Here is a 288358-nt window from a genome sequence, read left to right as displayed (position 1 = left end):
ACTGACAGATTTAATTGATTTAATTGTACTGGATCATCATGGATCTCAGCCTCACACCAGAGATCTGGTATCCATGAAACCAAGGAGGTTCAAATTCAATTCTTGACTGAAAGGAAAAATCTCTCATTAAGGAGAAATGAACAGATAAGTTTTATTTTGTTGACTATGCAAAGCCTATCACTTAAACACTACGTTAAGCTACTGAAATTTGTCCTACTTTTCCTGAGGAGGCCTTTCACAGAGTGGATCACCATCATAGCAAAATGGCTGTGTCTTTACAACAGTAAGGGCTTGGCATATAGAAGGATGGGAAGCTTTCAGATCCTAACAAGTGTTTGTTGAAGTGGCTAGCCTTTTTCAAAGTCTGAAAGATCAAAGAATATGATTATGGAACTACATTTTGCTCCTCCTTAGTCCAGCCTTTACAGGAAGTATTGTCATATTTCACATCTGTTAAAAAAGAGTACAAAATAGATGTTCTAACAAGTTTTAATTTGAATTTTCAAGCTTTCTTCAAGGAGTGCCTGTGCCTTCAGTTCCTGCACACACCTTCACAATTCTTAATGATATCTATTCTGAAGATATAATTAGGAAATGTTGCTCCATTAATTAAGCATCAAAGTCTAAACCATAGGAGCCCTGATGATCCCAGTGCAGAGTCCTTATGCATTTTGCAGGAGGTTTTGTTAAATAGCCTTTAGGTTGTCATTTAGATGTTGGTCATTCAAGCTTAGACAGTGGCAGTTCTTAAATTTTAGCAGAGTTCTTTCATACATGATTGCCAGCAGAGATGGAGACAAATATGTCATACTGGACACCCGTATTTAAAGGGTAATCCTGGTTTCTACATTAGAAGGATGTTGCTATGGAAATGCCAGTGAAATTGAGCTGTAGATTTTGCAGGTAAGGAAGTATAGTATCTATGTTTACTTAATATTTTCTTTGGTCAAATGATGGTTTCAGATGGCACCCAAATCTGACAGACACACTGAAAAACAGTTCATCTAGAATAAAAATAATGATTTATACCCACTAGTTTAGGTTTATTAAGTGGAGGATCTATTTGAACCATCCATCTTTAGATAACTTTGATCACTGTGTTGGGTCCCAAAGACCAGAGCTCTTTGTCTCCAAACCACTCAGTGGTGGTCTAAAAGCATCATTGTTATTTACTAAATAAAGCAATCACAGGAAAACACACAACATTTCAAAACCACCAAATGTTCTTGTTTTAATACCTCTCCTTCAAGTCCACTCTTTCCCTGAGGCTTGTGTTTATGTTCGCTGAATTCCTTTCCCTCACCAAGCTTTTATTACTGAGTTTTATTTCATCTTAAGGGGATGAAAACCTTCCTCCCACCTCCATTAGTAAAATATTTGCTTCCTTTTTGTATGACTTTTCAACTCTCTCTCCTCTAAGATTTCCTGACTGTCTGAAAATTATCACAGGCCCCTACAGCTGATAAACTTGCTTTCCATTAAAGGAGCCAACTTATTAGTGCTATTTCATTACTGTAGTCATGTATTTAAATCTTTTCTTAATCTTATTGCTACAAGCTTTCAAAGTTGCAGTCTAATATCACTGAAGAAGAAGAAAAAAATAAATAAGAGGAGAAAAGAGAAAGAGAAATTCAGATCTGAAATTAAGACTGTAGTCTAAAATAGACAGAGGAACTAGTCTCTGATGCCAGAGTTAATAATCAGTGGATAGTCAATACAGAGAGAAACTGCTCTTGCCATTCTCAGCAGCAGGAAAAACTCCTCCACAGTCTGTAACTCAAAGAAGTAGATATGGGAGATCCTGGCTAGAAAGGTTATCATCAGATAATGATTCCCTGCTACCCATGATTGGTAGGTCTGGCATTCCCTCCAAACTGCAAACAAGATGAACTTTCCACTACAAAAAGTCTGTGAATGTTTATTTTTTAAAGAAAAAATCCTGCAAGTGCAGTCAGAAGCCTCCAAACCCTGGGCCATGTCATGGTGTTGACTTCCAAGATCTGCATGTCTCCATATCCCATCATGTTCTGATACAGCTCAGTGGAAATGTCACTTTGGACACTTTGGACTGTGCCTTGAATTCCTTTAATACAGGAGTTACCACACACGACAGTGACAAAGGCTGTGCTGTTTGAAGGGACAAGTCTAGGAGAGAGTACCAGGATGAAATGCTTTTGCTGTCCTTGTTTCAAATCTCCTCCCACAGAATGGGAACACAGGGGTCCTTATGTAGTGGTCCCTTTATGATCCTCTCAAGACCTGAACCTATGTGATACAAAACTGTTGAACCCAAGAGGGTACACACCTCTTCTCTCCCCTTTCTCCACTCAGATAAACTGTTTGACAGGGTCCAGTTTGCAGCAGGACTTCAGGTAGAAGTCAAGGCAGATCCTACTGCAGGAGATCAGAAGATGACTTCCAGAGCTTCTCAGGACAGTCATTCCCATAGATCCCTGCTGGGCACCTGGCAGGGGCTGGTTCTCACCCAAGGTTTGCATGTTGTTCCACAGCCTCCGTCTCCTGTCTGGAGTACCCCATGCAGTTCTGCCTCTGCTTCCAGTGTGAGATAGGCTGTAGGGGTCCTTCTGCTTTTCTTGTGGACTGTGAAGGTCTGAAGGACCAGGGAGTTTATGGAATGGAGGGCTCACAGTTATTTCTGTTTCCACTACATTTCTGATGGTCTGACTCAGAGAACTCCTTTATGTCTTTATTCTTTATTTCACAATTTATGGTCTTTAACAAAGAAAGCTATAACAAGGAGACAATACATGTCAAATGTAAGTCTGGAAAACTGTTGTGAAGACATCACAGTGTAGCTATAAATCACTCCTAGCATACAGTGTAACAAAGACAAAACCCCATGAAGCACTGTATGTCTCTGACTTTCCATAGACTTCTCCACTTTGAAGGATTAATCCTGGGATGGGTACGTAACCATGTATCACTCATGCACCATTACTTATGATCTGAGTTGGAGGTGGCAAGTGAAGACAATAGCCAGGCCCTGTTATGCTTACAGACAGACAATGGAACACTCCGTCTCAGCTCTGAATAATGTTCACTTTAAGTTTCACATAGTAATTGCTCATCATAACTTTGCAGCTCTTTAGCACAAGCATTTTCTTTCAAACTTTATTGTATTGTTCTTTTTTCATGGAACTGTAATATACAATGTCATGGAGAAAATGGAAACAGAGACATGGTGTAGTTATATAGGGCCACCCAACATAGAAAGGGTTTTTTTCTGAATGTTACATCTATAATTAAGCCATCAACCCACCTAAGAGAAATAAAGCTGAGTCTTTTAATTAGCTTCTTGAATAGGAATAAATGCTTCATTATTCTTAACCATATCAAGCTGAGAACATTATTAAAGTCTGAAGGAATAATGAACAACATGACAGGAAAGACATTAAAGCACATGCAGGAATACATTTGTCTACTAAGTGATCTGCATAAATATGCCTATCATTGCTATCTAGGAAGACAAAGATACCAGAGGAAAGAATGAAAACAAAAGGACAGTATAGGCAAAGCTGTGAAGAAAATCATATGAAGTCAGATGTAGGGAATATATTTTTTGGTATTCTGTGCTGTTGAGCACTCAAGAGTTCAGCTGCTCTGCCAAAACTTGTCTAAGCTGGCTGAGTCGATTGGCCTGTGTTTGCACTCAGTACCTTTTTTTTTAAACTTCATTATGTCTGCTTTGGCTCTTAGGTTTTGCCTCTCTGAGGTATTTAGAGGGAGAACATGCCTCTCCAGAAGCTGTAGAACAAAACAGCTCAGAGGGCACTTTTGGACAATTTTCTGTGCTCTGAGTCTGTAGGGAGGATGAGTAATCTTTACAGGCTTTCAGAAAACCCCTGGTTAAAGGGAGGTGTTATTCTCTCTCTTTAGAAATAATGCCAAGAGCACAGAAAAATTTTCTCAGCAGGGAAAACTGAAGGTACATATCTGATCATTCATACCTGGATATGTTATCACACAATCCCAAACAAAGAGTGTTCTGAAACTCAGACCCAGCAAAGCCTGTATTCTTGTCTTTGAATTAAAGCTCATCCATAAGCTATTTCTACTCACCAAAGCTCATTAATTTCAACTGTATTCAAACACATGCTTAGAGACCTGCACAGCCATGGACTGAAAGACCTGCTAGAAGGACTTCACTGGATCATAGAACTGCCATGAGATCCAGATTCCAAGGTCTCGACTGTGTTGCTGGAAGAGGTAGAGAGTGGGAATTTCACACAACTTTCCTTGTTCTGACATTACTCTGAAACTGCTGGATCCAACAGATAGATCTGCTGTCCAAGAGGAGAGGAGGAAAGGATGGTGGATTGCCTAGTACCCACCCTTCTCCCCTCCCCTCCTCTCCATCCTGTTCTCCGTCAAACTCCCGCACAGCATTGCTCTGTGCCATGGGGGTGGACCTGAATTTGTCTCCTGGACATCCAGCTCCACTTCAATGCCATAAAATCATATCTGTACAAGCACCTAGGCACCTTTGCACTGGCACAAGCAGGAACAGAGGCAGAGGGTGTTACTTTGTCTCTCAGAGTGGTGTCACAGGCCTCTTGAAAACTCCTCCTTTTAATGGAGGTGCTGTAATATTTTGAAACCGAAAGGACCGAGAACTAAAACTTTTAAAGGTATAGAAGGAGGAGAGCTGTACTATTTTCTGCTCATAGAGCCAATGAATTCTGATAAAAACATCTCCCAGGAGAAACTTGATCAAAAATTGACTCCACAACGTGGTGTTTGTCAACCTTTGCTCTGGATTTGACACTACTCCTAATCAAACCAATAATATACCCTACCTTCTAACTACAGGAAATTATATGTGTACTTTCAAATTGAAAAAGGGAGCATTTTGGTATTTATCTTTGGCATTTTTGTCTATGAGACAGAGACAATTGGTGACAATAATTTTAGAGTAATTATGTCTGCTGCAGTCATGATAGCTTGGTTTCTAGCTCTCTGTTTCTCTTATGTGTTTATTTTTGCTTTGAGTAGCTCTGCAATTGTATATATTTAAAAGGCAGTGATGTTAATAAATGCCTCATAAATTCAAGCAATTTCTCAAAACATGATCTTCATTCCTAATTAATGTAATGGGATAGAATGGCTAATGTATCAAATTTCATGCTTTTGATCCCAAAGGGGATCAGGAGATAAGAAGCTCTTGAAACAAAGATGTGATTCATTATGTGAAGCAGAAATTGGAAACAATCAGATTCATGGAAATGAATTGTGAAGATGATATATGCTGAAAAACAAATAAGATGGGATGAAAAGCTTGAAATGTGCCTGTAATTAGCAGAAAGAAGGGGCTGAAGCATGGAAAAATATACTGGCTGGTTTATTTATTAGCCTTCAGCAGCTCTATCCTAAGATGTGATCAGAAACTGGAAAAGGAAAAAAAAAGTAGTCATCTAGTAATTCCATTTGAAATGAGCTGGGAAACACTGGTGTTACTGTTATTTTAATTTTTTAATTTCTTTTCTGCTTGAACTTGATATGTGTTGTCTTTCTCTTTTTCCCATCCTAAGAAGAAACAAGCAGCCACATCCTTATGTTCTACAAAAGGAATCTGCTATAAGGAAATTAATCTCTCCTGCATTCTTGGAATTTTGCATTCCCTTTACCAATGACTTTGCTTCATTTTCTCTTCTCTCATACACTGGACCAACTTTAGTATCTCTAGTTGAACTACTGCACTTCCTAGAAAGTCTGCATTTTCCAAGTCTTTTAATAGCTGCTCTTCTACTCTTTGTTTCCCCATTCTTTATCAGTTGTCCTTGTTTACTGCCTTTAACAGAGGTGTAAAAAATCCCAAAGTTGGAATTACACCTTTCTTGTTGGACATGGACAATAGTGAAGCATTTCTTGAACAACAAATCATGGAGGCATGAACAAGTGTCTCAGTACTTTCCCCTCACTGTCATTCAGAATGAGAGTGAAGTAGTGCCTTAGAAAGGGTTTTCCTCACACTTCCTAACAATAATTCCTAACTAAGCTTTTCAAGGTAATTAATAATTGTAAGGATAGAAATGAAATACCTTAAAGACAAGAAGAGAGAGCGTGATTTCTAAAATGACATAGTATTTGCCTTCATGAGTCGGGGGCAATTGAAGCATCTAAAACTGGACACTGAAGATGAATGGCCTTGACTCTTTGGATCCCTGAATTGGTAAGAGCCTTAACTGTTCAGATCATTTTCTTTCTTCAGGTTTTTTACCCAGCTCTGATTGGCAAATAAGGTCAATGGGATTCCTGCACAACACAACTTTTTGCTGATGCCATCTTTTTTGCTGAAAGAATGACAATTCTGTCTTATTTCTGGACAGAGCACTGACAAAGCATTTGTGGTTGGATTCCAGTGTCCTGTATTTCCTTGCTCCCTCTTGTCCCCAGTAAGGGGAGACTTAATACTGAACTCCTTGGCACAAAATGAATAAAAACCATCTTAAAAATGCAAATTGGTTTTGTTATATTACTTCTTCAGGAAATTTGTCCCAAAAACTCCATTCTGATACTTGGAAAGTTTTTCCTCACCAAGATTTTGTGTGAATATTTTTTACAGTACCAGCACTGCCCTTTAGCTTAATAGCTCATCTTCTTTCTTGGTGGTTATCTTCTGATGCATTTATACTCAGCAATCAGATCTCCTCCCAACCTTAATTTCTGAAACAGTCAAGTTCATCAGTCTCCTGTCTTTAGGTAGTTGTCCCATTTCCCTGATGACCCAGGAATGCTCTCTGCATCACTTCCAGTTTGAGTTCATCTTTTTGACCTGAATGTTGTACAGTATTGTAGATGAGGTTTCATCAGTGCCTTGGACTATAGAATTATTAATTCCCTCTAGTTCCACTCTCATAGAAGTATCTCACCTGAAATCGTATAATCTTTTTCTACGGCAGCTTCAGTAAATGATCACTCAGATCACAATCCACAGTTAGTTTCTGTTAACAGTTTTTCTTTAAGGTCTTTGCTATATATCAAAGGCGACTCTGAAATTCCCACTGGTTCCATGACTAAGCAGTGAAGAATTAATGCTGGATATTGCACTAAGAAATATTTTCATAACAGTGTTATTAGTAATATTTGTTCACCAATCTACAACTGAGAAGGAGAAGGTTCCCCTAGTGACATGGGAATTTTTCCATCCAGTAACATTGCAGACAACTCTGCAGCTCCATAGCATTGCAGATCTTCAAAAATAGTCCTGCAGAATGATTTTGAATCAACTGTCTATGGCAATGTTCCTTCTTTATCTACAGAAAAATGTTAAATGCCCAATATTTTGGTTAGGAGGAGTCTTGCAGTACCACATGGAAATGTTTAACTCTCTAGCCCATTCTGTGTCAGATGGTTGGAACTGTCTCCCACCTGTGGAGAGCGTAAGGAATGCGTAAATCTGGGGGTCACTTGATGGTCTTGTGAGCATAAGCAATAAACATGCTGGCATGGTGGGACCCTTGGTGAGTGCAGGGGCAGCAGCCTCTTCGGTTACACGGTCACAAACAAGATGCACACACTTTGACAAGGAACGATGGAGCTGATCAGAAACACAGCAGATGGTTTTCTGTCTGTAAAGCTCACTCAGCTGCAAGATCCTCCCTACTCAAAGCTGCTGAAAAAGAGGGAAAGATGGAGTGCACCAAATTCGTATCAAAGGTTATGGGTGATGTGCTTTGATGTACATCTATAATAACTAATATTCACATCATCTTGTTTAAATTTGTGCTTTTCTGGGATAACTCATAGCCTTCAATAGCTGCAGTCCAGCTATAATTTCTTTTCCACCTTCTCTATATCACCACAGACTTATTTTTATACACCACAACTAGTAAATCTGTATCTTCTGCTGCTTGGACTTTGCATACAGACTTCTCCTTTCCTTCACTCTCTTCACCATTGCCAGTTTAGGCACTGACGTTTCACTAACTCTGACACTTTGTAATGATTGTTTATATCAATATTAGTATTTCCTTTCTTCTTTCAGTCCATCCCCCCATTAGATTCTTCAGTCCATCCACCAACTGGACTTTTTTAAGTCCATCCACCTTTGTTCAGTACTATATACTTGTTCACTTGAGTTTCCTCTTCCTTATGCCTTACAACGTATGAAGATTACATGAATTTAGGAAAAAATTTTTCACAGAAAGAGTGGTTAGACAATGGAATAGGCTGCCCAGGGACGTGGTGGAGTCACCATCCCTGGATGTGTTTAAGGGTCGTTTAGATGAAATGCTGGGGGATATGGTGTAGGGGAGAACTTTGTAGAGTAGGGCTGATGGTTGGACTCGATGATCCCAAGGGTCTTTTCCAACCTGAATGATTCTGTGACTCTGTGATTCTAACTTCATTTCTTTCACTGATTTCTTGCTTTGAAACTTTGATTTAAGGTGATTTCATTCTCAAAGCTCAATCCTGCCAGCCTTCATCCTAAATTATTTTCTCTATTCCTCCTGCAGAGTCCATCATCTGAGAAGATCCTTCTTTCTCTGAATACCTCCTAATGCTCTGACATATTGAAATCTTCACTATTTTAATATAATTTTGTTCTCCTTTTCTGTGAACGGGAGGAAATGTGTTGAAGAATTCAAGAAGAAGAGAATTTGCACTTCCTAGATGGTCTTCCCCAGACAGATGTCTTTGTTTCATTCTCGTGAGTATTCAGCAGTAACGTGTCCTAATGTTTCTAGTTCATGGGAATGATTTTCTGCCTCAGGTCCTCATCTTACATTCTGGGTTTCACAAATTCTGAATGCCAGACTCACCTGTGAAGATGAAACTATATTGTACTCCTCCTCTGTTGTATTTTTCAGTGATACAGCAGTGTGGGGAGAAAAAAAAAAAAAAAATAAAGTCATGAGTAAAAAAGTTCTCTAACACAGCCAAAGAAATTTTTTTTGTAAGAGTCAATGGACTATAATATAAGAATTAACACTGCAAAGAAACATAAGTTGAAAGATCAGACAGCAAGACAGAAACATTATGTTCAAACACTTTTTGAATTAGAATTGCACATTATCTGTCTGAATGTGACTGTGCAGTATAGCAATATGTGTTATCTGTTAGAGAGCTGAGATTACTTGAGTCAGTGCTGCATCGACCAGCAGTTCTTTGTTTCTGTCATTGATTTTTTTAAAAACCCAATACATTATGAAAAATGAGGGGGAAATAGTTCTCATATTTGGATTGGAAAAGGAAATGTAATAGTCAGTGTGCATTTGAAATACATAAGCTGTTTTATAGCTTGAACTCCTATACAGTGCCCAGAGATTTAGATTTCTGAAGGCAGTTAGGGGGAAAAAATTTTACACATTTTCTGGATAGATTTTTTTCCAGGCTATTAAAATCTGACACATGCATCTTTTCAAGCCCTTAACCTAATGAGTTAAAAATCAGCAAAATGGCCTTATCCTCAAAGTATTGTTCTTACAGAATTTTAGGAACAAGTACTAGAGCAAATCTTGTGTGAAATGTTCATATTTGTTAATTAATTTTTAGGGAAATTCCTAGGAGACCCCACTGCGTGAGGTGCCACTATCATCGTTCCCAGCCGCACACTCTGCCACCTATCATTTCAACGTGCTTTGTATTCCCCACACTGAATAGTGGCACCTGCTACTGTGTCGAAACAGTATTTTGCAAGAATAGATATGATGCTGTTTTCCATGCTTTGAGCTAGATAGAAGCTGTGTGAATATAATTACCTAATCCCTGTGCCAGACTCATACATCTCATCCTTCTCACAAAAAAGCAAACGGTGGTACTGGCCACCAGTGCAGCTGGTGATAGTAAAAATCAGAAAAGAAAACCACCTTGTTGACTTCTGATTTAGTGAGCTTGGACATTTTCCTGTGACGGGAGATGTTGCATTAAAAGCTTTACAGATTTAAAGTGAAAGAATTCTCAAATTTATTTACTCAGATTTGAGGGATCCTGGTCTCACTTCAACAGGTATTGGTTTTACCCACGTATAAAATAAGGGCAAACAAGGACAACAGCCAGTTTTTATGTTTTATCTCTACAAGTACGACATTGCATACTTGTTATTCAGCTTCAAGCAGGAAATTTGTCCTCATAATTGTGGCATCAGTGAAACAGTTGCATATTTTCACCGAAAAGAATAAATGCTATTTTCAGTGGCAACAAGGTAAATCTTCTGGGAAATTTCACAGACTTGTCAGGTTTTATGGATGGATAATAGATAGAATCTTGTACTTTTCTCTAGATGAAGAAATGTCTAAAAAAATTATTTAAAGAAAAATGTTCTCTTAGATAACTTAAAGCAGATGAAAAATTAAAACCCTGGTGTTATCTTCTCCTCAAGAAAAAAAATATATTTGAGGGTGTCTACATTTTGCTGCCATAGATGTATGATTTACTATACAACAAGCCCTGCATGCCATCTTTGTATTCAGCTCCACTGATCAAAAAAATAAATTAGATTCCAGAAACTTTGTACCCATGATAATGGTTTAGTGTAAGGAGCCATTAATGCTGTAAATTATACTCACAGCTGTTAGCAGCATGTAAGTATCTTGTTTTCTCTGGTTAGTTCAGATGAACATCAATTAGCTCAGTGATATTTACACTAATATTTTATTTATTGGGTGCAATTGTCCATCTGTTTCAGTAATGATGGAAGTTACAATGATTCTGCTGAAAGTAAAGGAATTAGATTTACTTACTGTTAACCTTTCCCAGGAAGTAAGAGAAACCATGTTCGTAGTTTTGCTACATACAGGCAATAATAGAAAACAAAATGTGTCATCTCTAAGAGGTATGAGAAATAATTCCAAGCAAGGGGGAAAAAGCCACAATTGGTGTTTTACGCCATATTCCATATGAATGAACACAATGTTCCATATGAAAATAGTAGTAAAAATAACAGCAATAAATTCATGATAAAATGACCAACATTATAGCCCAGTTAAGCACACTGAGTAGTGTTGAGCTGAACTCAGTTTTGTGGCATCTATTTTTATCTTAGGCAAAAAAAGAAAGAGAGAAAAAAGACCTTGATTTTTGATCACCTAGACAGGATACATCTTGCCATCCTACTGGTCTTAAAGGTTACCTGGGCAAATCTGAACCTTTAGGTTTCTTGTCTTGCTCTTTCACTTGTTGATAATCCACCAACCTCCCATGACCTCAAGGGTCAATTTGACACCTCATTTAGTCTCATAATTGTCTGCAAATGTACGCCCATGTTTTTTTCACCTCCTTTTCAGGTATGTTCTTTGTCCTGAATCTTCAACACTAACATAGCCCTTCAAAAGCGTCAGCGTCTTCTGAAGTTTCTCTTCCATTCTGATGCATACAGTATTTCTTCAAGTCAATGATACCTGATGTTTATGTTCTGCTGTTGTATTTTGAACTCAGTTGGTAGCCAGTTGCCATGTGGCCAGTTGTTTACTGTCCTCCCATCCCCTCCCCTGTGAAATAGAGGAGGGACATATTGATAGGTTGAATAAAAAAAAAATTAGTAATAGTAACAAAAGCAACAGTAACAATAGTAAGTCCAAAATGGGTAAAATGCAGCAGTGGCTTACCGAGTGGCAACAGGTATGCAGCCCACCACCAGCAGCGATCTGACCACACCAGAAAACTCCGCCATGCCGATCCAGAAACCAAAATGGGGCATGAGAGAGCACCCATCCGCCTATATACTGAGCAAGACATCACATGATATGGAACACTCCAATGATCGATCCGGACCCAGCCCTCCAGCTGTGAGCCCTCTCAGCCCAGGGAAAGTTAACTCTATCCTGGCCGAAACAAGGACACTGCTCATTTCAGTTGTATATAAGCTACCCTTGAGACACAGATGGTGCCTTCCCTCTCTACTTCACAAAGTCTTGGTGAAATCATCAGACATATCTCCAAACCATGAATTTCTCAACTCCAAGTGAACAGTTACAGATTTATGGATTAGCCCCATGATGCTTTATATTTGAAGCTTTCATATATAGGATGTCTATACCTACAAAGGAATTACAAATTTTAAAGGAAGACTGGTATGGGTCCCATCAGCATTTTGCAAAACACAGATTTTCCCTTTTACAGTTGCTTTTAAGGGTTCTAGCCTTAGGGGTTGTGGAAAATATGAACTTTCCTACAGTTTGAGAGGGTTTTGTACATAGTGGTCTGGTAAAGATCTCTCTAATAAAGACGAGCTTAAAATGTGATCACTCTGAATGTTTTACAGCTGATTAACTGAAATTAATGAGGTGTTCATGTTTGGCTCTTTCTTCAGGGGATATAAATTAACTGAATGGTAGTTAATTATGAGTAAATAATTTTTAAATGCATATTATTTATAAAATGATACAATACAGAGGATCCTGTGAAACTGGAAATTTTTTATGTGACTACTTCATGGAACAAAGTCCAAGCAAACCTGACCTACACTTTTCTATGGATGTGTCATTTACCGTTAAGTTAGCATAATGTATTTTCTTTTCATGCAACTTCATTGATCAAGAGAACAAATTGGGTCCAAGACTTACAGCTTTTGTTCTCCCTTAGGATAATGGCTCACTATAAACAATCATTAACGTAGTAAATCTGTCAGAAATGTTGAGATCATGAAAGCATCTTATGTGCTTCTTTTTGATGTAACTGAGAATCAATTAGTTAGGTGATATTTGCATAAATACTTCTATTTTGTGGGTGGAACTGTCCATCTGTTTCACTAAGAACTTAATTACAATGTTTTTTCTGGGAAAGAAGAAATTAATCTTTCTGAATGTTAACCTTTTCTACAAGACAAAGCAGTCATGTTCAATAGATAACAGCAACTAAATATTTTGTCTTGGAAAATAATCTGTTCATTACTGAAAACAAGAGCTATTTCCAAAATATAACAAAAGGTCAGCATTAGATTTTTACACCATAATTGTCATTACGTTGACTATCACAACTTGGTATTGCTGCCTTCTTTCTTAAGAATAATGCCAAGAGTTGTGGCTTTGTTTTGTTATTTAAAGCACATTTGGTGCTAACAGTTATCTTGCTGAGAGTCTCAGGTGAGAGCAAGAGCAACAGTTTGTCAGTCACCTGCAAGAGCGGCTCCACCACCTCATCAGAGTTGAGGCACGTTGATATGGTGATGTATAGCTCCTGTTCTGCCCTTGTCTGTTTTGGATTCTACTGAAAACTCACAGAATTAGCTGTTTGCACATGTTTTCTCATGGCATTCCAAGCTGCTTTTTTTCTCTTGAGCTTTCTGTTTTCCCTGTGACTTTCGGCATCACATAGGATTCCTCCCATTCATATGAAAGTTACTCGTGAACAGCTGAGGGAACTTTATTATTTTTAAAACTGATCCCTGGCTGGATCCAATTGCTGTAAAAAACTAGCTCTGGAGGTATGAGTGTCCACCTTCCAGTAACTGACCTGTAATAATGAGAAGGGACCAGTTGCCAAGAATACTTATAAGATATCTCCTTTTATCCAGGAGATAAAGGCCTTTGTTCTTGGAGCTGACAAGTGAGAGTTATGGTTTCATTTCCTTGTGTGTCATCCATTCTGTAATTGTGAAGCTTTTGACTTTAACATGTGGATTTATTCTATCTTCAACCAAGCTTTGATCCATAATTTACCCCGAGAGCTTGAGTTACCTCTTGCGACCAGAACTATTAAATCAAGAGTAACTTCGTTAACGTTGGTGGACAGTCAGTACAGTTGTTCCAGTGAAAAAATGGTGTATGTGAAGAAGAAAGCAAGATATCTAGTATGGACCTGGTTCTGAAAAACTCTTCCTTGAATTTTCCAATTATATTTTTGCATAACTGATATTGTACAGATTGCTTGAAAATTCAGTGCTTTCACAGCTGCTCTTTTCCATGTTTTCCACACATCAAAATGTTACCATAGACAAAATAAGTAAATAAATAAATGCATCTAAATTGAGCAGTCTTTCCCCTTTTCCTCTACCTCAATACAATAAGCTATTTTACACCATGATATTGCTGATGGTCCTGTCTCTGGTTCAAATCCTCACCAGCAGAGTATGTTCAGCTTGGAAAGCTGGTTTAACTACATTGCACATACCAGAATAAAGGAAATTTCTCTGTAACACTGCATTGGGAAAAGGAACATCAATGCAAAAGACCACAGGTGCAGAATACTTGTAGACAACATAACAAAAAGTCTTTAAATTCCTCTCATGTTAATTGGTACCAATAACAAATGTATTCAGGAAATATTAAACAATAAAATCTCACCACATTTTCTTCTTGCACATTCCCATTCCTACATGCAAGTACAAACACAGGAGATTAATGGAGGAGGAGATTACTACACTAATGAAGGGATAAGATGAAATATTAGAGAACAACAAAAGCACATACAGGACATAATTTATTTTTCAGTGTAATATATTGACAGTGCTGCAAATAAAGGACTTGTTCTCATTTCTATTACAATCTGCTTACTAATATAATTCAGTTGTAAAAAGAGGAAAAAATGTTTTCAAATGTTGTCAGAAGGCCCAACTTGGGACACCAGCTAAGAAAATCCAAGTTTCACTTGTTTAAACCTGGCATTATGAGCCTACTGGGCTCTTCTTGCACCACACCACAGTAACTCAAAGCAGAATTCCTTCCTCTGATTTGAAATAGAATTAATTCCTTAGTATGGTAGCATAGATCTATATCCCATTTTTTTCTGAAACATATATATACCCAATTCTAAATTAGCCTCTAAGGATGAAATCAAGGAAAGACCGGACCATTTCCAGTTGCTTCTGGACTCCTTGACTCCAAGCAAGCACACTGTGCCTTCTGTAACACCTTCTCTTTTCACTTAGAGAAATGTTTCTGTTCCCAGAAGCCACAGTTCTTCAAAATTTTTCTGCTCTGAAGATTTTATATTTACAGAATTAGGTTTTACTCTTTCTTCCTTGTGTTTCAATGCTTGTATCCTGTCCTAATGGATCTATTTCCACATGTGCTAGCCCCATGTACATTTAACAATCAACAAAAGTGCTTCAGAAACAAATGAAAATGGGTTTCATATGTCTTTGTTTCATAGACCTTATTTTCCTGGAAATGTTAGCACTCAACAAACGTCTCTATATTCTTGCAATACCTTCATTTCTGCAGTCATTGGCCTTTAGAGTACCTTGCCATCTTCCCCTGGGAAGAGCACAGCCTGCCTTGCCCAGCAAGAGGCAGTTAGCATTCAGATAGGTCAGGCACTTTTATACTTCTGAATACAGAAAGGTTTCTGAGTTGAGCATAGATTTAATAGCATTTTTTTTTTCCCAGCCTTAAGCAAAAGACATTGAAATTACTCATAATATCAGTATGCCATTAGGAACTGAATTGATTAATTGGCTAGTGATGGCACTAAGAAAATGTGAAGTGCTATACACTTGGTGTTATTGTGATAATTAAGACTGATTCTTTTAAAATTCTTTTCTCAAGGCTTAGACCCATTGTTAAATTAGCTCATTTTAAGGAGTTACCAAGCATTAGTGGAGCTGCAGTAGCTGCCCTTATGTGTACTCTTATACCATAGCAACGGTCTGATAATTACATTTCATGTAGCCTGTAGCAAAATTAGGTTTGCTACACTGGTAGTCGGGTTGTTACTGCAAGACAACATCAAGTGACACTGAAAGAAACAGCCCTTCACTCTCCCCATTTGCTATTCAGTCTCCACACTCCCTTTTCTTTGCTGGCTGAAACATCTATACAACTGTGTGGTAAAGCAAATTAGGGAATAGATCTAGTTGGAAAAAGAATTAATATTACTATTATTATTGTTGTTGGTGGTGTTTTTATCCTGAAGACTGGTTAGTTTTCAGCTCTGTCTTTTCTCTAAGCTCATGTGAGATTTGGATACAATCAACCCAGAAAAGAGGAAAGGTAACATTTCTTCTTTTATTACTGGTGACAACTTAAAACATATGTTGCACTACCCCATGGCTCACCTTAACCTGGATTTGCTGTAGGTGAGGAGAACATAAAGCCACGATAAACACTTTCTTGAAGCTTGCTAGACTTAGTAACTTCATAGTGATGTTGAGCCCTCATCACTCATGATATTTTGGAGGGAGCTAATATTTCATGCCATCAGTTTCTTTAATTATCAACTGAGAGCTTATAAACTCAAAAATATACAGATTTTTATTTGAAAATTCCAACATACATGCATTTTCTAATTGTCTTATGGCATTTGGGAACTGAAGGCAAGAAAAGATTTTCATGAAAACAATGCAACTTTTCATTGGAGATAAAGTTGCTTATTTTGGCTTATCTTTCATCTATTAAAAATCAATTTTAGCTAACAAAAAATAACCCAGTTCATTTTATATATTTCAAAATAAAGGTTCTCTGAGTGAAGTTTTTGCATCTTCCATCTGAATTGTTTTAAAATCAAGATGCAGCTTCTCTTACAGCAAAGCCTATAGTTATAGGTTTTGGGGCTTCAAAAAAATTCTTACAAAAAGCGAGAATTGTTTGCTTGAGAAAATATCAGTGAATTTTTAAAAGTTAAAACTCACTCTCTTAATTGATTTTAGAGAGATACGGCCTGCAAACTTTGAGCACTCGCAAGTGTCAGACTAATTGGCAGAGACCAAAGTAGCAGTATATATTATATGCTTTTAAAATATTTACCTACAGAATGCTTGGATGTTTCTCCCAGTCTCCAGATTGCTAATTATGCTAATTAGATACAAAAGTCCAAGTCTTACCATCATCCTAGTGGACTGAATTTAATGTATCCAGTTAAGCCACAAAGCAACTGGAATCCATATGGTTTTGCTGTAACTGCCACGTTTTTTCCTGTGAATGCAGAAAAAGAGTAGCTACAAAGTTTTAGAAAGATGTTTTAAAACCAAAGAGCAATAGCATACAAGAAAATGTAGGTTGTAGGCTATAGATTGTTTACAGTAGGCTTTGGATGGAAGAAGGAGGCTCAAAACCACCTTCCTATAGGAAAAGTAGTGACAGCAATCTAAAGTATCAGGAGATCTGTCCTATCACAAGGTTTCAAAAAGCTTCTGGGTAATTTATCGAATGTATTGGTGTCACCAGGACGTGACCAGCTGGATACATGCCACTGGCAGAAAATTACACTATTAGATAACATCTACTGGCAGACACTTAAGTTGCATGAGGAGTTTAGGTTCCTCAGCAATTGGCAACGGTTTCTGAGTATTCTGGGTTTGGACATAGGCCCCAAAGCAGCAGGAATAAATCCCCTTATGAATACACCCTCTCTGTGCATTCATTTTCTGCTACATGAGGGCCATTTTGAAATGAATCTCTGGTCACAGGTGAGTTGTTCTTGATTGTGCCTGCAAGATTGCTAAACATTTTAAAGATTTCTTATCAATTTGCTCCACACAGTGTTTCTTTTATCTTGAGTTCACTAGTTTCTCTTTTTTCCTGTGATCTATTGACAACTGAAATGGCTTTACACTTTGTAAAGTGCTGTGAACTAGTATGTGTGAGCAGCATGCTACAATTCTGCAGTGCTGAAATGCGTAACGTCTTCATTGTCTGGATCTTGTGGGGGAGAAAAACCTCACGCTTACTCATTCAAGGCTAAATATACCAAACTTTTAAATGCCGTGTCTTCCCATACAGTGGCACTATTGTGCAGAAGTTAATAGATCCGTGCCAACTTGTAGTATCCAGGGATCTTGGTATGGAGAGTTCATTAATATATACAGTTTTAGGCTCTTTCTGTGTCACAACCTTAATTCTGTTATTTCTCATTTGACTATCAGTGTTCATGCTTTAAACTTTCTTGAGTGAAGAGGATCTAGTCCCTTTCTCTAATTTTTTGGAAGTGTAACCCCAAAAAAAGCCTTTGGAGCAACTTCATTGGTGATGACGATCAGCTCCTTTAGCTCTGGGCTTTTCTTCTTTCTGCTGTTGTGAAAGTCATTCCAACAAAGATCCAGAGGCAACTTCTGCTTGTGTCTGAGCAGCATGTGCATTAAGACCCAAACTTTCCAAAAGGGCTGGATTCCCTTTTCAGAGGCGGGAACTCCCAAAGCACCTGCAGAAAAGGCTGATGCACTCTTAAGCAGTATATGCACTACAGTGCAGTAAAATCCAAACAGTAATATGATGGCCCCATGGACCTGGTATCCAAACCATCCGCTCAGGGCTAATATGACCACAGGACACACAGTAGAATCCTGCCTTTGCCAAACTGCAACTGGACGTCAGGTGGGATACCTGAAGGCATCTCAAATGGCACTGAATACCTGTGTACAGACAACAGAAACAAGCCTTAGGTGTGTAAGTCAGTGGATGCAGAACAGTTCAGCTCCCCCTGCAGTAGATATCCGCTGTTTGGCCAGCTGAATATCTTGCTAGGCACCACTGCTTGTGTGGCTGAGGACTGTTCATTTGACCACATACAGACATCTGAGATGCCCTACCCACCTTGGCCTCCAGATGCCCCTGAGATGGGTGCAGGTCTCCCATTGGTCCTGTGTCATGTCTGCTAGCCCTTGGTGATGTCTCGGACATACTAAGGCACCTCAGATATGACTAAACATCTATGTTTAGTGATTATGTGACAATAGTGAGAACTTAAATAGAATAATCCTTTTTATGACTTTTAGCAAGTGAACCCATGTCAATTTTCTCAGGTGTTTAAAGCCATTGTTTTCTTTGCAGGATTCACAGCTTAATTACTAAACTCTCCAAGGAAGAGCCCTGTAGCCAGCTCTGGGATATCCATTGAGTTAGGCAGGTAGATTTTGTCAGTAAACTTTAATAGCCCCTGTCTGAACTGAATCCAAGACATTCCCCTCATTGCTTACTGTTGGAACTGTAAGAGGATAATACAGCTGGATCATATAAAATTAACACACTGAACCCAAAGCCTTTTAGTGCCCTTTTGCCTGCCACATATACAAAGAACTTCAGAGTTCCTAGGAGAGAGGGATACAGTCCTGCCAGATTCCAGCACTATACATACACCTGCCAGCTACATCTTTTCAAAGACAAATGTTTTTCCATAGCTTTCCTCCTTTGTCTGCTTCCTGGAGCCAGACTTGACAACACTAGGTTCTACATCTTTCTCTTGCTTTTAGCCATAACCCAGTGGAAGAAACCCAAAGCAGTTTCCTTGGGTTAGATTTGCTGCTTTTTTTTTTTTTTTTTTTTTTTTTTTGTCAGGAAGAATACTTAATTATTTTCCTTGTGCTATGTTTGGTACATAGGTGGTATAAAGAAGCTGCATAGATGAAAATAAATGCAAAACCTGAGAAGGATAAAATGCTTTTTATTCCTACAATTTACTGTAAAATATCACACTTCCCTTTAATTATTGCTCAGGCAAGGTAAAATATTTGCAGGTTTTTAGTTCCTTTGATATAGTTTTTAAATTACTCTTTATAACCTCTAAATGACTGTGGATCTTTACTAAATTCCCAGACTTGTAATTGCCTATTTCTAGCAACACAGCACTCAGAAATGGAATGGTGTGACCTGGGCAGGCTGGTCTATGCAGAGTAGCTCTGAGGTTATATCTATACTACAGGAAAAAGACAAGCCTTAAGAATCAGCTCAAACACAAGGAGTCCCATGTACTTTACAGTTTCCATCTGCTTTGCTGGCTATTTGCCTGTTCATTGCTCAATGTGAAACATCCAGGATCTGATTAGGAAATGCTGAGTTCAAAGATCAAGTGCTGGACCAAGTTTTCCTTCCCCAGGGTATTCAAGAGCTCAGCCTAAGTTTACATTTGAGTATGGGATTTTGATGTGATAGGTGAGTGTGGACTTGAGCAGTGTCTTGGATCTTGGATCTCTATTGGCATAATCTGAGCATCTTGTTTGGAGCAGTTTGTCATCTCTGTGTCTGAGATTATGCTCATGAGAGCCCTTAAAATACAGCATCAGCTGACAGACCTAGTCCCGTGTAGATGTGTGCACATATATATACCATATAAACATATGTCCTATATACAGCAACATTTTACCTAAAGGAAATCTTACAGTCCTAACCCTGCAGGCCTAGTCCACCTGTGGTTCATGACAGAGTGGGTTGACTGATTTCAGCAAACCTTACTAGAAAATGAGGAGTGAATCAGACCCTCATTCTCTCACTGTATCTGGCAAATCTGTTGTTTGGGCAGTTAGTGAATGGTTCGAAGCGAGAACAGAAACACATGATACTGTTAATATAAATTTAAAATCTATTTTATGGCATTGGTAGATTTTCATGCCTGTTTTAATGTGATTACCTTTACACATTCTGACACCTAAGTCAGGGAAAGTACATAATTATGAGGCTTTTATATGCATTACCCTTATCTAAAGATAACCAGCCGTGCATTATCAAAATTACCATTCTAAGACCTTCTTTGGAAGACTGAATATATTAAGCCAACAGACACAGCGAAGGGGGAAAATCAGCTATTTTGTTGTATTTTTTTATTATGCCCAGGTTTTGTGCCATTTGAAAGAGCTCATTCAGCTAAGAAAATGACACAAAATTGACATGATAAAGCAAAGTCTAGCATAATCAGAAATATTTTCATTTCCAGCAGTTTCCTTCATCTTGATTTATTTCTAAAAAAAAATTCCAACCACATGGAGGGACCTCAAGCATCAGGCTATGAGAAGCCACTCAGATGCTCCTCACTGCACAAGCAAGTAACTGCCTATGTGTGCTGACTTGCAACTTCAGTAAGAAGCAGTGCATGCCCAGGGAAAGATGGAGGGAACCAACCACTCAGCTGCTCTCTTCAGAAAATCCCACGTCAGCACAGCAGCTCCTGTTATGTTCAAAACTTCTTCAGTTGTCCTCATTTCTCCACTCCATATGCACTTGACCAAAGGAGAGCCTTCATGATCCAGCCCTGTGTGTATACCACTGGAGAGAGACATCTGCTTTTATATAGTTATACTATATGTATATAGCTTGTTTTCCAAAATCCCTCACTGACAGCACCACTCATGAATGACAGAGATGAAGCAAAGCCATGTCACCCAGCCAGAGCAAATGTGCCACCTATGCCTCAGCTCCAAAAGTGATTACTTTAACTTGCTGTGTGACAGTTCGTAGAGACATAACTCCCATTTGTTGAATTATGCCTAAGCCTTCCCTGTATCAACATCGTGGGTCCATGAACTAAGGTGGCTGGAAAAACACAGGTTTGGCTGACTGCTCTGACACATGAACCCGAAGAGTAGAGGTGGTGAGGATAGGAACCCCTTCAACAGCAGTGAAACTCAGATTAGTTGAAAGTAACCATGGACCACTGCTAGAAACCAATTTCAAGTGCTTTCATCTCCTAAGAAAAGGCAGTCTGGGGAGAGAGAAATTGAGGATGGGAGATGAAGGTTAGTGAGTCATTCTCAAAAAGGTTTGTCATCAATTCACAGCTATGTTTTGCCTTGACAGTAAGTACACAGTGCACAGCCTTGCTTGTATTTCTGCTGTGCTTTTAAGATCAGGCATTTGATTAAAGTCATTACGGGGTACTACACTCTTTGTGTGGAAAAGCCTGACGACCTCCCGCAGGAACGGGCCTTGCTCAACTCCTCCCAGTGTCCCAGCATGACAATTACTCCACTGTTGTGCACTCTATAGAAGACAAATATTTAATGACTTTTGATAGACACTTCAGACTCTATCTCTTTGATGCATGTTTGTGATTCAGACTAGCTTCCTTCCTTTTATATTTTATTACCAAAGGGGAAAAAAGTGCTTCTTGGCAGGTTTGCAGGTTCTAATAAGACCCTCAATTCCCTTGAACCAGAAGTTGTGGCAGTAGCAACAAGAGTGATTACTCTTTCGGATTTTTTCTCTTTTCCAGTTCTTCTGGCCCATCTGGGGCAAGGCTTTATGGGCAATTCAGGACAGATGGAAGTCTTAATAAGCCAGAGTATGAAAGATAAATCAAATGCAAAAAACATTTTTTAATTGCATGCTTTTTTTTTGGCATTCCTACTTCCCCCATCAGTCTCTTGACATACAAAGCTTTCTTATGACACGCCCCCCCCCCCCCCCCCCCCCCCCCCCCAGGTCCCTCAGAGCAAAATAAACATGCTATCACTAAGTGTCTTTACCCATGGGTCTGCTGCCACCACATATTGTCTCATACCATCTTCTAAATTGGAAAAGACTTAAATTCAGCCTCTTTTTGTGCAGCTGCCTGGCAGGAGCCAGTGGGCAGCAGAGATGTCATGCAGGGGGTAGGAGAGTGCATCAGTCTCAGTGGGGGGGGATTTCTGGTCTTCTAGGGACAAAGCTGCAAAGCATCTTCTTGTGGAGGGGATGCAGTCAGGCAGCAATTCCTCTCTGCTCTGCAAGTGGCCAGGGATTAGAGCTGATGTGCACTGGTTCAGTGGGTTTCAGCTGTGCCGCATGTTCTTTACAATTTGCCTCGATAAATATGTAGTTTCCTTTGGCAATGTGATGCGGTGACCGGGTTTTGTCAGGGCAAAAGCATTTGAAATTTACACAGCCACCTTTCTGCATTATATATTCTGTTAATCAAGTATTAAATTCATGTGCGTGGTGACATAGCCAGATGTGGAAATATGATTGATATTACTTATCTGAGGAAATGCATTGGAACTGGAGGTGCAGCTGTGCTAGTAATCCCTCTAACAGCTCTAAACTCCAGATCATTTTTCAGATAAGACTAGAGACTTTTTTTATTATTTTCCCTTGAGGAACCTGTTTTATTTTAATTATTCAGTCCATTCTTTTCAATTTGTCATCTCCTTTCTGGCAGTTTCAATGATCTTGAAGAACATTGCCACATGTACCATGGTGGGTTGACATCTGAGAGCCTTGACTCTACTCTTGACCCTTTGTCTGTCTCAGGCAAACAGTTTAGGCTTTGCTCCTGCAGGTTACATGGATGACATGACCTACATAATTTCATGTGGCACTACCATATGTGTAAAATCCCTCCATGACTGAGAATTGTTTGCACACTTTGTTGATGATGATGATATTTTGATCCATTCAGGTCACTTCCTTTAAGAATTAGAGCTGAGGTGCAAAATCTAGATTTGTACAGACAAAATGTCTGCTCTCAGACATACCTCGATGATTGACATGTCGTCTTTGACATGAAAGGGTTTGTCTTCACAGTCTAGACCCAGTCCTGCTCAGATTTTGAAGCCTTTTCACTGACTTCTCCAGATCTTCTACCAGCAATTTACCTGAATGGGCTGGAGAGGCTGGGATTAAATATTTATTAAAATCACTGTTCCCTGTCTCCAAACAAATGAGTGAGAACAATTGCTATGCTGGCCATATTTAATCAAGGAGTTCAGATGAGGTACACTGGCCCTAGAGGTGCCTTCCTGGGAGAGACAGGACATTCTGTAAGCAGTAGCTCTTTTTTTACAGTTTTTCCTACCCTGTTAAGGTTCACAGAAGATGCCAGCCCAGCAGCTCTAAAGTAATCTCTAAAGACCCGCAGAGCAAAGGCAGCAGTAATTTAATTGTCCACACCATGCCTGTGTGCAAGCCACAGGTATCCTCAGCACAGCAGCAAATCACACCTTCAGCACGCCCTGGGGAGAGACTGACCTCAGGCTCAGGCAAAGGGACTTTCTGTACCATATTTCAGTGCAGCTGTAGCCAGAGCAAGGGGATTTTCCACTAGAGCCTGTGCTTTGCTTTATGTCCCTGGCCCTGCTCCATCCCTGCTTCAGCTTGCTAGAAGACAGCCTTTGCTTCAGTCCTGAGTTTCCCTACTGTCATTGAGCTGAGACAGCATGCCTCGATGTCTACCTTCCTTTTAGGCAGAAAACCTATAAAATCATTAGTTTCTATGATGGCTGTGTCTCATCTGTGCTACTGTATTCTCCTCCCAGCATTCCAATTTTCTCTTCTTCATCCTTTCAGTTTTTGGCAGCTACAACAGTCTTTTCCCACTGTTCTGGCAGCACCTTTGGTACTTTCCTGGGCTCTCTGTCCCACTTTTATGAAGTCCCTTCTCCACTATCTCTCCTTAAACATTCTGCTCAGGTCTTCCCTCTCCCTTGTCCTCCCTCTCATTTCTCTGCCTTTTTTCTCTGTCTGTCGCTTTCCTGGCACTTTTCTTGCCGCTCCTGTTCCCTGGAATAGCATCATGATTTCAAATATCTTTATTCTCATCTTTCAAGCCTCCTCTGACCTCCTCAGCTCTTCCTTCACCTCCTCATTTTCAACCTTACACTAACCATTCTTCTCCCTGACCTTCTCTCAGCTAAATATTGGAGTTCTTCTTTGGGAAACATCTTTCCTCTAAAAATATGCAGCAATAAAGCAGCTTTATTGTATTTAAAAAAAACCCCAACAATGCTTTGGAGGATTATGTGTTACACCTCCACTCCCAGCCACCTGTTTACCCCTTCTCTTTGGTATTGAATATTGGAAGCATTTCAATTTATCTGGCAACTTGGATTGACATGGTTTTTAAAGGGTGGAAATATGTGATGGTAGGTTTTTCATGGAAAAAAAACCTCAAAAAGTCATCTGAACTGTATGTTTGTCATGACAATTTCCCTTCGCATAAAATACACACACACAAACAAAGATGTATAAGTATATAAATGTACAGATATAATTTAAAAATAAAATTTAAAAAAAAACCCAAAACAACAAAAAAACCCAAACAAACCAAAAAAAACCCAACAAAACAACTCGAATACCTTATTTTATTTAAGCTTTTACAAATAAGATTTATTCTGACAGCAGCATGGCCCAAGTTATTTTTATGTTGCTTATCAGCCCTTTCCTTAAGTCCTCTTTGCTCATCATCTGAGATTTTATATTTGTCTCAGTTAGACTGTGACACTAAAGGAGCGTGAATTGTCTTTCTCAGTCTCCATAAATTGAAAGATCACATCTGGATGCTCAAGAATATATGACAATAAACATATATTTATCATGTTACACATATATATATAGACACAAATGACAAATAATGAAGGAAGAGTTTCTGTTTGTAAATGACTCGGCCTGCCCATCCAGAACAGCAGCAAGAGTCCAAATATTTCACATTACACTGCCTATGAAGCCCCCAGTGCAATCCTGCACTTGAGCAATGTGCTTAATCTTGTGAGTGTTACAGTGGCAGTCAGGGTTCATAAAACATGGTAGAAGTTAAACACGTGCTTAATTGCTTTCCTGAAATATGACCTCCAATTTAAAAACAAGAGACTAGATGTGGAAAGCACAGCAACCCCTATTCATGTTCCTCAACCTTGTCATTTTAAAAAGTGTGCCTAAGGAGGAAAAAAACAATTCATAAGAGATTTGTATTTTTTCACAGCTACTTGCCGAGCAAAGTGTAGGGAATTCCCAGACGTGTGACTGGGCTTACAGGAAGTGATTATCCAAAGCAATAGTGAGTTACCTCAAATGCATGAGGAAGAGGCAACATGTATATTCGTGTACCTGTGGTGGATATGATGGAAAAAGTATATGTAAGAAGTCACATCTCTTTCCGAGGTGGCAGCTGAAGCTTTCCTTTAGCTTCTGGTGATTTATTCAATAACAAGGTGTTGGGCTCAGCCAAAAAAGTGATATGAAAATAAAGTATCTCAAGAAAGGTCAGATGGTCACTAAACAGCACAGATAATACAATGTCAAAGTTACTTGGCAGGAGGTGAATCTACTGATCTATGGTTTCATTTGCCTGATTCCCAAGAGGTGTGACTTCTCCTTCCCTCCTCATCCTAACAATGTGCAGTCAGGTTAATTTGTCAAAGTTCTGCCTTATTTGATTCTCCAGGAATAAGCTCTACATTTAGAAAAACAGTTTCTTCTTCTTCTTCTGCAAAGCCTTGAGCCTCTGAGTCAAAATAAATTTCAGCTTTTGGTGTTTTCTTAAACATTTTCTTAAGAGAAGGACCAAAGGGGACCTGAGAAAACACTTCATGAACTGCTTAGAAATGCAGTCAATTTATAAAGCCCTAAAAAAGCATGTTTATTTGTGCACAGTTCAATGTACTCATGGTACAGACAGTGTAAAGTGGTAAAGGCAAGTTTTCCAAAGCACAAGGACTGTGTAGCTCCATCTGGGTTCTTTCAGAGAGGGCACAGCCCAGCACAGAGCCAGAAGCTGTAGTTCCAACTGGGGTCTGCAATTATTGCTAATGGTGACACCTGGCAAAAGAAGTCTGTAACTCTCTGATGTAGGAAGAGACACCACAACCTTGAGAAAAAGGGACTGAAATGTGCTTCTGCTGCTCTTTCTGTTGGGTGGGGTGGTTTGACCCATTGCTTATGCTAAGCTATTGAGCTGTGTCATTCACTTTATCCCTATTGCTCAGTGCCCCTAATAGACCTAGAAGTGTACTTAGTCAAGCAATATAACCAAGATGTCCTCCTTGGACCTTCCCTGTCTATTACAAATTAAATTAATGGAGGCACAAAGGAGGCAGGCAAAGGGGAGAAGGACAAACATCAAATAGAAGGAAAGCAAGGACAGGAGAAAATACAGGAATATAAAAAACTGTAAGATCTCAGCAGCTAAAAGTCTGCCTGAAAATGAGATAAGAATAGGAGTGTGTATCATGTATTTAAAGGATAGACAAAACCATTAAAAGATATTTTTCCAAACTCCTGACATACTGAACACAGGAAACAGAATTATTACATTGAAGATAAATCCAAACATGCACAATAAAACATCTGAACAATGTTAATTACATCCTGTAAAATGATGTCTTTAGGAGTATGATTTATTCATTCTACAATAAGCTGGCTTTTACCCTTTAAGACATTTTTTTCCTTGTGCTTCTTTCTCATTACATGCTCCTACAAAAAAGGAGGCAAAACTTTTTCATGGTGTTATGAAAAACTAAGATGATCCTTATTTTTTCATGAGGAGGCAAAGGAGAAGGCAAGAGGAAGAGACAGGTGACTCTTGTTTCATTTGAATTTAAAATAAACTTTATTTGAGCTGTGGGTTTTCTTTTCTAGTTGCTTTATGAAACTATGCAAACGAAATGATGGGTCATAGACTCCAGGCTGTTGGGCATGATAGTTCGGGCTAATGGGAATAACATTACAGCAAGGTAGATTGAGGACATGTCCTGTTACCAGCCCAGCAGCATGAATAGACCAAAGTGAAAGACCATTCACTTACATTTGCTGGTATGAGTAGGTATAAAGAGAAATGCTTTTGATCTTGAACTGGCAAACATTTGAGCTGAGTGCAAAGAGAATTTTTAACTGAAGTACATGAAATATATGCTCTGCGCTGTGATAGCTGTGTATGTTTAAATAAAAGGATAAAAAGGAATGTTTTGATTGTAAAATAAACAACAGGACAGTTAAGATCAAGGCACAGGTTGTGAAGGGGTGATTGGTGTCTAAAGTCTGTTAGGGTATGCCTATGCTATATGTTTTTTCACTTACTGAAGCAAAACACTGCTCTGAAACAGCAGCTGCCAAACTGCCCGCATCTCTTATTCAGCATGAAACACCGTGTGATGAGAACTCCCCGCCTCTGCCATGCCTTGCTGTCCACAAGCTCCTATGCCTATATGCAGTCTTGGCCTCTAACAGGTACCGGGCTCCAGCTGTCTCCCTCCTGTAGATAACATCACAAGGCAGAGAGTAATCTAGACCCTGCTGGGCTGTTGATTAGTAAGTAGACTCACATAATTTCATCAAAAGTATTAATCAAAGAAGGTCTCACAGACACTGTGCCCAATAGATGAACTCTACACATAGGACATATTTACAAGGCCAAGATATAGGTATGAAATGAACAGTCCTGCAAAAGAAAGAAATGAGAAAAAAAAAAAAGTAAAGGAGACATATTTAGTGAGCATAATACTAGTATTTACACAATAATGGCATAATATGTCAATGTCAAATGAGAAGGTTTTGAACATCCAGCAAGATGCAAGCAATACTTAATACATTATTGTGCTGAGTACCTTATAAAAGGAGAAGTAGAAATCATGTCGACTTTTTATTGACTTACTGGTTATAATGTTGCAGTAGTGCCTTGTCACAGGCATCCATGCACATTAACACCTTATTTTCAGGCCATCCTTCTGAGTCGATAAAGCTATCTGAATATTTGCCACCAAACAGAAGCCTTGTCATGCTTTATGAGACAAGGGTTGGACAGCAGATGTGCTAGCACTGACATCTCCAGAATTATAAAACTGACAGCACCCAAACAGTAAACAACAGCTAACAAGGACAGCATGGGTGACCCCAGGCAACATTAAACACCTATACAGTGAGGGCATTGCCATAGAGGTACCATCCTCTTTCCCTTTTTTCTGGCTTTTAGATATGTAAGGAATCAACAGACCTGAATTTCTTCATCAGTTTTGGCAAACCAGAGGCAGACAGGACCTTCTTCTAGAATTGCTGCATTGTCATGCCTGTCAGTATTACTGACTGATGACATGGTTAATTTCCACTGTTATTTTTTTTAGGGTCTTCCCTCCAGCTGACAGACTCCCAGCAGGCTGTGAGAAGAATGTTTGTTTGGTCCATCTTGGGTTCAGCCCTGGTACAGATGCATCAGGAACCACTTTGGATTCCTTCTTCAGAATCAGCAAACAACCCTTCAGAGTCAAGGTGTTTTAATAAAACTTTTCACAATCTCAGCAAGCTCTCTATTCTTTGCTTTCAGGAAAACTTGGATTCTTATAAAATTTGCAGTGGTCTCTATTCCTCTTTTTTATAAGAACAATGAAATTTGCTGTTGTGCCCTACAGCAGTCCTTAACTTTTGCAGTAAGTATTCTTGCAAAACTTCACGTATATAACAGCTGAAGAAGACCCGGGTGAAAATTTCTTAATGAAACTTTTTTATTTATTTGAAAATGTTTACATAAATTTTAAATAAAACACTGTTTAAAAGCTAGCAGCTGCATAAAACTTCCCTTGATGGAAATTTCCTGATCTAAGTGAGAAAATTTTGTCAAACAGATGACTGTCTGTCCCAGAGGCCAGGTCCATTTACACAGCACACAAGCAATCCCATCTCAGACCCTCAGCCACCAGACTATTGGCTGCTCTGGGACCCATCTTATGGTTTTCATAAAGCTTCTAAAATTTCATTCAAATGCATTATGGTTAAATTTCCAAGCTAGCAAAGTCTTGTATTGGACCAGGGGTTTCCAGACCAGTTTCATTCAGTCCATCCATAATAAACTCAATATGCAGTGAAGGTGAAGATGCCTGGTTACAGATTCTTACAGCTAGAAGCAAGTACCAGGTTGCTGAATAGTCCCTGGCCTGAGGTTAAACTAACTGAACAGGTCATGAGCGATCTGGGCATGACAAAAAATTCTGGAAGCCACCAATATTAGCAAGTGAAGCAGAAAAAAGGTATGGATAGTGCTCTGAGGGGGAAGCAATGGCCAAACTCCATAGGTAACTGAAGGAAAGTATTGGGGGTCTTTTAGGAAGCAAATCTTGCAAGACTAACAGCACCAAGGTACCCATACCAGTAATACTATGAAAGTGCAAGATTACCTAAATAACAGTATCAGAAGTACCAGATTTGGATATGGATGTATCAAACCTGGGACCATTGAGGAAAAAGTTATTAGTGGCAAGCTGGTTATTTGGGAGGGGGCTGGGGTACAAAGGGTCCCTGTCAGGCAGCCCTGCACCTGATCATTGTAGTTTTTAGTATGTCTGAACAATCTGTTTCTGTGGTCACAAAGGGACTTGGCATCTCTCCTGGCATTGGTGGGGGAAGCCTGGGAGCTCTCCTCCTGACACCCATGGGGACTTCCTGCAACACAAATAGCTGCATTTTCCATTTGCATTTGCAAGAGCAAATACACACAAGACCCATAAAATTACCTGGGTTGTGAATGTTTTCCATTTTCCTACACGTGGTGGATAGAAATTACATCTTTGAGGGTGCAGTGCTCTGTCAGATATGAGAGGCTTAGATGTGGTTCAAGTAGAACATGGTTGTCATGGTTGGATCCCAGAGGGCAAGTGAGTACCACACAGCTGCTCACTCCCCCCTTCTTCCCCCTCAAAACTGGGAAAGAGGAAATTAAAAGAGACAGTGAATTAAGATAAGGACAGGAAGGAATGACTTCATCCATTATTGGCACAGGCAAAAGACAGGCTCATTAGGGGGAGAAAAAAAAGAACATAAATTTAATACAGACACTAACAACAACAACAATTAACGGACAGTGTAGGGCCGTGAGAAGCATTACCACATCCTGAAAACATCTTCCCCCCACTCTTCCCTTCTTCCCAGACTCAGCTTTGTTTCTGATATGTCTACCTCCTTTCCCTCAGGGGTGCAGGGGTCAGGGAATGGGGGGGGTGCGGTCAGTCCTGACACTCCTTCTACCTTGGGGGTGGGTTAGAACTTCTGGCATTCCTTGCCTGCTCCAGCGCAGTCCCCTCTCACAGGAGACAGTCCTCCACAAACCAACTCCAACATGAGTCACTCCCACAGGCGTGTGGGTCACCCTGCGTATTGCAATCCTCACAGCACCAAACTACAACAGCGGGGCTTTCTTCCCACAGGGTCCTGGCCTTCTTCAGGTGCAGTCACCTGTCCTGGCGTGGGGCCCCCCACAGGCCGCAAATCGGCATCTGCTCCGCCATAGACCCCCATGGGTGGTGGGGGGTGGCCCTGTCCTCTCACCATGGGATACAGGGGAGTCTCTGCTCCGGTGCACCTCCTCCCTCTTTCCCGCCTTCTCCTCCTTTCTTCCACTGACCTCGGTGTTCACACAGATGTTCTCCTCACAGCTTCTCACAACTCCCACAATTCCTCCCAGGTTCCCCTTCTTAAATATGTTATTGCAGAGGTGAAGCTAATTGACCCAGCCCTGGTGCAAAAGTGGGTCTGACTTAGAGACGAGAGAGCTTCAAGAAGCTTCTCACAGGGAGTCACCGCTGTAGCCCCCTCCCCTGCTACCAAAAACCCCACCACTCACTCAAACCAGGAAAATGGTATACAAGAAATTGCAGTCTCCATGATGAAATTATTCTGAAATAGCAGTAGGACACCATCATGCAGATCCTTTGATCTCTTACAGTGAAGGAGATGTGCTTCCACTGTCCCAGGCAGTGCATGACAGCCTTCCCACATGCTTTTCTCTGAGCATGCTTTTCATAATGCATGGCCATGACATCTGTAACTGTATGGATGTCTCATTAAAATACTTGTCTATAACGTACAATACATTGAGAAAACACTGCTTTGTCCTTTTCCCTGAAAGTGTACAAAACCTGTGATTCCACTTAAGAAAACATATTTGAGATGATTGGTACCATTCCCAGCACCCAGACAGTTTCACTCCATTTTTCTCTGATTGCTTTTGCAAGTTTTCAAGCCCTCTGTGGACACCTACAGTATTTGAGGACGGTGTTTTTCTTCTTAGCTGACTGATAAATATTTCTCAGGGTCTCCTGACAGCCAAATTCCCCTGTATTTGTGAAATCTGATTAATAGGGCACTGAATTTCAGCTAAAATCAAATCAGCAACACCCAGTGTGAGATCTGCTTTCTCTTTACATCTGCATAAGTTAAGCTTGATCTGTTGGTCTATTTTACTTCAAGATTTTTTAATTTGTTCCTTTTTTTTTTTAATGTATTTTTGCTTGTGCTAGTGACTAAAATGATAAATTGACTCCCCTGTCTCCCCACTCCCAATGTTTTCTTATCTTCTTGCCCTTTTGGAAATATAACTGCATGCACTTTCTTTATCTCTGTGTGGGGCCAAATCTCTTGTCACGTAATTTACATTCTTCAGGAGACAGCATTGGTAATACTGTAATAGTTTATCACCAGACTGATAGTTAACAGCTCTGGCTTTCTTGTCATAATAAGCCTTTTTTTGCCTCCATTGTGTCTTTCCTTTGGTTTCCTCTTGTCTATTTGCTTGCCTTATTAAATGCAGAGCACTCAATTTCTGTAATGTGTTATATTTTCTTCTGAAGAAATCTTTGCCTCCTACTGCTTTTTCTTCACTATGTGCTCAATCCTCTTCGATTGTTCTCCCAATTACTATCTCAAATATAAAAAGACCTGAAATGTCTTGGGGTACTTCCAAAACAGAAAATATTTTAGGAGAGAAAAGCAGCCAGTGCACTTACTTCATCTTTAATAAATATACACATCTCTCTTTACAAGTGTATTTGTCAGGCTAAATGCAATAGCAAGTCTTTCCTTTTTGTTGTCATTGATGGCAGAGACATTAGCCCAACCTTTAAGTGTTCTGTGAATGTTGACCCTATCCTGAAAAGTTCACATTTAATAAATCAGATAGAGAAAGGGAAGAAGAGGAAACAGGAAGAGAAAAAAACTTCTGAAGTCCCTAGTTTAGTGGTAGATCAGGGAATATAAATTATTCACCAAGCTATGCAGTAGGAGTGGCTTCTGACAAGCTCAGGGTTGCTTACTTAACAATCCTGGTTGGGACTCTGCGTATTCAGTGTGGGTCTGCATGACCAAAGCCTTTCTGTGTTTCACAAAGGCTGTCAGAATCACAGAGTAACAGGTTGAAAAGGGCCTGGAGATCACGTGGTGCAAACCCCTGCTCAGAGTAGCTCCAGTTAGAGCGGGCTGCTTAGAGTCTTATCAGTTGTTTTACATAACTCAAAGGATGCAAACCGGGCCCCATTTCAGTATTTGATTACCCTCATGGTTACAATTATTTTCATTCTATCTGAATTCAGTTTCCCAAGTCAAAATTTGTTTCCAAATTGCAACTTGTGTGCATTCAGAAACTTCTTGTCCTCTCCCTGTGCGCCTCCCAGCTAGAGGAGCCTAGCTCTACCTTCTCCATGTCCTTCCAGCAGGCAGTTGAAATCAACAATAAGGATGCTGTCTTCCTCTTCTTAACTTTGAATAGGCCCAGTCCTGTCAGCATCTCCTCAAATGTCATGTTCTCTAACCATCTGACCATCTTGGTGACCATCCCTTTGATTCACCACTGTTCCTCAATGTGTTTCTTGTACCAGGTATCCCAAAACCAGACAAGATCAACATCCTGCACTGATCTTCCCCATCCAGATGAAAGTGTCCTCAGGCCGTGACCATGTCTAAGACCTATTCATTTAATACACTTTACACTCATCACATGTAAAATATACTACACTGAGAGTAACTGAGAAATCTTTACCCCTGAGGATGTTGTTGGACTCCCGATGAGAAACCAAATGGAGTTAGACTGAGACTACTCAGCATGGGAAGAAGCGAGACCTTTTACTGGGTCTATCTTCTCTCCAATTGTTTACCTTGTGAATAATCACTTGGGGCTGATTGACCAAGCACACTTTATATTACCATGTTTCTTAAATGGAAAACCATGTCTGAATCATGCATTTAATATTCTTTTCCCAAATTGGTTTTCATTGTAATTTACTACTCAAACCACATAAATCAACTGAACATAACAGAAGACATCCATAACTAGGAATTTTACTTGTCTGAGTTCTTCTCTTAATCATCTCTGTATGACTTCACTGACTGCAGCCAATAACCCTCTCATTTTATGTCATGCTTCTTTACATGTCCTAAAGCAAATAATTTACAATTTTTGCTTCATGTTAAAATAATGATGTTGCTTGGGGTTGGGTCAGGATGACTGGGATTTTTATTTTCTTTTGTTTTCACAGAAAATATACCTCATTTCATGCTGTGATTGCTAATGAAGTTGAGTACAACAAGCCAGTCCAGGCAAGCCACTTTAGGTAGCTTCTCAAAATCCTCAGTGAAATTTAGCCTTCTATAAGTACAGGACAGTGGAGTACATGTATGACAACAATGTGAAATATAAGCATCACAGGGATGGAAAATATGAGTAATGATGAGAAAGCACAGAATGATTAGAACATACACTTTAAAGAAGGAGAAATACTTTTGTTAATATAAGCTTTACAGGATTTTAAATGTTCTTAAAGAAAGCACTCCTGCCTAAGCTGTGTCTTGAACACTAATGCATTTGGTAGAAATACCATCTATTTCTAGTGCTCCAAATGTGAAGTTATTAAGCTTCAGTGTGGTGATTTCATGGCTATGCATGACAACTCTCTGGTGTCCAACGTTTCCTCCTCATTGTCTGGGTACAGCACATCTGTTGACCAGGGCCCTGGCTGGAGGCGATCTCTGTGCATGCAGGAGACATGGAGGCAGAGATCAGGCTGAGTGCTAAAAGAGCTGGATGTGGATGTCTCACAAGGTTGTACAGTATTCAGAAAAGCTGAGCCTGCTTTGATCTGGAGATGCCCAAGGGGCTCACAGTGTGGTGTGACCAGGGTGCTCCAACCCCTGGGAGTTATCTAACAGAGCAGCGCAGACATGGCCAAATAGTCCAGGTAACTCAGACTTGATCTTCAAGGCTATGAACAATCACACCCAGCAACAGGAAACTCAGAGTAAGAACAGTCAAACAGTTGCTCAGGGAAAAGTCTCTTGGAGGTCATTTTAGCTCTAGTGTCCAGGAACATTCCAGGGGGGAGGAAAAAAGAGATCAAAACACTTAAATAAGGCAAGTATAGTTTTACCAAAAGCATGCAGTATAAGTTCCAGTCAAACATTTGTTATGTTCCCTAGAGAACCAACATATTGTGAGACTACTATACAGGCAAACTGTATTTTTACTTCATAATGAAATGGAGTAACAGAGGGTGGTTTTTCAAATGACAGGGAACATGACAGCTAATTGGTGCAGAAACAGTCAGCGAAAGTTATGTTTCCATATGATTTGGGATCACTTTGAAGCTGCTAAATTAATATGTATTGCTCTTCCTACAGCGCCTGAGTCGTATGCATCACATACTTGATCTTTACCGTGAGAATTTTAGTGAATCTAATAACTTCAGCCTTATAAATAAAAATAATCCAATGTCTGATGGTTCTAAATAAGATATATCAGTATATGCATAAAATTCTATATTAAAAAGGCAGATAGGAGAAAATAAGATATGCCCAGAAAAGACTGATAGACTGAATTTGGGCCTAATATGGAAGACTACAAGAATAATTTATCCTTGCAGAAAGATATTACCTCTGTAGCACTACAAAAGACTGCCAGGTTCAGCTGCAAACTGTTACATGAAGCTCCAATTGGGAATAGAGTTTAAATGAAATTCTGAAGGCAAATGGATCACCTCAACATTTTTGCTGAGAGCCTTCTTTCCTGTTGATTTCAGCTGTGTTTGGAACAGGCATTTAGAGAAGAATGAAGGAAATTTGAGTTCCTTGGGTCAACATGTTGAGTTTGAGTGCGCTACATGGGGTCTCACTATGCTAGAGATGTATTGTTCTCCACATCCATTATCCTGATAATTGTAGCAAGGTTGCACTCCTATAAAAAGGAGATCTTGGTGTGTTCTGAAAAAAAGGCATGAGTTACAGCTCAACTCATTAGCAGCTGCAGTGGACTTGAACCCTTGTGGTAGCACGTGGAACAAGGTACAGTATTCACAAGAAGCCTACTGGCAGTGTGCCACTGATATTCAATATAGAGAGAGTGTGCTGGGGTTTTTTTTCCCCTCACATTGCTATTTCCAAAGCCTTTTAGATGCAGCAGCTTCCTTTTTTCTGAGTATTTTCTTGATTTGGGGGATGTCACATACAGATTCTGTCACTGTCCCTCATCTCTGGTCCCTCTGGTAAAGCAAGGTCATTGCCTGTAATATCAGCTGGAAGTCCCACTCACTAAGGCAACCATGGGTGGCCCCCTTCCTGGAAGAATTAATCAGCCTTGGATAATGCTGTCTTTATATGAACAGATCCATTGGATACTCACTAATATCTAATATTCCGTGTCAACTTTTTCATAACTTTAGGTCCACAACCTCGATCTTCAGAGAAGGCTCAATCTACCCTGAGAGGAAACCACCATGTGAGGGGGTACTCTTCCACAAGGAAAGTGGGCACCCATGTACCAAAGCCCTACCCCATGTGTCAGTCTGCCAGTCAGAGTCCAGGCCCCCTATTAGGTAGGACCTAACAGCCCCTGCTCATGTGGACCAGGAGCTCAGCAAAGCATGTTCCAGGGAGGCTGTCATCTGAGAGCATCCTCCATGCCAGGTATGACTTGAGCAGCACTACAACCTCAGACACAGCACTGGGACAGTTTCTAGTGTCTTCTCTGCTGGTCTGTGCATCTGAGTGGGTCAAAGAGAGTATCTGTAATGCATAGGCACCCAGAGATCTGAGCTCTGCTCACTGCTGGGATCTACCCTGCTTCTGGGTAACCACTGACAGCTCCCTTGCTTCCCTTTGTGCGTTCTGTTTGGTTCGTGAACTTCTCAGAGCAATGCCTGATAGACAAAGTCTAGTTTTCCAGGGCCTCGATAAGTCCCTGTAAGAAATCAAGAAGAGCTTTAGCATTATGTATACAAAGCTTATACATCTCCTCCTCCTTCAAAAGCTTTAAATCATTCAGACTAATCTAATTATTTCACCAAGTAGTAGGCTTGTCTCTCTTTATGCAAAACTCCCAAACATTGTAAAGACTCCAAGTTATCTGGCCACCTTCCAGTTAATTAACTTAACACTGAAGGAAGTACTGAAAAACAAAATTAAAAGCCATCCAATTTCTAGCCATCCCAATTCCTCACAAAAAGTAATGGCATTACATCTATCTTCACTCAGAATATGAAAGCTACTTTCATATGACCCTAACTCTCCTCTTTTATTCCACGCTCTTAATCACCACTTGATTAAAAAAAAAAAAAAGCACAAGCCCACACACAAATGATTTCAGTTAGACAGAGAAATAATACAGGCATTTAATTTGTAGAAATTCAAAGAAAATCATCTGGCCCAGCAGATTCTATTGAAGTTCTCAGACAATGTAGAGTCCCTGAGCAGCCAAATGAAAGGTATGATCAGAAAAACAAGATGAGCATGTTCCCAGAGTGGTCACTCACATGCTTGAATCCTTGTTGGTTCTGGGGGCACAGGGAATTCAGGCAGCCATGCAGGGACATGGCAGCTGCTATCTCACATGGCTGAGAGGCAACTGGGTACTGATCGGGGGGTGGACTGGATGACATCTATTTCTATTGGCGCCTTGATCACGCTTCTGTTCAAGTGTTGCTTGCAGTGGGTTTGGTCATAAGTGAAAAATTAAGAATGCATGAAAATCTTCACAAGATGGCCATCTCAGTTAGCTTTGTTTCTGTACACCTGGTAAGACTGCTAAACTTCGTTTCTCAAACTATGCCTCTATTTTCAATATGTTAATGTCCTTTTTCATAGCATTTTTTTTTTTTCCAGGATCAGGTTTAATAAATATGAGTTTAGTGCAGATAACATAAGAATATGTTATCTGAGCTGCAAGCACTATTTCTCCCACTATACCATGGAGATGGGAGAAAATTGTCAAAGAGCAAAAAGAATTATACCTGCTAGAACTGGTGTAAGTCAGACTTCCCTTCTCCTATCCTGGGATCCTCACAGCTAAATTTGATAAAAAGCCAGGGGAATAAAAACTAGACTTAGACCAAGGAGAGTCTGTAACGGTTACTGAGTCCATCCCCCTCCAGCCACCGGGCTCTGGGTCTTGCTCTGTCCAAGGAATGCCATTTGACAAGCTCAGATTTTAAAGACAGTCTCTCTCTTGTCTTTTAGTAATATCTGCTCCTTCCTGTCCTAGTCCACATCCCTGGAGCAAAGCAGGATCTGAGACTCAGTCAGAAAACCCTGTGCTTTGGACCCAGCTCTGCCATCAGTTTATTGGAGTTTGCTTTCTGTATATCAAACCATTCTCCTCAACCTGTGAAGTGTGCACAGACCTTCCTTCTTTCCCCAAAGCTGGGAGAGTGAAAATGGGAATATTTGTGCAACCCCAGGGAGGTATGAAATGTTGCATGGGACAGAACCACTCTTGTAAGGCGCTGATTTAGTGCTGGCTACGTTTCAGTGCAGCGCTGTGTTACGCACACAGCAGTGTGAAGGAAAGTAAAGTGTTAATGCCAGTCAACAGAAAAACTCCATTTTTCCATCACACTTTCTCATCTTAGGAGAGCTCACAAATAATGAAACTCACATAGGAAAAATCAATATTACATTAAATGACATATGTAAAGAGCTCTCCAAAGTCAACACTAAGTCAGGCTAATGAGCTACAGGACAGTCTTGCTGCACTGTTTGATGCAATTTTGAAATGTTATTCTGTATGCACAGGTCTGGAATATGATGTGTTTTCAGTATTTCTTTTATGCTTTTAACTTTAATTCTTCTCATTTATTCCCTTTTGCACCCAAGACTTGTTTTCTGCAGGAAAAATAAGAACATCTCTGGCTGTCCTTTTGCATCTTCTCAAGGAGATAGGTGTAAGGATGTGATCTTGCACCACTGGAATCAGGGGAGTGCTGCTGTTGAATGAATGCACAGACCTTCAAGCGCATGCTGCAGAAAGATATGCTTGCATTTACTTCTCAGTGATCTTTGCATTCAGCACCCTGAGGCACTCAGCACCTTCCATTGCTTGCAAGTACAGATAGAGTTGAAGGAAAATGGCTTTTCACAGGTTATTCCTCAACACGGCATGCAACTGCAGACACATACACAGGGCAGGACATGGCATCTTTCATTTTCATGCAGTGCATGTCAGAAAGCAGCTGGTCCTCAGAGTGTTTCAGGATCTGAATTCCCACCCATTTAAAAGGAGATCTTTTCTAAGTCCATTTTGAAGACTGGTGCCTTGGACAGGACTTAGATCACTGCCACTTTCTGTACTTCCAAATGTAGGTTCATCTGCCTTCTGCTGCTTGCTGCTGAATTTTGGGGACACTTGAAGACCATTAGGTGCTTATGATTGTTACACTAATAAACCCTAAAGATGTGCTTTGAATATGTTAGAAGATGCCTGTTAAAGCACTAAACATCCACCTCACATCTAAACCCTTCAGCCTTCCCAAAATGTTTCTAACATCTCTGCCACCTCTGGGGCTCAGATTGGAAAGTGCTCTCACAGCAAGTTTATTATTTCAGGTCCCATGTGCAAACAGGACAGACCCACTGCTTCTTTCATCTGACTGTTCATTACTTAGAGACTTCATCAAAAATGAGAGATCCACATTCAAATCTATTTCCTTCTCCTTAAACCATGTTCAAACGCTGGGTAACAGAAAAATGAGCATGGCTAGGAAATACATACAAGATCAGAGGACAGGGTAGGGATTTATGTGTAATCCTGGAAGGGAGATCAGCCTGTGATTTTCTAGGGAAAAATGTAGCAGTCGGATTTAGTGGGCACCTAATACAGAGGGTTTCAAGGCGAGGATCTGCATGCATTTCTGGAAATAACAAGGGAAGTCCCAGGAAGTGAGCTTGGACTAGACCCAGATCAATGTCTGGGTTTCCCCCAGTAAACTGGCAATTTTGTCTATTTAGCCTTGGTGAAAATGGCCTGGAATATGCAAGCTACCCTGAAAGTCAAGTCTTTAGGTAGCATCCAATAGAAAATGTATTGGTGGATCTGAAAAAGGTAGAACAGCGTTAACTCATTTGCTCTACCTTGATTCCTATACCATGACATTTGCCCACTGCTGAAACAGGTCCCAGGACTCTGTATATCAACTTTGCCTAAGGCAAAACCTGCCTCCACAGCAGATGAGCTATTACTGTACACAGTGGTACCAAGCCTAAAGTGATTAGGGATTGTCTGTCCCACTAAAAAAATAAAATCAATGTTTAATGACCAGTTCAATGTTCCACCAGAGAAAACCAGGTTCACTCTGTATACAGCAGCTCATACGATGACCCCAGGGTGAAATCAGTGCCTCCTTAGTCTTATTATTGTACCTCCTTGTGCCAAGAATCTTTCAGCTTATCTCTTGTCTGTCTTTTCTCATGAAATTTCTTAATGTTTGAGCATAAAGACATGATGACCCTAGGGAACTGTGTCGGATACACGTGTCTCAAACGAGAGATTTTTGTGTCCTAGAGGAAAACATTTCTATTTATTCTTCTTCTGTTCATGAGAGGATCTCTCTCCAGCCACTGCCCATATTACATTTCCTTTTATTCAGCATCACAGCTCAAAACCAGCTGGGGAACAACAGCGTCATTTCTTTATCAGTGCTGCAGAAACATCCTCAGAGACAGGTGGTTTTGTAACAGTATCCATTTCTGCTAAAAGGGCCCACAACCCTACCCAGGGTGGCACCTTGCACAGTAGATAAACTGAACATTAATAGTAAATCATGCTCACACAGTGACAGACTGCTAGGATTACACCCATTCCTCACGGTATGCTTTAACTTCCCAGAGCTTTTAAAGGATGATTTGCAGCTCTGATAATAGTGGGTTGACTGGCTAGAGCACTTTTACAACACGACTAGCTGTTTTTCTGCTAGTATAATCATTTTCAGTTGCAGTTTTACCAGATTGCATCGATTCCTAGGAAATGCCAATTAACAACCTTTTGTACAGAAAAAGCCACCAATTGAAAAGTGCATTTACAAGTGTCTGCTATAAAAAATGAGCATGCTTTTCATATTAATTTCCAACATGTAAGATAAGATGTATTGTCCTTACAGGGTGGAATGTTGTTTAGTGTTAACTCATAATCCATGCTGCTTGAATAGAAACAATAATGGAGACCTAAACAACTTCATTTTCTGAGCCAGCTTCTTTTACTCCTTAGGGTGTCTGCTTTACCTATGTGGAGACAACCAGGGTAAATTAACAGAAAGTTTGGATCTGATAGTTTTGAACACAGTGTGCGTAGCTGTGAGGCAGTAAAATGTCAACAGGTGCCATGTCTTTTTTCCCTGTTTGTTCTTGTGATTCAGACTGATCAGCTCTACAATATGTGATCCATTTATAGAAACAGGAAATGTTGTGTGAGAAACACAAAGATGAAGTTCCCTGTTGATTTAGAACCCAGTAAACCATCATAATTTACATCAGATGAGGATATAACCCCAAATCTCCCAGAATTTTCTGATATGTCAGTTTAATCTCCCAATTTTTTGAGCAGAAGGGAGAAATAAAAGAGTGGAGGATGAAGGAGAAAAGCAGGAGAAAAAACAATCTGTTATTTCCAATAAATTGACAGAGGACCTACAGGTTTCAGTTGCTCTACAGATTTAGGTGTCATGTGTTGGACATTAATGTGTCACAGATACAGAAATTTTACATCAATTGATCCAATGAAATACTACAAGCAAACACAAGAGAGAGCATGCATGAGATCAGAAGACATCTGATTGAGGTCAGAAGACTCCATAGACATCCAGGGACTGCATACAAAATCCATATGCTGGATGTAGAGGAGCTGAAATGAAATATAAGCCAATATAAAAAAGTAATGTGGAATGATTTTACCACTGTGCTGTTCTTTCTGACCTAGATGGTTCTTGCTCACAACAGCTCTCACAAAAGAAAAAGAAAAAAAAAAAAAAAGAAAAAAAAAAAGATGCTTGCTTGGTGTTTCTTCCCAGCTGGACTCATAAAATGTCTCTGACTTTCCCCAGTGTATGTAAAGCTGGTTTTCATGTCTGCAATATGTTGCATGAAACAAAGGGCCAAATGTGGGGAAACAATATACTTCTCAGCAGAGGAAACATCCTTTTCAATGCAAAATCATCATTTCACAACAACTAGGAAAAAAGTATCTTTCTCCCCAGAAACATCAAAAAGAGATAATTCAGAGAGAGGTACTGACCTACCTGCTACTTTGGCAGTTGGAAATCACGAGACCTCGGTTAACCTCTCAACAGTGAGTTTGAGACTTCACAGCTGCAGTGATGATGGTGCAGGGAGAAAGGCACTCAGAGCGAGCTGTGGATGAAGGATCTTGAAAAGAAGCTGTGGTCTGTTTATAGGTATGTCTGTTGCTGTAGTAAGATTTCAGTGTAAGACTCAAAATGTGTAATGGCTGCTGTAAGGTGCTGGGTATTGTCTAGGATTTTGAGAGTTGTGGGACTCATGGATATTTTAATTACTAACTGCTAAAATGTATTTATGCGTTTTATTCTTATTTTCTGTGAAATTGTCATTCTACCCAGTAAAAAAGTAAATTGTTATCATGTATGTTACTCCTTGAAATTAAAGGTTCTATTATCTATATAGTTAATTAATTTTAATATAGAAATTAAATAAGCCTCTTCTATCAAAAGCTTCCTACATCCACAGACTCAGAGATGGCAGAGATAGACAGCATTTTCACCACAACATTGCTTGTCCAGAGAATTTTTTCTTAACATAGCCTCCAAATTAACATGCAATTGTATATATTTTCCCTAGTATCAGTACTAAAACATCCAATGGATATCTGTTTAATGAGTTCCCGCTTTTCTCCTGAACTAGGGAAGTCCTAACTGTGCTAAAGTAAGATACAAGCGTGCCCATTTTCCTCATTCTTCTTCCACAGTTCACTTAAGGACTAATGGATAACAATAGCTATGAAAAAATGTGGCTATCAAACCTATCTTCCCTGGAGATGTGGCCATTTTCACATGCTTTATTATCACTATATATTTTTTTGAATGTAAAAGGCTCCCTGTACTAGAGCCCAGCAATTCAGGTAAAGCGTTATCTCTGTAGTAATAGTTTCAGTAGAGGTTTGTGGGAGTTGTTACATTCAAATGTACTTAAAAAGTCATAAAATTAAACAATACATTGACATACTTACTTTAATAGTGTCGTGTGGGGAAAATAAATTTGGAATGGATACTTTTCCTTGCCTTCAACTCCTCATATGTTTTGCATTTCTAAAGAAAGAGGATTTCCTGGATGAGGTCAGAGATTTTCTTTGCCCAGAGACCTATCTCCTGGCACCACTATGCTAAAAAAAAGATTTCTTTTAACTAGATTTTCCATGCCTCCACAAAGCAGTGTATACATGAATAGTACTTAGAGATTGCTCTATTCATTCTTTAATCTCTTACAGTGGAGTCCTATAACACATCTCAGTCAAGTCTCCGTATTGATTTCTTGGGTATATCAGGTACCAAAGAAAGAACAATCAAAACCAAACTGTCTGATAAACTATTTGGTTCTCAGCACTCTTTTAATCAGATGCATGAGATAAAGGAAAAGTAAATAACAGCACAACAGGAGGGAAAGGAAGGTGAACTCCAAAACTGTTGTGAGATTAGATCCAACATGGTAGTGTCCTTCAACTGTTCAAGAAAACAGTTCAGTATCTAAGAGGTCATTTATTAGTGACGCACAGAAGCTTAATCACTGTTATTTGGCACAGACGCTGTCCTGTGGGAGCTCTCTAGGGTGTCTCCTACCAACCAACAATTCAATTCACTCTCCAGCATGAGAGTTTGTGTGGATGCACTTTACCCCATGGAAGTTCAGAAACACTGGCCTGAAGTTGTGCCGGTTGTGGGCATGTTCTCTCTATTTGCTAGGAGCCTTCAGTGGCAGACAGCAGAAGATGTTTAAGCTTTTGGTTTCAATGTCCGAGGGCCTTACTGTACATCAAAAGCTACTGATCTGTTTCATACCGTAGCTGTAGCCAATGCTGAAAAGCTGTTTCTGGAGCAGAAGATTGATTAACATGCCTCTATGTAAAAACATCAGCTATTCCTCACTGTTCCTCTTCTCAGCCCCGCATTTCAAACATTAACAAGAGGAGAAAAGTGACAAATACATGGCTAAATTAAGATGTTGCATCTTCAACTAAGGATATGCAGACTAAACAATAAATTGTAGAAAAAAATCCATAGTATAAACACAGAAGACAGAGTTTCTTGGCTTTTCTAGGAATCTTTATCAAGAAATAAACTTGATCTAAATATTCAAAGCTACTTTGCCAGTAGGGGTCTTTTTGCCATTATGTTTGCCTTCAGCAAAATCAATTTGTGCACTGTACACATTTTAATTTAAAATTGTTATTGTCCTCTAATTGCTTTGAGATTCATTTTGCATCTAGGCAATAAGAGTGTTACCAATGTTTTTCTTATGCCTTGAAATGCAATGAATGCTTTCTGTAATATTTTCTTCCATCCTTAGGATGGTCTTAATGCAGTAAAGAAAAAGCAAACAAAGAAATGAAAATTTCTAACTGAAGTTGCAGAATCAACATGCTGAATCAGATCCTTCTGTGTTAATTCAGTCCTGAAAAGGTCAGGTTTATGGATAATATTGTGGCCTGTCAGTGAGATAAATATAGAGCAATTCCTGGCTGTGCTATAGACATCTTATGAAATCTCAGGCATGTCTTTTGATATTGTGTGACTATCTGTCCAGTGACAGAAGATACCATTTCATTTTTACCACTCCCATTGCAAATTCCTCATAGGAAGGCATGATGCTAACTGTGCACAGAGCACGTGGATAGATGCTACGTTGCTCTCACTGGGGATGCAGTTGCTACAGAAAATAGGAAGCATAAAATAATATTAAAAAAAAAAAAAAAGCTACAGAAAATAAAAGCTATAAAATAAAAATTGGAAGTTCATTTTTTTTCTGGAACCACAGATGGCCAGTGGATGTGCCCAAGGGGATACTTGCTCTATGCAAGTTATTCATCCAATTCCATGGGATTTTATCTCTTTTTAGGGAGCATTGCTGTAACTGTTGTAGTTCAATTCCACAAGTGAAGAAAGACTCGCAGGGAGATTATATTAGACAGCATGATACAGTTGGAAAAAATATTAGTGTTTCTGAGCATTTTAGGCTTCTCAGATGAGTCATACAAGCAGTGATCTCTAAAACTAGTTACAGGCTATGAACATCGTAGATTTTTCTGTTGTTCAAATAGACATTGAAAAGGAAAGTGTTTTAACAGACTAGCTGATCCCAGGTATAAGTGTTGCTCTCCCCAACCTTTTGGAAAGAGTCTCCGGATGAAGCTCTCCCTTTTTGGACTACAAATATCATTTTACTAATAAAGATAGATTTCTATTCTGGCGTCCTGGCTCATAGATTTATTTCATCCTGCTCTGTGTGGTTTACTAAGCAATTTACCCTCCTCTAGTAGTTTGTCACTGACATTCAAAATATCAATTGCCTAAAAAATACATGCTAAAAACCTAAGCATCATCAGATTTTGGTCTGAACTCTGATGTCCCCTGTACCAACAGCATTTTAGGACCCAGGGTCCCCTCACTCAAGAAAGGCAACACTTGCATCATACAGTGGAGCATTAAGAGACACCTAAGCCAAACAAATTTTGAAAGCAGGAAACACAGATCCACGTCAGGGCAACTGCACATAAGCAGGAAACTAGCTCAAGAAAGGACCGCATAATCTTCTAATTATAAATTTATATAAAATTCCTATTATACTTTTTACTTGGTTCTCATGAATTATTGACTAAATGTGAAAACCTTCACCAATTAGGCTAAGAGGAAGTGCTGTTTACGACATTTCTCATCTCGGGAAGAATGGGTCTTAGAGAAGCTTAAGTGAGGACTGCTTTATCCTGCAAAGCTCACTCATAAGAAAACACCTCCTTAGAATGCTAAACAGGCATTTTCAGTCATCACCTGGTATTTAAGTGGTTCAAGGCAACTTTCTTAGCAAAAATAATCATTGCAGAAAAGTGATGATAATTTCAAGGTAATGTTACAGTTTGTTAGATAATTGACAACTAGATTAAATTTGCAAACATCTACTAAAATAAGTTATTTCTGTTGTTCGTGTTTAACTGGATGTGTAGTGTTGTAGAATATTGCTACCTGTTGTGGCCTGGAGTTTTTTCTTCTTTTGACAGAATGATTAAAGCTAAATAACAAGTGGTTCTTTGGAGTCTAACAAGAGAATTATGTGACATTTAAATGCCAAACTCAAAAACTATGGCCAAAGATGCATGCCCAAACTCATGTAAATTTATAGACAGCTAGACATCTGCTAATTTCATTCTATATAGTAGAAATCCTTTCCCTGTATCCTTTGAGCAGGCAATTCAGTGATGTTCTTGGAGAATTCTTAATGTAAATCAATAAGACAAAGCTCTTCACAAAATACTTCAGTATATTTCCACCAACAAACTGCAGAGAGGTTACTTAATGTCAACACCCACAAGGAACAGATGAAACCTGAGTACCCATGAGGGCATTTTGGAAATTACTTCCTTTTCTTTTAATGCAACTAAAATTCACCAGAAGGTTTTGGCCATCAAAGAGAAGTTTAGAATTGGTCTATACTCAATGATTTTATCAGCTCTGAAGGAATCTTATCCAGATAAAACTGCTGTGTTAAGAATTGTTGTAAATATCTCAAATTATTTTTATATTACTATTACTATTATTGTTATTATTATTAATACTAATGTTAATTTACTATTAATAATATTAATTAGTATTAATGATAATATTAGTAATTGCTAATTAGAATTTACTAATTAGTATGATAATTACTGATAATATTGGTAATACTAACATTAATATTAATATTATAATATTAATATTATTTTCTGTGCAGAACGTGGGTTTATCTGAGTGTTCTTTGAGAGCTATAATCAAATGATCGTCATGAATTATTCTGGGTTCATGAAGCAAAAAAGAAAACTCCTACAGGGTGGGGGACATTTTTTCCTAACATTGTGTTTTATATTTATAGGAAAAGAAGTCATTACTGTAGAAGAGGTGGTATTTGATGACACCATCGGTCAGAAGAAAATCTCAGGGGAAACAACTGCTTCTGTTATGGCATGTCTGGGGACATTTGACTAGCAGAAAATTGTTCAGTAAAGCAATTAATGCTGAACTTGGTTATTGATGGGTTCTGAACATTTATTTCTTAGATATATGTATACATCACTGTCCAGAATTTCAGGCAAAGGGTTATATGCTAACTGGTTTATAATTGGATTGAAGTGGATGTTGCTTTGGTGTATCTGAACTCAACCATTAAACTTGGAGGTTTTTTACTTTACTTTACTTTGCTTTCATTTCCTTAAACAGGTCAGGATTACCCAATGAGCACCTCAAAGATGATTCACTTATTGCATCCAGACCAGATTGAACTCAATACTTTGAAGTATGTGTGGATTGTGGTAGTGAGACTGTAGGTCTGTTGGGTACTCCACATGCCCTGAGCACAAGCATCCACTGCCAGCATTGCTCTTCCCTCAAGCAGCTGCACATGACATGAGCTTAGGCTGAGACAACTCCTGTGGGCATCAGTACTGTCTATCATGAACCAAATATTGAGTTCACCTAAAGAGGAATCACTTGTGTACTATGATTTCTATAGTAGTTCTGCTGGGAAATCAGATTGGAGAACAGCTTGCAGGCTTGGTTTTGCTATTTTATACACATTTTTTTCTGTCAGATTTTCATAATGGAACCCTGAATCCTATGGGGTTTTTTTAAGTTGTCAGAGGTTAGGTATATAAAATACCAGGGCTTGAGTTTGTTAAGTAACAGAAAAATTAAACAGAATGTGTTTCCATGGAAAGAAGATGTTAAAGAAGAGAGAGAAAACTCCATAAAACCCAGTATGATTTACTTTGAGCCTTTTCCATTTCACAGGCCATCAGATACATCTTGGACTCAAAGAGAAAATGATATCTTTTCAAGGGACCAAGAAAAGATTCCAGAATTCCTGAGTTGGCTTCTTACAGCCTGCTTAACCCACAAGAAAGCTGTAGATGCATGAGGAATAGCTGGTTCAACCTTAGTTCATCTAATATGAAGAAAAGAGTGACAGCAAAAGACAAAAACTTCAACAAGGGACAATTTGGCCATTGCTTTCATATGGTCCTTTCTCATAAATGCAGGAATCCCACTTTTGTTTAAATTAGATTCTCATCCCTTTATTAGAAGATGCATCAATGTCAGTAGGACCCTGTCAATAATTAAGGCCACGAGGATAAGGACCTGACCTTTAACATTCTGTTTGTTTTGGAATCAATGTTCATGGATGGTTAATATTCCCCTCCATTTTCCTCTTTTGCTTGCTTCAGTGCCAAATATCACATGATCCACACCTAATACATGATCCAGTTTCAGGAATAAGCATCTGTGACAAAATACAGTGTGGTCTGATGATGGAAACCTGTTTTTGCCTTTTTACACACATGAAAATCTGATGTTAATAGACATGACAGCAATCATCATATCAGCTTGATTGCTAGCCTAATTTACGTGAGTGAGTGTGTTTGAATTAATACCCAAATTTCATAGAGAAGAAGAAAATAGCTGAAGCACTGAAGTATTGTGGTCCTGCCCCTCTCCTGCTTCTGCATTTTAATATCCAACTGAAGGTTCTGGGTCACTGGAAAATACAGAAAAAGGGGATGATGCCATGGAAACATGGAAACTGTTCCTCATATATACCATCCAGATGTGCCAGAGCTCCATGGAAGCAGATGGTCTTTTATTTTTAAACATAAATAGTTGAACACCTGCTTTGAAAGCCAAATGTGGACATTCCAAAGAGGAACAAGCAATGATTACTCATCTCTCATACTCTTCATACCTTTGCATTTTACTCAGAATATGTGGTATTCTGTAGTCCTGTTGGTGATTGAAAACACCCAAGCTGTTATTTCTATGTACCATCTATAACCTGTTTGGGGCTTATGCGACAATCAATAGGTGTCTCTGGACCATCTTTGTGCAGAGCATCAGACCAGATTAGTGCTTACTTTTAAAATCTGAGAAGTGAAGCAGGCGCCAGCAGAAAGGTCAGCAGCTGAGTGGCTTACAGCATACACATCTGGTTGTAAGGGAAATTCTGGCCTAAGACCACATAGGATTAAGTCCTACACTTAAACACATGTTCAATCACAACTTTAATGTTTGTTCCCCCAGTACAAGAAGAACATAGACAAACTGGAGCAAGGCCAGTGGAGGGCCACTCGGATGGAGCACTTGCCCACTGAGCAGAAGCTGAGGAACCAGAGCTTGTTCAGCCTGGAGAGGGGATGGCTTCAGGGGAATCTAACATCAGCCCCCAGTATCTATGGGGAGATCATCAAGAAGATGGAACCAGACTCTGCAGTGATGCATGGTGTGAAGATGAGAGACAAGGGGCATAAGGTGAAAGGAGAGAGATGGCTGGATAGAAGTAATAACTTTTCACTGTGAGGACAGCTGAGTAGTACAGCAGGTTGTTGAGAGAATTTTCAAGACTGGGCCAGATAAAGCTCCAAGTAACCTGGTCTGAGTCATAACTGACACCACTTTGAAGAGGAGGTTAGACAAGAGAGCTCCTGAAGACCCTTCCAACCTGGATTATCCTACAACCCTATGATCCTTTATGCATTGCTACACAGAGGTACCCGCTCCCCATGCTGTAACTGTCATCAAGAACAGCAGACCTTTTTTTTTTTTTGTCATTGTGAGATGGTCTTGCAGTGTTTCCACTGCAAAAGGTAACTGCCCCCGCATCCCCTGGTGGGATGGCATCATACCTGTCTCCTATCACTGCCTTTCTCTAAGCATCTCTCCTGACTTAGAGGCTCCTAAACTAGTCAGCGGCACAAGGGAGCTTTCCATCTCCCCTTGCTGAGGGGAAGTTAAAGAGAAACTACTTATACTGTTTCAAATCACAAAATAGTAATTTGCTATTGTTTTCCTACTTAGTTTTGTAGTTCTTTAAAAGGATTCATTCATTATGCACAGAATGGGCAATATTTAATATTTATGTCTGATAGAAGAAATTGAGATGAAAAGCAAAAGAATAATTGGCTTCCATACAGAGTTTAATTCTCTCAATATGCCCATTACAGCTCTGTGGTCATTGTCCTGAAGTGCAGTCATGCAGTTTAACATTGTCAGGAGGACAGTAAATGAAAATAGCATCTATTTTGCTCAGTAAAGCAAAAATGGGTTGCCATCCATTCTGAGGCTGAGCATAGCTAGTGGTTACTGGCCTGAGATAAGGTTTCCCAAACTCTAACTTCCTTCATCATTGCAGGTTAATTAGAACCTGAAGACTGGTGCCTCATCACACTCAAAGAGATTGCAAAAGCTGGAGGAGTATGTTTAATAAACTGCACTGGAAGTTTATACATGTTTATTTCTATCAGCTTCTGTTTCTGTTAAAGAATAACACAATTTAGCTCTATCTAACCTAGTTGAGGTAAGGATTTATCTGATGCTTGTATCATACACAATTAGCAAGGCTGAAAATTACTATTCCATCGATTGCAGGTGGTGTTTTTTTTTTCTTCTCCTTAGTGGAAGATGCAACCAGGTTTTATGTTGCCCCTGACCAAGCTCAACATAAGTCATGTTGTGCATGTAGCAACAGCTCAACATAAGTCATGTTGCGCATGTAGCAACACACTTTGCTGCTAGCCTTTCTAGTTCATAGAGGAACATTTGAATGTGGAGATAAGGGAAGTCAGTGCAGGTGCTGCCTTCTATTACAAAACTTTTGAATGCAGAAAACCGGGTTTGTATAAGTGGGCAGTTAATAAATCCCAGTCCTTGACACTTATTGATTGAAGCTACAAAATAAGTAGATCCATTACTGGTGGCTTATTAAAACAATACGCTGAAAAGAAATCCCTGTCTCAGTGCTGAAGATTTGTGATTTGTCAGCTCTGAGATCTGACAAAGAACTAGAAACAGGTTAGGTTAACATTTCCCATTGGAATATAATTTTTTAATAGGAAAATGTGTTTCCAGTGAACAAAACTATATAAAATTATAAAAAATTCCTGTGTACTAGGGGAATAGCTCAACTCTTAAAAAATATTCTATCAAAACATTTCTTATTTTTTTAATTGCTGGTTTTATTGGTGGGAATAAAACCATATTCCAGCTGCTATTCAGGACTCAGGAAAACAGTTCACAGTTCTGAACTGTGCTACCTATTCAGAGGATGATGTTAGAAAATTAATTTTCCTTTCAAATTTCCTATCCAAAAAAACCAGGACTGTTGATATTCATTGCTTATAGACTGTTGAATGATAGAAAACACTGTACATCTATGAACAGTGGTTGCTGTAAAACTGATGAATATGAAGACTGAACAGTTAAACTCTTACCAGACTTGTGTGGTTGTGAAGTATGGTATTGGTTTTTGTTTGTAGATCAGCTATAAGGAAAATCCCCCCCAAAAAAGGATTCCAGGTGAACCAGGTTGTCTAAACCTGCAGTCTGAAGGCTTCTGAGTACGAGGGTCTCCCAACATCTCAGTTTTCAGGTTTACGACCCTATAAGAGCAGCTAAAGAAATCTCACAGTTCACATTCCTGACATTTTATTGGTTCTTTTTCCAAAATGAGAGACAGAAAGCCCAGCTTCCCTTTGGAATTCCCCTCCCAAAGAAAAGGACAAGGATTTACTTTATGAGTAGATGAGGAGACAATCATGCCCATGATAAGTGATGTCCATGCTGGGTGGTGGCTCACTGACTTATTCTTCTAGAATAGGAAGGATACTTTGCATTAAAGAACATGAGACCTTTTTCATCTTGAAATTCAAGAAGAGATTAAACTTCAGGGACTACATCAGGAACCTCTCCAACTCCAGCAACAACAGAAAAGTCCATTTGCCTCTAATTTTAGGATTTCCCTAGGGCTGGTTAAGTGCAGCTCACTTGCAGACAGAAATAGAGAAAGGAGGGACAACACTTCTTCATTTCTTACATTCCTAAAGACACTATTCTGCTGTCACCAGCTTTTCTGAGATATTTTTTTTAGCACCTTATCTCCCTGCCTCTTACCTTGACCTACATTCCCTGACCATTTTTGTGCATACCATGAGAGTGTTGCTGAAGGCTGCTGTCCATAGGGCATTTCTTATGCTGATGTGAATTGAAAATAATGAAAAATAATTTTCATTTCTAAGTATAAGAGTGAAACAAATGATGTATGTTTATGTCATGCTGATGCATTTCATTTTTCCTCCATCCTTGAAAAAGAATAGAAATAGTTGATTAACTATAAACACAGGAACATCTCAGAATGTCTCTGATTCATTTTGGGATAGCATGTCTAAAGCACAAATGTTACATGACAAGATCTTGCAGAAAAAATAAACTGTTTGGTTATCTTCACTCCCCAAAGAGCCCCTGAATTATGATGCTGAACTACTCATCTTGAAAAGGCCATTTCTATCACCGTTTGGGTCTGTGCCTCATGTATCGTCCAAGTTAAGTATTCCATGAACAAGAAGCTCTTGCAAGAGTGGTGGAGGGAAGTCTTGGGGCTCAGTCTCTCATTTCATTGTGAAGGCAATTTATTAAGTTTCTTTTTCATCATTATATTCCTTCTTTGGAATGGTTCTTTATCTTAGTATCTACAACTACATCACATTCCCCTTCCCTTTGCATGTACATTGTTTCATTTATAAAATGTCAGTACGGGGCGGGGGGGGGGGGGGGGGTGTGAATTTTTTTTTAACCACGATTTTTCTTTGCATATTGTTTAAAGCAACATCTTTGTTTAAAAATAGCTTTCACTAAAAAGGAAAGAGAGAGGAAGAGAGATAAAAAAGTTCTTAAGGTGTTTCTACAACCCCAAATTAAAATGAAAGATTTTATTTAAAGTCAAATAAGATTTCATCATGTTTGAAATAAATAGAATCTTTAATAAAATATAAATAAACTATCTTTAATTTGACCAGAAATATAAATAAACTATCTTTAATTTAACCAGAAACAATTTTTTTATAGTATTTTTCTATGTTCCCATTTGACTAGAGGAAATAATACTCTTCCTGTGAAGAATTACAGAGCCTGAGAGAAGGGAATCACCTGGCATATGTCTCCTTTCCACTCACACAGATGGGACCTGCTGCTCACAAGTCCCTTTTGCCTTTCAGTCACATGCCGCTATGAAAATATGGACTATGTTTAAAACATTAGTGCAGCTGATGGACACTTTAATGAAGGCTTTTTTAAAGCTTTGCCAAACTGCTTTTGAAGCAGTTGACTGAAATGTCAGAACTTCCTCTCATTAAAACTCCCACTTCAGCTACATCCCTTGTGTTTCAGAAAATCTTTTTTCATCAGTTCCACTCAGATACCAAGAATAACTTACTGAAAAAGGTTATTTTCCCTCATGAAGACCTGACTTGTGATATATTCCACTGTGATGGATAGTATTTCAGATTTATGCTTATTTTTTGTTTCTGGGCAGTAATATTAAATTACAAACCATTAGTTACTGTGTGTGTTGGGTTTTTTCATTTTCCCAGCTGAAAATTAATTAACTTAGTGAAATATTTATTTATTTTTTAAATCTTAAACTGCTTTGGTTTCTACTCATGGTCTTGAAGACAGGGCCTGGTTGAATGTTTTCTCAGTTTATTAGTCCAGATTTTTTCTGCTAGAGCTGGCTGCTGGGTGTTGAAGCCCATTGTGCCCATGCTAGATCTAATTCTGCTCTACTAGGAGTTGCAGGATGCTGTCAGCAACCTCTGGGAACAGCTTTTGCATTCTTAAAGCTACGCTGGTTGTCATCAAAAAGCTCCATCAAAATCTTCCATCGCCAGCTGGGTTTAGAGATGATGCCTCCTAAATTTATGCCCCTCTCTTACTCAGAAATCGTCTATTCCAGCAAAGCTTTGCTAATATGGACTTGACACAGAAATAAAGTTTATAATCTGAGTGTGAATCGTCTGCATCTGACAAAGCTGTTGCACTATGGTTTTGGAGTTGCTGTTTCCTTTGCTTCTCCGTCAAATTTGGGATAAAAATGTTCCATCACTGCTTTTTCCATTCTCTTGCATCAGTTGATTTGTAATTTCATTTTCAAACATAAACTCATCACTCACTCCATCTCGGTGACTCATATCCCAAAGTTATTGAATCGTATATTTTAATTAAGACTCCAATCAATGACACATAAGCCAAAATGAAACCCATTTCCATCTCCCATGATTGCTAGCACTATGAACAGATCAGCTTTCTGGCGTTAGGCAAACAGGACTCTGCGTATACACATGGAGAAAACACACTGAGTAAGAAAGCCTCTCTGGTACCTACTCACTCTACCAAGCAGAATTGCACTCTTAAATCAGAGAAAAAAATTATTGAAAAGACTTTAGAAAAAAAATAAATTCAGTGTATTTCTTCAGTTGAGTGTTTTGATAGAATTCTACTCTTCCTGTCTTTGAAGACACAGTTTGTTAACCTTTTCTCAATATAAAGCTTACTTTGTTAATGCTGTAGAGAAAAAAATATTATGTGGAGGCAAAGAGAAGAGAACAATCTCCTGTTTCTTTAGGAGATGCTTTCCCAAACCTTTCTAGAGTAAATTTGCTTAGTTTGTCCATTTATCAGCCTGTCAACACATCCTTTTTTTTCTAATTGTGCCATCTGTAGTTTTGGGTTTTTACAGTTGTCAGTATTCCAAAGACTGAGTTTTGCAATTAATTTGGGGAAGGCGAGTACTCTGTAATATGTAAACTTTGGACTAGCACAGCTGAAGGGGAGGGAATACTTGGAATAAATGATATTCAGGAATTTATTCCAAAAGAAAAACATCTTACAGGTTCTCTTGTTTTTCTGAACACCATGTTTATGGGCAGTGTTTGGCTTTAATTATGTCAAGATAAAATCAGCATGGTGAGGCACTCGAAGCTGTGAGCCATGACTGCAAATGATTGTTTCCATTGTAGATTCAAATGTCAGTCCTGTTATAGATTTCGTACTATATGCAAACAGTGAATCTAGTGCTGTATGCATCCCAGTGTCACTCTCACATAGGCTGTGGTGTGGCCATTTAATTCCTTTCTGGTTTAGTCCAACTTTGGAAAATACTAGTGGATCCCATTGGGAGGTATGAAGACGCTGTTTGGCTTTTAAAAGCTTAAAATACCAACAAGACAAGATGGAGCTTTCGATGCTGAGGACCACTGTACCACTACTATAAAGCTCAATGCACCCTGCTTATTTGCTTTTGGTTCTCAAAATTAACTATCCAAGGTAAATGATTTCTCAAAATTGGGGTCCACTCCTACCACCAAACCCAATAACAGAATTAGGGAGGTTTTGGGAACTTGCTCTGAGGTCAGAGGAGGGACTCCTTCAGTGGCAGAGACCATTTAGGAATATCCCAGATTCCTAACTGTGATAGCAACTGCTCATTTGTTCTCACTTTCTGAATCTTATGTTTTGCAAATACTGCACCTAATTTTGCACAAAGGAGGACACTCTTTAGTGTATGCTTGCCACATGTTCTTCTGTACATGGACAGTTGGAAGTTACACTTTTTTAACATGTTTTCTAGTACCCTTTTTTTTTACTCAAACTTCTGGTGACAAATAAAAGATTGTATGTGGAATATTTCATTTCCCCTTTTCAGTCCAAAACCTAGACATTGGTAAACATCCAGGAAGGAGATATGTTACACCCATTCCCCAGCCACTTCACCTCACACCCCCTTTATCTGTTTCAAGGAAGAAATCAGAAGAAACTTCACTCCTCTTATTTGCGTGTGCACAAATGCAACATGCTACTAATGATTGTCCCACCTAGAAGACAGGGGCCTTCTCTTGCATCAGGAATTCCATTCACTTGAGTTGTAGTATCTAGAGCTTTGACTTTAAAAGCTTAAACTCTCCTGAGAGTTCTCCTAGCTAGGGCACTCTGATATTGAATTATATTTTTTCTAGTTTTTCCATATATGAAATTATTTTTGTAAGCTACTCTGAGAAGTGAAGATCTCAAAATCTAAGACACATTGGAATTAACTCTTCATCTTTAATGCAAAGATCAAGTAATCCAGTATTTTGCCTGTAACTCAGTTCTTTCACAGTGTTTTGATGTGCTTAGAAATTTGGGACTGGTTTCTGGATGAAGGAAACTATTGGCAGGGTGCTGTTATTGAACCACCATGGCCTGAGATGGAAAAGACTTCTTTGGTCATTTGTTCCTTCTCGTTGCCAGGATAGGATTAGTCTTCATTTGCACATTTGGCTAATGTTCTGTCCTGTTTGGTTTTCTTCCTGCCAGACCATGAGTTTTGAGAATTTTTCCTGGGAGATGATTATTCAGACTAATAAAGCTGTAAAATTAAATTAAAACTGAAGCTGTTCAATTGTGAAACATTATGCTTCCCATGGATGTTCATGTGCCTACTGGATTAAGCTGTGGATGCTTAGGGGTTTTTTTTGTTTGGTTTTTTTTGTTTTGGTTTTTTTTTTTTTTTTTGAAGTGCACTTACATTTAAAAGATAGCAAGTAACCAGATGTCCCTCAGTGTGGGTGCTGCAGATTCTGCCTCATCTATCTGGGCATTGCTTTGTAAATTGTAATGAGAGCAGCACCAGGATCCCACCAGCTTGTGCTGATCTCACAGAATTATTGACGCTTGGAAGAACAAACTAATGGTTTGGAGCCAGCTCACCAGGTCACCATTTCAAGCTCAGCCAGAGAGGCTGTAGGTATTATCACCTGACAGCTTTTTGGCAAGCAGACCCTCTACAAAATGATCTGATGGACTCAGGCCACTCCGAAGAGGGGCTCATATTTTAGAAAAATGTCCTCACATAGCCCGAGCCAGCACAAAAGCATACACAAACCTGACCCAGTACAGAATACATCTGGCCAGCTATGCATGCCCAAAAAATGCTGTTTCCTTACCCAACAACTAAAGCCTAAAACATGCTGATAGCTCCTTTCTTGTTATAGACCAGCAAGCTCAGGACAAGATGATAAAAAATATGAAGACAGGGCATCATCCAAGGAAGAGGAGGAGCTTGGGAGCTTGGACTCATTGCTGAAGAAGCCAGAAAGAACTGATGCTACTGGTCAGCCCAGTTGCTTCAGAATTCCAGTTTCTCCTAGAAACTGGAATAGAGCAGCCAAGGACAAATCCTGCAGATGGAGACAAACCAAACAAAAATGGTTTTCATGGAATTTTTCTACAGTCTGTATTCATACTGTCAGGGATTCAGGGACAGATTATGCAGAGGTAAGGACTTCCAGTTTTCCTCTTGCATTTATTTTCCTGTTACAGCCTTGGGAAAAGCATTGCAGCCTCTCTCCAACCCCACAGTGGATGCAGAGAACTGATAAAAGCTGTGTCATGGTATGGTAGGAAGGGACGGCTTGTGGTTCCCCCAGTCAAAGTCCTGTTCCACTGACCCATGGGATCCCAAGGGGCTCTTGTGTGCACATACCAGCACTTCAGCTCCATGGAGGTACTATCCCAATGTTGGCATTAGATATGTAAATCTGTAACAGAAATCTTGTAGCACCACCCACTGCATCCTCTCAGGACAGAGATTAATCTGTGAGCATGTTTTGTGTTTCCAAAACTTTAAAGATGAGACTCTCATTCAATTCTTTAGCTTTGGGTATCCACATGTCACTTTGAGGTAAGATCCCAAGAGAAAGTAGTCTGCTGCTGAGTCTACAATCTTTTTGGTAAATTAAACAGGAGATATATTTCAGTCATGGTTCCTAATAATACCTAATAAATTCCTCTTAACTTTGTCCTTCAATTAAACTGTAAAAACGTCTTCCAGAAGGGTCTGCCATGCTCTTGTCTTAACAGATCCTGTGGCAGATGGGAGGTTGAGCCACTCCAGTTAAGCTGAGAGTGAACTTTCTAACACCTACCTCTATGATGAGTAACATCAGATGCCATTTCTCTATAGCCTTGACAGGGAAGTTCTTAAAAGGTGAGTTATTTGAAGCAGTCTTGTCTAACCTAAAATAAACCAACTATTTAAGTAACAGAAGGACCTAAGGATTAAAGAAACCACATGTTCTGTTATTGTGCTGAGCACAAGCAGCGTTCCACAAAAAGTTCCCAAGCTCACTGAACCAAGGGCACACAGAACTTAAGTAGAGCACTCAGAACATTGAAGAAGCAGACTCTAAATGTGCTCTTTATTAAGATGATAGACTCCAAAGAATGTACAGAAGGGAGTATATTTTTAAAAATGCAGAATACTGAAAAGGTGTGAATTGCTTCATCAACAAATCACATAAATATTAATATTCATATATTCACTTATAAAGCAATTGCTGGTGAATCAAGTTGGTTATCTTCAGAGGAGGATGCAAGGATGTTTTGCTTAATCAAGTTTTTTATAACTGGTTTATTAATTAGGTACCACCAAAGCAAAGAAGCTCAAATAGTTGCATTGAGATCTGAATGAGTCATTTCTGAAAATATCAAGTATTGCGATTTATTTTTTTTTTTACCTGATGATGTTTTATGTTTGGCTAAATTAGCTCCCTAACACTAGTGAAAAGAAGGGAATACCTGCAGGGCATAGGGAATAGACTGCAGATCCTTATATGAAACTTTTGAGGTTTGCTCATTACTACCTGATATGCCAAATCATGCCAACATTAATATTAGTGCACTAGCTGCATATTCAGTGCAAAAAGATCAAGTGAATATTGAACCAAATAGATTAAGTGCAAAGGAGAATAGCACATGAAAACTGAGAGGCACTGCATTTGGTACAAGTATTGCAGACTCCTACAGGAATGTATCTCCATGTCTGTTTCAAATATGTATATAAATAAAGCAAATCCTTGTGCTGATATTTATACTTCACAGCATCTTGACACCAGGAACAATTCTGCTTTAAGCAATATTCCAGGCCTTTTTCTTTCTTTTCTAAATCACTGAAATGGAAGCTTTTGAGCCATGTAAATTTTACAACAAGGTTTTCAAAACTGCAGACTTAAAGATTAACGAATTTTGCACAGGTATATAAACAAATTATCAGATGTAAAAGTACATGCTGACAACATTTGGAAGCAATTTGCCCCAGTAAAGCTTTTGGGACCTCATTTTTGGCTATGTACAAGAGGGAATTAAATGCCCAGAGCCAGATTCTGAACATGTGAACATCATATATGACTCAAACCAAGTGGAATTAAGGTGTCTGAACTAGAAAAGCCTTCTTAGAGTTGCTGCTCTCAACCATCCTGGAGGTCCCTAAGATAAAATCCCAGCTCTTTCTCAGTTTGAACCGCTGCCTAAAATGGCCTCAAGCTGACAGATGGCCTACCAGCATGGTTCTGCCCTCCACTGTAGTTCTGGCATGTACAGAGAGGTGCCCCCATACCCAGGGGCTTGCATAGTCCCATAAGTATGCTTGGACCATGTCTACCAAACACTGGAAGAAGGTCCTCACAGAAGATGACTCCAAGAGACAGTGTTATTCTTCCCATTATGTGCTAAATAGTAGCTCACCAAGGATCAAGAAGACCATGGTCTGGGGGAATCTGCATTCTTTATCTTCCAAGAAATGTGCTTTCATTCAATGGTCCTGGCCCCTGCTCCAAAGACTGCTTGCCTTTGGGTATGGTACTAGGAGCTGAAACTGGAACTGAAAGCTCCCTACTCCCACTAGATTAGAAGAGCAGTTTAATCATCAGGAGAGGGGCTAGGACACATAAAATGTGCAAGTGGCATGGTCACACTTGTAATCTGCCTGATCTGAACCCTTTGTCATGTAAATGCTTAATCCACGTAGTCCTTAGAGCTCTTGATGTTACCCCAAGAAAAATGATAGAAGTTTATCACCAAAGTACAACATGAGCTGCATATTTTTTTTCTTTTCCATGTGTCTAGTCTCTTTGGTTTAACTTTCCCCTGATACTAGTTTGGTCCCTGAAACCTGAAAGGGGGATAGGGGAGCACTGCAAGGTGTGAATTCACTGAAGAAGCTCCATTGAGGATTGCTAAGAGGGCAAAGAGTTTAAGCCTTCCCTTAAAGGGACCCTTTAAATTTATTGACTAAATTTAAAAGCTTACTGCACAGCACATGGACCTCTGTGATTCCTGTTCCAGGACATCTAACAATACCCAAGCCTCGTATGAAGCCTGAGCACCAAGAAATGCACTAAGGAGGAAGGTGCCTTATAGATAGGTGCATAAAAATTCAGCACTGTGATAATCAAGTTCCCCTTTCTGAACTCAGCCACCTTTTCCATAATCTTAGCCAGAGCCAAGAACTAGCACTGCTTCCTTCAGTAAAATAAAGTAACAGTTGTGACTGGAACAGATCCCTAAGAAATGATGCTGTTCTCTTTTCAGACAACCACAAAATCTGAATCTAAATTCAGGATGTGATGATGGGTAGAAAATCATATTTCATTTCTAAAAGTAAGAAAGAAGTAGAATAATTGCTCTTGATCACAGATTGTGTCTCAAAGGTCCTGAGAGGTGGGATGCATGTGCATTTTCCTCTCGAGAGGGTGGGAAGGTCTTTGTTTCACCTGAGTGATTTAGTGATATGAAGGAAGAAGATATGAGCAAAGCCAACTCTTGATGCTCAAATCAAGGGAAATTTGAGAGCGTGGGCTCTGTGGCAAGGGGTAGGTTGTATTTGCTGTGGGGAAGAAGCACAGTCTCCAGGTCTTTATCTCTAACCTGTACAGTTTTGAGTTTCTCTTCCTCTCTTGCGTCACTGAAAGATCTCTGTTTTGTAGCAGTCATGTAAAGAGCCTAACTGTCTTTTGGCCCTTGCCCATGCTTAAACTATTGAAGAGGAGAAGAAAGAGGAGGTCTAGATCTGAGAGGTTTGAGAACAACCAAGTTGAATGCATCAGTTTTAATCAAAAGGTTTAATCAAAAAATCACGAGGCATAATTCTATTAGCTTCACTGGGCATGGGATCAGACCCCATCTGAAATAATGAACTAGGATCCCAGAATAAATTGTCCTACTATTCTTTCCAGAACTTTTGTAGGATTTTAGAGTGCTAAGGGAAGGTGACCCAGAAAGCCTAGTAAAGAAAAGAGTATCATTGCACAAAGAAAGATAAAACAGAAGCACATCCATCAGTAGAGTATGGTTTAATTAGATGAAACCCAAGATGTATTTGCAATCATTTAAAAGATACTCTGCACACTGGGGGATGAGGAGGTGATTTACAAACCCATTGTTTCCAAATGCAAATGCAAGGAAAAAAAAAAGGCCTGTAAGCAAAGCTTTTAGCTGCATTTGAAAGTTTAAACAAGGCAAGTAATCTAAATTTGGATTAGAAATCATGATACTGATATAATCCTTATATTTGAAAATGCAATACTCTTAGAAGAAGCTGAAATTTAAACATCTATTATTTGCTAATAAGAAGTAAGAGTTCTTGAATATTAAAGAACTGAGAGAAGTTTGAGAATGAAACAGATCTTAGTTGTATGAGAGGGGAAATATCTGTAAAAATAAATCATTATTATTATAGCTTACATTTCTTGTGATATGATACCGGAATTGGGAAATAATTTCCCTAAAGGAAGTGGCATATAATTAGTAGGATATGGTAGGAAGTTTAATTACATAGGGCTACAGTGACTTTCTCCAATGAAAGTGAAATTACTGGTGTGTTTTGTGAAATGAATATAGGAACTTTTCTTAATTTCCTGAGCTTATTAACAAAAAAGGTTAGGGAATGATTAAAAAAAATTAGACTCTCCTCAGGAATTTACATTCAAGTTTTAGACTCTGTCTGTTCCTGAGTTAGAAGAAAAAGATATTCACAAAAAGCAAGGGAGAGTATTAAAAAGAATTAAAGTTTGTTTTTGAAACTGAGTATATTAATGAAAGGTCATGACATCAGTATGAATAATTCAGTCCTAAGAGATCTGACATTTCATCTGGCATGAAAAGCCCCATTGCTTAGCCAAGCCTCTCCCAAGTGTGCTCAACATACAGGACACAGCTGAAAGTGGCCATAAAAATAATTCTACTGAAGAGATGCCCTTTTGGTAGAGCTATCTACCATCACCACTGTGACAGTGGGGTTTCATCACTTGTCTTGCAGAGATCAAATAGACAGAACTTGTTAATAAAAAGAATGTTCTTCCAGACTCAGACATCTGAGTGCAATTAATATCTGAGTTTCTATTTCAATAGTGCACTTCAATTACAGAGAAATTTTATATAGTGTGATATGAAGAGTTTCTACCTGCATTCTGTAGGGCTAGAAGGTCAGGGCTGTATGATTTTTAAAACATTATGACAGAAACTGATGTGAAGGTTGCAGCCAAAAGCAGATAAAATGGAGTTATGAAGCCACCCTTGGGCCAAACACCTTAACTTTCCAGTTACAATGGAGAGTGATTTTTCATCCCTGGGTTTTCAGAGAAGAAAGGTCTCAGTCAGAGGCAGAAAAGGACTGAATGAAAGTAATTGAGAAAGAGAGTGAACTGGAGCTCTGTGGGAAGACAGTTCAGCTCAAGGAAATTTCTACAGACAGAGATCTGTCTATGACAGGGTTACATCATTGGTGGTTTTACGACAGGGTTACAGTGCTGGAGGATAAGGAAAGAACTACTGACATAATCTACCTGAACTTGTGCAAAGCATTTGACACTGTCCCGCATGACATCCTTGTCTCTAAATTGGACAGTCATGGATTTGATGGATGGCCCACTCAGTGGATAAGGAATTGGCTGGATGGTCGCACTCAAAGAGTTGTGGTCAACGGCTCAATGTCCAAGTGGAGAGCAGTGATGAGTGGCGTTCCTCAGGGGTCAGTGTTGGGACTGGACCTGTTTAAGATCTTTGTCAGCAACATGGACACTGGGATCGAGTGCACCCTCAGCAAGTTTGCCGACAACACCAAGCTGTGTGGTGCGGTTAACACACTGGAGGGAAGGGATGTACCATCCAGAGGAACCTGGACAGGCTGGAGAGGTGGACCTGTGTGAACCTCATGAAGCTCAACAAGGCCCAGTAGACACAGGTCAGGGCAATCCCATGCACAAATACAGGCTGGGTAATGAGTGGATTGAGAGCAGCCCTGCAGAGAAGGACTTGGGGGTGTTGGTTGATGACAAGCTCAACATGATCCAGCAGTGTGTGTTTGCAGCCCAGACAGCCAACCATATCCTGGGCTGCATCAAGAGCAGTGTGGCCAGCAGGTTGAGGGAGCTGATTCTCCCCCTCTACTCCACTTTTGTGAGACCCCATCTGCAGTGCTGTGTTCAGATCTGGGGCACCCAGTATAAGAAGGACATGGACCTGTCCTTGATCAGGGGGCTGGAGCACCTCCCTTATGAGGACAGGCTGAGAGAGTTGGGGGTGTTCAGCCTGGAGAAGAGAAGGCTTTGGGGACAACTTATAGCAACCTTCCAGTACCTAAAGAGGGCCTATAGGAAAGATGGGGAGGGATTTTTCACAAGGGCATGTAGTGATAGCACAAGGTGTAATGACTTTGAACTGAAAGAGAGCAGATTTAGATTAGATACAAGGAAGAAATTCTTTACTGTGGGGGTGGTGAGACAGTGGAACAGGTTGCCCAGAGAAGCTGTGGCCTCCCCCTCCCTGGCAGTGTTCAAGGCCAGGTTGGACGGGGCTTTGAGCAACCTGGTCTAGTGGAAGGTGTCCCTGCCCATGGCAGGGGGCTTGGAACTAGATGATCTTTAAGGTCCCTTCCAACCCAAACCATTCTATGACTCTATGAATGACTGCTGAGAGATTGAAGCTGTCTCCAAAGACCTGTGTTCCTGGAACTTTGCAGCTCTCTATGCATATAACTGAGGTCCTGTGTTACTGCTTTAAGTATTCTGTACACTTATTAATCAAAAGTACTCACAACAAATAAATCTGATATTTTATTTCAAAACTATCTGATTTCTAATTTCTGTGCTGTATTTCCATTAATCATCATATGATTCTATGATCTTTAGGCTCCCTGCCTCCATCACAGTGCAAGGGTACAATACAGTGCCTTTTTTGTTCCTACTGAGATACAACAGCTGACTGTCAGCTGACAACTTTCCTTTTTGGCAGCATATGTTTTGCTTCAGTTGATTTTTCTGACTAGTAGCCTGCAAACTCAGTGGATGCTTACGTTCACAGTGGTATTATAAGCTTCCTACTTCCAATCCATTAAGCATGGTCTGTGACCATGTGCACACCACATCTTATTATACAAATATGTGTAATCCATCAAACAATTCAAAAAAGTAGAACACTTCAAAGTCTGTGTAACTGACAAACTCCATTTGCTTTGTGGAATACGCACAGAAGGCAAGTTAACTGAACAGTTGAAAGCATACCATAAATTAGGTAAGAGTCAAGGCAAACGTGGATGTACAAAACCAAACAACCCCTCCCTTCCCCCAAAACAGAGATGGAGATTATACTTGAAATCAGTAGAGCATCCAACAGTATGTTGTGGCTTATGGCATTGGTTCTAAAGTATTGGAATGAACGTTCTTTGGGACGAAGAGGATAGAGCCATTTTTCATTATCATTAATCTCCCAAAAGCATGTATAAGAGAAAAATAGCAGCCAGTAGCTAATTAGACATCTGCTTTAAAAAAAAACAAAATTCATGTTGTGTTTTTTTCTGCAGAATTAATACATGTGAAATGTGCCAGACAGCAAGGGCTGGAGATGGAAGCTCTCTATTTGCAGAGCAAATGCAGCCCCATGTGTGTCTGTGCCAGACTAGGACAGTTGTTTAGCCTTCTCCCTAAGTATGGTTCTTGACAGAAAAAGAAAGGATTCATTTTAGGGTCCTCCCCTAAAGATAATGTGGGGTCTTAAACCCTTTTCAAAAGAGCAGCCACAACTTGAGGTAGCTCTTATATGTACCCCTGCCTTTATTTGCAAATGTTGAAGTAAACTGGCATTGACACACACTAGGGTCTGCTATTTCCCAAGCCTGTTAATTCCCATCCACATTATTTTCTAAAAGGCTGTTCTTTTCAAAGAAACTAGCTCTCCTCCCTCCCAGTTGAATGATCTAATTCACAGGTTTGTGGTCCCAAAGGTTTAAGACCACAGCATCTGAAATCTCAAAATGTCTGACAGATTAACGTTCATGTCAGCAAGTTTTTAACTGCAGATGCTGTGAAGTCAATATCATTTCATGGAGCAGGTTGTGGAGGTCTCACTTATCACAGCCACCACTGCTGGGAAGCTCTGTAGCTCCAGAAGAGCTGATCCTAGATGGACACTTTCCAGGCTTCTGCATTCACAGGCAACCACTAGATACCCACCACATTTCTTGAGAATGGGACACCCCACCTTATCTCTGCCTACACATCAAAAGCCTTAATCTCTCTATCCAACCAATCACACATGTAAATGTTACTATAAAAGACAAAAAGCCCTACTTCTATTCCTCTTTCATACAAAGGACAAAATGGACTGTAAAGTTGACTTTTTCTATTACATAGCAAGAGCATGGCTCTTGCCTGGCCCAGGGAGTTTACTCTCTAAGGGTCATACCTGAGATCTAAGGGTGACAGCTCTAATGTCAAGCTGAGGGATACATGTCTAAGTAATGTCTTTTGTTTAGGCTGTACTAAAGGAACATAAACATTATCATCTCACTATATAAAAGTGTCTATATTTGTATATATAATTTATAAATATATATTTAAACAAATTGGGAAATGTATCTGAAAATCAGGGTTTTTTTAATTTGCTCAAATATGGACAATGTAAAAGAATTATTGGGTTAACTAGCATGCCCCAAAAGTCATTAGTATAACCTCCAATAAACTGTGGGGCATTCATATATCTGTATGCCAAAGTTATCTGATGACTTAATTTCAAGAAGCTGCAAAAAGAAAAAGGATAGAGAAATTACTTATGAGACCCAAACTTGAAATATAAGCTTCATACCCAGGAGGTAACACTAATCAAATCCTGATAATTATCAGTTTGATTTTGCAAACTCTTAATTGTCCCCAAGTCCATGTCAGTTCTTCAGGATCTGCTGAGTATCTTGCAGAACTGAAATCCTCTTGAAAAGCGTGATTAACCAGGGACGGATTTTGCCATCCTTGTTGCTGATTTCAGTGGCACTGTTTGTGAAGTAAGGTGGTGGTGTGAATGAGTTACTTATGCTGCTTGCTTTAGATAAAGGAACATCTGAAAGAGACTTGGGCATAATTTTGCATTAAGGTTGTTTGCACGTACCATGGAAACTGCTCTAAAGATCATCCCTAGTAGGTAATCTCATCTTTATGGAAACTGCTTGAAGGTATCTTTCTACAATTCACACTGTAATTTTCTTTGATCTTTATTTTCTTTTCTCCTAGAGTGGATTGCCAAAGACAGATATACCTGTTAAAATATGCTAAGAAAAATGTAACTTGAATGAGGACGCTTATCTCTCTGAATACAACACTGGTAGGACAATGCATTGAAAACCACTGATTGCCCTATTTTCTCAATTCTTCAAAATGACTAAAAGCCTTGTCAATGACAAACAACTGAGCTGGACCTTAAAACTTGTTAGATGAAAATAAGAAACCCCCTTACTAACCTTGCTCCATTATATTATTATTCAAGCAATGGGAGGCACAGTTTTGCCACAAGTAGCATAAATATGATTGGATAATTTGCTGTCCTGGGGCTATACACAAGATGAAGTTTGCTTTTAAAACCTTGGCACCAATTATCTTTAGCTATTAATCTTGAAATTAAAAAAAGTAAATCCAGCATTGCATCACAAATTTAGTGTCTGCAAAAATGTTTTGCACCAATGATTCATAGATTGTCACAGATGGGAACTGGGCAGGACTATTTGATCAGTTAGTTTGACCTTATCCTACTATCAGGCACCTTTCACTCTTTTACTTCTATACTGAGCTTAGTAAGTTTTCTAACCAGTAACCTCCTGGAAAGTTCCCATTCTTGATTTGAAGACATCGCAGCTGGAAAATCTTTGCAATCTGCTCCAGTGGCTAACTGGCCTTGCTGATCAAAGCTTGTTTTCACTATGGATTTCCTTGACATCAGTTCCCAGCTATTAGGCTACCTGAGGGGAACCGAAATTAAATTATCCTCTGTAGATCATGGAGGCAGAAATGTTACAGAAATATCATGCCCCCCCCCCCCCCATCACATTTAAAATAAAGACATGAACCTCATATTTCAGTTGTGTAGGAAAATTCCTTACCCAGAAAGCAGTATCCAGAGAAGGTGATGTAATATTCCCATTTTACCTGTTGTTATAGGTACATCCACCTAAAGAAGGCACAAAAATTATTTCAATTAGTATAGCATAATTTAGACCAAGTCTGCTAGTTTCTAAGCCATAAGTGCTAGGCTGATACCATGTCAAGCATTCTCTGTGGTCCTTATCTAAATAATCAGCTCAGAGCCACATAAGGACTGAAAGTGCAAAGATGCCAAAGACAGCGTCATTGCTGTCCCTTCCTGGGGAGCATGCAGAAAAGTGCTCAAGGGCCACCTAGGAGCAATAACAATCTGTTCAGGGACAGGGGTAGGTCCTTCTTCTGGGAGTGGGGCTCCATCGTTAGAAACAGTGGTGCTCCTCTGTTCTGCTTGTGAAAATTTAAAGATGTTTTTAGAGTAGCTGTGCTTTGGTTGGTGCTATGGCAAATAGCAGCCTTTCAAGAGAAATATCACTTCAAAACCCTCCCCAATGTATTACCGTGGTCACTTCAATGGAGATGATGAAGAAGCAACCCAAGGTGGAGGCCCAGAGTGCCAGAAAACATCTCTCTGAACCAACGCAAAATGAGAGCAAACCTCACTCAACTCCCTTGGATCGATTAGGCCTCACTTTAAGTCCACTGATTTCAATTAGTACCCTGGAACTAATTTCTCCTCTGATCTCCAACGCACCTGAGCTGCCTTTCTGGTTTATTGGCCCCCTCTCCTTTGACCGTAATTTTTTCTGGCTGCAGGCCAGAGGGAACATTAAGCACCTGAATTTCCAAATTTAATTATAGTGTTTAAATAATGATACAGAGCATCGATTCCATTTACTCACAATGGCACAAACCAGCTTTAAGTATTTAACACCTAGGGCACTTCCTGTCTCACCACTCTCTGTTTAATCACCTTCTGTCAATTAGAAAAATCCCTAAGAGGCTGGTCTGCTTTATACCATTAGAGAAGCTGAATACCCCAGGCATTACAGCAGCTTTTATTTAGTGTTTTATGTCCTGGAGAGAATGATTTGCTTGAAATGAAGTAGCTGGTGTATTTGAATCTTTATATTACACATCTACAACTCACACTGAAACTGCTTGGGTACTGGCACAGTCCGACCTGAGTTTATAACCAGTGCATTTATAAACTTTTTACTGGTCTGGCTGCAGAAAAGGACTCTGAGGGGGGGATACATGGGTCTTTGCAGAGAAATGTATGTCTAGAGGGCTCAGAGCATGTCTGATGGAGGGCAGACGTGTGTTTCACTGTACCGGGGGAGAGCCCCCTCAGGAGTGCCAGTTCCTGAGTGCATTACACCCTCGCAGCCCCAGCACACTGCCTGCAGATGTCTGCTGCAGGCAGCTGGTGAGGTGCTCTTGCCCCCCAGGTCCTGAGAGGCCATGGGGGTGCTGCATCTTGGACATCTGCTCTGGGAGCTGAGCTAACCTGGGACAAGCCAAGAGCTGCCCACTCTCCACTTTGCAAGCATTTCCATCTAACTCCAGCAAAAAGCCATCCCAGAGCTATAGACATCAGCAATGCTACAGCATGCCTATGCCACAGAGCTTGGCGCAATCTGGTCTAATAAAGCTAAGCAGGATGTTTGCTACTGTGCTCACACTTTCCCCTAAGGCTCTGGCCAGCTGAAATTCACTTGTCATGTTTCTTTACAACATCAGCAAATCCACCCCTTCCTCTCTACCCTGGGACCAAATCACACTGCATGCAGCAGCAGGTCCTCTATTCATTCTTCTTCCTCATCTCTGCTTGATGCTTGTATATGTATATAGTCATTCCTAAAGGTCATCCACGTTAGTGGGTCTTTCTCTGCCATACCTTTCCCCTTGCTGTGATTGGCATCTTGCTTTCTGTGTCTTGCCAGTGCTTATGCACCCAGGGAAGCAGAAGGACCCTGACTCAGGTCTGGCCATGTGACTAGAACACAGGAAAGTTTGGTTTGACCCTTCTGCTCCTTAAGTCCATGGCAAAGGTCTCTTTGATATGCACACAGCAGGGTTGTACTTGTATTTTCTCCATGTGCCAGTGCTGCCAATGAGAGGTTGGAAGGCAAGGGAAGCATGGGGGCTAGGAGGGGAAGATAGATACAAATGTATTTAAATTTATGGCTTTCCCTTCTTGGGACTGAAATCATAGGGTTTCTAGCCCAATTTTCCCATATTGACTTTTCCAAACAATCCCCTTCTTGTTCTCTGTGCCACATTTGTTCAGCTGCTCTCCTAGGGGAGGCTAATTTTGCAGCTTCCTTGAACTGATTAAGAGCAGCTTTACATTAATAACAGTGTCCTCTTGACAGCTCTTAATGCTGATTTGCTATGCTGCTGCAGCAGCAGTCCCAACAGCTTTTCCAGCAGTCGTAGATGGCGGAGCTGCAAATCCCCACTGCCGACTACAGCCGCGAAACATCCCACCCCTGGTGTCCTGTCTGGTCCCATCAGCCCAGCAGAAAACAGGTCTCTTCCCTCATCCTTTGTGGTTGCTAATAATATCACAGCCAGGATGATGCTGCCCTGACAGCCCAGGGCAGGGCTCATTGGACCCACCTGGGAGACAGTTTTCCTCCCTGCTTACTATTCCGTCCACCACCTGTGAGCATTTGCTGCCACAGAGCTTCACAATCGATTTGACTTGCTCATCTGCCCCCAGGGAGAGATTTGGTCACTGCAGACATCTCTTCTTTCTGCCCTTACCTCCTCCAAGATCCATTAGTGTCTTCTGTCACCCAGGGAACCAGCCACCAAGCTGCAGACTGCTTAAGATCTCATTTGGCTTACCTTGCAACCACCCTCATGCTTTTATTTAATCCTTTTGAGTATCTGCAAGTTTGGTCTTAGCCTTAACGATTCCCAACAGTTTCTTCTACCTAGTGAGTGCCCTGTGCTCCCTTTTACTTGCTGGTAGGAGCAGAGGGGGCTGCGGAGCTGCTTGGATGTGGTCGTGTCCCCTTTTTTGGAAGTTTCGCTCCCCACGTGAGGACAAGGAAATTCCTATCAGATCCAACTGCTCTTTTTTATGTTGAAATTGCCTTGGCAGACCCTCTCTGAAATATGTCCAGTTATATCAGTCTGGTTATTCAGCTGACCCTCTCCTTTTTCCTGAGTTTCTGTTATCTAAGACACCATTTACCAGAATTACAGTTTTATCTCTAAGACGAGACAGGTATTCCTAGATCTGCCTTTTTTTTGAGCCATCATATCTTCATCACAGCTCTGGAATAAGCCATGCAATCTAAGTGCTGAAATCATGTCTAAATTCCATATACCACATTATATCTTAGGTGCCAAAAATACCTTTGTGTTGATGTGGTATTCTCCTTTTCTGAACCTGAACTCCCATCTTCCTTTTTACTAGTTGTTGCTGGTTTTCGCACCACAAAGATGTGGAGGCAGTAAAGTGGTTTATGAGGTGATTTTTTTCTATGTAGCTACTTGCATTTGTAAAGAGATTTTTAATTCTCGATAATAAATATTAGTAGAAAGGTGATGGGGAAAACCATAATCTCAGATTGCTTCATAACCTTATGCACCTCCTTCCTAAGAATAACAACTCTTTTTTTTAAAAAAAATACATATTTTTTAAACTATATCTTCGTATTGATGCTGATATTCTTCTTACACAATTACTTTCAGAACAAAGGAGGTATAAAATGTTCTCATTTCACTTGAGGGCATTTTATATTCACTTACCACTCAGATGTGAATGGCCTCACCAGGAGCACTGTCTGGGGAATCACGGGCAAATTCCCACTCCTCCTCCTTCTTCCCAGGGCAGCTCTCCAACCTGAATTGATGGAGAGCTGTCACAGGTAGCCTGAGGTGTGAACAAGCCCTTCATCTCAATGGAGCCTTGAATCTTAAGATTAATGTAGGTGGAGGAAAAAATCTTTTCCCAAAAGGCTGAGGCATGCTCACATCATTTGTAAATGCAATTACTGTAATGGTATGCTCCACTCGATATAATGTAATTTGCATGAGCAAGTGGTCTATATTTAGTTTAAAGAGAGGCTGTTTATTGAGTGTAATATGAGGCTCAAACTTTACAGACAGAGACTACAGACCATGGCTAAAAGTTATAATTGTCCTTTTTCTTTGAGTGCATTTGACATCTCTGCCTTCTATGAAGCATATTCTGCTTGGGCAAATGAAGAAAATCACAGGGCTCCAATTCCATGGGGCAACCTGCAGTGTGTGAGTTAAAGCTGCATACTGCAATATTTTACAAGGCTTTTGCTGCAAAACTTCTCCAGAATATAAAATAGTAGAAAACATCAGACTCATCTATTAGCTTTGAAAAATAGAAGGCACAGGCACAGCAAATGAAAACTGGAATATGTGCATATGTGCAAGTCCTCCAGAGGAAAAGGCATGGAGGACTGCTGGGAATCAAATAAGGTTCGGGAAAGATCTGATAAAAATTTGTGCTCTTGGGAGGAGGGGAGGGAGACATATATTGAAGAAACTTGCATTTTTTTCAGGGAAAATTATGTTTTTCTCCTTCATCTCCCTTCTTTCCTCCCAATCCCACATGCATACATTTCCCCTGGCCTGTGAGATTATATGTTGAATAGGAATTGGTATAAGAGGTCAGTTCCGCAGCTCTTTTCTCTTGCTGTGTCCTCCTTACATTGAAGGGGTATTTTTCATTGGAGCAGAAGCTTCCACACGTGGTCTCTTTATGGGCTTTGTCTGCTGGAGAAATTTGCTTCTTTGGCTGGTTACAGAGAGGGCTTGCAACGGACACAAAAGTGGGATTTTATCCTCTGTCATTCTTAAGATTTCCTTTTTTTTTTACATTACAAAAAGGACAAACTGATTTGTTTCTAAATGCATGAAGCTTTTTATTATTGTTGTTATTTCAAATTCATTTTGTGGAGGTTCACAAATTTCATAGGAGGTTATTTTTATGTCCAGATAGAGCCCCTGGGTTTTATAGTGTAAGTGATGACACAGCTAGCTAGAGTAGCAGGCACAGCAACATGGAAAGCCAGAATAAAAACAAAAGGCTATGGAGGCTGCATTCATAAAACAAAATGAGGCAATAAACCAAAAGGAAGCATTCTCTGAAGTTGGTTATTTCATTTCTGATGGCATCAGCTCCCACAAAACAGCCAAAAAATATAGACAGATGTAATCTTTTGCTACATAAGGTTTGTCAGATAGTAAATATAAGTACTGCCACCCTCTCTGGAATTGTTGACTTTATTTGAGGGACCTGGAAAAAAAAGGTCCTTCCTGAGAAATATTTAAAACAGAAGCAATTTGCTATGGTAGAGAAACTAGTAATAATCACTTTGTGTCTCAGTTTTTCAGGGCACTCTAGTGAATTTTGCTTTAATTCAGTAACAAAAAAATCTGTCATGTGGGAGGAAAAGAAACCTAAGTCCAGAGATGAAAGCTGTTCTACTGCATTGTTTTGACATAGACCGTTGCAGTCTGTCCAAACACAAAGTTCAAAACTACATGGCCGGTTTTAACTGATCATTCGTAAGTGACATAGATCACAGTCTTTGGATCTAGATCTAATGTTTCTCAAATTCTGAATTGTTCAGAACAGTGGTTAAGCAATATCCCATTTTTGCTGTCTTACCACACATACAGAAAAAACAAACAAAAAAACCTTTTTGAACTGTTTACTTCAATGTCTGTCTGACCAACAAGATTGGGGGCCATCGCTTGCAATGATGCCACAGTATTGTGGTACGTTTTGTTTTTTTCATTTATAATGCTTAGGCCACAGAAGAAGAAACTAACTAGAGATATTATTGCACATATAATGAAAAAAGTATCTTTTACGTGAATTCATGTCCTATATTAACCCAGATTTTTTAAAATAGCAAATAGTCTTCACAGAGCAGCTTGGAAATAAATGAACAGTGAGGCACTTAGATAAAAAGATGTAGTGGGTGGCAGCATTAGAAGCCACTAACTGGGACTGTGCAGTCACTAGCCTTTGCCTGCTAACCAGGAGAATTGTAAAGCTCATGAAGAAAGAAGAGGACCTCACAAGCTGTTAGGGCTGAAAACTTTTCTGGTTTAATTACGTAAAACCATGACAGTGAATTGTTAATGGAATTCCAGTTTTATTCTCTTCTGCAGAATGCCTTATTCTGTCCATACCATGATATCAGTGAGCACCTCCTCACCTCCTGGCACTGCACTGATGTGCCTAGTCTTTGTCACATATGGCTCATTTTTCCCTTGGTTTCCAGGGAAGGCTGGCATGACAGTCTCAGTGCTGTTTGCATGGTTTTAATGTCTGTTGTTCTTATAAAGAGTTATGAAGACAAAATAACTCAGAAAAAATGAAGAAATAGGTGTTGGAAATGTCCCCTTGAGTCTTGGAATTAGCTAGGGTTAACTCTTATGCCTGAGAGGCGGAACTGATTTTAGAATGGGAATGATTTAAAACTGTAAGGGAACCACTCAGAAATGCTTGTGCCAGGCTGCTGTGTTCCTTGATGATGAGGACGAAAACTTTGGAGTCAGGGAGGCTAGAACGGGTCTGAGGGTGCCAAGGTAGCCCACCTCACCACAGGGGGCCACTGTGATGTCCTGTGCTAATAAAGTTTTCACAGGTTGGCAAGAAAACAGTGGTCATCTAACTGGAAAGTAATGTAAGTGTGGTTAATCGGTTTCAGATCATCGTATGTTAAGAAGGGATGGGGTCTTCTAAGCCAGCCAAGATACTGTGGAAACTAAGATGATTGATGGTCCTGAGTGTAACATACTGTGCAAGGTGCTCCTCCAGACATAGGTAGCTGCCTTCTGCTGTTGTTTTCTAACTGTTATATAGGGATTCCCCACATAAACACAGATTGTCACACTGCATTATTTCGATGTATGTCTGAAAAGAGCATCCAAGGCATGGAAGCATCTGAATTCTCTTGACTACATGGAGAGAAAAGATTTGACTGTAAAGGGTTTGGAATGGACAACCTGCCAAATGTTAGCTTAATCTGTGTAAACCCCTAGTTCATATTGACAAAGCCATCATTTGTTCCAGGGGAAAACTTGGGGTTTTTTGCATTAAAAGGAAAAAAATAAAAATAAAAATAAAAATCTTTTGTAGGTCACCGAAGTTCATAATTGCTGAACTGAGAGTTCAGATGTCATCTATGATTGAAACACCTCTGTTCATTCTGATTATGAGAAATATCTTCTTCTCATTAAAGTTACTATTGCCTGGTGTCAGGAAAAGTTATTACGATTGTGGTAGGTTGACCCTCACTGGATGCCAGGTGCCCACCAAAGCTGCTCTATCACTCCCCTCCTCACCTGGACAAAGGAGAGAAAATATAACAAAAAGGTTCATGGGTCAAGATAAGGACAGAGGGAGATCACTCACCAGTTACTGTCACTGGCAAAACAGATTCTACTTAGGGAAAAAAATAATTTAAATTATTACCAATCAAATAAGAGTAGGAAATGAGAAATAAAAACAATCTTAAAAACACCTTCCCCCCACCCCTCCCTTCTTCCCAGGCTTAACTTCACACCTGAATTCTCTATGTTTTTCCCTTACAGTGGCACAGGGGGATGGGGTATGGGGGTTGTGGTCAGTTCATCACCTGTTGTTTCTGCCACTCCTTCTTCCTCAAGGGGAGGACTTCTCACACGTTTCCCCTACTCCAGCATGGAATCCCTCCCACAGGAGACAGTCCTCCATGAACTTCTCAAACGTGAGTGCTTCCCACAGGCTGCAGTTCTTCACAATCTGCTCCAGTGTGGGTCCTTCCCATAGGCTGCAGTCCTTCAGGCACAGACTGCTCCAGCGTGGGTCCCCCACAGGGTCACAAGTCCTGCCAGCAAACTTGCTCCAGTGTGGGCTCCTTGATCCACAGGGCCACAGGTCCTGCCAGGAGCCTGCTCCAATGAGGGTTTCCCACGGGGTCACAGCATCCTTAGGGCATCCACCTGCTCCGGCGTGGGGTCCTCCATGGGCTGCAGGTGGAGATCTGCTCCACCATGGACCTCCATGGGTGCAGGGCACAGCTGCCTCACTATGGGCTGCACCACGGGCTGCAGGAGAATCTCTGCTCTGGTGCCTGGAGCACCTCCTCCCCCTCCTTCCTCACTGACTGGTGTCTGCAAGGTGTTTCTCTCACATATTCTTACTCCTCTCTCTGGCTGAAGTTTCTATTGCACGGTGGGTTTTTTTTCCCCTTCTTAAATATGTTATCCCAGAGGTGCTACCACCATTGCTGATTGACTCAGCCTTGGCCAGCGGCAGGTCCATCTTGGAGCTGGCTGGCATTGGCTCTAGTGAACATACAGGAAGCTTCTAGCAGCTTCTCACAGAAGCCACCCCTGTAGCTCCCCTACTACCAAAACTTTGCCATACAAACCCAATACAATGATAAAAAGTGCACTAACATCTAGGTTGTCTTCATGAACCTATTCTACCACCAAAAGCCATCCAGACCTTCATTTCAGCAGATCAAACGTGGGAAGAGAGTAGGGTTATTTTTCTCCATGGATAACAGTAAAGGGCTAATTAGCAGGGTAAAATTTAATCCAGTAAACAGATATGATATACAGGCAAGTTAGCAAGCACGTACAGCATTGTAAGAGGAGAAGGTGTCTATACTATTCCAATCATGTCTTTATTTTGCAGCCTTTCTGACACAATTAAAATTTGTTGGACAATTTATAGGTAGTATTAGGTCTGGGTGAACACAAGTCTATTAATTAGGTTTTCACATCAGATAAGCTGTCCTCTGTGGCTTGTACTACGTTAACATCACAGCATTGTTCCCCAGCGTGGGCTGCAGGATGTAGACATTCAAACACTACCCTTATCCGAAACAATTACTTCACACACCAGAGAGTAATGAAGGAATTGTGAAGTATTTCCCCCTTTAGCTGTAACCAACAATATCAAGAAAGATCAAAGGAAGCTTTTTCCCCAGATGTCACACTCCATTTTCACTTCATTTCCCCTTGCTTCGTTTGATTGATGCTCCAAGCTAAGGAAAAGAGCCTTGTTTTTTCTGAGCTGATTTTCTTTCTCAAGTGTAAACAAGCAGAGCTGTGTAGACTGGGTAGCACAGGAAGCCAACAAGCTAAAAATCAAATGAAGGATATCAGAACTCAGTACAACCCAGAGTCCTGTGGGAACAAGAAAAGCATCAACCTCTCCAAGGTTGGCCACCCACACTAGTAGCCTGATAAATACTCAATGAGATGGGCTATGTGTAACAACCCTGTAGCATGTTGCAAGCATAAACATCATATTGTGTGGTCCCATCTGGTCAGGACTCAGAGCACAGCAGGGCTCAAGTCCAGTCCTTAAACCTGAGGAACCTGTTCTGCGAGCAGGGTGAGAGGAGGGTGCCTTGGAGAAGAGCCCAAAAGAGAAGTGCACTAAGGAGTCACCAAGTACTGACATTTCTCTTTGGCCTGGGTACCTGAGGTATCCAAGTCCATGTATCCTAAGGTGCCATTAAACCCATTTGCACAGGACATCACATGAAACTATAATGACATCTGAGTTTTCAAGGCGACACATCCTTTCGCCCTTGATTCTCAGCTCCAGCTACACATCTTTTATCCTTCTGATAAAAGATCCTTCCCCATCCCACCAGGGAGGCACTGAACAAGTGGCTGTGTGGGGTTTAGTTGCCATCTGGGGTTAAACTACCACAGTTCTTTTTGACACCCAGTGTGGGGCTCAAAGGGTTCAAGATAAGAGAATCACAGAATCACAGAATCTTCTAGGTTGGAAAAGACCTTGAAGATCATCCAGTCCAACCATTAACCTAACACTGACAGTTCCCAACTACACCATATCCCTAAGCGCTATGTCAACGTGACTCTTAAATGCCTCCAGGGATGGGGACTCCACCACCTCCCTGGGCAGCCCATTCCAACGCCTAACAACCCGTTCTGTAAAGAAATACTTCCTAATATCCAGTCTAAACCTTCCCTGGCGCAACTTGAGGCCATTCCCTCTTGTCCTATTGCTTGTTAGTTGGTTCAGGAGACTCATCCCCAGCTCTCTGCAACCTCCTTTCAGGTAGTTGTAGAGGGCGATGAGGTCTCCCCTCAGCCTCCTCTTCTTCAGACGAAAGACCCCCAGTTCCCTCAGCCGCTCCTCGTACGACATGTGCTCCAGACCCTTCACCAGCTTCGTTGCCATTCTTTGGACACACTCGAGTAATTCGATGTCCTGTTTGTAGTGAGGGGCCCAAAACTGAACACAGTATTCGAGGTGTGGCCTCACAGTGTTGAGTAAAAGGGGTAAGATCCCTTCCCTGTCCCTGCTGGCCACGCTATTTCTGATACAGGCCAGGATGCTATTGGCCTTCTTGGCCACCTGGGCACACTGCTGGCTCCTGTTCAGCCGGCTGTCAATCAACACCCCCAGGTCCCTCTCTGACTGGCAGCTCTCCAGCCACTCCTCCCCAAGCCTGTAGCGCTGCTGGGGGTTGTTGTGGCCCAAGTGCAGCACCCGGCATTTGGCCTTATTGAAACTCCTACAGTTGGCCTCAGCCCATCGCTCCAGCCTGTCCAGGTCTCTCTGCAGAGCCTCCCCACCCTCGAGCAGATCAACACTCCCACCCAACTTGGTATCATCTGCAAACTTATTGAGGGTACACTCAATCCCCTCGTCTAGATCATCAATAAAGATGTTAAACAGGAGTGGCCCCAAAACCGAGCCCTGGGGGACACCACTCGTGACCGGCCCCCAACCAGATTTAACTCCACTCACCACAACTCTTTGGGCCCGGCCATCCAGCCAGTTTTTTACCCAGCAAAGCATGTGCACATCCAAGCCACAAGCAGCCAGTTTTGCCAGGAGAATGCTGTGGGAAACGGTGTCAAAGGCCTTGCTAAAGTCAAGGTAAACAACATCCACAGCCCTTCCCTCATCCAATAAGCAGGTTGCCCTGTCATAGAAGGAGATCAGGTTTGTCAAGCAGGACCTGCCTTTCATAAACCCATGCTGACTGGGCTTGATGCCCTGCTTGTCCTGCATGTGTTGTGTGATGGTACTCAGGATGAGCTGCTCCATCAGCTTCCCGGGTACCGAAGTCAAGCTGACAGGCCTGTAATTTCCCGGATCATCCTTCCGACCCTTCTTATATATGGGTGTTACGTTGGCCGATTTCCAATCTGTCGGGACCTCCCCAGTCAGCCAGGACTGCTGGTAAATGATGGAAAGAGGCTTGGTGAGCACCCCAGCCAGCTCCTTCAGCACCCTGGGGTGTATCCCATCTGGTCCCATAGACTTATGTATGTCTATGTGATACAGTAAACAACAGGTCTGAATGGAATGTGTTAGATCGATTTTATAGCTGTTATTGCTATTTAGCTATTAATCATCAGGTTCCTGTGCTTGTCATGGAGCTTACTTGCCTTACTGCAAATTAGAGCCTAGTGCTCATTAGTGGCTCTTTTTTGCTTTTGCTGCTTGCTGTACTGCTGTAGTGCTTATCATCTTACTCTGTTGTGCCTGAGAACATTTTGATGGCAGCAGTGGTGATGAGCATCACTGCTGCTTTTGTGCTGCTGCACTGGACAGGCTGGAACTCTGGTGTGAGCTTGAGTCAAAGGGACTGTGACCTGTGGAAGAGTCCATGCAGGAGCAGGACACCCCAAAGCATCTGTGGCCATGCATAAGTCCACGCCAGAGCAGTATCCAGTATCTTGAAGTATCTGGGGCCGTGGATAAGCCCATGCTGCAGCAGGTACAGCTTGAAACATCCATGGTTGTGCATGGGGTCATCCTGGAGCACCTCAAAGTGTGTGATCATGGATAAGCACACGACAGAGCAGGTACACCCCTGGAGGGACTGCATCTGTGGGTAAGGCCATGCTGGAGCAGGTTTACTTCTGAAGGGACTGTAGCTGAGGATAAGGCCACACTGGAGCAGGTACATCTCTGAAGGCATTGTGGCTCATGGAGAAAGCCAGACTGGAAAAGGTGCACCTCAAAGTGGCTGTGGCTATAGATAAGTCTATGCTGCATCAAGTACACCCCTGAAGAGGTTGTGTCTCACAGATAAGGCTCCACTTGGAGCAGGTACACCTTTAAGGGACTGCAGTCTGTGGGTAAGTCTAAGCCAAAGAAGGGCCAAGGTGGGGAGTTCATTGCAATGTTAAACCCTATGGTCTGGTCCAAAGGGACCAGCGGTGGAGATTGTAATGGAAATACCTTTAAATTGTTGTAACCCATTATTTGAGTTGCATGTTATAGGAATTACTATAGCAAGAACCACCTGAACCATGGAGGACTAGCTTTACAAGAAGCAGTGTGAGTGCAGCAGTGACCTGAGCTGAGCTGGCTTTGCTGCCCAGTAACTCCAGACAAGACACCACCTCTCCTGTCCTGAGTGACCACCATGGCAGATGGACACCAAAGTCATGGACTAAATTAACTCAGTGGACCTTTTCTTGACATTCTGTGGACAATTTACAGACATTTTACAGGGGTGGTCCATAGACTAAGGGAATTATATCTATGTATTACATCAAAGGATGGGAAGGGTGGGGTCGTTAATGAGGATGTATTGGATAGTGTGGGACCTGAGCATGATGTAAATGGTATGGAATAAGGGGTGAAGAATGTGCTGGTTTTGAATGGGGTAGAGTTAATTTTCTTCATAGTAGCTATTATGGGGCTATGTGCTGAAAACAGTGTTAATAATTCAGGGATGTTTTCGTTATTGTTGAGCAGTGCTTACACAGAGTCAAGACCTTTTCTTCTCACACCACCTCACCAGCGAGGAGGCTGGGGGTGAGCAAGAAGCTGGGAGGGGACACAGGTGGGACAGCTGACCCCAACTGACCAAAAGGATGTTCCTTACCATATGACGTCATGCTCAGCATGTAATGTTGAGGGAAGAAGGAAGCAGGGATGTTCAGAGTGATGATGCCAAGAGGAAGTAATGAGTGAATACCTTATTTTGTTTTGCTTGCGTACACAGCTTTTGCTTTCCCTATTAAACTGTCTTTATCTCAACCCACGAGTTTTCTCACTTTTACCCTTCTGATTCTCTCCCCCATCCCACTGCTGGGGGAGTGAGCAAGCGGCTGTATGGGGCTTAGTTGCTGTCTGAGGTTAAAGATGATGCTGTTTTTGTCAAATATCCTATTGCACGCTTTTAAAAATGGCTGGAGATAGCAGTGGGCCTGCTGTTAACCAAGTGATTAGCACACGCCTCCAGGGACTGTAAATTCAGGTTCACACCTCCCCCCAGCTGAGAAGATTCTGTCCTATGCTCCTCACAGTTCTTTCCTTACTCCACCACAGCCCTCTTGCAGCTCCTGCTTGGGTCCATCCAGCTCAGGACACCAAGGCTCGTAGCTGCTCAGAGGAAGAGCAGGCAGAGCTGAGTCTATGTCTCTTGTGGAGCCCATTGCATGAGGCTCTTGTTGAGATAACAATGCAGGACAGTAACACCTCTCAAAAAAGTGATTCTCCCTTATTGACAACACCTAGTTTAAGTGCAAGAGCAACCACTAAATAATGTAGAATATAACATGAATATGAGTTAACTAGGGAAAAAATCCAACATAGAGGAATCCAATTTACCTTATGTCCTACCTAGTGACTGAAGGGCAAGAAAAGGGTAAATGTGCATTAGATCATAACACCGATGATAGTTTTCCCTAATAAAATGCATTACTGTCATCAGAACCACTTGATGTATTTACAACCAAGTCTCCATCGTCCCTTTGCATCTGCTGTGATTTAATTATGATGGTAGCACCAGTCTGTTAATATTGTTTTGAGCTGGCTTAATTTGCCTTTCGTAATTTAGGCAAATTAGAAGAGGTGAGAAGGGCTGAACAAGTAACCTTATTAGCAGAGAGACCTTCTTCGGGATGCAGACTGAATGAAGGTTAAAGAAAAAAATTACAACAAAAAAGAAAGCTAAATAGTTCAGGAGGAAACTCCCCCTTTTAGATGGTTCCTCTTAAAAAGTTAATTTACTTGACCCTGTGTTAGAATCAATATTTTTATTAAGGATTTTTTTTCTTTTTTTGGTCTTCAGGTCAGTATTTTGTTGACAGTACAATATATGAACCTTGCTCAATGGCCATTATTTGTATTTATGGTATTGTAGATCATCCTTCCACAAAGGAAAAGAACCATGTTTCTGAAAATTACTATGTCCAAATTATAGCTTTTCCCCCTATTAAAAAAAAAAAAAAAAAAAAAGAGACAGTATTTGTGGAAGCTTTTTCTTGTGTCTCTCTCACTGTTGTAAATGCAAAGTGATCTCATTAAAATGTATGAAATTACCCTGGCATAAAATTAATATGGGAGGAGATCTGGGCTCATGATTTTTGTATAGATTCTGAAGTATCAAAACTGCCTCTGCTACATCAAGAGCTGCATTCAAATAATTCAGGAAAGGATGGGGTCTAATGCACTCTGATTATTCCTTTATCAATTTTCACTGGCAGGACTAGTCTATACTATTGAATAAGTTATTATGCTTTGATTGATTTTTCTTTCTTCAGGCATGAATTTTATATTTGAGGCAGTTCCTGTAAAAGAAAGAAAAGTGACACCACAAAACACGAACCCCAACTTTTCAAAAGAAAAAGTTCTTTGGTTAATTCCCATGGAAGAAAAATTTGTAGTAATTTGTTCTTCTACATTTGACACTTAAATAAAGACCAGGGGATTTTTCAATAGAGAGTTGGATATTCATTCTGATTGTCTTTGTTTTCTCTGTCTTCCTCACAGCAGGGATTGATAATGGCTGCTCTCAAAGAGAACTGATTCAAAACACAGTGAAGGCTGTGACAATCTCTCCATTGACCTCCATGAGTTTTGGATCAGGCCAAGGTGCAGTTTTCTTGGGTTCTAAGACTCCTGGTTTCTATTTTCTTAGATTTCAGCATGAGGTAGCCAAATGTGCTTAAAAATTAATAGATTCTCCTCTGTCAATGGATATATGTTTAATTTGGGGTAGAGAATTGAATATGAGCATTTCAACTGAAAACCAAGACCAAAAATGTTTAAAACTGCACATTTCAGGTTGTGTTTGGTAGTCCTCCTATGCTATCCCAGAATTCCTCAGTCTGTTCTGAACTTTGTCTCTGTCTTATCTCTGCTTTTAGTAGATGTGGGCAATATTTAACTCTGCCACCTCTATAGAAAATGGCTTGTTTGCCTAGCAAAATGAAAGCTTGGAAGAGGTAAGGCAGCTCATCCACAAGGAGACAATTTATTACGGAGGGAAAGGAGTTGGAGAGCAATGTTGTCATGAGAATAAATGAAGCAAAAGTCAAGACTGCCCTGAACTTAGCAATGATGGCAGCTGTTATCTTTGTTGCTATCACTATGGAGGAATTCAAAGTACAGAGGTTGTTACACTGTGAGGGACCCTTGGTGCAAGCACATGGTAGAGGGAAGAAAAACAGAATAAAAAGTAAACTATCTGTGAACATCTAGAAGAGAACAAAGTGGCAGGTAACTACTTCGATCTGCCATGTTACTTCAGTGCAATCTAATACTGTCTGTGAATGACCAAGAGGTCTGGATTGGGGAAGAAGCAGCAAGCACCATATATTCAGCCTTTACAAGGCTCTTTTTTTTTTTTTTTTTTTGGTTTGTTTGGGGTTTTTTTTGTTGCTGCCTTGCACAATATCCTCAAAAGTTAGTTAGGGAAGCATGGTCCTGAATGAGCCCTTCTAGTGTGGCCCTCAGAAGACCTACCCAACCAGCATTAAACAGTAGCTCAATGTTTAACTGGGAGAAAGTATCTTGTTCCTACCACCCCATGCCTTTCACTGGAATATCCTCATTTTCCTCTCACATCCCTGTGTTACTGAGAGTTTCTGGTTAGTAAAAGAAAGCATTTGTCAATTCAAAGCCAAGAAATAATAGACTCCCACCATCCTTCCCCTCTCCATACATAACATATGCAGCCCTAGGAGATTAGATTTGTCCTTATTCTGTTTCAGAGAGGTATTTCCCCATAACATTTCAGAGTCTGTTTATTTGGGGCAGGTTGCATATACTTGTAATGGACACATGTAATTTACTTGATACCAGAGAGATAAACACAGATATGCTGTATTTATTCAGAAATAAGCCTTTTTTTTTTTTTTTTTAATGATTCAGTGGCTGTCCTGAATAACTAATCTTGTATATATCGTTTGGTTTAAGATGGATGAGCTATTGCACCAATATTAAAGATAACTAAGAATTACCCTCCACAGTATAAATCACCCAGTTGCTGTGAGGGATGTCACCTTGTATGACAAAAATGGGAGTGTAGGAAATTAGAAGGGAGATTAATGTCATGTTCTGATGCTCTTGCACAGAAGTTATATATAGTTTGCATCTCTACTGTTTGATCTTTCCATACCTAGAGTAAACTGGCTTATGAAACATCCAGATACACATAATGAAAGATTAAATACAGTAAACATTTAAATTAATCTATCTACTAAGTGTATCCAGGATCAATACCAGGATGTAGATTTTTAGCATCTTGATCAAAATTCCTCACTAATGAGAGGTTTATTTTTTCATTTAATTGAGCTCTTCTGAAAGGCAAGTGTCTGCCACCTCATCTGATCACAGCAAATGACCTTCTGCTTTTAAGATAACTTGAGTTTATTGGATTTAAACTCAAAAATCATCTCCTAACAAAGATCACTGATAAGCACTGAAGTTGCCTGGAAGGGAAGTCCCCAGAGAGGCAGCCAGTGACTCCACTCAATGTATGGCTACATGATATGCTGTGTGAAGATGTGAACAAGCTCTGCCTGTGCTTTGAGTTGCCAAAACCCCTTGATCTTGTTAGGGTGGCATGAAGAAGGAGGTCAGGCCTGGCATTTTGATGGAGTTGCACAGGTTTTGCATGGCACCTGGGCTGGATCCTGGGGGCTCAGAGCACAGGCAGTTCATTGCTCTGAGGTACCCACCATCATGTAAGCACGGTCACTTTCTGAGTGCATTATAAAACTACTGAGAATGCGTCTGTGGGTCTTTATCTGAAGTACTAAAGCCAAGGAGGGCCAAGAAATCTGGCTGGTATTTGGGACTAAAATGCCGTGTCAAAAGATATCATCCTCCAACATTTGCCTTTGTAATTACAGATTGTTCCTTAAATACGTATGAGCTGCATTCCAGTATGAGGTATCATACTATCTGTCAGATGCTGCCCTTGTGAGAGAAGAATCTGTAACATAAAGGAAAGGGTTCATTTTCCATAATAGTTTTGCTTTTTAGTTCTTAGATACATTTAAATTAAACTAAATTCAGCAATTTCCCATAAAGAACATATTGAGTCAAAAGCTTGCAAGTTCTCTCTCTCAATTCCTTCACGCTGAACTGGACTAGTCTGCTGAGTAAGTTCATTGTAATGGGACATGGTTTTATGTGGCAGCCAATGCCTAGAAGGCTGCTTTAAATTGGGAATTATTTTAGAATTAGGATACTGTGGCCTTATCAGATCTGCTTGGATCTGTAGTTTAAAATAAATTGGGTCATTAGAATGTGTAGTCTGCTTAATGCTAATGAGCTGGTTGGTTTAATTACATAAGAAAACAGCTCTAATCATTGGAGGGTGGTATTTTTGTTGGGCTTTTTTTTTTTCTTAAACTAGTAACAGTGATGATGTTAATGTTCTCTGTGCTAAATGCCTTCTCACAGCACATTTACTATTTATCATGTCTGGTGATACAACCTTGAAAGTGTTAACAAGAAAAAAAAGATAAAACCACACTGAAAAGCTGTGCCTGATGCTGATTTTCTGAATAGATACACGTTTTCTTACCTCTCTTCTTTGTCAGATGGAAAATAATACCCATAGACTTTCCAAGCTCAGAAAAATCATAGAGGTATGAACTAACACCCCTGGTCTATTTTTAAATGGAGAGAGTGTTAAATGTCATCTGGGAGGGTGAAGTCTACTTACAGCAGCAAGCCTGAGCTGTTCACCTTTTTCACTACTCACCTTCTGTAATGAAGGTCCTTTGAGTTATAATTTACTGTCATATGATTATTAGAAAAGTAAATAAGTAGAAATTATGAACATATTTAAAACTTTAATAATGGGTTATCTGATCCCCAGAAGACACCTTTGTCAGCCACCTGGTATCTTTCTAATGAGCTTCATAAATAAGTACATCTGCACTGACCCTGATAAAGTTTGTAAACCACATCCAGGCCAATGAAATACCAGATATTGATGAGCCAGGGCAGTCACATGGAGTCATCTGCTGCACTTAATAAATCAGGCCCACGTGAGAAACCACATGGAAGCACCTAACACAAGCCATACTTTGGGAATGGACCAGGAAAGAGCAACTTACCATGAGCCCTACTGAGTCAAAATCAACCTGTGGGCAGATAGGGGATGACTAGTGAATGCAAGCAGAGAGGTGATCTCACCTGGAAACAGAAAATCAGCTCTAGGGAGATTCATCTAACACTGATATTCACTGCAGAAGTCAAACTATTTAACCTAATTGATAGTTTAATTTTCCTTTTAAAAGTATATAAATCTATTAAAATATCTCAGCAAAAGTAATCAACAAGAAGAGGTGCTGTGCTGGACCTTGTTCTCACCAACAAGGAGGGACTGGTGGGGAATGTGAAGCTCAAGGGCAGCCTTGGCTGCAGTGACCATGAATTGCTAGAGTTCAAGGATCCTTAGGGCAGCAAGGAGGACGCACAGCAAGCTCACAAGCCTAGACTTCACGAGAGCAGACTTTGGCCTCTTCAGAGATCTGCTTGGCAGGGTAGCATGGGATAAAGCCCTGGAGGGAAGAGGGGCCCAAGAAAGCTGGTTAATATTCAAGGATCAATTCCTCTAAACTCAGGAGCGATGTATCCTGACAAAGAGGAAATCAGGTAAGAACTCCAGGAGGCCTGCATAAGGGAAGAGCAACTGATGTCATCTACCTGGATTTGTGCAAAGCATTTGACAGATGGACTGCTCAGTGGATAAGGAATTGGGTGGATGGTCACACTCAATGAGTTGCGGTCAACAGCTCAATGTCCAAATGGAGAGCAGTGACGTGTGACGTTCCTCGAGGGTTGGATTGGGACTGGTGCTGTTTAACATCTTTGTTGGTGACATGCACAGTGGGATCTAGTGCACCCTCAGCAGTTTGCCAATGACACCAAGCTGTGTGGTCCAGTCGACACGCTGGAGGGAAGGGATGTGCCATCCAGAGGGACCTGGACAGGCTTGAGGAGTGGGCCTGTGCAAACCTCATGAAGCTCAACAAGGTGAAGCACAAGGTCCTTCACATGGGTTGGGGCAACCCCAAGCAGAAATACAGGCTGGGCGATCAGTGGATTGAGGGCAGCCCTGCAGAGAAGGACTTGGGGGTGTTGGTTGACAAGAAACTCAACAGGACCTAGCAATGTCTGTTTGCAGCCCAGACAGCCAACAGTATCCTGGGCTGCATCAAGCGAAGTGTGACCAGCAGGTCAAGGGAGGTGATTCTCCCCCTCTACTCGGCTCTTGTGAGACCCCACCTGGAGTACTGTGTTCAGCTCTGGGGCCCCGGCATAAAAAAGACACGGAACTGCTCGAGTGGATCCAGAGGAGGCCAAAAAGATGGTCAGGGGCTGGATACCTTCATTATAAGGACAGGCTGAGAGAGTTAGAATTGTTCAGCCTGGAGAAGAGAAGGCTTTGTGGAGAACTTATAGCAGCCTTCCATACCTAAAGGGAGCCTACAAGAAAGCTGGAGAGAGACTTTTTGCAAGAGCATGTAGTGATAGGACAAGGTGTAATGATTTTAAACTGAAAGAGGGTAGATTCAGATTAGATGTAAGGAAGAAGCTCTTTACTGTGAGGGTGGTGAGACACTGGAACAAGTTGCCCAGAGAATTTGTTGCTGCCCTCTCCCTGGCAGTGTTCAAGGCCAGGTTGGATGAGGCTTTGAGCAACCTGGTCTAGTGGAAGGTGTCCCTGCCCATGGCAGGAGGGTTGGAGCTAGATGATCTTTAAGATTCCTTCCAACCCAAACCATTCTATGATGATATGATTCTATGAATCTACTGAAATACCTTAGCAAAACAAGTTGCGGTTTGCAGGGTCAGTCCACCTGGTTCTCCTCTCGTGAGGGAAGTTCTGACTTGCAGTGCCTGCCCCAAGGGGTGCATGCCAGTGCATGGTGCTGACCATATGAAACCTGGATTATGGTCACAGGCAGTCTATCACTGAGATTTTCTGAAGACAACAAAACCTTCAAAATTTGTGACAAGCTTGGACTCAGTCGCCTCTCTATATCACTGGTCTCATTCTAAATGTAGCATCATAAAAGCTGCTAAATGTTGCAGATTTCATAAACTAAAAATATGAAGTATATATAGTATGTGCCAAGCAGAATGTAAATGGTTATACTTACACTGTCTGGGAAGTGTTGGTCACATATGTCCCATAAGACTTTTTGTCAGAAGGATATTAAGTGAATACTAAATACCTCGAGAGCAGAGAGTTAAATGTTGGCCCTCATTTATGCTTATTAGACCATATGCTTTGCTGTCAGGGGGCATGAACGCTGCATGCTCCAGAGCTGAGAGCTACAGTCCCATCTGCTAATGCAGTTTCACAACTACTGGCTTGTATTTTTTTATGTTGACCCAGTACTGAGTGTCAATAAGATCACCAGGACCTTATCAATCTACTGAACCATCAGTGAGAGTCTCATTGTCCTCCAGGATGTAGATTTCAATCCAAAGTAAGTCTTATATCTATATAAAATACATTTAAAGTATTCCAACTTTTTAGAATGTCAAGATGCGTGACAGAATAGATGCAATATTCTATGTAGTGGTTTGGCTTTAATATTTTGGAGGCAAGAGCGAGGGTTAGGAGCCGATCACTGAAGGAATCATGTGTTTTGAAAAATGTTTTCTATACATCACATTGGCTGCATGCAGCATAGATGTATGTATATTTTCACTGAAATAGAATGTGCAGTGATATATTTCTTCATTTCAGTCAAATGTAGATGTCTAGCCTGCCATTATAGATGATTAGGTAGCTATATTTACTGCTCTGAAATTATTCTTAATAACACTATTGCTCTCAACCTGCTTCTTAAGCTCCAGAAGGGAAACTGGTGTTGTGGCTAATTATTGTCAGCAATTCTGAATGCAATAGAACTGCACACACTGGAATTACATGTATGTCTGTTTATAAAAACAGACGCCCTACTGCTATAGAACAATAGGCATTAAAAAAAAAATGAAAATCCCTCCTGTTTTATCCATATATCATAAATAATAGGTATATCTGTGATGAATGGGGTACGGAATAATGTCTTACTTTTCTCAGCAATAGCTTCACCCACTTATCTTTAGAATACAGCTCTTGTTAACAGCAAGGAAAGGGACACCCACTTCCCTCCATGGCCATTTAAAAGTAATAGCCTCACACTATTTGTCATTTTCATTGCAGTGTGGTTAGTAAAGGAACAGATACTGAAGGCTTATTTCTGACTTGGCATTTGACCATGAAACTCCAAAATTGCAGGTGTAATATTTGAAGTATCCAGCAATATATGTCTTTTATGGTCTCTCTGCAAAGGGAGCAAGGGCCTGCAATATTCAGTGGGCTACACCCGAGGATGAGTCACCTGAAGTCAGACTTACAATCATAGAATTCATAGAATCACAGAAACATTCAGGTTGGAAAAGACCCTTGGGGTCATCGAGTCCAACCATCAGCCCTACTCTACAAAGTTCTCCCCTACACCATATCCCCCAGCATCTCATCTAAACGACCCTTAAACACATCCAGGGATGGTGACTCCACCACCACCCTGGGCAGCCTATTCCACTGTCTGACCACTCTTTCTGTGAAAATTTTTTTCCTAATGTCCAGTCTAAACCTCTCCTGTTAAGAGTTTAAAGCCATTCCCCCTTGTTCTGTCACTAATCACCTGTGAGAAAAGACCAGCACCAACCTCTCTACAATGTCCTTTCAGGTAGTTGTAGAGAGTGATGAGGTCTCCCCTCAGCCTTTTCTTCCTCAAACTAAACAGTCCCAGCTCCTTCAATCTCTCCTCATAGGATCTGTTCTCCAGGCCCTTCACCAGCTTCGTTGCCCTCTGCACTCGCTCCAGCACCTCGATATCTCTCTCGTATTGAGGTGCTCAAAACTGGACACAATACTCAAGGTGTGGCCTCACCAGTGCAGAGTACAGGGGGACTATCACCTCCCTACTTCTGCTGGTCACACTATTCCTAATACAAGCCAGGATGCCGTTGGCTTTCTTGGCCACCTGGGCACACTGCTGGCTCATGTTCAGCTGCTTGTCAATTAGAACCCCCAGATCCTTCTCTTCCAGACAGCTCTCCAGCCACACCTCCCCAAGCCTGTAGCGATGCATGGGGTTGTTGTGGCCCAAGTGCAGGACCTGGCACTTGGCCTTGTTGAAGCTCATCCTGTTAACGTTGGCCCACTGATCCAATCTATCCAAGTCCCTCTGTAGTGCCTCCCTATCTTCATGCAGATCGACACTCCCGCTTAACTTGGTGTCATCTGCGAATTTACTGATAATGCACTCTATGTCCTTATCAAGATCATCCATAAAGATGTTGAACAGAAATGGTCCCAACACCGAGCCCTGAGGAACACACTTGTGACCGGCAGAAGACAAGACTTAATAGTCTTGTTCATTGTTTGGGTCCTGGAAGTCTCCAATTTAGCTTCTACTTAGCTTGTTGCAGATGTCCCAGAGATGAGGACCAAAACCAGCTTCTGAAACAGGACATAGTACTTTTCTTTCCCTATCCTCACACATGGGAGCCACACACACTGGCCCCTCATTATCTGCTCAGAGAAATGGCTAAAGGTGCTTGGTAAAGCATAACCTGTGCTCCTATTATCATTCTGCTCCGTGCTAAGCCAAGAGGAGGATGTTAGGGAGTGCCAAAGTCCCTCATTTGTTACCGTGAAAAGGAAAAACAGAAACTAAGAGGTACAGACTGAAAAACAAAACAAAACACCACCCCCACACCCCAAAACCAACAAACAACAATATATTATTTTATCTGAATCTGACATCTTTCTGTTAATCAAGTAAAGCTTATTAATGGATGGGTTTAAGAAATGGGCCTCTCCAGCCTGAATTCACCCCTTCTGACATTAGGTGCCTCACATTTAGCTGATTTGTCTCAAGCTGGTTTTGGAGCTCTTTCAGTAATCAAAGGTATTTCCTCTCCTAAGACAGAGTTCCCTGAAGGGCAGTTTGTTCCCCTAATTATATTATACTGAATGTAACTAACTAGATGACAGTTTTTCAGAGAGAAAGACAGATGAGATGAATCCCACCTTTGGGGCCCTGACCCACTGTAAATGAATCAGCAATGGACAAATCAATGCTATTAAAATAATTTGAATTTCCAGTCTTAATAACTCTCGAAGGTCAGAGATGAGCTGCATGAACTTAGAAAGAACATTTCTACTTGAAATGATGAAGATGCAAAAATGACATTTTTTCATATAAGGCACCTGTTCTCGTGGAATGGCTCATTTCCTGTACTTTCCTAACAAAAATATTTCAAGCTTCTATCTCTCTTCAGCACTAAATGATAAGTTTGATAGTAGATATACTGTTACTTTGCATGAGTAGATGCTGCATTCATTTATAAGGCTTTAAAATAATTCTGTTTAGTAGCTTGATGTAAGATGAAAGCATGTACCCATTACTTATTCCTAGTCAACAAATACAAGGTATATAATTTACACAAAGAGAACAACATCTGGCACGATCCTTGCTGCTGGGAATAGTGGAAACTGCACAAGGTATCCCCATTATCCTATCAGGCTAATTTTGCTAAGCTTATTTTAATGAAGCGCAGAAATGTGACTGCCTATTCAGCCTCTCATCCTGGGAACATATTGTAATTAACTGCCTGAGCAGCTGTACAGCAGTAGGAGAAGGCTTTAAATGATGTGACTCTGTTGATATTACCTATGTTAAAATGATTTTGGAGATTGGAAAGGAAGATCTGATTGCCTTTTATAGCATTGTCTAAAGCCTAAATGAGTTCTGGCACCTGAAGGAAGAAGAAATAACCTGCAGACTTCACATCAGCAGTCTGTGAAATGCATTTGGAGGCTTGATCACTGTGACCTAACCTTTGCAATTATTTCAGCCCCTTCAGTGCTTGCCACATATTTGATCCTCAAATGTTGTTTAATTGACACTGTGAATGTTACCATAAACTCTATGACAAAGGAACAGCTATTCACTGTGTAAGCCAATATCTTCATTATCACAAGGAACCAAGATACCACCAATGACTTTGCTCATGAGTAAACAGCAATATTTCATTGAAAACCTGAAGAAAAATGAACTTGGAGAAACTGTGACAACACTTTACTAAATGGGAGAAAATGGAGTTAGTCTGGTGGACAGCTACAGTCTATAAGGCAAGGATGGGGCAAGCCTTGAATAATAATACATTTAAGGTATTAATAGCAATGGTAAAAATACTGTCTTCTGTAGGGTGACATAATAGTTCTGCAAAACTGATTGCTATCTTTATTTCTAAAAAGTAGATTGAGAGATTAAGACAAGTTATGGTATAGAGTCTATCATGGTGAATTCTCATTAAATGCAGCTGTGAGCCAAAAGGCTACTTAAAGACTTCTGCACCTCCAAGTCCTGTTCAAGTCACTTATGTCAACAAAATGAGATTTGAACAGAGGAAGCCTTCCAGGTTACACTTCAGCCAACCGATAATCCACCACTACTGAAATTTCACTGCAAAACAGTGAGAGCAAATCACTGCAAAAGCAAGACCTAGCAAGAAAATATATCCTAGATTTTACAATATGTTTCTGATCTCAGCATCCTAATCCTCCACCAGTTGACACCTTCAACAGTCTTCAGCACTCTTTAAAAAATCCCTCTGAACATATGCTAAGTTTTGAAATTGAGCTTCAATTTAGTGTTGTGGGAAAGCTTTATGTGGCCAGGCCCAGGCTTCCCCTAAGAGGGGATGAGACATGCTCCTTCATGTTACTAGAGATGTGTGCTTTGCCTGCCTATTTGGCTTGCTAGAAGCAAAGAGGGTGCGTTGAAGGTGTCAAGAATGTGCTTTCAAGACGATCAAGGGAAAGCTGTGGGAGCTCCAAGAAAGAGTGTGGGAGAGAGAAATCTGGTTAAACATCTCATCTGCCTTCAAATAACATCTGCAAGTGCAAATCTGCATCCATTTGGGGGCCTAATACAGTGCAAACGCTATCAAGAGGACATGTGTCTCTGAGTGATCCTGGAGCAGGAGCAAGCAAGGCTGTTGCTTAGTAAGGTCTGTGATCTCATGAACATTTTTTTGTTTGTTTCTGTCTGTAAAAATAATACATTCTTGTAACTCACATTTATAGATAGCCTTCATAACCATATATCTTGGCTAGCTATGGTTTCCCTCCATAACTGCTTGTTTAGAAAAATCATTTGATGCATCTTGTTTAGAAACATAAAGTCGCCTGTGAATAAAACATTTTTCACAAGCTAGTTGTGTATTCTTTAACGCAGAAGCTTCTGGGCCTTATTAGTGTTATTATTTTTATTTCAGAGAGCACCACAGAGATTTGAGAAGTTTTTCTTTGGCTGGAAGAATGGGTTTCCCCATGAAGAGTTGCTTCAGGGACATTAAAATCGAAAGTGGAAATGCCACAGCACAAAGCACAGGAAGTGGCATTCTGACATGATTATGGGGGAATATAAATTACAGCTACATTAGTACTAAGTACTAAATATCAGCATAAATATTTGTCTATTCCAGCTGTAAATTCTAACAGAGCTTTAGACACATAAGTGCCTAAGAGTAGCAAAGCATTTGTTCTAAGAATATGGATTTTCATATTTGTGCTGTTATGAGCAGTATTAATTCTTCATTTGAAGTACATTTGTCTTCATCATTCAGAGTATCCCTTTTCATTAACACTGGAAATTCAGTCAGAAACATGCTGTATTCACTCCACTGATTATGAGCTAAACTACCCTCTTGGGTGAAAAATGCAAAATACATTTATTCTGCTTTAATTAGACCTCTAGCAAATCCTTGGCAAATGGCAATTTCAAGCAGAAGATGAGAGAGCTGTTTCCTTTAGTATCTCACTACCATGATAGTGGGATGACAGAAGGAGCTAGGAGTTAATAAGAAACATTAACCAAAATTTGCCCTTGTAGCAGCTAGCAGTTCAGCTGCTGTTTCATATTTCTTCCATGACATCATACGTACTTCCAGACTTTAACATTTGTCCATGGCCTTCAGGGAGTGCACACCATGGTAATAAGATGAACTGCTTTGAAAAGATTGTGCTAATACCATCAGGGCTGACACAGCACTGATGTCAGTGGAGGTAAGGGAGAGTGCTGAACTCCTCACCTCTGTTCCTATCACAGTGAAGATGAAAAATGTATACCCTGATGCTGCCAGCATTGCAATCTGTCTCCAGCTGCCCACAACCACCAATCAGGATCAAAGGGTGGGGAGTGCTCAAGGTTTGAGTGCTGTGGTGGAGGAACAGCAATGGGGTCTATTGGGGTGGGGGAAGGAAAGGGCGCTGAAATCTCTCCCTTGTTTTTTCCCAGGAAACCTAGATCTGACCATCATCTTAAAAATGCAGTTGTGCTCTCCAGGGATACAGGTACACGGAAAGATTATTAAGCTGCACTGGACCACCCCAGTGATCCTTTATGGACTGGCTGATCATTGATGGGTTAGAGAAACACCCAATTTCTCAGCCACAATATTCTTTGTCCTAAAGAAAGGACACTAGCTCATGGGAAAAGCAGTGACTAAGGCATCACTGAGATAAAAAATCCTTCCCAGGCCTGCCCTTTGCCTGTCCGTTGACTCAGGATGAGTCACTGTCATTTATCCTCTTTCTCTGAGATGCTTCATCTATTCAGTGCAAATCTTTTAGGGCAGGAGCACCTTCTTAAATGGGTTTGTCTAACACCAAAGACAACTGAGTTCCCCAGTGCAACTGCAGTGTATAAATAGTAACAAGGAGGGCAGTTGGCTGCAGAGTGTAAAAGGCTTGTGCTCTGCATTTTTTGGCCTTTATAAATTGTGTAAACTCACAAATGTCAAAATGAAAGAATCTAAAGACAAAGGAGGAGGGCATGAGGAGGAGGAAGGGATGGAAATGACGTACTAACGGCTTATGATAAATCACTTGGCAATTCGTCATCTGGCTTCTTTGAGATAAAAGCCAATATAAAGAAATCAAGAGTAATTATGTCCCAGCCTATGAAGTGTCTTGGGCTATGCTCAAGCCTTCATTTTTGACTCTATATATTTTGCACTTTGTGTGTTTTATCTATTCTGTGAATAAAGAATTCTATCATCAGTATTAGTTATTATTTTCATTATGATATTTATTATACTCTTGAAGGTACAGGATATGGCTGAAAAGCGAGTGGACTGCAGTTTAGAATATATTGGGTTTTAAGGAGTTCTTTCATGTGCCTAATGAAGACATAATTGGGATAAGAGGGCTGGAAGCTGAAACTTAAAAATCCAGTCTGATTTTTTTTTTTTTTTAAAACAACATCTGCAGAAATTTCTACTGGAGCCAAGAGAAATAGTTGATAACTCTCTCCCTGGGATTTTCAGACCAGTCTGAGCCTGTTTCCCAACAGGCCAATGGCCTTGATGACATTCAGCATAGCAGGGTGGAATATTGCTATCTTGGTCTGGGTTGCAGCAAAGGTCTGGCTAACAGGGATCCTTTCTGGGCTTAAAAATGACATACTCACAGCAAAAGAAGCACCAAGCCTGAAGAGCTGGGAGTCTAAGAGAGCTGTTGTAAAAATTTAAGCCTCTTCCAGGGGTTGGGGTGAGGAAAAGTACATGCCATATAGTAATAAGGAGAGTATTCTGTTCATAGGGATGAGCATGACAAATAACATGGAGAGGCAACGAAAGAAAATGGATCCTGCCTTAACAATAAGAGCAAACAGCTGCCTGTAGGGTATTAATTTATTTGGACAGTACCTCTGTACCAGTCCTTTTCTTGCTGTTAAGCACTCTGCAAACAGGGTGAAGGGGAGTTCTCTGCCTTGCAGAGCTCATGGAGTAAATGTGAGAGGCAACTGGCAGGCAAGGAAAATACAAGGAAACCAGCACACACTGCTGGTCAAAGTGATAAGGCCAGCGGTTTCAGGACAGGAAGGACCTAAGCCCTACTCCCACAGCAAACAGGTGTTTTAGGGAGGAATTTCAGAGGAGAATCATAACAGAGTAGTTTTAGAGCTGTTTGTGGGGTTTTCCTACCTAATGCAAGGGGAAACTTCAGAGAAGGCACAGAGGATCTTGCTTGAAAGTACAAAGCAAGCAACCGAGCTGATGTCAAGGTCTGACTGAGGACAGGAAGATGAGGAAGGCAAAGAAAATGGGGCAAAAAATGTAGCTTGTGAAATATTTTCATCTAGTTTCTTCTGGATATACTCTAGGCCAGTGAACAGCATAAGCAGTTGGAAGAGATAATGGATGTCATGAGCAGCAGTGTTTTGAATGGGCAGGAGAGGGGAAAGGGAAGATGCCCACATTATGACAAAGAGACACGTAGATGATGTCACCACAGTGACAAAGCCAAGGTATGGAGCAGGCAAGAGGACAGATTCAGAACCGTGGTGAGACTACACATGTGCAAAAGAGATACAAGAGACAGGCTGAGATGTTAGGTAAGGCATTGATTGTGGTGCATTCTTCATGTACTGCCCAGCACAGGAGTTATTCTCAAAACAGCTGACAGGACAGATTTGCTCTTTTTGATGATTTTATAATACATGCTTCAGGAGTTCTGCAGCCAGTCAGCTGATCCAGCCTCTGCCAGCCATAGGTGGGCCGTTGGCTCATCACAGCAAGCAAATGCAACTTTATTGATTTAAAGATGTATGAGTCTCCTGCTAGAAAATCATTGTATTCAATGGTTTCTTCCTTGCATTTAATCATGGGAGTAGGTTTTCCATTATATTCAAATGACATTTTTTCCTTTTCTAGGAGACAGTTAGAAAAGCACATAACAAATGCATGGAGAGAGGCATTTTTAAACAAGGCTGCACAATGGGAGTAAACTTTAATGACAAGAAAGGTCAGTCTGGCAGGAGAACTTTCTAACTGCTAAACTGTTACTACAGTAGTGCTCAAGACCAAACGAAACCTACCTTTGCTCTCTCCTTCAACAAGGTTTATTAGCCCAGACAGAAACATCACCTGCTTTTCTCAGAATAGAAACAGGTTGGTGTTTCTCTTTTCTTCTCTTGGTCTTACAAATCTTGAACTCCTAGTTGTGCATCTGGAGAGATGAAGTGCACATCCCTGGAGCACGATGGCTGGGGACACAAGAGACAGAGACTCAAAACCCCTCACATCAGGGAAGGCTAAATTCCTGCTTTCTAGTACTGACTTCTTCACTGTCATGGGTTTGAACATCTGTGGTCTGTCAGCCATATGGATGTATGCATGACAGAGGGCTCCTGAAAGTATAGCACCACAGGCTCTTGGATGGAATTAGGCATTCGTGCCCAAATCTGAATGTCAAGGGATCTTAAAGGTGTCACGGGCACAACCTGATCTGAATGGGTGACAGCAGAGACATGCAATGTTTGCATTTATATGGATAGGGAACTTTGGGGCTGACCGAAGAGACACATAGGCAATGGACAATAAGGAGAATATCAAGAGAATTGCCATTTTGAAGCAGTGGTCTGAGCTCTTGGTATCCAAATTCTGTAGAACATTTGTCTAAATTCAGCCTTAATTTAGGTGACTTCAATCCTGCCTTCACTGCAATTACATGGAATTGAATTGTGTCCTGCACTTACTTCTACAGTAAGATCTTCAGGGACACATAGGTCTTAGGATGGTATCAAAACACATTTATCATCCCCCTATATTTTCATTAGTTCTGTGACTGTGCCTTCCTAACCTGATACACTGCTTCCATTAGTTCTGACACAGAACAGCTGATCTGACAGAAGGGCCCTTGTCTATCTTCTTCAGTATTTTTTTTTTTACATTTCTAGATCTTGTACTTATTCTGAGTTTGGAAGATAATTATTTGAATCAGTTCTTTCTTAGCCTATTATTATTTTTTATATTTAAGTCTCAGTGTAATCATGGCAAAGAACCTCAGTCTTGATCAAATCTCTTTGCTCGTCTCCCTCTGGTAATCCAAAACAGTAATTGGATTGTTGTATAAATCTAGTGAAAATAGCATTTTCCATTTTCAAGCATCAAAGGTCTTCACAAGTATTTATTGATTGCCATCTCTTATGAATCCTCTTTGAAGCAGGTAAGGTCTGTTACATCTGTTTAACCAATGGATAAACAAGCCTTGAGGTTCTTCATAGAGCTTGAATGACATACTAGCATCGATATTTTTATCAAATTCCTTCTTTCACATCAAACTCTGATAGGAATTTTCATCCTTCCCTCACAAGCCTCAGTCTGGACTCCACTCCCATGAGTTTTACTACCACTCAGTGTTAGTTCAGCACATTGCAGTGGAGCGCAGACACCGCACAAGCTGGGGTAGAGTATCGTGGTCTTCCTCTGATCTGCCCATGCTGTCACAAACTGCTACTGGGGAGGTTTTCTGAACCCTGCTGGCACTCAAGCTGTGCCTGGGATAATCTGCAGAAGCTGGCACAGGCCAGGATATGTATAAGAAAGCCTTCAACCAAAGTAAGTTGAGACAGACACATCCCTCTGCACTCCCATGCAGGGAGAGACCGAGGAGCTGAGATCCCACCTCTCGATTTGATATCCCTCATGTCCTGCAATGCAATAATTTTCATATGCCATATGTTTGTTCAGGAACTTTTAAAGGGCAATGAAATACTTTGGCCTTTACACAACTGAAATATTTTTCTCAGAATGGCTTGAAATTATTTCTTTTGGACCATATTGGCACCAAACTGTGTTTCCCTACCAGGCAAGCGACCTGTCAGTCTTCACCAGGAACCACGTTCCCTGGTTAAAGGTACACACCTATCAGGGATATATTCTGGTATCATTTTTCCATGTGAAATAAATTAAACTCTTTTGGTTTCCCCCAATAAAATAAACTGCTGGATTATCCTTTCTCTCTACCCGCTTCAGTTCATATTTCTTTTTCACAGGCATGGGAAATCAGAATTCCCATGCTATTCCAGATAAAAATCTCATGACAGTCTTATATTTCCTTATCTGCATTAAAAGCACTTTTCCTGGTAATCCTAATCTTGAAAGTCCCTTTGAATGGATAGTCAGGTATGTCTCCTCTATTTTATACCATGATGTCCCACTCTGCAGTCAAAATTCCTGTTCTCAAGGCCTGTGTGACTTGCATTTCATTCTGATACATATTAGGTCATCTCCACCCTATGGTCATCTAACTCTTCCTAAATTATATCCCTAGCCTTTTCTGAGATGAAAGTGATGCCTAATTTTTCTCATAAGCAATTTTCTTAAGTTTACCCCTTCTTTTTCTGGAGAGGTTGCTAATGCATGTTTTTAAATATTACTTTCCAAAGCCAGAGACTTTTTTTCTCTCTGTGATAATTTAACCCTCATCACAACCTATTTCTTTTAATTTCACCTCTGCTCAGTTCGCAGTTCTTTACTGATATCCAGTTTATTCATTTTAAGTAATAATTTCTTACATGTCAAGAGAAAAATGCATTGTTGACTAATTTAGAGACCCTCACATCTTATCAAAGAAGACTTCAGATTATTCTGGGGAACCTGTTTTTGACAAAATCTTGTAGCATATTAATTAATTTCTTTTTACATCTATATTTTCCTTTAAAGTTTCTTCTAAAGTCTTAGATATAAATGGCATCAAACTAATTGGGTTTTAATCATCCAGTTCTTTTTTTTTTTTTCACTCACTTTGATAAATCTACTCCAGTCATCTGATTTGACAAGATCTCTGATGAGATCAAGAGATATGCAGAGAAACTGTGTGGAGGAAAAATACATATGACACTACCACAAGTCAGCTATTTTCCATTAGTCCACTGAAATCCACAGGGCTGATGAACATCGGCTTCTGAATTCAGAGTCAGATATTACAGTCCTGTCCTTAAAGCCACCTTTTTCACAACATTTGGCACTTCAGGCCAGGGTGATTTAAAAGCCTGCCATCCCCAATGTCCCTGCCAGATTACTGATTAGGTGTGGTGCTGATTTCACTATTACGAGTAAATGTAAACCACTATCAATCTCAGTTTACATTAAAACATCAAGCTGTAAACTGTGCAGACTGACAGCTCAGATTCACAATTATCTCTGATTTAGCTGAAGAGTTGAAGAGTTTATCTTCCAGGCTGGTAACCTCTTCAGCCACTGCAGGGAAATCCAATGTGAATTAGAGTCTGAATTGCCCTTGTTTTCCCAATTATCCAGCCATCAATGCACAAACATCATGAGAGTCATGTTGCAAAGCTCTGCCCTCTACTCAAGAGGTCTAAGTCTTATCAAAAAAGTCATGATTCAAAATACCGTGGGTAGATTTCAGCTATTCCAATTGTCTCATCGAGCAGTGACCATACATTATTATTAATATTAATAGGAATATTATAAGATTATTGAATTCCAAGGCCTAGGAAATAAATACACCAGGAAATAGATCCCTACTGTTCATATTTTAAAATTCTAACAGTTTGTTGTTGCAGTTAACATTTCGGTTGGCAGCTACATCAATGACAGGCCGAGAGATGTGAGAGCTGTTGCTCTATGATTAGATTGCGCCTTGTGGAATAAGCCTTGGTAGGAGCAGAGAGCTTTGTGCCTGCTGCTGAGTGAGGGGATTAGCTCACATCTGAGCACAGACATGATCTTGACATGCAGGAGGTTTTTGAAAATGGTTTGGGCTGAGAGAGAGTAAGGGTCTATTGCAGTAGCTGAGATTTGAAATGGCAGGTGCCACAGGGTAGTTGACAGACACAGAGAAAAGGATGTGGTGGGATATGCTGGCTGCCTACGATGACAAATAAATGTTCCTGGACCCTGAAGTCAAGTGGTACTCATCAGCCTGCATCCACACTTTGTAAAACATGGTAGTCCCCAAAACAAGGTGGCTGCACACAAACCACTTTGAGGAATGATCTCTGGACCATGCCAGCTGTTGAATTGAATCCAGGGACTGCTGGGGAGTGCACAAGTTGGAATAGGACAAATTCTTGACAGGGAGCAGTCTAGGGATTTAGCAGCACATGTAGGCACATTCCTGTGCTCAGGAGTATGCTGGAAAATACAGAGGCAGCCTCAGTATGCAAAAGGATGCAGACCTGGCACTTCACTGCTAGGGAAAGGTCTGTGGCAGGGCTCATTAGCTTCCCACCCTCATGATATGGTTAAGAAAGTCACCAATAGGGCTGACTACACACACAGATTAAGGCACCTTGTTCATCATGTAATAGAGAAGTCATGGCACAGAGAAGACCAGAAAGCACCGATTGGTGACATGCTTTGCTCCCTCCTCAGTGCCTGCACATCGAGGCTGGATGGGGCAGATCCACAGCTCCCAGTGCAGGTTGCAAGGCACTGGCTGGTGCTTGCTGACTGCAGAGGACCAGGCAAATTCACTGTCCGTGGAGCCTGGGGTTTGCAAAGTGGTCCTGTATGGGTGTATACATCCACATCCACCCTCTCTGCTGGGCTGGAGCAAAGTCTTTGCGCTGCACCTCCCATATTCATGTATATGGGGAAATATCTACTGCATTTTGAATGAGTTTCATTCAAAATGTGTTATTTATCCACTGAGCTTCTTCACCTTTGTACTAGTTTGGTCTGTTTAATAAATTCCTCTTGAGAAAGACAAAAGGCAATGTTTCATCGTTCTTGTGTCATATGTGACTGTCAAAAAATGACCTTGCAGGCAAAGATTTTTAATTTCACCTGGTTAAAGAAGCCTTTAAATAGGCATCAGCAGGACCTCTGCCATGCGCAGTCCTTGTATACTCAAGAGCAACTTCCATCAAAGGTAATGGAAGAAAAGGACAGTCATCAAAATGATCATCTCACATGATCCACAGTGCAAGTGGATTTTTATAAAAGGCAAAAATATGTGCATTTATAGAAGCAAAAAATGTATGCATGCAGATATATGGCAAATATTTTTTTTGGCTGACAGTAAAAATAAATAATTTCATCTTTCAAGTGACAAATGACTTCTTATTTGGCAGAGTTGATTAAATTTGTTTTGTGGCTAGAAAAAAAATGTGCTGCAGTTCACTGATACAGAAACAATTAAAATAGATTGGTTTTGCTGATGCAATTCCAGACATGAACTAATTATCCCTTTATGAAATCACATCTGTAAAAGGATAATTGATTTGAATGAGTATATTTCACAGAGACATGAGTGAGTACAGCACCTATTTTACCTCCACAGTATATTCTTGTAGTCTTTAAAAACTTAGTTCTTAATAGTCCATTGACTGGTTTACTATTTGCTTGGTTTTATTTTATACATATGTATGCATTAATGTATACATTTCCCTCATGGATATATATTCAGACATAAAAATGTTTGGCTTCAGAAAAACAACAAATCACCTTGGAGCACTTCAGGGGAGCCACAGTTTACTTAAATGACACAATGGTTTCTAAACTTTATGTTAAATTTTGTTGCTTCCACAGGCTGTCCCAAAGAGTTCATACAACATGAAGTGACATTTTTCTGTGGATATTAAGTCAGGTAACCAAATTTTCTCCTGTCTCTTTTGTCTAATGGATGCTCTGCCTAGAGTAGGATTCTGTACAGTGGCACATTTCCTACTGTACCTTGCAAAAGTTTTGACATGCAGAAATAGGATCTACACTGGCATCCAAAAATCTGAGATAAAGTGGAATAATGCCAGACAAGGGCTGCAAGTCCAATAGAAGAATTTTGAGGTGTGACAAGGGAAGAACAGTTAAAGGAATTTACGGCATACAGTGTAGAGAACAACCACCTGACAGATACAGTGATAATATTTAGAGAATGTATTAAAATAATGTCAGTAATAGTGGAAATCTAAGTATGCTATTTGGAAGTGATCAGTGATATGTAGTTGTCAGGTCAATTAGCTTGTGGAATAATTTATATACGGCAGTAATAACTTGGAACAACTGAGGAAGAAGGCTGGTTTGTACTTGCCGATGACGAGAGACTGAGACTCACCACTGCTGCATCTGTGAGAAAGGCAAAGGTATTCCTAGAACATATGAGATGAGATTTTTCCAGCATATACAATGGAATACAAATGTCACAGCACCTTGGTGTCCTTATTCCTGGAGAAACCTCACCTGCAGTGCTCTGAGCCCATGAGGTCTCACATTCAAGAACCCAAACTGGATATGGTGAAGAAAAGGCCAGTAATGCGGCTGGGCTGCTGTGCAAAAGGGAACTGGGCACACAGGGCTTGCGCAAGCTGTCATGACAAAAGGAGGAAAGATTGTATCAAAAATTACTTCCCTCTCTCCATTTCTTCAGTACAAGAGGGGGAGAACTAGGTTAATACAGGACAAATAAACTGGGCATGAATACATTTAGATTGAAACCAGGAGAGAGTTTCCAGCTCTCTGGACACTGAAAGCCTGGATCACAGCCAGTAAACATCAATAACAGGAACAAAGTTTTGAGACAGATCCTGATCAGCAGTTCACATGGAAGAAACTATGTGTAGCTATAACAGCAGGGAGAAGAGCCCGATGATCTTTCTAGTCAAGTATTCTATGTAAAGTAAAATAGCTCAGCCTGATCTTCCAAGGTACAGTGACCCATGACTCAGGAAATTGTCCTTATTTGTGACTGACCTGAAAAATACACAGGAATTAAGCATCTATTTAACTATTGGATTGAATTAGAGCTTTAACAACACTGCAGGCTAATGTATTTAATTAACAAGAAGTAATTTTCATGATGCAACATTGCACTGTTAATAGACAAAAAATCATCATAAAGCAAACTGAAAACACAGCATAAAATAAACTGAATTTAAGATTAAAATAATAGCATAAATGCTGCAGTACTGATTTTATTGTTCATAGCAGAAAGTTGGTGGTGGCTTAAGTAACAGAAAAACAGGTTTTATATTATCCAAATGTGAAACTTACATATGGGCAGAGTATATCACGTTCTGTGTGTTTATTCTGGTTGAAAGCTGCATTGATTTTGTGCTATCCCCTACTTCTAAGTGTATACTATTAAAGATGTATGCCATTTCCATGCTGTCGAAATGCTGTGTTATTAACACAGAGGAAGGAGGCTTTGATCAGTACCTTAGTACCAGCCTTTTAAAGGTCTGTGAATATCTACTTGCCAAGGATTTTGGTGGAACTAGAACCATCAGTGCCTTCCATCAGAAACCGCTCACCAAAATAGCAACAAAAAGAAAGAAGGAAAGGGAAAAGTTTGGATGTAATTAAATAGGAAGGTCATTCTTTCCATTCTCAAAGCCCAGATTCCAGTAACTAAAGTTATTAATGGAGCCACCATGTTAATGATCAAAAGAGAAGGTTGAAAGAAGTAAAGATTTTCAATATCGTGTTGTTTTCATGGCTGCAGGCCTACAGCCAACATAGTTATTTCTTACGAGTAAGTGCAAAGCCAGGTTAAACCAATTAATTTATTATAGAAAATGTGCTTTCAGTTTTGGAGATATAACGAAAAACAGTTTGCATTTGGCACTATTCAACAGGTGGGAGCAGAAAATTTGGTTCGGTTTAATTATTGGAACTACTCAGATATTCTTTTATGATGCAGTCATTTAAGCCAATTCTAAACACTACATTTACTTTAAAAATTTGATTTATAACTGCCCCATTGCACTGTGTCTATCGGGTGTACTGGATTTAAAATGCAAATTCTCTTAATGCTGCCATTTTTCAGTAGAGAAGCCCTAGAAGAGGCTAGATAGAGATGGAAAGAATTGCCAGAAACTTTGTACTTTGACAGCAAATGAAGCAAATGAAAGGAGAAAAATGAAAGAAGCAAATGAAAATGCAGTCACTGAGGTTGAGCTGGCATGATTGGCAGCAGAGCACTCTAGTGCAGTGCACAGGGGGGTTTCCTGAACCGGGGGAACCTCAGGGGAGTGGAGAGACCTGACAGGAGCCAGCAGCTCACACCACTGTGGCTGAGGAGACCTGGGTGGTGTTAGGAGCAATGGCAGCCAAGCCCCGACAGGTATAAAAGAAATGTCTGGGGAGGACCACAAACAGTGCAAGCAAACAGGGCATGGCAAGGCAGTTTGCAAGGGTGTTTGAATGGAAGAGTGCACAAGAAGGGCACAGTAACTGCCAGTTTGACCAGGGAGCAACGGTGTCTACCATTGAGTTAGCAGGGCTCATTGAAAGAGCTTTAAACTAGATTTGAAAGGGGCGAGGGATAAAACCAGGCTCACCAGAGATAAGCCTGGGGGTGGCATGTCAATGTTTGAGGGATGGTGTGTCAGCGAAGTCCTTCTGTCTGCTCCATGATTTGCTGAGTACAGTGGAGCACATTTGAAATGTCCTTGTACTAATGCGCACAGCACCTTAGCCATCTCAGTGGGGGTAGGGGATGGAGATCCACACAGCAGCAAATATGTAAGGGTTGTTGATGTGTTAGAAACCATGTAAGCACCTGAGAACAGTCCCATAGGAATTAGGGCTTCTCCCGAGTAATGGTGGCAGGGTCAATAGCCCAACTGAAGCTCATCTACAGCAGTGCATGCAGCATGGGCAACAAACAGGAGGAATTAGCAGCCATTGTGTAGCTGGAAAACTATGATGTAGTTTCAGTCATGGAAACATGGTGGGATGACTCACACAGCTGGAGTGCTGCAGTGGATGGCTATAAACTCTTCAGAAGGGATAGGCAACGAAGGAGAGGTGGTGGGGTAGCCTTGTATGTTAGGGAGTGTTTTGACTGGCTAGAGCTTGACTATGGTGATGAAAGGGTTGAGTGTTTATGGGTAGGAATCAGAGGAAAGGCCAACAAGGCAGACATTATGGTGGGAGTCTGTTATAGACCACCCAACCAGGATACAGAGGCAGATGAAATATTCTATAAGCAGCTGGGAGAAGTCTCACGATAGATAGACCTTGTTCTCATGGGGGATGTCAATTTACCAGATGTCTGCTGGAAATACAATACAGTGGAGAGGACAGTCTAGGAGGTTCCTGGAGTGTATGGAAGATAACTTCCTGACACAGCTGGTGAGGGAGCCAACTAGGGAAGGTGCTCTGCTGGACCTGTTGTCTGTGAACAGAGAAGGGCTTGTGGGTGATGTGATGGTTGGAGGCTGTTTTGGGCACAGTGATCATGAAATGATAGAATTTTCAATTCTCAGAGAAGTAAGGAGGGGGTTTAAGCAGCACTCCTACCTTGGACTTCCAGAAGGCAGATGTTGGCCTGTTTAGGAGTCTGGTTGACAGAGTCCCTTGGGAGGCAGTCCTGAAGGGCAAAAGAGTCCAGGAAGGCTGGACATTCTTCAAGTAGGAAATGTTAAAGGCACAGGAGCAGGCTGTCCCTCCGTGTCAAAAGACTAGCCATCAGGGAAGAAGACCAGCCTGGCTGAACAGAAAGCTTTGGCTGGAATTCAGGAAAAGAAAGAGAGCTTTGGAAGAACGGGCAGGCAACCCAGGAGGGCTACAAAAATATTATGAGACTATGCAGGGAGAAAATTAAAAGGGCCAAAGCCCAACTAGAACTTAATCTGGCTACTGCAGTAAAAGACAATGAAAAAATATTTCTAGAAATACATTAGCAACAAAGGAGGACTAAGGAGAATCTCCATCTTTTATTGGATGCGGGCTGAAACATAGTGACCAAGGATGAGGAAAAGGCTGAGGTACTCAATGCTTTCTTTGCCTCATTCTTCAACAGTAAGACCAGGGTACCCAGCCCCCTGAGCTGGAAGACAAGTACCGGGAGCAGAATGAAGCCCCCATAATCCAAGGGGAAATGGTTAGCAACATGATACTCCATGTGGACATACATAAATCTACGGTGCCAGATGGGATCCACCCAAGGGTACTGAGGGAGTTGGCAGAAGTGCTCACCAAGCCACTTTCAATCATTTATCAGCAGTCGTGCCTAACTGGACAGGTCCCAGACTGGAGGTTAGCAAATGTGACAGCCATCTACAAGAAGAGCCAGAATAAGGATCCGGGGAACTATAGGCCTGTCAGTCTGACCCCAGTGCCAGGGAAGATTATGGAGCAGATCACCTTGAGTGCCATCACACAGCACATACAGGATCACCAGATGATCAGGCCCAGTCAGCATGGGTTTATGAAAGGCAGGTCCTGCTTGACAAACCTGATCTCCTTCTATGACAAGGTGACCTGCTTAGTGGATGAGGGAAAGGTGCTGGATGTTGTTTACCTGGACTTTAGTAAGGCCTTTGACACCATTTCCCACAGCATTCTCCTGGCGAAACTGGATGCTCATGGCTTGGACGGGTCTACTCTTCACTGGGTAAAAAACTGGCTGGACGGCTGAGCCCAAAGAGTGGTGGTGAATGGAGTTAAATCCATTTGGCAACCGGTCACAAGTGGTGTTCTCTGGGACTCAGTATTGGGGCCAGTTCTGTTTAACATTTTTATCAATGACCTGGATGAGGGGATTGAGTGCACCCTCAGTAAGTTTGTAGATGGCACCAGGTTGGGCAGGAGTCCTGATCTGCTTGAGGGTAGAAAAGCTCTACAGAGGGATCTGGACAGGCTGGATTGATGGCCCAGGGCCAATTTTATGAGATTCAACAAGTCTCAGTGCTGGATTCTGCCTTTGGGTCACAACAACTCCAGGCAATGCTACAGGCTTAGGGAAGAGTGTCTGGAAAGCTGCCTGGTGGAAAAGGACCTGGGATTGTTGGTCACCACCTGGCTGAATGTGGCCAGCAGTGTGTCCAGGTGACCAAGAAGGCCAATGACATCCTGGTTTGTATCAGAAATAGTGTGGCCAGCAGGACTAGGGAAGTGATTGTCCCCCTGTACTTGGCACTGGTGAGGCCGCATCTTGAGTACTGTGTTCAGTTTTGGGCCCCTCACTACAAGAAAGACATTGAGGTGCTGGAGCGTGTCCAAAGAAAGCCAATGAAGCTGGTGGTTTCTATGGGTGGTTTCTATGGAAAGTCATTTAACTTCTAGTATCTGTTCTAAAAAGAGCAGCTCCCAATGATATTCAGTGCAATCTCAGATCCAGAATTTTCACTCACTCCAGACACCTTTAACATTCACTCTTGAATGTGTCAGGGACACAGCCAGTAGTATCTCATAGGAAGTACATCTGAAGGAGAGAAGACAAAGGATGATTGACGGTTCCTCAGGGAAAACATACTCACAGCAAAAGTGTAAACTATGCCTATGGAAAAGGAAGGTAGAAGGAGGTCTCTACACAGAAGAATGGGAAGTGGAAACGAGGTCTACATTAGTAGCAAAAGGAGACCACAGAAATTGTTGATCAGCTTCTCAGTGCAGAGGGGAAACTGCTGAAAAATGATGCTGAGAAACTCAAAAGGCAACTTGCCTTTTTTACTGAACAGAGAGAGAATTTAATGCCAGTGAGAAAGCGCAGAAGACAGTGCATACAGCTGTCCTTTGACTGCACTGCTTAGCCATAGGTAACTAGTGTTGTTTGAGGTGTTCACCCCACTTCCAGCTGCTGATATAGAAAGATGCGGTACACCCCACACACCATGCAGATGCTCAGACATGCTCAGACATCCCAAATGCCATTCTATGTTTAAAAAATTCATTTGAACCTTTGGTATTCTCAGTACAGTTTGGCCTTATGAGGTTAACCTTGGGGTCTGTTGCTGGCCAGCTGAGAGAATTGGTAAAGTGTGGGTGAACTACCAACAGACTGTGAAGGTCAGAAGCATTTCCAGTGCTGAAAAGGAGGAGTGGAGAGGACCTGGGGAAAATACAGACCTTTCAGCTTGGCTTAAATTCACAGTGAGGTTCTGGATGAAATCATCAAACCAGCCATGTGTAAAAATCCGGAAGATAAGAAGGAGTTAGATAAGAAAAATACCGATGTGCCAAGAATTAAATCATGACTGAACTTATCTAATTTCCTTCCAAAAACAGATACAAGTTCACATTGCAGCGAAGAAGTTTTAGATTTCATACAGTTTAATTGGCACAGTTTTGGACACTGTTTTCCAAGATATTACATTATAAATAAGAAGGAGTACAGTCTAAAGAAAATCATATATAGTAGGTGCAGAAATAGGACAACACATCTGCGTTTCACACTAGTATTTTTCATACTGTTGGTCAGGACTTTTATCAGTAGTTCTTTGCCAGTTTGAGAAAAATGCATTGGGTGGGGTGCCATCCTTCTGCTCAGTGTTTAACAGCAAGTCTTTAATGGATTTTCAAAAGGCATGAAGGCACTGCTGAGCCCCTTTGAGAACAAGGTCAAACTCCCAGATGATCTTGACGTCTTAAGCATGCAGGGTGAAATTCAATATGAAAGCACGCAAGGCAGGAAGAATCCACTGTATAAACACAATATGGACTAACTCCCCAGGCAGTAGCTCTTCAGAAAAGGAGATGGGGATATAGTGAGTCACAAGCTGGAGCTGAGTCAACAATGTCCTGGTGTGTGAAAAAGCAAAAATGATCCTGGGATGCATGAAAAGCAGCATGCAGAAGATGTGAAGCTGCAGACCTTGCTGTAGACATTGATAGTATTTGTAATCATATAAATGTTTTGCTGACACAGAAGTGAGAGTAGGTCTACCAGAAGATGTGATCATAGATGAACTGTTTGCCTAAGATAATGCTCAGGAGGTTAGGAGGATGTCACAAGGTGAACAGTCCTGTAAAAAACAGGGTAAGGGAGATAAATGTATTAAACACAGGGTGTGTGGTGTCCTTTGCCAGGAATGGAATGTGCACTTTTCTAGATTATATGAAATAACATGGGATTGTTTTAACCAGTGTATACATCAGGTTATATGATAAAAGGCTTATTTGCACACACACTGAGGAGCCCAGAGGTACAAAGGCATTGGGAGAGCCCCGATACCCCAGTGAGAGACACGAGTTGTTGCCCCAGCCCCTGCCCTGGGAGTGAGTGACTGGCTGAGAGGGAGATTGGTGGCTATCCAGGGTTTGTGTGGCAATGTTTTCATAGCGGGGGTGGGGGCTACAGGGGTGGCTTCTGTGAGAAGCTGCTAGAAACTTCCCCCATGTCTGACAGAGCCAATGCCAGCCAGCTCCAAGATGGACCCACCGCTGGCCAAGGCTGAGCCCATCAGTGATGGTGGTAGCGCCTCTGGGATAACATGTTTAAGAAGGGGAGAAAAACTCCCTGTGCAACAGCAGCTGGAAGTGGGGAGTGAGAATATGTGAGAGCAACAACTCTGCAGACACCAAGGTCGATGAAGAAGGGGGAGGAGGTGCTCCAGGCTCCAGAGCAGAGATTCCCCTGCAGCCCGTGGTGCAGCCCACGGAGAGGCAGCTGTTCCCTGCACCCATGGAGGTCCATGGTGGAGCAGATCTCCACCTGCAGCCCGTGGAGGACCCCACGCTGGAGCAGGGGGATGCCCTAAGGATGCTGTGACCCTGTGGGAAACCCATGCTGGAGCAGGTTCCTGGCAGGACCTGTGGAGAGAGGAGCCCACACTGGAGCAGGTTTGCTGTCAGGACTTGTGACCCCGTGGGGGACACACGCTGGAGCAACTCATGCCTGAAGGACTGCAGCCTGTGGAGGGACCCACACTGAAGCAGTTCATGAAGTACTGCAGCCTGTGGGAAGGACTTATGTTGAAGTTCATGGAGGACTGTCTCCTGTGGGAGGGAACCCATGTTGGAGCAGAGGAAGAGCATGAGAAGGAAGGAGTGGCAGAGACAACGTGTGATGAACTGACCACAACCCCACATCCCCCTGTGCCACTTTGGGGGGAACAGGTAGAGAATTCGGGAGTGAAGTTGAGCCCAGGAAAAGACAGTGTTGTGGGGAAGGTGTTTTAAGATTTTTTATTTCTCATTATCCTACCCTGATTTGATTGGTAATAAATTAAATTAATTTCCCCAAGTCAAGTCTGTTTTGCTCATAAACAGTAATTGATGAGTGATGTCCCTGTCCTTACCTTGACCATAAGCCTTTTGTTATGTTTTCTCTTTGTCCAGCTGAGGAGGAGAGTGATAGAGCAGCTTGGTGGGCTCCTGGCATCCAGCCAGGGTCAACCCACCAGACCCACCATGCCCATAAACCTTGATGAATGTTTTGCTACCAAACCAAGCCTGTGGTCATGTTGTGAAAAGCAAGACCATGGATAAAAGGGTGCAGTGCACTGACAGCAGATGACAACAGCCACAAGAGTACATCTCTCCTCATGCAGCCCTTGTAAGACCTCAGTTGGAGACTAGTTTGGGTAATTTAGAAAAGAAACAGGTAAAATGGGGGGTGGAAGAAGAATGCTGGACTTTTAATTTCAGCATGACCAGTTCAGGTGAGAACTCTGCCTGTGAGAATTGTGAAGCCCACATGTCTCAGAGATGTCTAAGAGCAGCTTAGATCATCACCTGCCAGAATGGCTTGGCTAAAGCTGATCTTCTCTTTGAGTCAAAGTTCACTAAAAAGCTTATAGGATTCCCAGTCACTGACAGATTGCAGTGAAGACAGACAATTTCCTGCAACAGCTTTCACAGAAAATCAGGTGAAGAGCCAGGACAGGCTTCTCCTGATGGGAAACATTACATCTGGTTTCAGACCTACATGAGGCAGGCTACTTTCTTTGCCAAAAGCATTTGAGAGCTGTAGTAAATTAAAGAAGAAGTCTCCAAAGTTTAAACCATGAGATCTACAAAACCATATTTTGCGTACATCAAGCACTTTTCAAAATCAGTGACAACCATCTGAAGTAGACAAGAGTTCTAAAACTCTCTAACAACTGCAATGGATTTATTAACTCAAAAGCACGCTGATATGGAAATAACATTTGATGTGACATAATATATTCTATCAATTTTATTTCTGAAGTAATATATTATTTAAGCTCCAATTTCTAAATAAAAAATAATGAAATATGTGATAATAGATGTGGGCCAGCAAAAATATATATATAAGTAAATCTGGCTTTTTGTCTAGGACTGGAAAGGCCTGTCAGATGTAGCAAATGCTAGGGTAACAGATCTTAACCCCAACAAAGAATGGTCCTTTCTTTAAAGAGTATTTTACGCATTTAAAAAATAGAGGCTTACTTCTGTCTCTTTTTTAGGCTTTTATATCAGAAGGAGAAAATGCTCAGTACCAGTCTCAAGTGAAGTTGTAGTTGCAGCTCTCGAGACAGAAGTATTAGTAAAATAGTGTTACTGGGGTAGGCCACGCATAGACTGTTTTTCACATAATGAGTTCATGATTTCCTTACAAACTGATCAGGCTCTGAGTTTTGAAGAGGTCTCTCTAGCCCTGTATAAAGCTCAAAATGTAAGAGGTCAGACAGACCATTAAGTATTGTCAAGGGGTGCCTGTGAAACGGGGTGAAGTATCCTGTCTGATATCAGGCACTGATAAGTCTCTGTAGCAGGGACCAGGACCCAGTAATCTGCTCACTTCACGAAGCAAGGCCTCCTGCTGTTTGCTCTCCCATGTGGCTTGGTGGCTTTAGGTTTGAATCAAGTGACTTTTACAGAAAATGCCACATCCTCTCATCCTGGGGAAGGAATTGAATGGAGGTCTCCCAGACTCTGGACATGCTACGGAAAAGGTAGTCAACATACAACATCGATTCATCTCAATAGAGATGATATAACATAGGTATTGTCTTGTCATGCTTCAAGCCCAGAGGGAAATTGAGCACCATGAAGCTGCTCACTCACTCCTTCCCCCTCAGGGATGGGGAGGAGAAAATAAAACAAAAGGCTCAGCAGATTAAGACTAAGACAGGGAAGGATGACTCACCCATTATGGTCACCGGCAAAAGACAGACTCAACTGGGGAAGTGAAAGAACATCAATTTAATTTGAATGCCACCACCGCCATCACTTAATTTACCGATCAAACAGAGTAGGACAGTGAGAAATACGACGACATCTTTCCTCCATCTCTCCCTTCTTCCCAGGCTCAGTTTTGCTCCTGATTTCTCTCCCTCCTCCCACCCCCAGCAGTACAGGGGGGCAGAGGATGGGGGTTGTGGTTGGTTCATGACCCATTGTTTCTGCTGCTCTTTCCTCCTCAGGGGGAGGACTCCTCACACTCTTTCCCTGCTCCAGTGTGGGGTCCCTCCCAGAGGAGACAGTCCTCCATGAACTACTCCAATGTGAGTCCATCCCACGGGCTGCAGTTCTTCATGAACTGTTCCAATGTGGGTCCCTTCCACGCGGTGCAGTCCTTGAGGAACAGACTGCTCCAGCTCAGGCTTTCCTCAGAGGTGAAACCACCATCACGGATTGGCTCGGCCTTGACCAGAGGTGGGTCCAATTTAGAGCCGTGGGAACTTCTAGAAGCTTCTCGCAGGAACCACCTCTGTAGCCTCCTTCCCTGCTACCAAAACCCCCACACACACATACTCAACACACATCTCTGCAAGAAGACCAAATTCTCTGACCAAATGCTCTGACACAGCAGACCAACAAGCACAACATGCAACACTGCATCAAGCATTTGTATTTCCTTTGTTTGCCTCCAGGCTGCTCCCAGTCGGTGTGAAAAACACCCCTCATCTTCTACCAGATACATTGTTTCACCCTCTGAGAGAGTGAAACAGAGACAGGATTTTGTGGAGGCACCAAAGTGATTCCTGCCCCTGTCCATACAGATCTCAATGGATTTCAAACAAACTATTCTAAAAGACATTAATCACTTCAGATGGGGAAAAATAGTAGGCAGTTAGTGAGACTGGGGATGAACCAGAAAGCTGGAGTCAAAGGAGAGGTATGCCAGTCCAGTGGTACAGACACATCCTGAATTGCTCTACAGAAATTCCTGCTTTTGAACTAGGGATCCTACAGCCATGCAACCATGGCTGGTTTTTACCTAAGTGATTTGCTCAAGGCAACGTAGGAAGAGTGTGACAGAACAAGGACCAGCATAGCAGAGCAGAGACTCTCTAAAAAATCTGTGCTAAATTAGGTCCTTCTTAATTTTGCTCACCAGTTACTTTCACGTTAATATTCTACTGCATCCAGGCAAAGCCAGACACAGAATCACAGAATCACAGAATCATCTAGGTTGGAAGGGACCTTGAAGATCATCCAGTCCAACCATTAACCTGGCACTGACAGATCCCAACTACACCATATCCCTCAGCGCTATGTCGACTCTACTCTTAAACACCTCCAGGGATGGGGACTCCAGCACCTCCCTGGGCAGCCCATTCCAATGCCTAACAACCCGTTCTGTAAAGAAATACTTCTTAATATCTAGTCTAAACCTTCCCTGGCGCAACTTGAGGCCATTACCTCTTGCCCTAGACACAACACACAGGGTACTGAGTTGCAGGAAATAAACCCTTTTGAGTAGGGCCTGGCAGCAAGTTAGGATAAATCAAAGTTCCTCCTCTGTTCTCACCCTTCCAGCAGAGAGGAACAGTGGAAATACCAAACAAGATACATAAGCACTAAAAAGTGAAACTTTTAAAGCATCAGTACACTTTTAGTAATCCTAGGTGTTATTAATAGCATCAGTATGGGCATTTATTTTCCCCACATTGAAACTAGAGTTTTAATCCCCTATTGATTGAAGCTGAAGTGCAGGACATACTGCAATTTATGTGATTGATTCACGTACCTTGAGGGAATCAAGTCATCTGTAAAACAAATTTTTTCTTCTCTTACAGGTCCCTGTTAGATAAATGTCTCTGTAAGCAAAATACCTTCTTTAAATTAAGGGCAAGAGGTCAAATACACTGCTAGCAAAAGCAGGCAGAACTTCAGTGAAGTCTGAGTGGAAAATTTGACCTGATAAACACATTTCCTTCAGTTATGAGACGGTAACTTGGATTCAAGAAAACATAACTTTTTCAAGACTGAGAAGTTACATGATTCCATACAGAAGATACAGTTGGCAGCACCCAGAAAGCGATATTCACCTCTTTATATATATTAAGAATGCACTTTTTTTCCCAAAATAGTGGGTTATTGTAAGAGCCCAATCTAGTGTCCAATTCAAACAGCTGGGATGTGCTCTGATTTCAGAAGGTGCCAAGCATTACCCCTACTAAAACTATGAGTCTTCACCTGGGCATAAAATGAGAAGCTTGAATATCCCAGTCACTTCAGGAAAGGAAGACTGGAAACCTGTTCAGAAACTGCAGATAAATCACCTTAGGAATAAAGCCAGAAGGAGGAGACAGCCCCGGGTGCCTCTTGTGTGTGCACTCATGATTGACATCTTCTTGAGCATTCTTTTTAAAAGCTGCATGTCAAAGTTTCTCCAGTCTTTTGACAGAGTTTTTGCTACATTCAGCCCAGCAGGGGAAAGTGTGATAACTTAGGAGGATGAAACTCAAAAGTATTTCTGGTTCATTTGAAATAGCAGCAGCCATGAGTAGGTAATAGAAAACAAAGTTCTTTTCATTGCTGTGAATCTCAACGATGCCATCTCAGGCAGGAATGATAAGATTTGATTTTTCTTCTACATTTGTCATGCAGGGACTAAGTGCCTTGGGGGAGGGAAAGAAACAACAACTCACGGCATTCATACATGTATATATTTATTCATATGCTGAACGCCAAGGCTACTCAAAGCCAAGACCTAAGTAATTCAGTAATGTAAAATTTTAATCTGTTTGTGTAACAATCTAATTTATATTTTCCAATTTAAGCACAAGTGGGTGACCATTGCCCACCCCAAGAGCAGATGGCAGCCAGTCCCAAGGCTGGCCTGTTTCTGTCCTGCTACCAATATACCACCTCAAACTGATGAAACATGCTGTCATCTATAGAGACACCTTTTTGCAAGCTGCACATGAAAGTTGTTGGGAGTAAAAGATTTGTTATTATAGTCTTTTTCCCCTCTTTTGTTTTTTATGTATTATTGATGACAGAGGTAAAGAGATTCAAGACTCCCCTGGGCACAGTATCTTCCCAACAGAGTAAGTTGTAAGGAAATTATTGGAAGACACCTCTATAAAACAAGGTAAATGAATCACTTCATCTTCCCCACAGAGAATGACTTTTACTTATTACACCATTATAAAGTCCTCTTCTTAAATTTAGCCATGGAGAAGATGATCTCTCTTTCTAGTCACACCGATGTCCCAGTCGCCAGGCCAGTAGGTAGAGGTGGGTGAGGCAGCACCTGTGTTTCCAAAGCCGTGCTGTGTTGTTGGAATGAGCCTGGATATTTAGTTCAATTCCCTTCTTCCTAAGTAAGTTTTCATTTTCATGCATTCCTGTGCAGTCGCGTCTCAGCTGGATGTAATAGTGCCAACATTTTGAAAGGAAAATTGCTTTTTGTTTCTCACAGTATTTCATGCATAAAGCATCCCTTACAATCAGAAAATGCAACTGCTCTGTCTGTGAAGATCAGGGCAGTTACTGAGGCCTCAGGAAATGGGTGGGCTGAGGTCTTTCCTGCTTTTCCAGTCTTAAACAGGCCAGATCCATGATCCTTACTGTAGTAGGATCAGGGACCCTGGACTACAGTGGCACGGGGTAGGACTGAGAAAAGAAGGACGATGTTTCTGTCTGCCTTCTTCAGACTGAGGAGGACTCATTTAATTTTAAAATTATTGGGAAAAAAAATGGTATCTGAAAATTTACTGCAATGAAACTAAAATGAAAAAATGAAAAAGTGTTAGGTTTCTTCCATAGTTGGCTGCAGTGTATGTTCATTTCTGCTTGTTTGTCAGTCAGAATTGTGCAAAGAATAGTTTATCATGTCTGTTTAAATGGCTGTGCAAGAGCTTTTGGAGGACTGTGAAGCTCTATTTATGTTATAGGCAGCACTGCAGTAGCAGAAGACATATTTCTATTCACTTCTTGTGGGAGGTGAGGATTTTATTTTTCCTTTTAAAATGTGTTTGCACATAATGCTGTCAGAAGGTGCCAGACAACGTCATAAACACAAATCCTCTGTTCATCTGTCCATAAAAAAGCCCAGGCACTGCCCCATGCCCAAGTGACCACTCCTCCTCAACTTCTAGTCCTGGACCAGTGGTGGGAGGGCTGCAGGACATCATCTCCTCCTGCACAGAGAGCCCATGCTGCTGCTGAACTATGGGTATCTCACTCCCTTCATCTCGCCCTGTGAGATACAGCCACTGCCAGCTGCTCTTTTGTTAACACAGATATTTATATCACATTTAACCTCACTCGGATTTATCACTGCCTTTCCTTAAAACGGTGTGAAATTTATCCTTGCTGCTCCTAAGGGAAAGTATTCAGAGCCCAGTAAAACAGCTCCTCAGAATGCCTATTGGGTATGAACAAAACATCGCATCCAGGGATTCACTGCGATCTCTGATAGTGCTGCTGATGCCCTTTTCTGTTTTCTCACATTTTGTTACACTGTGGATGGGCTCAGCTGCCTTTCTGCAGCTGTACCATGCAGTAGTTAGCAGGAGATGGAATAGGCAAGTTATTTTGTAAACTGAGGATTAAAGAGGGCTAGGAACAAACAAATGCTTGACAGAAAACCAGCATGAACTGGAAGACATACACACAGAGCATTTCCCTGGACCAGAAGAGCACAAAACTGTCCACACCCCAGAAGGGTCCCCATGGTGTCCTACAAACCATGTTTATGGAAATGATGACTCAGAACTTCCATTTCCCTGCGCTTTGCTGGCAGCATGGTTACAAATCATATCCAGCATTAAAAGTGCACCTCAGACACAAAGGAGGTGAAAAAAGGGGCTAATTTAAACTCATCAAGAATATTTTCAGGCTGTCAGACGCAAGTTGTGTGTCTTTGTGAGGGAGAAATAGAATGAAAGGACCTAAGAGCACTTGAGAAAAAATTTAAAGCTAGCACAAGCACATCATTAACTCAAAGAAATCCTGCAGCCAGGATTTAGAAGAGCACCGGTACAAAGTAATAGGTTATAAATCCTTGATTCCCTTAAAAACACTAATGCCAATCATCTCAAGTTTGTTATTTACCGCCTGCCTACACAGCTGTCTTTCAGTTTGATCACTCAAGGAGAAATTTGTCTGGACAACAGACCAGCAGCGATTTAAACTTCAAAATCAAATTCATTACTTTAACCCCACAATCTCCAATACTCCGTGAAGAGAAAAATTGGTATTCCACTTAAAATTTAACAGAGCAGACCCAATCTTGCCAGTTTGCACAAGGTGACCAATTTTTCAGGAAAAAAAAAATAATTAAAGAGAGCTTACATTATTGGAAGGGGCTAGGGGGGAGAGAAACTTTGCCGTTTGCGTTTAGGGTTTTATATAAAGGGTTTTGTAAAGGGAGAGAGATCCAAAACATCTACTTGGGAAAAACCATACAGAATCTGTTCAGAACCCAGGCTGTGTCACTCCAACCCCGCTCGCTTATTAAATGGAAATAGAAGCAACCAACCCAAAATGCTCCATCTTCTGATTAAAAAGAGAAAAGAAGAGGGGATGGAATTGTTATCACTGTATTTGCAGCATAGCATACTGACCTTTTTTTTTTTCTTCTTTTTTTTTGGTAACTTACTTTTACAAGTGCTCCATTAATAATTCATGCTGTTTCTAAACGGCAGGGCAGCCGCTGTTTCTTTGTGGCATATTACAATGGCTGAGTGACAACAGTGGCTCTGACTCCAGGCTACTATCTTTGACTATCTGCCGGGAGAGACACATTGCTGTCCTTCCTTTGTCATTCAATCCCTGACACAGTTGTGACAAATGTTGGCATGCCCTGTCATTCCCTTCACCCTCCGATAACAGAAATCTGCCATTTTTCAATATGCAGTCTGCACTCTTGTCCCCCAAAGAAGAAGCTGTATGTTAATGATGCCTGGTGATGTGCAGGTCTGCTTCTGCTGGTTGCTTTTCCTCCACTTACATATTTGGATTGACCGTGCTTCAAAAAGCACAGATTTTAAACGCTGCTTTGGGTTCAGCACCCAGCTGAAGCTTGTGTGATAACAGTGTCTCCAGGAGGTTGAGGGGGAAAAATAAAGGCTTTTTTAGCAAAGGTGATAGGAGACAATGCCAGATTTTAGCACAGGTAATAAAAACCACAGATGGAAAGAACTACATGTTTCCCATCGGTGCTAAGGAGCTTTTGGGCCTGAGGTGGCAGGGCATGGTGTAAACCCCAGCACTGCTGGAGGCTTCCCAAAACCTGGATAGGGCAGGTTAGGGCATGCAGGACATGCCACACACCCTCCTTCTGAGCTCAAGCATCACAAACTGTTTTGCAGAGATTCGTAAAGAAAACAATCCTGCTTTCTTCATCGGATGCTTGGCAGCGGGTGGGTTTGTTTTCGACAGGCAGAGCAAAGCGTTCTGGGGCACTCTCTGACTCTCAGAGCAACTTGCAGCCCCCCTCCCTCCCTCCCTGCCTGCAGCAGGGAGGCACATGCTTGATGCATTCAGACAAAATTGCTCTATTCACTTAATGTGTGATATCCATTACAGAGTATCTAAGCACCTGTTTGTGTTGCTGATTCCAGGAAGGGGCTTGGAGCCTTAATGAGTTCCCTAATTTCCAGCACTTTGATCTTCCCAGATAAATGGATGCAGGCAAGTACAAAACAAGGATTAAGTCACCATAGCCAGAAATGCCAATACCAATCTATTGAAGCCACCATGCCCTCAGAGCAGGCTGCAGTGCTTTAATGGGGCACATCCAGCATTCAACCAACATACCCTCTGCAAACACTCACTACACATTGCTATTACAAACACAGGGGACAAGATGTTACAAGGGCAGTCTCTTTCCCATGGAGATATTGAATGCTGCTTCCTTTACCCTTAGCTACAGCAGCGCTGATACCAATTACAATCACTAAAGGAGAACAGCTGGCACTTGTTCGAACAGAGCGCTCTCTCCAAAGCCCACTGAAGCCGACGGAAAAAGGATCTCCTTTCTTTCATTGGATTTTGGATCAGACTCAGAGAGACCTGATGGTTTAGAAAGCAGGTTTGGGTTTTTCTTCCATGCCTTTGTTATTTCTCCATCTCATGTTTGTGACTAGAAACCATTTTTTCCAATCTATACACCCAGTGACAGGAGGTTGGGGCAGCATTACCCCCACCATTTTTATAAAATAAGAGATGTTAATTAAAAAGCTGCACAGCGGGGCTGGAACTATTAGAAACTAGAAAGGAAGAAAGAATGAGGCAGAACAGCAAACAGGGACAGACTTTTGATGTCCTTTGCACATGATTTTTTTCCCATTACAGTACTTTCACGGCTGTTCCAAGTGCTTCTCAAAGCTCAGTTTGCCTTGCACACAGATCTTACTGAAAGGTAATAAGCAACTTCTTGCTACAGAGTCAATTAACATGTAATCTTTGACATTTTGAATCATCAGTGGCTGCCAGATGGGTTTTTCCTTTATACAGAATGAAATCTATTGCTTGAGTGTTTGAAAATTTGATTTTATGTTACATTTTTCCATATTCATCTAGACTGCTCTGTCTTCCAGTCCGATGGTGGGAAAGTGCACTGAGTTTTGCCTTGGAAATTATCAACAAAACTCTTTTTGAGCTCAGGGAGTTACAAACTGATCCAACAATGAATGTGTTGGGAGATCAAAATTTCCTTTCCTTTGTTTTCTTCTTGTCCATTTGGAGCCAAATTTTCATTTTCGTACCTGTAAGGCTCTGACTGGTGAAGAGGCAGCATACCCAAATGACTGCAGCAGCTGCTGACACTACCCTCCATTAAGGGCTCCCTCTCTTGCCGGATGAACAGCTCAGCGGCTCCTGAAGCAAGGACTGAACCCGATGCACAACAGTAATATGATCTGAGATTACCCTGTATTATCAGAATGCAAATCAGGAGAAGTTCAGCAGCTGCTTCACAAAGCAAAAACCACAGGGAGAGTGTGAAAGGGTGTGCAGTTTAAGATTATCATCTCTACATACTTCCCAAATTGCCAAGACACTAGGTCCTTTATTTGCAGTGCAATAACAGTTTGAGCAGTTTTGGCAGGATACGTTACAGGTAAGGACAATGCAAGTATCTCAGAATTCAACTTGTAGACTGGTTGGAGAGGAACTAATTTCTCAAGTAACTGTGAATGACCCCAACTGAGGTTTCAATTGCTACAGCGACAGAAAAATAATGGTAAGTAAACGATTATCATTGCTTTGTAATTTCATGATGTATAATAAAATGGTGTCTGTTAGTGAATAATACGCACATATCTAAATATAGCACTTGCAATAAGCTCCATCTTGCTCACCTTTCTGCATTACTGCAGGTTCCCCACCAGTCTCAACATGGCTGAGATTCCACATCAGTTCAAACAGTTGTAATTATCTGGCCTTGAAAGATTAACAAGGAAGCAGGATTATATAAAAGGATTAAACATACACATAAAAATAACATACTAAGTAACATAAAAAAAATTGTAGGTGGATTAATCTTTGAAACACCTGTGAAGGCTGAGAAGTTGTGAAATTGCCCTGTCTTACAGAGCTGAGTAATTTCTACACCTTGTTTAGCTATGTAGAATGCTTGCAATAAACTGTCACCTGTAACTAGACAAAAGGCTACAAGAATGTTGTATCGATAACTTCAGTTATTCTGGGCCACTTGCTAGAAACAGTCACAGCTCTGCAAGATGTTCAGTTCATCTGAATGTCATGCAAATATATATATGTTTGACATCAAGTGATGTCTCTGCTGTTTTCTCTTAACGCTTCTGAAAACCAGCCAAGATAATAGCAAGACTCATGAAAGAGTGATTACCATCACTGTGTTAATGATGGTCACAGAAGAAAGGCTCAGGCTCAATGAGCTCTTAATTAGAAATGAATTTTACAAAAGACGTAAGGAATAAATGGGAGAATCTGAAACGCAAATCCATGAGGAAGTGATTTACTGCAATTTTCTGTGGACTATATAATCCTAAAGTAGAACAGAATTCAAGCCTTTTAAGAGAGATCTCTGCCACATTAATAAGTTTGCTGCATCATCACTACAAAGTGTCTCTACCCACGGCAATACGCTGCCCCCCAGTCAGATGAAATGGCTCACATCTCAGGTTCACTAGATGGTCAATTAAATCAAGCTGATAAAGCAGACAAATTCAGCCAAAGGAAAATTAAGCAGCACAGAAGATATCACTGCCAAAGCAGAAATGTAACACACGGAGCAGATGCAGAGAAGCTGCTGTACTCCCAGAAAGTGCCGTGCTGGCCAAAGCAAGGAAATGCTACCAGAAATAAATGGCAATAACTTGCTGAACAAGAAAGCCATGCCATGGAATGCATGGCCCAAACATTGCAGTTGATAAAAGTAAAAATGAGAGACAGAGAGATTATTCAAAGGGTAATCCAGCAGGTAAGAGTTTACCATCTTTTATGAAGGGTAGATCAATGTAAGAAGGTTCCCAATGAGAGAAGAAATTACTTGCAGTCAGCATTGCTGGTGTATGAGCAGAAAGGTCACCAAGGGTCTGGAGCAGGAGCTGAACAGATTGAAGTTTCCATTACACACTGTTAGATGGAAATGCAGAATAATTACTTTTGCAAGCTTGCAAAGGATTAAACTGATTTAAATGGGGTGAATCTATCTGCAGCCCACTGCATCAGCTGTGTGACAGTAATTAATATGCAGATTAGAAAAAAATTAAAGAGAGTAGTTTACTTTGCATTAAGGCAACATTTTCCTTTCAAAATGTTAGCGACATCTCAGGCCTTAGCATATATAGATAGTGTGGAAGATGTCTTCCAATAAGCAAAGTTCTTACTGTACAGATGAATTAGTCTTCCAGGCTTCTTTTTAATGATGAATAACTTTAGAATTGAAGTTCTAGTTTTACACTACAAATTTAAAAACTGTTTAGGAAGAAAATGTTCAAAATACTTACAAATAAACATAGTGAAGTTGGGATAGATGTATTTGCTCTGGCTTGTATTTGTGCTTTGCAGCTACATAAAGGCCACAGAGAGCATTAGACATGCTTAAATGGTCAAGTTAATTATTCCCAAATATGCACATTACAGTAGCATTCACACACTAGGGCCTAACTGCTTTATCCAATCTGTCAATCAAACCTAAAAATGCATGGGCAGAGCCGGGTGGTTGTAACAGGGTCCATCAGCAGCCCCAGACAAGGCAAGGGATGAATCCAGTCCAGGGTTCACCTAGAAATGCAGGAGACACAGCTACAGTGTAGGACTGAGGTCCATCCAGGAGACAGAGGCAGAGGCAGGACTGGAGACAAGCTACCTACAGCCAAGGTCCTTGTAGGAAGCAAGGCCAGAAAAGTCTGCAAAATATCCACAACATTTTCAATGTTGATCCCAGCTTCCAAAATACTTCTGTTTTCTGTTGGCTTTCAGTTATGCAGACTTAATAAGCATACTGTTATAACAGTCATGATGTAGGCAAGTACACTTGATGCCCATGTTAAGAAAAGAGAAACTAAGACTGGAAGCCCAGATTGTGTTACATATTGCTTCATTTTCAAAAATGTCATGATATTCAAACACTCCAGAGGGCATGCAAAGTGCTCCTCACCTCTGATAACAAAACCCGGACTTCTAGCTCTGTGCAATCTTCAAAATCATCATCCTATGAATTTCCTTTTTAAGATTACTAAAAATTCATTTTCACTTAAGAAAGTAATTGCATTCTTATTTAAGTTGTAGCTACCTGTCACTAACTAAAGAATGCTACTGCTTTAACCTCTACTATTTTTAGCTTAGAAATGACAGAAGGATGGCAAGAATAACTCAGGATTGTGACACTATTTGCAGTCAGCTGACAATCTTATAGAAAGCTTCACAAGTTTTGTGTAACTTACGTGAGAGAGAGTTACATCTAGGGAGAAATGTTTTATTGTTAGTTGTGCATTTCTCCTAGGATAATGTACATGTTACTGGTGAAAGTTTTAAACTACCTTTTTCACTGGACTGACTTCTTTGAAGTTCACTCCCTGCCTACAACACTACGAAATCAAAACCACCTCAAAGGTACTTGGCTCAAAACACACTGCAGCATGCTGGGATCTTTGCGGGCTGTTACCGGCGTGCAGAGCTGTTGCGGTGCTCTGTTTTATGCAAATAAGACTTGACCTTTGGCTGCTGAGAAACCAGCGGTGCAGCTCTCCAGCAAGTCCTGAGCAACTCTTCTGCATCTATTTTTACAGCAGCTTCATCTCGTATTCCAGATATTGCAGGAGTCCCCCAGCCACCGGCGTGTCGGCAGCGCAGTAATTGCTACCCAGCCCCCAGCTCAGCCCACCGTGCAGTTGGATGCTCACTGAGTTGCGATGAGCCCCCAAGCTCATTGGCATTGGAGAATTAGTTCTGTTGTTTGTGTGCTGATGCTTTATAATCTCTGCATATGCATAGCTAATTTTGTTTTTAACCACACTAGCTGTTCCTCTCAATCTCTAAAACCTCCTGAGAAGTGGTATAATCCCATTGGTTCCCATTTTCATGATACATGCTCCTAACACATGCAATTACTGCATGCATAATTGTCAGCTCACATAGGCTCAATTATTGGTTTCTAAATCAGGTATTTAACTAGTCCTTCTAAATCATTGGGAGGGTGATTTAAACACAAATTCATATACCCTTGTGGTGTCAGCCTCAGTGAAATGGTTTGGGTTCGCAGTAAATCACACAGTATCCAAGTCTTAGTGCCTTCTGTTTTATAAGCAGGATCTATCGTCTCGGAACAAGTAAAATCCTTTAATACACAGAATCCTTTTACATTTCTGAGCATGTGGATAAAGCAAACTGCCTTGAACAAAGGTTGAAAAATGGACCAACCTAAGCATTCAGCATAACAAAGGAGCATCAAGAGATCTGAAAGCAGAGCAAAAGTGGCAAGGCATTTTCTTCTGAATATAGAACACAAGGGAATAAGCATGAATGTCCAATTCAGAGGGATCTTGACTCAACTGGGAAATATGCAATTAAATGACAATCTGGCTTTATGCTGAGCTGTGATGTAGGACATTCTGACATCTAGTGTAGAAGCCTTATTGATGTCTCGCAGCACTCACTGCTCTGAAGTCTTTGCAGACCAACTTAAGCATGAAGTACAGATGCCAACAGCTAGTGAACAAGGCTGTGAAAAGAGAGAAGAAAGTAAAAACCAAAGTTTGTAGCTTAAGACAAAACACTTTCATTGCTTTGAGGGGTGGGCAGGAGGAAAGAAGTCCTGGAGGCTTACCTATAGAATAGTATAAATATAGAATTTTGCTTCTAAACAGATTAATATTGTTAAATCAAGACAGACATACTTCTCTCTTGCAACACTACAAAACCAGGCTTTTCAAGAACATCCCTTACACGTGATTTTGAAAGCTGTTTATGCTTACCTTGGCATCTACTAAAGTCTACCACTAGAGGCTAGACAGTAGCTATACAACAAAATATACTGATTTTATATATCTACAGATGTTCAAAGCTAGTCCCATGTAGACTCCCATACTGAGAATACTAACCAGAAATGTAACTGTTTGAAAGCAGCATAACAACTGAAATCATGCTGCCATCATTCAGCCAGTATCTGTGATTTCGTGATTCCACCCCCCCGGCACTGAAATATCAGCTACCAGAACTCAAGAAGCTCCAGGCTCTCACTTGTTCCATACACCCGTGTATGGCACCGTCTCCACGTGGCACTGCATGAAGATGCTGCACTGTACAAAGACATAGCAGAGAGGAATGTCAGTTAAGAGCCCTTTCAGCTGTGAGAAAAGCTTTCTTCCAGGATAGGTTCCACCTGTTTCCCTCCACACACCTGTAGGCTTTTCTGCAACTTCATTATGTTTTGTATATCAAGAGGAACGACAACACAAGGACACCTGGCTTCTCTTGGCTCTGCTACAGATTTACACTACCCCCTACTCTAATTCTCCATTTACAGACGTGGAATTCATATCAATCTTACATACTTAGAGAGTAAGATCTCTGGGGCAAGGATTTTCGGTGTGATTTTACAGCACCTACCACAAGATCAACAAATTCTCTTTTAGTACAAACTAATGGTAAAATAAATAGGCCTACATTAACTCCAGAATATGACATAGTAATATATTTCCTTTTTATCAATTCTTGTCAGATCTTGTGTTGCACTTTGCTTCCTGCTGTAACAGTTTTTAATATGAAGGTTAAAAAAAACCAAAACAAAACCAAAAAAGACCCCCCAAAACCTAGTAAACTTTGCACATAGTGCATCTTGCTTAGTATAGAATACCAGGAATAGATTTCATGTTGACTCTGTTTTAAGTATGACTAAATAAATGTTAGGTTCACTCAAAAGCAACATCTTGCATCTTTTACACAAAAGTCTAATAGTTTTACCCACTTCCCTTGTTTTCCTCACTTCAGACAAGGCCCTGGAGAAGCGCTCTAGTTAAATGCATCGCATGGGAAGCTGGAAGTTCTGGTGCAGCTTCAGGTAAAGTAAAATAAAAATAGTATTAGACTAATCACTAAAAAGTATAACACAATCACTGTGGCAGTCCCTCTGTTATTTATTTTCTGCCAAAGTACATACAAATTTAAATTTTCTGTCAGCTAGTTGGTTTTGGGTTTTTGTTCCAATCTGATCCAGGAGAACTAAAGCACTGAGACTGGCTAAAGTACACCATCTACAGCTTTGTCCGTGTTTTAGTCTTTTTTTTTTTTTTTTTAAATCACACTTTAAGAGACAGAGAACTATAGCAGGTCACATTTCTAATGCAGATGCTGTTATGTTAGCAAAGACCTTTTGCCAGGAAAAAAATATTCTATACAGGCAAGTGGGAAAAGAATTTATTCTAAATAAGAAACACATTCAAGTAATACAGAACAAAAACATCTTATAATGATATTCCCAGCCTTAGCTATACCAGCGTAAGGAGTTTTATCCTGTCACCATTGCACCCTTTTCCACAGCCATATTGATTGATATCGGTGGAGTCCCCAAAATGCTCATAATCAGCTGCCTCCTTGAGGCTGCCCAACAGCTCTGTGAGCAGAGGGCTCAGGTGAAACTCTCCAATATGCTTCAAGGGAAGTGTATGTGTTTTAAGTTGATGCTCCAGTTTCCTTGGAGTAGACTAGAGAGCTCCTACATCACCTTTTCTGCTGGCAAAGCTATTGAGTAAATGCTAGCAAATGGAAGAGAATAGCACCTGAGGACCACACTGTCTTTTGTAAACATCTCTAGGTTCAAAAGTGGACATCTGTCTAGCACTTCAATAAATAATTTTGGTAGTTTCAAGTGTTACTGTCCCCCAGCTGTTTTCTGACCACACAAACCAGCACAGTTACACCATAAGAACTTAACAAGTACTAGAATTTGTAGTAAAAAGTTCTTGTGTTGAGGCAGTGCCCAAGGAGTTCAAGTCAACACCCAAGGTGCCAGAATCACCCAAACAGAAATGGAAAGCATCTCTACACTAGTGGGACTGCACTGTAAATAGACAAGGCTTCACATGCAATTTATTATTTAAAGATTTAAAATGCAACCTGAATAGCTAAAACCAAACTTTAAATACAATGTGACCATCTAGGCTAACTTCGTGACAAGTGAAGGATGGCTGTTTCTGCTTGGGTAAACTGATTGACCTTTGATCAAGGTGTAAGAGGTATGCACAAAACAACTCCAGAGTTAAAGACAGGGGATAAATCATCCAGATTTTTTTACATCAGTTAGAGAATTATAATTTACTGGTATTCCTGAGCATCATTCATGTACCCTATTTCTGTTGAGCCATGAACAGGCACCTGCTGTAATGAGACAACACAAGCCACAAGGTGAAATCAGCAATGAATTTTTTTCTTGAAATTCAGGTGTGTATTACAAGTCCTGAACTTGTTACACGATGAAAACTGATACATTTATAATTAAAAAAAAAGTTTCTTAATTTGTCTTCCATTGTTTTTCTAGTCTGAAGTTCTTTCAGTTGCCCTAGGATTATTTATGATCCACTCTGACTCCAGTCCCACTGATGAAGAGTGTTCTCATCAGCAACATGCTATTTTTTTTTTTTTTTTTTTTAATTCCAATGCTAGCAGCTTGGACTGGTTGCTTCTAACACAAAATATCTCTGTACTGGATGTTAGCTTTCAGACAGAATAATCTAAAAAGGCAGCTACCTGACACTTCTGTCATCACCAAAATTGTAAATCTTATTTTCAGAGAAGAAAAGACATGTCACAGAACTTGCATCACAACAGCCACAGAAACTTTCCCACTGATCTACTAATGTGTTATTCAATTACTCTGAATATGACCTAAATTCAGGCTCCACCTGGCTGCTTGAAGTTTTGTTGTTTCAGTAAAAACTGACATGCTACTTCATTCCCAATTACATGGAGATTTTTTGACTTGGACCTTTTCTATCATATCTTGGATTTGAACTCCTTAACTCACTCTATTACCATCAGATGAAAGAAATCCTTGATGACTATACCTTTTGAATATGAACAAGCTACCTAGCACCAAAAAAGTCTGTACTCTAATACCCCAAGCCCATTCAGCTTTTGGCTTCCAGAAAGTATTTTCACTCCTAATGGTAGTAGCGAAATAAATGCTATCAAGGCTAATCAAAAAGGCGAACCATTTCCAAAACAAATTATAAAGCCATTGACTAGCTCTGTATTCCACTGTGATATTTTGTCCTTTATTTCATTGCTATCCCATAAATAATATTACAAATGATGTAGCTCCTATGGTCTCATTCTCACATATCTTATGTGTTCCTGTAAAATACACTTACAGTGTGTTTCATTTGGGTGCACGACACAAAATGATGCCTTATTTTCCAGAACTAACATTCCTTGAACTGAAGAAAAACACGTAACAAAGCTTGCTTTACAAATTCCCATTAATTGTTTGATTTAATTCCAAAACACTGAAGACCTTTTGATCCCTTTTAATTTACCAGTGCTGATAAAGTTATTTCCAGCTTTTCAGAAAAATTTACAGCATTTAAAAAATCAGGAAGAGCTCTGTGCAATGTATTGACTGTAATTCCCCTCTTCATCCACTTTTAGCAAACAAGACTGTAAAAACATTTTTATAGAGAATAAAAAGGTCATTTATAGCACTGTCAGAGACGTTTATTTTGTGGTTTTGTATTTTACTGGCAACCACTACTCACTTCAAGTCTTGCACTGGACTTTTCATGAAGAATAAGTGACATAAGAGTAAGAAAATATAAGTGACAATTTTGCTCTTCTTTAACATCCCATCAATGCCCAGCACATCAAATCCTTCCGAATAAGCTCTGACAAGCAGCCTTGTTAGGTGTGGCTCTGAATATAAAAAAGATCTTAGGTCATTTTCTTCTCTTCTGCTGTTATTAAATGCACAGATCTCTGAGGTGTAAGAGAAACTATTGAGGCCAGCTGCTCTGTTCTTCACACGAGGCTCATTCCTAATGTCTGGCTGTATTTTACTCAGTGCAATAAGAGAGCAACTCAAGATGAAGAGTTTCTACTATTTCAGGTACTACCTTCCAAGCTAACAGTTCTCCCCAACAGAATGTTAATCTTGTTATTTGGCCTAATATTTCTTTTCCTCAATGACAATCTTATCATTCCATGGTTTTGTATCACACTAAGCCCTGCCTATTCTCCTCTGGTGAAATCCTTAAATACTATTGATCAGAGTACACATGGGCACTTGGTATCAATCACCTGGTCAACTGATGTAAACCTAAATCAAGAGACATGGGGGAAAGGACAAGAATATTTTCAGTGATCCTTAGCTCCAACTTCTTCCTCTCTTGGTTTCTGAGGAGTTGTAGGCTGATATGGAGTCAGTTGAACTCAGTAGAAAAACTCTACTGAGTTAAAGAAAAAAAAAAAGGCCAATCCACTTTCACGCGTCTCTATTAAGTATAGCATTCTCCTGAAGAAACTGTGGCCCATGGAGAGCCCAGGCGGAAGCAGGTTGTCCCTGAAGGACTGCAGCCCGGGGAAGGGCCCGGCTGGAGCAGGGACACGGGGCAGGAGGAAGGAGCGGCCCAGAGGGCTGCGAGGGACCCACCGCAACCCCCAGCCCCAACCCCTGCGCCCCTTGGAGGGGAGAGGAGTCAGGAGTGTGGGAGCAACGTGTGCATGTAGGAGAAAGATTATTTTTTTAAACTAGGATAACTATTGCCATCCCTTTCCTTCATCCAAAGGGCTTACAAATTAATTTAAGATTTATTAGGCACCTTAAATTGCATGTAGAGAGCAGAGAGAGGAAAATAGGTAGGTGCACTAAAACAAGAAAGGGACTCTTGAACTCTTCAGTTGAAATCCCCTCCTGCACATAGTGCTATCAGAGCAGGAATATACTGACTAGCTGGAGTCACTTGCTGACCAGCTGCTGCTGCAGCTGCAGTAGTCTCTTCTAGAGTTCTTACGCTTCACTGTAACTGAGGGCTGTCTGCACTCCTTGACAAATATCTATCCTAGCTGATGGCTTTTTATCAATGTGGCAAGTCATTCCCATAAGCATCAACATGTTCTGTACTCTAAAATATTCTGCTGGTTAATCTGAGAAAAGGTGATCAGGTTGGTCACTGGCAACTCTTTCTAAGTAAGAAAAAGTCCCTCTGGGATGGTGAGTTTGTACAGGGATCTGCTTTGTACAGGACCTCTCAGTCCTGTACAAAGCAGAATTAAAATCCAAAGGTTCACATCCAAGGACTTATGTTTACATACAAGCAGAGCATTTTTATCCATGAGTATGTAGCACAAGAGAACATGTGATGGCCTTTCACTGCCTCAACCATCTTGAAGATTGACAGGGGGAACACAACAGACTTGAACAGAGTGTTTTGATAGGAACACACAATGAGGGTTCTGTAATTTGCACTGTCCTTTGAAATGTGTGGCACTGCTGCTAATCAGAGTCCAATAGAGGCAAGTTGAGAACAGGAACACATGAAAGATCTTCTATCAATTACCTGTACCTGGTGGAATTATGAATACAATACTGCATATTTATGTCGTAATATCAAGTCTGATACTCTCTGGATGTGCCAAAATACATCTCTGTGACTGAGTGAACATGAAAGTCTTCCAAGATGAAAACTTGTCCTCATTTCAAGGAAGAAAAAAAGACAAATGGAGCAGTGCTGCTACTGATAGAAATGACGTCTGCTAATGATGGGAAAGTTGGAAATGCAAAATGAGAAGCTGTCAAGCCATGTGCAGTACAACTCCGTAACCTCATTGTCATCGTATTACAACAGGGAAAAGAACACCCTATCACGTTATGAGCAAAGACTGTATTATTAGCATTACCCAAAGAAACCACATTTTTTCTAACGATGCAGTCTGCAAATGAGCTCATGTCTTTCCTTGTTTAAACTTTCAGATACAGCTCCAACATACCTACAAACGGCAGAAATTGTAATCTGGTGTAGAAAAAACCCCACAGACCGCATAATGATCAATATACTACAATTTTGTGTACACCATCTGTTTCACTCAGCTCTGCTATGTGCACTCTGACAAATCATTATTTTCAGATCAAAAGAATTAAAAAATAAAAATCAATATTCTTTTCAATACTAGCTGCACAGTCCTCAGTTGAACCTCACTGTTCTTACAGAAATAAAACTCCTCATTTAAGCAAGACAAGAAAAGACAGGCTTGTAGTCTCTTAAGGCTGGTTGATAATTCTCCTACCTCCATAAAACATTAGGTGCGACTTTGGAAAAAAGTTATTCCAGTTACTCCTCAGTATTCAGTATGCTTTCATCCCAGGATTTTGATTTCCAGAAGGGCCAGGTACTTAAAACTTGCTCACTGTGTGAATTTTTACATCTCCATTGACTTTACTGAAGATTCAACAATCTGGAGCAGCTAATGGTAAGTCTCCTCCACAGGCAGGCACAAAGAGTTCAATCCAAAAATCAAATGCTGATCCTTCAGTTAAGCACAATCCAAAAGGTTCCCTCACATGCCAAACTCTTTGCCCACTTGGATCTTAAAACATTTATTTCAACATCTGAGTATCTTGCAATATTTCTGCTACTTTCTTCCTTTCTCTACTGTGCTAATAGTACCTGCTCATTCTTGAAATGCAGGGGGTTTTATGTGTTTTGGTTTGAAGTTTGTAAAGCACACGTCCATGTTGTGAGCAAATTTATGAGAATGTGAAAGCATTTTTCTTTTTCTTTATTAAGAGCCAATGGATTAAGTGCCACATTCTATATGGCACCGCTAGGATGTTGTGTGGACTCAGAATTTTGTAACTTCAGAAGAAATTTATTAAAACATTTTGAAGATCTCAGACTTGAAGCAATGTTACTTCCGTAATCTTGTCTGAAAACATGCCATTAAAAGCATTCAAGTATATATACTCAAGGAGTGTAATTCCTTATTACAGTAGGAAAAATTGGTCTAACATTACCATCTCTGTAGTATTCCTGTCTCTAGCTGTGATTTCATACAACCCAAAATTTGAGGTAAAATAGCGAAGTAGGAGTATGTGGTTCCTTTCTCTTTTCATCCCATGGATTTTGCAGGTAAGTGATACAGATACAATACAAAGCCTCTATAAATTAGGATGTGATACAGATCCAGCACAAAGACTCTTACGTTAGGATGCTACAACAGCCAGCTAAAATCACTAGTATCAAGAAAAGGTGCTGGGATCAAGAGGAAGCACAACCAGCCACAGAAACCAAACCACATCAGAAAGAAAGGCAGATCCCATCTTCTCCTCTACTCAGGAAAGAGAAATTACCCTCTGTGGGTATAATAAATTAGGAATGTAAACAATTTTGGAACCTCCAATTTCCCATACCCTCTCCTGTGCCTTTTGCCCTGTGAGATCCAAATTTTTCCCTTTCTGTACAAATACTTACACCATTCTGTAACATGAGGTCCTTCCAGAACTAGCATTAATTTCTGTAAGGCCTTTCGAATAAGTCAGCTTCAAGCATCATAATCTTACCTTCCATTTAATATGACTCTGCTGCCACTAAAATTATTTGCAGCTTCCTTTTTCCATTTTTTAAAACCCTTGCACGATTCCAAGCCCTATCTCCCCTCTGTACTCAACACATTCCCAGAAACATTAGATGTGTTCTTAGCTGTGAAGATCAGTTAGCCCATCAGTTACTTGATTTATGCATGCATAAGCTTTTAAGAGTAATATTTGCCAAGTGTTAGCCTAAAGCCAGGATATTCCTCAGGTGTCAAAGAAAGAGGAAAAACCAGAAGATCATATAGTGTAGTAAATGCTAATGAAAACTATTAATGTGTGTGGAAAGAATGTATAATCTCTAGAAACAGGAGCTACTTGACTACCTTAGAACTGTGACTACTTGTCTCCCCTTAACTGAAAAGGTCACTTAACCCTCAGAAAAGATTAATTGGATGAAAGGGAGTTGAATCTACACTGAAAACAATCTGTGCTGTGTAGGTGATAACAGAAGCAGAGTTTGCCAAGCAAAAGATTTAATTCTTACCTTTTTGGTTGTTCGGAATCCAGACAAAAGACAACTGGAACAGCCATGGCCTCTCAAAACAAATGCCTGGTATAAACAAAGCTCTCTTTGCTTTCTTTATGCTTCTGAAAAAATGCAAATCTTTGGACATTCACTGTGTAAAGTATAATGGCTTACATTAAAGAGGAAGTACTTACCTCCTCATAGCATTACAGATGTTGCATATTCTAGAAAGAAGAAAATGTATTAATTATGGAGGCAAGAAATCAATACACAGTAGTCAGCACAGCTGAAAGTCCTTCCTGACTTACACCTTGTATGTTTCCAACCATTGGATTTCCAAGCACAGTTGGGAAAAAACTTGGAACTTAAGAAAAGAACTGAATTGGAAAGTATTTTTTAAATTAAAAAAAAAAGGATACAGAAAATTCACAAAAATGTTTATGCTTTAGTGTAGGAAAATGTGATATAACTTATCAATTGTAAATCAAGCCTTAAAATTAGAGTAGATATGCATGGCAGTGATATACTAGAATTAAAATAAACAAAAAACCAAACCCAAAACCCTTCCTCCAAATACAGACACACCTCTCATAGACTTAAATACTGAGTCTATCTGGAAATAATTTACTTAAGGATTCCTGAGTGATGCATAGCAAAATACTTTTCCGTTCTCTCCCCTCAGTCAGAAATTAATACAATATATTGTTGGACAGATTCAGAAAGGTTTTACATTAAGAACATAGCTGTTACCACATACGATCATAACGCTCTTCCAAATGTGGTTTTAACAGCAAGTAGGCTGTGAATATTTCAGTAAATTCTAAGAAAACTTTCTGAGACTGTTTTCTTCTCTTTTAGATACTAGAAAGCATTATTCTTGCAAATCAACACTGAATTTTAAGCAGTGATTACAAAAAACAAAGTTTCTTATGCAGATTAATCAACTTGATACATTTGGTGGATCAGTTTCTATCACGTTGCAAATGTTACTAAACACTTCATGGCTCATTCTAGTCGTTTACTGAACATACAAGAAACCAACACTGCCATTTGTGACCAGCTCCAGGCAGTTACACCAAATGGCAAAAAGGCCTTCATCCTACAAATGTAACATCTTGGAGCTTCTTGTGCACTTTCAAGATTAAAACAGAGGAAACACAGCTATCACCAAAGCTGAATGATTTTCTGTTCTTTTCCATTAACAAATTTAAATTGCCTATCACCAGAGTTAAGGGAGAAGCTACCACTAAATGTTTCCACTCTGGTTTTGTGTAGCATTACTAGACTTAGAAGAGGCAGACAACCAACTCACTACATTACTTCAACTTAAGTCAAAAGCTTTTTTCCACTTTTCTACCCAGAATGCCCATAAATAAGTTCAATCACATAGAAAGGTCAGCCTGGATTTCATTATGCTACTTTCTTGATTAGAGACTACTAACTGGAGGAATAATTTGTCAGAGTGATTGCAAAACAGCATTTTTCACTTAGCTATGAAAGGGAAGCCAACACTTAAGAAATTGGAGCATTAGAAGAAAACATGACAACCTTGTTATTAATAACTTTTATAGCTCAAATTTAAAAATATTAAATCAAAAACAATTCAAGATTCATGAAGAAAAATCTGGAACTATATACATGCATAATTAAGAATATCTAGATTCTTGTCAATATTTACTTAAGATTTTTTGTACAAGTTCTTTCACACAATCATATTTACAAGCATGTCTGTTTAAAACATATGAACATACATCTTTTATAGCATTTACAAAACATTTGAATATATTTTTTTTCTTAAAAACAAAAGAACATTTCATCAATTTGACAGATTTGGTTTCATCGTATGGTACTGGACACGTATTTATCCAGTGGGATGGGAAGAGTTATCACTATTCAACTATCTAAGTAACAGTCATCCTACTGGTACCCAGAATTATCATATATGGCTTTAAATACCTCCCAAACTCAAATGATCATCTCACAAGTACAAGCTACAGTCCATCTGTGGTATGTTTCTAATTAAAGTCTTGAGCCTTTGTTTGGGTTAGATCCACAACTCAGCAAACACATTCTAAGCATGTCCTCAGAAATAGGAAGCACTTCTAATTTAAAGAAAAAACAACTCTGCTGCCAATCAAGTCAAGCACATATTAAGTATGTATAAAATGTGATGTATGGACTTTTCTAGACATTCCAGCTACCTTTACGGATGTTTTATTATTGTGGAATAACATGGTTTTGAACAGACAGTATTTGTAGGGATTTACAGGAATCAAGTGAGAGATCTTCTAAGAAGGGGAAGAATCTTTTTCCTCAAAATATGAACATTTTTTAGAAAAAAAACTTCTGAGGAGGTTGTGTACATAATATATCTAAGTTACTGATACAATCCAACCAATCAGATCACTATCTAGTAACAAGGTCTCTCTTCACAAATTAACTGAAGAGTTGTCAGCTTGCTTGCTTTTAGCTAGGTGTCCTGGTTTCAGCCAGGATAGAGTTAACTTTCCTTGGGCTGGGAGGGAGCACAGCTGGAGGGCTGGGCCCAGATTGCTCATTGGAGTATTCCATATCACGTGACGCCATGCTCAGTGTATAAAGAAGACGCGTGCTCTCTCATTTTGGTTTTCCAGTTGGCGTGGTGGGATCTTTGGTACGGTTGGGATCGCTCCTGGGGGTGGGCTGTGTACCAGCTGCCAGGTGGTGAGCAACCACATTGTGTGTTACCCATTTGGACTTCCTGTTGTTAGTTGTTTTGTTACCATCACTAAACTGTTTTTTTTTTATTTAACCTACAAATTCTCCCTTTTTTGCCCCTCCCCTATTTTACCAGGGAGCGGGGAAAAAAGTAAGCGACTGGCTGCGTGGTGATTGGCTACCAGCAGTGTTCAAACCACAACAGTCCTTTTGGCGCCCAATGTGGGGCACGAACTCACAACCCTGGGATTAAGAGTCCCATGCTCTACCGACCGAGTTAGCCATGAGGGAGATGGCTTACTATGACCCAGATAATGCACGGCTACCCACAGATCCAGACAAAGTCCGATGCACCTGGCCCATGGGGTGGAAGTTTGTACAGAGCACACCATCATATGCCAATGCATTAGCAGTAATGGACTGGAGAGATGAAGAGGGACCAACCCTGGATGAATTGGCTCACTGACTATGACAATATGAAGAAAGTCTCTCTTCCCCCTCGTCATGGCTGTGAAGAAATTATCTCAAGAATTCCAGCAATTTAAAGAGGACATGGCCTACTCCCCACCTGCACCGACTAGAATCTTGGCTATTAGGAGTAGTCGTTTCCCCACTCGAGAGAACTGGTACACACCACGGGGGAAGCTGTGGCATCGCCTGCGTGACCATGGAGAAGACATGAGAAACTGGGATGGAAAACCTACCTACCTCCTAGAACAGCGGGTAAGTGAATTGGAAGGAAGAACAACTACAAAACAGGGTTCTTCGAGAAATGTGGCTCCAGTTTCCAGTAATCAGTTGCCCAAACAGAGCAGAAAGGTCACCTTTGCTCACGATCCTATGAGAAGAACTTCTGATTTGTATTCACAAGAAGTGAGTGACCAAGATGACTCTGAAGCTTGTGCATGTCACACTAACCCATTTGCCTGTTAATAACCCGTTAGCGGGTATTATGACCAACATCAGAGGGGCCCTGCCTCCAGCCAGGTGGAGGACAGGGACAATCGAGTTTATTGGTCCATGTGGATTCGATGGCCTGGCACATCTGACCCCCAGCAGTATATAAGGCTCTAGTGGACACTGGTGCTCAATGCACCCTAATGCTGTCAAATTTTAAAGGGGCTAAACCCATTTGTACTTCAGAAGCGACAGGGGGGTCTCAACAGCTGACTGTATTGGAGGCCGAGGTAAGCCTAACTGAAAAAGAGCAGGAAAAACACCCCATTGTGACTGGCCCAGCCACTCCATGTATTCTTGGCATAGATTATCTCAGGAGAGGGTATTTTAAGGACCCAAAAGTGTATCGATGGTGTTAGGTGTCAGAAGCGTGAGAAAAACAAAACAGTGAGAAATCTGTAAAGCACACACATTTCCTTGACACAGGGTGCCCAGAGCAAGCACAGGATGGGATGGAGGTCCAGTGATTTGTGTTTGTTGTGGCGCCAAGGAGGAATGAGAAGTGAGGGCTGATGGTTGGACTGGATGATCTTCAAGATCTTTTCCAACCTAGATAATTCTGTGATTCTGTGAGGTGTAGGCCACGCAGTCCCATTCTTTCACTCATTTTAATGACAGATTTATCTCCTGATCTACTCTTTCCTCTCAAGGGATGATTTTTGCAGTAGCCTGCCAGCCTTGTTCCTCTTCCTCCCTTTTTTCTCACAAAACCCAGCTGTATCCCTAGCACCAAGGAACGTACTGTGTTGTTACTCAAAAGATAATGGCTTGACTGCAGTCCCACCCACTCACACATATAAACTAAGATAAATACTACCCCAAGTTTGTACCTAACTTGGAGGGACGATAATCCAACACCAAATTGGAGGGACAGATCAACGGGTTTGTGCTCTCGCCCCCCCACCCCAGAAGGGATGCCTTTTGGTAAGATTTCCTCAGTTACGCCGAGTGTATACCCGGGAACTTAGTGTGTGTGACTGCAATCGTTTTTCTTTTGTGTAGTGCTATATAGCCAACCTGCAGTTTGTGCATTTATCGTAGGCAATCTTAAAGAATCTGTAGATGTTGCATAAAAATAAACCATACTATTCATGAATCTGACTGCTTCTCTTGAATGCAACTGGACCTACAGCATACCGGCTGCTCGGGCATCTGGATCAGACCTAGAGTTACGGCCCCAATTGGCATACCTACTAAGAGATAAGTCCAGCCACCCCTAACCCCTCTAATCTCTAAGGACCAGCTAGAACGCAAGGGGATTTATCTCTTACCAAATTTATTCTCACCCTAAAAGCAACAGGTGGGCTTTTGGTATAGCTGCCTTGGAAACAGAAGAAATTAAACAGCTGTCTGTGTTACCTGGTCTTTCAGAGGACCCTTCTGTTGTGGGATTGCTGAGGGTTGAAGAACAACGAGTGGCAATTGCCACTACAACAGTGCACCAACAGCAATACCGCACCAAGCGAGGCTCTGTAATCTCTATCCATAAACTGATTCGTCAGCTAGAGAGCCAAGGAGTCATCAGCAAGATGTGCTCCCCCTTTAACAGCCCCATATGGCCAGTGCGAAAGTCTAATGGAGAGTGGAGTTGACCGTGGTCTATCGTGGCCTGAATGAAGTCACACCACCGCTGAGTGCTACAGTGCCAGAAATGCTAGAACTTCAGTATGAACTAGAGTCGAAGGCAGCCAAGTGGTACGCCATGATTGATATTGCCAATGCATTTTTCTCCATCCCTCTGGCAGCAGAATGCAGGCCACAGCTTGCTTTTACCTGGAGGGGTGTCCAATACACCTGGAATCGACTGCCCCAGGGGTAGAAACACAGCCCCACCATTTGCCATGGACTGATCCATGCTGCACTGGAACAGGGTGAAGCCCCAGAACATTTACAGTATGTTGATGACATCATTACATGGGGTAATACAGCAGAAATTTTTGAGAAAGGGGAGAAAATAATCCAAATCCTTCTGAAAGCTGGTTTTGCCATAAAGCATGCTAAGGTCAAGGGACCTGCACAAGAGATTCAGTTTTTAGGAGTAAAATGGCAAGATGGATGTCACCAGATTCCAATGGAGGTGATTAATAAAATAACAGCTATGTCCCCACCGGCTAACAGAAAGGAAACACAAGCTTTCTTAGGTGTTGCGGGTTTATGGAGATGGCACATTCCAAATTACAGTCAGATTGTCAGCCCTCTCTACCAAGTGACCTGGAAAAAGAATGATTTTATATGGGGCCTGAAGTAACAAACTTTTGAACAAATTAATCAGGAAATAGTTCATGCAGTAGCCCTCGGGCCAGTTCGGACAGGGCAAGATATTAAAAATGTGCTCTACACTGCAGCCGGGAAGAATGGCCCTACCTGGAGTCTCTGGCAGAGAGCACCAGGGGACACTCGGGGTTGACCCCTGGGGTTTTGGAGTTGGGGATATAGAGGATCCCAGGCCCACTCTACTCCAACCGAAAAGGAGATACTGGCAGCATATGAAGGGGTCTGAGCTGCTTCAGAGGTGATCAGGACTGAAGCACAGCTCCTCCTGGCTCCCCGACTGCCAGTGCTGGACTGGATGTTCAAAGGGAGGGTCCCCTCTACACGCCATGCAGCCAATGCCACGTGGAGTAAATGGGTCGCATTAATCACACAACGGGCTCGAATAGGGAGCCCCAGCTGTCCAGGAATACTGGAAGTGATCACAAATTGGCCAGAAAGCAAAGATTTTGGAATGGTGGCAGAGGAAGAAGTAACGTGTGCTGAGGAGGCTCCAACATATACTGAGCTACCGGATAATGAGAAGCGATATGCCCTGTAACCGACGGGTCCTGTCGCATTGTGGGGAAACATCGAAGGTGGAAAGCAGCTGTATGGAGCCCCACAACGGGTCACTGAAGCTGCTGAAGGAGAATGTGAATCGAGTCAGTTCGCAGAGGTGAAAGCCGTCCAGTTGGCCTTGGATATTGCTGCGAGGAAAAGTGGCCGGCGCTCTACCTCTATACTGACTCACGGATCGTGGCAAATGCGCTGTGGGGATGGTTACAGCAGCGGAAAGGGAACAACTGGCAGCGCAGAGGCAAACCCATCTGGGCTGCTGAATTATGGCAAGATATTGCTGCTTGGGTAGAGAATCTGGTTGTGAAAGTACGCCATGTAGACGCTCATGTACCCAAGAGCCAGGCCACTGAAGAACATCAGAACAACCAACAGGCGGATCAGGCTGCCAAGATTAAAGTGGCTCAAGTAGATCTGGACTGGCAACATAAGGGTGAACAATTTCTGGCTCGCTGGGCCCATGACTCCTCAGGCCATCAGGGAAGAGATGCAACATATAGATGGGCTCGTGACTGAGGGGTGGACTTAACCATGGATGCTATTGCACAGGTAATCCATGAATGTGAGACATGTGCTATGATCAAGCAAGCCAAACAGTTAAAGCCCATTTGGTATGGAGGACAATGGTCAAAATATAAATATGGGGAGGCCTGGCAGATTGATTATATCATGCTCCCACAAACTCGGCAAGGCAAACACTATGTGCTTACAATGGTGGAAGCAGCCACCGGATGGTTGGAAACTTATGCTGTGCCCCATGCCACTGCCTGGAACATCATTTTAGGCCTTGAGGAGAAAGTCTTATGGTGGCATGGCGCTCCAGAAAGAATTGAGTCAGATAATGGGACACATTTCCAAAACAACCTCATAGACACTTGGGCCAAAGATTTGGTATTGATGGTATTGAGTGGATATATCACATTCCCTAATATACACCAGCCTCTGGAAAAATTGAGCGATACAATGGGTTGCTAAAAACTACACTGAGAGCAAGGGGTGGTGGAACTTTCAAGCACTGGGATGTGCATTTAGCAAAAGCCACCTGGTTAGTCAATACCAGAGGATCTGCCAAGCAAGCTTGCCCTGCTCAATCAAAACTCCTACATACTGTGGATGGGGATAAAGCCCCCGTAGTGTGCATTAAAAAAATGGTGGGGAAGACCATCTGGGTTATTCCTGCATTGAGTAAAGGTAAACCCATGCATGGGATTACTTTTGCCGAAGGATCTGGGTGCACTTGGTGAGTAATGCAGAAGGATGGAGAAATCCAATGTGTGCCTCAAGGAGATTTGATTTTAGGTGAAAATAGCCAATGAATCGAACTGTCAAATAACCCTGTTATTGCAATTGGTACCTTGCAATATTCCCGTGCCACATCCAAAGCCTCCTGCTCCACCGACTGAGCCAACTCCACCTCATTCCTCCAGCCTTAAAGACTGTCATAACAGATGGAACCCAAAGTTATGGACTAAATTAATTCAGTAGACATCTTGGAAGGATGAACCATAGACTGAGGGAATGATATCTGTGAGACCTGGGAAAAGGGTGGTGATTCCCTAGAATGTATTTGGAACCTGAGCATAATGTAAATGGTATCGAATAAGGGTTGGAGACTGTCCTGGTTTCAGCCAGGATAGAGTTAACTTTCCTTGGGCTGGGAGGGAGCACAGGTGGAGGGCTGGGCCCAGATTGATCATTGGAATATTCCATATCACGTGACGTCATGCTCAGTGCATAAGGGGACGGTGCTCTCTCATTTCCACTTCTGGTCGGCTGGTGGGATCTTTGGTACGGTTGGGATCGCTGCTGGGGTTGGGCTGTGTACCGGTCACCAGGTGGTGAGCAACTGCTGTATATTACCTGTTTGGACTTCCTACTGTTACTGTTGTTTTGTTACCATCACCAAACTGTTTTTTTTTTTTATTCAAGCTATGAATTCTCCCTTTTCTGTCCCTCCCCTATTTTACCAGGGAGGGGGGAAAAGTAAGTGACTGGCTGCGTGGTGATTGGCTACCAGCAGAGTTCAAACCACAACACTAGGAAAAGAAACCCAGACTTTTGGCTTTTGCAAATCAAGTAGTCATCTCCTTTGAACACTGTTCTCTAGAGCTCCTGCACCGATTGCTCCACAGTTTGTTCTTCGACAGGCTGCATAGCTTCCTGAACGTAAACTATGAATTCTGAAGCCTCTCCCCCCTGCGTATAGACAGTCACTGTCTCAATCCCCTCCACTTCATCTGATGAGACTACCAGGTGATGCTGCTCAGACAGCTCCACTGAAGCTTGCTGCAGTGTCTCTTGAATCATCAAAGTGTGATTGGCTGATTGCTCCTCTTCTTTTACCTAAGGAGTAATTGAAGAGGTTACAGAAATTTCACCTTTCCAGTAAGCATCTGGTATTGTGATGATTAATGGAAATACAGCACAGAAATTAGAAATCAGATAGTTTTGAAAGAAAATGTCAGTTTTAGAGAAAATTTGTTGTCAGTACTTTTGATTATTAAGTGTATAGCTAGATAGAATACTTAAAGCAGTAACACAGGATCTCAGTTACATGCACAGAGAGCTGCAAAGTTCCAAGAACACAGGTCTTTGGAGACAGCTTCAATCTCTCAGCAGTCATTCATAGAATCAGAGAATGGTTTGGGTTGGAAGGGACCTTAAACCAACCCCCCTTCCATGGGCAGGCACACCTTCCACTAGACCAGGTTGCTCAAAGCCCCGTCCAACCTGGCCTTGAACACTGCCAGGGAGGAGGCATCCACCACCTCTCTGGGAAACCTATTCCAGTGCCTCACCACCCTCACAGTGAAGAACTTCTCCCTTATATCTAATCTGAATCTACCCTCTTTCAGTTTAAAGCCATTACCCCTTGTCCTATCACTACATATCCTTGTAAAATGTCCCCCCCCAGCTTTCCTGTAAGTCCCCTTTAGGTACTTAAAGGACACTATAAGGTGTGCCTGGAGCCTTCTCTTCTCCAGACTGAACAACCCCAACTCTCTCCGCCTGTCCTCACAGGGGAGGTGCTCCAGCCCCCTGATCATCTTCGTGGCCTCCTCTGAACCTGCTCCAACAGGTCCAAGTCCTTCTTATGTTGGTGCCCCCAGGGCTGGACACAGCACTGCAGGTGGGGTCTCATGAGAGCAGAGTAGAGGGGGAGAATCCCCTCCCTCGACCTGCTGGTTACACTGCTCTTGATGCAGCCCAGGATATGGTTGGCTTTCTGGGCTGCAAACTTATACTGCAGGGTCACGTTGAGCTTCTCAACAACCAACACACCCAAGTCCTTCTTCTCAGGGCTGCTCTCAATCCATTCTCTGCCCAGCCTGTATTTGTGCTTGGGATTGCACCAACCCATGTGCAGGTCCTTGCACTTGGCCTTGTTGAACGGGCCCACCTCTCCAGCCTGTCCAAGTCCCTCTGGATGGCACATCCCTTCCCTCCAGCATGTCGACCGCACCACACAGCTTGGTGTTGTCAGTGAACTTGCTGAGGGTGCACTCGATCCCACTGTCCATGTCACCAACAAAGATGTTAAACAGCACCGGACCCAATATCAACCTCTGAGGAACACCACTCACCACACATCATTTCGAATGAATGATGCCACTCATTATTCATTCAAAACCACTCTTATTTAAATAAATCTGAAGTCAAACAATTCCTCTAGTAGCGCTGAGATGAGAATCCACCAAGAACCACATGAAGAAACATCTACTGTACCCATCCTTTCTTTTTTTGTCCTAGCCAACTGATCGCTCAGAGAAGCAAAAATTCATTGTAAACCTTTTATTAGAAAACTGCAAAATGTAAATATTACTGAAATAGATTCCTAAAATCTACTGTTTGTGAGACAGCAATTTTTACATTATTGAAAGGATAGACACAGATACAAACAAAAAGAACAGAATTCTTACTGAACATTTTGCTTCTTCTCAAAAAGAAAAGAACGAACACTACTTGGAATTGAATTTCAAAGAGTTCAAACAGCTGTCTGTCAATTATTAAAATACAGTACTTACTAGAATTAAAGAACAAATCTCAATTCTTTACCAGATCTATATAAAATTCCTATGCAAACTACTCCAGGGCAGTAAATACACATCAGAAAACTCAAAGTCATGTGGAGGAAATGCATTCTCTGAAGTTTCAGTGATAAAATAATGTACTTTTGAGAACAGAGTGGAATAGCAATTTTTTGTTATGCAAGATATATGCAAAGGCATTTGTTAGATGCTTTCAGTACAATACCACTCCCTGAGTTCATTGAAGAGAGCTGTTTTATTTGCTGGACCATAAATGCCAACCCACCTGCAAATGCAACACGCAGTTAATCAAATCCTCTCTTCCTTCTCGTTTCAGAAAATGGGTTGGTTTTGTTAAGGCCTATTTCTCTTTCATTTAGGCTTAGCAAATATTTTATGAAGTAAACTTCCAGAGATAAATCATGTTTATTTCTCACTGTAAGAAAGTAGCTGATTGAATTTGTAGGAGGTCACATTCTCTACAAGATACTTTTTTCATATCATCAAGTGCATCTATAAATTGTCCACTTACACAAACAACAGGGAACAAAGACAGAACTGCTGGCTCACCTGCGTCTCATGATGGAAAGCAGAACTCCACAGTCCTTTCAATAACCATATGAAGTGTAATAAGAGAACAAAGGACTGATAGATATCAATTTACTGGATCTCAGTGTACACTTGTATCTCAGAGCAGTATATGGTGTGCTCTTCACAGCACTGAACTCATAGGAGATTTTAAAAAGGATAGGTCAAACATGGTGGATTATGCAAATTAGAAAGGGGTTATTTTTTTAATGAAAAGCTGATCCAAAAGTTCTTCTCCAATTCTCATTTATATGACACTGTTTCGTAAACAGTAGTATTAGAACAATCAAATTCAAGAAAATATAATTAAGATCAATGTTGTTGCTTAAGAGGGGAGCAGGAACAGAAAAGAACTACAGCGAAGATTCCAAGCATGCGTCTGACTCCTCAGAGACCAGCAATGAGAAAAAGAATGTTTATTTTCCTGATGCACTTTTCTAATTTTTCTTTTCCCTAAGCAACCATTCCTATTATTGTACACTGACTTTTAACTTTTTTATTCCGTGTTTAAAATACCTGTCAGATGAATATTTCAGAGATGCATAAACCCCTTAGGACTTCATATCACTTTGAACTTTCACTCAATCCATCAGGCTATACAAAGCTTTTTCCTGAACAATAACAAGTATGTTCAGGTGTTAAATTATTCAGAGGTCCCAGAGTCAGTATGCCTGTAATATATTGATGAAATAGATAAGAGTTTATCTGGTGAAAGATTTAACATCTAAAGAGAATCTTGCATTGTCACTGACCTTAATGCAACAGCACAATCGTATCTACTGATGCTGACTCTGGCTTTGTTGCACAGGATTTAGATTACAGGGATACAACTACAGGAATGGGCTGAAGTCCTCTCCACATTCTGTTTCTTTCACCAAGCATATCTGAACATTTCAATTGAAAGTTACTTTAAACAGCTCCTGTTGAAGTTCAAGCTCAACATCCTACAAAAGTGGGTGATGCTGGACGCTTGTCTTGACACAATAAAATTTGCGAACACCCTCAGAAAAAATAATTTATGTTGTCACAAAATATGGGCATTACTAAAGTGCCCTATACTAATGGAAGCTTGAGCTTCTCTTCAAAAAGCAAGGAGCTAAAATCATGAAAAGACATAGCACTGTTAACTGTTAACTTTCTTCTCTTGTTCATCTCCACACACCCCGTTTTCTTTTTTTCCTTAATCCCTAAGTCCTACTGGCAGCAATAGGAATTTTGTGAATCATACACAGGACTCCCTTTTCATAACTATCCTCTTCTCTTTGCTGAGGCTACCTGCTCCCAATGTCAGCTCGTGTGAAAGGAAAGGACATACACAAGATCTGCTAATGAAGACCACAATAGACAGACAAAAGCCTAATCGCTATCAAATTCAGATAGGAAGCTGCAGTTAAAAATGTTAGATAATTAACATCTCACAACTTGTTATGAATCAGCTCACAATTACAGCCCTTGATGCTAGAGATCCTCAAACAAATAGACAAATAGGGGTGTCTAAAATTTGGCCCTTAATTATGTAATATGCACTAAAATTCTCTCGTGTTAGTGCACTACAAATTATCCTCTGACAACATGCCTCAGCTGAGAAAAATTACACTACATTTGCTAAGAGCTGAAAGAATGCACAACTCAATCTAAGCAGGATCTCGCACAGTCTCGCTTTAGTCACTCTAAATCAAAACCCATAAATAATTTTAAATATAGTTTTGTGAGTGTACATAAATAACAAAGAAAGGAAAATAAATAAAGCAGAGTTGACATGAAAATGAAATGAAACCAGAATCTCATTCAATTCAATAGGAGCAATCTAATACTTATTCAGTTTTATATGCTTTTGAAATGAAAATGGCCAATAAAGAAAGTTAATTTAACCTCCCTACCTGACTTTATCGATGTGGTTTTATTACCCTTGTCATGCAGGGTAAAGAAGACTAATGCCCTTATTTCTGGTGTTTCTAGCTTCCAGTATCTTTTTTGGACAGCTATCTGTAATCCTTTTAGTTTGACAAATCACCACATTATTTTGGATATTTACATTTCAAATCAGTTCAATGTTTACATGCTTCTGCTTGGTTCCTATTAGATTGTTCCACAGGGAATAATCTCAAAATGTTAATTTACATCCCTCAAATTGATGAAACAGTGGGACAGCTGCCATCAGAATGAATGAAGTCACTGTGCTCAATTCTTTTTATTGGCATCTGAAATCTTTTGAAGAGTAGCATCCAAGACCTCTTTTCTGTTTGAGAGCCAGCTGAAAAGCATCTGGCTGCTTATCCTTCGCTAAAGAATGACAGCAAGAAGCTGAAGCCACACACAGCTGGCATATTAAATCAATTCAGTACCTGCATAAATATTCTTTACTAGCTAAATGTGTCTCTCTCAGAAGCCAATGGGACTTTCACCCCATGTCTTCATAAGACGCTCAATATTTCTAAATTATAAATGTTCCTAATTTAAATATCTGAGGACCATCCAAATACATGCAAGTGACATTAAAAATGGGTATCTCTATAGAGGAATCTCTTCCTCTCAAAACAAGCAAGTATTTTTTAATTTGAAATTAATTCAAGCCATTAAGGAAAATATACTTCTTCCCTTCCCTGAAAAGGAGTTAAAAAAAATATTTGCAGTAAGATGCTAAAGCTGCTTTCTTATTCTAGAGCTCATCCTGAGAAATAATGAATATCTTCAATTTTCTTTGAAGCCAGCAGGAGTTGCACGTCCACAGTGTTTAAAACAGTCTTGCTGGGCTTGACCCAAAATCCTCTACAGAGTCTTTCCCTTGATTTCAGATTGAATGCTGTCTTTTAGTTTGCCATGAAGAAGAAAAGTTAATCACAGAGATCTTGCAGAATTTCAAAACATTACACTAGGTTACAGATGCTCCTGTTTATAAGACACCACAATAAGAAAATATACAAAATATCTACAGAAAGGATTAAAACTGAATATAAGCATTCTACATCACAGAGAGCACCTGGGTATATGATGTGCCAGCTTACTTTGGTGCCTACAGGACTGTCTCTACCATTTTGTTCAGTGCCATTCGAACAATTTGATCTCTCTCTCTCTCTCGATTCTAGTTTACATATAGATATACTGTGTGAAAAACACACACAGACATACACAAAAACCACTATCACTTGATCATATGAACCTCTATAATGAGCTACAAAACAATCTGGCGCACAATAGTCTCAGAATAATAAGAGACTTGAATATGAAAGACTTGCTTTGCATAAAATAAAAAATTCAAGGTGGCAATCAAATCTTCATATTGGTGATGTAGATTTTTTAAAAGTTTTAGCAATTGGTTTGTTCAATATATTCTGATAGAGAGACTGTAACTAGTAACTTCACTCATCTGGCAAAACACTGTATCACCAGATTTCCTCCTGAGGAAGTATGGTAACATGCCATCATTTCAAAAGCTCTAACAGGACAGTAATCTTGATATGAGATTTTAGATGTATGTTACACAAATGACAAGAACTCCACAGAGGCTGAGAAAACAGAGCCATGTGCCCCAGTTAAAACTTCCTTTTGCTGGTACCATCACATTAAACAGCAAATTGCTCCATGTCCTAAAGCAACCACAAACTTGACAATCAACCTATATATAACTCCATGTTTTGGCAAGTTTTCTAGATGAACACCAGCATCCAGCATCATGTAGGTACAAATCAGAGCCAGACTGAAAAATAAGGTGTGTTGCTGAAGTAAAATGTGCAGTAGCCTTTAACATGACAGGCATGCTAATATTATTAGATATTTATTTTTGAAGATGTGTTACACTATAAAATTCTGTTTTGTGATCAGCTTCAAGCTGGTGTGTAATCTTTGCTGTGTATTGCTACCGCTGTCACTCTGAAGATAGTGACTGTTACCATGGTAGGATTTTACTGGAGCCTGAAGAGATCAGAGAATAAAAGGATGAAAGGAACTAAAATAAAGGGTGAAGTGCATGGAAAACCAGTGTTTTTGTAAGCTTGATAAAGATCTGCCTAGTTAGTGAAACAGTTGATATACTTACTCTTCAGAGCAAATTATGTAGAAGTCTAGGTTGAAATTATCTTACTATGCTTTTCAGGAGTAGAGTTAATCCTACACTCCAAGCTACAGAGGCAGCAAGAACATCAGTCCTGTCTCTTATTTCTGAATAGGAAAAAAGATAAAGAATCAGCAGCCCATTACTGCTCTTTATTGTTAGTGTAGTGCTTTGGACCAGGACCTAGATTGCATCAGGTATGCTACGTACAAAAAGCATTTCATGCCCCAAAGGCCTTATAATTTCAATATTAAACAAGAGACAGCAAGCAGACACAGAAAAGGGGAGGTGGGGAGTACAACATAAATGAGACAGTGGTAGTTTTGTGTGACAGGCATTAGTATCAATATACCAATAGCCTAACCGCAGATAATTACTGTCATCATATTTTTGAAGAGTAATTGAGAGAAGACAATGAGGTACAAATTGCTCTTCATTAAAAATCCACACAACTAAGCACAATATGAAAGAAGGCATTAAGAAACTTGTTTGAAAAAAGTAATGAGCAATTAAATCTTCATGGACTAAGTAAAGGTAGGAGTGAAAATCTTTACAGCTAATGAGAAATGGGACACGAAGTCAGAAACGAGTAAAAAGTCCTGGAAATGAAAATAAGGTTTTGTTTGATGTGGCAAAAAAGGAAGATCAAGTGAACAGAATAACAGAAGATGATGTCAAGAGGGGCAGAGAAAAGTAATATTTGAATTTTTCTGAAAGAATACAGAAGGCGCAAAACATAATCTGCGAATGTCAGAAAAAAGACTATCACAGTTAACTGTAGCATAAAATAATGATGGCTTGGACAACCATTTTAGCTAAGTGGTTGAAATAAGAGACCATATAGAAGTCGCCATGCAGAACAAGTCAGCACCATTTAGCTAATCACCTGCACAGAGGCCCAAGAATCCTACCTGAAGAGGACATCAGCTTTCTGGTTTGAGTAACAGGAAAGACTTCCATCCCATAGGCTTGAAAAAGAAAGTGAACTACTGAAGAACAGTTGTGCAGAAAGACTGATATAATAATTTTTGTGATTAATAATAAGGACTAGTGATTAATAAAATCTTAGCCATCTTCAGAGTGAGCTCAAAATGATGGCTCTAGAGCAACAGAAAAACTTTAGAGTAATATTTACTTGGGCCAGAAGATTGTTTAGAGTGGCAATGTAATTTTGCAAAGAAAGATAATGCAAGTCAAATGTCCGTGTATTACTTAGCATGTGAAGCTCAGGATTTTTGACTAAAGCTTTTATATGCTAATGTGCTACAAGTAAGGTGGCATAAAAATGTCTATTTGAAGTGCTCACCTAGATATATTGTTCAAAAGAATTAGAAATTAAGGAAAAGAACAGGGAGTTGACAGGGTGAACAAGACCGTGGGCATAGGTTAGTTGTTTTTTTGGGGTGCTGGTTTTGTTTTGTTAGAAAAAAGACTGTTGCTCTGCCCTCTAGCTGTTCTCTGTATAAGAGGCAGTCAGGATTTGTTCTGAAGAGGGACCTCAGTGACTTGTTCAGATAGGAAAAATAATATGGAGGAGAAGATTTAAAGCTTTACACAATCATCTGCTGATGAGTTTCTCACATCAGGACAATAATCTCTGGTCCGGTATGACACACAAAACATATCTGTGGTAGGTTAACCCTGGCTGGATGCCAGGTGCCCACCAAAGCCACTTCCCTCCTCAGCTGGACAGGGGAGAGAGAAAATGTAACAAAAGGATCATGAGTCAGGATAAGGACAGAGAGGTCACTCACCAATTACCGTCATGGGCAAAACAGACTCGACTTGGGGAAATCAGTTTAATTTACTACCAATCAAATCAGAGTAGTATAATGAGAAATAAAAACTGTATCTTAAAACACCTTCCTCCTACCCCTGCTTTCTTCCTGGGCTCAAGTTTACTCCCTAATTTCTCTAGGTAAATTTCTCTACCTCCTCCCTGCCAGTGGCACAGAGGGATGGGGAATGGGGGTTGTGGTCAGTTCATGACACGCTGTCTCTGCTGCTCCTTCCTCCCCACTCTTCACCTGCTCCAGCATGGGGTTCCTCGCACAGGAGACAGTCCTCCATGAACGTTGCCTATGTTGAGTCCTACCCACGGGCTGCAGTTCTTCTGCTCCAGCGTGGGTCCCCTGCAGGGTCACAAGTCCTGCCAGAAAACCTGCTCCAGTGAGGGCTTCCCACCGGGTCACAGCCTCCGTCAGGCATCCATCTGCTCTGGCATGGGGTCCTCCACGGGCTGCAGGGGCACAGCTGCCTCACCACAGTCTTCCCCACGGGCTGCAGGGGAATCTCTGCTCTGGCACCTGAAGCATCTCCTCCCTCTCCTTATTCACTGTCCTTGGTGTCTGCAGGGTTGCTGCTCTCACATATTCTCACTCCTCTCTTTGTCTGCAGTTGTGCCAGGTATCTCCCCCTTCTTAAATACGTTACCACAGAGGCACTACCACCGCCAATGATGGGCTCAGCCTTGGCCAGCAGTGGGTCTGCCTTGGAGCTGGCTGGTGTTGGCTCTATCAGACATAGGGGAAGCTTCTAGCTTTGCCACGCAAACCCAATACAATATTACAGGCCTAAACATGGCAAATTAGCAGCACATTTGTCTATCAGTATCTAAATGAAAAAAGTCCAAAAGATAGATAACAAGCAAACAAATTTCACACGTTACTATATTATACTGATTCAAAACTCTGGTTGAGACTAGGAATCCAAAAATATACTGCTTTGGTTCAGTAATTTGAGGCAAAAAGAAAAATTCAAATTTGGACAAAGGACCGTACATAGTTTCTACCCTTTGTTTCAAAAAGATTTGGTACAAGTAATACATGCATTTACAAAAAATAAATTAATTAAAACAGAACGTATCTTGCTACCATTACACATTCCTGCTTACAAGGACTGGAAATGGGAGAGTAACAACAAAAACTAGAGCAGATGGACACAGACCAAGAAGGCACAACTCTCCTGATGTTCTGGTCAATGCTGTGAGGGATTCAGGAAATAAGCTTTCAAGGACGTTCACACTGTGAAACCAAGAAAACGCTCTTTGAATCTTGTCTTGTTGGAGAATAAGTTACAAACACTACACACTGAAAGAGTCCCCTCTGCAAAAATTAAGGTAACAGAAGTGCTCATTTCTGAGGAAAATGTTTCTTCACAAGAAATTCAGTATTTAAATCAAACAAATGTTTAACTTGGAACAAACTTTTTCAGGATCATTTAACAGCCTTACTTGATGTATATGCTAACTTAAAGAAATAACTATACATCAAGGTAGTTTGTAGTTTAACATTCTCTCTCTCTCTGTTCTAGTCTACATACAGATAGATATATTGTGTGAAAAACAAGTCTTTGAACACAGACCTGCAGACCTGTAAATCAAGGGTGGCTATGATACTACAAAGACACTCATCCTCCAAACCTGCCTTTATATTCAGCACATGAGCTAGGAGAATAGTCTGCCTATATAAATAATGGACGGAACAGCCTCTGCTAGCAAAATAAACAAAAAACCAAATCAATCAGTCGTTACCCTAAGGCATGAGAGCAAAAGTGTATCTGTAATATGGACACAGAGTCAAATGCGCAGGAAGTAAAGTAGCTTGTTTTACACTTCCAGTTCCTCCACCTTGCTAGGTGCACTGTTCCCACAAAACTCCTTTCTCTGTAGTTTCTTGTCTGTGTTTACCATCCACTATGAACAATATTTCCTGCCTTTTCTAAACATGTTAGCCTCTTTTCTAGTTATTCTTCAAACTCAGCACTCTTTGCTCTCACCTTTTCTCCACCTTGTTACTTTTTTTGATCTCTAAGCAGTACAGAACAACTCAAATATTATGCCATAAAGAAATGTCTTCATTAGCTCTGTCAGAAAGACATCCAGACTGGATCACTAGTAACTGAAAAGGACTCAAATTGACAAGGATACACTTCTCCTGCCATGCTGTGAGCAAAGATTCAGTGTGGATTTTTTGCCAATCTCAGATCACACTGGTAAAACTTCATATTATTAACTTTTTTTCTCAGGCATTTGGTGCGTATTATGTTCCTTAGCAGCTGTATGTTTTCATAGCTGTCACACAACAAGACTTCTCCCAAATTAGATGCCAGAAAAGTTTAACTTCAATAACAGGTTAGTATACTGACTCTCAGGCAAGAATGAGCTAAAGTAATTTTGGGCTCTAGACACAACCTTTGAAAGGCCTCATAGACGTGATGCTACCAGAGCCAAGAAGGATTCCTATTTCCCAATTATAATCCAAGCTAAATAGGGCTAACTTTGCATTTTTGGGGTTTAAAATCATAAACTGAGTCCTGATTCAGGCTGGGATTGGTTATTGCTATGCTGTCAGAGTGTTTTCTTTTACAAAATCATTCCTATGAACAAAAAATATAAGCTTTCCAAAGTCAGAACTGAAATTTTTTTCTTCTCAACACCCAATTCAGGAGCTGGGGGCTTTGAACAGCCAGTCTGATCTTGATTTCACCACCATTATAATGTATAGGCATGATTTAAGATACTTGCAATAAGACTACATGCAACCCAGAACAATAATTTGATAGAAGAACACCTCAAGCATGGTATCCTTTCTGTTTTGTGATGTAGGAAACAATTTTAAAAATATACCAGTCAGATCTAGCTAATACACTGGACATCTTGTGATGTGTTGAAAAGGACTTATGGATAAAGGCAGTTTGTTTCTGCAGGCAAAAGTCTTGCATTAACCTGAAATACTACAAGTATTGCACACCAAAGGTATCTGAACACACAGGTTAGGGGAAGTGCTAAAGCATGAAGATGGCAGCATTACTGATAGATACAACTGGATTCACATAATTTTAAGGATCAAGTGCAAATGGCACTTTTATGGGTGAAAAGTAAGGAAGAGGACAGCTGTGGGAGAAAGTTCCAGGGAGGAAATGGGAGACAAAGCAACTATATAGTGTAAAATTACAGAAGAATTTACTTCTAAAATGTTCTAATAATTTAGGATTTAGAAGAAATTTCTTGGTGCAAATAGAGAAATATAAAGGCAACTTGTAAGGGCTAGCTAAAAATGAGATATGAAGGTAAGAAGTGATGAAAAAAAATGGATAATATATGACCTTAGAGAAAAAGAAAAAACCAACATAACAGCATAAAAATCGGAACAACTACAATATATGTTTTTACGGAAAAAAAATGGAACCAAGCTGCTAAGCAAGGACTTGGTAAGGCCATTAAAGAACAAGAGGGGAAATCCAGTGACAGATGATGCTGATATACTGCTGACACCCTGAATGAATTTTTTGTCTCACAATTCACAAGAGAAGCTGAAGGTCAGAAAAGAAAGTGTGGAATAAATTTTCCAGTAGGAAAATAAAATATGAACATGTCTTAAGATCGCTTCAAGGTTAACAATTAGGAACTCAGCATAATTAAAACCTGACAAAGTCACAGGTACAAATGAGTGATATCCCATAGAAAGCATTGAAATGTTGAAGAAAAAAGAAAAGCTGACAATTCTGAATAGGAGAGGATTACAGTCATGTTAATAACATTTAAAGGCTTCTTTCCCTCAAATTAAAAATGAGTAAGGCTGTAGTTCTGAAGCAATCTTCTGGTGGGAAGACAAGAACTGGAAACTAAAGCTGTATAACAGATCAAACAGACTTTGATAAAACACTGATTTCTACAGAAAATTAAAAGAGAAAAATGAAAGGAGAGAAATTTAAAAGAGAAATAATAATAATCATCATCATCTACAGATCTCCTTTGGTCCTTGCTCTAGTTCTGTAAAACCCACTAAAGGTAACTCAGCAGTCAGGTGTACTGCCACCTGATCCTCCCCTGGGAAATCACAGATCTGCACACTTTTGCACACGCAGAGTGAAAAGTCACTGAGGCTACCAGAGAAAGAAATGAGTAGGCATTCTAGTACATGCAAGAAACACGTTAATAGATGAACGGTGCTTCGAGCAGTAAGTAAGGCATTAGTAAAACCCAGCATAAACAGAGGTGGCGCAAGACCACTCAGCTTGAGATGTACTTAAATTCTTCACTGATTTTGCTTCTGTGCAACTTCAAGTTAGGGGGAAAAAGGCGCTTTACATAAACAAGATTCTAAAGGTGGGAAGGGGGGAGAAAATAAAAAGCAGGGAAGAGATTCTGTGCTCTGAGAATTTAGTATTTGATTTGATATAGGAGTGAATCTTGTAAGTTTGACTACAGACCAGTGACAGTCATTGATGTATACAAGGAAAGGGAAAAGTGATCAATGCTTAGCAGCTTGTAAACTCAAAAGGCTAGAAATATAGATTAAAAGTGAGGGAGAAAACTGATTTGGAATATAAACATTTACTTACAAAAAGCTATCAGCAAATTCAGATGGTCTAACAAGGAAGATGATCGATTTTAAAATTAATCAGACACTGATCAGATTTAATACTTGGAGGAGGAAGAATCACTGAATTATTTTAATTATGTATTTTTAAAGTTTAACATTCAAATATCAAAATGCAGGTTCTCCTTGGCAGCTGATACTTCAACAGTCACTTTCTCCTACACTTTTAGTAGAAGGGCCTCAAAAGATGCATTTTTAAGGGAAGAACACCATTCAGTAATATTGACAGACAGCACAGACTAACACTAATAGCCAATACTGCATTCAACCCTTAAATAGGTCATATGTATAGCACAGCATGCACGTTGGCAGTCACTCTACTGTTAAAGTTGTTTTGAAACTTGTACATAATAGGACTAAAATGTTTCTTCTCTTTAATGACTGAATTTAGTTTTCAAATCTGGATCTGTTACGCTTCAAAAAACCCAAAAACTCCTGCATGGTTTCTAATCAAATACCTGTTAAGTATTGCAAAGCAACATCTCAAAATGCTTTGTCTTAAAACTTGCCTTATCTCCCTGACATCTGGGCAGCAAGTTTAGGATCTATCCAAATACCGCCTTCAGAGACTACAGACTTCCCACTGCTATGGAGCTCTCAGGAGTTCAACATTCACAACACTACAAATAAATACTAAACTCAATAGTTACTTCTAGCACTCAATCAGTTTGGGTTCATTTAAATAAAAGGAGTTACAGGAATTTAAGACTTCTCATGTACTTTCCTTCCCTCACCTATCAACCATATTGAGCACAGAGACCCCAGTGAAGCAATGAACAGAATGAGAAAAGGGATAAGCTGAGAGGTATGATGAAACAGGAGGAACAAGTGGGGCTTGGAGAACACTGTGAGGAGAAACGTAAAATGTCAGCAACAAAGTTAGCAGGCACCTGTGAGGAAGAAATACTGAGCAAAAGTTTTGATGTTTGCACTCAATAGCCACCTCAAATTGGAAATTATTTCCTTTCACTTGCGATTTTGTGTATCTTATTCTTAATTTCTAAAGTGCTTTAGTAACACTCTACATTGCAAATAATTTTAGCAAAAACTGTGCAGTACCAAACTTCATGAAAAATGTACACACATTAAAATTACTTCTACCAATATCTTATAATGTTTGTCTCATTTTAAGAGGAACTGTATTGCCTACCACAAATTATGTTATGTAATTATCAGCTGAGTCCACCATTTTTCTGTAAAGTGAATTTGTGCAAAAGCGTGAAATTAACTATCAATCTTATACTTTTTTTTTTATATTGATCTGTATCTTCCGGTCTTGCACAATTTCTCTGGTAACAACAAAATTAAACACAGATTTTTTTCAACCAACTACAACTCAACTGAATTTTTCTTTATTTATCGCAAACGTGGGTGCCCACGCTGACTTTTCTCTCACATAAGCAACTGCTGTAAGGAGCACCTGTAATATTCTTCTCGGAGCTGTTACATGCCTGCAGCTCACTTGTGTTGCAACCCTCCCTAGAAAGGCAGTGTGAACTCAGACTGAGGAGAAGTCTCATTTGTCCCCAGGGTACATGACTTTAGGATCCCACAAGTCTGTCAAACTTCAGCCACAGGACAGCACTGCAAAGACTAACGACAACGGTTCATCTCTGGGTATGGTCCTACAGTGCTACGGTTGTAGAGCACACACAGTTCTGCAACACCCTTTCATGCTCTTCTGTATCTGGATGAATGATGTGCCAAGGATCTCCTGGTTCTTTTAGATGACAATGGAACAAAATGCACATGCACAATGCAGGCATGTTATTTTAAAAAGCCCGAAAACACCTGCTAGAAAAATGCTGTATTTTCACACACACACACACACACACGTACATATATATGTGTATTGTTCATTCATATTTTATATACATGCAAAAATGTATGCCTTTTTATATGTATAAGCATATATGTGTCTATATGTATAAACATGTATGTGTGGGGGCATATAAACACACATATATACAATATGTAGTAAAAAATTAGTTTAGGGAAAACTCTATACATGTCTTGCATGGTCATTCAAAATTTAACCCTTGCAAAATAATACTCATTTCACAATAAATATATGAAAATTAAATATAGCTGTTTTAAAGAAAAGAGCTCTTACCTGCTTTACCACTGTTACAGTGCCAGGTGCCATGGTAACTACAGAAGCAACTGCAGTGGCATCATGGGTTTCCGAACCCAACTCAATGATTTGCTGGAGGATGTTTACAGCTGTTGGATCAAGTCTTTCACCTTATCAGAAAGACAATAACCGTAAGATCATTACAGTTAACCAGCTCTCAGAGTATGTGAATCTAAGTGTTACAGGCACTCTTTCCCCTCCTGCATTAACCCCGACTCACAGCACTGTTTATAAATTTCAAAGAGCTTAATAACATGACACTTTAATAACAGATCTATGTCAGGAAGGTATTCACAAAACAAATTTGCCTGAGGAACGCATGAATCACCAAGTGAAGCCACACTGATCATTTTTATGTCTATTTGAATGAGATCTAAAAGAATACATTGAATAAACAAACAATACGTACAACTCAAAGCAGTAACTGTAAATTAGGAAGCTGCAAGCCTTTACAAATCCAAATGTGTTATTTGCCAAACATTCAGGTTAACCAGAACCTGAACTCTATACCTATAACCACAACAGCTATTTGGAATATCACAAACCTGTGTTTACCATCTGTCTGGCCATCCGCAATACCCCTCAACCTAGAAGAAGTACTGTTATCAATAGCATGCTGAAGGGAAAAGTTAATTCTTTGAAAGAGTTTATGCTTATCATTTTATAAGCATGGGATCAGAATATGTTTTCCCTTTTTAAAAAAATCTTGAGGTATGTAGCCCTGCTAAAGGAAAGGCAAGTTTACAAAAAAGCCCCCACACATAGTTGTACTCTCCCTTCTCCCAAAGTGGGAAAAGGAAAGATTTGGATGTTGGAAAATGCTTTTTGTTATGCAGGAATATGAATTCACCTCCTGTGGCCCACCATTCCCACATGCCCAGTGTCAGCATTAGAGAGATGTCAGAAAGGGAAAGAAACTGTCACGGTCACATTACAGCTGTCTTGTATTTGCTATATTCACTGTGGGAAGTAGGAAAGAGACGGTAAATAGAATAAAACTCATCTCTTAACCCCAAACCCTTTCAAACTGAGTTTGATACTGTGATGGGAATCTAGGTCAGATAATTTAATTTCAAACAGGAAGTAGTTATATTTTGTTATCTACGTAAGATACAAGTTTATCTGAGTACTGAAAAATGTTTGCTTGCTTTAGTTTTTTTCTATATAACTGCCTTTGGATGCACTAAAAAGCAAATCATTCTACTCTGAAAACTACAATCTCACGCTCAAAATCAACACTGTTATATACAGCATATTCCATGATCATGTTCACTTAAATTCAAATATAGAAAAGCTTAAGAAAAGTTCTCAGGAGGATTTTACTCATTCAGAATTCCCAGTTACTACAATAAAATTGTCAGTAACATAATTTAATTTCAACATGCTTGGAAACTCCATTAAAGGTGGGAGTTTTTGAAACGTACCTGTATTCTGAACTATAAAGACCACAGTGGTAAACAACTGTAAAATGCTATCTTCTGATAACCAACACATTTATTTATATATATAAAAACAAAACATATGAACACCTCCTCTAGACTCTGATGTTTTAACACTCAGAAACCTGGACATTTTTCCTTTTCTTCCAGTTTTTGTTATTTCACACTTAGCAATCATTATCTAATCTCACTCTTGTTCTTCCTCAATCTGATACAGAGTAGCTTACTTAGTTTTGTGTACCATCAGAATTAAGTTTGTTAGTACTCTCTTGGGAACATGGTAAATGAGCTATTCCGTGTCACTTCTGCAGTCTGGCTGACTTAAGCAGGGAGAAAAATAATAGCTAGAGAATTGCCATTAGATACACACCATCTACTCTGCCAAGATAGCTGATTTCACAATATATTTAATAATACAGGCAGGAAATTCCACATGCCTAACAATAAAGTGCAAAACAGTGTGGTAAGCATTAAAGACTTAAGGATATAGAAATTCATAAAGAATGGCAATTTCTCATTATTTATCCTCAAAGAAAAATATAACCCCCCAGAAGTAAGCTCTGGATGAATTTCATCATTTTTAATAGTTTCACAGGAGATCATATACTGCCCACTATACTCAAAAGAATTAGATATTTATGAAAAAAGATATATTTTGTGTTCCAACCTAAAAAAGGTAACTTACCATTCTCAGAAGTATATCTAAGGTTCTGTAATGCAGCTACAGCAGCTTGAGTGCCTTGAACATCTTCCCCAGCCTCCGTGATATGGAGATACTGAGTGGATGCTTCTTCAGAAACTTCAGCGGTTAACTTGAAAACAAAACCCAGCCAAGGCATGAATAATCTCACTCTCATTTTAGCAATTTAGAGGACAATGAAAATTCTGAGTTTAAAGGAATGAGTTTTGAACAATAAATATTGTAACAAGAGTTATAGAAATACTGGGTGAAGCAGAATTCAGGAAGAATGTTACGTGGGAGTCAGGACATCATTCCATAGCATTCTCTCAGATTTTACTTCAAAAGTTGTTTTAAGCATGCTAAATTATCTTCACTTCATTTTTGTTGCAGAGTTATTTTAGAACTAACAATGGACTTCTATTGTATCAGGGTCTAGTAAAGACTTTTTGGGCAAAATTAGTTTATAATGGACGTCCTTGCAGATTTGGTAAAATGCCTCTGAACTTTGAAAATGGCATTTTGTTTTAGAAGAATTTTTCTTTCCATAACTACGTTTTTTCAAGACAAGCTGTCGATATGTATTCCTGCTCTGATGGGACTTCTTTACTTATAGCTGTTTCAGCAGCAGAGACATGCTTGCATCCTGGATGTCCTCTTATTTCTTCAGGTTTGGACATCTACTGGGAGAGTGTACAGAGAATTGTTTGTGAAATGCATGTGGATACAAGACTTTGAAGGACTACATTTTAAAATGCTTGCCCTGTCTTCTTTGAATAACTGTCCATTTAGAACCTGCTCTGATATTTTTCAAGGACTTAACATTCTATCTGTGGATACTCAAAAACTGTTAAACAAGAACTGCAGGACGGCTCTCCAAATCAGGCATTAGATTTATAACACGGGCTAGACTGCCTGAAATTTAGCAGAACAGGTCTTAGACTGTGGAGGTCAGCCAGCTGCAGTTGACTTCCAGCTTCTTCCTCTCATTGGACACCAACAATAGCCTGCTCAGGCAGTGGAAAAAAAACACAGCTAGCCAACTGTCATGTTTTTAATAAAAGCATCTAGATAGTTCTGTGGTTTACCCATAGGTTCTGCATCTACAGCCACCTCTGCTCTAGAAGAGTAACAGTTTCCATTTTAGAACAAATTGCTATGCATATGACAGCAGATAAAAGCTTGAAAGGGTAAACCCTCTCAAGATAGCTGCCCTACCCCATCCCAAACTGAGAAAATCCAGGTTGCTGGTTTGGTTTTTTCTAACCCAGTTTCTTAGGTCTAACTTTAAGGTCTGATCTTAGTGATACTGTGATTTCCTATACACTTTGGAATGAAGCTGAAAACACAGAACAAATGATAGAAGACTTACTCTGTATAACAGTACCATTTTTTTAGCTATCAGTTTACAAATTTGTTTTTCTAGATTCCAACCTTTTCTGGACCAAGACATAAGCTTTCTTCATTAATTCCAAGTTTGCAGCTTTGCACATCTTACAGTTAATACCAGTGAATATTTGGCATACAACAAAATGTAGCAAGTTTTTCAATTTCACGGGTTTTTGCTAAAACTTTCACTCTTTCTGCTGCAAATACAGGACTAGAGGCCTAAACTGCAGAAATAAGCACTTACAAGGTTGTTAATCCTACCAGGTATTAGAGCAGTCAAGCTTAACAGTCATAGCAATGTACGCATTCAAAATGGAGATGAGATCACATGATCTCCTGATCTTATGTAAAGTCAAGAATACATTTTTGAATACTTCTTATTCTTATCCTTACTTTTCTCCCTAGAATTTTTTAAAATCTTAGGGCCAAAGACATGGCAACTTTGCTTTACCTCCCACTTGGTGTCCCCATCATGTTCTACTAGCTTCATTCCATGCTTGTTTTTAAGATGTCTGTTGAACTCCCATTTTGTACCATACACAAAGCTGCAAACAGGACATTTAATGCCACCTATAAGGAAACACAAATAAATTTCTTGAGTTATTTTCATATACATTATTTTTCAAGGCAGTAAGGATCCATTTACGTTAACCCCATCTCAATCAAGCCACATAATTTAAAAGTTTTTCCCTTAGCCATGTGTCCAACATGAAAAATGAGGGAGAAAAAAAAAAAAAGTAATTGAACTCTCACAATGCTTGAAGGGCAATTTTGGATAATGGTAATGGAATGATTCTGGAACAACTCATGTATCTGGGAAGCTATAGCAATCCTGCTCCCCTGCCTGCATGCCTCCCTTTGGTGGATGTGAAGTTGCAGAAATGCTGTTCCCATCTTTCTCCCCCTCTCCAACCCTCTCCCTGGGAAACCCCTATCACAGACCAGTTAGAAAGAGAGAGCAGGAATAGAGAACTATTTGCATTAGTCTCAGATACAGCACCATTTCTGCAATTAGGTCCATGTAAGAAGCACGGGTTTACTCTCTCAGGAGCTAGATGTTAAGGGAGACCGTTAACAGAGAGAACATAAACTGCAGAGTAAATAATAACTTATCTACCGGGTGAGAACTTGTACTGGCTTTGCTAACGAAAGTCGTTCTAGAAGTGGCATGTACATTAGAAAGTGAGAAGTTTTTTTCAAGGAATGACAACATACTAAGTTTGACTAACCCCACCCCATTTTTTTGCTTGGCCACACAAAAATACTGCAAACCTAGGGCATGCTTTAGTCTGTGCAGAATCATTTCCACAGTCATGACTCTGGTTGAAATTCAAGTCTAGCAGCACCAATGAAGACTATCAAGTCTGAGGGTGTCTATGACTTATGTTCTGCTTTAGGCCCACCAAAAACAAAGCCTAGCACATGTTTTAAAAAATTCTGAACTAATGCTTTTGCCCTGTAAATGCTCTTTTATTTTAAAATATAGAGATCCTTAAAGACTATTTTTAATGCCTACTCCATTACATGTCATTGCAGCTCCAAATCTAAATTGTATGTATAGTCCAAAAACCTACAAGACTGGAGTCTCTGACAAGCTTTAAATATTGGTTCTCTGTTGTCTTGCAAAGCCCTGGTGTGCCAGCCTTCAGGACACAACACAAACCCATAGTGCATTGTACTCTTCCAGTAAGTGCTGGGATTCTTTTTAAGTGCTTATAAACACACTGAGATCTCAATATTTAACATACACAGTAGTGGCATACATTTAAAAACAATTATTAAAGTATCATCTCTAAGACAGCTGTTCTAGTTTTCCCAAGTTTCAAACAAACATGATTAAGTTTTTGGGCACATTATCAAAGCAAACTAGGAAGAGTTAACAATGTAATGTCATCTTCACCCAACTATCTTTGCTTTTGAGAGTTTCTACTGTTTATGTTAACATACAAAACTGTAAACCTAAGTTTTCTGTCTATCTACAAAATGATGCATAGCATGAATTTAACACTATGTTTACTGTCTGAATATGCGGCATTACAAGTGAAAAACAGCATGGTGAAATCACAGGCATCTGATTTTCTACACTAGATTAAACAGTTTGGACTTCTTTTTCTTATGAAAGTCATTTGGTCAAATGCCAGATCTCAGCTGCTCATAATTATGCAAATAATATTTCTCTTCTTTCCTCCTATTGACTAGAGCAGAACAAAAATAATCTGCACGTGATAAACAGCTGCATTAGGTGACCAGAACTCACTCTAACAAATCTAATGGCTAGGGGAGTGCGTTATGCCACTTTAGGAACTATGCCACCAGATGGCTGACTCCACGTTATCACGGCAAATTATGACTCTTACCCATCATGTTCAAATGCTTCAAATATACTCTCATAAACTGGTTATAAGCCAAGTCCTCACTGCACATAGTCTTTTATGAATAAGGTGATTAGACAAAGCATTCTGGTTTACAGTAATGGAAACCAACCATATGGTATTCTACCAGGCAAAAAGAAATAAACTTTTTATTTTTATAAAACAGAATATAACAACACCCAGTCGCTAGAGTTTTCACTGACACTTCTTATTCCTATACAATCTTTTCCTCTTTGCTCTCAATCTATTATAAGTCTTCACCAAACTTCACTATTATAGCAGATGCTCAGTACTCCATCTGTAGACAAAACTGAAATAGTTTCCCTGTTAAGGGAAACTCAAAAGTTCACAAAAGGAAAATACCTTTGCTCAGATTAGGGTAAAGATATTATCAGTTACAGAAAATGAAATTAGATATTAATTTCACACCAATGTGCAGTATTAGGAAAAACTTGCCATTGTGAAAGAGAGGACACTTTTCCACATTACTTTAATACTGAAACTACTATAATAATACACCTGATAAATTAAAGCTGTAACTTTTGTCGTTATGACTTTAATTAAAGAACAAATAATGGAAGAATAGAATGACACTGGTAATATGTAACTCCATGTCAGTGACTTGATATGAAAGCTCAGGAAAATTAATTTTCAGACAATTCTTTAAAGTAATGGGTAACATACAAAGTAAATGAATTACACACCTTATCTACTTTCAATACCAAAACTGATGCTTGCAACAAAATAATGCACACAAATATTATACAGCTCCACAACTGTTTTCCATCAAGGCACTGACATGTGTTCTCCAAACAATTTATTTATTGGCCTAAAATCTCTATAAGGCAACTATTATTTTGTGTTAAAAGAAAGCATGTGATGATAGCAGTATAACAGAACATAGAGGCCACAATTGGATCATCATCTATGTACTGCACAAGTTGCTGCACAAACACAAATAGAAAATCTGTCTCCCAGAGAATGCAGGAATACATAAGCAAATCAATGGATGGCAGGGAGTATCAGTGAAAATAAACAATTTTGGGAGCAATTTTATGTGACTTGCCCAGCACAAAGCAAATGAAACTAAAAGAGGAAGCTATCAAATGAGCAAGCAGGTAGGGTCTTGCAAAAAACTAGTGGGTAATGCATATATAATACTCTTGTCCCCTATGCAGAATACATCAAATTCTTATAGTATCTATTTTCCTTTATTACTTTAAAATACTAAAATAAATGTCAGATCATAGACTTCTATTTAAGCAAACAAACAAAAAAATCCCCCAAACCCCCGAAGTATTTCTCTGATCCTGGCTGATTCTGATTTCTAATATAAGCCCAGAAATGAAATACTGCTCTCTAGCCCTGGCAATGCACTTGTTCAGATGAACATCTTCCCTCTTCTATTCTATGAATCATTCATTTATTTATAAAGTCATTCTAGGAATCCTGAGTAGAGTCCAGCAGTCTACATTCATATAAACATTTCAATTAAGGTTATTTGCAAAGTCTGCAATGCAGTCAAAAACCAGTTGAGAGCAGAAAAGAAAAGATGAGTAAGTATGAGGCAATTCACTCTGGGCTCAGTGGGTAATGTAGAACAAGCAGAAAACAATACGAATAGATATAGACAGCTTTTATTATACATTAATCTTTGTTAGTTTCCCTTCTCGCTTTTTTCCCAAACCCTTTTGCTTGCTGGTTCTCCCGTCTTTTCCTTTTCATCTATAGTCCTCCAATTTCAAAGGACTTGTTTAATATCAGGTCTGAAGGGTCTTCTTCCCTCTTATGAATACATGAATAATTTTCCAAAATTGCTTTTCAGATCTATGAATGTGGTAAATTGAAACTTGATAGAGGCTAGTCAGACAGCAAGTTGCAACTGCTGGCCCAAGCAGCTCAGAAACACATACCTTGTCATACTGCATAATATGTCCAGAATGATCTGTTTGTGCTATGTGCCCCAGATACAGATCTTCTGATTCCAAAACCAGGAAAAATTTTATTAACTTCAATAGGACTCATGTTTATCAACTCAAAATGCAAATCGTAATTAACTAAAGTCTCCCACAAGGAACATCTTTTTTTTTTTTTTTTTTTTTTCCCCCCAGTGAGATACCAAAACACTGAGACAAACTGATATTTCTACAGTATGATAAAAAATATGCAGGTCTTGTTTTTATTTTGAGCCCATGCGTAAGATCCATGTGATGCATTACAGAGCAGGAAATGGAGCTGGCAAAGGAGGTTGCATGTGGCAAAAGTGCACCTATTGACATGGCTTTCTTCATGGCAGAGTCCTGATATGAGGCAGTGACTTCACACCTACTACATGGATTTGAAGCCCCTTTACTCTTCTAAAACTCCATACAGCAGGTGAACACATGGAAAGCAGGCACAGCACTAGTGGTAGCACAGGAAATATAAATGCTGTGTAAGGAAGGGAAGAGATAGAAGGATGCAGAGTCAGAGATGGAAAGAATAGACTAGACTATTTCAGTTGGAAGGGACCTAAACCGATCTTCTAGTCCAACTGCCTGACCAATTCAGGGCTGACCAAAAGTTAAAGCAGGTTATTAAGGGCATTGTCCAAATGATTCTTAAACACTGACAGGCTTGGGGCATCAACCACCTCTCTAGGAAGCCTGTTCCAGTGTTTGACCACCCTCTTGGTACAGAAATGCTTCTTAATGTCCAGTCTAAACCTCCCCTGGTGCAGTTTTGATCCATCCCCACATGTCCTGTCACTGGATCCCAGGGAGAAGAGCTCAGCACCTCCCTCTCCCCTTCCCCTCCTCAGGAGGCTGTAGAGAGCAATGAGGTTCCCCCTCAGCCTCCTTCTCTCCAAACTAGACAAGCCCCAAGCCCTTAGCCACTCCTCACAGGACATGCCTTCCAGTCCTTTCACCAGCTTTGTTGCCCTCCTCTGGACTCATTCAAGGACCTTCACATCCTTCTTACATCGTGGGGCCCAGCACTGCACCCAGTATTCAAGGTGAGGCTGCACCAGCACTGAATACAGCGGGATAATCACCTCTCTTGACTGGCTGGTTACGCTGTGTTTGATCCACCCCAGGGTGTGGTTTGACTTCTTGGCTGCCAGGGCACACTGCTGGCTCACACTGAGCACCCCCAGATCCCTTTCTGCAGGGCTGCTCTCCAGCCACTCCTCTCGCAGTTAAGACTTGTGCCCAGCGTTACTACATCCTCTGTGCAGAATCCAGCATATGGACTTGTTAAATCATTGCCCAATGCTCCAGAGTGGTGGGCAAAGCACATCCACCACAAAAAAAATCAAAGGCTGCTCCCTCCCATCTCACTCTAATGTTTTCACTATAAGACTACTCCTGCATTCTCAACAACTTTACAGGTTTTTTGTTTCAGTGGAAAAGAATTAGTTTCAGAAGTGCATTTATCTGACTCCCAAAGGGGAAGGAGAACCTAACTAGCATACGATTCATACGATTAATTTAATTTGTTCAAAACATTATAAATATGATCCTTAATTTCATATTAACAGAATTCCATCTCAGGTACCTGTTCTTATGAGTGGCTATGGACAAATAATTCTTTGCAGTGCTCAGATATCTGGAAAGTTAAAGAAAGCTCCCCATAGTGCACAGTTCTTCCTTCACCAGCATAACTACAGAATAGAGGCTTTGTTTACAGACCAAGTAAATATTACATCTTTAAAATAACTGCAGGTTCCCTGACAACTTTCACTGTCTGTGAAAATAATCATAAAATTCTACTATACATTCCTGCCAGGAAATTTATAGACAAAGATCTACTTTTTAAATTATTTTTGGTTTTGTGAGAAAAAGGAAACAAAGAAATGTCATATAAAAGTAACACAGGTTCAAACTCCTTAATGTAGTTATAGATTTCTCCATTTTATTGCAAGTTTAAAGGTATAGTCTCAGACTTTGAGTCTTTCTCTGTGTCATGATTTCAGTATTATTTTAACATGGATTAATGCCCTCAATAGATAAATGTTCTCTGTTAGATGAATAATTTGGAAATACTATTTAGAAATAATGTCATCTTAGAAGAATTATATTTAATTATTTATCTAATACTACAGCATTATTTTGGTCTCTATTCTTCTTCAACAAAACCAGAAATTTTGAAGATCCCAAAAGATATTATAAAAAGGCTGGAAGTTTCTATTAAAAAATAGGGAAAACGCTCAGCAAAATTATCAGAAACAAAGTAAGAAACTCAACTCTACCAAGCATTAAAATATTTTCAACACAATTTAATATTTAATTTGGCCTTCTCCTCTTCTTCCCCACTTCCCCCCACAGCAGACACTAGAACTGAAGGGGTTTTACTCCCAAAAAGGTATCTGACTGCATAGTCAACTGTTTGCCTTGGTTCACCTGCCCAGTGTGCAACAGCAAAACTACTTTATGGGAGTACAACTTGAACCCATCTCCTTTGCTAGCACCCAGACACTGCCAGGAATGAGTTACAATTTGTGATACTTATATCAAGCAGAAACAAAGACTTGTATCAAGCAGAAACAAAGCAGGTAGGGGCACTGACCATCTTTTCAGAAGGATACAGGACTTCAGCTGGGATGAAATATATAAACAAAACCAAAACCAGCCAGGAACATAACTTTAACTTTTTATGCTACTAAACGTGGTAAAAACTACTACAATCTGATTTTCTCTTCTCCCTGACGGTGGTGGACTTAGCAGTGTTAGGTATGGTTAGATTCGATGATCTCAAAGGTCTTTTCTAACCTAAATGATTCTATGATTCTATTCCATTAGCTCCTACACTTAATCTTGAATTTTTGATCCTCCCCAAAACCCTTGTTGCCTTTACTTAGTTTATTTGTGACAGCAATTTCTCTAATCGACCACGTGTCTATATCTAATTAATTTTGACTTTGTGCATACAACTATAGTTTTACACAGACAGCAGTAACAAGCCATTGTTCTAGGCAGAATGAGATATTTAGGATTCTAACACAGAGATGTAAAGTAGAGAAATGCAGGCCTGGCATGACAGCCTTGAGAAGTAGAGAGGAGGGTAGGCATGGAGTGATAAGAAGTGGGGCACAAACTTGGCACTAAAGAACCCACAGCTGTAAACAAATCAGAAATCATCAGTTAAAAATGTGCAAATGTGTAGCTGGATAAAATCTGTTTCAGGGACAACAAAAACCAGTATTTAACATACATGAAAGGCAGTGTATACAATACATTTGGATTTAATCTGGAGCTAGAGACTAATGAAAAACATAAATGTGTGTAAGCAAACATGTAACAACGGCCCCAAGTGGAAGGAGAGAACAAGATGAAATCATCAAGATGTACATCATACTCCTCCCAGCAAAGAACTCCAGATGCTGACAACTTACTGAACTGAAACCCCCACCCCAATGCCAACACCAGAGGGAAACCACCCATCTTAGGCCTCAGAAAAACAGTAGAAGGGTGACCACAGCACCAGGCAAAGCAGTAAAAATTAAGAAGTGTGTGTGCTACCATTTTAATTGTATTAATAATACTATTGAGATTTTTCCTGTATATACTCATAACTATATTTTATTGGCTTTTTTAAAATAATAATTAGATCTAGATTAATGGTGATTCTTGAATTAGACTGTTAAGATTTCCATTATACTAATAAATTCTTGGCTTCACTTATATAGATAAGGTGTGCTTCCTTTGCCCATAAACAAGATTCTGACCATAATAATTTGTAACCTGTTTTATCTGCACTATCTTTTTCCCAAAATTTTTCTAGCAGGAGAATAATTTGCCGCCATCTACTCTTCAGTCTCTTTCCCTACATCTTCTCAACCTTACCTTGAGTTCAACCTTGCAAAATTGTCACAGAAATTTATCAGTAGAATGATAGAAATTTATCATTCTTTTCAACAGGTAGTGATACTTTACTTAAAAAAGCAGACAAACAAGTGAAAATGATAAATGTATGCAACAATGAATAGTACAGGCAAGGTCAATCAAAATTTGGTTCACCCATCCTTAGAAACCAAGAACAAAGGACACTGAATGAAGGGTAAAAGGTGGCCATTTCAGAATTACTGAAAAGTAGTAATATTTATCGTATAACACGCGTTGAGGAACGCGTATCGCACAAAAGCGTACCTTTACACCAAGTTTGCTTCAGAAAAAAAAATAACAAGTCTTATGTGGTGGAGATGTACCTTGTTGGATAAGGGCTTCTGCTGCAGGCTCCCCAGAACCTACATTTACATACTCTTCATTAGGATGCTTTCTGTTGTAATGCCTCTTCAGGGAACCAGAAATGTTGCAGGAGTAGTGGCAATGTGCACAACGGAAAGGCTAGAAGCAAAAAGGAAAATGTTAGACCATATTTTGTGACCTCTTCAGGATACAGGTCTAAGCTGCAATGTGTTGATCCTGAGAAACCATGTTCATTTCTGGTTTAGGTATCTTCCAGGGAGACTTTCCAAAATTCAATATAAATGGAGGTTGCCACTAAATGCTACCTAAAATTTGGTATTTTTATTATGGACAAGACACCAAGTATTCTCAACATTATAAGATCATTACCTACTTTTCATAATTCAGTAAACTGTGTTTTCATAATTGATGATCACAGGTCTGACCACGTGGAGACTTTCTACTACAAGGAAATGACTCAGCTGCCGTGAGCTTTGGTCTGAAAAGGGGGAGTAAGAGAACTAAAATAACTGAAGGTACAATACAATTGTACAGCCAACCTAATTTAACAGATAACTGTACCTGACAGGGTTGATCTCTTCCCTTGCATTTTACTTCTCTCTCCAACATGCTCCCAACTGCTTCCCTTTCACTGGCACTTGCATTCACCTGACCATTTGGTGAGCTAAGTTTTGGGAACTAAATTAATTTTTAAGAACATACATCTCCCTTCAACTGACAGAGAGAGAAGGAAAACAAGAGTTTGTGCCCAAAGTTAGCTTTTGAGAATAACTTTCTGACTGAGATATGTCACAGTTACAGGAAGCTTGACATAACTATTAGGGTCGTGAAAAAGAATACAGACATCGACCAAAGTCCTTGGGGAAAAGTCAAGCACCTCAGAATGGGATGTAAAATGTTTCATGCACAGCAACCAGGCCCACCTAAACCTAGTCAGCAGAAAATGGCTGGTACAGAAATGTTTATTAAGAAGCTGAATTTAAAGCAGGGAAATGTCTGCAGTCAGGGTCCATTGACCAGAATATTCCCATAAGCTTGTTGCTCATGACCTTTCTTCAGGCTCTGAACAGCAAAAATAAGGAAGAAAAGTGGTGTTCAGATTCCCTTAACCTTACAAATCAGAAGGTAGTGTAACGTTCAGTTATTCATTTTTTCAGAGGGGGTACTCTCCTTTTCTATTGCTGAAACTGTGTTTTGTTCAAGAAAATAATCCAGACAGACTGCTGTGTTCTTGTAACACTGTCTACGTACTTGCATGCCCTATATGTTACCTGCTGTCGGATAGCAGCATTGCAAATTCACAGAGCTTGGAAATATGATGGATTCAATTATTATTAGGTTACATAACTACTGACATTCCTCTGAGTTTGATATGCATGCAAACAACTGTCCCAGAAGAAGGCAACACATTACTAACAGACAGGTTTTGAACTCCTTTTGACAAATACTCTTGATTGACCTATTTCAGTGTTTTGCAGTTCTCTTGATAATGCATTGAACAGCCACACTTATATGCAGGCTGACAGAGGACTGAAAAGAGGTGCTGAGTCAACAGTTCTAAAGCTGATCCCAAGGTCAGAACCAGCTATATGTCAAGAACTGCATTATGAGTACATTCATCCTGTTAGCTGTTAAAAAACAAAAATTATGTATTTTCATTTACAAAAAATCCTTTTAAGAAGGTAAGTCCACAGCAAAACTACATACTTAAGAAAGAAAAATTACTTGTTCAAAACACATCATCTCTTTAGATGAATTGCTTAATTTTCTTACATGTCTTGTCTTCCAAAATTTAAACCATGAATCGAAAGACTGTCTTCCTTTCTGCTTTAAAGAGGTACATAGCATTGCTACTGATTAAGAATGGCTGAAGTGTACTCTTTATAGAAGGAAAATGATTTGTTGTATAATGAAAGATGTTGCATATGGAAATAGTATGATGTTTTCAATAAGAAACAGTCTCATTGCCAAGATAAAGTGTTACATTAAAATCAACATTTTCATACATACAAAATACTGGATTTTTCTGGAAAAGAAACTAGTATAATTTCTATTTCCTGACTCTAAAATTTCACAATTCATTACAGCAAGACCTATCATGCTGAGAACCAATGTGAAATTTAGGAATAAAACCATACTACAGTTTATTAAAATAAACCGTAGCTTTAATCTAAACACTTCATAGAAACATTAACAATCTTCAAAAATCTTTGCAAGACATGTTTCAGATAAATGGGATGTTTTAAAATTAATTCTCTTCAATTTTCTTCAAGTATATGAACTCATTTATAGTACATTAGACTGTCAAACTTTCAGAGAAAATTAAGGTGCGCAATGAACAGCAATGTATAGGATTTGCTTTCCTACTTCCCTAGGACATTTTAAGGTACATATTAGATTAGTTCTCTCAAGAACTCACAGTCAAATAAAACAATAATTTTTGTTTTATATTGCAACACACATATATTTTTGGCAGGTAAAGATACTAATTACAAATTGTCTATGAACAAAATAACCCTACCTCCAAGGTCTGAATATAAAGTCAAAATTCCCGAAATACTAAAATATTAAGATGCCATAATTGCCTCCAAAAAGGAAAGTGTGCCAGTTTTAAAACTGTTGTCTGACATTCCATGTATTTCTAAATGACTTATCAATAAGCATGATTTATATGTTTTCTTACCTTGAAAGAGACGTGTTGTTCCATATGACGCAGGAGCTGTGGTTTTTGTGCAGCTGTGTAGTCACACACTGTACATTTAAACTGCTTTCCTGAAATGGGAATAGAAAATGGAGTAACTTTCTTCTGTTTAAGTTCAGAAAACTACTGATTGTATTTTCTCATAAAGATGATTTTGAAAATGGTAAGAATGAACAATGAACAACAGTAGAAGTCTGGCACTTGCTCTGAGATCAGAGTAAAGAAGAAAAAAGGTTTGAGTGTCATCTTTAAATTACAAGCATTAAATAGTCTAGATGCTCCTGGGATAGACACTTGGGAAAGAAGAAAACAAATCATTATACCGCAGCTTAAATGGAAGAAGGAAATCAGTTATTTACAACTGCAGGCACAGTTATTTTTCTATTTATAAAGCAGATTTAGAAATCCTTAAAACACAGATGTTTGGTCATGTTCACATGTTTTTACCTACTTCTGTCCCAAGTACTGAATTGCTATGATTCAAATACATTTAAATTTTCTTGGTGTTACTTTAAGTTCCAAAGAGAAGACATTATACTTGAAATTTCTTTACATGCCTGTCAGCTTTCTAGTCAGGCATCGATAATGAAGGTATTAACTCTCCAACCTGAAACAGCAACAATCAAATTGAGGAGAACTCAACAAGAACTGGAATTTCAACTAACGAAAGCCGACGCTCAGAACATTCAGTCTAAAATAAAGTCAGTATTTTTAACAGAGAGCATGAGTAATGACTGTGACAATTTACTAGAAATCAGGCGGATGTCCTGTCATAAGAAGTCTTTAAATCAAGTCTGCTTAGCCCTTCCTAAGAAGATATACTACAGTCCAGCGGAAATTCTTAGATTAAGTTATGGCCTGTACTCTGCTAAAGATCAGACTTTGTGATCATAACAGTCTGGTTTTGGCCCTGAAATCACTAGTCTGAGTCCTTCTTAAAGCAAGATGGTCAGATATTGTCATGATGTATTTTTAGGATTCTCTAACAGGAATGAATTGTCTCTGATGTTTTCAAGAAATATCTGTTGCTGTTTGTGGCTTTGCAAAGAGTGAAACTCCCAAACATACTACCATTCTGGAGGTATCTCTTTACATTCCCTTCAATGCATTCTCTCTCCCAAATATTTTTTCCTTATGATTTAAAATAACACAATTTCCTCCCTTTTATTCTCTGGGTTTCATGCTCCTTTTCTCCATATTTCATCTTTAAGATTCTTCCAGTCCTGCTACCTCCAGCCAAATTACAAAAGACTTAATTCCTGTATTAAATGTCTATGGCTGGCAAACTGTATTTGGCTAACGTGGAACAAGTATGTGCTAAAAACTGCTCCACAAGCAAAAGAACCAAAAGAAAGGATGGAGAAGTACAATACTGAATATTCTGTATTATCCTGAAGAGATCAGGTTTCTTTAGATTCTGGATCTTACTCAAAAAAGTTACAAGCATTTTATACTCAGTGTGAAAGTTTCCATAAAACACAGCTAAGAAAAACCTTAAGACAGTTTCTGATTTCTAATTAAAATAATGAAAAGTAGGTTTTCTGGTTTATTTTTAATCACAAACAGCAATAAGCCTGGACTACAGAATTGTCTTCTATCATGCCACTCTTGAGAAGTCTGTCTGCTGGAGAAGAATAAAGCAGACAGAAAACTACTTTATATTTGACTAGTTAAATTGACCTTGCAGGGATGATACTTGAACAAAAATTGCCTGGATTCATAAGTCAGGAAGACAAGACTCATAAACAGTGAAACATCTTTTAAATTCTTTTTATTTGTGAAATAAATGAAGAATACTAGATATGCTAAAAAAAAAAAGTAAGAACTTTTGAAGTGCTGCCACTGGGCAAAGAGAAACTGCCAGCATTCAAGAGGCTGAGTCCCTTGACAAATCAAACACTACATTCCTGGTGACAAATGTTACTTTATTTTTCACAAGTGTCCACTGGGGTGGACTTAGTGAAGAAAATTGCTTAAGTCTCCACAGACAGTGAGATTCTGTTTCCAAAGGTACGAGGAATTTCCTGGAACACTTTTGGAAGTGTAAAAAGCAAGGTAAAAGAGTCTAAGTCTTGGATTTATTTGTATCAGTCAAAAAGGGAGCTGCATCAAAACCAAACATGCAGTCACCTCAGTTACTGCAGAAGATGATGACAGTCTGAAGGCTCTTGGTAATAACATTACCTCTAGAGTCAAGGCTTCAGCCTGACCTAGCAGTAAATGGTAAGAGTATATAGTTTCTTGCATGCAGTTAAATGTTTAAAACTAACTTCAAACCTTTAAACCAAATCCCTACAAAGCTAGCTTCCGCACGACTATAGTGCTATTCTTAACAGTGCCAAATTTCAAAGCAGCCTCAGTTGAATTGCAATATTTACTCACACACATACGTATTTTGTTCCAAGACATAGAACTAACTTACAGGTAAAAACAAATTCAACTTTCATTGCTGAATGTCACTATTGTGACATGCCAGATGGTGAAAACAAAACAGAAAGGTTTTGAAATGAAACCCCATGCAGGGATTTTTTTTTACAGCACCATAGAAAAAGACCACTTTTTTCTTTATAGTCTGATCATGCTCCAAATTTCCTTTCTTCTCCCAGCCAGGAATCAGCTGAGGATTGCATTTGATAAGTAAAATCTTGATTCTTGCATATGAAGTTTAGATGTATGTGCAACACCTGCTTGTTACTGACCAAGTTATTTCAAAATATTGGAAGGTACTTTTGAATAATGAGTAATTTACTAACTCATGGTAGTACTACAGTAACTATATGCTTCCTAAAATATGTATCATATCCATCAATGTAAAAGGGATCATCTCTTTCACTTATACATACAGATATAAGCATACATAAAAATAAATATCTCTGACACAAAAACTTCACATACATTCTAAGATGTAACAGAGCATTGTGTGCTTTTTGTGAAAGGACAATGATAATGAATATGCAAATTCTTTTTAAAAAAAGAATTTAAATGAAATGGTCAATAAAGGGGAATAAGGTTTCACAAGGTTGCATGAGTAACAAAGATCAAGCTAGTAAGTCATAATGAAGGTCTGTACAACTTATCCTGATAAATCATTTACTTCAATTTGATAATCACAGAGGAATAAAGTATTATTGTGTCCCAAATTTTTATATAAAAGATGCTATTTTTCTGGATTTGCATCTCACTTTTTTCTGCTATCATCACAGAAATATTAAAATTACAGAGCAAATGCTTGTGCTGCATACGTGCCTATAGAGAATACACACTCAGACTTGCCACCGGCTGACTAGACGTGGGGACACAGAGCTGCAGCAGCCTTGCCTCTATTGTGCTACTGGATTGGGCAACTCCTAACAATATTCTCACAGAAGAAAGTAGTAAGAGACTTAGCTACAGAACTATTTGTATTTTCAAATTTCTATTGAGATCAGCAATTCTCCATAAGAATACAAATGGATATAAAGCCAAGACAAAATTTCAGAAAAATCAAGTATTCCAGAGACAGTTGTCTCTCTTTCACAAAAATTAATTTTGCAAAGTTTTGAATTATTTCACAGTGTCTCCTGGGAATAAATAAAATTTGTAAGTAGCACTTAGTGTTCAACTGAAAAATGCTTGTTATTAAGGTCCTATAGTACAGCCAGTATTTATTGCCCTAAAATAAACTTGGATTTAATAAATATGCACTTACCATCAGCAGTATGAAGGAGTTTATGGCTTTTCAAAGTGCCTTTTGATTTGAACTTTTTCCCACACATATCACAAAGGTGTGTTTTCTCAGTGCTGTGACGATTCATATGGGCTTTCAAATTACTCTTGCTGCGAGTGGCATACTCACATAGAGAACATTTGAAGGGTTTGACACCTAAAAATAAAGAAATACACTATGAAGAAACACGCTGTACCTTTTGATGAGAGGGTGGAAATTTCCTTGAAAGAAATTTCAGATCATGTGAGCAGCATGGACAACAAGGTCAACGTTTTAAAATTTGGATATCTACATTTAAGAAATTTCATCTATAGCTTCTGTGTAAATGATATTGAGCTCTTGACAGCATCACTTAGTAAGCGAAAGGAAAGGTTCTTTTAGAATTAAATACTTCCCTATTGAAGTCAGGTACTGAGTTTAACCAAGCAAATACTAATATTTTGGCCTTGGTGTGTCCAGCCTTCATTTAAAAGCAGAATCCAGACTGCCTAAATTGATGCCTAGCTGGTATACATACCAAATCTCCCTCTAAAAGTCTTCAGATATCTATCATTCTCTATTTACTACAATAAAGAATGAAGAAACCTGTTTTAAGGAGGACCGGTTCATTAGGTACTTAATATGTAAGCAGAAGTTAAATGTGCAAAGCTGTGTTCTATTATTAATTAGTATCAGATTTGGTAATGGCTCAGGCAGTAGTACTTTTTTTTTTTTTTTTCCTTCCCCTTGGTAAGATGCAAGCACTTAAAATTTCACTTCTCTCAAACATTCCAAAGTATGCAATAGAAAGACGCACTGTATGTCATCTAGTAGAAGGTCTACATGAACAAAGTAAATCCTTCAAAGAAAAGTTGAATAAATCTGAATTGGCAGAGTAGCTCAACAGTTTCATGAGGTTCTGGCAGTTTTAGATTGATATTCATGACCTTAAAACTAGATTTACGAGCATAAGGAATTATAGCTTACTTTAAGCAGACTTGATTGCACACTTTAATTTGGGAATAAATGTCTGTTCACCTCTTTTCTCCTGCTAGGTTAGATGAGTTCCAAGTTTTCCTGGCAGAATAAACAAACTATCTATGGAATACAGACATAATTGCTCTAAGCCTACAGTTTGGCATTACCTAACCTCCTTGATGGAGTAAAGGCTATTGGAGAGGACCACTGCTATAGTACACAGGCAGGTAAGCTCATAGTTAAAGCATTCAAACAAATAAGCAGTACCAGTATAAATGTCTGAACTATCTGCATGGGAGCAAACACTTTGGAACCAAAATATCAGTTCGAGATTTTATTATCCCCTTTATGAGGAGGGATGGGTAAAGAATCCAAAACACCATATGCAATCTGTTCCTCGAACACCATATGCAATCTGTTCCATAGATTATTAAAGAAACTGAAGAGCATACAAGTGGTCTTCCACCTGTTATAAAAATAGACAGACTGGGTAGACACAGGATTTGACTGGGCATAGATTTTAAGTTCAAGGGATTTTTAACCTGTGTGTTGCCATATTAGTGGAATTTCTCCCCCAAAAGTCATAGATATGATTAGCATTATCTTATGGGGTTTTTAATCACTGTTTCTGTCCTGTCAGCTAGCTGTCATGGTCAGCATGATTTAATTAAAATACACACAGAATTTACAAGTATACACCACAGCAAGTGGATTTCAATTGTTTTACTAATGGATTTCCAGGCCAACTATTTTTAGACAAATGTGAAAGGAGCAGCATGAGAAGGTACAGAAAATTACTTGTTTTAAGGGACTGAGCATGTATTTAATTCACTCCTCCTTAGCACATTTATTATAAAATATTTTATAGATGTTTATGAATGAGTTTTGGAAAAAAATGAATCAAAAACTTGTATAAAACATTTAAGCTATCTATTCATGTTATGAGCATGCAATTTCATATGTGATCCAAAATCCATTAAACTAATTATTTAACCTCTACTGTACCTTGAAGTTTTTGATTCAGGTATAGCAATAAATTTGAATTTTTATGTCAGCAAAGCTTGTGTGGAATCTGAGACTGATTACACACCCAACAGCTTAAAACCAGAGCTTTACCTTCATGAGCCCAAATATGACGTTGAAGGTCTGATCCATTCTTCATAAAATAAAAATCACAGTAGGGACATTTCACAGCTCGTTTTCCAATAAGTCCTTTCAGCTGAACTCTTCTGCCAAGAATCTCAGAAATAGTAGTCATTGAAACCTCTGAGAGAAATGTAAAAGGTAATAAAAACCAGAAGGACGTAAGGGAATCTGTTCTGTAAGTAATACTGAAGAGCTAGATCCTGATTCACTCCAACTTTTTGAAAGCTCTACTTCCCCTACTGCCACTCAGATAAAATCTGAGCAAAGAATTTAAGAACCTTTTTTCCCTTAGGGTTTCTAGGATGTTCTGTCCTTTCTTTGCTGATCTATGTACTCAGTGTCCCCACTGCCTGGTTAAAAAAAAAAAATTAAATATAAAAAGTTTGGGTGTGCCACTGGCTTAGAAATAATTTTCCAACTATGAACTTTCCCAATAAGTTAATTTGGCAATTTTTTTTCAATATTTTCAAAAGACTTTATTCAAAGTCTTTTATTCAAAGACTTTGAGACTTATTCATTTTTATGTCAAGGATATAAAGACAATTCACTTCAGCCACAACTATAGTGATCAGAATGCCTGATAATCAGAAATTTTAAAGGGAAAAACAAACTCATGGAATAAATTCAATTGGAAGGGACCTCTAAAGGCATGTGCTCCAAGCAGGGTCAACTCTGGAGTTCCAACTTCAAAGTTATATTGCTTGGGGTCATATCCAGTCCCATTTTGAACATATCCAAGGATGGAGATTCTACATCTTCTCTTGGCCCATTCCAGTGTTTGACCACCTTTACAGTCAAAATAACTTTCCTAACTTAATCAGAATCTCCTTGCTTCAACTCATATCCCTTCACTGTATAGTTTCAAGAAAATAGTGGCTCTGTCTTCCTTCTTATCTCCTATTAGATAGCTGAAGACAGCAACTAAGATCCCCCTCCTGGCCTTCATTTATTCAGGCTCAACACACTCAAGTCTCCAAACTTTTCCTTCCTACAATCTAATGTTTTGGTTGTCATAGTGAAAAAGCTCAAAATAATGAAATTTAAATTAAAATGTCCCAAACACACATAATGAAAACATTGCCAAATGCTTTTAAAAAATAAATCAGATTACTCAAATGCATTTCAGATTAAGAAAATGCTAAATATCACAACTCAATGGAAGTACAGCACTCATGCAATCTAAACATTAAGACATGAAAGCTGATGACTTATTATGCCCAAAGTCTTACAGAATTTGAAAGTTACAGTCTAAACTTAGATTTTTTTACCGAATATTAACTGTCATACCTAGTCATGACTGGTCCCAGAGCGGAATCAAAAATCCTGCCTGAACTCATATGCACTAGGAAAACAACCTCAAAAGGGAAATATAGAAGCCCATGAACTGAGCAGAGATATGTTCTAAAGTACCCAAAAAAGAAAAATGCAAACACAAGTCTGAACCCTCATCTGCCTTCTATGGCTTAGATCCTTCATTCATGACTGCAGGCTAGTATGTCTGCTCAGTAGGGATCTATAAAAGCTGATGCCTCTCATGTCTCAGGACTGCTAACAAATATCATATTAAATCAGACAGTGGATGAAAAGGTAGATAATTCTGAGAGCTAGGACCAGAATCCAAGACTACTTCTTCACTGCTGAGTACCCAAATCATTTGGCAATAAAGCCAAGCTCTCTTATCTCTTTGGTTTGATATATTGCTCTACTGAAGTCTACAGAGATTTTTGTCCCACTGCCTTCATGGGACTAGAATTCATTTCCTATTCTGTACAAACGTAGAAGAGGAAGGAGTGCTGTTTTATTTCATACTTTCCACTTGATGAAATAGAAGAGACAAGAGAGGGGTCATGCTGAATGATATTAAGAAATGAAGGAGACGGGAGCTCCAGAAATAGCATTTTAATGAGTCTAAATCAGTTTAAATTAATTCTTGATATGTCATTTTAAGATTCAATTCCTTTTAACAGTATCCATTTTTCCTTTCATCTTTATTCTTTTCTATTTTCATTTTTAAAAACAACTGCAGTCATTCCAATGCAATACTTGATAGTTTATACCATCAGCCCCCTAACATTTATTTGGCTTGTAATTAAGTATGTTGTACAAATAAAGGATTTCCTCCTGATTACAAGGACAGGATGCACAGGAAAAAGATTTGTGTATTAATTCTCTTCCATATATTAAAACAGTGTTGTTGCATAACTACTGCATAGGCATATCTTAGATGTAGTATTTCTTTAGTACCATGGAGATATATCTAATAAATCTGGTATTTTGCTTCTAAGTTCTATTTGCCTGCAATATATGAATTAAAAATGAGGACACAAAATAATAGGCTGTGCAGATTTTCTTTTTTAACCTCACCTCTATTATAACCCAGAATTCAAAAGAACCCACCTTCCTGGATCAAAAAAATTACACTATAGTTTTAGAGGGATTCAGATACTAAGTGATTTGTTCAAAAGTATTTAAATGCATGAGTTTAGCCCATCAGCGTTCCAGAGTTAACTGGTATTTCTGGACCCCAGACACAGCATACACTAATAATTCAGCAGTCAATGGACCAGTGCAGACCAATGGCAACCTGTAAGGGCACAGTATATAACGTACACCTAGTTCACAGATCACATTATTTAGGGAGGCCACCTATACTCCCTGGCTGAGACAGCACAAAGGCACAGGTCTTGAGATTCAGTTTCTATGCTTACTGGGTGACATACCTCCTGACTACAGTATAGCACAGAAGCCTTTCCTCATCTCAATTTGCTGCATCAGACATGTCCCCTGATGTATGACAAGCCCTCCAACCACACTGTTGTAGAGTGGTCTGCAAATAAAGAGGTTTGGTAACTAAAGAGCTAAAGCGGGAGTTAGTCTGAAATTAAAGTGAAGGAAATTGTTTAAAACACGGGTCTAGCACTATCTAGTGGCAGTAGGAAGATATGAAAATACTGCTTTACCTATTATGTTGTATTTCTGCCAAAGACAAGAAAAGTTACATCATTTTAATTTGATTTTTTCTTCCCCAAACACAGTTTGAGCATGGCCCGTATTTTCTTTCTTAGTATCAAATTATGTCAGGTGATAAGTAACACTGCAAATTAAAGTATGTTGGCCAATACAGACAACTCTCCTTCATCCACAGTAGCCTTTCTATCCAACATAACGCAGATACTAAGGAGAAAAGTATGGACACACCAATGCAGCTCTGCCGAGTTCACATCAGTCAGATTTAAATCAGTCCCTGCACCAGTCACTTCAGCACTTTGGCACTGAATTTCCAAAATTTGAGAAAGAATTGTTTACTCAGGCACAGCGTGTTGACTTAAAGCATTCATTTTACGTTGTGCTTGCACTGATAAATCAGAGTGCTAGAATGAAAGGTATAAACAAGAGTTTGACTGGACTGCAGTGGTTAGCTTGGATCCAGCCAGGCTTGTCAGCTGCAGCTTAATTCTGGCCATACTACATCACAGCTGGTTCTAGTAAGAGACCTGCTGCAGACTTCGGTTGGCCCTGGAGGTAAAGCCCAGCCACATGCCAACTGAGCACGCATAGAGACAGCTCAGGGATCTCTGCATTGACATCAATTACCTATAGACAAAATAATGTGCAATAAATGCATTTCTGTCAGTTTATGTATGGCCAATGGGAATTTTATGTCTCATGGGTTGTTACAGGATATCTATATGCCTAATTCCAAACTTCCCAATGCTTAATTTGAATTCATCTAGGTCCTCTTTTCGAAATGAGTTCTTTGCCAGATGAAGACAGATTTCTTAACCGAACTACCTGATATACTCCACAATGTATATACACACACCTGATATACTCCACGCTGGAACAATAACCTTTTTCACTCTGAATTCTAACATCTGCAAAACCAATATAATTCTTACTCTAAACCAGTTAAATTAAACATAGACTCTTCTAATTCTTTGGAGTGTAATCACATTACACTTCTCACTCTAAACCTTTATCCATTTATTGCAACAGAGTGAGAAATTTTCCTTGATTTTTTCTTACCAGGGTGATTTGTCTTGATGTGAGATTTTATAAGCCGATCTTCAGAAAATGACTTCTCACACACAGGACAGGAATAACTCTTTTTATCCTTAAGCAAGAAAGAAAGAAAGAAAGAAAGAAAGAGATTGCATTATCAGTCCACTGGTGTAATCACTACAGTCATTATTCAGTAATACATGGTTCTCAACAAAGTTATAATTGAAGGTTCAGTTTTTAAGGAAAAAATGAACATATTTATAGCGAAATAAGTGAAGGAGAAATATTAAAGTATTCTAAGCACATCATTAATCCTCATGAATGAAGGGATCCAAGTTACAGAACTTGAGAATATGCACAATAAATGTAGGCATTATCTTCCAATTGACTCTTTAGAGAACCAAGAGTCGAAGGATCAAGTCACATAACAGAAGAAAATGTATTTGATATAAGTAGTAATATTCAGGGTTTTTTCAGTTTTTTCACAAGTCCACCCTTCTGAAACCTAAGGATCAGATCTCATTATTCTGAAGACATCCACCAGTATGTGTATTTCTACTACTACTTAATGGACTGAAATTGAGCAGAAAACTTAACAATGATGAATACTATTGCTTATTCAGTGTCTACATTTCTAACTACTTTATAAATATTCAGCATTTTATGTATTACCAATCAAGTATTATTCTACTATTTTGATTTTAAACCTTACTGACTACTCTGGCTTTTACCAGTGTCACTGATGTTATATAAGATTTAACACCATCAAACAAGTTGAACTTGAGAGTTTTGATGCAATTTCTTCCTATATGCAATTTTAGTGTAATGGTAATTTTAATGTTTTTACAAACACATCTACCTGCACATAAAAACGTAGGACTTTTCTCCATTAATTGGTAAATCACCCAATTTAAAATAATCTTTGCCACTTATTATATAAATTGAAGAGGTTGTTCTTTCCACAAGCACCTGCTGACACAACAGACTGGATGCTCAATCAAATGATTGGATCATCTAGTCAACTCTGCATTGACTAGATTAACATACAAAAGGGTTATCAAAACAACAGATGGAGTGAAGTCTAGTGAGTCCTGACAAGTATGCAGATAACCAGATAACATATTACCCAGTGGGAGATGTGTACCTACCAAACTACCAAGAGATCACTGTAAAAGGCAAGCTGAAGCTACAAAACAGGTATTTCACTAGTTATTTCAGGACGACAGAGAAGTTCTTGAAGAGCATGGAAGATTACTGTATCAAAAAGAGACAGACCCCTGTGTTACAAAAGAGAAATTTGGAGGTAACAGGAGAATAAGGGTCTATCAGTTTCTGACCTGAGACCAAACAATATCTCTGAATAGCGAGAAAAAATGCACGAGGCGGTAATTATTGTCTATATGCCACAGTTATACCTCTATAAATGGACACCTCTCTTAAAAGAAAAGTAAAAATTGATGGGTTTTCATGGCAAACAGGTTTTGGAATATGATGCAGGTCTTTGCATTCAGTGTCATGTACCTATGAGAAAGAAATCCTTATATTGAAGTACCTACAAATTAAAAGCAGAAGTAGCTTGAGAACCTATGGGCGGAAATAGCAATAAATAATTTAATGGCAGTAGGATATGGGATATAAGCTCTCATTGCTATTAATATGACAACAGCACAAGGAGAATTCTTCCTGCGCTGTTAGAAGGTCATTTTCTCCTGTGAGAAGACCTACACCAGGGACTGGGCATGGCAGCTTCTAAAGGATTACCACCCTGAGTAGAGCAAGGACACTATCTTGCTATGATTGAGTTGGGGCAGTGGCCATTTTGAGTCCTGAGAATCTCAAGTGAAGAAGGAACAGCAGAGAATACTAGCTGGTTTTTGGATGGAGAGATTCAACGAGCCTACAATGCTGACAAAATCCTCTCAAGAAAAAGCTGTTAATTTGTGGAATTAGGGTCTCTCAAATGATATAGGCTATTAACCCTAAACCTGCTACTGGTGACTTTGGATTTCTACTTGACTACGTTACTCAAATGAAAATTGGAAGATTAATTCTAATAAAACTCTGTAGCAATGTTTGCACCTTTTCAAAGACTGGGTTGCATGATCACATTCATAATTTAGCACATGTAAGAAAAACATAAGCACAGTATCATTTATGGGTTGTTGAGGGGCCAGCTGAAATCTGCTGACAGATCTCAGTCTGTTCCTCAAACTTGCTATATACCTGGTTTCAAAATATACAATAAATGAAGAAAAAAAAAGTATACTTTTAATGTACAGTTTGGTCTTGCTAGTCTCTAATACTCATTGTATTAAGTATTTCTCAGTGTGCCCAGAACACTGAGACAAATACACCTTGCTCTTTTGTACAGTTAAATAAGAAAAAAATAGAAACAACACTCCACTCCACACACACTACTTTAAGTAAAATGCTATAATTGTGACAACTTCACATTCTTGCTAATATTCTTCGGGAAGGCAAGGCCATAAGCCTATGCCTGAGAGAAAAAAATCAAAGTCATCAGTAAATGCATCAAGAGCTATAGAGCAACATGAAAGTATGGGCACCAAGAACACACCTTTCCACATGACAATGGTAACAAAATATTCCAAACAGTTTTCTTCAAGCAGTTAGAAAGTTATCTATACCAAGTTCTGCAGTAAATGATCTTCAAAATGGGGTATCTTTTGTAGTGTAACAGATTGCGCTTTCAAGCACTGAGTCCCTCCAAAATGTAGCTGTCAAACTCCAGCCGCTCACAGAAAGCATCCAGCTGTAGCCAAACCTTTCACTGTCCAGGTCAGTGTCACAGACTTTTGGAGCTTACAGTATTAGTTTTGAATGTTTAAGGACTTCTGTCGCTGCCCTGAGAGCTTGTCACAGTGCTAGTCCTTCAGTGTAACCTCATCACTCACAAAACCAGCCTTTAAGAAATCCTCTTTTGCAAATTAAGTATTTCAGAACACCCAGGTCACAACACAGAGCCCCAAAGAAGGTCTCCCCCACCACAGCTCTAGCTCTTCAGAGTGCCCTTGTCATAGGCAATGACAGAGGCACTTTGAAGGACTTAGGGCTGAGGTTGTAGTAATACCTTCATCACATTCTCAGCATGCAAGTTTTCCACTGGTAAGAATAAAAGTTATTTATCCTATGCCTTATCGGAGTGCCTGCCTTTAAAATGCCTTTGGTGGTTTTTTTTGAAGGACACAAACAGAAGCAAAGCATCGAGAGAGCTGGATCTACCTGTGTTAAGACCATCTGCATAGTCCAAACAGCTACTTAAATTTCAAAGTCACTTCCACACTTCCTGAGATTTGCTTAATCCCCCTATTAGCCAATTTGAGAAAATATAAGAAACCTAAAATAATTCCAAAATAAAGTTAGCTTTCTGACTGAAAGTACTGTTGACATTCCACAAATCAGGAATTAATCAGGTCCATAACTATTCTCAAACCTCATGAAAAAATTAGTCTAATACTATTACAGAATTTTCTTGTTTATGCTATGTTTCATTATAAAATAAGGCCACTTACATAGGAATCACAAAGCCTTTCTCTTTCTATAAATGAATCAAAATTGTGCTAAGAAAGCATCAGCTATAGTGATAGCTCTCTGAAGAGAATTTCCTTTCTCTAAGGCATGTGTTTCAAGATAATTCAAGGGGTAGGTGTACTGGTATGGAGTCTCGAAAAGAAAAATGAAAAGCCTCTATATATGTAGCATTTAAACCCACAGGCCACTGTGAAGTTTATTTAATTAATCAAATAGTACTAAATATGACCTACGCTGCAAAACATCAGAAACATTAGCAGCTGTTCTACTGTACTCATCAGTAAAGAGACATTCCGATGACACAAGTATCTTCTTATGAACATACGCAGAATACATATGATCATATAGTATATGATCTCTATGGCAAATCTGCCACTAATTTCAAAAGAAACTGTGTGAACTCCTGACTGCTTTGTTATCAATTTTATTAATAGTGTAAAATTAAGACCATGGCCATAATAAAAAGTGTTTAGGCCCAAATTAGACATATATCCTATAAATCAACAGTCCATTCCCCTCCTTTTAGTAGTAGTGACTTTATAGTGATTTTATGAGCAGGAAATAAAACAAAGCTCTACTAAATATTGGTATTCTGAGATCATTTCCAGCAGAAGTTCCCACAACTCAATTAATACAACATTTGACTGTATAATTTCATAGAGGAATAGAGAGCCAAAGGCAGCTCCTGCATCTACTCAGATCAACAGAAATTCAATTTCTAATGCCTATGGGAATAGAATTAGGCCCCTGAGTTACACTTCTGCAGAGTGAAGACATCCAGAAATCTTCAACACAGTTGTCATGACGTTCAAATACAAATTTTCATGAAACATTCCTGAATTAAGCTGATGTCCTATTAAAATGCAACTTAGCTAAAAGGATCTGATGTACCCAGGAGGCGGCTCTGCACACGTGTGAAGCAGGCTACAGAAAAATTTGCAAATGGTTAGACAGACTTTTATGAAGTCTGGCAAGCAGCAGATATCACAGTTCACAAAACGACAAGCACCTGCATACAGCACCGCTTAAGCATTTTTTTGTGAAATAACGACTAGAAAGAAATGAACAGTTAGCTCACATTCATTATGGAAGCAAAGACTGAGAACAAAAGCAATTTTCTAACTGAGTGCTTGGTCATTAGATCATAGATTTTTTTGGTTAATTCCCTCCTTTCCACTACCTTGCATTCTTGACTACATAGTGGCACTGCTCCAGAGGCAAAGGTATCGCAGACAGACCAGCGATGGTCTGAAAATGAACACTCCTCAGGAAGGGCAAATAAGCAATCAGAGCTCAAGTATCTCACTTCCTACCGAAAGCTCTAACTATGCTATTACACGAAAGGTCAGCAGCATAACGAAATTTCTAAACATCCTTCCAAAGACAATCATTTACATCCCGAAGTGTACCTGAATGCAGATGCAGACAACTAGGAGCAAGTGGTGGTTCTGGGTCTGAACTCCAGTTTTACAGAGGTGTTTATCTTGCAGTATCAATAACATATATACATTTAAAATAATTTCAGAGACAAACCTCTCTGTGATGTTTATCTGCTCAGCATACTGAATATTGTAAAAGCCACTGAAGGTGGTAAACAAACTCTGGTACCTGTATCAGAATTGTTTAGTTCCACAACTGGTACCTAATGTTACCACTAGTTCATTCAAAACCGTAAATTATTCTGAAGTCATTATAAACTGTCCATCCCTTAGGTGCTATGACACTGACATGATACACGTGTTACGGTACGAACTTCTAAAGAGCTCCATAAATGCAAGAATTGTCAAAAAACACTACACAAGCCTTAGAGATAAAAGATGGTACTGAAAATCAGAGAATATATGCAAAATTTTTGTTCTGAATCAAGTTGAGCCTCAATTCCCTGACTTCAAAAGTAAAAATCTTCCTTGTAACGATAACATGTAGCAAATACAGAGGGAAGAAGCAGCACATACACATTCTCCTTCAGGGAATAAACAATTTCAAATTCAGTGCAAGACTTGGATGGTGCATACTACTATACACTGAGTGACAAGGATGAACAGTAAGCTACTTTTTAATAACCATAACTTATCCTGTTCACCAAATAATACAGGGATCCAGTTGAAAAGCAGCCAGCAACAAGGAAATGAAAGACATGCATTCATACAAGGAACTGAACTGAGATTTTGATATCTTCTATCTCCAGGAAAGCTTTAATTTTAATATTTATTAAGAATTGATTTTGCAAACTAAAATTAACATTAAACTAGCTTTCCACATTTAACTGTGCATAGTTTGTTAAAGTACTCTATTTTGGAATAAGTGGTCCTGTTCAGTGAGGCATGCATTAAGTAAATATACTAAGCAGTGGGCACAAAGGTCAACATGAGAACTGTCAAGTTTAGTCACTGAGTAAATTCTAATACATGAATTTTTCAATCCATTTAAATACGCAAATATATTTGACGGTAAGCATCAGTAAGCATACTTCTGAAAGATTGCACTGTCACACTGTTTTTAATTATGAAACGCATTTTCTTGGTTCTATTTAGTATCTTGAAAATGATCCTCCTGGTGGGAGCTGTCGGACATTCATCACACTTGAAAAACAGGTACTTACGTAAGGATATAGGATAACTAATTTTAGGCTCTTTTTTCTTAAGTAGTCTCAGACATCATTTACACAGATTTTTGCCATCAGATAGACATCATAAACATAATAAATTCAAAAGTAGTCTAAAAGAAGGTCTATTATGTGAGCTTTCTGCACATTTTGTAACAAACTCAGATTCTGTTTAAAATATCTACAGAATTGGGGGACAAGAAGGAGAAAAATGTTCTGTTTGTGTCACCTGTTTTGTTTTGTTTTTTAAAGCTGTCCTGCAGTTACAGAAGACTAGTACTTAACAAGAGTAGGAGGTGAAGTGTTCTATTCCGTTACAAACACCTTTAAAGTAACTTCAGCTGTGGGAAATACTGGCCAAGAGCCTACATGGCTCACTGCAGAAGACGACCTGAACCACTAGGCACTGTATGTTATCAACTTTTTTAAGTAGCTACACAGAAATTGTCCACATCTGGGGAAAAATAAACATGAATCCTTAATTCAAGCATCACATTTCACTAGTAAAAGGAAGTGTAACAACAATACTTAGCACTTTTAAGTGAGTTGTGATGTTTCTTTCTCATGTCATTATGAGGAATCTGTGGTCATATGTGGTGCATTCTACCAAGGGTGCATAAGATTTATTTACAAGACAATGCCAGTGAAAACCATAATGTTGTGTAAAGAATGAAGAAAAGTCTTATCTGCGTGAATATTTCCTTGTTCTAAAAGACAGAAGAGTGAGTGTTGCAGTTAAACAACTGGTATTTTCTCCTCTGCTGGAATAAGAGTAAAAATAAATTCAGGGGAAGGGTAAAATAGCCTTTTGGAAGTATTTTACTGCACAAATTACTAAAAATGCAAATTGCAATGATGTAGTTCATGCCAATTTTCTGGCATTATCAGTCAGGAGAGTTTAATTACAAATAGCATGCTTGTCAAACACTTTATGAAATCCTAAACTGTACTTTATTTAATACCAGTACCTTCATATAAAATAGCATGAGGTAAAATGTTCTACCTAAGCATTACAGATGGCCTTCAAGAAAGAATCCAGTCAAAAGTGGACTAAATCCATTATGCTGGGAGAGCAAGCACTTGCCAAACACCCTTTTCCAGAGGTCAATTTGGAACGGGAAGGAACTTACCTGTGTTCATACACTGTGCGAGTGTATGCACATTATAACCTCTCTGGGTATACACAAGTCTAGAATGTCCCAGATCAACTATACCCTGCAAGTAGGCAAAGAAGTCCATGGTACTCACACCTTTTCTGACAATAGCTTAACCTATTTGGGCCATTAAGGCAAAACAATAAAACAAGAAAAAGCTAGGCAACACTGATGTAAAGAAAATAATTGTTTTTTCTTAATCTGCCAAGAAAAGCATGTAAATAATTTCACTTCTAAAAAAGCATTTTAATCAACAATGAAGAATAAAATCTCATTCCCTAGTTTTAAAATATTTCTTATTCTGAATACCATAATACATTTATTAAAATGTACTTTTGAAACAAATGCAAGCAAGGTTGATGTAGAAAATATTTTTCCTCAAAAGATTATTCATGTGATAATCTTGGATCAGAGCAAGATCACAAAGCAGTGCCTTACACAAAGAGGGCTTCCAGTCAGGCATGCAGCCCCTTGCATAGTATCAGAGAAAACATGTAAGAGGGCAAATTGAAGAAGCAGACCAGACCTGTTTTTAACATAGTGGCATTCAGAGCTGGAAGGCTTACTGAATAAGATAGGAGCCTTTGATACATGATCTCTTCATCTTTGTAACCACAACAGAAAATTCTAGATATTCAAAGAGAATGGCTGCAACTAGTTGGAGCTATTAAGAAAAAAACCCTATTTTCAACAACTTAAACTTCTTCTGTTTATAGTAATTAAGAGAGGAATATATTTTCATTTTACCAGAGTCATCTATTTATGAAGGAAGGGAATTCAGGTCCATGGAATGAAATAAAGTGACAATAGTACCAGATCTCATTTTACTCTCTCAGAACCCAAAGAACCTGACAATACTGGGGAAACCAACGGGAGAAAATGGATACAGACATACTCTACTGGAAACTAATATGAGAGGGACCAAATATCTAGTTGCTGCAACTCATGCAACTAGAAGAAGTATGCAGAGAGCGCTCAGGTAAGAACTCTTACCTATGTCTTCAAATATTGCCACATGATTGCAAACAGTATGATGATGACACTGAACTTAGACAAACACACCACTTTGTTTGTTACTTACCAGTTCTGTGTGAACTTTAAGATGTGCCTGGAGCTTGTATTTATCTGGTGTAGAGTAGTCGCAATGTTCTGTGGGACATTTCAGCAAAATATTACTGTGTTTCTGAATGACATGACGCTTAAGGCAGTTTTTGGTGATGGAAGAATAATTGCACTGGGAGCAGTAATATAAATGTTCTCGAGTATGCGTACGAACATGCATGTCATAATGCACTTGGTACCAAAACAACTTGCCTGAAAATGAAATTAGACATGAAGAAAGTAATTTTTAAACAATTGTTAGTGAAAATACCAATATATACCCAATTTTCTTTCAGGGCAGAACACACCATTTGAATCCTGCCCCTTTTGTCTTTAATGAAAACTTGTCCTAAAGACCCTTCTCTACTGAAAATATATTTACAAAAACCACTGTTGTCTAAGAAGATTGTGTCATATGTCCTGAAACAGCCTAACCAGGGCAACTTCAATACATATCAATGACCTTTTTGCTAATGAGAAAGTCCTTTAAACCAGTTCTCCTGTACAAAGAATCTGAATGCAACTGTACACTAGAAGAGATTGTCAAAATCTTTTTTGTTACTTCTTTTCATGTTACTCCTTCCTTAAAGCCTTTCTGACATAATGGCACCAAAAAGTGCATAGCAATTTATCTAATGTACAATCTTATGGTGTTTCAAAAACTTTTTTTTTTCCAAACTTTAATTCCTTTCCTTTCTCAAGAATGAAGACTATAAGATAAACCCCAAATTGTTTCCTTTACAGTTATAAAAACACAAAAAAATTTCAGTTAGAATAAATGGGAATGGTTTAATACTCCCACTTTCATAAATTTAAAAAAACAATTACAATCATAACAGTCTTGACCTGACACTATGTAATGAAAATTTTAATCTCAAAAAAACTGATTCAAAACATGTCACAAAAATATGCCAGTATATACATATCTAATGTACAGAATGTATACTATCATACATCCTCTCCTACTACATGAAAAAGACCCTGAATTTTATTATAAGCTGATAATGAAGTTTAAGCATTAAAGCATGGACTGACTAATTCTGATCACATGCCTAAATCTGCTGTGCCTGGCCCCAGTGACAGAAATAATCTACTTCTATCAGAGTTCACATGAACAGAAAATTGAGCTTAGCAAAGTATTGCTTTGCTATATTCTGCTAGTGTTTCTTTGAGGAGATTTGAGTAATTTCACACCATTTATAAAGCAAAAAGTAGATCTTGCTGGACTGAATGCATACTGAAATACAAAATTAATACTAACACAAAGATACACAAATATATCAAACACTATAACACTATAAACCAGAGGAGCAGAAAAAAGATGGCCCACTACATAACATTTAAAAAAAAACCCCAAACGTAATTCTACTGCTCCTTACCACAATATTCACATTCTAAGTCTCCATAAACCTTCCTTATCCTCTCACACAACTCTGTGTTCATTTGTCTCTTCTGCAAGCTATCCAAGATCTGCATGAAGGCAACAGCTCCACTCCCACCGTTGGATGTAACCGCATTGGAAGAGGCTGCCTGTGGACTGATGGCTGCATTAGCTTCTGGTGCTGGCAAAGGGTTTGTGGTTTCTGCCGAATTTTGAATTGGTGGATTGCTTGTTTCTGATTCACTATAAGGAACGGATTCATTTCTCTCTTCAGAGACTGAAAGGTTCTCAGTCACTACATTGTTCTGACTCGGATTTAAACTTTTGTCTTCAGACAGCAAAAGTTGCATTTCTTCACCCTGCTCATTTACAGAACTGCAGTGATTAACTTCCTCTTCATTTGCAGGAGAAACTTTTAACTCATCAGGACCAGAAGTACCATTTTTCAGCAGAAAGCAATCTGATGCTACACAGGATTGAATATTTGGGACTGCTATATCTGTTGTCTGACACAGCGTCTCTGTTACATTCTCCACCAGAGGATTTTCAAATTCTAAGGAAGGAACGGTATCAATTTTTAAGTCACCATTATGTTGACCATTATGGTTTACATCTGCAGCTGTTGATTCACCTTTAGAAGCAGATGGTTGTGGTATGTTAATAGCATCAGTACTCATGATAGTCAATTCATCTGCACTTTGCGCCAGCTGTTCACCAAGGGCTTCTGGCTGGATATCACCTCCTGGCTCAAGCAGGCAGAAACTCTGATTGATAGAACTGTTAAAAACGGAAGTCTCCTGCAAATCTGCATGCACATCTTTGATGTGAGCACGGAGTCTTACAGAACTGACAAATTTCTTCAGGCACACGGAACACACGTATACAAATGGGTGCTTTCGAACATGAAGCTCAAGGGCTTGGTATTTAGTGGCTCCATGACCACAGAGCTCACAAGCAAAGGGCCTTTCATCACCATGAACAAGCATGTGACGGTCTCGATCAAGTTCATTTTTGAATTTGCGTTCACAAATATGGCAGTCATAAAGAAGTTGTCTTTTGCCCTCTCGTGTCATCAAGCGAAGCTCATCAAAAACATCCTTCACCTTTTTATCTTGAAGGTCATGCGTTTCCTTGATATGCTTGATCAGATTTTTAACATCTGAGTATTTCTTTTTGCAGAAGCGACAATGCTGCTTAATCTTCTTATGAACTCTTTCAATATGGACTTTGAGATGGCCTTTGCTGAGACAAGTGAATGTACAATAATCGCAGCTAAACTTCTCCCCTGTATGTTTCCGCATGTGAACATTAAGGTTGGCTTTGATTGCACTGGCATAACTGCAGTATGAACACTTGTAAGGCTTTTCATTTGTATGAATCCTCAAATGTGCTTGGAGGGAGTGTTTAAATTTGAACACCTTGTTACAGTATTCACATGTAAAAATCTTCAGTTGAGTTGGACCCAACCTAGAAAAAACCCAAACTAGTTATCTTTACAATACTGAAGCTTGGTGACATAGTATGTCAAAATTTCCCTAGATATTCCTAATATACAGAAATGTTTACTTTACTTCATTTTAAAAAGGTATTCGCCACAGGCTTTTTAAATTCTACAACTTATGCACAGATTATTTTCAGCTATTCCTTTATTTAAAAAGCTCAGAAAATATTTCATTTTCATGAATATGGATAGGAAAGCATTTCATTCATATTTTGCACGAACACAAATATAAGTACTTCAAAACTACCTGCTTGATTTCATTGCCTGTTCATATGGGGTTTGCTGAATGGCATATTCTTGATATCCTCTTCGTTGTGATGGGTCTTGAACTGTTGCCTCTGGAGTTGTGGGTTCACTTTCTTGGGGAGCAGCCTCAACAGGAACAATTTTTGTGGCTCCTAAAAGCAAGAAGAAAAAATGGTCATTAAAAATGTCATATTAAAACATGCATTGTCTGTAATACACAAGTGTAAACAAAACTTTAAACTCTGTAATGATTAGTTCAACTATTTTAGTTTCTGTTGTTACATTCATGTGCATAAAATGATGGATACACTTCGAGAATACATCAGTTATTACACTTTACAGTTACACCACAGATCTCCTTAAATAACATGCCAGGACTGCTGGTTCTGAGGGTTATTCATGGAGCATGATAACTACTATTATGAGATTCTACATGCAAATATTTCCACCTTTAAATAACTGTAACTTTCCAAAATGAAAGTTTGATTTTTCTATTTCTGCCTCATATTACATCCTTTGAAAATTTCAGCCAAGCTGTTTAACCAGTTCCACAAATAAGGCCAGGGAAAAGACACTGTTTAGTCTACGTTTGAAAGTCTGCACATCTTTTCCTTAAACAGATCTTTTACTGCTTATATTTTGGGGCATGCTGCAATCCCCTCAGAATAAAAGAATATGTTCCATGTGCACTTCTTAATCTTCATCAGAGGCAGGAGTAAAGGGGCTCTACCGAATGCAACAGGATCAGATTCTTTAGCTTTAGTTAGTTGAGGCAAAAATAAACATATTTTGAGATGTCATTGAGATGAGATTATTTAGCTGAGTGTTCTTTATCTTCTGAACAGTGGTAGGAAAAACTTAATGCTGGGTACCCACAGTTAGCATTGAAGGTAATGAAATTCTATATAAATATTAATTTACACTAAAAAATACCCAAACAAAACCTCATGTATATCAAATCAAGCACCCATTATTGATTGATCTCCTCCTTTTAACTTATTTGTCTGTCTGTAACTCATCTACCCATGTGTTCAATGGGAATGCTATTATCTTCAACAGTTGAAATTATATATATTTGTATATTTATGGATTTATTCACATATATATATTACAATTATATATATATATTTGCAAAATCTTCATATTCTACTAACAAGTACTACAGAAAAATCTCTGAGAAAAAAATTACTTTCTGGTCTGGTAACACAAAATGAATAGTAAATGAGGGCCCATATACTGAAAAATAGAAAACAAGACATTGAATATGTATCAATAGATGAACACCCATCCATCCTAGGAAAAAAATATTACGGGACGTGTAATTAAAGCTTGTTCTATCATATACTGGGTACAGGGAAGCAAGAGAGGTTGCACATGAAAGTATCTTTGAGTTAAATAACAAAGTTAACAACTTCAGGTAAAACTGAAATTTGGTAAGGTTCACTTTATTTTCTTTTTCTTGGATATCACATTAGTGTCTGACCTCATTTCAATTCACCTGATTAGAAGCTGAAGGGAAAAAAAAGTACAGTAGACCTTTGTGACACAGGAAAGAACTACAATAAGAATCAAAGAAATCTGAGACATGAGATCCTAGAAAGAGCTCAGAAAGCAAAAGAGAGTCAACATACTCAACATATTTTTAACAGATTCTCACTGTTATTCATATAAAATGAAACACCTGAATAGAAGGAAGTTCAAAGAATGATGCATGAGCTATTCCTTTAATAAAAGGATGAAATTAATTCTTTTTCCAGTCAAAGAGCACATTCCTGAATGTATAATTTACAAAATATACGTAGTATTATTAACAGAAAATCTCTGAAACAACAATTATAAGAACAACAAAACTAAAGAACAGAGAGTACACAGTCCAAAGAAAACTAGCCACTTAGCAAATTACTAAATCTAGTTTCCCTACAAAAAACCTTTTAGCCTGCAGACCAGCAAAAGCATCAAGAAAAAGGCAGGTAGAGCATACGGGAAAAATCAGTAATAAGTGGGGGTTACCCAACAACATGTGTGAAAGACTTAGGGACATTAAGTTGAGGAAAGCAGTGCTGCAGACAAGACAGAGAGAAAGATGGAGATCTTCTGGGTCCTTCAGAGTGATTTAAAGTGGGAAATTGAGATATTTTGAACAGAGGTCATTTGGAAGTATGTAAGGCTATTGAAGCTTTTTGTATCAGATGGGACATCAGCCAACACTGTAAATAAACAGGCTGTAATAGCTCTGCTGCTCACTGACCTGGATGGATCTAAAAATGGCTTTTTTTGACTACTGTTTTTTTAATAATGCTTTCAGTTCTGTACTAGAGATTCTGCCAGTTGATCAGAACTATCTTCCAAATTTTCAACCTGAATGTTACCAGAACATTACCACTTCTATTCTTCCTGTCACCCCCTCTCCCAGAAATGCCAGGTTTTTCAGCACTATTGCATACCCCAAATTGCACTGTAGTAGCCCAGTGAGACAGGAGCTTGTCATTACAGTACAGGAGATGTGGTTCAACCAGTGGGTTCGGTACAAAGATCATAAAACAGACATTAGACACCAGACCAGTGTTCCCACAGTTCAATATTTTAAAAATAGAAGCTATTTCCCCTTTATTTAGAACAACCCAGTTAAAAGAAAATAGAACTGCTCTACATGTACGGATACGTCTTCCAGGCCTCCCCTTTCCTGAAAGTGACACAAAGCTCCTCATTAAATGCTCTGCACTGAACCTCCTCTGTACCCTTCCGTCTTTCAGGATGTTTAAGCATTTCTTGAAAAGATTGTTGAACTATTTAATAGACTTTTGTGTTCTCAGTATAAAATTTTAATCACCTAAATTAGGTGGACTAGATAAATTCTAACTCACCAGTATTTTACATACTTGGGAGTGGACAGAATGCTCCAGGTCATCCTAGCACTACAGTCTATATTCCCCATGCAGTTCACAGGCAAATAGCTCATAAGCACCTACAGAGGGAGATCCAGTTCTTCGAACATACTGACAGAGTACTTCCTCACAGCAGGCAATCATGTCCCCTCATGTTAGGAAGTTACCTCCTACCCTTAGAAGATAGGGAAGCATTAACAAACATTAGATGCCTCCATCCACTTCAGAAGCTGCCTAAGTCTGAGGTACTAATGAACCAGTAGCCATAAGCAATCACAGCTGTATCATAAACTAATCACTAAAGCATATGCCCAGAAAGTGAGAAACTTGGTTTCTAGGCTCCACCCAAGCTAGTAGGTAGTGAACCCACATGACCCACATCCCAAAAGAATGCCCTCAGTATTCATGTCTCTAAAAGCAGCCACAAGCTGGGGAAAAGTGTAAGAACAAGGCACACAGATACAAGGTCTGGTTTTCCATTAAAAATATCATATGCCAATAAGGAAGATAAAAGTTTTCCTGTTTCCCTGGATGATCATTTCAAGAAGTCAGAATATACAAATACCAGGGGGAAAAAAAAGAGGTTAACTGTACTTACTATTTCTTTCACAAAAATCCTTCCTCCAGCACTATTATCTATTTTAAATGCAGAATGGACTTCAGTTTACTAGACTTTATTTATGCCTTTTGCTTTCCTCTTTTCAGTCAGTATCATCTGTTCTAAGTAAATCTGCTTTAAGAGTAATAAGGTTTGAGTTCCTCATGACAGCAACTTCTACAGATAAGCATCACCCAGCGTGCCTTATCTCTGGCTCAAACTCAGTGATGGCCTCTAATCACTTACAGTCTGGCCCTTAGAAGAGTAGCTTGCCCTCCACTATAGAGCTCTCCAATACTTATCAACAGTCTAAAAGGTAATCACAATGGAAGGAATTATTAGGAATGGATCAGAAATAAAACAGGAGACATCATCAACCAAAGTAAAACCCAACTAAATTCCATGAAACCTCCTACAACTTCAAGTATGGACAACAAAAAGGATATAGAAGAACCAGGAAACAGTAACAAAGACAAATCAGAAGTATTTTGTTTGGAAAAGGGATACATATCTCAGAGACCTTCAGCTTGGAAGAGAGATAAGTGGAAGAGGAATGTCAGAAAAACCTCTAAAATTAGCAATACTGTGAAAAAAGTGTGAATAATCATTCTCTATCTCATAAACCACAAACAAAGAGCAGTTCAAAGAAATAAGCAGTCAGCAAGCTTAAAAAAATCCGAAAGAATGTACACTTTCACCCTGCGTGTAATTAAATTATGGAACAGTTATTGCACAACCTTACAGAGACTGAAAATATAAATGTATTCAAGAAGGGATTTAGACAAATTAATAGATATGTCTCAAATATGATGATCCAGATGCAACCACCAGCTGAATGGCTATGAGAATCCAGGAGGCTTTACATAATAAGTTTCTTATATCCCTCCTATAGAGATGCTGCAAGCTGCCTTTAGAGACAACTGGTCCGACTAGATGAACCTTTTAAAAAAATAAAGCACTGTAGCTTAAGTTTAGGTGTAAAAAAATCCTTCATAATGTAGGTACCCTGGTCTATACAGGTGAAGTAATTTGCTAAGGGTATGTAGCGAGTACTTGTTCCTTACAATCTCCTTCTGAAGGAATGTACTTTTTCAGCTTCTACAATATCCTATGGCATGTGCTCCAAATGCATATGATCCCTGGTAAAACAGATCTGACAGTGAAACCAACAGAAACTACCTCTACCCATAACATCCAACGTTCCCCATGCAAACCTACCCCTCACCCCCAAAATAAAGCTTAAAAAAAACCCCAAAGGAACCTTTTAAGAGGTTGGCTCACCATGAGGTTAAACACATTTTAACTCGAACAAAGAAACAGAAGCACAGACCTGAGTATGGTGGGATGAAGATTACTACCCCTTTCAGCAGAGCTGGGCATTAGATTGGCTGAGCTAAATCAATCTGTAACCCCATGGTAATATAGATACCTGCTCACATTCAGAGGGGTAAGCTTTAATTTTCCTAACCTCATTTAATTCCACATTTGCTTTAAATCAACATAAGGTTAGCTTCTTTTCTCTAGCCCTCCACTCAACTACATGTTCCTGATGCCTTAAAGTGCCAGCACAGAAGTTTACAAAGATGGTAAGAGAAGGGATCAGGCTAAAATCTGCACCATGTCAACCTTCTGCAAATATATAATCAGTTTTCTGGTGTGTTTTACCACACAACTGCATAAACAGGCACAGTGATCCAAAGGACAGGAATGTGGGGCGAGGGGCTGGGGCAGGAGGACAGCACTGCCACTGTGACAGCAGTCTACACGTACTGATGCAGCTACTTTAAAAAGGGGTAGTTAGTCCCAATTCTCCTTTTCCCTGACACTCATTTTGTCACCACTTTCCCTCTTCCCACTTTTGAAACTTGTGTGGCCCCAATGTGAGACATTTCAGTAAGCAAAACTGGTAGAAAAAAACTTCTCCGACAGAGGAAATGTGGATGTGTGTGTGTATGTGCATGTTTTCTGAATCAGTTTACCGCAGGCTGACACAAGCACTAGTGCCGGTGCAAGAAAGTGGAAGTGAACTGGGAAATAAGAGACAAGCAGGAAAGCTCCCTTGGCAACAGTCTGATATAAAATCCATTCAGATGTGTCATAAACCCACAACCATCGTTCTGTGAGCTACAAATACGAAGTCATCTTAAACAGAAAAGACTGTTATCAGTTTAACGGAAAAGACTGTCATCAGTTAAACTAAGTCAGTCCCAAAATAGTAAGCAAAATGACATTCTTCAACTTCTTACTGCTTCCCAAAAAGTCTCCATGGGAGAATGAACCAACTGTTTATAAATTACAGCACAGGGTATAGTAGCAAGAGAACATAGCTGGCCTTTTATAGATAGTGGTTCCTCAGTGGAAATCGGGGACAGAAAAACCTGAACAGTGTTGTATTAAGAATTTGTAGGAGAAAAAATCCAGCTCCTTTAGAAATCAAAAAATAATTAGCATCAAGAATTTAAATACTTTATACTATTTTTGTATATCTTGAGCTCTACCAAAAAAACCAAGAATTCTATCATTGACCATCTTCACAGAAACGAGTTCTTTAAAATTAATTACAGGACTCACATAAAACAACAATTTAAATGCTCAAAGTAGAATCTCTCCTGAATCAAACTACTTGACAATGAACAATAAATTGTTTTTAGAAGCCTGATAATATTACGGAATTTAAGCATGGGAAATAAAATACATAAAAACCCAAGAAGATTGAGAATTTGTCAGTGTTTACTCAGTGGTTCTTAAAAATAGACTATGAACAAAAGCATCTGCCATTCAAAACAGAGTATTTTTAGATGTGCATATAACTCCAGTTATTCACTCTCATTCTTAATTTCGATGCTTATGAAAAGCTGCACTATGTTTAATTTGATACCAGGCAAGTGTGTTCATGAACACAGCACTCCCTCTCTTCAAGGTCTTTGGCTCCCTTCAGTTATAGAATCATAGAACAGTCTGGATTGGAAGGGACCTTAAACATCATCTAGTCCCACCCCCCTGCCATGGGCAGGGACACCTTCCACTAGCCCAGGTTACTCAAAGCCCCGTCCAACCTGGCCTTGAACACTGCCAGGGAGGAGGCAGCCACAGCTGCTCTGCACAACCTGTGCCAGTGTCTCACCACCCTCACAGGGAAGAATTTCTTCCTTATATCTAATCTAAGTCTACAGTCTTCCAGTTTAAAACCGTTACCCCTCGTCCTATTCCTACACTCCCTGATGCAGAGTCCCTCCCCATCTTTCCTGTAGCCCACTTTAAGTACCAGAAGGCTGCTATAAGGTCTCCCCAGAGCCTTCTCTTCTCCAGGCTGAACATCCCCAACTCTCTCAGCCTGTCCTCACAGGGGAGGTGCTCCAGCCCCTGATCATCTTTGTGGCCTCCTCTGGACCCACCTGAGCAGGTCCATGTCCTTCTTATGTTGGGGGCCCCAGAGCTGGACACAGCACTGCAGGGGGGGTCTCAAGAGAGCAGAGTAGAGGGGGAGAATCCCCTTCCTCAACCTGGTGGCCACACTGCTCTTGATGCAGCCCAGGACATGGTTGGCTTTCTGGGCTACAAGTGCACATTGGCAGGTCATGTTGAGCTTCTTGTCAACCAACATCCCCAACTCCTTCTCTGCAGGACGGCTCTCAATCCACTCATCATCCAGCCTGTATTTGTGCTTGGGATTGCCTTGACCCATGTGCAGGACCTTGCACTTGGCCTTGTTGAACTTCCTGACATTCACACGGGCCCACCTCTCCAGCCTGTCAAGGTACTTCCAGGCATGCACAGAAAAACATTTACCACTTTTATTCAAACTGTATTTATTCTGTGGGTTAATGCAAGCTTTCAAATTTCTAAAGCTGTGAATCTATTACCTTTTATATGACTCCCAAGTAAACATTACAGAAAAAGAACATGACAAAAAAATCAATGTTTGTCTAACCGTCCTTTCTGGGAAGTTAAAAACTAACTGATCTATTTGTTCGAAGGGTTTTTGAAGAGATCAATTTAGTCATAATCTACCAAACACATGATGTAAAGCAGTGTCCCTGCTAAACAGTGTATAGCAAAATTACTGCAAACTGTTAATACTCCTTCATTTAAGAAGGGAGACACACAGTCTGAACATTTCCTCTATGCTGTGGATAAAATACAACTAATTCTTAAAGCCTTCTCTATTTTTCTAATTGACAGAATGCTTATCTGACATCTTCAATGGGATTTTACTGCACTGGACACAAAAAGGGGTATTTCCATGCAACTTTCAAGCTAGATAACAGATGGCTTCAGAATGCTAATGCTTGAAGAAAGATGACTAAGTTTTGATACTGCTTAAGCACTTTTAAACTTTATTTTCAACTTAACTTTACAGATGATCTAGCACACAGAAAGCAGAGGAGAAGGGAGAAATGTTTTATCTATTTATATTCTTCAACAGCAGTCTATAGCAATAACTCATCTCTTCAGCACATGATAAATCTCCAGAAAAATGGAATAAAAGACTATGAAAGATCTTTATAAAAACTCCAGATATTAAAGTATTACTCAGGAAGGGGAATAGCCTAGAGAATTGCTAGCAATATTAAAATATAGTCAGATCATGGAAATTAATGAAAAAATAGAAGGAAAAGCAATGAAAAAGAAATTAAAACATAATTGTATTAAATTAAATGTTTTTCTTTTCAATCTTCAAAGAGTTAAACAGTTATATAATATCTTCTAGAATTTCCAAACGCTGAAAAATAGTATAATTCATAACTGTCCTAACAGCAATGACTTTTTTATTATACGTGGTGTAGCTGGGAACTTGAACATAAGATTACTAATTGTCAACCCAATGAGAGGGCCTTCAAAAATAGCTGCGGATTCACATTTGACCGTAAATCCCTTCAGTTCATTACAGCCTTCTAAATGTAACACGTACTATGCAGAAACAGCTCCAAAGTTGAAGCTGTTTCAGTATTTTGAGTCACTCAAAAAGCGTATCTATAAAGAAAGCCCAAACTTTTTGTTGTCCAAATAAAAATTTTACTATGTAGCAATTAAACCACCAATCTCCTCTAGATTTTCATTTCCTCTCCCATATCATGTGCTTACTACATCTTCTTCCCTATCCATATTTGCTATCATTTTATTCACCTCTTTAGGCTAATTTCCTAAGAAAATGGGTCTTTCCCATTTCCCCAATGTCTAGCATGTCTTTCCTCCCCCCCTTGAAAATTCTTCTAGCCCTTGACAGAAATGTAAAGATCTCAAAGACAAAAATTCTTACAAGGTTCATGAAATTTAACACCTGGAGAGAGGAGACCCCAATTACAGCTCTTCCCAAAAGCCCTGAGGAAGGGAGGCTGTGTGTGTAAATCCATAAACTAACACCTATATGAACCCATTCACTAACACCTACATGAGCCCCTTAACCAGCCATCGCATGCTCCCTTTGCCCAGGCGAAGGAGTAAAGGATGGGAGGGGAGCCTCATGCGTGGCGGTGAGGGAATGGGCATCAGCAGAGGGGAGAAGCTACATACAGTGGGAAAAAGGCAAAACAGGTGGGAGATACAGTGGGAAAATGAGTGTTTAGCAACAGCTAGGAAAGAGCCCAGGGTTACATCACACGAGAGAAAGGGGCCTGCGGTTAGTGAAACGAAGCGGCGCAGACCTCAAACCACCATGAAGCCAGGTTCCCACATTGACAGTGCTCATCAGTCTTCTTTCACCCTCCCCTGTATTTACAATATTTGAAGACCAAATTTTAGCAGTCCAAAACCCTATGCAATGTTCCTCAAACAGTGAATGTGAAGGTGTTTTATATTTCCCTCCTGAACACACAGGATATTCACAGGTGAGCTCATCCAGCTTTCTCTACTATGGCAATTAGAAATGCATTTTAGCAAAGTCCAAGCATATCCTAAATCTCAACATCCAAAGAGATTAAAGAACAACACAGAAAATCCAGCTAGCTTCCAACCCACAACAATAAATAAATAAATACATTGCAGCTGTTCTGAGAGCTATAAGCAAAGCAAATATTTAGAAATGTTAGGAATAATGAAAAGGGGAACAATAAATCTACAAAGCTGAAAATAATGGATGAAACTATTAAAAAGGGATTCTGTCAGTCAGGTGAGTGAATGGTTTATATAAACAGGCAAATGTAAGGCTAGTTTTAAAACAAATAGTTTGAAATTATTCCAAAATCCTTTGATGAAAAGGCAGTATAGAAATTTATGGGTGAAGAATACTTTAATCATTATATAGGAACTTTATACTTGATTTTCAAATACATATACAGATCTTCTGTCAAACGATTTGCATGCATAAATATGAATTTGTATCTATACTAAGCTATTTGTGTTTTCATAAACAAATTTACATTTATCATAAATACACACACAAATCAAGAGCTATAATAAAGATATTACAGGGGAAAAATACTTTCCTGTTCTTTGGTCACTGTTTTTTTCATTTTGATCTTTAAAACTATTCACAGACTAAACATAACTGATGTTAATGGAGATAACCCAGGTCCAGCATTTGTCATACCTATGAAGAAATATGACGGTAGTTCTAAAATTATGTAGGTGCCGGATGCAAAGATTCTGTATCAAAATAATCAAATAATACTAAACATTTTTCATATAATAAATATCCTAAGCAGTTCAGTCTTAGATCAATGACTATTTTATACAGTGTCAGCATGGACAAAACCAAATCTGATTATATAATCAGTGATTCCAATTACCTGGAATGGCTTCATGGGCTGTCAAAACCACACTTATAATAGGATTTTTAGCTCCTGAAACCTGTTCAGTCTCCTTAGTTGATGGAGTTTTCTCTGTTTTCTGAACTCTGGGCCTCTTTGGAGTTTTCTCTCGCTCATCTTCCTTCCTGTCAAGGTCAACGTCACAATCATTACCTAAAGAGCAAACATCAAAAAGAATGTAACTATGTACAAAAGAAATGCAGGTAACAGTCACTAGCACTATAAGAAAGAATTAGGAGAAAATTAATGCTACTGTAGAAAGAAATACATGTTATCAAAACAAGATATGCTGCATGACCCCCTAAAGGGGAACTTTTTTCTTCTAGGTAATAAAACTAGTGTGATACAAATAGAGAAAACAAAGAAAAAATAAAAAATTTTTAAATGGAATCTCAGAAACATTTCTGTTTCTATATTATCTTGACATTATTGTGGATTTTTGTGAAAATTCTACAAACTTAGTAGAATTTCTTATGATTTCACCATTAATGAACAAATTATTTTTCTCCTATCCATATGTAATTGTTCTGATGACTTTAGGATTACTTCTCCTACTGGATTCATTATCCATCTTATTTAATGGAAAGTCTTCCAACAGCCCCTCTGAATTACACTTTTTTTCCCCACTGTTACTGTGAATCAACAGCCAGAAACATACTTTTCTTTTTCAGTGTTGATTCAAGAATAATTAAGGTTCAAAACAGTTCTTTGGTTCAACCTAACTCCTGACATGTAATTCTTCATTTTGAAGGCATGTACGTCTAAATCATTCCCTAGCTGTTGCTGTTCAGAATGTCTTCAGCCTTTTAAACTGCATAACTTTTGGACCTGTTAACTAGAAAGCAATGCAATAGTTGCAATCAAAACACTCATCTGAAATACGAATAAATAATAAGTAATCAGCTAAATTGTTCCTTGAAGCTATTTCTTCCTTAAAGCAAGTGAGGAATTCCTTATTGAAATTCTAAAAAAAATAATAAAAATTCTTACATATAAAGAATAAGTAGCATAAAGAATAAAACCAGACGGGTGCAAGTTTATACCAACAATTTTTTTTTATATTAGATGAAGCGGTAGAAAATGCAGTCTAGAGAAAATAAACTTGGCAAATTAAGGCATTATGCAAACGTTCCAGAGGTAATGACTAAGGAAAGCAAAAACTGATGGAAGAAAATTATAAATTAACGCAGTGAATTTATTTTTTTACCACTGAATCTAAAGCTGCTGACACAATATGCAGAATAAGTCATCCACTGTATATTCATAACATGCTGTAGCTGCTCTACTGAGATAGGGAAACAATATATAAATAAAAACCAGTAACATCAAAGCTGTGGTGTGTCTAAAGTTGTTTATGACATGCAAATAGCAAAAGCAGTGGAAAGATATGCTACATGGAAATTGCTGTGTTTTAATTTCAGTAATATTTTCTTAATATTCAACTGAGATTCAAACAAGTCTGTCTCCCATGGTCTTACCTTAATGGAACAAAGGGTTAAAGAGTGCTGGCTGTTCCTTAAAAAAATGAAAGAAACAAGCACAAACTGAAGTAGCATAGTTAGGACTGATCATGTAACTATCACCTGGATAAACTGCAAGCTCTTTACTAGATAGAAAACCAGGAGGATACAAGGTATGTAGGAATTAAGTTTAGATTTCTCTGAGGAAGAAATGTGTATATTGACACCAGTTGATGACTTGATGCCAATCTGTAAATCTGAAATTCATATTTACAATACCTAGAATGAGCAACAACCACATAGCAAACTGAATTCAAACACAGTTAGCAAAGCCATCTTTCTATGGAGTCACATTAGCAATGTTTTCGCTCTAACATCCAGTTTCTAGATTACAGAAAATTATGCTCTGCCTTGAAAGCCCTCTGCTTTTCAGTGCCTGCTAATGATTTCATTAGATAAATTCCTTGATATATGCTTCTTCTCAACTACCTTTTTCTCTGTAGATTTCTATGATTTTGGAAAATATTGCCGTTTTATAGGTATAAAGGGTCTCATTATGTCCCCATTTAAGTCCTTAATATAGCTGTAAATTATTGATTGATATTAAAACTACATATGTCTAACACTGACATTTCTCTGCAATACTTCAAAGGGATACTTGAGCATAAAGAAATATTCCCTTCGACCAGAAAGTGCTTGTGCAGTGTTTTCTTTTGGCGTGATGAAGGGGGGTGGAAGGAAACAAACATTTTTCCACATTTCCTTCATGAAACAGCCTCTGTTAATTTATTAACAACAATAAAAGGAATCATCACAAATTTCAGAGTAGGACCAGGCCAAGAACAGAAGAAAGTCTTCTCATAAAGAATCAGAATGCACAAAGAATGTAAGGTGCTTATTAAATTGTGTTTCCCTGAGGCTACTTCACATACTGTTAAATAACAAATATAAAAATTAATTGGGTTAATTACTCTGCTTTTGTTCAGTGGACAGTAGGAGTCAGTGATAGTATCAGGGGAAAGCAAAAAAAAAGATTTGATATACCTGTGGATCAAACTCTAAGTCATTTTTTGCATGTTTTAGCTAAAAGAAATTCAGAACTATAGACGAAAGGAAAGCTTGAGATCACATAATGAATTCCTAGTAGGCATATGAATAGAATCCAAGCACCCTACTCCTAAATCCTCCTTTCTGACCATTACAAAGTAAGAGTTAGTTTAATGAGGAAATAAAGTGGTTGAAACCAAACGACAAAACCATTTTACTGTCTTTTCATGCTCTTCCTATTAACCTGTAACTCTATTAACTTTTCAATATTGGAATTCTACTAAAAAACAGAAAAGGACAAACCACAGACTTGAGTTTGTTAGTGATCCACACTAATGAATAACTATTACCACAGTAACAAGCTAACAAATGTTTCATGTTGTTTTTCTTTTCTAATGTGCCTCTATCAGGCAGATCAATTTGCTAGGTCCTTCAGTTTGACCAAGGGTAAAAGCTGTGGAAAAGAACAGACATGTTACAATAAATATAATTGACTCCCTGCTTTCAAAACAGAACTCCAAAAATGCTATTTAAAAAAAAATTAAAATAACATACAGAATTGCAATATAAAAATATTTCTTTATTAAAATGATGCTATTTCATATGCATAGAAACCTTGTACATGGATGCTAAGTACTAAATGCTAAGACTATTGCCATGAGAAAATGTTTTTCTTAAGAAACCCAAAGCAGGTAAGTACTTCAAACAAAGGACTGAATCTCAATTTTCATCTCCTCAGTATGAGCTCAGAACATCCAACAGCTAACAGGAGGACTACATTCAGTATTTGCAAAGATCTGAGGAAGGTGTTGAGTGCCATGCAAATTCCATTAAAAAAACCCCCACATATATTGGCCAAAAACAGGCAAGCGAGAAAATTCAAGTGATTTGCTGATCATACATCTTCAACTAGTGCTGAATATTTGTATGAATATTTTCAATACTCACATGATACATGAAAAAAAAAAAATTGTCTCCTCTCTACAGAGTGGTCAAGTTCTGATACTTCAACATTAAAATTTATTCACTGATCTGATGCATGTTGACGGCAGTAGCCCCATTCTTCCCCTTTCTGAGAGGAACAAGCATCTTCCAGAAACGATTTCTTGATATCACGTGCAGCTGGGGCTGCACATTTTGCCAGTACTTTTTGTACAAATATAACTATTTCATAGTCTGTGTGTAACCTGGAAGAGATTTAAAAAAAAACCCCAAAACCAACACTCCCCATCAACTCACCAAACTAAAAAAACCCTTAACTCTCAATGACAGCTGCTTTCATCCTGAACTCTCTCTATACCATGAACTAGAAGGTGTGCTTTAGGAAAGGATTAAGAGGGAGACAAAAGCATGTTTTAATGAAAAACAAGAACTTCAGTTTTGACCACAAGGCTCAAACTGCCTTTCCATAATATGGGACCATCCCATCAGTAATTTAGTTGTGTTCCTGGAATAAATTACTTAAGTGTAACATTGTGGATTAGAGTATCAAAATAAGTGTTTTGTCTCTCACAACTAGGACAATTCAAGAATTATAAAGGAACACTCATAAGTGATTTTAAGACGATTTATGAGAAAATGGGAGTATATGCAACTTAGAATAGCTAAGAGAAGTTTCTCTAAGTGGTAAGGGTCTTTGCTTGCTCCTAAACAGATTTATTTAGACAAACTGCCTCACTTTGCATCTCCCTTGCTAAGCAGGCAACTTAACACTTTGTCAGCTGGCACTTCGATTCAACAGACGAATAAACTGACCTTCCCTATCTAGCGACAGGCATTTTAAATGCCTGCTTCTGTTTGTGCAAGAAATACAACACCGTGCCTGTGCCTTCTAACACGTTTAAGAAACGGCCGTGTCTGTGTTGATGAGTAAAGCTACTGTCAACTCTGAATGAATCACTGCTTTCAGAGTCCCATCGAACTACACTGTTCATCTGTCCCATGATTCTATTTGAGTCATTAATTGAAGGTATTGCTCTCTGCATTCATAATTGGACATACGACATTTTGCAGGCACAGCTACACATCCTTAATTGGCATGTTTTTAAACTACTCTTCATTCAAATTTCTATTTTTTTATCCCCTAAAAGATGGTGGTATTTCACAGTAGCAAGAGAGCAGGTTGAAAAACACAAGGAAACTGGCCATTCAAAATGAACACATGTAAGTGCTTCTCCTGCAGAGACTGATATACTACTCGCGGAAAGAATTCATTTAAATTAAAATCCAGCTGATAGTCAAGCCATTTTAAACTAAGGCCAGAAGTGTCATCTTTAAGAATTATGCAGGCTCCTAATTCAGTAGGAATGAATGGTTCACTCTAGAGAAGAGAATCTGTACGCTGCTATAATGTGTTTTCCACCCAAATCCCATTCTCCAGCCATCAAATGTCCTCTCTTCTACCTGACAGAGATTCAGGTATGCTGCAGTGCAAGAGAGAGATGGTGGTTAAAATAATTACCTGTTGTCTATCTCTCAAAACAAGTGAGCTTAGAGGCAGCTGTTGGGGAACTGATCCAATCCAGCAACAGCCAAAATCCCCAAACCCATCCCATCCCAGCAGCAGAGGCTGAAGCAGCTCCATTTTCTGGCTGGGAGCAGACACTGTGAAGACACGTGACTGTTCAGGAAGAATCTCAACTCTTCTAGTTTTGTCTTAAAACAAAAAGAATGGATGGCAGTACCATCAGCCAGCCAGATCCAAATCATTAGCCAAAACCATCAATTTGGTTTAACCAAATAAAACCAGATGTAGGTGTACACACAGCTCTACTTAAATCACAGCAAGTTTCTTAGACAAATAAGCCCTCTGTTAAAAAAATATATTTACTAAGAATGTACATGGGGGATTTATATGCACAATAGATATTTTTTAATTCTGTGCATAAAATTAATACTTTTTTCTTGCTGTTTTAGTGAATGGGCCCACAAGGTGAAGGCAATCATTATGCATCAAAGGATTAAATTAGATACACTGAGGATGTCAGTAACCAGGTAAATCTTGGTGACTCCTGAAAGAGTGAGAGAACTATCAATGAGACACTGATCTCTGAGAGGTCAATGTGGATCACTAATCACAGAAGCAAAGAACAGCAGAGCCCTATTACATCCACCAATTATTCCTCTAACCAATACATATTGCAATTTCAATAGAGTTTTATAGTGATTTACTAATTGTAATTTTAAATGTCCAATATGATAAGGATTTCAACACTTCCCTTGTGGATCTATAAAAGACAGCAAAACATTTTATTCCTTGGAAACCTTTCCTAAGGTTTCAACTTCAGCTCAAAACATGTATTATGCTTCTCTCAATAAACAATATCACACAGATCTTTTCAATATTTATATGTTTAGCGTATTTTAGCAATAGCTAAAACATTAGCGTGTTATCAACATTATTTTGGTCACAAATCTAAAACATTGCATCATATGAGCTGCTATGAAGAAAATTAACTCCACCCCAGCCAGACCCAGTGCAAAGTGAAAACATACTTGATTGTTAATCAATAATTCATTAATATATTAATAATTAATATTAATTACAGAAAAATCCCAGAAGCATTAGAAAAATAAACAAAAGTCATTTAAAGTTGGAAAGACAGACAAAAATGGGGAAAAAACCAACCCATAGGTATTAGGCAAAAGGTCAAAGACTAAGGGAGAAGAACTAGCAGTCAAAGTTCCTTATGATTTTTAGCCATCTACTCCAAACTACTGTGTCTGAAATGAGAGAAGAGATATTGTAACTCTGGAAGGTTTAAAGACCGACAATAAAATTCTCCATTTAGCTCTCAGAACTTCAGCAGTAATCTCACCAGATTAGAAGTTTCAGTAATCCTTTTCTCATATACACCAAAATAAGTGTGATTTCAATAAGTTTTTATCTCAGAGATAGTCTAGAAAATGTTGGCACCAAGCACATCTGCTCAAATAAGTGAAATCTTGGTTGAACATTATACACACACAAAAAAAAGGAGACACAAAATAAATTCCTGGTGTAATACTTGTGTACTATGTGCTGAGACAGATACAGTACTGTGTGTGATACATTCAGATTCAACACCATTTGATGACAGTGAAGTTAGAGAATGATCTCTCAATAATCAGTAACTGGTGACAGAATAACCTGGAATTAAACCAGATTAAGGCACCCACAAGCTACATTTCTAAATTGCCACTATAGACAGAGCTCTAGTTAACACAGTCAGTGGAGCCTACAAGCAATTCAGCTAACCCTATGCCACTCCACAGGCTCGCCTCAAGTACTGACTTGATCTTTGCAGAGTATAATTAAAGCTTAGAAAACCTAAACACATATATGCAGACAGATGCTAATGTGGAACAGACTCCCATCTACAGTGACAATAAATGCAAAGCAAAGCACATAAAGAAAAAAACTGTACTGATAAAACAATAGGCTCTAAATTGACTCTTACAACACAGGAAAGATGTGGCTGTCTTTCTAAATAGTTCCCTGAAAACATAAATTCAATACTCAGCAGTAGTCAGCAAATCAAACATAATCTGAGGAATCATCAAAAAAAAGAGTAGAACAGAAAAAAAAAATTATGCCATGGTATAAACCAGGGATGCTCTTGTGTCTTGAACACCACTTGTAGTTCTGGTCCTCAATTTCAGAACAGTTCCAGCAGAGTTGCTAAGACTGACCAGATGCATAAACAATTTCCATATAGTCTAGTTAGCCTGTTACTTAAGACTCAGACGGGACAAGAATATTCTAAATGCAAATATGAAGATTTCTAAATTATTAACCTCATGCAAGAGGTTATACAGAACTATTATTCCCCACTTCCCAGAGTTACAGAGTAAGATGGCACCCAATGAAATGAGCAGCATCGGGTTTAAGAAACAAGCAGAAGTACCACTATTTCACAGACTGTGTAATAATGCACTTAAACTCAGTAACACAGAACATACTGAAAACTGGAAAAACAGACAGCTTTGTAATCCACTTAGATAAATTAATGAGTTTTAACAGCTTTCAGGTGCCAATGATATGGGTGAAACCTCTAGTTCAGTGACTCTGTCAACAACTTTGACAACTAAAAATCTTGGGGCATTTGGGTATGTATTTTTCTTAATTTTTAAGTTACGAAAAGGTCCTCGTGAAATTACATGAACAGATAAAAATACATTTATAATTTCATTATTTGCTTGCTTTTTCAATTTTAGACTTTTTTGTTCACATTTAGAATCACTCATCACCCTCAAAACTTTCTTCTTAATGAAAACTGAGTCTGATAATAATTCAACTCCAAGAGCTCAAATTGTAAAGAACATGTTTTCTGAGCCTGTAAAGCAACACAAGTATGAGAAACAATCCTAGGCATAGGCCATACTGTTCTTGTGCACTCCTCAGAAAGTTTCAAGCTACTCAGTGTAATCACATTTTCTTAATAATAATGTGAATGCTACTTTCATCTACGTAATCAGAAACTGAAAAGTTGTCCCAGAGCAGTTCATATGGTAAAGTCAGAAATGAAAAGTTTTCCTGTGATGGAACAGTAATCGGTAGATGGCTAAAGACTTAATTTCCCTGATGTATTCCAAGGAAGAATTATTCCTTCAGGATAAAAACAGTCCCAAATAATTTCACAGTTTGCAGTCAAGGTAGGAAGCTTTGGGTTGGAGACATTCCAGCTGCATTAGTCACTAACAACTGGAAGCCCTTATTATTTGCTGCTCAAGAATGACTGTCTTTGATTGACTGCTTTGTTTTTGCCAGAGAATAAATAAAAAATGTTTCATCTGCCCAAAATTGAGGCTATTTTCTTTTTAAAGAAAGAAAAGGATGAGCAATTTACTTGGAAAAATCTAGTGTGTTTTGCAGGAAAACAGATCAAGATACAGTTTAGGAGCTCTAATGAGCTAACAGGTCAAGAACACTTAATTTGAGTTTACACTCTGACATGAGATTTGACTTTTAAAGGACATTAGAAAAGGCAACATTGCCGAAATAATGCAAATGTTAACATCATACCTAGTACATACAAACAGCAAAGGGCATGGACATTTGTGATGTCAGAGATGAAACAGCTGGAGTAAAGATCACTATGTATAGTTGTAAAATCCTACCACTGATGATAGTAAAAAAATAACCATGTACTTTATCAAAGCAAGAGTTTCTGTTCTCTGTCAACATATTCTAAGCCCATTTTAATTAGTCTTTGTCACAGCAGTTAAATGCTACATCTCACTGAAAGTATAATAGTCACACTAGTTGTGTATTATAATGACAGACTGGACACAAAAGGGTAACAGAAAACTGAAGAAAAATCAATAGCAAATTTTGTCTACAATTAGAATCACCAGGATAACATGATAATCAACTACAGGAAAAGCAAAAACTTAATTTTAATGCAAACATAAAACTCACAGTTAGATAGATTTATAGAGTTAGATAGATTTAGAGTTAGATAACTTGGACAAATGTGTTACTTTGTATGCATGTGACATCCACCTTTGAGCAAAGTTAAATATGCAGTTGAACTAGATGATTGTTGTAGGTCCCTTTCAACTCTTGTCTCCCTCTCCTCTGCCTCTCCTCCGCCTCTCCTCTCCCTCTCCTCTCCCTCTCCTCTCCCCTCCCTCTCCCTCTCCCTCACTGTTGTCTTTTTAAACAGGCTTCCTAGTGAGGTGGTCAATGCCCCAAGCTTGTCAGTGTTTAAAAGGCATTTGGACAATGCCCTTAACAACATGCTTTAACTTTTGGTCAGTCCTAAAGTAGTCAGGCAATTGGACTAGATGATCATTGTAGGTCCCTTCTAACTGAAAATACCCTGTTCTGTTCGATTCTATTTTATTGTAACACTTTGAGAGGCTGAATATATTCAAAGCAATCTTAAAGCAAAATTTAAAACAACAAACTCTCATACTCCAGAGACAGTCATTCACATGAAGTTTTGTAAAATAGAAGAGGTGAGTTTGGCATTATTTTTTATACAGCAAAACACACTATCCAGAAAAGCAGTCCTTAAATCTATCAAAAGAACAGGACAGAACTGAGGTTTCCCAAGTCACAGGATAGAAACACCTGCACAGGATCAGCCTTCCTCACCTATGTGTGATAGTTACCACATACCACTTCTCGCTGGAAAACTGTAATCCTCTTTTTGAGAAACTGAACAGTTGCTTATGCAAAGGAAGCACTTCAGGGAGTTTAAGATAATCATTAGAGCAATTAACATTTTGACCTTTTTGAAAAAAATTAAAATACTTTGTGTGATTTTATTCTGTTTTGCTTCAACATGCTTTTTGTCATAAAAGAAACAGACAATTCCATTCCATTTAAAATTAACACTGGGGATTACAAGTTGTTACCAGCCAGGTCACAGAATGGCAATAGAGTTTCACAACATGCTTCAGGTATTTCTGACAGATATTTTCTTACCTCCATCTCCATCTTCCTCTCCTTCATTTAAAACAATAATGCAGATATGTTTCCTCAGCTGACGTGTGTTGGAGAACTTCCGATTGCATTTCTTACATTCCAAGCTGCCTGGTGAGACTTCAGACAGTTCTGGTCCTTCTTCTGTCCCAGGTGGAGTTTCTTCACTTGGAGCAGGGTTATTTTCTGCCACATCTTCATCCACACAAAACTTCTTAGTAGAGCCTTTTGGTCTGCCCCTTTTCCTCTTCACTACAAGAAGCTCTAGAAAAAAAAAGTCAAATTTAGAAAGAAGCTATAATTAAATTCCACAGCTGATTAGCTAATATCCATATGATCTTTGAAAAACAGGAATATTAAATGAAGTTTGAGAGCCTCTACCCCTAAAGCTTAAAAAAAGCTTAGCTTCACACAAACTTATTTTTAAGCAGTGGTATTTGCTGGCATTTCTGCTAGCTGCAAAGCAATAACATTTGTGTTACTGAGATTGGCAGATGTCAAAGTGCCACAGTTTTACAGAAATTGCACTGCAAACACTCTTTTAGATTGTTGTATAACTGTCTCAGCATGCATATTCTACAAAGTTGCTCCGCTGTGTTCTGACACTCTACAAAAAGCCTTTTTAATTTAAATAACTCTCAAAGAAATTGCTTAAGTATTGAGATGTATTAAAGAAAACCAGTTTCTCTTTTAAAACCAAAAGTTCATTGTCCTTTGAATAAATTAAACAATTACTTTCAAATGTTTCCTGTGGTTCTTTTTAGCTCTTTCTAGCCAAAAGTTGGTATAAAAAATTGTTGACAACAAATAAATTCCAGAAGTCATGCAAAAAAATGTTTCCTTAATGAGCGTTTCAAATAATTAAAATCAGAAGTCATCCATGATTCTTAATAAATACAACATAACTCTACATTTCTGTATTTCTGTAGAGAAAACATTGATAAAATCAATGAGACGTAGTGAACACAGAAATGCGTGACAACATAAAAAACTTCACACTTGTATTTCCTGCTTAAGATTTCGCTCATCACTGCTGTAGCTACTTCAAAAGCCAACTTGTTATTATCCATTCACAGATGTAACTATTAACTTCATTGACCAAACCAATTAGATCTCAAGAAAACTTTCAGTCAACAAAAGCAGATACTCAGAGGTAAGGGGGGAAATTTCCAGAGAGTGACCAAGTTATTATAGGATATTTCATCGTAGCTATAAGTTACCTCTATCTAATAGTTTAATACAATGAAAAGAATCAGTCTCTATCAGTCTCTATCTTTCATGTTCATCTCAGGGGTTGCTTGCTTTTTTTTTTACTTCTTTAGAGTGCTTCGTGAGGAATTATCTGATTGTCATTGTATAAATTTTAGTTATTTACTTTGAACTTGCTCTTCTGCAAGAAACTGTCACTTCACTAACAGCAAAACATGGTAGCATTTAAATGATTTTTTTGAGTCTGAGCAGACATCTGGTGAAGTATCATATCTACTCTGCACAGAAGGAAAAATTAGCATGCATCAAAAAGCATTTGACGCTGTCCCACAAGAAATCCTTGTCTCTAAATTGGAGAGACATGGATTTGACGAATGGACCACTCGGTGGATAAGGAACTGGCTGAATGGTCGCACTCAAACACTGGCAGTCAACAGCTCAATGTCCAAGTGCAGAGCAGTGACGAGTGGTGTTCCTCAGGGGTCAGTGTTGGGACCAGCACTGTTTAACATCTTTGTTGGTGACATGGACAGTGGGATCGAGTGCACCCTCAGCAAGTTTGCTTATGACCAAGCTGTGTGGTGCGGTCACACGCTGGAGGGAAGGGATGTGCCATCCAGAGGGACCTGGACAGGCTGGAGAGGTGGGCCTGTGTGAACCTCATGAAGTTCAACAAGGCCAAGTACAAAGTCCTGCACACGGGTGGAGGCAATCCCAAACACAAATATAGGCTGGAAAATGAGTGGATTGAGAGCAGCCCTGCGGAGAATGACCTGGGGGTAGTAGCAGATGAAAAACTGAGTATGAGTCAGCAATGTGCACTCTTATGAAGACAGGGTGGGAGAGTTGGGGGTGTTCAGCCTAGAGAAGAAAAGGCTCCAGGAAGACCTTATAGCAGCCTTCCAGTACTTAAAGGGGGCTACAAAAAGGCGGGGAGGGACTCTGCATCAGGGAGTGTAATGATAGGATGAGGGGTAACAGTTTTAAACTGAAAAATCTTAGATTTTGGTTAGAGATAAGGAAGAAATTCTTTACTGTGAGGGTAGTGAGACACTGGCACAGGTTGCCCAGAGACACTGTGGCTGCCCCCTCCCTGGCAGTGTTCAAGGCCAGGTTGGACGGGGCTTTGAGTAACCTGGGCTAGTGGAAGGTGTCCCTGCCCATGGCAGGGGGGTTGGAACTAGATGATCTTTAAGGTCCCTTCCAATCCAAACCATTCTCTGATTCTATGAAAACAGCTTGCCTGATGGTGTATGGAGAAACAGGACAGAGTCACGGTTCTTTCAGGCTTTCAGGATTCACTTTATCTAACGTTAGACACTTGACCTCTCAAATTAGTTAATGTTTGTCTTGTATACTGAAGGAATTGAGAAACTACTCTTCAAAGTGCAGTTCAGATCACGTAAGGCCTGAATCATCTCTGGATCCCAGGATGACTAAGATCCCAGTTTAAGACCCTTCAGTTACGTGAAGTGAATTCAGCTCTGAGAATTAAAAGGTAAAAGAGCTTGATACAGTCATCATAATGGCAAAAAAACCCTGGAGTATAATGTGCATTAAAATGTGCTAAGTGAAATAGTACAGGCATGAAGCACCTGTCAGCTATCATCTTCGTATTATCAGAGACAGACAAAGGACTGGCACATACAAAAATTTTGCCAAGAACTCATGTTTTTAATGCTCAGGACAAAACAAACAAACTTAAATCTCATGCATGTTTCAGCTAATGGAAATCACAACAAAGAAGCCCCTTGAAGTTTTTTAATACCAATATGTTTCCAAATCTTGAGACTTGTGCAAAAATAAAAAAATAAAATTATTCTCAGAATTTCATACTTTAATTGTTGGTTTGGTGTTTTTGGTTTTTTGGGGGTTTTTTTGAATAGCACGGATGGGAGATGTATGAAATGTGTCTTCTGGGTTCTAAGAGAGAACAAAATGTGACTTATGCATAATTTGTATAACAGCAACATCTGCCTGGTACCCTTGGTTCTATACTCAATAAAAAAATTCTAACATCACCCTACGAAAACAGTTAAGACAAATAAACTCTAAATAGATTGTGACTTAACTATGGGAAAGTGGCGTGACTAAATAAAATTCAGCAGAGAGCATTGCCAATAAAATAACATTAGAGTAATAAACACATATTACTTGCCTAGCATTTTACTTGTTCACAGTACTTATAAAACCATTAATTTGTTACTCAGGCAGAACAAAGAGCTCCATTAACAACTCAGCATTCAAGTCTATACCAATTCTGGAGCAGCTACAGTGTTTACCAATACTCGGAAGAGAAACTGTGCTTTCAAAGGACAAAAAGATGTTAATCAGCTAACAAGTACTAAAAGGAAGTTGCAATTTCTAAGACTGTCATTCATCAATCACTTCTCCTTTTAGTGACAATATCAAATTACTACAAAGAAGGGTCCACTGAGAAAAAAATTGCATATTATAAACTTTTAAAAGTTTTATCTGCTGCAGATTCCATAACAGGCACGAAAAAATTGATGCCTTGAAAGAAGAACTCTCCAAATTCCTATATTCAACTGTGAAATGCCCTATTTTTTTAAACAGAACACAGTAAACAATTGAATAGGACTTCAGAACAGACTATGCTCTTCTCCGATCAATCTGTGTGACGGGAAAGAATAAATATTAAAGTATGTCTAGAATACAAGTTGAAATCTATGTGAAAATAATTTACCTTGACATTCTTACCAACAGCAGATGGCAAAGAGTTGGGCTACATAATCTGAAAAAGGTGGCACCGTATGATCAGATCAGATCATGAAGTGTTCACCAAGAATAATAAAAAAGGTAACTTATGAATATAACAACATATGAATGTTATATTTTACATAATTAGATTTGCAAAGTTATTTTCTTAAAAGCTGCATATGTCTAATTTCTGTTGCTTCAGATCATGATGGTAAATTACATACTAATGTCATAAATGTACAATGCATGCTTAACAACATACAATACAGACAGTGGAGATAGTCCCTGACACAAACGCAAAAAGTTTACAGAAGAGCCTTTTTACTAAGAGGAATAAGATTATGTCACAAAGTACCAGTCCCACTGTGCTCAGAAATACAATTTAGTGAAGGGATAACAAGAAACAAAGATTTAAGAAAGGAAGATGCATTCTGCATGCCTGAGAAATTCATTCTGTACAATTAAATAAAACTAGAATTGCATTTTAAAACTTGATGTACATCTGATATTTATTCACAGAATCACAGAATCATCTAGGTTGGAAAGGGCCTTGAAGATCATCTAGTCCAACTGTTATTCATCTTCTTCTGATGCACTGTTAATTTTAAGTGTGTGAAATAATAATCTGGTGCAATTTTTCCTCACCAACCATCAGAGGTATAGCAGCTACAGTTGAATACTATATGACCACTATTAGAAATATCTCCTTATGTTGATGAAGTTAATATAACTACTGAATTACTGCTGGTAAATAAATGAGGAAATATTAGATGCATATGTTAGTGATAAAAAAATTATTTAAAGTATGGTATTAGAGTGCTTTTTATTCATAAGCATATAGTTTTTAAAATCCAGAAATCATAATGATTGGAAAATCCTAGTAGTTGTGATAAGTAAGAGGTTTGCCAACAATATAAATCCACTGCTCAGTAAGAGTCTAAAAGAGGATATAATTATGAAGTCTGAATTATTTTCAACACAGTGTAATATTAGAAGGGATTGAAATTATAACCAGTTAAAAATGGAATGAATGCAACTTCTTCCACTGCAGAGTAAAATTCTTCTGTATAACTAATTCAACCTTTGAATACCAGATTGCTTTATTTACCAGTGCCAGTATCAAAGCACAATACCAATGCCGCTTCCTTTTTGGACTAGAACTATTAACATTATCTGAATCACAACAAACAAGTTAGACAACTCAAAAAGCACACCGCCATTCTTAAGCTCAAGACACACCCCACTCCATGGTGTCCTTGTTGCTTTCCACCGCTATTACACAATCTTCCCACTGCTATTACACAGCTCAAATTAAAGCTGTAGGAAGCAGACTTTGCTATACTTGACATTTAAAATTAATGGACCAATGTCATCATCCCCTATCACATGCTGAGTTTATCCACATCTGTCTTCTGATCTATTCTGCACTGAATGAAATTCAGGGAGGCAGTTGCACAGCGACCATTATAAAAACAAGCTATGTAAATCGTTTTATACACAATGCAGAATCATCACACCGCAGGTTTTATTAAAAATATAAATGACTTTGAAAATTACATTCTTCTTAATTTATGAATGTACCTTCTCCATCCTTGTTTACGTTTGTGGGTGTTGTTAGAGGTTGGAGTGGAATAATGATGTCATCCACATTGGTCCCTTCTTCTGTATGCTTCTCAGAGACATGAGACAATAGTTCGGATTGATTTGGTGAAAATAAGTTACAAAGTTTACACATGAAGATGGAATTGATCCCTGAAAAATAAGTTTGAAAATGAGGAGTTAATATTTCCAAATTTGTTTATTTATATTACCACTAGTTGTTGATATTTTGGTTCAGCTAACACAGTAACTACCAGTTAACTCAAAACACTTAAGAGACAGTAGTGAGCTGAAATGAAGAATCTTACACCATTAAATGAAGACATTCATAATAAATGCCAAAATGAATTAATTTAAGAAATGGGTAAACTTCTACCCAGATCCTCACAGAGGAAAAAAATTTATTCTGGCTCAAATCCTAGAAATTTTCCAATGAGACCCAAACGGAAGCAGGATAGATTAAGATCTTTTTTTTCCTTCCAGCCTCAGACAACATTACAATTTCGTATTTTTTCAAACATATGGTAAATTTATATAAGACATTAAGTCATTGTCCAGGTGCGCTGTCTATCACGTTGGTATAAATAAAAAACATTTTACCCTTTACAAAGCAGCTCTGAAATACAGCTGGGCTCCAAATCCTAATTTATGTTCACAGGCTTCACTGTTCTTTCCTACATGTACTTAAACTTTCTACTTCCCTCACCTAAGCAAGTCTAATTCTCAAATTACCTGTGTAAGTGCTGGAAATAAAAGAAGGAAGGAAGAATTAAATACCATAAAAAAAATAAAAGGAAACTTTTCCTTCACTATAGTAACATCTGTTAGAAAATAAATATATTTTATAAAAAATGTATGCTTTGATGTGTCATTTTTGCCTTACCATGTTACCACGAGCATACACAGTGAGTTAAAAACGTTAAGTACATGGTTTCAGGGGTCATTATCATTAGATGTGGCTCTGCCACTAATGAAAGACTGGGGAGGAAGGCCAAAACATCTGCAGTGCTATAGACCACAAAATGCTGCACCACATGACAGCTAAGCAATCACATTGTCTTCCTTTCTCCTTCTGGCCATTCACTTAAGAGCTGTACAAACACAGATTTTTCTTCTTTTATCCCAATATATGAAATAAAATATCAGGCCTCATCTTGACACATCTACACAGAGAAAAATGAGCAGGAATAGGAGGAAAATTTAAGGAGGGAAAAAGTCTTGCTCTCAAAACAAAATATGTCATATCAGCCTCAGAGGCAGTGTTAACATTCACCGTTAACATTCACCATTAACAAAAGCATCTAGTATTTCATATGCATTGACATACAAGTTCCTGTTGGTTCAAAAAAAAACCCCAATAAACTAAAAACCTTCAAAGCGGCAGCAAATGAAGAATTTTGTTAAAACTTCCCTTGATCAATGCTTTAAAAAGAAATTTTATAGAACTTTTTAGACAAAACTTCATGGGTTTTTTTTAATTCACAGGTACTAGAGGTGTGATGTGAAAGCAAAACCACTAGAGAGTAAATAACAATAAAGAAGGGTTAATATAAAGTTAACAATTCAGAAAAAACAGAGCTAAAAAAAAGCTCACAAACTTTCGGCAGAGTTAATTCACAGGACTTTGCTTTCTAAAACTACTGTCATTTGTTTAATTTTTCAACAGTTCCTGCTCCCTTCAGTGTCCAATGAAACCTAACAACGTCCAGGAGCCAATTTTAACAGCACGCTTGTTCTTCAACTGCATATATAAACTCCTGAACCAGAGATTGGTTTCTCCCTCCTCCTCCCTAAGGAAAATTACGCACATACGTTCACGGAAATCAAAGTGGAACAACCAATGTTATTTGAGGTACAAACCAAACCACAGATTTGGCAGATAAGTACAGAAATAAAGTGATATTTTGTGAACTTTGGGATGAATCTGGGAAGAAGAGAACAGGGAATCTGTATTTTGGGACCTGTTTTCAAAACAAAGATCACTACCCCTATTCAACATTATTCCCCTCCCTTCATGACACACTAATTATACAGTTCACCCCACTCAAGAAAAATCCATCTTTAAAGTGTTCTGAATGGTAAGAACAGCAGAGCTAGCTCTCTTTTACAGTTATTTGCACCTGAAACTGTAACAAAAGCATCTTAATCTTCAGATATAATACAACTACCTCAAAACGGAAAGGCAAGAGTATGTCTTCATCTCTTTTAAAACATCTCTGAAAAACAACTCAAATACTGTTTCTGTTGTTTGAAATATACTCTATATTACACACACAAGCAGCTATGTAAAACGTCTAATACACTCAATGTGTTCTTAGAAGAGCATCCTGCTGTCTTGAGCACACACACATTTCTATTCTGATTGCAGTATATTTATAATGGAACTGTTCCTTTGAATCAGTTTCTTTGAACTAGTTCTGCTCTAGTTAACATTATTTTCTTTTTTTGAAGTAAATGAAGCCTGTCATTGACCCAGTGATGACAACTGTTTTCTCTAAATGCACATTTAAAATTCACACTACAAAACCTATAAGCATTTACCTAAAGGTTTAACTAACAGCGAACATTGAAATTCCATTAATTAGTGGACACTTCCATTCTGAGGTTTTATTTGCCACTGTTTCTGCTTCCTGACCTGCTAGCCGTTTTCCCTAAAAGTTCACACTCACTCCTTCATATCTCCTGTCTCCTCCTGCAACAGCTGTAATCAGTACTTACACACCACTTTATCTCTCACTTCTCCCAGTGAGGACTTGGAGATGGGCAGAAGAGCAAGAAGAATCTCCAAAAGTCTCTGTGGTTGTTTAAAGTCCACAATTACACAAACCATCAAACAGAAGTAAAGCTGGAACAAAACCAGAAGGGAACAGACCAGGTGGCAGAGAACAATGTGAGTGTTAGTGAAGGTGCAGAAAGCATCTGGAGAATATGCAGAAGATGCATGTTCTTTGCTCAGAGGAGAGATGGAAACAAAACTGAGTAAAGAAATTATTTTAGGAAGAATGACTGGAAATGGAGGTCAGATAGCAGAGGATACACTGTGCTGATCATGGGCCTAAACAACTAGTTTAGGAGTAAGCAAACAATAATTGATTAACCAGTTGCTAATTAGGTGGTGTAGTAATAGAGCAATGAATTATGGTCAATTAAGTGTAAAAATCAAATAAGCAATAAGTTAATTAACTATGCAGGGAATCAATGATTAATTAGTGAATAATTAATTATGTAGGAAATCAACAGAGCAATTAATTAGACAGCAATTAGATATGCAGAAAAAGAAAGGAACAGTAATCAAGTATGCAGGTAAACAAACAACAGGAATTTCAGCCAAAACCAATTTGGAACATTTTGTTCACTAAACACACTTTCTGTTAATTCATTATCTTCAGTTTGCCCATATAAACTGTGCTAAGTGTACACTGAAATAAATAATATCAGTTATTTTCTTCTTAAATGGGAAAGTTGAAAATTAAGCTATAATGTAAGTGAAGTAATTTCAATTTGTTTAACTCTTCCAAAGGTCTCAGCAGACTTCTTAATTAGTCTTTTTTTTTTTTTTTGATTTATACTGAGTATATATACAGCAAAGGGAGATTAACAAATGGATTACTAGAAACAAATTGCAATTTGCAGACTATGAAGCAGGTTTCTTATTCCCAATCCCTTCACAAAGCATAAAACAGATCCTGTGCTGTTTCCCTTTAAAGTTGGAGTGGGGAGGAGAGAAGGAGGGGAGAAAGAAGCACTTAGAAAGATCACTGAAATTAACAGTATTTAATGGAATCAGGTAACATATTATTGTCATATATACTTTCAATCATTGGATGCCAAAACTTAGTCCAGAGTTAATTTTAATTAATCAAAAAATTTCATTTTGTGTAAAAGGTAGGCTAGGGGTTGGGTATTGTTTTGTTTTATTTTTAAATAACTATTTTCACAAGAAACACAGAGCAAGGAAACAAAACTGTATCTATATGCCATAAATCATTCTAATGTATCCAAAACTTTTCACAACAGGCAAAACAGTTTAAAAGTTCTGTAATAGCCTTTGAAGTTCTGCAACTGTTAAAAGGAACTAAAACGTTGTAGTTAAATATAGGAATAAAAATTCACTGGATATCTATTGGCCTATGGAATAATAAAGTTGATAGTACACATCCTTATGCATCTGGTCAACCTTTCTAAAATACACAGCAATAAAGTTCAGAATACGAGTAAATATTTATTTCCTTCTAAACTTACAACTGAGCTGAAACAAAACTTGCTGCCTCATCACCATCAAATCCGTAACAAGAACTTTCTGCAATTCAAAATCTTACATGACATTCTTAGCCTAGGACTTGTTTTTCCTAGGTTTTGGGCTTTTTTAGTGACAATTAGGTATTTGTGATTGTATTACAGACAATTAGTAATGTTAATAGTGAAAATGAAATAGAGTATATTAAATCTAAAATATTTCCTCCCATCTCAGCATTTGTAATATAATCTTTATTCTCAGTTTAGTGACTCCTTTATCTCTTAATTGGAAACAAACACTAGTATAACTTATCTATTTTTTTCCCCATTTCCTATCATGCGTTTTTAACCCTTCCTCTTCTGTCTCCTGCATCTCTTACCCCATGCTCTCTATCAGACTCTCTCTTCTCTCTCCCTGTTCCTTGCTACACACTTCCAAGCTTTCAACATAACTACCCATGTTAACTTGTGCTTCTGTTTCCAACCTCTCTTTTTCTTGCAGCTACAAGAACTTTGCCCCTCTCCGTTGAGGCCTGGTTGGAATCCAACAGTGCTCATTCTTAGCTTAAAACTTTAAAGGTAAACATAGCTTCCAGCTTTTGCAAGATTTAGACAGGTCAGACCCAAAGCTACCACAGTCTTCAGTGGGCATATTATACCATTCAGCTACCAGTCACTGTTTTACTGAATCCTGCCAGAAGATTCAGTATTCTTAAATCAGATTAAGTTAAAAAAAACCCACCTGTATCTTTATTTCCAGGGTTAACACCCAGTTACACCACAGAGAAACCATCATGTCTCTTCTCCAGCAGTACTTCTCCCCATAAAGACACGATTTAAACCACTGATTTGCCATCTTCTACCCCAGCAAAACAGCTAGATGATCTCCATGTACTTAGCCACAGACTTGGTTCCTCACACGAACTCCCTTTTGCTTCTATCTTCCTATCTACAAGCACATCAACATTTGCAAAGAAAGGCCTTGTGATAGTGTTAGTTTCTTTACAAAACCTGCTAGAATTATTAGAAACACAAACACATGCCTTCAGCTCAGGATCACATCCTTGAGTCTATTCTCCTTCTCCTACTTTCCCAGCGCTGGCTCCTTCTCCAGTGTTTGGCTGCATTTCCAATTTGTGGCGGGTCACTTAAGTCCCTGCTCCAGCTCACCAGCAGCTCAGCCAGAGCTAACAGGGAGCGGTGCAGCAGGGAGCACACAGCAGCCTGGCTGCTCAGTCACTTCACCTGATGCGCAGGTCCACAGGCCCACTTACTCTTCACCACTCAGGTTTTCCAACTCTGAAGTAAGTCATGTCATAGCACACAGAACTTGTTGCAAATTCAATTAGGTGAAGATTTTGTTTTGTTTTTTTAATGTTCTCTGTATGAAAGCTCTTAAAAATAACTATATGAAAGTCCTTTTGTTGTGCATCCAAGGGTACAGCCAGGAAACAGCATGTAATGAGCCAAGAATGAGGTGAGAAACATGAACTACTTAAAAGAGATTTTAGTCTTTTTCATCATTTATAAGGGTATGTGGAAGGTGAGAGTGCTTCATTAAGGCTATCTGATCAAGGACCCTCTCAATGCAAAGGAGGTCAGTAAATTAACAGGATAAATTATGAACAAGAATACACAGAGCCACAAACCTGGCAGACAAGAAGTAACAGACAATGTCAAGGACCAAAAGTCTCCAGTTACTAATTGACGGGACACCAAGAAATTACAGGCACAGCTTTGGAGAAGGCTACCTGGACTCTGTAACTGGTAAGACAAGAGAAACCAAAGGAACAGGAAGATTTGGGACACTTAAGGAGCATCTGTAGGACTATGTGTATCTGTTTTAAATGGCAAGGTTTTGGTAGCAGAGGGGAGGCTGCAGAGGTGGCTTCTGTGAGATGACACCAGGAGCTGCCCCCATGTCAGGCAGAGACGGACCCACCGCTGCCCGAATCAGTCCATCAGTGACGCTGGTGGTGTCTCTGTGGTAACATATTTAAGAAAGAGTAAAAACCGTTGCACAGCTGATAGGAGGAGTGAGAAAAATGTGAGCGGAACAACTCTGCAGACACCAAGGTCAGTGAAGAAGGAGGGGGAGGAGGTGCTCCAGGCGCTGGAGCAGAGATTCCCCTGCAGCCTGTGGTGCAGCCCATGGTGAGGCAGCTGTGCCCTGCACCCATGGAGGTCCATGGTAGAGCAGATCTCCACCTGCAGCCCGTGGGGGACCCCACGCCAGAGCAGGGGGTTGTGCCCTGAGTGAAGCTGGAACACTTAGAGAGGAGCCTACGCAGAAGCAGGCTCCTCGCAGGAGCTGCAGCCCACAGAGGGAAGCCCACACTGGAGCAGGTTTTCTGGCATGACCTGTGGCCCTGTGGGGGATCCACGCTGGAGCAGTCTGTTCCCAAAGGACTGTACCCCGTGGAAAGGACCCACACTGGAGTAGTTTGTGAAGAACTGTCTCTCATGGCAGGGACCCCATGCTGGAGCAGGGGAAGAGCATGAGGAGGAAGGAGCAGCAGAGTCACAAGTGTTATGAGCTGACCACAACCCCCATTTACCATCCTCACCTCCAGCCACTGGGATGGGACCACTGTGCGTCCCAGGCACAGCTACTGGGGGGACTGGGATGAGTGGAGTAAGGGGCTCAGCACCAGCAGCTGGAGTGGGACCAGGCTTGTGTGCCTGGGGCCAGCTGCTGGGTGGGGGGACACAAGTGTCTGCATCTTCCCCAGACCTGGTGTGTGGGTGTCATATCAGAAGGACAGAGGGGCCATGACAGTACCTGGGAGATCTGTGAATGTGCGTGTGCTTGTGAATCTAGAGAGGGCTCTGTGTGTTTTGTCACTAGTGAATGTCAGCCTCCACCAGCCGAAGAGGACTTGGCTGTCTCTCCTTACACTTCATGTGAGCCCTGGACGTACGTGCTGTCGAAGGCAGTGCCTCCCATTTGGTGTCTCGTGCGTGTGGTGTGTCTCTGGGGTACGTACTCAGCTTTGCCGCTGGCTGGATCTGCAAGTGGTAAAGCAGCAGCCGTGTCCATGAGCCTGTGACAGGGACTCCCCCAGGATATCCCCCACAATGTTGTTTCTGATCTTTCACCAACAAGTTTTATTTCCTTGAGGTGTTACTCTCAAATCTCCTAGCTCAAACCTATAAAAACAGCTATGTTTGTGGACCAAGGAAAAGCAAATCCTACAGTTCTACCTGAATATATTTCAGCATGGGACTACATTCAGAGGTAACTACCTAAAATCCAGAACTAACTTCAAAGTATTCCTAAAGTAAATACTTATTCTTATAAAAGCTCCCAGTATCTAACACCTTAACAATGTCTACAACTAGCTAACACAAATGTTTACAATGCAATCAGAAACAGATTGTAGTTTCATCTACCAGCAAAGCAGAGCACTGCATTGCTGCACAACAAGCTTATAAAAAGTTATTTATCTTACTTCAGTGCCTGACTTCCCCACTGTCTTGCCACTGCTCTCCCACTGCACTGTTATCTTCAAATCTGCAATTATTAGATCACAGCTCTATTAACTACAAGCTGTCTTTATTCAATGGAGTTACATTTTCCATTATAATACCAAACATGATAATAACACACTAGCATGAGCATTACTGAGAAAATACAAGGGTTTCTGTTCAAATCTCAAGTGCAATTAAAAGTGGGCCCAATTCTTCAATAAAACTATTGTTTTTATTAAAGAACTCTTCATACACAAATGCTGAGCATGAAAGTGTCTAAGAACAATATACAAAACTTTTCCTTGGTAGCTTCTTTAGGTAGAAGTACTGAAATTGTGAGATAAGTTAATATGAAAGCAACATGTAAAAAGTCAATAATTTGTGTTTCATACAAGCAGCATTATTTCTCAGTTAAAAAATGGTTTGAAGTGAACATCAAAGAATTGGCACGTACAGCACAGTGAATTATGATATCCAACACTAATGTCAAATACGTTAAAAATATTTTTCTTAGACATCAAATCTTACTCTTCTGTGCATGTTATATTGTTTTTATTTTCAATGCTATTTCAAAAATATGAAATTTTCAAAAACATGTTATAATGCATCTCTGACTTTTATTGCTTCACTAGAGGGACACTTTTTTGTTGCTGTGTTTTTTACTTAAAATCTACTTTAATCTGTTTAAAAAAAATCAAAATATTTTTTTAAATACTGTGAAATACATGATTATGTGTTTTTAGTATCTTCAGGTAATGAGTACTATTTCATAATTTCATTAAAATGTAAATAACTGTCAATTGCATTTTTCTATTTTACAAAAGAGGATCTTTAAATGAATATAAGTTTTGATTAACATATACTTTAACCTCAGAAGGCTATATTTAGCCATAGATTTATGCCTTAAACCTCTTCCTCAACCTTACACCATGTTAGCTATCATTTTAATAAAGACGCTGGTATAAACTAACTTTATTTCTCTTCACTTGATAAAGTAAAATAAATAAATAAATTAATACTTGTTTCCTGCTACTTTCTCTAATTTGATTCATCAAGAAACTACTATGCAGGATTATGGCATATCTCCAAATCAAAAGCATTATCCTCACTAAGCATTAAGGAAAAAAAACCTGCCACTACTTGCTACTATTAGAACAGCAGCATCACAAGAATCCCATGTCCAAAACTAACAAATTAACTGTACTAAAAGCAGCAGGCGAGAGAGAATAGAAAGCTATTTTAGGGCTAGCTTAATCTGGATTTGAACTATTCTGAACAGCAAGCAACTAGTTTTTAATTCACCAGCACAGGATGACCACTGAGACAAAACCCACAATACAGAATACATTCCGTCACAGAAGAGCAGCACCTGACCATGTCTGTTCTCATTTTCAGCTGGTAACAAAAATTAGGACAATTTAATTATCATTAGTTAAATGCCACAAACATTTTTTATTTTAACATTAAGGAAAAAAGTTATAGACGTTGATACAGGATGCATTCCTGCAAAAACTAAAGCATGATACTAAAATCAACGCAGCTTAATATGGTTTTATGGAAAACCTAATTATATACACTAAACATGTTTTCTAACAAGGCCACAAGTTTAGTTTACAAGGTAAAATACACCTATAGAGATTCTCAGAGATTACAGAGAGGTACACAGTACATAAGACTAAATTACACTGAAGTTTGTGAATGTTTCTGATTAAGAAATAAACTATTTAAAAATCTATACAATACAAATATACTAGGACAGAGAAAACAGCAGAAAAAAAAGAAAGCACTAGTTGAAGCGATCGGGACATGAATGCATGATGGTGCTGTTGTGAACAGAAAACTAAGTTGATAGTTTTGTATATACCTAAGGGAACATTACAAATTGAGAAAAAATACAGAGGAGCACCAGGCTTCATTCAAACCTAAATTTAAGAGATTGTGAAAATGTTCTTAAATTAAAGGCTGAAGGGTAGGTGAGAAGTGCAAAAGATCAAGGTGATTCACCTTGCAGTAGTAAAATCATGAAGACTATTTTCAAATGAAGGATGACACTGTCAACAGGGAACAAAGAACAGTTGAAACAAATTGTTGGGTCTCTCTTCCATTTCTTCCTAGTTGCTTTATAAAAAGATAAATCTACATGCTACCACAATAATGTAAGAAGCCTAATAAGGTGTCAAAATCAGAATGCCTAGCTGTAGACAAGGATTATTGGCAGACACGCATTCAAACGAGTTTCTGAAAAACACTGTTGTGATGCCAGTGGAACACCACTACATCAAAATATTGAGGACAGAAAGTAGGATGTGTTGTTTGTGAAGCAATGCCATCTGTCAGAAGCAGCTTAGGGTCAAATCTGATTAACAGGCTATTTTAACAAGTAACAGAATCTCTAAGGAATAAAATACTCGCATTGTACCAAAAAGCACAGTGTTAGGACTATATGAGCAACAGTCTGACCACACTGGTAAGAATGACTGTGACTCACTGAAGGGGATAAAAGAGGTTACATAGACAGAAACAACAAAATATTGCAGGCTCCAACTGTCAGGCCAGGACAGGAAGCCAAGATTAAATGTTTAGACACCATTAACGACTGCTTCAGCCAGCAAGCAGTCAGGGAAACCACGCGAGGAGAAACAGTTCGTGACTTTATCAGAAGTAAAACACAGGACCCCCTTCAAAGTCACACTACTTGAGAGTTACTCTGTAACCCTGATCAAAGAAGTACTTAGAAATCCTTTAAAAGAGTGATAAAGAGGCAAATGTTTGTGTTTAACTTCAACAATGTGAACTATATAAAGATAAAAAGCATCTTTAACAAAACAAAAACAAACCACAAAAAGGACTAAAAAGATTCCAAGAAGAGTTAAATCCTTGAAAGCAGCATGAAGGCTATTTAAAAGCATCATATTTGATGCTAATCATCAAAGAAGATTTTAGAAAAGGGAAGAAAAAAAATCTAGCACAGCTAAATAGCAGTGAAAGGAAGCTTTAGTAGAAGAAAACATCTTTATAAAAGTTAAAGTTTTGTCAAAGGAGGAGAACAAAAAAAGATTGTAAATAGTGTCAAGTTATATGCAAAAACACAGTAAGGCAGGTCAATAAGGATTTTATTAACTTGAAAAATAGAAAGTAGAATGCAGCAATTTTTAAAAAACATCACAACAGTAACAGGCCTGCCTGAGAGCCTGTGTGGTAAAAAGTAATCCGTGTATGAAAAGACTCTTCAAAGAAGGCAAGCCCATAGCAAAACAAGCTTTTCAATTTGCTGTACTCTATAAGGGTCTGGAGAGGTTTTCTATGAAAGATCTCTCAATTACGGCAAACACTTTAAAGACAGCCTCAAAACAAAGCTAAGAACTGCACTATTAAAAAAAAAAAACCACCTTACAGTTATAATAGATAGTCCTATAAAACAGATGGTCCTATAACATGTATAATATGTAGACCTATAAAAAACAGAAAGGAAGATTACTGCTGCAAAAGTCCTTATTGGGCTTATATCTCTGGATATTGTTTCTCTAACTTGAAAAACTAAAATAATAATAATAATAATAATAATAATAATGCTTTAAAGGTACAGAAATAAGGACAACCAACAACACAATACAGTTCCACACAAGCAGCAGTTATATTAATTAGAATTTTTCTGCCTGGAAAGGACGGAACTGAGGAGTGGAGAAGAGGCAAAGCGTAAAATGAAGAACTACAAAATCATGTGTCTCATGAGGAGATGACCTGCAAATGATCCCTCTGAAACTACTCTCTGCTGTTTTAGCTGATCTCTCCCTGGTGCCGCACTGTGAGACACAGAGAACATGAAAGGAGGAGTTCTTCACATAACTGTACAATGGATACACATCCACTTGGTGTTAAATATTCTCGGAAGGAAAGTCCAGCAAGAACTAGTAAGTGGAAAGACACTAGTCGGGGCTCGGTAAGGCCATCAGAAGGCCTAAGAGAGTATTCTGGGCAAATACCGCTGGGTGCTTGCCCTGTTCTTACACTTCTCCATTTAGACATCCACCATGAGTCACTGTTAAAGGCATGATGTGTCAGGCGTGCACAAAATTAAGATCCAGCTCATTGATACTTTCTTAGATACTTTTTTAAAGTCACAATAAGAGCACTACACCGTGTAGACTTTAACACAGCTCAGTTACTCTAGCAAATACTATCACATTTCACTAACATAACACAGTACCTCTGAAAAATCTCTAAATATTTGACACAAAGACATCATTATCTCCAATACAAAGGCAGAGAAACAGACTAGTAAGGGGCCAGAGTTCTGCCTTTTGGTAGATTAATTTTAGATGGTTAACTTGAGTTACTGGAAGACTAAGTATCCAGGTTACACTGACTGGCTTCAGACTTGTCTAAGCTATTACCAGAAACCAGAGCCTGCCTCATGCCACATGATGAAAGAGCCACCCCAATAGGAAAGGGGCACAAGGCTCTTATCTCTCTTTTTTGTCTGAAGCATGTCCTCACACTCTCACAACATATTGTATTTAACTAGTCTCTTACTAGATTTGTCGAAAGAAACTTGCATTTAAAAGTAATGAAGGCAAATAAAAGCATATCTGTTGTTTTTCTTTTACACATGCCAGCTTTAGAAATGCTCCTGGAAAAAGTTACATAAAGTTCTTCAAAAGAAGACAACTGCTGACACACATTTGTGTTGGGTAAATACACAAAATTCAGAACTGGATTAAAAAGGATGTTCTAACATATAGGAAATGAAATTATTTGGAGCAGTTTAGAATAATCAGTTTATCAAACGTATCAGCAAGGCAGCTTTTCCATCACTAAAAACAAAAAGCCGTAAGAGATGTGCTTAAACCGACTTTTTTTATGTTCTAAGATCGCCCTCATGTGGCTAAATACAACACTGCTGAAGTTACCACTAAAATACACTATGGCACAATATCGTCCTGTAACCACAGCACCAGAGATACCGAAAACACTCGGAACCTCTCAGAGAATAAGCACGAATCGCGCGATCAGCCACTGACTTCAGGATGCCCTGGCTGAAATGCTCCGAATCTGGTTTTCGGAAGCACACAACAGAAATGCATCTGAAGTCAGATACAGTTCAGCAGTTGCAGTATCAAACACACCGGGCACTCGTGACAGTTCTGGGTTCAACTACCCTCAGAACGCTTTTTATTAAGACCAACTATGCTTGAATAAATACGACCTTAGGAGTAGTAAGAGATTTAGTTTCTCATCTAAAGTTGGATCAACCCATATAAAGCAGTCATAAAGCAGTCCTGAAATACTTTTAAAAGTTATTTAACAGCACCTGATAGATATTCTGCTTTTTAGATACAAGTTATTCTCCTGATAGCGCTGTTGTCTTTGGCATAAAATTCTGTTTGAGTTGTAAATTAATTATCTGTAAATACTCCATAGGGCAGCTATGGATTGGTAATTTAGGATTCTAAATATCAATTAAAACGTCATCTCAGGGAATGACAACCAAAAGCCAAATCTGAGTATACAGGGTAATTAGCTAGCGTTAAATTACGCAACATCACCTCACAAACTTGTACTGCAACAAACACACTGGGATTGTGAAATACAGAAAGCACGTACACAATACTACTTGGCTATCACCGCCTTGTAATTTTACTTACACTTGTAATCCCCATGAACATCAGAGCAATGCAAGGCCTGTAAAGGACTGAAATGACAATGCAGTGGAAGCACCTAACTTTGTTATCTCCCTTCTGCAGCTGAACTCTTAGGCGCTTGAGTTAAAACCATTTACACAAGCTGTCAAAAGAAAGCACGAGTGTTTTACATCCAGATGTGCAGCAGTTCAACACAAACAGGAGGCAGCCCGGCAGCTGCTCTTTTCCAGGTGTTCCCTAATATGCTCCTGAGCGGGAGCCGCGGAACAGGCAGCCGGGGGGTGCCCGGGGCTCCCCAAGCCCTCCGGCGCCCGCCCAAGCACCACCCGGGGCCCCCCGAGCGTGGAGGGGCCTGCGTGGCCCGGCGGACCATGTGCTTCCGCCGCAGGGAGACGGCGCTGGGGCAGCCCCGGCGCCTCCCCACACACAGCCGGCTGCCCGCGACCCTCCCTCACCCCGCCCTGGGGCGCCCTCCGACCTCGGCCTCGGCCCCGGCCCCGGCCCCCCGGCCTCGGCGGCTCCACCACCCCCCAGAGCCCGCGGCAGCCGCTGCCCCCGCCCCCCGCCTTTGGTGCCAGCGGAGGGGCGACGGTGGCTGGGGGGAGCAGCAGCCGTCCCGCCGGTGGGGGCACTACTTCTCGTGCGGATGGAGCGTGATGACACACTCGCGCCGGAACTACTTTTCTCCCCCCCCCCCGTCAGCGCCGGCCCTGCTGTAAGAGGATCCGTGCGCGTTCCCCCGCCCTGCCCGGCCCGCCGCCTGCGGCCGGCCCCGCGCCGCCCCGCTCACCTGCAGCCGCAGCCTCCATAACCGCGGCGGGAAGGGGCGGCGGCAGCGGGGGAGCTGCGCGAAGGCCAAGCGGCGCGGCGCGGCCCGGCCCGGGTTAAAAGAAAGGGGTGCGGGGGGGGCGGGGGAGGGCAAAACAAAAATCACTTCCGCGCCAGCGGGCCGGGCTCCCCCGGGCCGCGCCCAGGCCCCGCGGGCCCCCCGCTTTGGTAAAGAAAATATTATTTTAATGGGTGGGGGCGGAGGGGGCGAGACTGGCCGGGCGGCGGGTTATGGCGAATCTGCCGCGTCCGACACGGCGGCTTCTTCCTCGGCGACGTCGCGCAGAGAGCGCGCGGGCCGGGCGGGGCTGGGGCGGGGCGGGGAGGCCGAGCCGCGGCCCGCGGGCGGCGCCTGCGCAGTCTCGGCCTCGCGCCCTCCCCTGAGGCGCGCGCTCGCGGGACAGGGCCCGGGCCGCGGTTCAGCCGGGGCTCCGCCTGCTGGGGTCAAGGCCCCGGCCCTCTCCACCGCGCGGGCCCGGAGCAGCCTCATCCCGAGGGGGAGGAGACGGCCCAGTGCACAGAATCGTCTAGGTTGGAAAGGACCGTGAAGATCATCCAGTCCAACCATTAACCTGGCACTGACAGTTCCCAACTACACCATATCCCTCAGCACTATGTCGACCCTACTCTTAAACACCTCCAGGGATGGGGACTCCACCACCTCCCTGGGCAGCCCATTCCAACGCCTAACAACCCGTTCTGTAAAGAAATACTTCCTAATATCTAGTCTAAACCTTCCCTGGCGCAACTTGAGGCCATTCCCTCTTGTCCTATCGCTTGTTACTTGGTTCAAGAGACTCATCCCCAGCTCTCTGCAACCTCCTTTCAGGTAGCTGTAGAGGGCGATGAGGTCTCCCCTCAGCCTCCTCTTCTCCAGACTAAACACCCCCAGTTCCCTCAGCCGCTCCTCGTATGACATGTGCTCCAGGCCCTGCACCAGCTTCATTTCCCTTCTCCGGACACGCTTGAGTAATTCAATGTCCTTTTTGTAGTGAGGGGCCCAAAACTGAACACAGTCATTGAGGTGCAGCCTCACCAGTGCCGAGTACAGGGGCGAGATCCCTTCCCTGTCTCTGCTGGCCACGCTATTTCTGATGCAAGCCAGGATGCCATTGGCCTTCTTGGCCACCTGGGCACACTGCTGGCTCCTGTTCAGCCGGCTGGCAATCAAAAACTGACACAGCCCTTGGAGCGCGAAGCCACCTGAACTACCCAGCAGTGATTACAAACGTGTCTCTCGTACTACAGAATAATTGGACAAGTTTGAAGGAAAACACAATTCCCACCATATCAAGTCCATAAACAAAACATTTGTGATGTAGTTTCACATGGGTGTTCAGCCTCATGCCAAAGGCCATGACTTACCTGACTGCACTTCAGAAGTTTTACGTTATCCATAGATCAGCATGTAGCAACAGTCTGGTGAATCACTCTAATTTTTTGATTCAGCTCCTAAGTTATGAATTTGGGTATTAAATTATTGAGGCTTTTTTCTTAATAGGAGCTTGAAGACAGGTGCTTCCATGATGCAGCACTAGTGCCACTGAAATACTCAAAAACACCTGCTTCAGCCTCATGCTTTTCTGTTTTGTTACTTTACTGCTTTGTTTCTACACTAACAACCACTGAATACCAGGGGATTTTTAATCACTTTTAATCATAAATGTTTGAACACATTCAATATTAATGAATTTAGTGTTGAATTCCATAATGTCTGTTACTGTAGTTAATTTCAGTACAAATGACTGTATAGGGATCTCATTATCCTCCGTAAACATTAGTAGTATTATGTTTTTGTCATACTGCAGATGTACTCAGTGAAGTGTAAAGAGTAAGAATTGTGAAAACAAGAATTAATTTCAGTATTAATTACAGTAATGAACCTAAATAATTTCCCGTTGTAAGAGAAATAATGCATACATATTAACTGAGAAATAGCTTATAAAAATATTTTTTAAACATGACTGCATATATCTCATTGTGATAAGTAAAATTCAGCCACGGGCAGAAGGCCACAAAACCTATATATATTTGTCCAACAAAGCAGTTTTTAACCTAGAAAATATCTATATGATGGTTGCATCATAAATGCTGACTCCAGGGCCCAAACCCGATTCACCACAGCACTGGGACTGAGCCACCTCTGCTGGCATTTGGGCATTTTCTGACCATTTTTGCTCTTTTCCACTGTAAAACTGTTTTCCATCAGTGCGGTCTTGGTGATCTTCCTGCCATGGTGGAAACAGCCTCTCAACCACCATCCAATCTCAAAAACTTATCTTCCCCCTCCCCCCGCCTTCTCTGCCAGATGCTGAAGTAATTAGAATCTCTATCCTAACAGCCAGCCTCACAGTTTGACCCCATACTCTGTTCTTGGAAGAGTCTTTTGACCTGGACAGAAAAATCCATCGCGTACAAGGGCTCCTTGAAGCAAATGCCCTTAGATCAGATATAAGAGAAGACTGAGAACAAACCACAGCCCTGTAGCCAGATGAAGGCAGGTGCCCCTGTTATTTAACTCGCCAGCACCTACAGGAAGCTGTAGTCAAGGAGCTGGCAGGGGTGGGAGTGCGGAGGTTTAACAGAAACGTTAAGATCATTACAAACGGAGGTGTGAGTGTTGGGAGCAGAAGGAGCTGAAGCAGTGTGTGCTCAGCAGGTCATCGATACTATGGCACGTCTACGTGTAGCTCCTCAGGACACCCAGATCAGGAAAGCAGAGGGCAGAAACACCCAGAGGACACGAGACAGTAAGTCAGCAGCGTTGCAAATGACTCATGGGGTGGGGCAAGATGAACGCACAGAAGATGAAAATTACTGTCAGCTCCTAAACAGCACAAGACACCTCCAAACACCAAGCTTGCCAGATGAGAAACAACCAGGAGACATGATGATGGGGACTCGGTGTGTCCCTTGTCCTCCATGTCACAAGTAATTCTGGCCAGACTGCCTGAACAAACATCCTTGATGCTTATGTGTATGACAGGGTGAGTGCAAGGAACTGAAATAATTGGTGTGTAAAACAAAGTCACCTCTCCTAACCGGTGTCACGTTCTGTCCTGTTACACTACTTGCGGCATTAAACAGTCTTATATTGAGTTTTGCTATATTAGTTGCTACAGGAGGAGGACTTGGCCAGAGCCAGTCTTGGGCCCCAGCAGAAAAACTGTGGCTGAGCAGCTGTACTCCACCAATGTTCACCCCACCAATACTCCTCTTGCTCAGAATGACTTGCAGGAGACAGCTAGTACAGAAACATGTTCTTTAGAATTTATGTCAGAGACCCAAATACAAAGCAGAAGGGAAAGACAACCAGACATTTCCAGAGGCTATGGCCAAACTCCTCTGCTAAATTATTTCATTTGTCTCCTCTGACCTGAATGACAGAGCAACATTATAGCAGAGTCATGCATGGATATTCTGACCTGATGAGAAGGAACATTTAGGAATCTGTCTTTAGCTTGCTGCCTTGACTTGCCCTCTTCACCTTCTGGACTCCTAGTGCCCCTTTTTGCCCCTCTTCCCACCCCTGCTCACTACTGCACCTACCAGCTTCTGGAGAATGTTTTCTACTAGGAGCAATAAAGATGAAAGCACATTCGTGCTCAGGCACCCATGAAAGGAAGGGATTCTGCTCTTTTTAGTACATGAGTAATACTCATCCTTACCTTGGCATTGAAAGAACATTCTCTGGTCCTTGAGTCACCGAGCCTCACTATAGCATGTAGGGTGGACTCTCCTGCCAAGAAAAGTGCTTGTCCCAAATCTTTCATGTAGTTGGAACCACTGGTTGAACATCGGTATGACAAGTGGTTTCTTACTTTTTACATAGTTGTTGCATACAGTTCTGCTTTGCACAATTACAAGCCTGTGTAAAAGGCCACATTAATAAAGTCTTGTTCTTTACCAAAGACAAAAAAAAAAAATTAGAGCTGGAATCTCTGAGCTTTGGTGTCTGGCCCAGTCAAAATCGTTCTGGGAGCTCTGCCTGTTGGAGGTCAGGAGAGAAGGAGATGAGCTATCACTGCTGGGGTGCCTGGCCAGGTCACAGAGCCACATTAAAGCAAAGTCTTTGCAACTCTGAATCACAACTTCCACAGCTTAAATAAAAATACCCCCAAGTTTTTCCAGAAATTCCACCACGTGCATCCATATTAAACCCCACATAGCTCACCACCAGCATGAGTTTAGAAGCCGCCACACAACAGCTGATCCAGTTGACAGAATAACCAGCATTGACTGGAAGTGCCCTCTCAAAGCAGAAAACAGCCCTCACCTTGGGAGGGAATCTGATCCTGGTCCGTTTATCTATCTCATTCTGTCCTAGTTTTCTTACTGACTAAATTCAAGGTCCACTCTCTACCTGTGCATTCCCTGTCTCTCCTGCGTATCTCCTTGTCTGACCTCTTGCTGCCTTTCAGCTCCCAGTCCCAGTTTTCATTCACAGGAATCTCTCCTGTTCTCCTCAAAGCCTCTTTCCAGGTACTTTCTGCACTTAACTCTCTCACCCCAGCTTCTGTCAGGCCACTCGCAGATAAGCTCCTGCATGCACAAGTGTTCAAATACAGCTACCAGTTCCCTCCCTTCAGTCCACTGAGTGGTTCCTTGTTGTAGCTTCCATGTCTAGCCAATATCAGTTGGCTTCTCCTTAACCAACTCTCATAATACTAACGAAAAATGCTAGAGAATACAAAGTTCACATATAGAGACAGTTAAGTACTGCATAGGGCTTCAGCCTGTTTCTGGAGCTGGAATCCATGAAGAGAGTGTAGGTGCCCTTACTGAGGGCACAGCAGATACCAACTCCTCCTTTTCCCAGTTACACAGTTTGGCTTTATTCACAAGCAATGGGAAAAGCACTTTACTGTGTGAAGGTGTGAAACCAGAGTGCACCTTGCTTAGCTGTTCAATAAGAGTGGTCCCACACAGTTGTAGTAGTAAAATCAAGAAAAAATTAGAATTAGTACTGCCTTGTGCAGCTTTCATTTCCATTTGGTTTTGCAGAAGCTATTTCTGGGAATCTTTAGCATCTCAGTCATGTACTGCATTTGAGCAGGATCTCCGACTCATTTAGCATTGTTGATAGATCTGACCTAGATATGCATTAGGACTACATAGCAAAGGGGGTTGTCTGTAAAACAAGACTCTGCCTCGTTTGTTACAGAAGCTGGAAAATACTGAGAAATAAACATGAGGTTTTACAAAGGGAAGTTAGGAATGGGTTTTTCAGGAGGATAATATTTTTCTCAAAGAGCTCATTTATGATATAGAAACAGTGTTCATTAATTGTGTCTTTTCTGGTTGCTCACCATGGCATCTTGCAACGTGCTTTGAAAAGTATCACGTATTTCTATAGCTGAAAATGTTAGAATCTGTGCTTAAATATGATAATTGCTTTTAAAAACCCTCATCCTAGATATCTTAAATTGAACATATAAAGTTAGGGAAACTTTTTACCCTAACCTTCAGTGCTTCACTTTCCCTTTTTCCCCAAGCATTTTGTGAAAATAAAGCCATTTCTATTGAAGCAGCAAATCAATATAAATGCCCCATAAGCACCCACAACAAAATTAATTAAGCCACAGGGAGGATGCAGAGCTCTATATAGGACACACACCAAGTGCTATTTAACTGCGTAAATGAAGTAGTAGTCCTGTGAGAGAAAACAGTAAATTATGTGATCACAGACCTAAGGATCTGCAACAAAAAATATCAGCAAGAGGATAAAAACAGACATATGCTGACAGTCTTGACTCTGACACTTAATTAGCTTTCAGTGCTTGACTTTCCAACCTTACTGATTTTTATTAGTAGTACTTTTAAAATACAAAAACCTTCTAGCCTTTTATGAAGTAGAATGCATAAAGCATTCTAACAGAAGTGCAGAACTCAGAGATATGACTAATTAAATGCTCTAAGAAGTCTTCAAATCAACTTTGGCACATTTGCTGTAGAATTGAGGAAATCAACCCGAAATGTGTGTTGGGGTTCTTTACTAATGCAAAGAATGCTACAGTACACATGCACTTTACTGCATGTGAGTTTACCATTCTCGCTCGCAAACAATTTTTTGGGAAGTACACAATTCTCACTGGAATCAGTGGTGGTCTCTGAATTAATATTTTTTAGAAGAGCAGTTTGACCAAAAAGCAGTTTTAAATAAACAGGGTAGGTATATTCTTAATACAGATGAGATCACTTTACAAACTCACATGAAGATTTTTCCCACGTCTTTCATGACAAAGGGCATTGCAATGCAGGACAGCTGTGATCTAAATCAGATAATTCAGGAAGTCTTATGAACAGCACTTCTTTTATACAATTTTTTTCCCCTTTTGATTGGCACATCAGGAACTATGATTCTTTTCTCTAGGAATAACAAGTATTTTATTGAATGTTATTTAAAGAATAAAACATTGATGTACTAAGTTGTGTCCTTTCAGGTAGTTAACAGATTTTAATTTAACCTAACTGATCTTTGATAGAATTATTCTTTCAAACTGCTTTGTTAATGCTAATTAGAGTATTTACTACTTGGAATTGTCCTTTGCATGTTCCCACTTTGAGATGTATCTTCATTACTGCTGAATTTCAAAAAAACCCTCCAGAATTTTGTTTGTTTGTTTTTTGTTTTTTTCCAATTGCTAGAGCAAAAGTTTCCCCCTCCTCAATACTGAATACTTAGAACCAAAAATACAAAAATTTACAAAAATATTTCCCAGTTTGCCAATAGTACCGTACCATACATTTTAGTATTTTGCATTCCCCACACATCACTACAATTCATATTTCTAGACTTCCCTTGGGGTCATTTTGAGGACATAATACTCATTACAGACATTACAGAGCTTTAGGCAGAGCTTGGCCCACGCCGTTACACCACAACACCCGGTTCAGTAGCCTGCAGATAGCCTAACAGCCAGTGGCACTGCCACCGAAACAAGCTTTCGCACTACACCCTCAAAACGTACTCTAATGCTGGCTTTACAGTCCTGCAGTTGGACGTAGCAGTTCCTCAGTCACAAGCCTAGCCATGTAAGATACAGACACTTAATTCCAGACTTAACTTCTTCAGCACAGGGTGTTAAGAGTTCCCTGGTGACAAAACAGTTCCGATGCTCCTCACGCTCTTTTTTCCCCCCTTCAGTCCTCCTTGCCCGTAAGTTTATTGCCATCTAACTATACCTGTTAAACTTTGCGCAGCCAAGTGCTTTATATCCAATTTGCAAAACAATCTGCATACAAAACATGTCTGAAAAAAGTTATTCGTGACCTGGATTTGTCCTTTCAACCAGTCCGCAGACAACTGCGCCGAAACAACTAAGGAGACAGAAAAGAGCGGGAATGGGAGTTGTATCACCACTCATCGATCCATAACGTCCATATTTAATTTTAGTCAATTAAACAGGTTTCAAACCAATCAGTGCAACTATTGGCTTTCAATTTACACTGTAGAGACAGTCCGAGTCCATCACCTTCACCTCCAACTCAGAGACTTGGGTGAACATGTATTACCATGGAGGGAACACATTTCATTATTATTAAAATAAAAGCACCATGTTTAATGACAGCAAAGACTGAAGTAGGTTAAGTAATTAAAGTAGTTCTTCCTGGGTTTTGTACACTGTTTTTCCACTAAGGGAAAACTCTTAGCCATATTTACAGCTGTGGAGGTATTCACCAGTGTCCATTGAAGATAGATTCTGGGAGAGGACATGAAGGAAACATTCTCAAAGTATTTTAAATATATAATTTAGGATACATAAAATACATAATTTAAGTTAAACTGAGTAAAACCATGGGGTTCTTCCAAAGAGAAACTCAAATCACTACATTTAACAAAAATATTAGGTGTTTAAAGTGGATTTACCTTCACTTTCTTGTGACTAATACTGCCCTTTATCCCTATTCCATCAGTTGGATCATCTGTGTGGCTAAAGTCAGTCCACCACTACACAGGTTTGAGGAATTTTCAGAGCTATTCAGCACATATTTTTTACCTCACTTCTATTTCCCCGCTGTTTCAAAGGAAAAACAACTCAAGCTGATGCTGTGCATTTGTGGAAGTCCTACTAGAAAATACAAAGATTAATGCTCAGAAATCATAGGAGGTTGTTTTTAACCATAACCGGTTTTATGCTTAAGAAAAGTTGTCATTGCTTTACTGGAAATGCTGCATTTTTTTTCCCCACAGTATCTGTCTGGAGTAACTGTATCTGCTTCTTACTTTTATCTGCTCTGTTTAATGTGGGGTTCTGTGTTTAGGGCTGCATAATTGCTGTTTTCTTGTTACAGAACATTAACCAGTAACAACTTTATAATGAAAATGCTAATAAAAATGGGGCAGTGCAAACTGCACATTTACAAATCTCTCCAGAGCTTAGCGTGAGGCTTATCATAATTCTTGCCATCTCAGGGTTGTATAGTCTACTGATACTGATTACACTGCACAGTTAATTTAAAAATTATCTCCTGCAGGCCTGAAAGGCAACAATTATAAATAACTTCAGAAAAAAAAATATATATACATACTGAAAATGCTTCTAATAAACAGATTCTAGTTTTCTCAGTGTAGCAATATAATCATTGCAGGACTTGGAAACAGCCTGTATTAATCACATTTCTGCTTGCAGGTTTATACTGTTTAATCCTATTACAACTGTACAGCATGTTTTTCCTTTGCTAGGTGATGTCAGACTATCTGGAGACAGCAGCACAGCTGGAACACTGTGCAGATTTAAATGGTGTTTTTCCTTGTTCTTTTAAGGACTTTTGGATTGTGGGTTGTTTTCTTACACAGGCTCCTATGAGACAAGAAATTATGTTTAAAAAAAATGAAAGTTAAGAAGAAACATTATTATATGCTGTTTCTTTCGTCTGGTACAAAACGAACACCGTGCAGCTGGACTAAGATAGAAATGCATGTGAGAAGGCAAACTTTTCTGGAAGCTTTTCAAAATGCAGCACTGGCAAAATAGATGATTATTTATATTTGTGATTATATATAAAATATACAATGCAACATCCAAACAGCACTCTGATTTCATTCTCTTCACCTTTACTGTAATTCAGAGAAAGAAGAAATACACACGTACCAAATAGAAAAAGTAAACTCATAGTATGACTAGCATATTCTCAATGCCACTAAGAGACAGTGGTATTGAAAAAGGCACAAAGACAGGTGTAGAAGACAGACATCTTTGTTACTGTATTCCTACTGGGAAAGTTGGCACAGCTCTCACTCAACAGTGAGCTATTTATAGGAGAGTGGAGCAGAGAGGAAAACCAGCACCAATCACGCTGGTTTTGATTTATTAACTCTACAGTAGGAATTTGACAACCATGATATACCCAAACTGCAAACTATAGAAATCTGACAGTTTGTATGATTTTGATTTGATGAGACATTTCATCATATGTTTGGCTTCAGCAGACTACTGTCCTATTCTTAATCTTCATCAATTTTCTGCAAGATTAGCATGTCATTAAATACTTGATATCCTAAATTCCCTCCTAGGAAAGTGAGAACCACCACCACTACCTACCTAAATAGTTCCTCCAATTAAATCATACATACATACATATAGATATCTATTACATACACACCCAGTTACCCACGTTCTTTTCCATATACACTTTATTTGTGCTACTAAAATGCATGTCTGATACTTTATTAACTGCTGGGGCTTTTTTTTTTCCCCTCAATAAGCTTAAATAGAATATGGCATGCCTTCATCTATCCATCAAGCTCAATGGGTAAGGCAATCCTAAGTTTGCTCAGTATTCACTGCTTCATTGCTAAAACTATTTTGAAATTACAAGAAACAGTACACATACACTACTATATCCCTAGGACTTTCACCCAGAGAAGGAAAAAACAAAAGTAATGGGGATTTCTTATAAGCAAATAAGAGGTAGTTTGCTTACTAGAAGCTCTCCTTTTCTGGTAAAAAATACCTGTTAGTTATAAAAATGCAGTAAAAAATAACCAGTTAGTTATACTCTGATAGTTGTCTATCAAATACATGCAACTGAATGTTTTTAAATTGAAAACCACTGCTCCTTCTCATACAAAAATCACCACAGAATTCAGGCAGTCTGCAAGTGTAGCGTTCACCATCCCTATTCTTCTAATTATATTTTTTACATAAAATGGTAATTAAGTAAAGAATTTCCTATTCTTGGGGATTGGAGATGGCAGCTTTCAGTGTCCTCAGCTCACAGGCAACTCCAAACCCACTTTCACTAGCATTTGAAGTCAAGATGTTGGGTTTCGAGCAGCAGTGACTGAGGCATGGGCGTACTTTCCTCTCCTGGCTCTGTATGGATACGCATACTAATATATGGAAAAAAAAATCTGCAGCTAAATTCTTCAGAGCCTGTCTGCCTACAGCTTCTGGAGGTCTTCAGAAGCATCCAGACTTTCCCACTGCCTGCAGAAGGAGACTGATGGGACTACTGTGACCATCTAAACAACACTATAAGAGGACAACATGCCTACTTCTGAAACAAGGGGGGAAAAAAAAGTTAAGGTATGTAACTTGTGAAGTGTTGATATCATTGATTTGCTCATTAGTCTTTGCATATTAACAGTGCAAATTCCACAGTTATCACAGTCCAATAATTCACTCTTCAACATAGTAAATACTGATGACAGAAAAAAGCCTTGAAAAGGAAAAAGCTGTAAATAAGTCCTTTTTCAGAGTAATATCCATTGACTGACAAAGTCCTATCCCCACCCATTCGTTCTTTGCTTCTTACAAGGAGGGAAACACACACGCTGCACAGTGTTTGTGGATATTTTAACCAAAACCCCTCCATCTCTCTTAGAGATGAATTTTGAAGGTAGTACGGAGATTACACCACAAAATGTTTTAAGGAAAATTTACAGTTTTAGAATTTTCGTAAAATCACAAATATTGCTTATGTTTTGAATACTCCAGCTACTAAAATGTAATGACAGCAACACTGAATTGAACAGTCTACAGGAAGTCTGCGTAAGAGAAGAGGACTTCATTTTTCTGAACTCCATCTACTAGGGCTGACAGAAGCTCCAGTTAAAACTCCTTAATTGGTGTAAGCTGTTTGAATTTCCTTTTTTTTTTTACTTCTTCAGTTTAAGCTAGTATCTTCAGGTTTCATTGTGTATTATCTTAAAACCAAGCAACTGTATGCTCGATCTGAGATTGTTCTCTTGGCCATGATACCAGGGTTTTCCTGGTCCAAGGATGATTTTATTTTTCCCTCTTCCCTGATAAAAACTTCTAGAGTGCATTTAATTTGTAACTCCAGTGCTCTGAGATAATTGCTCAAATTGGAGGGTAAAAGAAAATAAGTTTTGCAGCTTGCACACCTGAATATTTCCCCTATTTTTGGAGTGCTCTTCAGGTCATTTTCTGTGTTATTTTAACAATGAGTGAAAAATTAAGCTTTAAAAGGTTTAGCTGTATTTCTTTCTGCCTCACTTCCCTTTCTCTGAAAGAACAGCACAGTTGCATAATATGTGAAGTGCAGTACCTAAAAACCATCTGCTCAGTCTACTTTCATTAGTACATCACGTCAAGGGTTTTGGGTTTTTGGGGTTTTATTTTTGTAACACAGACACCATTACTTAAACATCTAATAAAAACACATGGGTTCAGTTTTCATGTTCATGCAGCAAGCTGTGCTAATAAATTAGTCATCCTTGTCATATCTCAGCTGTCAATTCCGCAAAACTTGTTTATGATTAAACCAACTTATGTATTGTATACACTTCACGTGCTTTACGTAACTGTTTACATTTGCTTATATTTAGTACCTCCTGATAAATTCTGAAGCATAACAAGCCTGGTTTTAATCTCATTCATATACATGAAAGCCAGAAAATACCTTAGAAATCAGTGAAGTCACCCAGATGTAATGGAATGGCTGCTCGAGGCTTAGATGATCGCACGCTTTGCTGGGTAAAAAACTGGCTGGATGGCCGGGCCCAGAGAGTTGTGGTGAACGGAGTTAAATCCAGTTGGAGGCCGGTCACGAGTGGTGTCCCCCAGGGCTCGGTTTTGGGGCCACTCCTGTTTAACATCTTTATTGATGATCTAGACGAGGGGATCGAATGCACCCTCAGTAAGTTTGCAGGTGACACCAAGTTGGGTGGGAGCGTTGATCTGCTCGAGGGTAGGGAGGCTCTGCAGAGAGACCTGGACAGGCTGGAGCGATGGGCTGAGGCCAACTGGAGGAGTTTCAATAAGGCCAAATGCCGGGTGCTGCACTTGGGCCACAACAACCCCCAGCAGCGCTACAGGCTTGGGGAGGAGTGGCTGGAGAGCTGCCAGTCAGAGGGGGACCTGGGGGTGTTGATTGACAGCCGGCTGAACAGGAGCCAGCAGTGTGCCCAGGTGGCCAAGAAGGCCAATGGCATCCTGGCCTGTATCAGAAATAGCGTGGCCAGCAGGGACAGGGAAGGGATCTTACCCCTGTACTCGGCACTGGTGAGGCTGCACCTCGATTACTGTGTTCAGTTTTGGGCCCCTCACTACAAAAAGGACATTGAATTACTCGAGTGTGTCCAGAGAAGGGCAACGAAGCTGGTGCAGGGTCTGGAGCACATGTCGTACGAGGAGCGGCTGAGGGAACTGGGGGTGTTTAGTCTGGAGAAGAGGAGGCTGAGGGGAGACCTCATCGCCCTCTACAGCTACCTGAAAGGAGGGTGCAGAGAGCTGGGGATGAGTCTCTTGAACCAAGTAACAAGTGATAGGACAAGAGGGAATGGCCTCAAGTTGCACCAGGGAAGGTTTAGACTGGATATTAGGAAGTATTTCTTTACAGAATGGGTTATTAGGCAGTGGAATGGATTGCCCAGGGAGGTGGTGGAGTCCCCATCCCTGGAGGTGTTTAAGAGTAGGGTCGACATAGCGCTGAGAGATATGGTGTAGATGGGAACTGGCAGTGCTAGGTTAATGGTTGGACTACATGATCTTCAAGGTCCTTTCCAACCTAGTTGATTCTGTGAATGCAATGGCATCAGAATCTGGCCTTCAGTCACAACTACAGATTGATTAAATGCTCTCAAGTCAGCACTACTATTCTGCTATAAAAAACTATGATCAGATCTAACTAATAGGCATGAGCTATCACAGATCAAGGCATTGGAAACTACTAGTTTAGTGTGACCTCACCTATTTTTCTAGCAGAAATGTGGCAGCTCAAACAAAAATTCAGGGAAGTTTGGTACTCGAGGGTTTTCCAATATCCCCTCTGGACGCACTGGAGGAAATCTGTCCGAGGACCAGCAGAACCTTCACGTACCTTGCGGTTCCCATGCATGTAGGCCATGTCTGCAAGAGCTTCACTACCAAAGCTGCCAGTGAAAGGTCAGAGCTTGGCATAGTGCAAACCTCCACATTGCTGTCAGTCCTCTCCCTGGCTCCTGAGAGGCAAGGAAAGCTTTTCAGCCCTATCACTGGGGAAGCCCCGGTAGTGATCTTTTGTCCGCAAGGGCAAACTGAAGCCTGCCATCTGTGGTTTGGGGAAGACTTGAAATACCACTTTATCTCCCTCTCCCCTTCCCTCCCAAAATAACTGATGCCTTCCTAAAAAGCTACCAGCCTGGCAACGAAGGTCTGTAGCCCTTCTTGTCCTATCATCTCATCCGCCTCTCCCACCCACTTCTTAGCCCCTCCGACACACTCTTCCTCCCTTCCCCCAACAGTCAGTTTGGAACTGTGGAAACTCAACTCTCCTTTCTGCCATCTACAAGCCCATACAGACCCCCGGGCAACATTTCTCAGTCACCTCTCACAAAATACCGGTAACGCCCTAGAGCTTCTCCTGTTCCTCTACTCCTGGAGCAAAGCAGCGCCATCAGCAATCCCAGAGAGCACCCTAACATGGCTGTGGAGTCTGCAGAAGGCACTGTCCTCATTCACCGAGGTGTATTGAAGAGCAACAGCAACAGCTGAGTGTCTTCCCCAGTCCCTCCACACCGAGGTATGATGATGACTACGACCATGGACACACCTGACTAGGATACACCAGTGGCAAGACAGGGCAGTGAAGGGCGCAGTGAGAGGAAGGGAGGCAAGAAACAGACTTGAACAAAGTAGAAACTGAGTAAGTCCATGGCATTAAATAACTTATTAGATGATTATATCGATCCCTGAGCTTTCTTTTGGAATGTGCAGAACTGGTTTCTTCCAAAAGAGTCATCCCTGAGTTTTAAGACTGTTTTGCTTCAGGAACACCTTCTACTACCCCACCAAGTGGGCTCCTGCAGTCCTAGAGTCCTCTAACACCACCCAAGCAATGCTACCACTGCACCCTCCCACACCAGAACACCCCCCCCCCACACCATCCCCCCCGGATTCCTGCCCCGAGAACACTACTCCAGGGAGTTACAGCACAGCCCCCGGTGTCACACACTGCCAAAAGGAAAGGAGGGAACACAACCCCGTGTGTCTTACGACAGGGGCAGTACACAGGAGATGGAGGAGATCCAGAGTCAAATGCTGTGTAGTGCAGCTCCAGCCAGTCCAGAGGGGACAGCTCTGAGCACCGTGGGTGCAGTCTTTCGGGTGGTGGTTGGAGGAGAGGCAGGGGAAGGAATCACTCACTGGAGCAAGTGTATTTATCAGCACAGATGTGGCCTGTACGTTGGACAGACAGACAGTCTTAGCCTCCATCTTATTTACGGGAAGAAACTCTTCTATCCCCAAACCAAAAAGCATAAACTCCTCCTAGCTTTATAGAACAGTTCACAGATGCACAGAATGTACTTGCCTGCTTGTAAAATAAAAAAAAGGTATTTATTAAAAAAAAAAGAGGTATGAGGTTTAATTAAAATGCTTCGACATCAAAAAGGGCTGTTTTAATAAGGTATTTCAGACTTCCTTGTGCATCTCTCAATACTAACTACTGCCTCAGCAGCTGAAGTAATAATAAGATAACATTCTTATCAGAGTAGCACTAGAAAAAATTTCACTAGACCTTGATTTTTCTTGCCACTACTACGTATACACTCTCTATGGTACAATACCTTAAATTTCCACTTTAAGCAGTCAAAATAAATAGAAAAAAGTGTTAAGAGTAAGATCTGTATGGAAATTATTTCTGATTATTCAACATGCAACAGATTTTTCTGGACTTAAAAAAAAATGAAGGTTAAAAACTACATCCAAAACTTTACTCTTACCATACATTATTTAAGTATTTATTGTCTGCTACTAAACATGTGTAAATGGCCAAAGATTTCATGTCCTGAATTCACTGATGAAAAACAGGAACTTAAGTGCAGTAGCAAAGACTAAAAAAGGTTCAGAAAGGAGCAAAAAATTTAGAAATCTGTGCTTCATTGGAAGCCTACAGAAGATCAGTCAATTTAGTTATCAAGAAGCATATAATCATAATGTAGATAATGTACATAGAAAAAATTCCTCACAACTTCTTAACTTAGTTTTCACTAAGTTTTCTAATGAGAGGAAGCCGGAGCTAAACACAGGTGTAAATATATTTAGTGGGCAATGTAACATGACTGTTAGAATTCCTGCAGAACAGAAAGAATGTAAGTAAACAAGTGGAAAGGTCCTTAGCCCACTGTGGCATTACAGAGACAACACGCCTACAAATGCGAGAGTCAAACAGCATTCTGCTGATTGTGGCAGGCAGCTGTCTCAGAACAGCACCTAGTCCTGATGAAAAATCCACCCTTACCAGATCTGACACAAAGAGAGAGTTGTAATGAAGGTTTCCAAGGGTAATGAGGTTTTTTTTTTTCTTAACAGATGTTCAGAAGGAACGACTCCAAACAGCAGCTGTGCTCAGGACAGTGGCAGTAAATAGATGACATTATACAGATGGGCTGCTTGTGTATGTTGTCAGATCATGATTTACTAGAAAATAAATATAGTGTTTCAGTTTGGGCATGAAGCTCTTTTTGGGGGGTGGGGGTAGGCATTTTTTCCCATTTTTTAGTATCCTAGTTTAAAAGAAATGGGCAAAGTCTACCACTGTGATACTTTTTTTTTTTAGTCTACTTTAATATATTTTAGTAATGTTACATCCCATTTTTGCTTCAGAAAAATCAGTTTATAGTATGGTCAAATATTGATTCTTAGATATCTAAGAAATGAATATTTATTCCATTTTACAGTAAAGAGACATATTACTTGTTCTGTCCCTGCCAACTGTGTTTAAATATTGCTAACCAACATAAGTTTAACCAGCAAAAGAAATTTCTCAGAAGTTAAAGTTACCAAGGGCGCAATTTAAATTATTTCTACAAAGCACTTAAAATCTCATAAAATGTTAAAGTGTTCTTGTAACATTGAGAATATATTTGGAGCAAGTTTCCCCACATTCCTATATTTACCAGTCAGTTGGGTGGGTTTGTGTCATAGTGTACATCTAACGAACTTAAACAAGAGTGATAAAACAATATTCAGAATACTTCCTTTTGCTTGGTATTTTGTTATATCTCTGTGATAGAAGCCATAAGAACACCACACACTGGCAAACCTTCTAGTAGCAGAAAATAAAATTTTCATATAGCACGTTGACTTTGGGAAATACTATTTTCAGAGCTCCTTAAGCACCTTATTACTCTATCATCCTTGAGAATTAAAAAAAATCATTTGTAAGTGGGATAGTCTTACCCAATTCACTTTTTTTTTTTTACTCGAAATCTCAAAAACTTTAGATTCTTACACTCTGTGAAGTTTTCCTATTCTACCTAATATACAAAGACTGATTGCCATGTGTCCATAAACCTCCGAGATCGGGCTCTGTCCTATGTAATGTTTGTTACTACAATTTAGTTGTCAGAGATGGACAGTTTATCTTCATAATATCAATTAAGCTTTTGTGCCTTCACAGAAGCATTCTCTGAATTAGAGGATTTGGTGAATCCTCCTTCCCCAGTGTCATGGTTTAAACCCGGCCAGCAGCCAAACACCACGCAGCTGCTTGCTCACCCTCCCCTGCCCTGGGGATGGGGGAGAATGGGAAGGGTAAGGGTAAGGAGAGTTATAGGTCGAGATAAAAACAATTTTAAAATTGAAATTAAATAGAATTAAAATAATAATAGTAGTAATAACAGAATAATCAAACAAGTGATGCACAGTGCAACTGCTTACCACCCGCTGACAGATGCCCAGCCCATTACTGGCTAGCAAGCCCAGGAAAGGAAAATCCCAAAGCAGTAATCCCAGAAGAGAGCGTGCAAGCTTCCTGGCCAACCTTAATCTAGATACGGAGCAGGACGTTCCATGATATGGGATATTCCACTGGCTAGTTTGGGTCCGCTGCTCTGGCCGTGCCCCCTCACAGCTTCTTGTACACCTGCGGCTGGCAGGACACAGTTTGGTGGTGCAATTCTCACCCCTCCCTGCCCCTCCTTGTTGGGCTGCTTGGTGCTAGGTGTGATTCCACCCAACTCCCCCAGCTATACACCAATCTGTGGAGATAAGGACTGCTAACAGCAGTGATCAGAATGTTAAGGTGCCCCTTTAACGAGCCTGGCTCCTGCCCCTCCCGATTGCTCAGAATCAGTTATAACAGCCCATCATCTCCTAAGGGCCTGGCACACCTGTGCCTGGGATGTGGTCAAATGGGAACAATAACAGAGTCGCACATTAATCAAGTTCTTGTGCAACTGCTGGAAGACACCAGAATACTTCGTTGTTCAAGCTGGGTGTGAGAAAAAGGTATCTGACAAAAGTCAATTATCTTGGACCCTATAAATGGCGACCACAAGGGAGACCCTTTGAGCTCTCCTGGATCGCAGCGGGCCTGTGACCAGCATCTCCCCTGAGCTGGGACGCCTCTCAGGTACCAAACCCTTAAGGTGTCGTCTGCTGCCAGAGCTGACAGAAGGCCAGGGCGAAGTCCACCTGCTCGAGTCTCAATTATCACCCGTTGAGGAACGCCGAGGCATTGTATTTACTCTAAACTTGAGAGAAGGGAAATTTTACTTTGAGCTGGCTTCTCTTTCACCCACTCTTTCTCTGCTTACTGGTGTGTGTAGGTACATACTTCACTCTACTGGATCTGAATAGTTTTGTCTCTGTGTGTGTTTGTACATTTGTGTTTGTGCATGTACATGTGTATAGAGTTAAGATACCATAAAGTAAGTTAGTGTGAATCTTGTCATTTTAGAATCTGTAAATAAGTTACTGTTTTTATAACACTTCCTGAATTATTTTGTAATGATCAATTGCTGTTAGTTATTAATAAATCTACATTTCCTGTTAAATCATTACCGTGTTAATACTTTCATCTGTGACACACAGAAAGCTGAAAAGTCTTTGATTTCTTAGAGACAACTAAAAACATCAGTGCATTATCAACATTCTTCTCGTACCAAATCCCATACTGAATTCAACACACAGCACTATTCTAGCTACGAAGAAGGAAAATTAGCTCTATCCCAGATAAAAGCAGGACACCCAGACAATATCATCTGTAAGACTTGCCTGGTATCTTTCAACACCTAAGAAAATGCCATCTTGTGGAGCCCCTAGAAGATACGATTGTGAGATATTCCTACCTGCAACTAACTCTGACAATGCAAATTCCTTAAGGCACAAACCAGCACGATATTCCCTACTCCACATGTTTACAGCTTGGAGTGAAGAACAGCCTCTGTTTAAAGCAGTGAAAAGTTACGTACCTGTTCCTGATACTAGATCTAAGCAAAGGGAGCCTGAATTTACCCAGCCCTTAGAGAACAAGGCAGTCTTAAAATAACCCTCGTTAGGCCACAGCCACTCTTCAAAACTGCACCTAACAAGTTTAGCTACCGAGCAAAAGCTACCTCCTATAAAACAAGTTGAAAAGGAGAGAGATCCTTGTGAACATTATCCAGTGAACCTGGTTAATTCCTCCTGTTTACTGTCTACAAATACGGTTTGTACTCTGGAAACTCTGGCAAAAAAATGCCCTTCATACCTCTGTCTTTGTTAAACTTGGAGGATTCGCTCCTCTCTTTTCTGTAGTCTCAGACTAAGGCCACCAAAGACACTATCGCTGCTTTTGCCTTACTGGCACTTGCTTCCCTGTTCTCTTTCCTTGGGAAGGAGAACTCTTCCTTTACTTCTGAGGAGACAAGTAGGAGTGAAAGACAAAAACCTCCTTTACTGCAATTAAAGGAACTCTGCGTTTCTTTTTGTCTGAAATGAACCAATTGGAACACTCTACCACTTTCAAGCCTGGACAAAGCTTTGAACCTTAATTTTGTGAGTGGATGTTGTGGTTTAACCCCAGCTGGCAATTAAGCACCACACAGCTGCTTGCTCACTCCCCTGCAGCAGGATGGGGGAGAGAATAGACAGTTTAATAGGACAGAAAAGAAAGAAAATAATAATAATTGTAATAACAAAAATGATGATGGAACTAGATGATCTTTAAGGTCACTTTCAGCCCAAACCATTCTATGATAACAATAACACTAATAAAAGAATCAGAATATACAAAACAAGTGATGCACAATGCAATTGTTCACCACTCACCCACTGATGCCCAGTCAGCTCTTGAGCAGCAAACCCCGGGCAGCTTTCCCCCCAGTTTATATACTGGGCATGACATCATATGGTAAGGAACATCCCTTTGGCCAGTTGGGGTCAGCTGTCCTGGCTGAGTCCCCTCCCAACTTCTCGTGCACCCCAGCCTCCTCGCTGGCAGGGCAGCGGGAGAAGCTGAACAGTCTTTGTCTTAGGATAAGCACTGCTCAGCAACAACTAAAAACATCTGTGTGTTATCAACATTATTCTCATCCTAAATCCAAAATGCAGCACTGTACCAGCTACCAGGAAGACAATTAACTCTATCCTGGCCAAAACCAAGACAGCGGATTAAAAAAAAAATTCAAGGACCAATACTGCACCCCACAAAATAAATATAGATTTGTCATAAACATGTTGTTCTATTTGTTTTCAGTATCTTTTAAACATGACAATCTAGAAAGTCCCAAAGCAACTGTTATTAACAATGTAAGTGCCAAAGTGTTTTTATTCCTGGAAAAAAATTAAATTGACAGCATCGAGTTAAAAAACCCTCTATCACCACAACATCACCAAAAAATTCATAAGCCTAGTAATGCTAACTTTTTAGGTAAATGTAATCAGGTCTTTGGAAGGGGAAGTTTCTCTTTCACTGCAATCTGAATGACAACATTTCTTTAAAATACAAAGTATTTTACAATACAGGCAAGCATTCTGCAGTTCAACGAACTCATTGTTGCCCCTGCTGAAGAGGTAACAGGTATGGATAGGCTTGGGTCTGCACAGCAGCTCCCCCCAGGACTGACAGGAGTTGTGAAGGCAAGAGGTAACTGCCCAGAACAGGTCAAATGGGTGCAATGGACTTAGTGACACCATCACTCCCCTGCAACTCCAAAACGAACCAGCCCGCACTTCCAGAAGTTCAATACCAAGCAACAGAATATGAAGCAGAGTTCGAAAAATTCAGCTCATTTCAAATAAACAAATAATGCAAGAACATGAACGTCAGTAGTAGCATTTGCAAGCATAGATTTGAGCAGTTAAACCCTACCTGTTCCCGATTAACTCCACATGAGAAAACGAGTATTTTGTTTCTATTAAAACACTTTCAGTTCTTCTGGCATAAATACATATGAAATTAATCTGGAGCCATTTTTGGACCCAAAGTTCAATATAAAGCATGATGTATGAGTAAAATAATGGAAAATGTTCTTATACTGCCACCCACTTATTCTCTAGCAGCACACATCCCACATACTGTGGTATTTAGGCACTGAGAATGGAAAAGAAAGTTTATATGGCAGAATTCAGTAAAACTAAAGTCGCCTCTGCATTTTAATGTCACCCCACAAAGTTAAGACAGAAATGTAAGTCCGATCCTGCTCTCCCTGGAGCTTAAAGTGGCTTTGTTTACATAGATAATATACTAACATTATAAGTATAAATCCCACTTATGCTTAACCCCCTTGTAGAAAACAAGAATTTCTCACATTATTGAAAATACAGAGCAGGCATATTAATCAAAATTAAGCATCTTCTGAACACTTCTTGATTGGAATTATAAACAACCTATTTTATTATTGAAAAAACGTTTATTAACACGCACCAAAATGAGCATAAAAATTTTGTCATCTCTAATGCAAATCTAGCATTTGAAGGCCTGACCATTAGAACTTCTAAATGAGATGGTCTAAACTACATAGGTGCAGTGACAAACAGTCCTGCATGAAACTTGTTATGCAAAGTAGGGCTTCTATTATTAGCATGTAGCTGTCATTTAAAAGCTACTGAGACTTAAACTGTTGACTGAAAAAAATCTCAACCTGTGCAAGTGTCCTCTGAATTGAAACTGATGTTGTGTACACAATCTTCTCAAAACATTTAGCTCTGAATTTTAGCCCTTCTCTTTCCCATTCCCAGGTTTTTTATTTGGAAGTAACTTTTCTAGAAGACAAGACTCTACACATTTAAAAATGACAGGTTTTTTGTTAGGTTGTTGGGGGTTTTTTGTGGTGGTCTTTGATTTTTAATCAGCTTTCGCAAATAAAAACGGGAAGCAGCAGTAAATTTAAGATACAACGGAGAACACCTCAATTCTTTGAAAGAGAACAGGTTACTTACTACAATTTTTGGATGAGTTTTTTCCCCCTTCTTTTTTGGCTTAAGAAAAATTATAAAGCGAGTTTTCAGAGTTTGCATCTCAGCCATACCTAAAGCTTTCACTTCACTTAATTCGGTGTCTTGAAGCAGAAGCCAACAGATGTTCTCTTGGCCTTGGCCTCTAGCACCAACACCACACATACACTAGTGCCTCTAACCTGAAAACTCTGTATTAGATTACTCTTCCCCCCTCATGAATATTCCTCCTTTTGATAAGATCTAGTTTGCTTCTTGTTTTCCTGCCTCTATCCCATAACACCAGCTTTTCTAGAAGACTAATTTATGCAAGAAGGGGTAGCAGGCGTTTCTTTGTTTAGCAGCAAGCAAGATTTCATTAACACTTCTCTGAAGGCAACTGTACGAAGTTTGTGTCTCCAGCCGACAGAACTGGACTGGTGAAATCCTTGGCATGTGATGGAACCGAGAAATGCCTACGCCTGGAGAACCAGAGTGGCTGTGAAAGTAGAAATACTGGGTGTATGTCATGTGTCCACTGCAGGTAGGAGGAAGGAAGCAACCTACAACAGCTAACAGCAGACAGTTCAATAGGATAGACAAGAATTCGAGTGTAGTGGGCACAGAATAGATCATATTTCATGAAATCATGCTCAGATATAACATTTCTGTTGCCTATTAACACTAAATTGGAATCCAGGTTAAGGAGAGATTTGCTAGCTCACAAATTCCTTAGACACTAAGTGTGAAACATCTCTAAAAAATTATTAATATATCATATTTTCTACTAGTCAATTCAACTAATTTATTAATATTTGGGGACATGTGTTTATAAAAAAAGGCATTAAGCTATGCAATTAATGTATATGTTTTCAGCATGTTTTCCATAATCTTAAGTAAACAGAATTCAGTTCACAAAGCATCTTTCATCCCTGCCACCTCCCTTTTTTTTCCTGTCAAAGATAAAGCTTGTGCAAAGTTTGGAAAAATAATTTTCCACTTTATTAAAAGGGCAGATTTTAAAGATAAATAAAGCCATACTGTTTACAGGAAATTATTTCTCTACTGAGAAAGCGATGCTGACAGACTACGAATGATCCAGACTGACATAAACTACATTTCCTTCCCTCTGCTTACAGGACCCATGCATTGCTTTGAGGGCTAGGCTTTCCTCTTTAAAGATGCAGACATTAGAGGTCTGCTCTTCCTTAAGAGGGAAAAAAACCAAACAACTTAGAGCTTTCCTGAACTGTCTGAACAGACTTCAGCATCAGAGTTAAGGCTCTTGCTACTCATACTCAGCTGCTACAGAATCATGTGGATTCAGTGGTGATTCAAGAGTATAACGAGGAACTTTTAACGATGCCCTTGTTCACCACACACACAGAACCCCTATAAAACATGAACTAAGCTGGGTAGGACTGGCGTAGCTGGTTTAGAGGGAGTGCACTGAACTACGGGAAGAACAATCTTAGTGAAGACCACAACAGACAAGAAAAGTGGGTATCAATGTACTTTTATTTATGTAAGCATTTGTATTTTTAGCATAAGACAAAACCAGGAGGAATTAAAGAGAAGAGTAAATGCATATTTTCAAAATTGCCATAAAAACCCATTAGCTATGCCTATGTGTTTTCAAGAGAAATTTAATTTTTGACTTACCACTGCTGCAGTATCTATGCAAAACTTCCAGACAATCTTCTAAATCACACACACTGTATCATTTTCCCTGCTACTTATCCAATTTTGTTTTATGCCATCACTGGCGCCATGGGATTATGATTTATCTGTTTAAAAAGCACCAACATAATGGAAGAAAAAGATTGACCTATGTGATTTAACACAGAACTTCAAATTCTGAAGTTGTTATTTTAGGCTTGGAATATTGAACATATATTCTAGGTTAGAAGTTTAACTTTTTGTTTTACTTTAGTACAAGCTACAGTGACAAACAATACCCAGCAAATAGGGCTGAAGAGAAACAGTATGAGAATTAGTCTATTTAATTCTCAAATTAAGATTTTCACCAAATGGAAAACAAGTTAGCAGCTTACACTTTTACAACATCTGCACATGCAGCCAAGCACACGGAAGGATGCACCAATACTCATTCTCCTATCAAATCCTCGCTAAAAAAAAAAAAACCCACATCAAAAAAACCCCAACAGTTTGGCTTACCTTTAGAAATTTCATGTCATGATACTGGTCCTGACGCTTCTCAGTGAATGTGTTGCCTCCCTTAGGAAGAGTCAAACTACTTGAAATATTTTGGTGAGAATATCATAACCTAGTCTACTGCCCATTTATCCAAGGAGTAGCCAAAAAAAATTTAATTCCCCAAACCTGAAGCCATGGTAGAACTCAAAACTACTGGAAGCCCCAAATGTTCAAAATGTTATTTAAATTTCAAGCTTCAATAGGCTTTTTTTTTTTTTTTTACTAATTTTAACATTTAACTCCTCAGTTTTTAAAGGCAGTCACAACTGTTCTGTCTATAATAAAGTAAGACTGTAGTTTTGGTCATATTTATATTTCTGCAATATGAATTCTAGATCTCAAATACATTGAAAACAAACCTGCTGGAACACCAAAGACACATCCATATCTGCTCAGATTGTTTACCGACTACCCATGCTACCAATTAGTTCCAGATAGAGGCACTTGCTGAAAAAAATAATCTTTACACCTTTTGGTTGGCTGTAATGTTGATTTGAGGATTCTTTCTTGCTCTCAAACCCTTTTTTTCCTGTCACTATCCCACGGCTCCATCAGCATGTGGCGCTGCAGAATACACCAAGCAAGGGAACCAATCTAGACTGAGGAAGAACAGCAAGTGCTTCTGTCCTGCTGCCAAAATCTGACATTCCCAGAGCATGGTAACTCACACTAGGATGCTTTTTCAGAATGGAGAGAAGAGATACACCAGCAAGCTGGAGTGAAGTTCTCTCAGACATAATTAGGGATGCCATGAGGCATCTAACTCTGGGGAATAGAACAGAAAGACATGCAGATTCTTTCTGGAGGTAAGCTTTTTTAACTGCATGATCTCTTTAAGAGGACAACTTGCTCCCCTCATACTTCCTTAGTTCACCCCTACTGGAAAAGTCAATGCATTAAACAAATGCACTAAATCCAAATCCACTATAATCTTTTATATACATAGACATGTACACACAGTAAATACACGCTGTACTGCAGTCTTCACACACTAGAATTCTGCCTAAATACAGAATTTGATGGCATTTTCTTGCATGCCATTGTTTGCAATGCCATATATTACATATAACCTGCCCACCACAAGGACTTCTGCAAGTTAAAACCACCTCTTTGAGCTTGGAAGCAAAAAACAGAAAGTATGGCAAAAAGCTTAACAAAAAGCTGCTCATGTACTTGAATTTAAATGCAGAAAAATTCTCTTGATAATGTATTTTGATAATGCCTTATAAATAAGAAGTATGTTACATCTCGAGTCTGAGCCTTTCAAGTATTTATGGCAATACAAAACTGTAAAAAATGATCCTCAGGAAACCAGGTTATGCTTCATAATGATGAATCCCATGTGCTTCATTCTTCCATTTCAAGAAAATATTTGAGTTCTTTTTGAACAGTTAAATTTGGTACTTCATATTCTCCAAATGCTAGAGCCATACTTCATTTAACAACGCATCCATCACTACTGGGAATGGGATTTGAAGAGATAAGCCATGAGGTAAGAAGAGTTACATGGAAACCAAAAGATTCTTGTCCCCTTTCTTGCTCTCCTATTCAGATTTTCCCCATCAGAATGAGATGTTTCTCATTTCGTTAGACATAAAGGGCTACAGAAATGGTTAAGTCTAAGTAGTCTTACTAATTTAATGATCTGCTGGTTTGGGGCAGGTTTTTTTAGTGTTACCCAATATATCTATTCCTCCTGTGACAATGAGCAAGTAGGTAACAAGCAATAAATCACTGCTGCAATTGAGAATTGAACATTCAATATAAGATTGTAGATTATTTCTCTACCATCAGGGTATCAGAAGTTACTTTTCCAGCAAAAAAACATTACTACAGTTTATTTGCAATTAGAAAAAAATACAGACTTCATCAGATTGCTTCACAATAAACACGTATGCCTTTATACAGCCAATATAACTCATAATGTGAATGCTAAGACATTTATAGAAATACATACTACTTCCACAGAAATTTGAGTATTTACAATACAATAAGCTTATTTGAATACTACTGAAAAAATAGTATTCCGTTCTTGCCAATATGTCACTTGATCATTGAGGAAAGCTGCCTTTCCAAGTCAGTTGAAGTAAACATCCACCCCCCAGCCCTACCACTTGTTATAGCTGAGTGTAGGATGTTTACAGGAACTAAAAATTAGCTTAACAATATAAATACAGCATTGGCTTTCAAGATATCCAAAAATGAATCTGCACAGACCTATTTCAATTTATTGTGAGAGCTACAATTTGCTCAACTCATAAGGCACATGCAACACTTATTAGGCCTTACATTATGAAGTTGGAACACAGATTTTTAACATTTAATCTTCTAAATATCAGAACACAGTAATACACCTGTACAGGCCCTGATGCTCTAGAGATACAAGGAAGAAAATAAGAGAAGAGTTTCTCACAGCCCGTGGAGATCAGCATTCTGTTGCACTTACCTGCCGAGGCCCTTGATGCTCAGAGTAGATACCTTCTAGAAATCTCAAGTCCAAAGTTTTCAAAACTGAAACTCAACACCAAAATATATATGGGAGATTAATGGAGTAGTACAAACTGGGTAACAGTCCTCAAAGATGTCCATTTCAAACTGTTCATGGAAAAATACTGTGGTGCTGAACATTTCAACACTTTAACATGCTAAATTTTACAGCTTTTGTTGCTACATTTGTACCCCTTCCTATTTGGCTTCTATTTTCTTGGACTAATTCCCATTCCTCCTCCAGAACTTTTTCCCGAGGTACTCCTGTTATTTCAATCTTTTGCATTCTTGTTTTCCTCCACATGGATTTAGCTGCTCAGAAATAATTTTTAACAACAAGAGAGCAGAATGCTATTACTTTAGCGTCAACATCTTATCTTAGATTTTAGAGGTATGTTTAATGTCTACAGTCTCAAACAAACAAGATCTCAGCAGCTCAGGAAAAGAATACTTCATAAACTCAATCAGCCAAGAGGCCAAGCCTCAGCTTTCTCAAAAATCTTGTCTGAACAGGTGTTTTGCAGATTTACTAGGGGGAAGGAATCACAGATGCAGATTATTTCATCCACAGAGGAGGAGGGGTGGGGGGGAGCCCTCCAAATGTTTAACAGTTGTTCTTTGTATGAAGAAAAACATGAGCTCAAGCATTTCTGCTGAACGCAGCTGCAAGTTCACAGCAAGGGAAGACACTGCTTCACAGAGGCGGGTCTAAATTCACCGAGGACTTTGATGTATGGCTTAAGCGGTCATAAAAACCACTCAGAGGAAAACCACAGGCAACTAATCCAGACCCCAAACACTAGTCTTCACAGGCATTCCACTTGCTCAGCAAGTGAGGACCTTCGTGTCCCTCCCTAGCTTCCCTCTCCAAAGGTAACTGTACATTGCACCTGCACGGACAGCGTACGACGGCCACCCAACGTGACCAGCTGCGTGCCCACAATTTCCCTGCTGGCTTCTGGACCACCAACCTGATTTTCATTCAGGTATTCTCCTCCATTTCAGAATTAGTGCACTGCAAAACCTCAGGAATTGAACCATGACTCTTTGTAATATAAGCAATAGTCACAGGCTTCACGTTAACAAGATGGTGTATCTTGCTTGTTGATCACCAGGCTGACATGTCAAATTTGCCTCTCCCATTCCCAAAATTCATTGTTGTGTTTGTGGCCCTGTGCTGCCTAATTCTACAACGATTGCTTCAACTCCTCCCCTCCTGAAGAACTGCGCAGCCAGCATGCCAAATTCCCATCATCCCTTCCCAGCAATCCCAGTACTGAGAGCACACTTGGAATCACTGCATAAATATGCATTTGGACAACACTTTAAGAGACACCACCTTCTTCAGTTGCAAACAACAGCCATGCCTGAGACAAGATGTTCAGCGCTTTGTATTTCATGTATAGAGAAAGGAGATACTTGTATTTCAAACACTTGGCAAAAAAACCTCAAACAAAAATGCAGTGTTGTTTTTTAAATTTATTTATTTCCAGTTACAAGCCACTTCAGTATGTTTTCATGTGCAGACATATGACAGCTGGTTTTGAGTACATGTATTAGGTACTAGTACAATATAAATGCACGCATAAGTAAAGTTCCACAAGACTGGACTGACAAACTGCACATGAACTAAGCTTATAAAAAAGCACTGCTGTTATCTGGCACGTAGAAAGGCTAAGACAGCATTAACCAAAATTTCTACTAGATTAATTATGAGATAACATGTTTACTTTGATCATTCACAGAAGTTTGTTAACAGAGAACACTTCCTTTCTTCTAAGTCCAAATACTATAAAGAACTAGGAAATGCTAAATATTTATAACAAAGAAAGCTTGGAAAACAACTACCAGCATCTTCTGTTTTGTTAAAGAAATCAAGATCTGTAAATTCTGCTTCAAAGTCATTTTTATAAATATACCTACCTGAATTAGCAAGCCAAACAGATAATATTTAAAAAATGTGATTTTAACTGTATTGCATTAAGTGTGCAAGTTGCTTTAAAAACAAATCTTTGTAGAGGTGCTAGAAATTAATTGGATCAATAAGTAAGTTCACCACCTTCTATCACCACCAGATATGTCTTATGTCATCAGACAGAACAAAAGGAAACAAAAGGAAACAAAACCAAAATAGTTAAGGTCACGGGACCATCACAGAAGAAGAATGGCTGTCTGTGATTCACGTTTGGTCATTCGCTGCCTACTTGAAAATCATTACCTTTCTAATGCTTATTAGCCTAGCTTTCCCAGGACCAAGAAATCCTAGTAGTTTTAATTCTGATAAAAGAGAAAACCTTTCACTTTTCTAAGTAACTGTATCTTTGGACATACTCTTCTTTTATAGAATCACTATAGAAAAGTTGGAACAAAAAATATCTAGGTTTATTATACTATCTAATAAATTAAACAGTTTTTCTTTTAAGTGTTAGGGAATAAAAATATAACATTTTGGGACAGGGAAGAATGGAGAAGTAAAACATTGCAAGAATATTTTCTGTCTTAGCAGCAGCAGAAATTACTCACATAGACCGTTCCTTTAAAAATAGAAGAATAGAGACAAACAAAGGAGAAAAGAAATCCTAGACAAGATCCAGGAAACAGCATGTGCAGGTGCCACTCCAAGAAGAGTGAAAAGTGCTGAAGCTTTTTTGCAGATAGCTGTTCCTGTTGACATGATTGCTTTAAGTCGTTTTGGAACTGAATCATGAAGAGTTAATTCTGAAGAAGTAATTTCAAAAGCTGCTATTTACATGAAAAATAAACCTTTGTAGTGCCATGGTGGGGGGTAGCACAAACCAAGACGACCATACCACAAACAAGTGTATAGCTATGCATTGTTAGTGCAAAAATACATCCTCTGTCATATTTTTTAAACCTTCATTTTGGCCTTGGATTATATCCAGCTTACAAACAATAAAAGCACCACCCACTCATAGGAGACTCAGAACACGGACTTTCAGAAAAAACACCACAAAGCAAGGCATATCAGATAAAAATGCCTGACAGCATTTATAATAATTTTTCCTACGAGTCGTAAGGAACAGAAGCTGCTAAAACAGACAATTTAGAAACTAAGTCTAATTTATGGATAATTGCACAAGAAATTAACCACCACTTGCTGTTATGTTCCAGTGAAGCATAATTCCATAGTTCATACCACAAAGCGAAGAACTCTGCTCCAATCCATATGCAACAGCTTTGTATCTCCATTTCAGACTAGATTTCAAGAAATCGTACCTACCCTATTAATAACTATCAGGTTAATTCATTTGAAGGCAATTCAACTGTGTCTACAGTGTTAGATATATATATATACACGCACATGTATTTATGACAGCTTTTCCTTCTGATGTTGTCCAAAAATAGCCAGGTGCAGCAAACATCTGACTGAAAGCTAGAACTGGTACAGCTTCCAGTCGGGGATGTTTACAGCAACAGACTACTATGCATCACTGCAACTGTCTAACAGTACAAAGCAGCCGGCCACCTTCAGAGGAGGGGGAAATAAAAAAGAAAATATTTAAGACATACTTCTATAACATTCCAACCAATTACTGTTCAGCTAATGCTGAAGACGACCTTATATTTCACATTCAGTAACAAAAATACAGTTCTAGATTCTCAACTTACATTAAATTAACAAAGTTTCTAAATGCAACATAGAACACAAATTCTCAATTTTAACATACATTTTCAGACCTCTTTAGGTTCAAATATATATAAAAACCATTTTATTTCATATTTATAAATATACTTCTTTTATACATTTAATATATATATTAAAATAGATATTTTTTTAAGATCCCTTGATTTTACCTCCCTATATCCTCATTCCTACAGCTCTCAAAAATAAATGGACTTCCACTTTGAACATCCTATGAATTTTGCATATACCTATCCTTTTATAGTTCTTTCTATTTTTAAATAAAGTTACATGCAAAATTAAAGACAGAAGCAAAACAAGCCATGCTCCTAATAAAAAAAATCAGAAACTCGACAGAATTCTGAAAATATTTACTTTCAGTATCAGAATCGTACCTGATCAGTTTAAAGCTCTATTAGAACCAACTAATTAAAAAAACCCAACCAAAACCAAACTCAAAACCACCTATCTTTGGGTAAGCATTAAAGGAGAGGGAGAGGGTGGGAGGGAAAACAATAGCAGCCTCAGGATGGAACCATTTTACTTCCCATCTTCAACAAGTTACTACAAAAACTCCTGCAAGACTGCACTCTGCTCTGCAACAATCTATTTTCTTTAAAGTTAAAAGAACCTTTATAATATTAAAAATATTTACAATGCATAACACTTAAAGAGGAAACAAATTACTTTGGTTTAAATGAAATTATTAAGTGCATTTCACTGAGTTAGTAGTTGCATATATTCTCCTAACACTCCAATTCCACATTGTTGTGCATAGAAATAATCCAAAAGTCAAAATTCAAAGGACTCCTGTGGTGCCCCTGCTGTTGTGAAAGTTTCCCCCATCTTTGCAATGGACGTGGAATGTCTGAAACAACTACCTGCAGATTTTTTTTAACCATGTAATTCTGGCTTGACCATATTCACGTAATACTTAAATGCTTTAATTTTGTACTTTATAGTGGAATGTCTTCCTTTTACTAACTGAGCTGAAAGCAGATCGATATATTCCCATGTAGCAGTCTTTATCCCTTCAGAAAAAAAAGAATTTTGCAAGTAAAAAGTCTTCTACCGCAGGATTATATATAGACTTCAGCAATTTAAGGTTGCTTGTTCTGGGGGTTCTGTTTAGGCCTCTACAGCAATTCATAAAAAAAGAAATTATGACAAGGAGTTTAAAAGTGAAGAAAAGCTAAAACATTCAAGATTTCACAGTTACAGGAACCCAATCACATCCAGTTTTCAAATAAAGGTTTCCTCCTGAAACATGAAAACTTGTTAGTAGTAACTGAATTTTGTTATTACAGCACTATGCCAAGATTAATGAGAAAGCTGCATGCAGTCACTATGGATACCATGCTGACCTTCATTATTTTTGAGAATAAATAGTTAAAAAGCCAGTGGTCATTTGCAACAAAGGCCTCTTCAGGCTGTTCCAAAACTGAAAATTCCTATTTTACATTGGAAAGAAATAAGCTATTTCATGCAGAGATAGGCACATGGTATTTGACTAATTAAGCTGCTGAGCATTAAGTTGCAATGAACCATTTCTTATACTGCTTTCCTTTAACACTTACTTCTTAAGGAATAATGAAGGTTACTACAATGTCACCTGCCCAAAGAGAACAAACTCTCCACAACCTCCTTTTGTTTTAACATGTAAATCACCACAAAATAGCCAATATACATGACAGCAAAGTCTCTTACTGCTTTATCAAACTCGCTGTCAACTACAAATACTTACACACATCTTAGGAAGTGGTTATGTTGGTATAAACGGAGTTGAAATTTTCATTTCCGAATGTGGTGTTAAGAAAGGTAGAGGCATTGCAGATCACTTCGTACAACTACATGCTTGAAAGATAACTTCTGTAAGAAGTTCAATCAAAACTGAAGCTGTACATTTATTAAGAAGTATCTTCAGCTATTCTCCCAAACACTTTATTTCTTTTAAGCAAACCTAAGTAGACAGCATACACCAGCCTTCGTTGAAGGCGCCGCCCTCTCACTTTTATAAAGCTTAAAAGCACTAAAACCAAACAGGATTTATTCTAAAGCCATCACAAACTGAAGAATATCGACTGCTGGCTTCTGTTAATGCCTTTAACCGCTTTTCTAAAGAACAGCAATAAAGATCCAATTATTTGAAGTGCAAAATCCCCTCCTAACTCCCCATGTAGAGAACACACAGAATGATGCAAATCTTTAATACTACACAAAGTCCTTCTGACACAGGAAGTTTACCTATTTGTCATTTTCCAAGAACAATGTATGATCACCTGCCTTAGGAACTGTTCTTCAGCTGTCAATACTCCAGAACTAGAAAAAAGGTTTAATACTAAAAAAAGGACACCATTATGATACCCCAAGTTTGCGTTCTATCACAATTTCCAAATCAAAGCCATGAAGGCCCCAGAGATTTACTGCAGTTTTCCTGAACCTGAAGCATTATTTTACCAGGCACCTGAAGTTTTCCTGCACCTTACATGAGCACCTTGAGCAAAGAGTTCAACGAGACAGGAGAAAGGAAGAGGGGGAAGAGGCAAGCAGACAAATAGAGCTTCTTCCTTCTTTTCTCCCCACACCTTAAGACGTGCTCACTCTACAAACAGCATGACCACTATAACCCATTGAATTTGAAACCTCAGTTGTCACAGAGATAGTTAAATGTAAACAGAGTCAAAGGAGTCTGTCTACACATTCATGCTCATGTGTGTGTTTTGGAGTCTAAGTCTTGTCAATCAGCCCATCTATCAGTCAAAGCAGTTCAGCCACAGACGCCCGATGCAAGCAAAGAAGTGACTAGAACTGATAGAGACAGATGCTCACTCTCGCTATGAATTTTTTAAAGTCACATGTATTGACCAGAAAAGAATTGAGAATTAAACATTACATCCTAGCTATAAAAGGGATTCTTGAACTGCACACAAATTTAAAAAACAGTAGGAAGAACTTCACAATGGAACATTGTGACAGCATTCACCAATTTTCTAGCAGTTAAATCTGGATTTTAAAATCTGATAGTATACTACAGTGTAGTCTGTTTAAAGACTAATGCTACATGAATTGATATGCTCTCAATATGGTCTTTTCTCCCTCCCCCACAAACTCCTCCTAAGTATAAAACTAGGCAAAAAAATTAATATAAATCCAGGCATTTGTTTTTGAATAGATTTTTTCCCTTTTTACCTGATAGTCATGTAAATATACCAAACTATTTAAACAAATCCAGAACAGATTTTATATTTAAGTCCCACCCCCCCCCCCCTTCTCCTTTCCTTGGTGGGGGGAGAGGGGTCAGGGAGGGAAGAACATCTTTTCACTAGACAGTTTATTTCTAAGCTAAGTGTTCAAAGAAATCCATCCAACTCTGAAGTATTAAGTGATTAAATTTTCACTATTTTTTTATAATTTTTTTAACTAGCCTTATAGTTCACAAGCATTTTTATTCCACTTCTTCAGGGATCACAAAGAATAAATTAAGCTATTTGCCCTGGGCTAAACAGTGTGTCTGAATCAGCATTACATTTTAAGAACTGTAGCTTGCAGCTCGTACGTAATCCAAATCACATCATCTCCAACAGCACTTATGTCATGCAGTGATTCAGATGTGTGTTACTGCCTTGAATATTGATTGTATGTTGTAGTGAGCTTCTAATACCCACAGAGAGTTCACTGTAGCACTAGAATTAACAATACATGATGAATTATGATGAAGTAGGAAGAGTACATTAGTAGTTTTAACACTGCATTTCCTGCGTATTTTCAGAAAAGCACACACTCTGCTTCTTTTAATCACTAATACATATGCAGTACAACTAGCAATTTTGGAACAGGACGTAGAAGGATATATTAAATTGGGCCATGAATTCTAAAACAATGAAAGAGATTGAATCTAACATTACCAATTGTAAAGAAAGAGAAAAAAGCATCCCGATATTTTAAAAATGTATGGGAAACCATGAAAGTAGAATGTTACTAACATGGCTGAAACCGAATTTGTGAGGGCTGGAGACATATGCCATATGTAATTATTTCAGAAAAAAACACCTAGAAGTCCATGTTGTAAAATGATCCTCTGATCTGAGAAAAGGAGATCTAAGGAGGACAAACTACAGAAAAAGGATGATGGTGTGAGCTAAAAATAATATTCAGAACCTGATTCAAGATTGCCCCACATCTGAGTCTGAACAAAGTTAGAACAAAATCAAATTTAGTCTGCTATGGCTAAGAATGATGGCAGCAATTAGACACCCCCCACGCCATCCTGTATTCCTCGGACTGAACAACACAGCTCAGCTTGAAGAAATGGTATGTTTATTTACAGAATACCAGCTTGGCTCTCCATTAGGTGGAGTAACATGCCCTAGAAGTTATTCAGACAAATTAAGTCTTTATTTCAGGTAATTTGGGCAGCACTGCAGTAATCGGTCATCCCCACAGTCACCGCAGGAGGCAGGAAGTGGCTAATCCAAGACCATTTTGCTTTAAAAATGAGCCAAAAAAAAACCCCATCAACCACACTAAAAACTTATCATAATCAAATACCCTCATAAAAATCCTAATCAATAGGTTAACCTGCAATCAAGAACAGAAAAAGGAAGAAAGAATATTAGCACCCTTGTACTTCTTTTCCTCAGAGCACAGACATTCAGCAGTTTATATTGCTATATGATATATAGCAACCTGCATGGCTATTTTTACTTTTTTAGATTTTAAACTTTTCTAGCCCAATAGCTACATCAATGCATTGGCCATAACAGAAACCTGAACAACTAGAACTACAAACTTAGGAGAAACATGAATACTCTGAATGTGTTAGGCCAGATTTCACAAAGATTTGATGCCTTTCTTTACATTCCCATAAAAGTATTCCTTCTTCAGATTTGTCACGAAATTTTGATTATACAAACTTACTGGGTTTAACATATAACTCAATGTTGCTGTCCACTGTATAGTTCTCTTACAGGAAAGGACTTTTTGCCTCATTCCTGGTAAAGAGGTACACTGAAAGTAGATTGTTTAATCTGGGGTAGATCCTTGGAGATACTTAATTACAAACTATTAAAACAAATCACTGTAAATATTTTACAGCTACCTCTACATGATATGTTTCTGTGTTATCCTGAAGAGTCTTCCAATTCCTCATTTGGACCCAGACTCTTGCCTTTTCTTCTTTCAAGGTAACCAATATCTCTGGTCCAAGATAACAAAGCTATCTGTAGAAAATGAGCTCTTTCTTTTCAAAAGCATCTTTAAGTATAAGATTCAGAAGATCCTCCAATCTGAAAAATACAAAGGAAGTTCACACTACTTAATATACAGTAACTGATCTTATCTTTAGGAGTGGAAGACAGAAGTAGGAGGGCAAAAAACAACCCCAACACTTGACAAGAAATAGAAACAAAGAATACATTTAATAGATGTTCTTTGCAGTAGTATCAGAAGAGTTCTGCCCATAAAAAAATAACCTAAATACAAATAATTCAGTCTTTACTATTTCCAGTAGCAAGTTTCCTAAAATGTTGAAGCTTTCCATGCCTGCTGACTCAAATATGGCCAAGCATGAATGGAAAAATCTCCCTAAAAAGATCAAGACCAAAAAAAGCGATATAAATACATCATCTGTTAAGGCTAGGTTGTTTTTTTTTTTCTTTTTTTTTTTTTTTTTTTTTTGAATGGATATAAATTGAGTCTGGTGTAGCAGACTGGAATCAATTGCACATTTAGCACACTCCTTCACTTAATGACTTTTCACTCAAATTTGCAATTATAATTCTCTGGTGATATCAGCTGCCAACAATAGTTCTCTGTAACACTGTGATGGAAACAAGCAGAGAATTGCAAGGAGACATTCATACTCCAAAGTCCCTTTGCTTACCTTTGCTAACAAGGACACATTTGGATAGTCTGCTAACATCAGCAGCCCAACAATTAAGTCTACACCACATTACTAGGTTGCTGGAGAAGCTGGTAAGGGCCAAGGCACCACAAAATCTACAGGCAACACAAGACAAATGTTCCCATTTTAAGGGTAATCTTGTATGAACATACTCCAATCCTTGTAAACAAGTATAGTTGCAAATATGACAAATCCTGGCATTTGCACACCTAATTTTGGTAAGTGGAGTCTGGAGATTGTTACTGCAGCCTGTAGATTTTGGTGAAAGTAGTGTCACAACAACATATTTCCCCTGCTGTGAGCTCAACTCCTCCACTGCAATTAAATCCTGAATGATATCAGACTGAAGTGATCTGTACACCAGTATCAATCCTAACCTTGCTCCAGAGCACACACAATTTTTAAAAATTACTTCAAAGAGAATATCCTCAAGCCAACAAGCATGCAAGTCCCGAACATCAGATAAGTGCATGGCACTCAGTTTTACAAAGCATTTTTGTCCTTCTGCACAAGTTCAAAAAAAACAGTTATTTGTTTTGCAATAATACTCAAGAGACCCATTCTTTTAAGTACACATATACAGCCTGCTTCCACAAAGGAAACAGTCCACACAACAGCAGCGTGCAATCATGGCATCCACTTCAGGATCAACAATCTCAAAATCAAAGCAAAAACCATACAACAAAAAAAATAATACAAAACACCTTTCAGCTACTCTCAGAATGATTATTTAAAATGCAGATTTCACCAAGTTCTTTTCAGAAAAGAGTTTTCAGAATTTACTGACAGTAATTGGAAACAAACATAATGCGCTGCCAGTTAATTTTGAAAACATTACTCCATATTCTCAAATCAATCTTACATAGGATCTGACAAATATACCTAGGAAATTACTACTTTCATAGTCTCTCAAACACCATTTCCTCAAGAATCAAGCCACCTCATTCAATAATTCATAACACAACAAGAATTAAAATAGACTTTCCTAGTCTGTAAATATGCCAGGAGTATCTCTGACAAATTCAAGTCATGTTTCCCTACTTGGAGCAATATAACATTTAACATTTAGTTATTGGACTGCAATAAGAGACAGCACTCAATTTTTTTTTTGGAGAAGACAGAAACGACTTTTAGCAAGGAACTTTTTGCTAAATCATTAAAAAAAACCTTTGAATTTCATACTGTTAAAAATTTTGCTTACCAACTACAAATGTATTAGTCTTTTACTGTATTCTATACAGAATTACCAGTATCCTGTAGAAAAAAGCATCATGGCATTCATAGGAGGTTCCTGACAAGCACAAAAACCACCACTCCTGTATGAGAAAGTCAAAAGAAGAGTCAGGGTACCACCAACTTCTGGAAGGCACATTGGAACACATCCATTTGGAATTAATTTTTAAAGATGTGGACAAAAAGATAATCATGAACAGTTAAAGACTTATCAAAGGCAGAATGTACCCACAAAACTCACATGAAGAGCTGGGGGCCTACTCTGATGAAAGTTGAATGGTGCATGTAACATATTTTGACTTTAGGACAGCTTTTAAGAGTTTCCCACCACAATCTCACCTGGGAGCTGAGCAAGCCCGAGCTCAATGAACAGAAGGGAGCTGAGCCAGAAAACTGCCCAGATCACTGGCTCACGTGGCTGCAAGCAACGGCTGAACGTCCAGCTGCAAGCTGGTAAGGGAGGACCCCGCGGGCCAGCACAGGCCTCCAAACACACTCATCAGCAACCAGGAAGACAGCACAGAGTGCACCCTCAGCAAACTGGCAGGTGTCAGTAAAGTGGAGGTGGGCAGAGAAGAAGAGGGGGCTGACAGTGCATGGAAGTGCTTCTAGCAACAGAGACAGACCACCAGAGGCCTCATTGCATTCAAGAAGGAAAAGTGCAAAGCTCTGCCCCCAGGGCAGCAGAACCCCATGCATCAGCACAGCCTGGGGAGAGCTGGCTGAGGAGCAGCCCTGCTGGAAAGGGCCCAGGTGCTGGGGCAGAAGCCAGCTGAAACGGGAGCCAACGTCTCGCTGCAGAGAAGGCAAACGCAGAGGGGACTGCAGGGAAGGGATGTTATCCCTCCTCTGCCTGCCACTGGCAAGGCCACTCTGCAGATACCGAGCGCTCAGGTGAGGACCCCCACTGCAACGGGATGCTGAGGAACCAAGGAGGGTCCAGCCCCGGGCTACCAAGGCGGTCAAGGGCTTCAAGGGCATCACCCACAGGGAGAGGCTGAGGGACATGGGCCTGTTTTCTTTGGCAAAGAGAAGGCTAGGACCACCTAAGAGCTGTCCACAGCCACCGAGATGGGGACTCTGAAGACAGCACAGACAAGCTCTCTCAGCACTAGCAGACAGAAGAGCAGTGGCCACAGAAGGCAGCATGGAGAATTCAGGTTGGACACAGTGACAGATTTTTTCACTAGGAAGGTGGTGAAGCCCGGGAATGGGCTTCCCAGGGAGGCTGGGGATTCCCTGTTCTTGGGGGTTTTCATGGCTTTGTAGGACAAAGCCACGGCTGACCCCCCCAAGGTGCTGGTTAGAGCCCTGCTTTGAACAAGTGGTTGGACCAGACACCTCCAGAAGTCTCTTCTGATCAGCACTTCAATGACTCTGATTATAACAGCTGTAAAACAAAAATGTGGTGGACTAGTTACCTAAGTAAAGAAAGTAATAGAAGTCAGGAAGAATATTTGCAGTCACTGCAGAAGAGCTCCCATGCTTGGAATAAGGAGTTTGAAGCTTAAGGCCTCTTGAGGAAAAAATGCAATAAAGATAAAGATGGTATAAAGTAAGTTGGTGAGATCATAAAGATGGATGACCTGGGGGATCGCACCTTCTTTATTTTGAACATTTATTTTGGTTTTTTCTGATTTTTAGAAAAAAAACCCTTGCTGCTCTCTTTTCAAGGCAAGCATAGCAGGGAATGCTCTTTGCAGCAAAGGTATAGCTGAGCAACTACTGCTATGCTCCTGAAATTGCTGGTGGGCCTGGGATCCCTCGCAGAGCCCCAGAAGTGCTGCTCGGCCATATGGCAGCATCTTTTCCCCACGTACTCCAAGCTTGGACACAGGTGTCAGATCCAAAACTAAGCAGGAGCTGAGAGGTGCCATCTTAAATACAGGTATGAATCCAACTCACCTTGTGCAAAGGGTTTCCACACTTCTACAAGTGAGGAGGAGTGGGAATCACTGCCTCCCTTGAGGCAAGTTACCACTAGCCAGAGGATCTGAAGGGTTCTGCCTCTGTTGGGGGGGAACGTCTCAGTCTAAAAAACCCACATCCCCTCAAGCACTCCACTGGGAGGAGCAGAAACAGGATGTAAGGGCCATGACTGATAGACGCTATGGATGCTGTAAGTGCACGATGACTGGCAAGGCTGAAAGCAGGTCTTGGAGACATATGGTGTGCAGCTATGGTCCCAAGAAACGAGACCTCCAGATGTCTCTTTTGACTAATATACTTGCAACTCTGTGATCTCATCAATTCCTGTAATATGTGGTTCCAGAAACTATAGCCTTGCTTATATAATCATCCTCAGACATGAAAAAGTCAATAAGTCTTTGGAAAAGAGTTATCCATGGATGACATCAGTACAGACTTTCCTATAAATAGCAAGGTGTTATCAACAGTGCTAGGAGGTCCTACAGTTCTAAAATCACAAATATTTTATGTTAAAACTATTTTAATTAGGTGGTGCCAAATATTTTAATAAACTACAGAGAAAATGGTAATTGCATACCTAAGCCTACTGAATTTAAATATGCTGCCAAACACTACCCTGTGGTCGCCTTTGTAGATCATAATAATCTTCCAGAAAAAAACTTCAGGATTACAATTTTATGCCAGTGTCTTTAAGAACAGGTGATATAAAAGGTATTTTCACTTAGCTTGCTTGTAGAAGCTCCCTCGAATTTGAAAGAGGCAACAGAATGTTTCCCACAAGACAATTTTGAATGTGAAATTTTCCTTACATTTAAGGATGGACTACAGATTTTAAGTCTCTATTTTTCCCTAGCAAGTCTCAATTTTGTTTCTTCCCAGTATTAATTATAGCTTTTTAAATCATAATAAACTAAATACAGAAGATAGACAGTATGGCCCATCAAACTGTCCTTTTGTCACACTATCTCTAAAGCTCTGCATTTGTAATCAGAATTAAACTAATTAGAGTAAATGAACAGTTTGGGAGTAATTTAGGAGTAAAAGGACTGGTTCCTATAACTCACTTTGAGGACCACACAGATTAAGCAACAATTCAATGCAATAGACAAAACAGCTTGGTCAAGGGGAAACCTAGGTCATTACCTGACATCATAATCCTGCTTTTTGGGTACTTTTGGTCCAACAAACCTTAAATTATCTCATGTTGTCATTTCAAAATAAGAATGAGAGGTACTCAATTTAATCAATAAGACTACTAGCTAAAAGGAACTCTCTTCCTTGCGTTGACTGGTGTTTTCACACCTTTTGGTTAACTAAGCAATGTATTAATTTAAAAAAACCCTACGCCCGCATTAGTGGGTAGTGTACTGCAAGAGGAGGAGATCTGCAAAACTAAACAGTTTGTGCTGAAGACAATATTCAAGCTACATATATTCCAGGGAAGCTCACTTCAGAATTAGCTCTAGTCCTACCTATGCTCTAAACAGCTTTAAAACAAATGCATTAGACAAGTCCAAAAGCACACCTCTCAATCTTTTTTTCGTCCAAAAAGAAGTTGATTTGCATGTTCAGCAGGATCAGCAGCAAAGAACGCCATTATGCAGCCTACAGGGATAGGCACTCTGGAGATAATAACACACAGCTACTCCAAAGCTAATCCTAAAGCAATTTTTATTAGCTACATTTTTAAGTCACAGAACCTAAACACTTAAATTTTATCCATGCCTGCAAAATACAGATTAATGCATGAATGCAACAATTACATGCAGCTGAGATCTTCGTCACATCTCAAATAGAAAACAACTGTGCAATAATAAGATAATTTACTGCAATTTATTACTGCTTTATAATTATCTTAACGAGGGATGCTGTTGCACAATGACCATTCCAAAAACATGAAGATAATACTCACGCCACAGAGCCTGACTATTGGTGCACTTTAAGGATGGTTTACACTGAGCATGGTAAGAGCACTGTGACAGAAGAGCAGTCCTGCTCTGTCTTCCAGCTGAGGGCTTTCTGCTTCCTCCACTGTGACAGGAATTTTATAATTTCATGATGCAAGTTACTTGGACAACTATATTAGCTGCAGACTAATCCTGGAAAAAGAAAAAAAAGATTAGTTCTCTGCTACAGCAGGAAGCTGTTTCGGTGACAATATAGTGTTAAATCAATATAGGTGAATTGTTTAACCACAACAGGAACATTTCACCTCACCACCACCCTCCCAGAAAAAGACAGCAATACTTAAGACCTCTGGTATCAACATTTTGAGTGGGGAATAATAACATGAGCAAGCTATATATCTCATAAAGACACAGTAAACAACAAAAAAGTGAATTTGGCAAAGTCGTGCTCCCTTAAATGTAGTATCAACTTTATAAGCATTTAGATTTAGCTTCACTACATCCATGACTTGCAACAGGAAACTGACATTTGAAAAAAACCAACAGAGAAACACCAAGTTGCCTTTCACTCTCTGCATCAAAGTTCTCCCCAACTGCAAGTCTGAACACTGTCCTTCGTCATTTTTTGTTAACACTGCATGTTAACATGGAGCTCTGCCCACAGATTTCTATGCCAAACACAGTCAGCAGACTCCACCTCCACAGAAATCAGCTGAGCAGGACTTACAGGGCAATCACTTTTCCTAAATGCTGGAGGGAATTAGAAGTCTGCCGTGAGTTACCAATGCTCCACCTGCTGGTATGCGGACAGTACAGGTTAGTCCAGAAATCATCCTGACCTTGGAGACACAAAGAACAAACAAAAATGTTTCTGAGTAGTCAGAAGCATCTGAAGCACCTAAGGCAAAACCTCCCCTGAAGAACTTGGCAGTATAATACATTTCTGAATACTAATATTCCTGAAAATTATTTGTGAAAACCTCTAACCAAGGATGTGGTTCAATCCTCCTTTGGTGGCTGGCTGGCTACTACCACATGAATATTAGTTACTTCATTAGGTCAAGGGTACAGCTCTGCAGAAAAGTTTGCATAAGAGATGCAAGCTAAGTCTGAAAGTGGAGCTCCCACCAAAAAAAAGTCATCATGATGTCTCTGGAGTTTCTACATTATAAATTTTATCAGGATTTTAAAATGAAGTTTATACTAGGGCCCAAAATAAAATCTCAATAAAGCCAGGCATCTCCCCCACAAATGAGGCAAGAAAAAAAAAGCTGCCCACCTCATTTCACCACGTTTACATATGAAAAATAACATGTTTACAAAATTAAAAAATAAGCAAATATGTGGCTCTTCATAGGAATCCTGCCATACTCAGCTCATAAACCACATGATGTTCCCTGAAAGAGCTTTGAAGAACAAGAATGCAACAGCCCTTAAGACTTATTTCACCTGTTGAAAGAACTGAAAGGTCTTCATTCATCTTTCCACAACAGCTATTATCTGTTTCAATTGCTTTTTTATAAACCATACAAACAAGGATAAGTAACCGAAAAAAACTCTCAAGGTGTTTGGAGATTAACTCAACTTGCAAATCAGCTATTCTCATTAACCTCTTCTCCATTGTTTACCTGCAAGTGGGGGACAAGTTACTGCAAGCACTTTTTACAGATACCCACTACTCCTATTCTTTATCTGAGTGACCACCTGCAAATTCTCAGTCAGTTTTGCAGATCTGTTTTATCTCAGGCAGAGGTCAGTGGAGACCATATCAGCTCAACAGAAATGTTGTAAAAACATCAAGAAATTACTTTAAGGAATCAATTCAATTAAAAAAAAAAATCCACGTGCAGTTTGTAATCCTCTTCCAATGTGTAGAATTAAAACACTAACTGGTACTAGAGTAATAAGCATCAGCCATAGCATTTCTAGAACAAATACGTTCTGTGCAAACAGTTAACCTGTACAATGGGACCAATGAAGGTACACTTAAGGAAATGCTGCAGATACAGGCTTCCAGTCATTGTATAAACTCAAGCACCAACGGCAGACCAAAACTCACTGCCCTGACACAAAAAGTCAGCTGCCTTAGACCCCACTTAAATGCAAGAGGTTATCACAGTTGGCAGTATTTATCAAGCTCTGTATGCAAATGAAATCTCATATTCAATCTTTCAAATTCCAACTTAACTACAACACTATTTAAAAGTAGAACTCCTCAAACTAATTCTATTCTCCAACTTAAAGCAGTAGCTTAAAAGACAGGAAACTGAGTTATCAATAACCTGTACACCACAGTGCTACAGTTGCCAATGATCTGAAAGTCCTATCTGTGCAAAGATTAACCAGACAGCTAAAATAACTTCTTGATTCTACAGAGGGTGAAGAAACGACTGAAGCAGATAGCCACACAGTTCAAGTTAACAGCATATTATAAATCGTCTAAGCTATTAAGAAAAATTCTGCAATAGTAGATTTGTAGTGTACCAGTAAATTGACAGAAAACCAGTATTTATTTTTTATTTAAAGAAGGTGACTTAGGAAAACATTCCCCTTTTCACAAAAAGAAAAATAATTAATGATTAACAGTCTTTGAGAACTGTAGCAGAGGTTTGGTTTTATGGGGACGCCTGGTATTCTTAGGAGAAATTTAAAAGTAATACTACACGTAACAGCAATTCAAGCTGTGTAAAGGTCTCGTTTCTTAATTTACATATAAGCAACAGTTAGATCATTAACTACAATAAGGAACATCACACTGAAATCTGTGTTGTGTAAGAAAGAGCAACAAATAAACCAGTACTTCTTAATATTATAGTATGCAACTTCACATTAACATACAGAGTAACAGCTTCAACCAGTCTGTTAGAACCAAGGAATGTTTAAGTACATAGATTCATATTACTTTCCTGAGATTTTACTGCTTCTAGTTAATATTTGGCATAACCTGACTTTTAACTGAACCACCAGCTTAGTAATTCCTGACCCAACTACTGTGTTTATCAAGACAAGTCATTTCGTCACCATATTCAAAGTGAAAAAACACATTGTAAAATTAGGCTTTTGAACTCAAAGCAGTCATGCAGGCTGAAATCAAACGAAAAAATACAAGACCAGACTATCACACCTAATCACATAATATCTGAGGATATCAACTATTAAATTTATTTGCAATTAATAATATTAAAATCATTGGATCAGATGTGGCAACTCATTTTTCAAGTTAGAGTAATTAAAAAACAGTCAGAGGAGAGGGAAGAGTCAAAATAGATGTATATTTTAAGAAAGTATCACAAGTTTCCTTGGTAAACAATCTCTTATCACAGCTGATTCAAGTTTTTAACATGGCAAGCTCTGGGTAGTGTTATAATTTTCTCTTCTGCTATGAAGGCTAGAGCTATGGCATACCAATCTTCATAAAACTCTAGAAGTCACCTTAACTTTCCTTGATATTTCCTTGTAATACTCCCTTGATATATTCAGAACTGATGAGGGACAGGTTGCAGAAGAACTAGCTTCCCTGATACAAGAACATTCCCAGTGTTCCAGTGACCTGAAAGTGCCTGATCCTGTCAGCAGACAGCTTAGTTATCCCACAGCAAAGGGCTATATGAAAATGAAGATGTCCTTGACATACAGGGAGATCAGAGAGTTAAGACTCATAGAACCACCATCAAGAAACACAGCCTTGAAAACACTTGCCCTTGTCTTACTGGGATAAAGTATATACCTGTCAAACTTAATATTAAAAATTAGTTAGCTGTAGTATTTGTCTTAACCAAATTTGATGGAAAAAAATGTGTTTATTTATCCTTCCAGAAGTGAGTGCAATATTGATTACTCAAGTTTTACTGCTTTAACTTACTGAACAATAATTTAAGATAAGCAAAACTCCAAAAGAAGTAGACTGAAGGGCAATGATGAGAAAGAATATTTATTTACAAGTATTATCTGTATATAATCAGATCATTTAATTACAAAGTTTATCAGCAGCGCTAATAGTGTATCACGTGGTCTCTACAAAAAGCTAGATACTCTCAGTAAACATGTTAACAATACACATTACACTAAGTGTATGACTATGTTGTAAAAATGTATGTTAAAATAATGACGCATAGCAAATACGGACTAGTCAGCCAGCAGAATGAACGTGGATAAAAAGAAAATGCAACAGTCTTTAAGCACAAAGTGCCCATCTCCAGGAAAAGCCATGAACAACACACAACTTACGTGCCCCCAGCCAGAGCACTAGTAAGGATAAAGCAAAAGAAAGGAAGATGTGATGGAAAACTCACAGCAGTTTTAACTTTAAATACTTAATCAAAGCTACCACTGATGCGAGAGTATTGCAATGAGTAGCAACTCTCCAGCTCCAACAGCCAAGGTATGTCTTAGGAATTCTAGGTAACAGCAGCTAAACAACTAGACACATCACCGTTTGCTTAAACCAGCACAGAGTTTTCAGTGTGTTCTGCTTTTACCCTTTTGTTTCCAATTTCTATCTTACTAAGTAACTCTGTCCTCTATTTTACTGTTCTGTTTGCCTGGTACTGAGGATATGGGGAAAGTTTAGTTAAGGTTAAAAAAAGAAGAAATACTCTGTGCCAGCAGCACCAAGCAGTCTGTACCCTGGGATATATGCTCAGGAAAATCACGCACCAAGGAGCGTTTTCTGCCAAGCTGCAGAGGGTCAGCAGGGCATCTTCTGTTGCCAAGCATCAGCTTTGGGACACAGTACTTTCCAGAAGGTACAAAATTGAGACTTTTCTGTAGGTTATCAACAGTACACAACATACCTCACCACTCACCCAAAACTGCAAACTCACACTGTGATTTCTGCATATAAAAGTGCTCAGTTAGTGCATTGAACACTCCAAAATGACAAAGTCAGCAGTTTGAGATAACACATAGAAAAGAGCTCAGTCTTCAGGAACACTTAGAAACACTTTGAACATCAGAAGAATGACAACCCTGCATTTGGCTGAACCATGCTGTATCTGCAGAGAAAACAATGAAGTCAATGAAGAAAGTCCTCTGAGGCTCATCTGGCATTTTGATTTATTATACTCATGTTAAGCCTCCAACATTCATCCTCCACAAAGCTCTGACACAGCAAAAGATTTGTTTTGGACTAACTTATTTTATTTCTATATTCTTTATATAAAATGCCCACGTTCTTACAAATTCCACCAATACCAGTTTGGTATCTAACATCGTGTTGATTCAGTGTGAAACATAAGAATTAAACAGCCCTTTAGTAGTCTAGCTTCCTCATTCCCACAGGATTCAACATGCCCTCAGACATGAAACAATCTTATCTAGGGCACTTCTTGTGAATATTTTAATCTTTTTTTCCTTTATCTTTCTAACCTTCATTTCTGCAGAAATATAGACCTAATTCCCTCAACCTTCTTGTGCTGTTAAAACTCTTTATTGGTGGTGTTCAGACTGAGGCATCCTAAGACAACAGTATACAAGGAGCAAACTGGTATTACTAAAGGATAACTTCAGGCATAGAAAACTTATCTGTACTAAATAAAGTTTAAACTGCAAGGTGGGGTGTGTTGCTTCTCATTAAGTCCCAGCTCAGACAAAGCAATGCCTCTTTATTGGGTAGTTGGGCATTCTCCAGTTAGACCAGTTCACTGCTGTTGTAACTTATGGACCTCCCTAAAAAAGAAAAAAGCAGGAACATTTTGAAATAAATATAAACAGGAAAGACTGAGACTGCTGTTGCACAGACAAGCTGATCAACAGGATCTCTGTACATTCTCTTCCATGTGTATGCTTTATTATTATTATAAATTGATATTATAACCTTTTTGAAGCAAGAATCAGTGGGGGAGGAGTTTTTCCATTTCTGGATTTTTTTTTTTTTTTGTATAACCCTTAGCATTGTTACAGGATCGACCATTCATTAGTACAACCATCCCTTTGTTCCTCTTTACCTTCATCACTCCAATACTGCCTCCAAGCAACAATCTGGAAAAGATCACCGAGCCAGGCAAAGAACAGTTAGACTAAACAACTAACCAAAAAGTTTTTAAACAAACTAGATAATTTTTTTACATAATTTATTTTATCACAAATACGTCTTGTTACCTTCTAGACCATTTCAGAAAAAAAAAATTCTGTTGGCATGCAGCACATCCATATTATCCAGGCACTAAGATTTCAGATCATTTTAATATTATTCCAGGTTGCGCATGCCAAAGATAGATCTGAATAAACTTGCAGATGAAAATGGTAAAACTGAACAGTTTTTTTTAAGGTCTTCCAGTCCAGATAGTTCTGAAAGAACTGACCTTTCTCTTCTCCCAAAAGTTCCTTCCAACAACGGCAGGCACGCTTTCACCATTATATATGCTTCTAGCTACAAGACTTTTACCTCTCTGTTCCATAGATCAAAACCAGAAAAATCCCCATCGTGTTAACTAAACCAAAAATGCAAGCAGCACACTAACTTGCACAGTCTATTCAGCTTGTTCTCAATCTGATTATTCACCTGTTTTGTACCGACTGCCATCTGCCCACTCCTCCTCCTGTCTGTCTCTGACACAGACTTTGTGCCATTTCAGAAGCCCCCCCCCCCCCCCCTTTTTTTTTTTTAAGCACTTTCTTGCACCCTTCTTCCAGGTCACTGATACCTACTGTGAATAAACTTAATTACACAATTGTTTCTCAGGGCTCCTCAGTCATTATATTTCAAATCAACTTCAATGGAGAGGTTTTGCTGTGTAACACTTAAAAAGACCTATATACTTACTTTCTGTCTTTAAACATATTTATATACATAAAATGTGTATGCAGATAAATTATACATATTAAATATGTATATAACTATATTGACATGCATATTTAAGACAGGAAATAGATTCAAGACCAAGTCAACCACTGCTCATGCTTATTTTCCCATTTAAACTGCAGCATGAGAACTAATCACCAGTAGATACATACAAGAGTAAGCACACAGGTATTTTTATTTTAGGCAAACAATCCACTGCTCCATGGAACTTGACAGTTGTCTCCATTAACTCTATAGCTGTTACAGCCAAATCTTATCATGTGTTGAAAAGGATGCTGGGATTAATTATGTAGTTCCAATCTGGCCCTTTTATTACTATCAGGAATGTTCGTTTCCTAAGTTGTACATGACAGTCACTTAAAACTCCATCTGGCTTTTTTGATTTACACCAGGAACTTCCCTGCTAAGAGTTCATGAATATATTATCTGCACTGATTTTTATCTTCCTCTCCTAAAGAACAAAAAAAGTTTTCAACAAAACGCCTAAATACAAAGGAACCTGTAAATGCCTGTTAACATGTGGAAATTTAGGAAGTAACAAAGAAAGATTCTATGCATCTTTACATAAGGAGGTTTTAGAAAAAAAAAAAGTAGAAAAATAAATCCAAAAGAACCTTCACTTTACTTTGCCACTGACCTTTAGACGTGACACCCACTGCATCCTGTGGGAAACTTTTCCAAGAGCCAACTTTCTTATAAATATTTTAGCAGATTTAAGCATCCTGACTATATTTTATTTGCCTACATCTACAGAATGAAAAGTCTGTTGAATAATGACAACGTATATGTGGACTTTCATATTCACATAAGTATCTGTAAAGCAATAAAACAATGTAATGGAATCTTGAATGTGCTACATACAGGTGCTTTTGAAGTTTTGATGGTGGGGAGTTTTTTGGGGGTTGGGGTTTTGGGGGGTTTTTTGTGCTTTTTTATGAGGTTTACTCTTACAGCTGCTACAAGTCTCTAAAATGCATAAAACAGCATTGCTGTTCATTTTCCCACATACGGTTTTAAAACAGATTTGCATATCATCCAAAATAAACAAAAGCACTGGAAAAAGACCACTCATTCCTAGATTTGTGTGATAAAAGTGATCGTGATAACTCAATTCCCTACTCAAAAAGAAAATTCAAGTCCCTCTTAGGCGTTTTGCCAATAAATTTACTTAAACTCTGCAAAGAACAGTTCACTTAAGAGGAATTTGTTTAGCTTTTAAGTGTCAAAGCACTGCACCTGTTCCTTTTCAGATAACCAGTCTCCTTGTCAAGTCTTACATTCCTCCCGTTTCTCCATTACAATGAGAAATTGTTTTCTGCAGTATAAAACAGATCACTTGTGGAAAGTCACAGGGAAGATTTCTTCGTTACTTCCACGGGCCACATCCACACTCCTCTCCAGGTGTGCTTCTCCTTGTCAACCCTTCTTCCCTTCCATGTATGGTTCCACTGCAGAGCTATACATCTTGTTCAGTCCTGTACATGACTCTGCTATATCACTGCTCGTAAGGAAACTTCCCAGCTGTTCAAAACAAGCCATGGAGCCAGCCAAGGACAACCACATTGACCAAGACAGGTAAGCAGGAATTGGCTCCCTCACACTGCTAGAGCGCCAACTAAAGAGACTAGAGTATATTTAAGAAACACTTTTTGTTTTTTTTTAACTGAAACATTAGCTACTGTTGAAAGAAGGTGTCCGATTTACTTGGAATGAAACTATAAACATTGCATTACTGGAGGATTTTATGCCAGCAAGTTTCAGCTAGATTTAGCAAGCAAGAAAAACAGAAGGAATGTTTGTTTTTGAGAGCTTATAATGGAGGGTTTGCTTCAATTTCACCCATCAAGTGACAGTATCTTCATTATGCATGACTAAATGCTAACTACAAGTTTAAAACATCAGTATCTGAAGGCACAATTCCTCACAAAGACCTTGTGCACAAGAAGTGCACAGTAATAGTCTATAAAAGCCTTTATTTTCCAGTCTTAATATTATCAAAGCTTCTGTTGAAACTGTAGTCCTTTGGTTTTATGACTGTTTTATCACCAGCCATCAAAACTGCATTAGTGGTCCATCTATGTATGATACAGATCAAGGCTTCTGTCCAGTAAAACCTCTCTCTCACGATTATCTCCATAGCCACATTACTTCACAGTGGTTACAGTTCCCATTACCAAAAGGAACCAGGGGGATGAGCTCAGTCTCACTCCAAGTTATTCCTCTGATGTCTCTTAGGAGGACAGTATTATGCTCCTGGCATAGATCTCCTCGGCATGCTCGTAAGAAATTTGCATGTAGACATTTGAGACAACGAGCAGCCAGTAACTATTCAGCTCTCAAAACCTACAGTAAGATAACGCCAATGAATTTTCATGCATGAGAACAGCAGGACAGGATGTACAGTGCAAGCTTACATAAGACACAAGGCACTGCTGGGAACCAACAGCAGAAATGGCTCAGGAAAATGCTGATGTCACTCGTATACGTTTGGGTTGCACTGGCCAAGTTTATCTGATCCTAAAACTGGCCTTTCTAGCTGTTTGTAAAAGCTCACAGCTTGCTCTGTTTTACCAAGATCTTGAAAAAAGGAACATGTTTTCAAAAACCCAAGTTTCTTCCTAATATTAAGGTGAAAGATAAAAAATAAAATCCAAGAAGACTCTAGATTCACTGTAGCACTTATAAGCAAGAATCTAAAGAAAAACAGAGAATGTAATGGAGAACTGGAAAAAGCATGTCATTATATACACAAATACTTGCTCCTAATAATGAAAAAAAATAGTTCAAGCACAACTTATCTGTTTTAAAATATGACCTCTGCAAACCAACTAAGGTCAATGAGACTTAGAGTAGTTACTCAGTGAGCCCGGCTTGCATAAATTAAAGATGCCTAAGGGTAGCTATGAAACCGGGTATTTGATTTTTCCAGGGCACCAACATATTATGAATTAACAATGAATTGCCATTTTACCAGAGCAGCTTTCAGTTTTGTTAAGAAAAAAAGAGAAAACCACAACCAACCAACCCCCAACTGTGTTGTGCTTACCTTCTCCTTGACATACAAAATATTAAAACTGATTATGGAAGTTTCATATTAACTTGAGTAGACAAGTGAGAAACTATAGATCAAATTACTTTCAAAAAGCCCCTAAGATATGAGTCAAATAGTGCTTCTTCCTGGTGTATCCTTCTACAATAGACTTAAAAAAACCCCAAGTAATCTAGCTGCACAAGATAGTTTAAAGCAAAATTTTAAAGAGCGAAAACTTAGCTCACTGAGGTCAGTATTCACAGCAGCAACTCCGAGCTCTGTGCCTGGTGCTTTCACCTGTTACTGCAGTGGCTGCACACCACTTCAGAGCAGTGTATGAACCACCAGGTAACTCCTTCATAGTTCTAGGACTCTTGCATTGAAGTTCTTCCCTATGGCATACTTAAGGCATTTGATTTTCTATCGAGAGCGATATAAGGTGACAGGGAAAATACTGTTCCTGAAAGTGCACTACTCAGTTTATCTTTCATTACACACGTAAGGAACATATTGTCACTCCCTTTAATATTTTCTTGCAAATGCAGAGGCACCCTGAGATACCATCGAGTTAATGCAACTACCCAACCCTGGCAAGCACCACTGGATGGTCTCACAGTAAGTTACAAACCAATGCCAGAAGTAATTTCTTCATCATATCAAATATTTCAGAATACCTCTCTTCCAGTTCCCTACCAAAACACCCAATCTAACCATGTAGCTCAGAGATACTAACTATGGGAGATAATCAGCCACATTAGAAATTCACAAGGTTTCCTTGGCACTAGAAGAGGACACCAGCTTTCTTCTAAGCAAAGGGGAGGGAAAAAACACCCACAAACTATTCGCACTGTGGAATGGCAGCTCACTGAAAGCATATTAGCACACACTCTTCAAAAATATGAAGTGTAAGATGACCACACAGTGCAGATCATGCAGTTTCACAGGTTATTAAACATCTTTTTAAGCGACTATTTCCATCGAAGTGTAGTAGCTACTACAGGAAAATTCTGCAAGCAAAACACTCGCACCCTGGCTAAAGCCTTTGTACTTCTGTAGTAGAAATAATGTCGGTATCTACCTGTTATTACTATAGCAGATAAGCATTTCAGTCATTAGTATATTTATTCACAGTACGTTTCTGGAAGGCACCACTATTCCTGATTCATAAGCAAACAGGACTGATGCAGAAAGACTGATCCAAGGTCACAGAGTAAGTCTGTGGTAAACTAAGAAACTTCACCTGGTTTTGCCTTCATGCAACTAATACTTTCTATTAATGAGTCATTACGGCTCCTCTAAATTATTCTTTAAACATGAAGAGACAACAGACTGCCTGTGGCATTCAAACTCTACATGCTAACAGCAGCTTCACTCCAGGGTTTTCTAAAAAATATCACGCCCAAGGGCCTTGTTCTATACTATCACAGAATCCTACTTCAGCGCTAGGCTGCTGTAGGGGGAAAAAAAAAGGAAATATATATCTAGAGAGAGAGATAGATAAAAAAATTAGATAGTCTGCCTTGTTCGTGATCCAGCTCTCTCACAAGAGAAACAAAAATCAGTCTTTGAATAGTTTTACTCCCTCATGCTACAGACCACCGGGCAAGGGCAAAGTGCAGGGAGGAAGGGACAGTCAGCTCGGGAGACAAGTTATGCAAAGCTGGGGGCCGGGGCGGGGGCAGAAGTCCCTACAGCCCACAGAAAAAAAAAAAAAAAAAAAAAAAAAAAAGAGGCAGCCCAACTTCTGTTCTCAGGTCAACGAGGTCAAAGCGCGGTGAGGGGACGCACAGCGCCCAAGGGCTCTGCGGTGGGAAACGGACCCCCGGCACGGGGCGGGGGGTGCACGGTGAAGGGTGCGGGGCTCCTCTCCCCCCCACCGAAACCCCGTCCCACCCCGTCGAGCGCAAGGGGGTGGCGAGCCCCCTCCCCCGGCTCACCCCTCGAGGGGGGACGGCAGCCTGCGAACTGCCCGCTGCCCGGGGCACCCCCCGCCCCTCGGCGGAGGGAGGGCGCTCCCCCGCCCCACCAGCACGGCCCTGGCCCCCTCCCCGCGCCCCGCTCGAGGCCGCGGCCTGTCCCCCGCCCCAGCCCGCCTCCACAGCGGGGCGGCCCTGCCGGGGCGCCGCTCCCTCGTACCTGTGAGGGCAGGCGGCGGGGGGCAGCCGGCTCCGCCGCGGGCACCGGAGGGGCGGCCACCAGAGGGGCTGCCTCGCCGGGGCTGCCTCGCCCGCGCTGCCTCGCCCGGCCCGCTCGCTCGCAGCCCCCCCGCTGGCGGCAGCCGCCGCCCTCGCTCGGCCGACGGGTCCCGCGGAGCCACCCGGGGCCGGCGCGGCCTCGGCCCGGCCCGGCGGCGGCCGCGTCTCCTCCTCGCCTTTAGTTTGACCTTTTCCGTGTCTCCGCTCCCTGTCCCCGACACACTTTGACGTCACTCCCATGGCAACCACGCCCCGCCCCCTTCCACCTCGCGCGCGCGCTGCCCGGACCCCCCCTCCCCTCTTTTCCCCGCCTCCTCCCCCGGACGCACGCACGCACGCGCCGCCGGGAGAGGAGGAGCCGCCCCCCTCCTGGCCAATGAGCGCGCGCCGGGGCCCTGAGCGTGCCGGGTGGGCGGGGCGCGTCGTGCGCGGGGCGCGCGGGGAGCCGCGGGGGCGCGCGCTGCAGGGAGGCGGGCGGGGCGCGGGCCGTGCGCGTGCCTGTGGCACCGCAGGCTGCGGGGCGGCCGCCGCCGCTGTGGTGCGGTTCAGCGGTTCACCCCCGCCAGCCCCAGGGGGGTGTAGGAGGGACGGTGAGCGGTGGAGCCGTCTGAGAGCACGTCGGGGGGCAGGGTGCAGGTCTCGCGAGGGGCATGTGACGGTGGGAACAGAGGTGGAGCGGGAGGAATGCTGGGCATGGCTGTGCGGAGCCCGGGCCAGAGCACTGTGTTTAAGGGAAAGGCCTCTGGTCCTTCCGTGGAACCATACGGGCGAAAGAAGGAGGACATGTTCTTTCACACTCCTCAGATGAGTGAATCCCTTCCTCTCCAGAGGGAGAGAGGAGATCTTAACACACGAATTTAAACACTGCCTTTTCTCTGCACACACGTACGCAAGCCAAGCGAGTGCCATCAGAGCTTGCCTGCTCCTTTCCATCTGCAGTGTTCCTCCTCATCCCATGGTGCTTCCATATTCCCCGGGGATCATCATCGTAGAATCGTCATCACAGAATACCAGGTTGGAAGGGACCTCAAGGATCATCTGGTCCAACCTTTCTTGGCAAAAGCATGGTCTAGACAAGATGGCCCAGCACCCTGTCCAGATGAATCTTAAGAGTGTCCATTGTTGGGGAATCCATCCCTTCCCTGGGGAGATTATTCCAGTGGCTGATTGTTCTCATTGTGAAAAATTTCCTCTTGTGTCCAACTGGAATCTCTCCAGGAGTGACTTGCACCCATTACCCCTCATCTTTTCCATGTGACTCCTAAAGAGGGAGTCTCCCATCTTCTTTGTAGCCACCCGTCAAACACTGGTACATGCTGATAAGGTCTCCCCAAAGCCTTATTTCCTCAAGGCTTTTTCTCAAGCTGCTTCCCCAATCCCACAATTTACAGCATGTTCCCATTGTTTGGGGAGCATATGGGCAATTGCATTTACTTTCCCCAAAATATTTGGCATAGATACCATATATGTAATATGTGTAACATATGGAAGGCTGCATATTTCAATGCCTCAGTGCACAATGTGTGCATAAATTTTTTATGTGTAAATACTTTGCTTAAAATGCTGTCATCTGGGAAAAGGTTACACAGACACAGCATGCAACCTGTGCAAGGTCGGTGTATTAGACTCTGGGTTTGTACCTTGTTTCATGAAAGGTGTGTGCATTAATGACACGTTAGGTATTACAGGCTCTAAGTTGAGATAATTACACAGGCATGATATTTAAATACACTATCAATTAGCAGTTACGCTGTTTCATTTACCCTACATGCAGAACGCACTACATACTCTATATGTGCCACATACCTGTCACGGCTTCAAAATGACAGTTTCAAATTATTTTTAATCAGAAATATTAATTCAGAAATACAATCCAATATTCATCAGAAATACATGCTGAGATGTATTCAACGAACCCTTTCTGAAGGTGGATAAAAGGGCACGGATACCGTTTCCTTGCCTTTGAAATGCATGATACCTTTCTCCCAGAGTATTAACAAGCCAGTTTAAATCCTATCATGGCAAGACCAGGATCTGCAGTGTGAATTCATACATGGTCTGGGTCTTGCTCATTTGAAGGAAGAGATTTAATAAGGAAATTATTTTAAAGAGAGCTTTTTAACTATCACTGAGTTTGTGAGATGGCTTATTTCTTATCAGCCCAACTAGATTTAATGTTGTATTACCAAGGGCCAGCAAAACACTCAGGTTTAGTGATATTCAGAGCAGGAACGTTGGGGTGGAAGGCGGCTCTTGCACAGGTGCAGCGTGGTGTGCGCAGGGTTAGGTGCTGGCCTTCCTGCTGGGGTAACACCAGCCCATACCGGGGAGGCCGTGCGTGGATCTGCTGGCTTTGTGCAGTGGTTCTGGTAGGCCCCAGCTCTGATGGAGCTTGCTTTTTGATGGGTCTCTTTTTTCTTCCAGTCTCCAAACCGTGAGCCTGTCTGTGGCCACCTCACGGGGCTGTGAAAGGGCTGAGTTTGGCCAGCCAGCAGCAGCCAGGAGTGACCTTATTCTAAGGGTCACAACCATCTGGGGCCAGTATGACTGCCAGCCACGATGAGCTGCATATTAAGACACCAGGACTTCATATTTATAAAGATGGAAAAATTCAGTGTTCGTGTTACTGATCCTCCCACAAAATCCCTCTTAAATCAAGAGGAAGACTTCGAACAGCAAACTCTTGGGAAGGGCATAAATAATTGTGCCACCATGGATATATCAATATGACACCGGCTTGTCCCCAGGCAAGTAATTTTCTTCCTGCACATCTCCTGTTGCCCCTCAGTTTTGTGAGGACAGTGCTTCCTTTTCTCCTAGGCGTCAAACAGTGTAATCAGTGTTTGCATACCCTATATTGGGGTAGATAAATACAGTCCTCAGCATGAGAAAAGTCAGGTCAAATCCACTTATTTCGCATTTTTGTCCATGAAATCTTAAAAGTGCCAAGATAAGCCCATAATGACTAATTGGACTTGATGAAGAGGAGAAGACGCAACAATGTAGGTGAGGGAGGAGATGGAGAAATCAATCCTGAGGAAGGATCTGGCACTTGTGAGGCATGAGAGAGCCAGAGCTCGTCGGTTCAAATATAATCTCCCAGAAAGCGAGAGGGGGAAAAAAAAAAAAAAAAAAGCAATGTCTCTCCTTCAAGCATGGACAATGCTGGACTCCTGTGCCTGATTTCCATGAGAAAGGCCACTTCTGGCATTGACATTCTGCGGCATCGAGTCCCAGTCACAGACCTCCTCCTCAATGCGAGGCTGAAAGAGGAGGGGAGGAATAAACTCTGCTTTCCAAAAGGGCTGGAGCTGCCAGAGAGGCCCATGGAAAGCCAATTGTGCAATGAGGGGAAACAGGGAGAGAGGATCCCTGAACATAGACACAGTGAAACGCCTGCCGAAAATAAGTGGGAGGAGGGCTAAGAGGCATTTCTGATGCATTTATACAGACTTTGAGTGAGCGCTGGTTTAAAGCGAAATTGTTGACAAGGACACTGATGTAGGGTTGCTTTTGAATACTGGAGCGGTGCACTGAAGTCTTTCCTTCATATGCATAACATCCATAAGTGCTGCTGATTTCAAATCCCGGCTCACACAGAGTTTTTATGAGTACTTTTCATTTGTAGATCTTGGAGGGCTTTACAAAGGAGAGCTATAAATAAGACAGATGGGAAAGTGAGGAATAGAGAGGGGCTTTTAAAGGGAGATAGATTGTTTC

General features: G+C 39.7%; 1 protein-coding gene across 9 annotated transcripts; it reads right to left on the bottom strand.

Annotated features, from left to right (window-relative positions):
* Positions 1-133609: 133609 nt before the first annotated feature.
* ZFAT (zinc finger and AT-hook domain containing) lies at positions 133610-284781 on the bottom strand. Of its 9 annotated transcripts, XM_074834475.1 has the most exons (18): positions 284580-284781; positions 273338-273449; positions 272616-272802; positions 217508-217678; positions 212000-212260; positions 202058-202231; positions 191848-191998; positions 190098-191566; positions 188699-188931; positions 180331-180418; positions 176275-176424; positions 174184-174357; positions 170478-170566; positions 167794-167932; positions 159686-159804; positions 157852-157978; positions 155707-155837; positions 133610-140886 (listed from the first exon to the last, which is right to left on the bottom strand). In XM_074834475.1, the coding sequence occupies exons 4-18, from the start codon at positions 217659-217661 to the stop codon at positions 140647-140649; spliced, it is 3699 nt and encodes a 1232-aa protein (XP_074690576.1). In that variant the 5' UTR covers positions 217662-217678; positions 272616-272802; positions 273338-273449; positions 284580-284781; the 3' UTR covers positions 133610-140646. The 9 variants fall into 9 exon arrangements, with proteins under 9 accessions (XP_074690576.1, XP_074690642.1, XP_074690504.1 ...); XM_074834541.1 differs by lacking the exon at positions 273338-273449; XM_074834403.1 differs by lacking the exons at positions 272616-272802; positions 273338-273449; positions 284580-284781 and adding an exon at positions 231665-231940.
* Between the last annotated feature and the right edge of the window lie 3577 nt (positions 284782-288358).

This window comes from Strix aluco, chromosome 1 (genome assembly GCF_031877795.1).
Source record: "Strix aluco isolate bStrAlu1 chromosome 1, bStrAlu1.hap1, whole genome shotgun sequence".
Lineage (NCBI taxonomy): Eukaryota > Metazoa > Chordata > Aves > Strigiformes > Strigidae > Strix > Strix aluco.
Note: the sequence above shows the minus strand (reverse complement) of the source record. Positions and strands in the feature narration are given on the sequence as shown.

Coding starts and splice junctions, on each gene's coding strand:
- ZFAT (XM_074834403.1), bottom strand. Junction 212,261..217,507: donor CGTAAACAAGGATGGAGAAG/GTACATTCATAA, acceptor TTTTTTTTCTAG/AGCTTCTTGTAGTGAAGAGG. Junction 188,932..190,097: donor CTTAGAATGTGAATATTGTG/GTAAGGAGCAGT, acceptor TTTCATTTTCAG/GCAAGTTGTTTTGGTACCAA.